General features: G+C 51.6%; 9 protein-coding genes and 1 long non-coding RNA gene across 16 annotated transcripts in view; 4 read left to right on the top strand and 6 right to left on the bottom strand.

Annotated features, from left to right (window-relative positions):
- Window positions 1-1,752, bottom strand: part of CIAO3 (cytosolic iron-sulfur assembly component 3) — a 10,767-nt gene extending 9,015 nt beyond the window's left edge. The window contains exon 1 of one of the 3 annotated variants that reach the window (XM_048320957.1): window positions 1,647-1,752. In XM_048320957.1, coding sequence (XP_048176914.1) covers window positions 1,647-1,712 — 66 coding nt within the window. In that variant the 5' untranslated portion in view covers window positions 1,713-1,752. Of the gene's footprint in view, window positions 1-42; window positions 508-720; window positions 919-1,646 lie in introns of those variants that run through there. The other 2 variants (XM_048320956.1, XM_048320958.1) reach the window with 2 other exon arrangements.
- A 5,342-nt stretch (window positions 1,753-7,094) lies between these two features.
- Window positions 7,095-24,852, top strand: LOC125334287 (mesothelin-like). Of its 2 annotated transcripts, none has more exons than XM_048320999.1 (29): window positions 7,095-7,187; window positions 7,480-7,558; window positions 9,282-9,322; window positions 9,686-9,707; window positions 9,817-9,844; window positions 10,961-11,045; window positions 11,981-12,142; window positions 12,332-12,534; window positions 12,771-12,862; window positions 13,397-13,527; window positions 14,022-14,143; window positions 14,541-14,703; window positions 14,995-15,210; window positions 15,441-15,611; window positions 16,036-16,182; window positions 16,314-16,363; window positions 16,823-16,943; window positions 17,401-17,486; window positions 18,074-18,203; window positions 18,287-18,477; window positions 19,211-19,301; window positions 19,729-19,840; window positions 20,129-20,313; window positions 20,682-20,828; window positions 21,062-21,195; window positions 21,871-21,998; window positions 22,558-22,652; window positions 23,721-23,910; window positions 24,351-24,852. In XM_048320999.1, the coding sequence occupies exons 2-29, from the start codon at window positions 7,516-7,518 to the stop codon at window positions 24,440-24,442; spliced, it is 3,378 nt and encodes a 1,125-aa protein (XP_048176956.1). In that variant the 5' UTR covers window positions 7,095-7,187; window positions 7,480-7,515; the 3' UTR covers window positions 24,443-24,852. The 2 variants fall into 2 exon arrangements, with proteins under 2 accessions (XP_048176956.1, XP_048176955.1); XM_048320998.1 differs by having other exon boundaries at window positions 24,348-24,852.
- Window positions 24,853-25,839: 987 nt separating this feature from the next.
- On the bottom strand, window positions 25,840-32,439 carry LOC125334415 (mesothelin-like protein). The gene is made up of 17 exons (XM_048321234.1): window positions 32,331-32,439; window positions 31,891-31,922; window positions 31,412-31,458; window positions 30,811-30,931; window positions 30,617-30,702; window positions 30,197-30,323; window positions 29,925-30,115; window positions 29,759-29,849; window positions 29,480-29,630; window positions 28,755-28,918; window positions 28,411-28,566; window positions 28,095-28,228; window positions 27,721-27,854; window positions 27,464-27,564; window positions 26,540-27,242; window positions 26,087-26,329; window positions 25,840-25,922 (listed from the first exon to the last, which is right to left on the bottom strand). The coding sequence occupies exons 1-17, from the start codon at window positions 32,374-32,376 to the stop codon at window positions 25,840-25,842; spliced, it is 2,610 nt and encodes an 869-aa protein (XP_048177191.1). The 5' UTR covers window positions 32,377-32,439.
- A 2,719-nt stretch (window positions 32,440-35,158) lies between these two features.
- Window positions 35,159-39,743, bottom strand: RPUSD1 (RNA pseudouridine synthase domain containing 1). 3 transcript variants are annotated; one of them, XM_048321005.1, is made up of 6 exons: window positions 39,685-39,743; window positions 38,803-38,994; window positions 38,589-38,712; window positions 38,001-38,103; window positions 37,817-37,918; window positions 35,159-37,650 (listed from the first exon to the last, which is right to left on the bottom strand). In XM_048321005.1, coding segments are annotated over exons 1-6 (924 nt in total). In that variant the 5' UTR covers window positions 39,687-39,743; the 3' UTR covers window positions 35,159-37,249. The 3 variants fall into 3 exon arrangements, with proteins under 3 accessions (XP_048176962.1, XP_048176964.1, XP_048176963.1); XM_048321007.1 differs by having other exon boundaries at window positions 39,659-39,705; XM_048321006.1 differs by lacking the exon at window positions 39,685-39,743 and adding an exon at window positions 39,212-39,650.
- Window positions 39,744-39,820: 77 nt separating this feature from the next.
- Window positions 39,821-49,782, top strand: CHTF18 (chromosome transmission fidelity factor 18). Its single transcript, XM_048321000.1, has 22 exons — window positions 39,821-39,951; window positions 40,081-40,245; window positions 40,383-40,509; window positions 40,589-40,763; window positions 40,848-40,937; window positions 41,071-41,123; window positions 41,316-41,457; window positions 41,986-42,198; window positions 42,323-42,420; window positions 42,645-42,768; window positions 42,891-43,018; window positions 43,663-43,756; window positions 43,834-43,932; window positions 44,212-44,342; window positions 44,921-45,083; window positions 45,194-45,418; window positions 45,511-45,660; window positions 46,056-46,186; window positions 47,298-47,430; window positions 48,203-48,313; window positions 48,957-49,014; window positions 49,471-49,782. The coding sequence occupies exons 1-22, from the start codon at window positions 39,858-39,860 to the stop codon at window positions 49,605-49,607; spliced, it is 2,841 nt and encodes a 946-aa protein (XP_048176957.1). The 5' UTR covers window positions 39,821-39,857; the 3' UTR covers window positions 49,608-49,782.
- On the bottom strand, window positions 49,772-52,017 carry GNG13 (G protein subunit gamma 13). The gene is made up of 3 exons (XM_048321008.1): window positions 51,754-52,017; window positions 50,797-50,919; window positions 49,772-50,257 (listed from the first exon to the last, which is right to left on the bottom strand). The coding sequence occupies exons 2-3, from the start codon at window positions 50,892-50,894 to the stop codon at window positions 50,152-50,154; spliced, it is 204 nt and encodes a 67-aa protein (XP_048176965.1). The 5' UTR covers window positions 50,895-50,919; window positions 51,754-52,017; the 3' UTR covers window positions 49,772-50,151.
- A 4,461-nt stretch (window positions 52,018-56,478) lies between these two features.
- LOC125334290 lies at window positions 56,479-70,215 on the bottom strand. Its single transcript, XM_048321001.1, has 19 exons — window positions 70,044-70,215; window positions 69,503-69,632; window positions 69,272-69,365; window positions 67,648-67,798; window positions 66,928-67,090; window positions 66,099-66,224; window positions 64,935-64,997; window positions 63,973-64,095; window positions 63,537-63,692; window positions 62,886-62,939; window positions 62,355-62,572; window positions 61,388-61,464; window positions 61,132-61,242; window positions 60,328-60,414; window positions 59,373-59,480; window positions 59,081-59,202; window positions 58,797-58,919; window positions 57,652-57,694; window positions 56,479-57,509 (listed from the first exon to the last, which is right to left on the bottom strand). Exons 1-19 carry the CDS (start codon window positions 70,213-70,215, stop codon window positions 57,432-57,434), a joined length of 2,199 nt encoding a protein of 732 aa, XP_048176958.1. The 3' UTR covers window positions 56,479-57,431.
- LOC125334294 lies at window positions 64,310-70,438 on the top strand. Its single transcript, XR_007207110.1, has 2 exons — window positions 64,310-64,411; window positions 69,622-70,438. It is a non-coding gene; the product is annotated as an uncharacterized LOC125334294 (long non-coding RNA).
- Window positions 70,439-113,225: 42,787 nt separating this feature from the next.
- On the bottom strand, window positions 113,226-264,013 carry LMF1 (lipase maturation factor 1). Of its 2 annotated transcripts, XM_048321004.1 has the most exons (12): window positions 263,873-264,013; window positions 263,368-263,446; window positions 248,214-248,523; window positions 236,540-236,550; window positions 211,404-211,552; window positions 199,138-199,203; window positions 159,564-159,731; window positions 133,604-133,772; window positions 130,645-130,798; window positions 128,014-128,197; window positions 119,887-119,999; window positions 113,226-113,497 (listed from the first exon to the last, which is right to left on the bottom strand). In XM_048321004.1, exons 1-12 carry the CDS (start codon window positions 263,879-263,881, stop codon window positions 113,323-113,325), a joined length of 1,587 nt encoding a protein of 528 aa, XP_048176961.1. In that variant the 5' UTR covers window positions 263,882-264,013; the 3' UTR covers window positions 113,226-113,322. The 2 variants fall into 2 exon arrangements, with proteins under 2 accessions (XP_048176961.1, XP_048176960.1); XM_048321003.1 differs by lacking the exons at window positions 263,368-263,446; window positions 263,873-264,013 and adding an exon at window positions 257,028-257,241.
- A 223-nt stretch (window positions 264,014-264,236) lies between these two features.
- On the top strand, window positions 264,237-269,489 carry SOX8 (SRY-box transcription factor 8). Its single transcript, XM_048321182.1, has 3 exons — window positions 264,237-264,903; window positions 266,056-266,294; window positions 267,071-269,489. The coding sequence occupies exons 1-3, from the start codon at window positions 264,461-264,463 to the stop codon at window positions 267,784-267,786; spliced, it is 1,398 nt and encodes a 465-aa protein (XP_048177139.1). The 5' UTR covers window positions 264,237-264,460; the 3' UTR covers window positions 267,787-269,489.
- The last annotated feature ends 10,658 nt before the right edge of the window (window positions 269,490-280,147 follow it).

The raw sequence follows: 280,147 nt of genomic DNA, 5'->3' as shown, positions 1-280,147 counted from the left end.
TCTTAGCACTGTAAGAAAAATGTCAAAGCAAAGGCTTCTCACCCCTTTTGTACAGGAAGAACACTTCTCCAGCATCATCCCAAACCCACAGGATAATTCTGCTGCTCTTTCTGAAGAACTCAGCTCTGGTTTTGGAGCCTTGGCAGGAACAGAGCCTGCCCAGCCCCGTCCTCCCCCTCCTCCTCCTCCCCAAAATCTGGGAGCAAATCCTGACTCCTGGCTGCAGATCCCAGCCCGTGGAGGTGTGGTCAGTGCCCAGCGTGCGCCTGCTGCCACCGAGGTTTTATTTTGTGACAGAAGGGTCTCTGAGGAGCTTGGCTGGGCTGCTGCCACTTCGCTCTGGTGTCCCAGCACGAGTCCCAAGGGGTTTTCTGCATTTTGTGCAGTTTTTGTTATTTAAGCACCCCGTGACTCCCTGTCCCACTTCTCCTTTGCCTTTCACCATCCTTCCTCTGCCAGCTTGAGGTTTCCCCCCTAAACTAATCCATTTTTGCTACGCTTTGCAGGATTCAGAGCCTCGCAGGAACAACTCATTCTGATTCTTCCCTTGAAACACAAAAGCAGAGCACATTATTTACGTGAAGAATTCCCTCGGAAACCCAAGTCCTACACGGAGAACTAACAGGGGTTGCTATTTCCCTTTCCACTGATCTCATCTCGGCTCGGTTTTTCTGCTGTGTTTCTCAGCAAACACATCCAGGATGAATAGTCCGCATTTACCCAGCGCCTGAAGCCTCCGACAGGAGCAGAGCCGATCCCTGCTCGCTGCCCGTTCCCTCCCGAACGCTGTGCACTCCCTCCGAACGCCTGCGAGGCAACCCGGCCAGGCTCCAACTTTAACCGGGGAGGCCCCACACTAACACAGCACACGGCTATTCCCCATGGGGCTGGGAATGGCTCGGGCTGGCTATTCCCCATCGGGCTGCGAATGGCTCGGGCTGGCTATTCCCCATCGGGCTGGGAATGGCTCGGGCTGGCTATTCCCCATCGGGCTGCGAATGGCTCGGGCTGGCTATTCCCGATCGGGCTGGGAATGACTCGGGCTGGCTATTCCCGATCGGGCTGCGAATGGCTCGGGCTGGCTATTCCCCATCGGGCTGCGAATGACTCGGGCTGGCTATTCCCCATCGGGCTGCGAATGGCTCGGGCTGGCTATTCCCGATCGGGCTGGGAATGGCTCGGGCTGGCTATTCCCCATCAGGCTGCGAATGGCTCGGGCTGGCTATTCCCCATCGGGCTGGGAATGGCTCGGGCTGGCTATTCCCGATCGGGCTGCGAATGGCTCGGGCTGGCTATTCCCCATCGGGCTGCGAATGGCTCGGCTGCTGCTCCAAGATCTCGGGCTGCTCCGGAGCCTTGCCCTGCGCGGTGGTGGAAGGGACAGCGCGGAATCTTCGGTTTTATCCCTTTTTCCATTCCCAACACCAGAGGGGAGAGGTCTGAGGGGGCTGGGCACGGTCCCCGTGCGGCGACAGCGCGAGGGGCAAAGAGAGCTGAGGGTGGCACCCCCCGCCTCCCCTCCGGGCTGGGTCCGCGTCCTCCCCAGGGTCCGCCCCGCGGGTCCCGCGGCGGGGGCAGGGCCTGGCAGCCTCGTGAACCCCCGGCCCCGGGAGTCCCCAGCCCTGTCAGCCCCGGCGCGGCCCCACCTGCGAGGGCGCAATGAAATCGTCGAGCTCCGTGAGCTGCAGCACCCCGCTGAACCGGGCCGCCATCGCCGCCGCAAAGCGAGCCGCCACACCGTCGTACAACGGGGCCGCCACACCGCCGCAAAGCGAGCCGCCACACCGTCGTACAACGGGGCCGCCACACCGCCGCAAAGCGAGCCGCCACACCGTCGTACAACGGGGCCGCCACACCGCCGCAAAGCGAGCCGCCACACCGTCGTACAACGGGGCCGCCACACCGCCGCAAAGCGAGCCGCCACACCGTCGTACAACGGGCCCGCCACACCGCCGCAAAGCGAGCCGCCACACCGTCGTAACAAGGCCAGCCACAGCGCCGCAACTGTAATATCAAATCGGGTATTTTTGCTCTGTTTGCTATTTTTTTGGAATAAACTAATAATGTATAAGGTCGTTTGGCGTCCTAAACAAATATAAAGGTGTCAGCGCTAGGAGAATTTGGTGGTAGCTGCTCTTCTTTCACGCACACCATGGTGGCTGTTGAGACTCTCCTGCCTCAAGGGGAACCCCAAAATTAAATCCCAGCGAATGTTTCAGGCTCTGAAAGGCTAATAGTAATAATAATAAGAATAATAATATAATTTGAGAGCATTAGGTACACAATTAGGTGACGTTCCCCCTGCGGCTCCTGTGTCCCGTTTGGAACGGGGGTGGTGGGGCAGCTCCTGCTGGGTACCTGCTCATTTATCGGACCCTGCGTGCAGCACGAAAGGGTTAAACCTTCCCGTTCTTCCCCTGAGGTAAATCCCCGCAGGTGTCGGCACAGCCGGGTGCTGAGGGGGTGCTTAAGGACAGGATTTAGGGCTGGGAACAGTTGGAGTTCAGGGAGAGTGAGAGATGGGGTTTAGTTGAGTTTTGTTCTGCTTTTCATGACTGGGCTGTGCAGGGCCTGGCATCCACTGCAGGTGACTCTGCACACACCCCTGTGTGTACATATTTATATTTACATTTACATTTACACCTGCACATGTTAAGCTGCTCTGTCACATCACCAGGTGTCAGCCTTGCTGTGAGAAGCACCTGGGGACGCCCAGAGCCTCTTCCCAGGTGCTGGACTCCTACAGGAGATCCTTTTCTTGGAGCTTCTTGGTACTGGGGAATAAGGAATGCTGAACAGGTCGGGCTGGGGCACTGCTGAACACATTTCTGCTCTCTAGAGAGGCTGCTGGGTCACCAAACCTCGGGAGAGAGGGAAAGCAGACGTCAGAGCAATTACCTTTCCTTTTTTAGCTTGTTTGGATTGCAGTTCGAGACAAGGTTGGAGTGGTAGCTGTAGGTGGTTTTCGACTTGTGCGATGCAAATATTACAGAAGAGAGAGGAAGGGAGGGAGAAACCAAGGAAAATCTCATGTAAACCTCCAGGAAGGTACAGGGGAACGGTTGGGGTTTCATTCCAGCCATAAATGGATATTTGATGCTGTTTGGCCTTTTAATTGTGTCTTCATTGTCTCTGTGACGCTTCCTTCAGGGTGCAGGAGGCAGCCGTGGGAGGGCTGTGTGGCCAGGGCAGGGTTTGCTCTGCAGTTCCCGCAGCAGGGGATAAATCAGGATTGGGTTTTAGAGGGGTCGGAGTGTTTGGCGGTAGGAAAAGGCCTCTTAGACCCCTGGCTTTCCTCTCTCTTTGCAAATTAAAAGCCCCCTCGAGTGAGGGGGCACAGGCAGCTGAGGGTGGGGTCACAGGATCACTGAGGTTTAAAAAGACCTTTCAAAATCCAACCATTCCCCCAGTACTGCCAAGGCCACCACCAAAACCTGTGCCCAAATCCAGCTTTTAAATCCCTCCAGTACTGTAACTCCAGGGCTAGACAAACCTTTGGGTGATGAAATTTTTATTAATCTCCAATTTAAACTTCCCCTGGTGCAACTTGAGGCCATTTCCTCTTGTCCTGTCCCTCGTTCTCTGGGACAGACGGTCTTGCATGAGCTGTGAAACACAAACCCTCAGTGTCAGGCTCTGCTGACGCCTCTGGCATTTTTGGGTGTGGGCTCAGCAGCACCTTGGAGCCAAAACTGTTTCTTTTCCCATATTCCCAGCTTGTAACTGGAGGCTTGAGCAAACAGTGACACAAGCTCCTTAGTGAAGCAAATATTGCTCTGTTTATAAAAACCTCTCTGCTGGTGACATTTAACGAGCACCTGCGTCACCCATGGGGTCACAGGGCTGGTCTGACCTTGCCCATCCTTCCACAGGTCTGTGCCAGGCTCAGAATCCGTGCATTTGCAGGGAAAGGTGGCAGCTGGAACGGCCCCAAATGCTGTGAACATCCCAGTCCCCCATTGCTGGTAAACCCCTGTCCCTCCCAGCCCTGCCACAGCAGGTTCAGGAGGAAAATCCAGGATGAGTCTTCCGAAAAATGCATCTCGTGCCTTGTCCCCACACCTGTGAGGCTGCCAGCACAGAACGCTGCTCCAGGTGAGGTGGTTGTGAGCCTGATCCACCCTTAATCCAGGGATGAGCACCTGGAGAGCTCTCCTGGGTGACTCCAGGGCTGGGGACAGGGGTTTGGGGGAGCAGCAGATCTGCTCTGGGCTCTGCTGGCCGGGTCACTGCGGTCACAGCTCTCCCTGTGGGCAGGTTTGGGCAGAGCCTCCTCCTCTGTGCTTCTGGAGAGGAAAGGGAGAAGTTTCACCCAGACTTTGAGATACTGGGGAATTTCCTCCGTGTGCTGAGTCCCTCTAAAGCTGAGCTCTATCAGGCAGGATTAGAGGAAGAGCCAAGTGCCAGGGATGACCTGTGCTAACAAGGTGATTTTTGTGGGCTGGGAGTTGTTTATTCCTCAAACCACAGGTTTGGCATCACCTGTGTCCCTTTGTCCCCCTCTGGCACCTCCGGGCACCGCCCAGGCTCCAGCAGGAAACCTCTGCTCCTGGCCCTGCAGGGAGAGGAGCTTTGCTCTGGGCTGGGACTGACCTTCATGTCTCCCTTCTTCCTTCTGGTTTTCCCTCCAGAGAACCTTTTGAAAGCTGCTGTTGTGTCAGTCACTGATCCAAAGGTTTGGACAGTGCAGCTGTGCCCTGATGTGCTGCTCCCAGATTTCCCAGGATTTTTTACCTTGTCTGGACATTTTGCTGCATCTCCATGGGAGATTAACTCCTGGACTCACGTAATGAAGGGATCTGTGATGGACACGAGACACGGGATGAGTTCACTTTCCCTTTTAGACCTGTCTCCAAATCCTCTTCTCATACCTGGGCTGTGCTGCCCCAGCAAGGCCCTGACAGATTTCTCTTCAAGAGACAATGAACAAACATAAAACTAAATTCGAGTTTTTGAAAGTGCTTCCAGGAGCCTCCTTTGCCTTTCTGCCCCCTTAGCACAGCTGGATTTTTCTTTGAGCCTTTATAGCAATTTCCACAGCACCTGCAAGGCTTTAATCTTTCAATGCCCCTTTTGGCTTTTATTCCTGAAGCTTTCTCCCTTTCTGCTCTGTTATTCCCGTTCTTAGACCTCTCCAGGTTCTGGGCCGTGTTTAGGGTTAATGCCAGGAGGGCACCGGGATGTCCTGGTGAGTGGTGCCGGCCTGAGGAATTTTGCTGTCGTTTAACTGGTTTTGGGCAAAGCCTGAGCCTTACAGGGCTGCTGTGCCGAGCCAGGGTTAGACCCGGCTTTCCTGAGCCAGCACAAAGCCCCTTTGTCCCGGCTGCCCGGCACGGGGCGTGCCCGTGCTGCTGGAGGTGGGATCGGGGAGGATTTCTTGTCCCTTGTCACACCTGGCTGAGCACAGGAACAGTCACTGCCCGCCTCAGGGGCACTGCAGGACACTTGAGCCGTGCCTGGTGCTACCCAAGCCCAGCCAGCCTGGCTGGGAAGGCTCTGACTCATTTTGGGGCTATCCCACCCTCCGCAGCTTTTCCATAGCCTCTCCTCCCACCCAGCGCTGTGTGTTGGTGATCCTGGTGCAGAATTGGGATCGGTTTTTTGGGAGAATGAATCTTGCAGAGGGAAAGGAGGCAGAGATAGGGCTCGTGTGTAATTGTGTTGAGCTAAAGGGGATCATTTATTGCAGGTGAGCTCCAAAATCCCCCTCACAGACCTGTGCAGGCCTGGTGGCACCTCTGGGGTGGGCTGGGCAGTCCTGGACACCTCTCCCAGGGATGCCCCATCCCTGGAAGTGGCCAAGGCCAGGTTGGATGGGGTTTGGAGCCACCTGGGATAGTGGAAGGTGTTGGGGTAGGGACTGGATGATCTCTGCTAACCCCTGAACATTCCATGACTCTGGTCCGGCTGCAGTGGCAGAGCCTTTGTTTCTCTCATATGGAGCCACAGATTTTCCAGCAGTTCCCCATCCAGCACTTTTCCATCTGATCCTGTCACAGACAGCCTGTTTGGAGAGCTGAATTTCCAAAAGGTGCAAAACACCAGAGCTTTGATAGTTGAAACCTGAGGGAAGGATCCCCATCCTGCTCCAGGACACCTCCTCTGGGTATCCTGGAGAAGAGGCCTCTCACTCTGAACTCTGTGAATTGGCCAAATTACAGAATGATGATGATTTTTGTGGATTTGGGTGGCTTAGGATGGGTGTTGGTGAGAGCCACGCTAATTCTGGGGATCCTCTGAGTCAGATGAGCTGCCTTTGTGACTGGCTGCTGTGCTAATTCCAGAGGAGCTGATAAGGACGTGAAGTGTGCTGAGAAAAGTAGGGGTGTGGTGGTGCTGGGAGGTGACAGTGACACCAACAGGAGTTATTTGTGGTCAGGAATGGGCAAGCCCTTTCTTTACAAAGAACTGGGCTTTGTAAAAACTTGTCTGGACTAGTGCCAATAAAGCGACCAAACAGTGATTTCTCCAAATCTGAGGATGTAAAATTACCCTGAAGTGTCCAAAGAAACAGCTCGCAGTCTGACATCCATGTGATGTGGAATAGTGGAGTGTCCTGAGCTGGAAGGGACCACAGGGATCATCCATCCCAACAACCCCACCCTGGGTGTCCCTGGCAGCATTTTCCCAATGCTCCTGGAGCTCTGGCAGCCTCGGGGCTGTGCCCATTCCCTGGGGAGCCTGGGCAGTGCCCAGCACCCTCTGGAGGAAGAACCTTTTCCCAATACCCATCCTACCCCTCCCCTGGCACAGCTTCATCCCATTCCACGGCCTGACTGGCTGACAGAACTCCCACGTATTTCTCTTCGGGATTTCCCAGGTGGAGATGATTGGGGTACGCAGAGATTTTCAAGAAATTCCAACCGTTTCAAGCTCCTGAACTGAAATTCCCTGGTGCCAAACATTCCCTGAGCTCCTGGAGGATTGAGCACAGATTGATTTTTGTCCGGTGCAGGGCAGGGAGGGAATCCAGCTTCTGCTGTATCCTAGAAATGCCAGGCATTACCAAACAGCCCGGTTATTTGTCCTACAGCCCGTGTGTACTCTCAAGGGCTCAGGGTGTGACCAGGGCTCCGAATCCATCCCGCAGAGATGCAGGTGGAGGAGGCAGGGCCACACCCTGGTTTGCTCAGTGAAAAGGAGCCTGCTATGCCCAGAGCCTGCCTAGCTGGGACCAGCAGCCACAGGTGAGTGTCACAGGGTCCCCTCCGAGCAGGCTGTGCCACCTTCTGTCCCTCTGCCACCACGGACCTGGCTCAGGGCGTGGACACTAATGAGCTGCCTTAATGAACTCCAAAGTCTCCCCGCGCTTTCCCGACCCTGCAGGAGTTTTTCACCTCTTTTGGGTCTAATTTTGGGGTTTGTGAAGGGTGTTGGCACATCCAGATTTCCACGTGACACAGCCACCTTTGACTTTCCTCCTCTGAGTTGGCTTTGCCATTAATTTATTGCTATTTGGAATTTCCTGGCTGAACGAAGGTGACCTCTGTGGGTGTTCTGAAGACCTCTCCAGAAATGCCTCCTCTGCTCCCAGGGCTGGGTTTCCTCCTCCTGCTGGGTGAGTCTGGCTGTGGAGGGAGGGGTGTCCCAGGAGGGTTTTTCATGCCAGAGATTATCCTCAAGAGGGGAAATGGTGCTGGCAGACCACTGAATGTGACTTTGGTGGTTGCTCTGCATCCCCAGCCTTTCATTGTCCTGTTTGCTATTGGATCTGTCAGCGAAATATTTTCGTTTTGGTGATAAACAGGGTGGGAAGATGCAATGGGGTTGATTCTCCTCTGTCTATTCAGAGCTGTCTGCTCCCTGTTGCTTTTGCTGGAGTATCCAGGTGTCTCTGGGAAAGCCCTTGAAGAATAATCACAACTGATTGAATATTGAATAATAAATCCCAGAGTAGTCTGGGTTGGGAGGGACATTAAATCTCATCCAGTTCCATGGGCAGGGACACCTTCCACTATCCCAGCTTGCTCCCAGCCCCGTCCAACCTGGCCTTGGACACTTCCAGGGATGGGGCAACCTCTGGGAAATCCATTCCAGGGCCTCCCCACCCTCACAGGGAGGAATTCCTTCCCAATATCCCACCTAGCCCTGCCCTCTGGCAGTTTGAAGCCATTTGTCCTTTTCCTGTCCCTCCATCCCTTGTCCAAAGTCCCTCTCCAGCTCTCCTGGACCCCATTAGGGGAAGGTTCCTTTGTCCGTTAATTAGTGACAGTCCTCCATTAATTAAATAATTACAAAGGTGTAGCAGCTGGTAATCAAGAAAGGTGTTGTGCTAATTAAGGACTCATCCAAGCTGCTTTAGATCCCTCCCTAATGCAGTTTGTTGGGATTGTGAACACATCCACACCCAGGAAAGGCACTGCCCTCCTCCTCCATCACCCTGTGCCATCCAACCGTGGCTGTGGAGCTGCAGCCGCCCCTCCTTGTGTCCCCTGCCTCTCCCTGCTCTCATTCCACTCGTTCTGTCCCACCAGGAACACTGGGAAGCTCCACCTTTCCCTTTTTTCTGTGCATGAGGGATGCTGAGCGTGGCAGGCTCAGGGAATCACCCTCCTGCCGGGTTCATCCCGTGTGTGCTGTTCCTGGGTTCCTACCCTGGCATTTCCCACCTTCCCAGCTCTGGGGCACTGGCAGGGAGATGGAAGGTGCCATCAGGATCACTCTGGAAGTTGGGAAATGAGGGACAGCCGGGTGGAGGGTTGTGCAGAGCTGCCAAGAAGGAGCAGTTTGACTTTTCCTGGTAAATCCCTGCCGGGCTCTGGGGCAGGACTGGGGGAGAGCTGTCCTGCACTGGGGTTCCCACACCAGCACAGGGGTTTTGATCCATCTGAGGCATTAGCGGGAGAAAGAATGAAATCCAGCACAGGCCAGGCTCCAATTCCCATGTGGGGGCACTGTAAGGAGCAAGAAGCTGCAAAGCTAAAAGCACATGGAATGATAACTGCGGTGATTCCTGAGCTGATCCCTGCCTCTGGAGCAAAGAAATCCTGGAGAGGAGTGTCCCCTGAGTGTTGTTTCTGTCGTTCCCCTGCTGTCCCTCTCTGGGGACAGACGCAGGACATCCCTCGTGTCACCTGGACACAGCCAGGCTGAGCTGCGGGGGCAGAGGGGGACCTCGTGTCTGTCACCCCTCAGGGACCACAGCAGGGAGGAGAGTGTGAAATTCTGGGTGAAAGATGAGCACTAAAACCCTGCAGGGAGCTGAGGGATGGCTGGGGCTGAGCGGTGGGAATGAGCTTTGTCCTGGGTTTGCTCTAAAACCATGGCTCATTGTCTTCCAGGGTGGCAGGGAGCTGCTGCAGCTGCTGCTGGGACACAGCTGGTAAGGCAAATCCGTGTGTTCAAAACATTCCAGGATGGTTTGGGTTGGAGGGCCCTTGAAGGTCATCCTGTTCCAACCCTCCCTTCCTCTGGAACCACACTCAAACGGTGCTCAGATCATCGGGAGAACATTCCCTCCTCGTGCCTGAGGGATGGGATAACCTGGCACTTTCCAGCTGCTTGAGATACAGAGCAGTAACCTGTATGAATTTAGCAGACTGGGAGGTCTGGATTTGGGATTTGAGTGTGTTCAGGCCACATTCCAATCCAAATGGCTGCAGCTCCCACCTGTCTGTCTGCAGTGATCACAGATAATGTTAGAACCCCTTTTTAACACATCTCTTTTCTCTTTCTCCTGGTGCAGTGCTCCAGCTCCCCCATCAATGGTGAGTTTCTTCCCAAATATCCTCCACCAGGAAAATTCAGACAGGGTTCTGTGTGCCAATTCCTCTCACAATTCCTTATCTTTGTCTCTCTTTTTGTTTTGGGAATCAGAATCTGCCGTGTGTGCCTCGGTGCAAAGGTATGTGAGCCATCCACAAATGATTGTGGCAGCATTTCCTTGGGAGTCATTCTGGTTTCTCGGGTTAAAAAAAAAAATCCCTCTGAACCCTTTTTTGAGGGCAGGGAGGGCTCTGGTTGCACTTGTTCAAACAGCGAAGGGAAAGTGCCTGCCTGGGGTTTTGTGTCTGTGCAGGACAAAGAAAGGCAGGGCCGGGCCCTGGAGAGGAAGCCAAGAACCTTGGATTGGTGCTGAGCTTATCTTGGCTCCAAGTGGGGCTCAAACAGCTCCACTCCAGACCTCCACTGATCTTGTTTTATACCTGAGGGTCAACAATCCACCTCTCCCCTGTCGCTGCTGCCAGCAATCCTCATCCTGTGCTGTCACTTTGTCCCTCTGTGTTTGCTGTATGGGTTGAGCCACCTGGCTCTGCTCCTGCTCTGCTTTGGGAGGGCTGGATCCTTCCCGGGAGAGCTGTCCCTGCCTGGGGGAACAATCAGCCAGCAAAACGCTGCTCAGGGACACTCAGGCACTCAATATATCCTTGCCAGATGTGCTCTGGGCTGGGTTTGCAGCTGGGCTGCTGAGGGGTGCCAGTTCACATCTGGATCTGTCCCCCTCCAGTTCTGTCCCAGCTCCCTTCCAGTTCTATCCCCATCCAGGTCTGTCCCCAGCCAGTCCTGCTTTCATCTCCCCACCCAGTTCTGCCCCAGTGCCCCACCAGTCCTACCCCCATCCAGTTTGGTGCCCAGCTCTCTACTGGTTGTACCTCCATCCAGTTGCGCCCTCATCCAGATGTGCCCCAGCTCCCCTCCAGTTTTACCCCCTCCAGTTCTACCCCAGCTCCCCACCAGTTCTGTCCCCATCCAGTTCTTCCACAGCTCCCACCCAGTCCTGTCCCAGCTCCCCATCACTTCTGCTTCCACCCAGCCCTGTCCCAGCTCCCACCAGTTCTATCCCCACCCAGCCCTGTCCCAGCTCCCCATCACTTCTGCTTCCACCCAGTCCTGCCCCAGCTCCCCACCAGTTCTATGCCCACCCAGTCCTGCCCCAGCTCCCCATCCAGTTTCCCCCATTCCCAGCCCATCCTGCCCCAGCTGCTGCAGCTTTCCCAGTGCTGTCCTTGCTTTCTCCCAGTGCCAGCCAGGAGCAGTTCCTGGAGGTGGCCCGAGGCCAAACTTCCCCGTGCAGCCTCACTTTTGGCCAATTCGCCTGTGCACAGGTAAGGAAAATCCCCTGCTTCCCGTGGCACTGGGATTTGTTTTCCTTGGGAATTCTGTCACTTCTGGCTTAAAAACAGCCCCAGTGGGGGCTATGGGTGGAACAGTCTGGGTTTTCATCCACCCCCAACCCCGAGGTGTGGCAGTGCCACCCCTCACGGGACACCTGCTCTGTGCCATGGGGCTCAGGAGTGGCCAAAACACCACGGAGAGCTTTTGGAAGTGGGGATTCCCTTCTCCAAACCACCCAAGCGAGAAGGAAGGTGGGAAAAAGGAACTTTCCAAATCAAATTGGCTCTTAAAAATTGACATCACAGCTTTGGAACAAGTCTCTGCAGGAGAGTCACCCTGGGCCACTGGGATAAAGCACAATTAAAAGGAGTAAAAGCACAATTAAAAGGGGTAAAAACACAATTAGAAGTGGTTGCAGTCTGGAAAACGCCACCTGGAATATTCCTGGTTTACTTCCTTTCCTGCTTTTGTCATTGTCTCTTAAGTTGCTGCCAGTAATCGCAATTAAATTGACAGCAATTTGTGTTTTTCAGTAAATATTTCTAACAAAAAGATGGCATTTCTGTAAATATTTGTCAGTGGGGGTTTTTTGGGGGGGGAGCGGGATTTTGTGGGGTTTGGGATTTTTTGGTGTTTGTTTTCTTCTTGGTTTTGTTTTTGTCTTCTACTGTTTGTAAACTGTTTCCCTGAAAAATGTTTGGGGATTAGAGAGTTCCCATGGAAGTTTCTACTTAGATCAAATGGCAATTTTGGGGGGGAGGTTTTTGGATAAAGCTTTTAAAACCTGTGCCAGTGTTTTACCCCCCTCAAGGGAGGAATCCCTTCCCAAATGCCCAGGCATGGGTGAGCCCCCTGAAGGTGATTTCACCTCTAAACATGACCTGTCCTTTATCACCTTCATTTGCATTTCCCTTTTCTTTCCCAGGGAGCTTGGCTCCAGGACCTTCAGGATGATTTCCTCATATCCTTATATTCCTGCCTGGCCTCTAAACCTGCCACAGCCGTCGATCCAGAATATTCCATTCTGTTCTTTTCCAAATATGATGCCAAGAAGCTTTTGGCCTCCCTGACCATGTTCAGCCAGCGGGTGAGTATTCCCAAATCCAACTGTTTGTTCTCCAGGACAAGGCTTTATTTCAAATCCCCTGATTTTTTTACCTTATTTTGGAAAGAGCCAACGATTTCTGTTCCTAGCATTCAGATTTGCTTGGATTTATGTTGATGTCTGGTTAGAATTCCCTGGAATTCAGGGGTTTCTTCACCTCTCCTGCTCCAGTTTTCCCACGTGCCCCTTTCCCTCGAGTGGAGCCTGATCCTCATGAATGGCCTGTGGGAAAGGATGCTGCGAGTGCCTGGCATTGAGAGCCCCCCAGTGCTGGCCCAGTGGGTCCATGAGGGACTTGAGCCATTCCTGGTGGAGCCCAAGGTCTTTGGCTGCCTCCGTGCCAAGGATGTGTCCTGTGAGGAATTCCAGCTGGTGTAAGTGAGGAATGTCCCCTCCTTGGATGTCTTAAATCCCTGGATTTCTGGCTCAGTTTTCCTGCTGAAGGCTGTGGATGGACCATTTCCAGCAGCATCCTGGGATATCCTGGGGGCTCCTGTGAGGGAAAATCACATTGGAAAAGGATGGGATTGAGAATATCAGTGGGTTTTGTGAGAGCCCAACCCTGACCTCAGCAACATTTGAGGTGTTTGCCTTCCTTATCCGTGTGCAGAGTCGCTGCCCTGGATGGAATCTATTCCCAGCTTCCTGTGGAGGAGCAGAGGAATCTTTACACTGGGATCAAGCACTTCCTCATCCAGGATGGTAAATGATCTGATTTCCTTGGGATCTGTCACAGGGCTGAGGTTTCACAGGGTTTTTGTGAATCTCCAATAGAAACAGGCTGGGAATATTGGTAATTAGTGGATTCAGGAATCATGTCCCTGCCTGAAGGCCTTATTAGCATAAGATTTTTACAAATCAACACAGTCAGGGCTATGCTGATTTAAATTCACTGCATTTCCTGCTTTTGCTGGGAAAAGGAGGTGCAGGATTTGGTTCTGAGGGTTGAATCTGGCTCAGAAAGGGACCCAGGCAGGAGCTTCCATGCACTGATTGAACGTCCTGCAAAAACCTTCTGGTGGATTTGGAGGGAGGAAGAAAGAGGCTGGGGATGAAATATTTGGGGGGGCTGGGATTCTTTCCCGAGGTGTTTGTCCTGTCCCATGGTGTGAACACGTGGATTTGAGCGGAAGGTGTGACCAGGGAGCTCTCCAAGTTCCCTGATGGACTGAAGCCTCTTCCACCTCCAGAATGACCCAGGCTATAGTTTGATGGTGTCTCTTTTTCTGCCTGCAGAATCCAGCCAGAAATGCTACAGTGAGGCCATTCCTGGTCTGAATTCCACTGCCTGGTTTCGGAATTATCTTGGATCCTTTCTGGAGCACGCCACCATGGAGGACCTGCAGCTTTTTGGGGATGAGCCAACGGTAAGTGCAGCCTTCTGGGATGGAGACTCTGGGAGGTCACAATCCTGCCCTGAGCAAAATCAGAATCCCAGAATGGTTGGGTTGGAAGGATTTAAAACTCATCCATCCCATTCCACCCCCTGCCATGGGCAGGGACACCTCCCACTGTCCCAGGGCGCTCCAAACCCCATCCAACCTGGCCCTGAAATTCCTGGAATGCTGCCAGCAGGAATATTTCTCCTGTTAATTTGAGGTGAACATTCACTGCAATTATTTTCCCCCATCACGTGATGAGGGACTTGCACAGGAGTTGGTTTCACAAAGGGAATCCTGCAGGGAGCAAACTGGAGTCAGTAAGAGGAACAACCCCAAACCTGATCAAGATCCCAGTGTTTACTTGAAAACAAAAAAAAAATCTCAGCACAACTTTAAACCCAGGTGAAAAACCCATGTCACTGTCAGGATTGAAGGATCCATCTGAATTATTTTCCCTTTTTGTTTTTCTTCACCCTCAGCTTCAAAAATTTGCCAGGGATCCAGTGGATGTGGAGATGGTCAGGAACCTCACCTTGCTCCGGGACACTGCTCAGTACTACACCTTCCTCCTGACCTCTGCTCCTGGTTTTCCACTGTCAAGGTATGGATCTGACGGGATCTGATTTCCTGGGATGGCTCAGCATGGGACTGTGACACAGCAAGAGTCTGAGTGGGGATTTCATTTAAACCTCTTGAAAGGTTCCATTAATTTTCTAATTAAGGGTTTCATTTTCAAAGAATCCCACGGCCCTTGGTCTTGAGGAGGGCTAGATCCCAAGTTCTGTTTCCTGGGAGATGATTTCCCTGCAGTGCCAGCTCCAGCTGATGGCCAGCAGCACACCCAGAGTTTTTCAGCTCTCTGAGCTGGAGCACTGGCATCATCTGAGCTAAAAGGAGTCAGGGGAAACGTGCCTGGAAAAGAGCACCCTCTGGAAAAGGGGGAAAGGTCTGATGGAGCCACTCTCTCACTGGCAGCCTCTCCTTTCCTCTCCCTGCAGCCTCCCAGACAGATTTATTTGCTCCCTGAGCCCCTCGGCAGTGAGGAACCTGAGCAGGGAGGAGGCTTTGGGTGTGGCCCAGAGGCTCGGGAAGAGCTGCCCATGGACCAAGGGAATGCCTGGAAAGAGAGCTCTCTCCTCCCTGGCAGCGCAGGAACTGCAGGTGAGCCCCTGGGAATTCACTCACCTGCGCAAAACCTGGCGGGGCTGAGGCCCAGCTCGTGTGTCCCCTCCTGTCACACTCCTCTAGGTCATCTCGTGTCTTTATTGTGGTGTCTGGCTGGGTTTTCATCACCTCACAATTCTCAGTGCTGGAAATGGTCCATCCACAGGCTTCAGCGTGAAAACCTGAGGCAGAAATCCAGGGATTTAAGAGACCTCCAGAGGCTGTGGGATCCAATATCTCCCGTCCTTGCTCCCCTGACTCTGTTCTGTCTCCGTGGGGCTTTTGCAGGTCGCATCTTTCTTGGTGAGGAACTTGGAGGATTTCTCTCCAGCAGTCCTGGGAGCCTTGGGCCAGGCTGCCCTGGGGCTCTCTGTGTCCAGCATCCAGAACAGCATCCCTGAGGAGTACCTGGAAGCAGCTCTTCCTGTCCTGGGAAGTGTCCGTGGCTGGAAGGCTGAGCAGTCCAGGGCTATTGTCAACAAACTGCTCCGCTCTGGCTACCAGGTACAGAGACCCACAAATCCAGGAGGAATTTCCTCATGGGAAGGGTGGTCAGGCACTGGAAAGAGCTGCCCAGGGAGGTTTGGGATCCCCATCCCTGGAGGTGTCCAAGGAATGTCTGGATGTGGCACTCAGTGCTCTGGGCTGGGGATAAGGTGGGGATCAGGCACCGCTTGGACTTGAGGATCTCAAAGGTCTTTTCCAGCCTAAATTATTCTGGGATTCCCTTGCAGATCCTGGATGGACAGAGCCTGGCACAGCTGGGGAGTTTGGTGGGTGGCCTCAACAGCAGCACGCTCTGGAGCCTGCCCCCAAAAGTCGTCCTGGAGGCCCTCCAGCTGCCTGGCTTTACCCAGCACATGGACCTGCTGCCCTCTGCTCTGAAAAGGACCCTGGTGGAAAAGGTGACCTCGTTTTTTCTCTTCAGACCTCACAAAGGAGCAGGACTGGGGGCACTGGTTGCCTGGGGCCAGGTGTGACACAGCTGCACATCCAGACAGCATTAGCTGTGGGAATTGTCATGGCCAGCCAGGGTGGCAGCAGGACAAGTGACTCAAGTCCTGTCACCGGGCCTGTGTCGATGTCCTTGGCCTGCTCAGCCTCTTGGGGACATGGGCAGGAGTGATTTGTTTTACGGGGTGGTCCCAGAAACTACTTCCCAGTAAATGTTCCCAGGGAAAGAATGTAAATGGAGCAGAATCAGTTCAAGGTTGGACTTGATCCTGGAGGCCTTTTCCTGCCTAAACAGTTCTCTGGTTCTGATATTGCCATGATTTGGACTAAAACTGTGTGAGATTTCCATGGTTTGTTCTGTTGGGTGTTTTAAAGGTTTCCTCCAGTGTTGGCCACCCCGCTGAGCTGGTGAAACTCATTCCCAGTGCTCTGGCCAGCTATATTCCAAAATCCCTGCTTGTTTTTGGGGAAGAGAAGCCAAATGTGCAGGACCTCAACAATAAACCGTGGACCAGAGAGCAGGTAATGGGGGTGGGATCCTCCTTCCCCTCCCTGCCAGCCCTGGCCTCTGTGGGGCCATGGATTCCACAAATCCACCTGGGAATGGAGCTGTTTCTCCTGGAAAACCACTGACCTCTGCCTTTGCTTCCCAGGCTGCCATGTTTTTCAGTGATGTGGTAAAGGGAGAGCCTGACTTCAGCAGGTAGAGATGTTCCTCCTCTCCTTCCATTTTCTGTGTGTTTTCCTGGCAATTCCCATGTTTCCTGTGGTGCATATGGCACATCCACCCTGTTGAATCCATAGAAACAGATGGGAAATAAAATGTGAACCCAAACACAGACATGGAACACTGAGATTTACCAGGGCTCAGCTGTAAAATACACCCAGAGGCCACATTTTCTTTCTAAAATGATGCTTCTGGCTCAGGCTGCACCTGGAATCTTGCTCCAGATTGCCTCGGGAAGGCATTTCCAATCAGGGAATATGCCAGCCTTCCACAGGACAGTTCCAGGGATTCTTTTAGAGGGGCTAATGTATCTTTTGATATATTTGAGATGAAAATGATTAAAACCATGATTTATATCTGGAAAAATAGTGTCCTGCTCTGAATACACCTTCCTGAAGGCCTTTCCCTTCTGATTTTCCTTCTGGAAATCTCCAGGCTTTCCCAGTCTGTCCTCCAAGGCTTCACCTGTGCAGCTGCCAGTGCTGTGGGAGCAGAAAGGTTTCAGGAGCTGGCCAAAGTCATGAGGAAGAAGAACGTCAGGCTGGGACAGGACCAGGTAGTTCCAACATTCCCAAGTGTTTGATGTTGTCCTGAAGGTTCCAAAGGGGATTGTTCAGCCAGAACAACACTTGGAGTTAAGGGGCTGGAACAGGGATGTGTCAGGGGGGTTAGGATGGGTTTTAGGGAAAGGCTCTTCCCCCAGAGGGTGGCACAGGCACAGCGGGGGTTGTTGGGGTGTCTGGGCAGGGCAGAAACTGCACTGGAGGATCCCTGTGGATTCATTCCTGTGAACAAATGTCCTGGGTGTCCCTCCCACAGTTCTGAATTTCCCCAAAGAGAGGAGAAGTCCAAACTCACTTTGGTTCTCAGGGAACCAAACCCTCCGATTTTCGTCTCTTTTCACCTTTTTTCTTTCCTTTCTTTCTTTGGAGCAGAGTAAGATCTTTATTTTATCTTTTTCTTCTGTTTCATGGTGGTTTCTCACCTTGATGCAACCTCTGGTGTCCTTCCAGCTGAGCTGCTTACTGAAGATGGTGACACTGCATGGGATTCCCAAGGATTTGGACAGTTACCCTAAAGACCTGTTGCTGTTTTTAAGGTAACTGTGCTGTGCTTTTCATGGTGTTGCCTTAATACTTTGTGGGAAAAGCAGGATTAATTTATAACCAGGCTGGTAATGTGAAGTTTGATTTGTATTTCAGAGTTGTTTAGGCCTCTTTCTGGGCAATAAAAAATGGGATTGCAGAAAGCTGAAGGAGGGTAGATTTATATGAGATGTTGGGAAGAAATCCTTCCCTGTGAGAGTGAGGAGGCCCTGGCCCAGATTTCCCTGAGAAGCTGTGGCTGCCGCATCCCTGGAAGTGTCCAAGGCCAAGTTTTAGCATTCCCAGGCCTCTGAATGTGCTCTTCCCTTACGACATCAAAGAAAACAGGGAATAAAGTGGATTTCCTTGTTCCACCACTTTCCCACTGTGGTTCTGTATCAAAACCCTGAAGAGTTTTAGGCTGCATCTCACAACAGTTTCCTTAAGGTGAGAATTGATTTTTAAAGAATGTGGACTAGAAGAGAACTAGGGAAGAACAACCCCTGGAGTTCAGTGTGCAGGTGTGGAAGATGTTTTATCGGACACTCTGTGTTGAGCTTGCTCTCATTCCCTAGAATTCATGGAGCATTTATCTTTCCAGCCCCTCGGACTATGCAGCCACAGGGAGCTGCAGCCAGTTCTTTATCAATGTTGGGAAGGCAAACGTGGATGTTCTGCCCAGAGAGGCCCCTCGGAGGCAGCAGCTGCTCCTGGAGGCTCTGGCGTGTCTGGTACGTGGGGAGGGACAGGGACCCTGCAGGGGCTGGGATCCAGGGATGCTCCATCCCGGTTAATGCCTCTGCCTTCATTTCAGAAAATCCCTGGCACACAAATAAATGAGGAAAATGCCGAGATTCTGGGACGGCTGGTCTGTGACCTGGGTGGGGAATACATCAGGAGTTCTGGTGGGAGTTTGCTGAAGGATTTGAGCCAGTGTGGATCTTTCCTGCCTGACCAAGAAGAGGCAATCAGGGATGTCATCAGCAGTGGCAACACCACCTTTGGGTATGGGTTTTTCTCCTGAGCATCACCAAACTATTTTCTTAATCAAACCCATTGTCCTACTAAGACCTGAGTGAACTCCAGCTAACCACCTTGATCAAAACCCCAAAAATTTATTGCTTTTGAGCTTTCCATTGGGTCTTTTATGTTATTTTAGTTGAAATTATTTCAGCTGAAAGGCCTGGGTGAAATTCTCCTGAAAAATAAGTTGTCTCTCTTGCTCTAGTTATAAAAGCTTTTCTTCTGTTTATTTTTCCATTAATCAAACTTCTCTGGCTGACCTGGTGATCACAGGTGAGTTCAAGCTGTTTGTCAGGCACAGACTTTGAGGAAACATTCTGCCTCTACCTGTCCAGTGACAGATGTTTGATAAATTCCTGATTCTAACACAGACGGAAGCAAAATATTTTCCTTCCTGTAACAGTTGCCCCGTGATCTTGGCACTGAATTGAGCCATAGTGAGCAACAGAAATTCTTTGGGTTCCATGCTTAAGAAAAGAATGTATTTGTTCAAGGCCATTTTCCCACCCAGCTGCCCTGATTCACGTCCCTGAGAACTTCTGCTCTGCTGCAATGAAGTTTTGGGCAGCAGGAAGTGATGCAGGTGTTTTAGGATTTAATCCCTGTGTTTTCTTAATGTCAAATGTTACGAGGACATAATCCTGGGGTGTTTTAAGGTGTTTATTTTGGTTTTGCTCTTCCTTGAGAGCTGATCCCTGCTCATTTTTGTCTGCAGGCCTCCTGCAGCGTGGTCAGCCTTCACCCTGAGTGAGCTCAGCGGGCTGATCCCTGTGCTGGGTCACAGCATCCTGCAGCAGATTCCCAAGGTGAGTTCTTCAGACAGGGCTGGGGAGTTTGGGAAGCACTCCTGGGGCCTGGAGTTTGGGTGAAATATGCTGGGGGTTGCTGAGCCAGTCTGCTTTCAGCAGTTTCTCCTTTTAAAAGATGCCTGTTGCCAAAGGGATGATGGTTTGTGAGAAGTGAGGGTTCCTCGGGCTGACAACCTGGAACTGCAAATCCAGGTCACTGTCATCCCCTTCCTGTCACTGTGAGAAGAGCAGGAATAACTCTCAGCGCTTTGTGAAGAGCTACAGTCACTGACGGGTTGGGGGATAGGGAGAGTTGGAACATTTCAGCAATTGCTTTTGGCTCAGCAAGGCCAGATCTCCGGGCTCAGAGCCTGGAGTAGCAGGGGTTGTGCTGGAGGCACATCCAGGATTCCCAAATCCCCCTGATGATCCCTTTTCCTTGCAGAATGCTTTGACCACTTGGCTGAGAAACTTTGCCTGGGATTCCCCTCTGTCCAGGGCAGAGCTGGGCACCGTTGTTGGGGAGCTGCTGCCTCGCCGGCACAAGCGAGCGGATGGTAGGGGAGCTCCCTCTGATCCAGAGGCATTCCCACTGGGATCAGAGGTCACCTGGAGCCCGTGGCTTGTCAAGCCTTGGCAGGGGCTGCCCAGGGAGGTTTGGAGTCCCCATCCCTGGAGGTGTCCAAGGAACTCCTGGACGTGGCACTCAGTGCTCTGTGCTGGTGACAAAGTGTGGATCTGGCACAGATCAATCTTGGAGGTTTTTCCAACCAAAATGATTCTGAGGTTCAAAGCTTGGAGTGAAAGGATTTAATTTAACTCTGAGTTTGCCATGGCTTCACCAGGTTGCCCACCTGACAAAGAGATAACAGAGGCAGTTCTGAACAATGACCTGATGCCCGCCTTCTACAGCCCCGAGGAGCTGCACGCCTGCCTCCAGAATGTCTCCCTGGAAAATCACCTGTCCCAGCTCCCCACCTACCCCTTCAGTGTCCCACAGCTGGCTGTGCTGAAGGAATACCTGGATGAGGTAATACCAGCCCTAAAATGTCAAATTACCACTGATGGGATTGCTCAGGACCTGGTGAATTTGGGATCTCCAAGGATGTGACTCCACTGTCTCTTGGCTCCTCTCCCAGGGTTTGGCCAGCTTTACTGGGAAAATATTTATTTCTTATTTCTTATTTCTAGATCTAATCTGAGTTTTCCTGGCCTGTTTCCCCGCAGCCTTTCACTGGGCACTTCTGAGAGGAACGTGGCTCCATCCTCCCTCCAATCTCCCATTAGAGAGTTTGAAAACAGCACTAAAATCATCATTTCCCCTTTCCCTCAGAGTAAACCCCAGCTCCCTCAGCCCCACTGCCCCACTCTGTACCCATAACAGCAGTGTCTCCACAGACGTATCCCAATGGTTATCCTGAAAGCCTGCTCTCCAACCTGAGCCCTTTCCTTCCCCTCATCACCCCGGAGGAAATCTCCACCTGGAAGATCAGCTCAGCTGACACATTGGCTGCCTTCCTGAAAAATGAGCCCTCGGATTCCCTGGTAGGGGCTTGGCTTTGCTTTCCTGGTTTGGGGGCTGGTTTAGGATTAACTGAGTGGGCTCTGAGGTGGTTGAAGCATCTTTGGTGCCACAATGTCATCGCCCATCCTCGAGGCCCAAACGAATGATTTGAAGTTACTCCATTTTATTTTTGTAATTATTGCACGTGTTTCTTTTGGGGATGAAGCCACATGTTCTGATTCAATTAAATTCATCACATTAATTGTGTTTCCAGGCCTCAGCAGCAATTAAACGCTACGTGGGGCTGGGCAATGCCTTGAATGCCACGGCCCTGAATGCCATCGGCAAGAGATACGTGTGCCTGTTGAATGCCACTGAGCTGAAGGCCATTGACCCCCCCAGCCTCAAGTGAGTCAAAAACTGGGGTGTCCTTGGCTTCTTCCAAAAGCCCTTTCCCATCTGCAAGTGCTTTTTCCTTTTTTCTGCTCTCAGGGAAAGGAAATTTAAGAAGCATCTCATAACCTGCTCTGTGTCGGGGTTTAACACCTGCTGGTGCCCATCCTGCTGATCTCCGTCCTGCCAGGCAGGGCTCAGATTTCCAATCAAACTCTATTTTAGCTCAGCTGGCAGCAGATCTGACTCTGTGCATGATTTCATCTGCAAAAGAGTTAATTACATTTAATTCCATAGAATTACTGAATGGTTAAGGTTGGAAAAGGCCTCTCAGATCATCACCCAGGACCATGGTTGCCACTGAACCATGTCCTCAAGTGCCACATCCTCGTGGTTTTTAAGCATTTCCAGTTTAGATTCCTCTGAAAGACTGGTAAATGAAATTAATTAATTACAGCTTGGCAAGCACACAGATTTATTGGGCACCATCAGAGCCATCATCACTTGAAGGACAAATTCTCAGCAGGAAACTGAGCCATTCTTTTTCTTTTCAGCTTCTCCCTACATCTGGGAAGAAGGGATCACCTGTGCTGTGCAGAGAACCCCAGAGAAACACTCAGAATGTGTGAAAATTGACCAGGCTGAAGATAATAAAAGCTTTTTTTACTCAAAATCTTTATTTTTCTGCAGGTTGGCATCTCTGGATCCTTCAGCCTGCTCACAGGAGACAAAGGACATCTTATATGAGAAAGCCAAAAAGGCTTTCTCTGACCAGCACCATTTACCTGCTTACTATCAGCTGATCTTACCTTACCTGGGTATGTAAAAAACCAGAATGTTATGGGGAAAGAGAACTCTTGGCCACAAGCCAAATATAACAAAACAATAATCATAATAATAAAACAAAATGATAATCATTCATAATCCATCTAAAATTTGGGAATTTTCAAAGCCAAGTTGTTAAAAGTTTGTCTTTCCAACCTGTAGATGGCATAAAATATTATTGAAGGATTCTGTGCCTGCTTTAAGTTGCCCAAGTCAGTTTCCAGACCATCACAGGGAAAATCAAACTCAGGATTTATCTCACAGCCCTTTTCCATGTCACAAAACTGATTTTTTTTTTTTCCATGTTAGACCAAGAATTTTTCCAAATTCTTCTCACCCCTCTTTCCACTGACATTGTCACAGATTTTTAATGCTCAACAAAATAACTCCCAATAAAAAAAAGAGGAGCATCCCTGTATTTTGCAGTTGAACCTGACTGTGTTACCAGCCCCAGCCTAATGAATTGTGGAGAAATCCTCATTTTGTGCAGACACCCAGCACGGCTCCTTTGGGACCTTGATTTTCTTGACATTCTCCTTGCTTTGGTGCCAGGGAGTGCTCCTGCTGCGGATCTCAAGGCTCTCAGCAAGGGCAACGTGAACATGAACGTGAGCACGTTTGTGACTTTGAGAAGAGAGTCTCTGATGGTGAGCTGGACCTTGGAATTCTTTAATTCCCTGCATTTTGTTATGTTGAGCGGTTGGGTTTGGTTGTGTTGTCCATTGATGGAAATCAGGAGCGATTCCATCAAATCTAGAGCGATGTTAGACCAATGGAAAGTAGAGAAACGGCCTGAAATTCCTTAAAAAATATAATTTGGAGTCCTAGCTGGATGCAAAGCCGGTGGAATTTCTTCAGGGCAGTGTGGTAGCTGGTGTAGGGTCTGTAGCTCAGACCCAGGAAACCGTAACTGGTCCAGAGAGATGGTCCCGTGAGGAACCGTCTTCCCGGGGTCCATGTAGTTCCCTCAGCCACCGGAGTGCCTTTGCAGAGAGGTTAACAGCTCTTTGGTGGTTCTCAGCTCGTGATTTCAGCTCTTGCTGTGCTCCAGGCCAGACCAGGAGGAGAGAGATGGGAGGCTCGTTTAGCAGCTCTGCATGAGGCAGCTTTATTAGCCCGCACCCCACGAAGGGAGGCCAGGGACGAGCTCTCCAGTCCCACGGGGCAGAGGGCTTGATCTTATAGGGGTACAGGGGTGGGTGTGAGAGGGTAAAAGCCAATGGGTTACAAAGGATCCAAGAGGATCACAAGTCTGTGTCCTCTCTCGCTGTAACTGAAGGGTGGCTGCCTTTTCCAAGGGGTGCTGTTGGGAGGTTGTGCAATCTCCTGATCTCAGCAGGCCTCCCTCCAGGACAGAGGCTGGGCATACCCCACAGGGCACGTCCTCATAGTGGCAGGAGCAGGGGACAGGCCCACGAGACTGCAGATCTCCAGACAAGGCAACAAATAATGTCACCAATCTGGGCAGAAATCCCAGTGATTTCTGGATGGGACTGCCAGTTGAGTGTAGGACATTTGGCATCAGAGGCCAACAGAAAGAGCCCTTGTGGAACCACCACATCCTGAGGGAAGCTTGTCCCAGTGAAACCGCTCATGGGAATTTGTCCTTGTTCTTCCCCCTTCTCCCAATGGAAACCCCATCATTTCCCTGGCCAGCGGGGTCATTTCCATCCCTGCCTTCCCAGCCCTAATCCCTGCTCTGTGATTCCTCCTAGAGCCTCACACCCTCGGAGGTTCAGGGCCTGCTGGGGATGAACCTCCCTGAGCTGGCCCAGTGGCAGTACAGGACTCCTGTCCGGGAATGGATCCAGGTGCAGAAGCAGTCAGAGCTGGACAAACTCCACATCGGGCTCACAGGGGGCATGCAGGAGGGCTACATCAACATCATCACCCCCAAATTCCCAGGTATTTTTTTGGACCCCTCATGGTTGGGCTTTAAAGGTTTATTTTGGGGTTGCAGCAAGGAGTAAAACTGGGGCGGCAAGTTCAGCTCTGCTGAGGAGCCTGAAGCCCTGAAGGGCAAATTCTGGGTTCAACATGAGGAGCAACCCTGGAATCCCACTGGGAGCAGCCTCACTGGCTGAATATCCCAAATGAGCGAGCACTTCCAGGCCTTCCTCCTCAGGCCTGTTGGATTTGGGCTTCAGAGTCAGAATCACAGAGTGGTTTGGGTTGAAGGAAACTTGAAGATCCTCCAGTTCCAACCCCCAAACTCGGCTTGGTGTTTGCCATGGTTAGAAAGGCAGAGAGAATCCCTGGATGGGGCACAGAGGGATGTTTTCCCTCTGGAGAAGTGGTTCAGTCACTGATTTCTTTGCTCTAACCCCCTCTTTGTCCTCCAGCAGTGTCCTCAGCCCCTCTGGGGACCGTGGCCATGGCATTTCACCTCCTACATGCCCTGCTCCTCAGTTTCCTCATGGTGTCCATCTTGTCTTGACCATCTCCTCCCATGAGGAACCAAGATGAGGGGGAACAGCCTGTGCCCTGCTCTGAGACCTGGGGTGAGACCTGGAGCTCCAGGCAGCTGGGATTAGCACAGGACTCACTTTTAAGTACTTATGGCTTTCAAATCCCTTGATAAAAAAACCCCAGTTCTGTCTGAAGGGAAGATTCCAGACTCTTTGGAGCAGGATCTTTGCCTTTGGTACAGCCCAAGCCCAGTTCAACCCCAAACCACTGCTAAACCACATCTTACTGCTGGGTTTAAGGGTGAGTCCTGCAGGTTAAAAGTGACATTTCTCAGAGCCTGACCTCGTGACACTGCCAAGACCTCAGGGTGGGAGTGAAGTTTTCCAGCTTCTTGTAAATAAATCCTGGAACGAAGTAAAAATGCCAGAAGCAAATGGATGAATGTCTGCTCTTCCTTGAGGCTGCCCTCACCTTCCTTCTGCTGCAATCCCCCCAGATTAAGTGCTCAGAATCCCAGGATCTGCCTGTTACTTTTCTTTGGGGTTGGCTGCTCAACACTTGAGAGCTGAGGCCATTCTCAGATTCCTCATGTGGAGGGGAAAGGACTTTTGTACAAGGTTTTCCATATTTTTTTCCCACTCATTGGAAATATCTGTCCAAAAAAACTCCTCAGTGCAACCTGCATCCAGCTCCTTCCTTCCCCCTTTCCTCCAGGAGGAGAGTCTGGGAGGGAAAAAGGGATTTATTTATTTTATATCTCATCATTCTTCATTATCTGAGCTTTATAGAGAGGGAACAGATTTGTCCTTCACTGCAGACTTTGGATTTATGCTGGAAAAACTTCCCCATAAAGCACTAAACACTTCAAAAACCACGTTGGATTAGGAAAAAATAGTTGATTGATATTTTATTGTATAGCACTGAACAGTAATCAAGATAAATTATCTCCAGCTAATCATCCCGTGAGAGTCTGTGTGTGGTTTGAACAAACCTTGATACAAAAGCAGTTAATGAAAAAAGTTAAATAGGATTTTGGGGGTCTCTCAGCTGCGGTGCTGGGCCACCAGTGACTCAGATCCCTGAGTTGTCCCACTACTTAGCAGATCCCAGCGGGATGGGATAGACAGGAAATCCCTGGTGGAGCTGGGCTCAGTGTTCTTGCCTTGGCAGAGCAGTCAGTGTTGCTGGTGGTTGTACTACAGGGAGTAAATCGCTAGTAAGGACAAGTGTGGCTTCTTTGGGCTGGAAAAATCAGTCCTCCTTCACTGCCCAACCTCAAAAATAACAACCAAATGCTATGCTGGCATCAAATGGATGAATTCTCTTCCTCTCCTGGGTTTCTGCTTTCCAGCAGGGAATTTCCCAGTGCTGTTTCATTGGGATGGAGGGAGGGATGTGGTGGGTGGGTGGTGCGGAGGTGTGGGGTCAGAGCAGTCCCTGCAGCAGAATGTTCCCAATGGTGGCTGCCAGCACAGGCACAAGGCAGGAGGAGAGCCTGGATCCTGATCCTGGAGAGAGAACACAGGGAGTGGGATTCTCCAGGTGCACAGCACACATGAGCTGGCAGAGCCACGTCCCCAGCACTGAATCCAGCCAGGAACAAGGGGGTCAGCCAACTTTGTCCTCACCATCATTCCCAAGCCTTTCCCAGCTCCAAACATTCCCACCTTACCAGGCTCAGGCTGCAGGTTGATGTGTCCATTGGATGTTGGTTGTGGTGACTCCGGAACACCTCCAGGTGTTGGTTTGGTGGTGGAAGAAGGGCTGGGAAATTCCGGAGGGGAGCTGGTCTGGCATGGCGGGGTGGTGGGCTTGGCCGTGGAGGAGCTGAGGCTTGTTTGGGTGGAGGTGGTGGAACTGGGAATGGGGGTGGGCTTGTGGGGAGAGGGGCTCGTGTGTGGGGCTGTGGTGGCAGCTGGGACAGAGGTGGAGTGAGGGACAGGGGTGGCAGTGGGAGCAGAGGAAGGGTTGGGGACAGGGGTGACAGTGCTGTGGGTGGCAGTGGGAGCAGAGGAGGGGTTGGGGACAGGGGTGGCAGTGGGAGCAGAGGAGGGGTTGGGGACAGGGGTGACAGTGCTGTGGGTGGCAGTGGGAGCAGAGGAGGGGTTGGGGACAGGGGTGGCAGTGGGAGCAGAGGAGGGGTTGGGGACAGGGGTGACAGTGCTGTGGGTGGCAGTGGGAGCAGAGGAGGGGTTGGGGACAGGGGTGATGGTGCTGTGGGTGGTGCCAGCCGGGTTAATGCCAACACCAGCGCTGGTGGTGGCCCTGGAGGTGACAGCAGGGACTGGGGCGGCGCTGGGGCTGCTGGGGGCCAGGAGAGTGGTGAGGAGGGTGACAGCAGGGGCAGTGGCTCTGTCTGGGGTGGGACCCTGGTGGGTGGAGCAGGGGGCCCTGGTGGTCAGAGCGGGACGGGCAGTGGGGGTGGCAGTGGGGACAGTGGGACCCCCAGTGTATGTGGGGGTGTCTGGGGGGGGTGGGCTCAGAGTGCTCGGGGTGGGGGTCCTGGGGGGGACTGTGCTTGGCTGAGGGGCCGAGTGGCTGGTGATGGCAGTGGGGGTGGGGACAGTGACACTGGCTGAGGTGCTGGGGTGAGGAGAGGTGGCGACAGTGGCCGTGGAGGTGATGCTGGCCGGGGTGGTGGGGCAAGCAGGGCTGGCAGTTCCCGTGGGCTCCTGCAGCCCTCCCTGCAGGCCGATGCCCAGCACGCAGTCCAGCTCCCGCTGGGATTGTGTCTTCACCCAGCTCACCACCAAGGGTTTGTTCTCAGCTTCCTTCAGCTCAGGGAGATTTTTCCCGAGCAAATTTTTCACGTCGGTGACGCTGAGTTTCTGCAACACACACACAACAGCCCCTTCCCTCACCCTCACAGCCCCAAGTGCTTTGCTAACGGGGCTGCAGAGCAGCTAAAACTTCCTAAAGAAAATTTATAAAGGGGAGAAAGTGGAGAATCGGTGATTTGATGGGGCTCTGGTCTCGGATCTCCCCCCTCAGCCCTCAGCCAGCCCTGCCCTTCAGTGGGGAGAGGGACAGCACCATCCCGGGGCTCTACCTGCAGTTCCTTGGGATTTAGGGTGAGGAAGGTGGCCAGTTCCATGTTTATGGCCACACCAGCATTAGCCAAGTTCTTCAGATCTTCTGCTGGAGCTCCACCTTAAAGAGAGCATAAGGGACACCTGGAGATGTGCAAACTCTTCCAGCACTGCTGGGGAGGATTTGGAGAGGTGCTGGAGACTGTCAGACGTGTCTGTGGCTGAGAAGAAACCCCAAACCTGGTGGTGGGAGGGAGGGTGGAGGGGAAGCACCTACCCAGGTATGGCTGAATCTTGCAGTAGTAGGGCGTGGGGGTGCTGGCCAGGCCAGCAAAGGCCTCCCGGGCCTTTCTGTAGAACTGCTCCTTCTTGGTTTGAGAGCACAGAGAAATGTTTAACGACCCAGCGGTCCTGGAAGGGAGGGGCACAGGTCAGCAGCACCCCAAATTGCAGATAAAAGTGTTCTGGTGGCTGGGAGGGATGAGTGGGTTGTCCCTCCTCATCGTCCTGGTGCTCAGGTGGGGTCTGGGATTGGAACACAGCGATCCCACTGTGCTGCCTGGGAGTGGGGAGATCCACACAGAGCTGCGGGTCTTCCATCCCAGCACCCACCTCCCCAGGGCTGGCCAGCATCCCTGAAAAGCGGCTCACCGGATGGCTTCAGCGGGGATCTGCTGGATCTGTTCCTCCTGCAGCTTGCACAGGTGTTCACCTCCGATTTGCTGGAGCAGGGGCCCGGTCAGGGAGCCCCCCAGGGCCAGGAACCTGCTGAGCAGCTGCTGCAGCTGAGGGGCACAGGGCACGTGGGGGATACGGGCAGGGAAGGGAGATGCTCCTGGTAAGCATGGGAGTGCCACCAACCCCCCAAAACCCCACAACGCCTTCACCCTGAGCCAGGCTGGGGCACAGGTGAGCCCAGTCTGTGTTCCCCAGCACCCATTCCCTGCTGCTGCTGCCATGGATTTACCTGGGAATCCGTCCACCATCCTTCCGAGGGGTTGAGCAGGGCTGCGAGGGTGTCACTGCATCTCAGTGTCCACTGGCTGATCTCCTGCTCCGTGTACAGGCGGGACAGAAGCCCCAGGCGCTTCAGCTGCTCCTCCGGGATCCCCGACGGGAAAAACTGTGGGGCCCGGCCCGTGGGGCAGGAAAGAGGGTGAGGGAAGGGAAAAGAGGGCAGGAATGGGTGTAAAGGACCCTCTCGGGCACCTTCATCCCTGTGTTCACTGATCCTTGTTCCCACAGTGCATCCTGCCCCTCCCGGATTGTGCCCGTGCTGCTGGGGGGCTCCTGCCCTGTGTCACCCCTTACCTGGTCCACCTTTTTTTTCAGGATCTTGAAAGACTCTGTGATGAGTGGCAGTTCCAGCACAGCCTCCAGGTTTTTTATTAAGAAATCACCACTCAGGTGCAGGTTGAGCTCCTCAGGGGTGAGGAAGGGGATGCAGTCAACAGTGATGGGCTCAGACAGGCAGGCTGAGGGCAAGGAACTGTATCAGACAGAGGGTGTGTGTCCTGTGTGTCCCCTTCCCACCTGGCCCTGGGCTCAGAGCCCCTTGGAAGAGCTCTGGTGAAGCACAGGGAATCACAAAAACGTGGCTCAACCCACCGTGGATCCTCCTCCCATCCCCTGGTCCCCAGCCCACGGAGGTGCCTCATTTGCTCTCATTCCTTAAAGTTATTCCTGAAGAACCTGGTGATGTTTTGCAGCCCACTTGTGCTTATTAAAAGCAACTAAAACCGCTCCATGTCCCCTACACGAGCATTCTCTGATCCTGCAGCATCCTGCCCTGGTGCTGGCCCTGCCTGGGGAGTGTCCCACTGTCCCAGCTCCTTCCCGAGTGCTGCCACCACATCCCTGCTCCCAGGTAAGAGCAACCCCCCCACCGTGCTATAAGGACACTTCCCCACTTCCCCAGTTTATGGGAACCCCAGATTTCTGCCTGGTCCCTCTGGGAGCCCCGAGATGCCAACAAGCCCCGGGGCATTTTCCCTTCCCAGAGCTCTGGACTGGTGAGAGTGAAGGGAAACACTCACAGTCCACGTCCACACTCCGCTTCAGCCTGGGGTGCGAGGCAGCTGATGCTGCTGCAAAGGCCCTGAGGAGGATCAGGGATTTCTCCCGCTGGGAATGTCCCTGGCTGCTGTAGGCGGCCACGATGCTCCTCCTGAAATCCTCCCGCGCTGCCTGCGGGGGCACAGGGTGCTGGGACCGGGGGGCAAAGGGCCCAGGGACAGAGGGTGCTGGGTCCCCCAGCCTCGGAGCTGACCTGGCTGATGGACATCTCCCCCCGAGGCCCCGAGGAGGGACCTTACCTCGGCCACCAAACTCAGCGTGGTCTGGTTCAACGCCAGCACGAGCGGCCCCAAATCTTGCAGAGTCCGTAAATTCCAGCTTGAAGGATCCCTGCGGCAGCAGGAGAAGGACCAGCTCAGCACCCGCGTGGATGCCCACCCCTCCAGGAGCAGGAAGGTTCCTCACCCGTACGCTGTGTCCCCCGTGAGGAGCAGGGCATTGAGGGCGTCCTGCTTTGCCCCTGTCAGCGCCGGGCAGAGCTTCAGGTTGTCCAGGATGGCGGGACCCGAGGCCGGGATGGTGGCCGGCTCCAGGTCACACACCAGCGCCCCGAGGCTGCCGAGCTGCTGCGGCTCCAGGCGGCTGCCCCGCACTCCCTGCGAGAGACCAACCAGCCTCGTACCGCGCCAGGTGAGGGCTGGGGGTCCCTGGTCGCCCCCCGTGCCATCCCCACTCACCAGGCAGGTCAGTGCCCCGCGGAGCAGCCGCCTCCTCCGGGATGAGCCCCGGGGCAGCAGATCCAGGTTCCCGCGGGATGCTCGCGCGTAAAATTCCCTGCAGGTGCCAGCGCGCACCTCGGACGGGCTGTGGGGACCAGGAGTGGTGGGGGGAGCGGGGTGAGGGATTTTGGTGGGTACGGGGGTTTTAAACTCTTTCACTGAGCTGGGGGGTCTCAGGCACAGGATGGTGTTGCCCAGCCCCGTGGCTCCTGAGAGATGAGAGACAGCCGGGGGATCCACGGGGCTGGGAATGCTCTGTGCAGGTTGGAAGGTGCCCACAGCCACAGGTGGGTTCTCTGGGGCGTGCAGGGACCACGCCAGCGGGCGCTGGGTGCTGGGATTCCACCCCAAACCCACAGGATACCCCTGGATACTCACTGGAAGAAGAGCAGCAGGTCCGGTGGGAAGCTGCCGAAATCGGCCGTCAGTTTCTTGGCAGCGAGGAGCCGGGCCAGGCAGGAGAGCTGGGCACAGAGACCGGGCTGGTCAATGCCAAGGCGGGGAGAGTCCCCCCGGTACCCCTGGCACCCCCCGGCTCTGTGGGGTTTGCAGCCCCCTCCTGCCCTGCCCACCTGGGCGCTGCTCAGCTCCCCTGGTTCGCTTTGCAATCCCCGGGCGAACGCGAGGATGTCGGCAGCGGGCGCGTCTCTGGTCGGGGTGCACGGGAATTCCACCGGGAGCGAGGATGGGAAGCTGCGGGAATGGGAGGCTGCGGTTCAGCACCCGCCTGAGCTCCCCAAAATCCCCTGGAGGGCAAATCCACTAGTTCCCTTGGGAAAGCCCTTTGCCCTGAGCAAGGCTGCGCGCGGTAAGTGGGAATAACGGGGGGCGTCATTAAAATGTCCCCTAACATCAGTGCCAGGGTGTTGCTGTCCCCACAGCCGGGTGGGTGCCCACCATATCCCGGGATCTGCGTGCGGGAGAAACAGCAGCGCCTGGATTTCAGCCGGGGGGAGGCTCCCGCTGCATCCCCGTCAGGGAAGGAGAATTCTCGGTGTGTTTGTGTCTCAGCTGGAGCAAAACCCGCCGGAATCCCAGCGCGGAACCGGCTGCATAGGGCTGTAAATCCTCCCCGCCCCGGTGACCCGGCACAGCAGCAGATGTGGGGACAAACGCAAATTCACCCCGCCGGACCCACCAATCCTCAGAGCCCCCGCCGGGGCTAGCACTTACTGGGGATGCTCAGCGTTGGCCAGGACGGCTCCAATGATCAGGGCAGCCTGGGGAGAGGATGGGGAATGCTCAGCCCCAGCAAGGAATGGGAAGAAGGGATTTGAGATGCAGGGAATGGGATCTGACCCGGCTGGAGCACTCAGTCTGCTGCCCGTGAGCCACAGACAGGAACTGCTGCAGCCTCTGGATTATATGTGGGGACAAAAGCCACCACAGCCACTCTCAGGAGTGGGGACGCTTTGGTGGGTCTGTCCCTGCTTCCCTGAAGCAGGTTTGGGAGCAGGGAAAGGAAGCTGCTGGGCAGTGGGTGAGGAATGGGACAAGGACAGAGCCATGCTCTGCACAGGGGGACAGTGGGAGGTGGTGGCTGTGCGTCCCTGGAGCTGAGCACTGGGGGAATGGTGGCAGCTCCAGCACCAGCTGTGGAGTTTTGGGAAGCCCTGGCACGGCGGGAGCCAGCGGAGCCGGCAGGGACTCACCGCTGCGGCTTTCACCAGGTCTGAGGAGACACCTGCAAGGAAGCAGGAGCAGGTTAGGAAACATCCATGAATTATGTACAGCTGGTCGGGGTTGTTCTAAGCAGAGCCAGGTTTAAAGCCTGGGAAGAGCCTTTTCTTTGCTGATTTCATGTTTAGGAAATGCTGGGGATCACTGTGCAGAGAGCAGCCCCCAGCCCGAGCACACCGGCTCTCTCCAGGTGGGTATGGAAGACAAAAAGGGATAAATCTATCCCTGGAAATCTGTGCAGGTCTGTCCCCGGGAAAAGCCTGTGGACGCTGAGGGGAGCAGGAGGCAGAGCGCTGGGAGTGCCGAACCGAGCGGGACTGGGATGAAGAGCAGAACAGCTGGAGCATCCCTGGTGCCAGGGACCAGGGGATGTGACTCACGGAGGCCGAGAGTGGGGGACAGGATGACTTACGGAGGCCGAGAGTGGCAGGTGCCAGGGCTGGGGCTGCCCACACCATGGTGCTGGTGCCGGGGCTTTGTCCTTGGAGCGGGTCTGGAGAGCCGTATCCCACACTTGGAATCGTTGGAAGGTGCTGGAGGTCCTGGGGCTGATTCTGTCATCCGACCCTGGGGCCGGAGCTGTGGGGTCAGGGGGTCTCAGTGTGCCCACCCCAACTCCGTGAGGCTGCACAGACCCCCAGCGACCAAGGGAGCGATTTTTAAATCCTATATAACAGAAAACAGGACTTTCCCCGCCCATTATTAAAAGAAATTCCACAATTGTCCCCTCTGACACCCAGTGCTCCGCTCCTGCAGGGACAGGGTCTCACTCCATCCCCCAGCTCCTCACCAGCACAGACTGGGAGAAACCCAGGGTAACCCAGTGAGGGAGCCCAGCAGGTGTTCCCCACCACTCCACAGCCCTCAGGGGGATCCCCTGATAGAAAATCAATCCCTGCTCCCGCAATTCCTTCGGGGCTGCCCACAGCAATCTGTTATCGCTGTTTGAACTCAACACAAGCAATTTCCCCCCCATAATCTCATTCCCCCCCGTCGCCCCCCAAATCCTACCGTGGCGGTGCTGAGCCGTCCTCCTCCTTGTCCAAGGGGTTTGGCTCCGTGACGGGAGGATTCGGCCGGGAAGGTGCTCCCGGGGCTGGGGCAGGGGCTGGGCAGCGCCAGGAGCACTCGGCACTTTATCTGTGCAGGGTGGGGATGTTGCTGTTGCTCCGCACATGGGGTGTGACGGGGCAGTTTCTCAACTTTGTTTCGTCAGGCTCATTTCCTTCTCTCTGGTTTGGGTCTGGGGTTGTTTCCTATTCCTCGGTAAAGGAAGAACTCTGGGCTCAGGTGAACCCAAAGTGAACCCAGAAGGAGTTAAGCTCCTCTGGTTTGGGAGTTTCTGTGCTCCTGAGGGGGATAAAGGTGCTCCCGGTGAGGGGTGAACAGCTCTTTAGAGCTGTTTAGGGGTTTATTTTATAGGGCAGCTGGGGTGCAGAACAGATGAGTGCTCAGTGATGGGCTCAGCACCCTCTGGGAGGTGCTTCCCTTGTGCCTCTCCTTTTCTCCTAGATCACAGCCAATCCCATTCCCTTTTTTACAGCTTTTTCCCTGATCGTGCTCCAAAAAATGCTGTCCAGCACATGCCACGAAGAAGGAGACCAACACCAAAGGAATCAAATCCCTCCCGAGGCTCGGGGATGACAGCCTGGGGGAGCCGTGAGCACAAACGTGATCTGAGCGTTTATCCTAGGAAAAGGGAAGGGTGAGAGCAGGTGGCTGGGCTGGAGCAGGGCTGCACCTCCCTCTCGGCCAAGTTTGGGGGTCCCAGCCCTCACTGAGCTGCTGGCACAGTGCCAAGAGGGGTTTGTCACCCCTGGAGCTCCAGGCTGTGTCCTGTCCCCAGCCCTGTCCCCCCAGCCGGTCCTGCAGGTCCAGGGCTGGGCCGACGCCCACGGGTGTTGCTGGTTTCTATTTTGGAAGGATTTGCTGTGAAAGTAGGTCCTCTTGGGGCGGTAAAATTACAGAAACTTGTTTGCTATGAGGCTGCTGGAGGGACACGGCCCCTGCCCCAGGCTGGCTGGACAGAGGTGGCTGGAGCAGGAGGGCAGGGACACATCGGGGTCACCGTGTCCACTGTGTTCCTGTGGAGATCAAAACTGGCCCCGAAACCCCCTCAGGAGCTGCTACAGGAGGATCCTCCTTAAACTTGAACACGTGGAGGAGCATTTGCCCAAGGTCCCAGGTCACACTGGGCTCCAACTGCATCTCCTTGTGCCAGGTGGGCTGGGAAAGCTCCCTCCCCTCAACCAGCTGCTCCCTGCCCATGTCAGGTTCATAATCTAAAAAAAAATCCCCCAATCTTAAAAAAATCTCCCTGTCCTAAAGAGTGCAAATAATTCCTTTGGGTCTTCAATCTGTTTTCCCACTGCTCCAACCTGTTTGTGTTATATAGAAATAACAGAGACATGGAATGGTTTGGGTTGGCACGAACCTTAAAGCTCATCCAGTGCCACTCCCTGCCATGGGCAGGGACACTTTGCACTATCCCAGGTTGCTCCAAGCCCGATCCAACCCGGCCTTGGGCAATTCCAAGGATCCAGGGGGGTCACAGCTTCTCTGGGCACCCTGTGCCAGGGCCTCCCCACCCTCACAGGAAAGAATTCCTTCCCGGTATCCCATCTGTCAGTTTGAAGTCATTCCCCTTTGTTCTGTCCCTCTACCCCTTTTCCCAAGTCCCTCTCCAGCTCTCCTGGAGCCCCTTTAGGCCCTGGAAGGGGCTCTGAGCTCTCCCTGGAGCATTCCCTTCTCCCGGCTGGACAATCCCAGCTCTCCCAGGCTGGTTCCAGCACAGAGGGGCTCTGGCCCTTAGAGCATCCCATCAATGGATCGTTCCTGGTGGCAGCTTTCCCTGTGCACCCCCTAAACCCCCTCAGCCCTGGGGCTGCTCCCCACCTCCTTGCCAGGCAGTATTCCCAAATCAAGAGCTTTTCTCCTGCTCTGCTCTTTGGTTTGGGACAATCCCAGTGGCTGGGGACAGGCAGGGACAGGACGGGGCAGTGACACCTGCCCCAGTTCCTCCATCAGCCCCAGCCACCTCTGTTACCAAACCCGGGAGGGCTCTGGAGCCGCTCATCTCGGCGGTTTCGGCCGGGGCAGTTCCAGCAGGGCGGGCAGGAATTCTGCCGCTCACACAACAGGTTGGCCGGGTCCGAGCCCCGGGGCCGCTCCCGCGGGGCCGGTCCGGGCTCATTCCTGGAAGCCCCCGGGAGCGCGGGACGGATCCAGAGACCGGAGAGCGAAGGGCAGAGACACGTTTAATACAGCAAATACACCAACACGGGAACTGCAGAGTGCACAGGACATCACAGCCATGCCACAACCCCGGGGCACGAGACGGGTCACAGCCCCGGAACGCCCGGGAAGGGCGCCTGGAAAACCTCCTCTGCCGGGTAAGGAAAGTCCCTATTTACCTGTGGTGCTGGGGAAAAGCAGCACACGAAGGGTAGAGTGGGGTGTGGGGGCTCCTCGGTGCAATCACAGGGTGGGCTCGGGGTGCCAGCCCCATCTACATCCCCATGTCCCCACCCCTCATCCCGGCTGTGTTCCCAGCAGGGACCGCTCCCACAGCGGGGCCTCCGGGAACGCCGAGTCCCTCCTGTGACGGGCAAATGTCCCCTGTCACTCTTCAGCACGTCCCGGGCGCATCACCCCGCGGTTCTTTGGCAAACACGTTCATTCTGCTCATTCCCAGCTGCGGGACCTGCCCGCCCCGCCTGGACCCTCCCGGCCCCTCCCGGCACAGGGGACGGGCAGGGACGGGGCCTGGCAGCAAGGAGAAGGGGCTCCTGCTCCTTCAGCCCACCCCGAGCCCTCTGGCACCAGCTCAGAGCCCTCGGTGCCACCCAGTGCCCAGGCTGGCACCTCAGGCCATCCCCACCCTCCAGTGGTGGCACCAAGCCACGAAAGGAAGGGACACGTGGGACAGGTGATCCAATTCCCCCCGGGATTCTGGTGACTTGCAGGGTGTGTTCATCCACAAGGAGAGGCCTGTGACTTTTTATTCCCCCTCAGGGTGGGAATATCAGTTGTGTGAACCCCATCAGGTGCATTTTGTACGGGATGGGACTGGTGAGGTGACAATAACTCTGGGCATGTGCTGATGTGGTCCTTGAAACCTCTGGGCTGGGGCTGTGTGGCTCCAGCCCCTCTGTCCCTCCCCAGCTGTCCTGTTCTCCTCATTTCCAAACATCCCGCAAGGGCTGCAGAGGATGAGCAGGATGCAAAGGGGAAAGCAAAGCAGGATGACCAGCAAAGCAAGGGCACTTCCAAGGAAATTTCTTGGCATCTGTCAAAGCTGAGCTCCTGCCTGCTCTTCCCATCAGTTCTCAGCCTTTCTTTCAGCTTTATCCTTTTCCTACTGCTCCAGAGCTTTCCCAACTGCCCACCTGAAGGACCTGCCTCCAGGACCCTCTGGAAACCTGCCAGGCAGGAGCCACCCCACAGGACCAACACAGGACACTTATCCCTCCTCTTGTGGGTGAGCAGAAAGGGACTCGTGTCCCCTGACCTGTCTCAGCAGGGATAAAAGCAGGAAAGGCAGTGCTAGTAGAAGGAATAATAAAATCCATTAAAAAAGCTTTGGGCTGCTGGCTCTCCAACCACAGAAGTACTAAAAATACCTCATTCCTGAGACCACCCGTATTTTACAAACCCTAAAAGACTAGATTCTTTTCCTAGAAAATTGAAAAAAGTTTAAAATCCATTGGTATCAACACCTTCACCTTCACCAAACCTTTAAAAAACCCCCAGGTGGGCTGAGGGAGGGAGGGGGCGAGGGGTAGGGACCTCTCCATGCCCATCCCAGTCCAGTTCCACAGGACACCCCGGGACTGCAGGGCTGCCAGTGTCCCCAAGCTGTGCTTCAGCCCCCAATCTCCCTCCTCCCACACAACACAGCAGCTTGGAGGGAAGGGAGTGGGAATGGGGGACACAGACACCAGAGCTGCACCCAACACGTTCTCCCCTCCCTGTGCTGGGCTGCAATTCCACATCCAAGCACAGAGGGGTTCTGGGAATGTCCATGGCAAAGGCAGTGTCTGGCTGTGCCTGAGCCCCAGGACAGGCATGGAAAGCTTTGGGGTCACTCTAAGCTGGAATGTGACACTGACTGTGCTGCTGAGGCCCAGGACTGGGAAAGGCACATCCCGTGGCCAGATGGATGACGGATGTTACAAAATAACCCCACCTCAACCGCTCCTAAAATCTGCCTGATCCCAGCCCAGGAGCGAGGGAAGCCATACAGGGAGTGCAGGTGTGGAGTCAGCGCTGGGCTCCGTGGGGATCCACTGGGACAAGGATGGAGCTGGAGTGCAGGGATGTGCTTTGTGCTCACTCCAGAGCCCACTCAGCCAACCACTGCTCGCACCGCGCCCGCTGCTCCTCCGTCTCCTCCCTCCTGCCTTCACTCCCCGCTTCCTTCTCTCCGGCAGCACGCTCGGCTTCCCGGCCCTCCTCCTCCTCCTCCTTCTGCGTCCCCTTGTCCTTGAGCTCCTGGATGATGTCCTCCAGCCGCTGGGTGACGTGCTGGGGCACCCAGTTGCTGTCCATGGCGTTGACGAAGGGGTCAGGCGCGCACACCTCGATCAGCTCCTTGCCGGTGGGAATGCGCAGGTAGTAGGCGTGGAGCATCATCCTATAGGGATTGCTGTCCTGCCTCTGGCTGTAGGTGAAGTCCCCCACGATGGGGTGGCCAATGGCGCTGCAGTGAACCCGGAGCTGGTGAGTCCTCCCTGGGGGGAGAGTGGGAATCAAGGACAGGGAATATCTGAATCCCTCCTTCAGGGTGCACCTAATGGCATTTGTCCCCTGAGGCAGAGAACCCTGAGCATGGCAGTTCTCAGCTTGCCTCATCCCTTTCCAGGCTCTGCTCTGTGCCAGAGCCGCCCCTGTCCCCACCTGTCAGTGGCTGCAGCAGCACTTTGGTGACGGGGTCTCCGCTATAGAATCCGTGTTCCAGCACGATCAGCTCTGACTGGCACGGCTTGGGATTCTCACAGCCTGCAACGAGATCCACAGGGTGTTTGTGATCCCCCAGCACATCCCAGGGGGTGTGGGCAGAGCAGGGAATGGGGCTGCTCACCCTCTGTCCCCTCGATGCACATCATGTGCGTCATGCCCTCCGTGGTGTTCTTCCCGATGGCGTAGCGGATCGTCATCCGGCTCTGGCTCACGTGGCCCCTCACCTGGGGGCAGGAACACGGTTTGAAACTGGGCCCTCACCCACCCCTCAATGACAGGAATCATGGAATCACAGAAGGGGTGGGGTTAGAAGGACCTTAAAGTCCACCCATTTCCCAAAACCCAAGTCCTTGTCAGGGACAGGAACACCTTCCACTATCCCACTGTGCTCCAAACCCCAAATCCAACTTGGCCTTGGACACTTCCAGGGATGGGGCAGCCACAGCTTCTCTGGACACCCTGTGCCAGAATTCCTTCCTAGTATCCAACCTAACCCCACCCTCTGGCAGTGGGAAGCCATTCCCTGTGTCCCGTCCCTCCATGACCTTGTCCAAATTCCTCTCCAGGTCTCTTGGAGCCCCTTTAGAGCTCTGAAAAAGGGACTCTAAGATCTCCCTGGATCCTTCTCTTCTCCAGCTGAACACCCTCACCTCCCCCACATTTCCCTCACAGCAGAAGGCCAAGGCAGGCCGTGGCACGGAGGGCTCACCAAGGCCAGGTAGGCTTTGGTCACCAGGCGCTCCTTGAAGCACTTGTAGGCGCTCCCCGCTGCCGCTTTGTTGAGCGCCACACACAGGGCCCCGCTGGTGGAGAAATCCAGCTGGTGGCAGAACCTGGGAAGCACGAGGGTTGAGGAGCATCCTGGGGATCTCAGAAGTGTCCCCAGCTGAGAGCAGAGCCGGGCTCAGTGCCCAGCTGCTCACCTGAAGCCGTAGTAGGTGTCGGGGTCGGCCAGCTCAGGGAAGCGGTGCTTGAGCTGGCTCTGCAGGGTCAGCGTCTCGTACCACATCTTGCTGTCGATGCGCAGGTCCCAGTGCTTGTTGACCACGATGAAGTCGGAGCTCTGGTACAGGATGGACAGGTTGTCGATGGTGCCCGGCTCCATGGCCAGTGCCCTGCAGGGGAGAGAGAGAGGACGGGGGGGATTGGGGTGAGTGGAGCGAGAGCTGCAGCTGTGGGATGGGCACAGCAGTCCGGGAGAGACGGGACGGGCAGGGAGCAGGGCCTGGAGGAGGGATATCGCAGTAGGGAATGGAGATGTACCGGTGCTGCTGAGGTACCAGGGTCACCCTGCAACCCCGCTGTCACCCTGCCCGTGTCCCCCAGCCTCACCGGTGTCACACCATGTGGATGCAGGTCCCACAGCGGTACGGATGCTACAGCAGCGCTACAGCCGCGGCCATCCCGCTGTCACACCGCACGGCTGCGCCACTGTTCCGCTGTCCCGGGACGCCCCGGCATCACGCGTGGATGGCCCATCCCTGTCCCGCTGTCACGCGTGGAGGCCCCGCAGCCGCGCGGTGCCGCCTCTGCCCATCCCCACGGCGGCGATCGGCCTCGCCCCCCTCCCCGCTGCAGCCCAGCCGCGATCGCGGCGGCTCCGCTGGAGGGCACGGCACGGAGGGGACGCGGGGCGGGGACACGCACGGCGGAGAGGACGCGGGACAGGGCTGAAGTGACCCGGGACAGGGCGGAGGGGACCCGAGACAGGGCGGAGCTGACCCCGGACACCGCTGAGGGACCCGCGCGGCGCCCCCGCTGCCCCGGCCCCGCCCGCACCCGCAGCGCCTCCCGGCAGCGCTCACATCGCGTCCAATCAGCGCCGCCCCCGCTGCGTCCGGCCGCGCGCCGCGCCCAATCAGCGCCGGCCCCGCCTCCGCCGCGCGCGCCGTGGCCAATCAGCGGCGACTCCGCGGCGCGCGCGGGCGGAAGCGCGGCGGGCGCGGGGCCGGTGGCGGCGGCAGGGCGGGTGCGGCCCATGGCGGACGCCGAGGCCGGGGCCGAGGATGGAGCCGAGGATGGCTTCTACAAGCACTTCGCCGCCGAGCTGGAGGTGCTGGCCGAGCTGGGAGGTGGGCGCTGCTGCGGCGCTGAGACCGGAGGCGGTTGCGGCGGAGGGAGGGAGCGGGCGGGATCGTGCTTTGCGCGCCCACTGCGGGTTCTCTCCGGTGACCGGCCCCGTCGTCTGGCCCCTCTTGCAGATGAGCCATCCCCACCCGCCGGACCCAAAACCTCCCAGTTCCGGGGCAAAAAGCAGCCGCCGGAGGAGCCCGCCTCCCCCGGGAACTCTCCCGGGGACACCAATGCCAAGAAGAGGCACCGGGACTGTGTCCCGGCCGTGTCCCCGCCAGCACCCGAACCACGCAGTAGGTTTGACCCGGTTCCCCCGGTGCTGCTCACCCCTGTCCCCCCGCCCCGAGCGGTGCAGGGTGCTGGAGCATCCCCTGGGTGCCACCGTCCATCGGTGATGCTTCTCTCCTTCCTCCCTCCTGGTCTCTCCCAGCCCCGAAGCCGAAGCGGCAGCGCCTGGAGGCTGTTAAGAAGCTCGATTTTGGCGCAGACGATGAGTTGGCTCCGGATGTCTCCTGGGATGGTGGCCCAGAGGCGCCTCTTGCTCCTCACAATAGCAGGTTGGCCACCCTGAACCCCATTTTTAACAGGAGCGAGGGAAAGGGCCCTTGCCCTACTGAAGGAATTGATGTTTTCCAGCTCGAACCACCTGGAGATGAGTGGAATGAGCCCCCTGCAGACCACACCACCCTTGGAAAAGAAGAGGGTCCTCAGGAGACCCCCCATCCTGGAGGATTACATCAACGTGACGTCCACCGAGGGCACCAGGGTCTTCCTGGTGCTGCGAGATGATCCCTGCAGGACAGGGGTGGAGGTGAGGAGGGATCAGAAGGTTGGGTTTGCTTCTCTGTGGCCTCCAGGTGGTTGAGGAGGGGCTGTTTGTGCTGTGTCCTTGCAGCTCCCGGATTCCCTGGGCTGGAATGCTCGCAGGCCGCTCCACTTGCTGGGCGTGCCCTTCTCCTACCTGAAGGAGCAGGTGGATGAGGAGGTACCGCATCTCCCACTGACCTTCCCCTGTTCCTGCCACCCCTGCTGGCCATGGGGCTGGCTCCCAAATTCCTGCTCCCCCAGCTGTGGATTGGAGGCTGTCTCTGACCCCCTTCTCTGTGTTTGTGCTCAAGCGTCGCAGGCAGGTTCTGGAGGCCTCCCAGCAGCTGACAGAGATCATAAACAGGTGAGGTGTTGGGATGAAATCCCACTCCAATCCAGATTTGACTCCCAGGTGCTCTTTCGGGATCAATTTTGGGGACCTGCAAGCAAAGGAGCCTTTTTGCTCTCATCACCCCCAGCTTGGGGAGTCTGGGTGGAATTCCCAGCCCTGCCCTGACTCCCTGGGTGGCTGGGGTAAATTAATTCCTTCCTGCAGCTGCCTTGGGAGCGAGCCCAGCACTGAGAGCCCGGATCCCAGCATGGACACGGATCCAGCAGCCGAGGAAGAATCTGCATCCCACTGCCTCTGGGTGGACAAGTTCATGCCCCGGCGCTACATGGAGCTGCTCAGTGACGATGTGAGGTGCTGGGATAAGTGGGGCTTGGGATGGGTGGGGTTGGCACCTCTGTAACTCTCCTTTAATGCCATGGGATCAGGAATTGGCTTTAGAAATGCTGGCTGGAGGGCTGTGTCCGTGCTGGCCCTGCCTGGGATCAGTCCTGAGTCCCTGGCAGGTTGAGATGGCAAATTGTCACTGGAGGCTGTGGATGTTCTGACTAAAGAAACTATGGAATGTGACCAAAATGAGACAAAAAGGATTGGGAGGGTTTTAGCCAGGAATTGTTGGCTATTTTGATTTTTTTTGGGAATAGTAAAACTTTTGTAGGGAATCAGGGACAGCAGGGATGGGGCTGATGTGACTTATCCCGGATTTCCCTGAGGGATGGGGGCTGAGCTGGGAAGGGAAGCATTCCCACATTGTCCCAGGGAGATGCCAGGTGGAACCCTGAGCAGCCTCCTCCATGAAGGAGAGCCTTCCTCTGTCCTCAGCCGGATTTTTTCCAGTGTCCATGGATTTTCCTTGCTTTCCTCCCCCCCCCTGCAGTACACCAACCGCTGCCTGCTGAAGTGGCTCAAGCTGTGGGACACAGTGGTGTTCGGCAAGGACAAGGCTCTGAAGAAGGCCAAGCCTAGCCCTGCAGCTCATCCCCAACTCAGCCATCCCAAGGAGCATCCCAGCAAGTGGAAAACCAAGGTCCAGCTCACAGAGGAGATTCTGGAGGCCGAGCTGGACCAGCACAAGAGACCCAAATACAAGGTGAGCAGGAGGGGACGTCGCTGTGGGTCCCTCTCCTGCCACCAGCTGAGGAGCAGGCTCGTCCCCTCCATGGAGGATGCCCTGCCTCACTGCCTGCAGGGGTGACCTCCCCTCTGTGCCACAGGTGGCCCTGCTCTGTGGCCCCCCTGGCCTGGGTAAGACCACGCTGGCCCACGTCATTGCCAGGCACGCGGGGTACAACGCTGTGGAGATGAACGCCAGGTGAGCCCTCGGTGCCAGGTGAGCCCTCGGTGCCAGGGGAGCCCCGAGTGCCAGGGGAGCCCCGAGTGCCAGGGGAGCCAACGCCTGCTGCCGTGTTGGAGGTGATGCTGTTCTGGAGGTGATGCTGTCCCAGGGGTGATGGTGTCCCTGGGGTGATGCTGGCGGTGTCCCCATGCCTGAGGTGTTCCTGTGCCACACTCGCCCATCCCCGTGTCCCCTCACAGTGATGACCGCAGCCCCGAGGTGTTCCGGACCCGCATCGAAGCCGCCACCCAGATGAGGTCGGTGCTGGGCTCCCACGAGAGGCCCAACTGCCTCATCATCGACGAGATCGACGGCGCGCCCGCGGTGAGCCCGGCACACCTGGACTGACCCCTTCGGCATCAACCCCTTAAATACCACCCCATTAACAGCTTCTGCTCTGTTCCACGGGCAACAATCCATCCCTTCCATCTTTGTTTTCCCCCCAGGCCTCCATCAATGTGCTGCTGGGCATCATCCAGCGGAAGGATGCGGAGGGCGAGGCGGGCACGGGGCGGCGGCGGCGGCGTGAGGGGGGAATCCTGCTGCGGCCCATCATCTGCATCTGCAACGACCAGTGAGTGTCACCTGCCTGGGGGGGACAGGGACACCGGACCCTGCCCCCAGACAGGAGGTGGCTGCTGGTGGTGTCTCTGTTTGAGTGGAGCTCCTCACATCCTGGGGTCAGTTTGGGTCCCTCAGGACAGGAAGGACGTTGTGGGGCTGGAGTGTATCCAGGGAAGGGAATGGGGCTGGGGAAGGGGCTGGAGCACCAGGAGCAGCTGAGGGAGCTGGGAAAGGGGCTCAGCCTGGAGAAAAGGAGGCTCAGGGGGGACCTTGTGGCTCTGCACAGCTCCCTGACAGGAGGGGGCAGCCGGGGGGGGGGTCGGGCTCTGCTCCCAGGGAACAGGGACAGGAGGAGAGGGAACGGCCTCAGGCTGTGCCAGGGGAGGTTCAGACTGGATATTGGGGAAATTCCTTCATGGACAGGATGGTCAAGTATTGAGTGGACCAGGCTGCTCATGGCAGCATTGGAGTCCCCATCCCCGGGGGGATTGCAAAGCTGTGTGGATGTGGCACTTGGGGACATCATTTCATGGTGGCAGTGCTGGGAGAACAGTTGGACTCAGTGCTCTAGGCTTTTCCAACCTAAGTAATTCCATGATTAAGAATGGAATTCCCTGCTGGGCTCTCTCAGACCCCCGTGTTTCCCTCCCCCAGGTACGTGCCCGCCCTGCGCCCGCTCCGGCAGCAATCCTTCCTGCTCAGCTTCCCTCGCACCGCTCCCTCCCGGCTCGCCCAGCGCCTCAGCGAGGTCTGAGGTGTCCCAGGGCCCCCCTGTCCCCCTGGCTGAGTGTCCCCTCCCCGCTGAGGCCTGTCCCGCTCCCGCAGATCACGCTCCGGCAGGGAATGCGGGCGGACATGGGCGCGCTCCTGGCGCTCTGCGAGAAGACGGACAATGACATCCGCTCCTGCATCAACACCCTGCAGGTACTGGGGACACCGGGGTGGCCCTGGGAACACGGGGATGGCCCTGGAAACATGGCCATGGCTCTGGGGATACAGGGATGGCCCTGGGGACATGCTCCTGCTGCAGCTCCGGCCTCACACTGGGACAGAGGGGATGAAACTCCCTTCCAGGCAGATCCTTGAAACATCTGCCCTGTCCCCTGGGGTGTTTTTAACCCTACACGTAGAGGAGGAGGGGGGTCGCTGTGTCCAGCTTTTCCCAGGGGCTTTGGGATCTCCATGCCTTTGCTCCTGTTGCAGTTCCTGCACGGCCGAGGGCAGAAGGAGCTGAGTGTGCAGGTGGTGCAGACCATGAGGATCGGCCTGAAGGACCAGAACAAGGGGCTCTTCTCCATCTGGCAAGAGATCTTCCAGCTCCCCAGGGCCCAGAGGTAAAAGGAGGGGTTTGTTAGAGCTGCTGAGTGCTTGGGGCGGTGGTATTCCCATTTCCCAGAGAAGCTGTGGCTGCCCCTGGATCCCTGGAAGTGTCTGAGGGAGGCTGGATGGGGCTTGGACCAATGTTCTGTAATTCCATGACCTGCAAGGTCCTGGAGAGCAGTTTTTGAAGAGATTTGTGTCCATCATAGAATCCTGGAATGGTTTGGGTTGGAAGGGAGCTTAAAGCCCACCCAGTGCCACCCCTGCCGTGGGCAGGGACACCTTCCACTATTCCAGGTTGCTCCAAGCCCTGTCCAGCTTGGCCTTGGACATTCCCAGGGATCCAGGGGCAGCCACAGCTTCTCTGGGCACTCTGTGCCAGGGCCTGCCTATTGTCACAGGGAAAGATTCCTTCCCAATATCCCACCTAAACCTTTCCTCTCTCAGTCTAAAGCTTTTTTGCCACTCCACTTAGCTCCCAATAATTCGGCATTGGCATTGCCTCCAGTGCAGTGTCCCAGGATCCAAATATTCCTTGCTGGCCCCTTCAGTACTGGGAAACCCTCAGCTCTTCCCTTTGGGCTCTCCCCAGGCACAGGATAGGAATGGACCCCTCTTTGCCAGCCCAGCTCCTGCTGGGGGATGAGGACCTGTCACACCCTGGGGGCTCAGCTGGCTTCAATTCCTCTTCCCACCGCTTCCACCACATCCTGCACCTCTCCATCTCCTCGGGAGAGCAGGAGAAGCTGGCCCAGGTGAGGGGGGGAGCCGGGTGCTGGAGCTGAGCTCAGCGGGAAGCTCAGAATCCCAGCGAGGTGCTCTGCTGGAGCACCCTCCACTCTTCTGATCCCAGATCCCCTTCCAGGGCCTGTTTGAGAACTTCCTGAAGATGAAGGTGCGGGATTCCAGCCTGGGCTCCGTGTGCCTGGCCCTGGAGTGGCTGGGCTTCTCCGACCTGCTGGGCCGGGCAGTGCTGCAGGGGCAGAACTTCCAGCTGCTGCGGTACCTGCCCTTCCTGCCCGTGCTGTTCCACCTGCTCTTCGCGGCCACCTCCATCCCCCGGCTGGCCTATCCCAGCAGCCAGCACGAGGCAAGTCCAGCAGGGCAGGGTGACAGCCTGGCCACAGCTCTGCCCCTGCAGGGACACCTGGCTCAGCTGGCCCTGCCCTGTCCTGTCCCTAGGCCCTGGCCAAGCTGACCCAGATGCAGAACCTGGTGCTGTCCATGGTGTCGGGGATCGCGCCCAGCGCCCGGAGCCGTGCAGGGCAGCAGGCGCTGGTGCTGGAGGTGCTGTGCCTGCTGCTGGACATCATTGCCCCCAAACTGCGGCCTGTGAGTGTCCCCAGCCCCTGTCCCTGCTGGGGGCCCTGCCTGGCTGCTGTGACCCCTCTGCAAACCCCACCCTGATGAACGATCCCGGATCTCTGTCCCAGGTTTGGGGTGGGTTTGATGTCACGGTGCAGAAGCTGGAGGGAAGCTGAGGACGGGGTGCTGAGGTGCCCAACTGTGGGGAGGGGTCCTGGGCCCCACCTGGGGTGGGCTTGGCTGAGCAGGGCTTTGGGGAGGTGTCAGAGTCACCCCCACCCAGGAGAGGGTCTGTCCCTGTTCGGGAAGGATGTGTGTCCCTGAGAGGGAGCTCAATTTGATCTGGGTCCTTCCTCACCCAGAGACAAACACTGTGCTTGGGCTGTTCGGGGTTTATAAGTTGTCTGCTGTCCCCTGGCCAGGTGAACACGCAGCTCTACAGCCTGAAGGAGAAGCAGCAGCTGGCTGAGCTCATCAGCACCATGCTCACCTATAACCTCACGTACCTGCAGGAGCGCCTGCCTGAGGGCCAGTACACCTTCAAGCTGGATCCGTGAGTCCCAGGGCTGGGGAGAGGGTGTGGGAGTCCAAATCCTTCCCTGGGAGGGTGGGGAGGCCCTGGAATGGAATTCCCAGAGAAGCTGTGGCTGCCCCTGGATCCCTGGAAGGGTCCAGGGCCAAGTTGGACAGGGATTGGAACAAGTGGAAGGTGTCAGGGTTGGAGCTGGATGATTTTAAGATGCCTCTCAATCCAAACCATTCCAGGATTCTGTGATGATTCTCAGGAAGGAGTTGGGACTCTGGGCTTTGCTGCATGCCCAGTGTGATCCAGCTGCCCCATCACTCCCTCAGGCTGAGGCCGAGCAGGTTGAGCTTTAATGGATTCAAGGGAAGGGAGCAGTTTCCTTTGTCTCTGACCAGAGGAGGGGCTGGTGGCAGGACAGGGCTGACCCACCTGGGCACATCCCAGTGGCACCTGGGAGTTGTGTCCCAGCATCTCTCTGGCAAACACCTCTGATGTCACCAGCAAAACCTGTGGGGTTTTCTTTAAAACTTTTCAAATCATTGGTGTGACAGCTGATTTCTGATTGGGTGCAGAGCCCCCTGACACGGGGCTTTGCTCCCTGCATTTTAGGGGCAATAATGGTGAATGAATAGTGAATAAATAGGGAATAATCAGGGAATAAATAGTGAATAAACATGAAATATTGGGAGCTGGTAGAGGGACTGGTTGGTGGCTCCTCAGTGCTGGGGATACTGAAACAGGCCTAACTCCAGACCTGGTCCCCCAGCCTTGTTAAGGATCCCGCTGCTCTGACGATCCCAAATTACTGTTCCTGGCTGGATTCCCATTAAACCTGTCCCCAGGGGCACCTCGGGGTGGCTGTGAAGGTCGTGTTGCTGCTGTGCCCATGGGCTTTTCAGGGCAATCTGTCCAGCACAGACCCTCTGCAGTTCCCTCTTTCTGCTTTCACCCAGATTCCACCCCTGGAATCCCTCCCGCATTCCCATTCCCGCAGTTCCCTGGCTCTGCACGGGGGAAACTGAGGCAGCATGGCTGGAATTGCGCTGGGATGCTGGGAGGGACAGGGCTGGGAGGTGCTGGGGCTCCCAGGCTGCACAGTGCTGGGTTATTTTCAGTGTCAAGTCCCTGTTCCCTGCAGGAATGTGGAGGCCGTGTGCCGCTTCCCAGCGCTGCCGGCCCGCAGGCAGCTCAGCTACCAGGCCAAGCAGCTCATTGCCAGGGAGATCGAGCTGGAGAAGATGAGGAGGACGGAGGCACGGAGCCTGGGCCAGGTGGGGATTTCCAAAGGGGTGGCAGGGCTGGGGATGTGGAGAAAATCCTTAGGGATGTGGTTTTTTCCAAAGCAGTCGGTGGCTTTGGCTCCGTGAGTGGAAATCCGGGATTAACCCCCCCGGCTGCAGCTGGTTCCCTGCACAGCTGTGCTGGGCTGCAGGGCTCAGCTTTTTGCAGGAATTCTGGAGGCAGTTAAAGCTTTGAACCTTTCCACTCTCCAGTGAGGGCTGTGAGGAGGTGGGAATTTTAGGTGGGAATTTTAGGTGGGAATTTTTGGCTGCGGTTTGTATTTATCCGTGTGGGAGGTGAACTCTTCCCTGCCTGCTGCACTTCCAAAGGTCCTAAAGCCCCCAGGAGGACCAGAGTGGCTCTGCACACTGCCCTGGAGGCAGGAAAAGATGGGAACAGGTGGAAAAGGTGGAGAAACATCCCAGGTGTAGCCACTGCCTGCCCTGCCCTGGTGCCAGCGGGATAATTAATCCCTGGGAGCCCCTTGGAACAGGAGAAGGGCTCCTGGGGGATGTGTGGGATGAAGAGAAGCTGCAAAAACATCTCTGAAGGCTCCTTGTTTACATGTGGAGTCCCAGGGAATGGGCCTTCAGCTGGGGGTGATCCCACGAGGCACAAAATGATGGAAAAATCCATGGGATATTGCAATCCAACCTGGCAGCAAGCAGGGCGGGCTGGGATGGGGGTGGCAGATGCTCAGTGCCCAACCCTGGAGCTCAGACACACCAAGGGGAGCCTCATTCAGGTGTCTCCTCCCTGCAGGATCCTGGGAATGGCCTCGGGGAGGAGCGAGGGGACCCGGAGCCAGCGGGGTCCCCCAACCACCAGCAGCGCCTGGAGCACATCGTGAGGAGAGCGGCACTGCACGACAAGGTCAGGGGCTCCACTGCTGCCCCAGTTCCTGCCCCAGTTCCCACCAGCCCTTTCCCGGGCTGCCAGACACTCCCTGGCTCCACTGGAATTTGGTTTTTTTAGTCCAGTTTCCTTTAATAGCCCAGCTCAGCTCCGTGTGTCCCATCAAGGCAGCTCTGGGATTGGGGTGAATTGGATCTGGGTGACATTTTGGATGCGTCCTGGGAAGTTTTCGTGGTGGGGGGAGGGAAGAGCTATGGAGATTTGGGCTAAAATAGCTGAATTTGGGCTCTGTGGGAAAGCAGCTTGGAAAAGCTGCTCTGGAATGATCCCACTCTGGGGATCCTTGGGTTCCAGGAGAAGCAGGGATCATTCCCTGGCACTGCCCCTCTCCAGGGCTCAGCTGCCAGCCCTTTCCTGAGTGTAAAACCCCACACGAGCCTTCAATTTTGTCTTTCCCACAAATTTGAATGCCGTTTGCATTCCCAGCCCGCTGGCCCTTCCTGCAGGATTTACATTTAGCTCCTGCTCGCCTCAGAAGTGCCTTGGGGTGGCTGAGCCTTGCCCAGGAACGATCCTTTCATGGTTTTGTCCCTCTCTGAGCGGGAGCTGCAAGTGCAGGTGCTCCAGAGCCAACTCCATTCCTGCTTTTTGCTTCCCACAGCCTGAGACGGATTTTTTCGGGAGGCCACTCCAGCGGAAAGAGGCGGCCACAGCCCCGGGTGGGTAACACAGGTGGCCTCAGAACTGGGTGGGTGGCACAGGGGACAAAGGGGGTGGCAGGTGGGTGGCACAGGGATGGGGGTCCCAGCCCCAGGTGGGTGGCACAGGGACAGGGGGGCCCCGGGTGCCACTGGGGGCTCTCCCCATTCCCAGTGCCAGGAGCAAAGAGGGGCTCCTGTCCCTCAGCCCCAGCCCCAGGGGACAGCAGCGGTGTGGTTGGACACACAGACACCAGCACAGCTGGCAGGGAGTTCCTGTGGGCAAATCCATGGATTCTGGCCCCAGCCAAAGGGAATTTTGGGTGCTGGAGGCATTGCAGGATTCGGGATAGGGAATCATCAGCTCTACCCTTCCAAGCCCTCTCCCTGCTCCCCAAATCCCCCCTCTCCAGCCAGGGCACAGCTTGTAATTTTAAGGTTTCCTGCACATTTTTGAGGTGGATTTTCCTCGTGCAGCCCCTCAGGTGTCCAAGGAGGAGTCCCTGGAGAGCCAGATGGGAAAGGCCGTGGGGAAGAGCGACGTCTGGTTCCGCTTCAACGAGGGCTTCTCCAACGCTGTCAGGAGGAATCTTTACATCAGGGACCTGCTCTAGCAGGGCTGGGGGGGAGCCAGGAATTCTGGAGCTGAAAGTGAAGGCATCCGCTGGTTTTTGGCTTTCTAACCCCTGGCTGGGGTGTGTGGCCATGATCTTGGTGTAGAGTTTTGTATTACCCACTTATTTTGTTTAAAAAAAGAAATAAAATATCTCTAAAAAAATTCATAATGAATTATTGCTCTGTTTATTTCATTAATAAAGCTTGAGGTGCCCGATGTGCCTGTTTTACTGCAAACTGAGATCCTACAAAAGTATCTAAAAATCACTGAAAAAGGGGTTTTTTTATAAAAAGCTTCTTTACAAGTTGCAAAATCTGCCTTTTTTGGCGGCAGAAGTGCAAGATGAAACCCCAGCAAACCTTGGAGCAGCCTTTGCTGTGCTCCTGCCCCATCCCAGGGGCCTTTCCCCACGTCCCCCCCATTTCTAAAACCCCTTCTAGGACTAAACAAGAAGAAACGAGGTGAGGGCAGGGTTTTTGTTCAGGTTCTCATGTTGGAATTGGAACTAACTAATGGAAAATCCCCTCAGCAGAGGGGAGCCCTCAGAGGATGGTGCATTTGCCTTTCTCCACCCAGGGGTTGTTCTTCATCAGCTCCGGGTTCAGGAAGGGATCTTCAGGAATGCCGTCCTCGATCCACTTCACAAACCTGCAGAGAGGGGAGGGAGGGTGGGCACAGCCCCAGGGGGGTTCAGGGCAGCCAAGAGGGGGATTTGGGGCCGGGGTAAATCCTGCTCTGGTGGGGGGAAACCTGGGATGGGCCCTGATCCACTGGGAATGATGCTGGGGGGCGGGGGGGGGGGAAATGGGGGTGTTCCCAGCTCTGGGACCCAGCAGGGAGGGAAAAGAGCTATCCGTGACTTTGGTTTTGAGTCTTGAGCTCTGGAAAACTCTGGAAAGGGGGGATCTGCACCCTGGGGGGCTGCTGGGGTCACCCACGGGTCAGGAGGTGCCACAGTGCTGCCACATCCTAGCCACCACTGGAAAGGGGTTGGCACAGGGGGGCTCTGGGGCCAGCAGGGGGGTTCTGCCCCTGGGGCTTGGAGGGTTTAGAGATCCATAAAGGGAAAATCTCATCTGGGAGCACCCAGGGCTTTGAGGGGGGATATTGGGGGTGGATTCGGCTCTTGGGGACACAGGGATGGGAGGGAGGGTGGGGAGGAGAAGGGAAGGGGAGCAGCCACTCACTCAGGTATGGTCTTGGAGGACATCTCCCTCTTGTAGGCCAGCTGGTACTTGAGGCTTTCCACCTCTTTTTTCCACTGTGGGAGATCCCACTCGTCCATGGCGCTCTCCGAGGGCTCCGTTGGGCTGGGAACAGGGATTTTGGTGCCTTGTCCTGCTCTGATCCCTCAAGTCTGCACCCCAAAGGATCCCCCAGGATGGGGACAGCGTGGCCCAGGCTCTGGGGGAGGTTTCCAACCCCGCAATGGAGCGGCCAAAGGCTCCAGGAGCTTTTGGGGTTGTTTTGGTTGAGTCAGAGTTTGCCCGGTGCCCCTCTCATGCAAAACCCAGGGACTGAGCCAGATTTGACTGAAATTTGGGTGGTGGCATGGCTCGGGGTGGGGAGCAGCAAACAGCAGCCAGAGGCTGTTTGGGAACGGGGGAGTTTGTCCTTTTCCTGCCTGGCCACGGCTCTGAAGGGACCAGGAGGGATTTGGGGCATCCACACGCTGGGTGATGAGCCCTGGACACGGCTCACGGGGTGGCCAGCGCTGATTTGGGGAGCAGAGCAAACCCGTCTGTATCCCCCACCCCATTGCCCCCAGCAGTGCCCCAGGGGGAGGACGGGTGTGGGGAAACTGATGGGGAAACTGAGGCACAGAAGCTGGGGGGACAAGCACCTGGCACCCTGTGCCACCCCAAAAACTGGTAGCACAAGGGGACCTTCCCCAGCCCGGGGTGATGAAGCCCAGGGGTGCCCCAGCTCCGGCAGAAGGTCAGGCAAGGGCTCGAGGTGCTGGGAAGGTGAAATCCTGTCCCGGGCACGGCTCCATCCCAGCCCCGCTCCATCCCACCTTTGGCATCCCCCAGAACTCCAGCCGGGAGCGGGATCAGCCCCATGGCCGCTCCGGCCTCCCCGGGAGCAGCACCCCGATCCCGCTCCAGCCATCCTGGCAGATTCCCAGCGCGTCCCGCTCCCACCTGTGTTGGGAATGCCGGCAGCAGAGGCAAACGGGGCCGTGTCCGCCGGCCTGGCCCTGCCCGTGCTCCTCCCGCGAGCGCTTCCCTGGCTCCTGGCGATCCCAAATGCTCGGGATAATCTATTAATGCACAGCTGGTGCGGCTGGAGCCGGATAACGGGAGCGTCCTCCCCCCGCCGCTCCCGGGGGATTTGGCTCCGCTGGAGCGCCCCGGATGAAGGCACGTCCTGGTACGCGGCGGCCGGGCTCCGGAATTGGGTTATCCCGGCTTCCCCACGATCCGGAGGGACCGGAGGGAAGGAGGGGATGGGTGTGGGACACCCCCAGGGAGGCCCCGCATCCCTGCTGCCAGTATCCCTGCTACCCGCATCCCTGCCCGCATCCCTGCTGCCCGCATCCCTGCCGTGGCTTTCCCTCTCTGCTGCCCCCTGGATCTTGTGGTTCTTCCCACTTTCCTGGTGCTGGAGGAGCTGGACAGGTTGGACAGGGGCTGGGAATAAAAAAAGGGAACAAATAAAAGAAGGAGAAATGGCAAAAGGGAGCAGTTGGGGCTGAACATCTGGCGGGTGAAAGGGCAGGGGCAGTGCGAGGGGAGAAGGGCAGCGTTACAGAATTATTGACGGGGGAGTTGTAGGGAAGGACAAAAACCCCAGAAGAGTTGGGAATTGATTAAAGCCAAATAGCTGATGGGAAAACAGAGGAGTGACATTCCCCCCCCCCCCCCCCCCCCCATTAATGTACTGAAAATAAACTTTGGGTAAAAGTTGTTGCTTAAAAAAATCCCAAACAAGGTTTGCACAAAGCAAACCCCACCCAAATCGCCCCCAGGGGAATCAATACGTGATATTTATATACCTATAAATCCTATAAATACGCATTTAATATAGGATTTTGTGTCCCCGCATCACACCTGGGCTGGGTTGGGCTAATTCCACCCAAACCAGCTGGGGCTGGATTCCTGAGGGACCAAATTCCCTGGGAGAAGAGATGAAACAAGGGTGAAATATATATAAAAAATAATAAAAATCATATACTCTATATTATATGTAAGATTATATGTATATATAACTACATATCTATAAATGTGATAGAATAAGTAATATCATAATATATATATTTTACTATAACATATTTTATATATATAAGAGAATCATAGAATCAAGGAATGGTTTGGGTTGGTATTTTTATTATATATAATTCTATTTTTAATTATATATAATTCTATTTTAAATAATACATATTTTATATAATAAGTAATATATATATTTATATAAATTATATTTTATTTTAGTATATATAATAATATAAAATATATGTGCATATATACACACATACAAAGACCAGAGAGTGTATATATATATATTTATATTTACACATACACATTTTATATATATATATATATATATATATATATATATATATATATAAATATGTATTGCAGTGGAAAATAAATTCCTATTGCATATAGGTGTTTATGTAGGTATGATCCAATTTCTAGATCAGATTTATAATGCTTCTTATGTAGTCTGGATAATATATAATGTATAGAAATACATATATATGTACAATGTATACAGGTATGTTTCCATTCATGTGTATATATGAAAAGATAAATATATACATATAAAATAGATATAAATATAAATAGTAAATAAAAATAAATATAAAAATAAATATAAAAATAAATATAAAAATAAATATAAAAATAAATATAATAAGAATCATAATAAACAAATATAAGCATAAATATAAACAATTATAAACATAAACATAAATAAAGGTTTACTGAAAGAGGCATCCTATAGGACATATATAGGATACATATATATATAAAATATTAAAATATATTAATAAATAATGTCGCCTGTCTGCCCCCGTGAAGTGCCAGGAGCAGGATGGTGCCCTGGGCTCCCCTCCAGCCCTGGATTCCCACTGGATCCATGGAAGAGCTCCCGGGCAGCCTCCTGGAGCCAGCGGGCTCCTCCTGGCCGGGAGGCTGCCAGAGGCTGGGAATCAGCCGGGATCTACGGAGCTGTGTGGGGGCAAACCCTGGGATCTGCTTTGTTGGGAACATCCCAAATCCCGCGGCTGCTGCGGGGGGTCCGCGATCCCAGGGATTATCCCGATGTTGGCATCCATCCCAATCCCTGCGCTGCCTCCCCGGGCACGGGAAAGGCTCGGCTTTAACGGCAAAGTCACCGCGGGGATGGGCGATGGATTCCCGGGATTTGGATTCCCGGGATTTTCCATGAGCTGACGGCAGCCGGGGCTGAGCGGGACAGGGAATTTAGGAATCCAGGTCCATCCCATGCTCCAGGAGCAGCTCCCAGGCAGGAGCAGGGCGTGTGATTCCAGGGATTCTGGGGTCCATCCCATGCTCCAGGAGCAGCTCCAGGCAGGAGCAGGGTGTGTGATTCCAGGGATTCTGGGGTCCATCCCATGCTCCAGGAGCAGCTCCAGGCAGGAGCAGGGTGTGTGATTCCAGGGATTCTGGGGTCCATCCCATGCTCCAGGAGCAGCTCCCAGGCAGGAGCAGGGTGTGTGATTCCAGGGATTCTGGGGTCCATCCCATGCTCCAGGAGCAGCTCCAGGCAGGAGCAGGGTGTGTGATTCCAGGGATTCAGGGTGCAGCCCCAGCCGCAGATGGGGCCAGCATTCCCCTCGCCACCCCCCGGGCTTTGGAGATTACAGAATGATGAACTCCCCCAGTTCTGCAATATTAATGAGCACAGCCATCTGTTAATCTGGCATTTTCCATAGTCCTGGTATTAAAGCCGAGTAGTTCTGGCTGGGAGGGCAGCTGGAAAAGTCCTTGTGATCCCAGGGAGCTGGGCAGGGACTCAATCCCGCTGCTCAGCGCTGTCCCCACCTTATTTAGGGCCAAGGACAGGGAAGGGGGTGCTGGGGGTGCCACCGTCGGGGCAGGGCCCAGGGAGGGGGCTCAGCCTGGGGAGAAGGAGCTCAGGGGGACCCTGTGGCTCTGCACAACTCCCTGACAGGAGGGGGCAGCCGGGGGGGGCAAGGGACATGAGGAGAGGGACCGGCCTCAAACTGTGCCAGGGGAGGCCCAGGTTAGAAAAGACCTCGAAGTCCAACCTTTCGTTAATCCCCACCTGGTCACTGCTCCAGAGCCCACATTCCCTCCTGTGCTGAACATTCCAGGGATAGCTCTGCCTTCCTTCCAGCTCTTCCTGTGGAGGAATTTCCCCAATATCCAACCTGAGCCTTTCCTGGCACAGCCTGAGGCCGTTCCCTCTCCTGCTGTCCCTTGTCACCTCCCCCCCAGCTGCCCCCTCCTGTCAGGGAGTTGTGCAGAGCCACAAGGTCCCCCCTGAGCCTCCTTTGCTCCAGGCTGAGCCCCTTTCCCAGCTCCCTCCTGTTTGTGCCATGCCAGGAATGTTCCATCCCCAATTCCAGAGTTTTCACGGAGAGCCAGGCACCAACCACAGCCTCTACCAGCAGATGAAGGTGTTGGGCTGAGGGTGTCAGAGCCCTGCCAGGGCAGGACTCCGTGGAAATGTTTCTTAAATGTGCCAAGAGTGGATGGATTTCTGTTCACTACACTGGCGTAAGTGCAGCAATTTGAAGTAATTAATTAGAAACGTGAGCAATTAGTGTTTAAGGACCCTCTCCGTGCTGCAGGGTGTGCACAGACCCAGCACAGGGGACACTGCTGCCCCCAGCCAGGGCAGGCACAGCCCTCCCCTGCAGCTGCTGAGGACATTCCCACTCCTGACTTGAGGAAAATCCCCTAAATTCACCATTTTCTGGTGAAATTCCACTTTTGGTGCAGACACTTCCTCACAGCTCTGCTCTTTCCTGCTTGGCAGCCCCTTGCTGAAGCAGCAGAGCTGTGGTTGCTCCAATATTGGGATGAGGCAGCTCCAGGGGCCCATTTCCTGCTCCAAAGGCCACTTTTCCATTTTTAATGAGCTCTGTTCCTCTCTGCTTTACCTGGAGCAAAGCTCAGCCTCCCTTCAGGATGACTCCAGGCTCAGGGAGATGCTCCCCAGCAGCCCAAAGTGAAGTGCAGAGCTCCAGAAAAGGCTTTTCTCATCCATAAAAGATTAAATCATTATCTATAGGATCCATAGGGCTGCTCTAAGACATTAAAATTCAGCAGGGGATAAATAATGGAGATGTGTTTACTTACAGGAAAGAAGCACTTCCCAGACTTTTCTGTGCCAGGGGAAAGGAATCCAGGCTGGAAGGGGTGACAAAGCACCTCTAGAATGGGGGGATCTGGAGGAGACTCACCCGGGCCCAGTCCAACCGAAAGCCAAAAATCCCAAAAAAAAAACCAAAAAAAAAACCCCCAAACCAAAACCACAACACTCAAAGAGAAATCTCAACCCCACAAAAAATCCTTAAACCAAAAAAAACCCTCCCCCCTAAAACCCCTCAACTTCCTAAAAAACCATCAACACCCCCCAAAACCCCTAAACAAACCCAAAAAACCCCAACCCCTCAAAAAAAAAACAAAACAAAACAAACCACCCAAACAAAAACCCAACCAAAACCCAATCCCCTAAACAAAATCAACCCAAAGCAAAAAAAAAAAATCCAATTACAAAAAACCCAACCCCCCCAAAAAACAGGACTTAAAAATCCTCCCAAAAACCAAATAATAAACTCCAAAAAGCAAACAAACAAAAAAACCCCAAACAAAATCCAACCCCAGAAATCCCACCCCAAATCAAGCAAACAAGCAAGAAACCACCCAAAGTCCCGATGCAACAATAGAACTTGCACAGTTTTAATTAACAAGGTGTCAAATTTTGATCCAGCTGCATTTTTTTTTTTTTTGTACAAAACTTGGGGCTCACAAGAGCTGCCAAAGCCCCCAACCCCCTGGAAATGTGCAAAGTGCAGTTGGTCACATATTAAGGTTTGTTTTCCTGCCTGCCCAGGCAGTGCAGAGAGGGATCCCAGTGGGGCAGACAGCCCAAACCAGGCTCCAAACAGTTCTTTCACCAGCCCAGCTCAGAGTGAACTCAAAATTCCCACCAGAATTAGGATTTGGGAAATGCACAGAGCCACCAGCACCAATCTAAACCTTAAGTTCAGCAGAAAATATAAGCCCAGCCTGAAATCTGGATTATTTACACATAAACTCAGCTCTTCACTGCCCCACGGCCTCCTTCACTGGGGTTGTTTGAAGAAAGTAAAGCTCAGTTTAACCTTTCATGTTTGAAGAAAGTAAAGCTCAGTTTTATCTTTCAGCCTCAAGAGTGGCTCTTGGTTTAGAATTAAACCCAAAATCAAAGGTGTGCCAACAGCACTTGACCCCAAACTGCTGCAGAGGGAGTTTTAAACTCCCTGTTTTCCTGGTTTAAGCTTTTCCCTCTCAGCAGTTGCCTCCTGCAAGGTTTGTGCCCCAACACGACGAAAAAACTCTTTGGTGCTTCCTGCTCCATCCGTGTTTCCCTGCTTTCCTCAGGATCCCCATGGATCAACTTCTGAAAACAACTCCAACCTGCTGCCTCTTCCAACAACTCCTTAATATGTGGAACTGCAAGAAACTCCCCAAAATGGCTCTGTTCCCACTCCAAAGCCAGGAAAGTGAGCTTTTAGTTGATTGTTCCTGGAGGTGACAACCAAAGCAAACCCGAGGAACTCCAGGAACAGACTGCTCGGACAGAAAACAACTGGAAAATATTCCCGAGGGTTTTGTCCGAACTACAGTTTCTCAAAAGCACTGACGAACTTCGAAACTTCGTGGTGAACTGTGGTGCCAAAGGGGAGCTGCCTCAACCCCTGGGAAGAGACAAAACACAATCAGTTCCCTTCAGGAATGGTTTTTTATACAAAATGATGCATTTCCATATCTCATTGATAAGGGATATCCCTGTCATTGATCTGCTTTGCTGTTAACTCCTACAAATACTGGGATACTCACCGAGTCATGGAAAAAGGTGCAGAGCTGCTTAATCCAGGAACATCTGAAACAGAGAGAAATTCCCACTTATTCCCTCTCAGGGACACAGCTGGCCACAGGTGCAGCCACTCCTGGCTTTGCATTACTCAAAAATCTACAAAACCCCAACAATTCTCATGCAGTTCCAAACCAAGGTGGTTTCAGATATAATTAAGATAAAATAATTAAGACAAAAACCAGAAGAAAGAGAATTTCATCACATTCTCTTGGCTCACTGCTGAAAGATAAGAAAGAAATCCAAAAGGGAAAATTCATGGAACTGTAAATTAGTTAAATGCAGCTTAGCTCATGCACAATGAGTGAGTGAGGATGGCACATCCATGATTTCACGTAGGACAGTAACCAAGAGGGGAATTCTCTGCTGCCATCAGCTCCTAAGTGCCAGAGAAGCAAATTCTCTGCCCCCCAACCACAGAGTCAATTGATTTTACCAACTGTTCTATCAATATATTGAAATCTATCACTCTAAAACTTCCCTGCAGGATGCAGGAGAGCAAGGATCCCACACAGACAGTGCTTTCACTGGTTTATTATCATTTATAATATATATCATTTATAAAAGCACTCAGAGTTCTGAAAAAGTGTAGTTTCCTCACCCACTGAGGCTCTGAGCTGCTGCAGAGCCAAGAGGGCTCTTCTCCCTTTAGGAGCATCAATATATTCCCACATCTTCCCTCTTTGCTGAGGGTTTGCTCTCACCACCACCTGATTTTTGTTCCAAGTTTAAGACACCTGCACACCCAGAGTGATTGTGCAGAGACACACTAATAAACATTTTGGGCTGCTTTTCTCTAAAGCAAGTTTTATCCAGTGTCACACCCAGGAACTGCTTTGCTCTAAGCCTTAACTCAAGGAATTTTGGCTGTTGGTGGCAACAGAGATATTTAAAATCTCCTCATTTGACGGCTGCCAGGATTGCCAAGAGCTCCCAATGCGTTTTCCGTAACATTAAGCACTGCGAAACTGCAACAGGAATAATTCCGTATCTCCCCAAAACCCCATCATATTCCATGTCTTTCCCACTAAGAACAGGGAGGGATAAAAACTCCCCCCCCAGTGGTGCAAGTGCAGGATTTGCGGGTGGCTCTGGGGCAGCCGCCACTCACACGCGCAGGTTCTCGATGATCACGTTGAGGGTGAAGAGCCCCACGGATTGCATCCTCTTGTGTCTGCACGTCAGGAACAGGCACAGGAACTCCCCCACGTACTGGGGGCCCAGGTTCTGCCACCTGAAGGACAAAACCAGCAGCTGTTGGGACACCTCCACCTGTGCATTCCTGGGATTTGCATCCCTGACTCAGCCCAAGTGCCTGGCTTCCCAGGAGCTCGGGATTAGCCCTCTGCTGGATTTCCATGGTCAGACAGGCAATGGGAGCAGGGGCTGACTCACACTCGCAGCATCGTGGCTTTCTCCTGACTCAAATCCCTCAAAAGCAGGTTGGCAGTGCCACAGAGGATGTGCTCCTCACAGGAAAGTTGGTCCAGCAACAGCCTCAGAGCCCAGAAGTTTTTCTGGGAAGAGACAAAATATGGTCAGTGATTTAACCTCAGTGTCAAGAATGACATAAAAATCGAAGCAAAGCCAAGTTAAACGTGGCTAAAACCTCCAGGATGGTGTAATGGAGATTTTTAACATCATTTCCTTTGATGTCTTAGAACAGGAGTCAGTTTCCAGGACTCACCCCAAAAGCCAGAACAATCTCTAAGAAGGAAGTCAGGTGGGGAAGCTCACAATAAAGCATCTGTTGCATTGCTTGCACTGCCAGGATGAGAGAAGCCTCGTGTTCCAGCTACACAAGACACAGCAACAAGGAAAGAAATTCTTTAAAAGCCTATTTCCCTTTATTTATCCACTGCATCCATTAAAACCAGCACTGAGTGATTCCAGTTCAGCCAGAGAGCTTGGAGGCCACACAACAAATCCACAAGAACCGTACCAAGAGTTAAAAATGGGAATGGAACAGGGACTTTGTTTCTGCAGCATTTATTTCTGGTGCTCTCAAAGTGCTCACAGAAACATGAAATCTCACGCAGCAGCAGCAACAGGGAATTAAAGGGGAAAAAAAAATCAGCCCAAGAGCAGACATAGGGAATTAAAGGGGAAAAAATTCAGCTCAGGAGTTACATATTTGGAGAATAAACTAAAATTTCCTCCGAAGAAGTGAAAAAGAATAAGGCAGCTCCTTAGATGACTGCATTGAATATGGAGTATTTTTCTTGCCACCTTCAAACAGGTTCCACATACTTGAAACTCTTAATTGAAAAGAAATTTAGAACTTTTGGGCAGTTCTGAGTTTTGAGACAAGCCCCAAAGGACAGCGTCCTGTTTGAACCAAACCCTGGGAGACATTAAGACACAATCAATTATTTCCAGCCCTGCTCCTTTATAAATCTATAAATTTGGACAGGGATAAAGACTCCTCCTGGATTGAAGATGTCTAGAGCAGAACAGACTCTCAGTTCTCACCTTCAAATCTGCTCCAGAGTTTAGACTGTGCTAATCTTAAAATGATCCTCCTCCCAAAAAATACCTTCCAGGCCCCTCTTAAAAGCTTTTTTTAATGCCCCAGCATTTTTCACTGCAGCTGTGTCTTAAATATAGCACAAGGGATAAATTGCCTTGCTGCCATCACTCACCTGAGCAGAGAAAACAGCAGATGGTAAAGAGACATTAACTCCAGCCCTGAGATCCTCCAAAATGCTGGCACTGGCAGCCAGCACACGCTGCAAGGAGACAGGAGGGAGGAGGATGTCAGATCCTCCCCAGACAAACCCCAAACAGTGCCAGAGATGGGGGTTTAAGGTGCTTTTCAGTGATTTTTTTCAGTATTTTTGCAGATGATGGTCCCTGTTCCACATCACACTCAGGGGAAGTTGAGGCTCTCCAGCACCAACCAAACCCTATCGAATAAACTCTTCATTTTTATAGGGCCAAGATGGTTTGGGTTGGAAAAATCACCCCATGCCACCCCCTGCCATGGGCAGGGACACCTTCCACTATCCCAGGCTGCTCCAAACCCCGTCCAACCTGGCCTTGGACACTTCCAGGGATCCAGGGGCAGCCACAGCTTCTCTGGGCACCCTGTGCCAGGCCCTCCCCACCCTCACAGGGAGGAATTCCCCCCCGATATCCCATCTCTCCCTGCCCTCTGGCAGTGGAATCCACTCCCCCTTCTCCAGGCCCTTTATGATCTGATCCATCTCAATAGATCCAGAATCAGTCCCAGGCACTGAGCTGGGAGCAGAACGAACCCATTTCCAGCTGCCTTTAACCTTCCTGAATCCCACCAGCCTGCAGAGTTACCCTTGGCACAGCAGCACTGCATGAGGCACTGGAAATTAACTTTGGCATTTGGGAGAAGCAGCCAATTCCCACATCCTGTGGAATCTTGTCTAAACCCAAGCCAAGAGATTCTCCCACCTCCCAGCACTGTTTGGTACCTCTTGGAAGCCAAGTGGGGGCTCTTCCAAGGCTAAGGGAAGGAGGTGCCCCCTCTTTTCCAGCATATCGCTACTGCCCAAAATCATGATGAAGGAACTCCAACATTTGACCTGGAAAACAACACAACTTTTGTCTTACAAAGTGAAATCTGTTCAGAGGGGTAAACAATTCAGAGAGAAAAGGGGTCTCAGAGTAAATCCTTGCACTCTCAAGGAGTGGGAACAGGACAGAAGAGGGAATTTTGGCCTCACTCACATTCCTGTAGAGTGCCTTGCTGCTGTACAGCAGTTTGAGTGCCTGCTTCATTAGCACGCTGTTCTTCAGGGGAGAGCCTGCAGGAGTGGAAATGAAAAGAATCAAACCCAGATCTTCCCTACCCCTCATAACACCACAGCAGGATCACAGATAGGGTATTAATTTAGTCACAGATCTGTTTCTACAGGAACCTCACAGAGACACCAAGTGTTTATAGCTATTTTACACAGGTTTGTTGGGAGAATAGATAAATCCCAACTACAAAATACAGTTCTGGAAAGCTGCAAAGAACTGGACACAGTCCAGACTGAGCCATCCCAGCAGGTGATCCCAAAGGAAGTGTTTGTTGTGGACATCACACCACACTCAGGGATCTCACACTTCCAAAAATTCTGCCAGTAGGGAACAACTCCCAAATAAATCTTTCATGGCAGAAGACACCCTGAGAGGCAGCAATCCCCAGGACAGATGATGACAATTATCAGAGGCTGAGTTAATGACTCTGATGATGAAACATTTCCCAGCAGGGAGTTTTCTTCTCAAGGTCATGGCTGAGACATAAAGCCAAGTCCCCCACTGACAGCAGCAACGCTGGGAGGGAATGAAGGGCTTTAGATTTTCTTTTAATGCTTTCTCTTACTTTGCTTTCAGCAGACTCTCACAGCTGACAAAATGAGTACTTTGAGTGAATAAATTCATCCTCCAGTACAAAGTCATCCTTCCTGCCTGGTGTTTTCAAGGTTTGGGCTGGAAAGGACCTCAAAGCTCATCCAGTTCCAACCCAACACCTTCCACCATCCCAGGCTGCTCTAAGCCCCACCCAGCCTGGCCTAGGACACCTCCAGGGATCCAGGGGCCTCCCCACCCTCACCCAGTTCCTAGCTGGGCTCAGAATGTCACTCATTTGAGTGCCAATTAAAAGCTGTAATGAAGTTCTCAGTGCAAGGAAGGAAGAAATGACACTTGCCAGCTGTAACCCAGGGCCCTGTCTCCAGCATGTCATTCCCAGAGGGAACACAGCCTGTCCTGAATATCTTGAGGTAAACCTTGAACTGGCAGGGAGTGATCCTGCAGGCAGAGCAGGAGGCCAGGCTGTTCACAGGGAACAGCAGGGAATGGGCAGCATCCAGGAAATTCCCAGTTTTGCACAGGTAGAAGGGGATCATATCCTGAAGGTCTCGTAGCCTGGGAAGAGGAAACGAAGGTTTGGGATTCATTAGGATGAGGTTTTTATAGGATGTATGGATAGATCTGATTGTGCTTGACCACTAAAGAGGGGAGGAAAGAGGGGGGAAAAGGGAGAAAAGAGAGGGGGGGAAAAGGGGGAAAAGAGAGGGGGGGAAAAGGGGGAAAAGAGAGGGGGGGAAAAGGGGGAAAAGAGAGGGGGGGAAAAGGGGGAAAAGAGAGGGGGGGAAAAGGGGGAAAAGAGAGGGGGGGAAAAGGGGGAAAAGAGAGGGGGGGAAAAGGGGGAAAAGAGAGGGGGGGAAAAGCCATTTACCTTTGGTTTTCATTGCATTTCACAGCTCTCAGGTACCGAACAACTTCTCTGTATCTGGGGAGAAAAACAGAAGGTGAGAAGGAAGGGGAAGGAAGTGCAAAACTCTGCACAGGTCAAATATTTCCTACAATGAATGAAGCAAAGCAGGAGAGCTTCCCACACAAGAGACATTGCACAGCAGGATACAAACCCAGCTGGCAGCAAGAGACAGCTGGAAATAAATTCTTAGGAGTTATTCCCAGATTATCTCAACTCTGGCAAAATCAAACCAGAGGTTGCCTTTCACTTGAATTCTTTAAGTGGACTGGGTTCTTTTGAATATTGGATTTTCTGGAGCACAGCCCTCTGAAGACCCAGAACACATTTTTCTGGCTGTCTTCTACTTGTCATGAAGAGAAATTGTTTGAAAAGTCAACATGCAAAACCTGCAGGGTTTATGGAAACACAGAAATGGGCCAACTCCAGCCGTATTTTTTTGGTCCTGAGGCATTCAAATGGCTTTGAGAAACTTCCAAAGGCTCCTGGCCTTGTTTGGGAGATGAAAAAAATATAAAACAATCTTTGTTTTGTGTTTCCCCAAAGTGCAGAGGTTTAGAGCAGCCAAAATACAGGAACTGAATTCCCAAAATGAAAAAGTCAAACCAATCTCACTTCTTTTTGTCCAGCAGCTTCTCCACTCGAGCCTCCACGACAGGGAGTGCTTCCCACAGGTACATTTTCCTTCCTTTCTGTCTCCTCTGCCCAGTTGGGTTCTGGCCTTTTAAAACTGTGGTCAGTAACACGTGGTCCCAGGGCACAACATTCAAGCTGGAAAGACAAAAAGAAAGTCAGTTTTAACTGTTTTGATTGTACATCACTTTATCTCCTTTAAGGATCGTGAAGTTTGATTAATAAAACATTTTGGGGTTTACAGCTCAATTCTGGGGGAAAAAAAACTTTAGGGAGAACAGCTCAGTCACAGCATCAAACAACAGGGAAAGCAGCAAATACTGAAATATTCCTCTAAAATGCTCCCACTTTTATTATCAGGGGAAGAACATTCCACAGGCAACTGGATCCAAATATATTTAGAGGCCCAAGAACTCACCTGTTTGAGAAGGCGTAACAGTGGCAGGGAAGGGAGATGGACTGAAAAAATGCAACAAACTTTTCATAGAGGATTTTTGGAAAGTCACACAACACCAGCATCCTCTGAAGTCGGGTTGTGATTCTGTGATTTGAGAAGAAAAACAATTTAAAAAGAGTCTTTTAAACTGAGGTGAGTTACTAACAAATTTTCTTGTTTAATCATATGGGAAACTACATGAGTTTGGGTTTCTTTTTGTTTGGATCTGTGAATTTCTGCTTTAAGTTTTGTAGTGAATAATGAAATGATTCTTGTGCTGTTATTTTTAAAACCTAGGTTCTGTGGGCTTTAAGCTTTAAAACAAAGATCTCCAAGGAATTTGTACAGGAAACACTTCAAACTGTGCTGGACCTGAGCTCCTGCACCTTCCCTGCTACTGGAACTGTTTCTGTATTAACTGGTAAGTGGAGATAAGGAAGAAGAGTTTACTCTTTAAAATTTTGGGAGGGAAGTAAAGAAACCCTCCCCCTGTTCTTTCCAAGTAAGAAATTATAAAAATCAAGAACAGCACTTTAAAATGAAAGCTGCTGAAGGATTTAGGTTGTATTTGTCATTAGTTCCAGAGAAGGTGAGAATACAGAACTGGGTTTGAAAGAAGTTAATTCTTCACTCATCAACCTTCTGTGGCAAGTCAATTTGGGGGGAAAGGTGAAGGATAGAGCTAAAATGGGAAGTGAATTAAGCCAAGGGAGCTGGGTGTCCTCATTCTCCAGCCTCTGGAAGAACTTTTCCACGCTCCATCCCAGTGCTGCCAGGCTGCTGCTGTGACCTCTCCCAGCCACTATTTACTCCTTGGTGCAACAACCACAACCTGCTCTGGCCTCTCACAACACCCCATGTGCCCCTGAACACAAGATTTGTCATCTGGAAAAAATTTTAAAGCCAAGCAGAAAGTTTGCAGCCAGCAAAGAAACCGATCTTACCTTTGGAACAGAAATGGGACAGCAATCCTTAGGGAAGCAGTGTGGCCAAGGTTCTGACAGCTCCTAAGACAGGAAAAAACCAGCACTAATTAATGCCTGGCTTCTTTTCCTGCCTTTTCCCCTTCTCTGTACTCAACTGTTGAAGAAAATGTCTTGGAAGCTGGCATGCTGATGAAAATTACTGCAAAGAGTGAAACAAGTGCTAAAGTGCAAAACACAGTGCAAAATTCCCAGTGCTTCCAGCAGGGCTCAACCACTGTCAGTGCAGAAGGAAAGACCTTCCCAGATTACAAATCCAGCCTGCTCCTTGCAATCCTGGGTAATTCCTCAGCAGGAATTGCAGGGGAGCTGCTGTTTCTGGCCTGTCAAACCAATCTAGACATCATTTCTTTCTCTTTTACCAAACCCCCTGAATATAAGCCCCAAAATGTTCAGGTTTTTGCAAAGCAAAGCTCTTTGTGTTGTTGAAAAGCGTTCTTTTGCTGAGCTGCTAAGTGTAACTTAGAAGTTTTAAGTTAGGTTAAATGCTGTTAAGTGTTATTCCTCTTAAATTGTTAAGGTTAACTTTTAAGTTAAGCTTAAGTTAGGTTTGAGTGCTGTTTCTTTGTTGAATTGTTAAGCTTAAGGTTTAAGTTAAGTTACAGTACTGGTAAGTGTGAGTGCTGTTAAGCTTTTAAGGCCCTGTTCCTTTTTATCTCTGCCCTCACTATTCCTTCTCTCACACAGTCCCCACGGTAGTTCTCAGTTCATTTCCCTTTTTGAATGCCTGGATTATGTTTGGTTTTGTTGCTGTTTTCCCTTGTTGTGTGTAAACTGTCCTGAAAGCAGTACAGCGAATATCGCCAACCAATTGTGCTGTTTACTATTAAATCTGGCTTTTGCTGATCCCCTTGGCAGGGATTTTTAAAGTGATCTCAAACATTCATTGCTGCTTAACTTCTCCCTCTCACATCCAACCTTCAACCTCTTTTCTCCCAAATCCCTCCTGTACCCAATCCCACTTCTCCCTCAGTGTGTTCATCTTCCTCTCACTGTGCTGCAGCCCACGCTGGGGGTTTTACACTGCTCACCCCTAATAAACAAAACCCCAGGACTGTCTCACTAATTCCCCTCCCCTGGAGGAAAAAAGGCAGATCCCCACTCTCTGTGGGCCCGGGTACTTACAGAGCAGGGTCTTTGTGCAGGGCAATCTGTTTAGCTGCTCCCAGGAGCATGACAGCAGCAGCTTTGGGGCTTTCTTGTTCTGCCTGATTTAAAAATCTTGTTACCAGCTCGAAAACATCAGAATACCTGAGAAAGTCAAGTGGCCTGTAAGATCAGGGGTTTGCAGTGATGGACTACCTAAACAAGTAGTAACTGTGGCCATCCTACAGCTTGACAGCAACCAAGAGCCCAGCCCTGTCTTCAAAGGATCTCCAACCCTCTGAGAAGGTGCTTGCACAACCAATACTTTGGGGATTTTAAAGGCTTTTAACACTGAGGTGAAACTCATTCTAAGAAACAAATCAGTAAAAACACAGAATCCCAGAATGGTTTGGGTTGGAAGGAACCTTAAAATCATCCAGTTCCAATCCCAACACCTCCCACTATCCCAGGCTGCTCCAAACCCCATCCAGCCTGGCCTTGGATGCTTCCAGGGATCCAGGGGCAGCCCCAGCTTCTCTGGGACCCTGTGCCAGGGCCTCCCCACCCCCTCAAGGAAGGATTCTTTCCCAATATTCCATCCAAACCCACCCCAAAGCCCAGGCTTTAGGTTCACACTTTCCCAGGTTATAACAGTGAGAGATCATCAGGTGTCCTGTACAGCACAGGAGATTTATTTAAAGACACATTTAAGAGGGATTTTAAACTCCAGCCAAGTGCAATTTAACATCTTGCTGGCCAAGTAAGTTCTCTCAACTCTATTTCTTCTGTCTCAAGTGCCACAGTTCTGACTGTCATTCATTAAATAAATCAGAGCTGCCATGACAAACCCAATTCTGTTGTCACTTACGTGTACATGACCTCCATGTTCTGTAAGCTGCAGACATTGCACTGCCCAGGGGGCAGCTTTGACTTGCAGAAGCATTCCTGTCCTGGGAGACACATCCTTTCTCCTGTTAGGTATTTGTTATATGCTACAGAAAGTTCCTTGATAAATTTTTCTAGAAGATCTCCTAAGAGAAAAGACAAAAAAAAAAAAAATTGCATTAAGAGTTTTGCATCTGTTTCTTCAAAGCTAAAAGAAAAAGTTCCCCATGTGAAATTATTTAGCAAATTGTTTGCACTCGATTTTATTTCTCAGGAAAGCTTTGTTGCTGAAAAAGGGAAAATTTAGGTTAGCTATTAGGAAGGAATTGTTCTCTATGAGGGTGGGGAGGCCCTGGCACAGGGTCCCCAGAGAAGCTGTGGCTGCCCCTGGATCCCTGGAAGCATCCAAGGCCAGGCTGGACAGGGCTTGGAGCACCCTGGGATAGTGGAAGGTGTCCCTGCCCATGGACAGGGATTGGAATGAGATGATCTTCAAGCTCCATTCCATCCCAAACCATTCTGTGATCCTTTCAGAGGGGAAAAAGCAGGAATCTGGACCTGCAAACCCATACCTGGTCCAAGCATGGAAAAAGAAAGAAGGCACAGCAATTTGCTCCTTAAAAATTCCCCAAGGATTGGTGTGGAGCAGCCAAGGTCTTCCCTAGCCTCAGGTCCCCAGGCCAGCCTGGGGCAGAGCACCCACCCCCATGCCGCAGCTCCGCGTCGAGGTCCAGCAGCTCCAGGTTGAACGTGGCCAGGACCCCGGCCAGGGCAAAGTTCCTCTGGGCCTTCCAGAAGTTGCTTTTGTTGTGGGCATTGCAGTGACACAGGGAAGGGGTTGTCCAGTGTGGGCACTGTGCCATAAAACACAAAAAACAGGCAGAGGTTGTTGTATTTTCATACCCTAACCCCTCAGCTTCACTGACTGATGGGTTACAATTCCTTTCATCCTTCTCCCACCTGAGGAAATATTTTGACAGGCAACAATTTCCTATCATGGCAACCATTAAAAAAACCCCTTATTGATTACCTGTCATTGCTGAGTATTCAGAGAGACCCTCAGGGCTGGCACCCTCCCCACTGGAAATTGGGAACAGAGCCTTGTCTTTGCATGTTCACCCCAACTTTGCTCACAGCTCAAAGTCTTCTGAAATTCACAGAAGATCCAAGCAAATAAACCACCCACACGTAATTCCCTCTACTCCTAACTCTAGTTAGGACAGTCTAAAAAGCTGACATTTCTCTAATCCATTATAAAAAAAAATACCTGATTTAATAATTTGATTTTATGAAATGCACTGTGTGCCCAAAGCAAACAGGAGATACATTTATTTATATTTTATGGGTACTGCAACAACTGCCCAGACTAGAAATAAACCCCAACAGAGCCACACTATTAGTAGAGTTATGAGGAACTCTTAATCTTAAGTTTCCTGTATCACTTATTCTCTCAGTGCCCTTAACTCCACCTGTGAGAGTGGGGAGGCCCTGGCACAGATTCCCAGAGAAGCTGTGGCTGCCCCTGGATCCCTGGCAGTGTCCAAGGCCAGGCTGGATGGGGCTTGGAGCATCCTGGGATAGTGGGAGGTGTAGCAGGACAACCCCCTGCCACAGGAGAGTTTACCTGGTGCTTGTCAGCTGCTGCAATAACCCAGGGCATCTCCCCTCCTCCACACTGAGTTTGCTAATTAAGGAATAACTCAATCAGGACAGCTTGCCTTGTAGGGAGTTATTTCAGCATCATGGGATTGATGCTTTCAGCTGACAATAAACATCTTGCTGTGGAAGCAGGTATAGAGAAGCTGGAATTTCTGACTGACACACACTCCACTCTACAAACTGCAACAGCTACACCCAACTTTCACAAAGCAGACATCTTCTGCACACTCCCTGAGCGTCTGGGGCCTTCTCCCCGAAGTTGGGACGCTGCTCTGTGGTTCCTCCTTGCAGGGCTGAGGGAAGGACTCTGTGTACACATCTGCTGCTGAGTTACACTGACTCCTGACCTATCCTGTTTCTTTGGTAGCTTTAATACAGCTGCCTTGATACTGTGCACTGCTTTACATAACCTGCTGTAGTTCTTTGCTTCATCTTGTGTAATAAGTAACTGTTTAAAGCCTTTTGTCTGTTTTTTCCTGTTTATTCAATAAATAACTCATTTTATCATAGACCCGACCTGCCATCCCTAAGAACGTGGGAGTGATTTAGGTGCAGTCACCTGAGTGGAGCTGCTGCCAAAATCTGAGCCTAAGGCAGAGCTTGTCTAAAGCTCTCACTTGATCCACATCAGAATTGTTTGTTCTCTGCAAGCTGTGCCCTCCCCTTACCTCAGCAGCCAGTTTGTCACAGATGTAGCAGTAGCACTGGTCACAGATATCCGCATTTTTCCCAAGGGGGGAGCAAGTATCACACTCTGTTCTCCTGCAAGGTTGAAAACCAGAAGGTTATTTAGGAAAATCACAGCCTTACCCAGCTCTACTGCTGCTTCCAGCTAATGACAAAAGGGACTAAATGTGGAAAATGAGACCCCAAATGGAACTGCCCAACCCTGGACATACTCAAAGGGGTGCGTGGTGCAGTCGTGTCTTGCATGAGGCATCACATTTGCTTGTTTACAGTAGGTAACCACTAAATCCTCTTCCTCATCCACCATTTCTTCTGATTTCTTCTCTTCCAGGCGAGATTCCTCTGCAGTAAAGAGAGCAGGAGGTGTAAACCAGTGTGAAGGTAGCTGAAATTTCCTTAGAAATGACTGATATTTACTTTTTGAACACTTTAAAGCACATGTTTCCTTGGGATTTGACAGAAGAATACGCAGAACTTCCATGAACTATCAAACCAGAGGATATGAGATCAGAAAGGACCCAGCTGACACTGAAAGGCTCAGTCTCAGCTCAATTTGAAGCATTTTAAAACTTCACAGCAGCATCCTTTAAAGTAGTGCCACCAAAGATATGCCTAATAATTGGGAAGTTCCACCTGGTTTTATTCACTTGTGCAGCATATAGGCAGATTTTAAGCACAACTCATAATTAATTCAGTTTACTCCCAAAGTCTTTCAGAGAACTCCAGCAGCAGCAGCAAGGGAACAGCTCTTACCCTGTGGCTCTACAAACAGGACAGAATTCCCTTGGGTGCCCTCCACTTCATCTTCATCATCACTGATCAGGATTATGTTCTGCTCTTCCTCCTCCTTTTCCGATGGCCACATGGCCACTAAATTCCAAACTGGAACTACTTGGCAGCAAGCAGGGTAACAGAGACTGTCCATTCACACTTTTAATGTGCTTTCCTCAACAAGGGAAGAAAAAGACTCATCCAAGACCCAAATTCTTTGTCTCTGTTGGGTAAACTGAACTACAGACAGAGATGTTCCATCCTCAGTGCACTCAGCAGCTCAAAACCCACTGGAGCTTCCATCCAGAGCTGAGAGAATCCTAAAAACAAGGAGAGGGGGAGAAAAAAAAAAAAAAAAGAAGAAAAAATCCTTAAAATATGAGATGTGCTGTTCTTCTGGTGGGTTTGGTGAAACTGGCAGTGGAATAAGGACAAAGGGAATGAGCTCCCACTGACACGGGAGGGTTAATGGGATATTGGGACAAATCCTTCCCTGTGAGGGCAGAGAGGCCCTGGCACAGGTTCCCAGAACTGCTGTGGCTGCTCCTGGATCCCTGGAAATGTCCAAGGCCAGGATGGATAGGGCTTGGAGCAACCTGGGATGGTGAAAGGTGTCCCTGTCCACGACACTGCATTGTTGGAAATGATACAACTTTCAGTTTGGGACCAATGAACGGGAATCGCTTTGGGTTTTGTGTGTATGTATCTGCAGAAAGTCTAATAAAAAGCCATCCATCTACGGAATATTATTCCATGGCATATCCTGGCCAGAATAAAGCAATGCCTGATTTTCTATCACTACAAACAGTGCTAGAGGCTTTTTTTTCCCCTTCCCGAATTTCGTTGACAGGAAAGGAGCTTAAAGCTCCTCCCATCCCAAACCATTCCAGAATTCCACGGTAACAACTCCTGCTAACAAGAACTCCGGTCACACCCAGCACAACCCCCCTACTCCCTCTCTCCCCCTCCCCAAACTCAAACACCCCCCACCTCACCCCGCCCCCATTCCCTTCCCCTCCCTCCGACAACCCCAAACCCCGATCCCCCCCTCACAGACCCTTCGCCCCCCCCCCCCAGCCCCAACCGCCTCCTCCCAACCGCCACAACGCACCCCCCCGACCAACCGCCCCCCAAGAGCCCCCCCGGCCGTGCCGTTTGCCCCGGAATTCCCGGTGTTCTCCCGCAGCTCCCGGCGTTCTCCCGCAGCTCCCGGCGCTTTCCCCGCTCCCGCCACTCTTTGAAAGCCCGAGCGCTTCCGGGACGGTGACCCCGGGGGGGGGGGGGGGGGGGGGGCCGCGCGCGCCCCTTCCGCCCTCACAGCGCTGCCTCAGGGCTGCGGGGCGCCCGCCATGTTTGGTGAGGGCACGGTGAGGGGGGCTGTCACAGCTTAAATAAACGCTTTAAATAAAGCGCTTCAATAAACCGTGCATTCTCCACAAAATCGGCATGCGCTCAGCGCCCTGCGGCTCCTGTGCCCCTAGAGCTGTCATGTCCCATCAGGTGCCCCCTGCACACCGCGCTGAGCGGCACCAGCCTGTGCGGGAAATCCCCCTGGGACAGGCCAGTGTCCACCAAGAGGCACAGGAGTCCTGCAAAAATCAGCTTTATTCGGATAAAGGAGAGAGTCCAGTGCGCCATATCTGTGTGGGGTCTGTGGAGTTCTAGCCTCCTTTCACCCTCATTTCCCGACCTAGTTTCCCTCTCCTTTCCCCCTTGCCCGGGGTAGTAGAAAGGTACAGTCCTAAATATTATATATTCCCTCTTTAATACGTATCCTCCCCCCCCCCCCCCCCCCCCCCGTCACGCGTTGTATGACGATTAAAGTTAGATTTAAGTCCACCCTGGATGAAATTAAAACTCACAAGTCTATTAAGCCTGCACGTTTCCCCCTGAAGTTCAGACCATGCTCAAGTCGACTACAAACCTGCCCGCTTTGAGCCTCTTAAACCCCCACACCCATTCCTCCAGAACCTCATTGATTTGTCACATTTAGTCGTTAATGAAAACATTAAAATCCATTTCTCTTGTAACTACTGAAGACCCCCACACCCTTTCTACCAGTAGCTGATTGGTCTTTTCACATTTAGTTGCCACGGTAGACATGAAGAGCAATTGCTCAAATAATTAGTGGGACCCCCACACCCATTCTTCCAGGTCCTGATTGGTTCTTACGGGTAATTAGTCACAGACTGCGTTAGTAAGCACCCCCTACACCACACTCTGCACTGGGCTGGCCTCACCTCGAATATTTTGAGCAGTTTTGGTCACCAGAATACACAATATTAAGCTGTGAGAGAGCGTCCAAAAGAGTGAGACAAAGATGATACCTCGATGTGAAGCCATAGGAGGAGGAGGAGCTGAGGGAACTAAGTCTGTTCAGGGGTTTGGAATGAGACCATCTTGAAGGTCCCTCCCAACCCAGACCACTCCAGAATTCCACTGTAACCACAATAATTCAGCTGTCCCTTACTCCAGTTACACCAGGAACACCCAGTACAGGAGAGGGGAGACTCATTGCAGCTTCCTCACGAGGGGAAGAGCAGGGAAACGTGGTTCTGTGCAGGGCCAGGAGCTGGAGTGGATGATCCCCGGGGTCCCTTCCAACTCAGGATATTCCCTGATTCTGTGATTCTGAGTTGTTCCCCTTCCAGTCCTGCTGGAGGAGGAAATGCTGTCACTGCGTCTCCTCACCCCAATCGCCACCTTCTGTCGAGACATCCGCGAGGAAAAGCCACATCCAGCAGCTGAGGCTTCCCCTAGTAACACTAGATGGTACCAGAGCTCCACACAGGCTCAGCCAGGACTCGACCTCAAAAAATGGGAATTCTGAACCAGGGAAAGTTGGAGATGCGAAGCTGCGATGTCTTAATGTGCTGCTGGGACAGGGAACTGAGTTTTCTAAGGGAAGAAGCCGACGGGACCTGTGAATAAAATAAAGATATTTTCTGGTGTTCAGGGCAACAGGTGCAATGCATTTGTGGTTAAAATGGATCAGCAAAGTGATGGTGCTACAGCAGCTGGGAGGGAAAGTTTGAGGACTGATTCTGAGGGAGTTTTTCACTAATAATAAGCAGTTAAAGAAAATTTAGGAAGGATTTTAACTTAAGCAGAAGTTACCCATGGCAGGGGGTTGAAACTGGATGATTTTTAATGTCCCTTCCAACCCAAACCATCCTGGGATTCTATTCCATGGTTAAATCTTAAAAATAAAGTGTCCTGATACCTTTAATTCCTGATAGCCTTAATATTAGGAACTATTTAAACAGCACTCAGAATATGATCACCTTTTCCTTCAAGCAACTGCACACCCTGCCTGAAATATTCATGCATTAAAAAAAAACCCCCTTCCTGCAAATGAATATTTATGCCATGAATAATGTTTAATGTCTTCATGGCTTTCAACACATTTGGGCAAAATGTTTCAAGTTTCTGTGCTTACAATGACAAAACCTAAACCTGACACCTAAATAGGTGGCCTGATTTCAGCTGTGTGGGGCATTTTGTAGAGACATAATTTCCTCCCTGTTGCTGCCTCCTTAGCATGACAGCATTTTAGCAACCTTGAGTAACTCAACACAGCAAATTGGGGGATGCAATGAGGTATGGAGATAGCAGAGAGAAATAACAACAGCAGAACTGGCGCTTGGCCAGAAGATTTTTCTCTAAAACTCTGCTCTCATGCAGAAATTCCTGCTTCCCTGCCCTTTGCAGGGGCTTGGAACTGGATGAGATTTAAGGTCCCTTCCAACCCAAACCATCCTGTGATTCCATGATTCTGTGAAGTCCTGGGAGATGATCTTATGGCTAAATATGGTCAGGACTTGAGTGCTGTGCCTCATCCAAGACACAGCGACATCAGTGGTTCCTCTTTCCAGATGAAGAGTTGGCGGCGGCGGCGTATTTTTAGTGGTGTGGGTGTAAAATATGTTGGTTGAATTTCACATTGCCTGAGCTCGGTCTGCTCTGCCCTGGTGGGTTTCGTGCCCAGATCCAGCCAAGCTTGAGGTCTGGGACTGACACTGTGGAATTAGAGAATCCTGGATTGGTTTGGGGTGGAAGGGAGCTTAAAGCCCATCCAGTGCCACCCCCTGCCATGGGCAGGGACACCTTCCACTACCCCAGGCTGCTCCAAGCCCTGTCCAATCTGGCCTTGGACACTTCCAGGGATCCAGGGGCAGCCACAGCTTCTCTGGGCACCCTGTGCCAGGGCCTGCCCACCCTCACAGGGAAGTGCCAGATACATCTAAAACACCCTGGAAATGCAGACAGATTTGTTTGTTTTACAGGTGATTCCCACGTCCCTGCTCCCAGGAGACTCTGCACCAGTTGGGACATTACCTGGAGACTTCTGCTCCCTGGGAATGACCAGCTGAGGGCCAGAGGAGTGGGATTCTACCCACCAGCTCCTGAAATCGAAGGGAATTTCTCTCCGACCACAACAGAAAACAGACCATTAAAACATCTGTTCAAAAACCTTTCCACATCCCATTTATATTCACTGCTGCTTCATTCTGCTGCAAGTCAAAAGTTTGTACCTGGTGAAAGGTTTGGGATGGATCAATGGACTGGAAAAGGCTCTGAGCATTCCCACCTGAGTGGGAATCCAGAAAGTGCTAATCCAGCAGCTTAGCCCACCTGAGCTGACTCATGTCACAGCTCTGGGGTGTGTTTGTCCCCAAAGATGATGTTCAGAGCTGGAAATGGAAATGGAAGTGGAAAAAAGTTTCTTAGAATTGAGCTTTTGGGAAAGAGTTGTGGGGTTTTCAAGCTTTCTCCATGGGCAAACTTCCCATAGGGATGTGAGGGCAGGTCCTCCCTCTTCCACCTTTGGACAGCCCCCCAGTGCTTTGCTGTGTGGGACCAGCTCAGGTTTCAGGAGGAAGCAGGGCTTAGGTGATTCTAACGTGTCTGTGAAGGAATGACGGGCCCTGTTTGTACCCCGGTGTTGCTGAGATGGGAGGAAACCAGCCCTGGTGTCCAAAAAAAACTCGGATTCAGGAGGAGGGGTTGGGATAAGAACATGCCTCACTGTGCAGGAGGGCGATGGGAGCACAGCAAGGAAAATGGGTGAAGCTCAGGGCCTGCAGTAGGGGTCTGTTCCATCTAAATTAGAAACAAGTTTTTACTTGAACCCTGATTTTGTGAGGGAATGAAATTTCTGTGGTGATGGCCCAGGGATGTTCCTCTCATAACCTCATCCCAATGTAATTCCTGAATTCTGGTGCCAAGTTCAACCAACTGGACAACAGCTCCAAATCCCAAAGGTAACACATTTAAGAGATGTGTGTGAGAAAGAAACCCTCCATTTATGCCTTCTCTGAGTTCAACCACAGGCAAAAAACTTCAAATCCAGGAAGAAATGGGACAAAAATTCCCAAACCATGGAAAAGCTTTCACACCTATGAGATACCAGAGAGTCCACACAGGATAAAACCCCCAAAAAGAGGACTCTCCGTGGCTGACCAGGCAAGAACTGCTCTGGGTGAGGTATAAATCATATCTTTTTTCCCCTTCGAGGTTTTCCTGGTGTGTAGGAAGGGGTGAAAGCCTGACAGAGCCACAGTTTAGTTTTGTTTAAAAGTCCATCAGCCCTGAGGCACGAATCCATTGGAAACCAGGCTCCATCCCTTCCAGCACTAACAGGACTAACACGGATTTTAGTGCTTGAAAGAAAATGTTTAATTCAGCTCTTTCCCCCTGTAATTTCTTTCCTCTCCCAAGACCACATAAAGCAGAAATGAGATGCTGTGAGAAGGATGGTTCTCTGGGTAGTTCAGAACATATGAAATGCTCCTTTTTTGGCTTCTCTGGAGGACACCAGCCAGGCCAGGGCAGGAGAATCACGCGGAGCCACTGGTGCTCATTCCTGAGCCAGGCTGTGTCCCGGGAATGAGGAGTGGAGATGCTCCTGCCTCGGCACAGCGGCGGCCAAGAGCTCTCAATTTAAGAACCAGATGAGTCTGAACCACGTTGGAATTCCTTCAAAAATCTGCCAGCACTCTCCTCCCCGCCGAACACCGGATAAATCCCCTTCGTATTCCCGGCTCCGAGCGAAGCCCTGAAATATTATCAGTGCTCTTTGACAGCCTACCTGCCCCTCATCCCACCTGGCTTTCCACAAAACGCATTTCCTCTGCTTTCAGGGAAAAAAAGTCGGATTCATTCAAGCCCTGACACTCCTCCAGCACTTGGGTGATCAAGTCTCCTCCGGTTTATATTTGATATTTTAATAGGGTTTCCTTTTGGCCCTTTAATGAGTTTTTATTCCCCTCTGTGCATCAGACACTTCAGTCTGACCGACAGTTTTACTCACCCCATGTGGAGGAATATGAACAGCCAGGACAACCTTTTCTTCCTGTGGCAAGCTTTGCTCTGCCAACATTTTTCTTCAGCTCGCAGTCGGGGGGATGTGTCCTGACCCTTTCCTCGCCCATCCTCCAGCCTTGGAGCAGGGATGTTCCCGCCGGTGCCGAGGCAGGAACAAACCCAGCCGTGCTGTCCACGCTCTCAGCTCTGCAGCAAGGAAGGAGGAAGAAAAATATTCAAAATAACAGCAAATGGGGGGTTTGGCTCTTCTGAGCAGCTGAGTTTTGTTACTTCAGCCTCAGCCCAGGCGTGGGGGACAATTTATTACAGGGTGCCGTGAGTGGGACGGGCTGGGACTGTCCTTGTGCCTGTGGAGAGCTCCATTCCTAGAAATATGGAATCACTGAAGAGTTTGGGTTGGAAGGGGCCTTAAAAACCATCCCATTCCACCTCCAAAACCTTCCACTATCCCAGGGTGCTCCAAGCCCCATCCAGCCTGGCCTGGGACACTTCGAGGGATCCAGGGGCAGCCACAGCTTCTCTGGGCACCCTGTGCCAGGGCCTTCCCACCCTCCCAGAGAAGGATTGCTTCCCAATATCCCACCTAAACTGCCTCTCTTTCAGTTTCCCCCTTGTGCTGTCACTACAGAAGTTATTTCTAACATATCCCAAGCTGAGCATGGAGAGAGAGCAGATCTCATCCTGCAGGGCAGGAGGTGCTCCGTGTCCTGGTCACGCTTTCCCTGGTGGGAAGAGATCCGTGACTGATCTGCCCGGGAATGAGGCACTCCCCACCGTCCTGGCCCGAGCAGGAGGTGCCAGTTCCCATTTTTTCCCCCATGGATGGCAGCAGTCACTGATGCCACACAGAAGGGCTGGTGCAGGACACCTGGCTGGAGTTGGAAAGGATCACACACCCCAGGTGCTGCACAAATAAATCAGTGCCAGTCCAGGCCCCCAAATCCTGCTGGACAAAGTGGCACAATGGGTGATGTGGGATGGGATGGAGATGGGAAGGAGAGGGGGAAAGGCAGAGCCACCCAAGGAATTGAGAACCCACATGGGCAGACAGTACCTGCTCCAAGTGATCCCGGGGTATTGGAGTTCTCCAGCACAGAGATTCATGGAAAAATTTAAATAAAGCAAATCTTGGGGTAGAAAAAATTGATATGAACATTTGTGAACCCTTTTTTGGGTGTTTTGTTGTGCATTTTAGCAATTCTTGAGGCGCCTTCTGCTGTCTGCAGGCACAGGGGTCCCAGCCCTGCCTTGTGCTTAATTCCACAGATCCACCAGAATTATAGAATTTAAAACCATCTGCCATTGAAGGTTACACATTAAACTTGGGCCTTGGTTTTGATGCTGCAGGGGGCTGCTGCTCATCTGCTGAGAATCAGGAGGTTATTATTCTGCAGAAGCTAATCCAAATTGCCTCTTATCCATAGGCAGAAAATTACAGGAGTATTTAAGCCCATTCCCCAGGTTACAAACTTGGTGGCAGAGCTCTGCACCCAGCAGAATCCTGCATTTGATAGTTGCAAATAATTTCAGCCAACTGTTTAACATCTGGCATTACTATTTAATGTCTGGCTTAAGCTGTAACCTTTTTTTCCCCCCTGCTTTTAGAAAAGATTTTTCTGCTTTGAGAGAATTTTGATTGCTAAAGCCTTGCCCGGGACAGATTTATCCTGTGATTTAACATTTTCTGATGGAGTCTCATTTTGCATCAGTTGAATAATTGGCAGTGACTTTGGTATTAAACTGATTCATGATGTACATGCAGGCCATTCAATAATTGAACATTATTGCCTTTATAATCGAAGCCCCTATTTGACCATTAAAAACTATTGGAAACAGCCTGGTGATCTGCTTTAATTAAAAATAAAGTGCAGAGGATTGGAAATGATTAGGGATGAGAGGCACTTTGTGGCTCTGTGCAGCTCCAAGATGGGCTGAGGAGTCCAAAGCCAGGTTGGATGTGCCTTGGAGCAACCTTGGGTAGGTTTAGGTGGAATACTGGGGAGAAATTCCTCCCTTGGAGGGTGGGAAGGGCCTGGCACAGGCTGCCCAGAGAAGCTGTGGCTGTCCCTGGATCCCTGGAAGCATCCAAGGCCAGGTTGGACAGGGCTTGGAGCAACCTGGGATAATGGAAGGTGTTGGGATTGGAACTGGATGAGCTTTAAAATTCCCATGTAACCCAAAGCACTCCAGGATTCTGTGATTAAATACGTTTTTTCTTTGCTTCTTTTGAGAGCTCTTAACTGGGATCAGTTAAAAAACCCGGGGAGCACATGAGAGGAATCAACAGCTCTCAGCACCATGAGGTGCTTTGGGTCAAAACCAAACATAAATGGCCCAAATCCCTCTCTTTTGGAATCAACACAGCTGCCATGGCTGGATCTTGGTGCTCCTGGTGAGCTGATCCTGGTGGGATTCCTGGGATGAACGTCCATCTGAGGAATCCCACTAGGAGAGACCGGCGGGGCCTCGGCTCCCCGAATTCTGAGGTGTCCTTTTCACACTGCAGCCCTGGCTGGCCTCTGGCAGGGCTCTGATCTAACAGGTTTTGCATAGCTGCTAGACATCTTCCTAATAGTATCCCCTGGGAATTCTAAATTTCACTCACAGCCTCTAAATTTTCATTAAGAGCAGTCACACACGGAGAATGATGGATTAGATTTTATTGTTGGAAAATCTCCAGATAAAATTAAAGTGCTTCTTTCTTTTCTGAAACCTTTACCTTTCCCCTGTGGTGCCCTATAAATAAGGTATCAAATAATGTTTATCCTTTTGAATTCTGCCATCTTACATGTTTCATGCTTAGTCCTGACCACTTTCCTGCCTCTGAAGAGATGTCACTCTTCAGTTAAATCCCGGGAACAGACAGCTACCTCATGGATTTCATTGTGGAGCAGCCTGACTGTGTCCCAGAGCCTTCACTTAAGCCCACTATTTATAAATACAGCGTTGTCTCCTTCGCTTTCCTGGAAGTCTTTCTTTCATTTCCTTCCTCTTTCCATCAAATTCCCTCTGTCCTTTCTTTTATCCCGAGTTCTCCAGCCTCTCTGTGTCCATCTAATCTTGCAGACAGATGAGGCACCGCTTCGGAATACGCCGGGATCATGGGGCTGAGGCACTTTCAGCTTCCACCAGCCAAACCCTGATAAGTGGGATCCACTCCCGCTGCCCCTGGCCAGCAGATTTTTATAGCAGATGTTGTTTTTTCCTCTGTGAGATTTAAAAAACCCCCACTATTCTTTTAGGACTTTTAGGTCTTAAGTAGTTTGAGATGCTTTTAGTCTTCCCTTTAAAAAGCAAGAGCCCTGCAGGCAGTTGGTAGGAAGTGTCCAAGAGCTGGGAATGCTGGCGTGATTCATACTGGTGTCAGCTCGGTTAAATTAAATTCCACGGGGATTTATCCAGCCAGGCCTCCAAACAAGTTTTAGACAGCATCTCCCACCCCCACACCTCGCACTTCACAGCATCTTAAATTAATCCAGAGAAAGGCCAGGGCTAGCCCGAGACAAAGGGTTGGCCAAGAGAGGAGGTTCCCAACTGAGAGGAAAGGGTTCCTGCTTCCCACCACCAGCCCAGGGAATCAACAGCCATTCCCAGGGGAGGAAGAAAAGCAGGATTGCAGCTGGTTTAACACAAGTCATCATTGCCCATGGGGGTCCCCATGGCTCAAGTTGGAGTTCGGGTCCCACTGGGCACTTACCTCAAAGGACGTCCCTTGGCAGGGCTTCCCCAGCCCAGGAGGCTCTGGCAGCCCCTCTGCCAACTGCAGGTGGGTCCTGGGCTGGTGCAGGCCCCCAGGACAGTGAATTTTCCAGGCTGTGCCCTCGGAGCAGGGCCAGGGCTGCCTTTCCAGCCCCCCAGGACCTCTCCTGCTCATGTTTCCCCACGGCACAGGCTGCTCCCATAGCTCATTCCCACCATTTCAGGACATTTTCCTCCTAATTTACGCTACTTAAATAGGAAGATATTGCACACCACCACAGAGCCAAGCCAAATCCTTGTCTTGAAGTTCCTCCAACCTGCATGGATCAGCCAGGACTCGGCTTCCCTTCTGCACAGAGACGGTGGAAGAATTCCCAAGAGGAACAACTTCCCTTTCTCCTTATAATGCCTCTCCCCAGGAGCATGTGAGGGAGTTACACAGGTGATTGTGAGTGTCAAACTCATTAAAATCTTAAGAATTTGGCCAGTTTGCACCAGCTGGGCACCAGGCCCTTGGTTTCCCCCCCAGTTTTGATTATCCACCCCTGACGTAAGGGCTGCTTCCCAGAGGAAGAGCCCATGAGCACCCATGGCCGTTATCCCTCTATTTTCCTTTGTAGAAAGAATTCCCAAAGCTCCTCTTGCACCAGTGGAAAGATCACCCACCAGGGAACAAACAGAACAGGATCCTAGTCTCATCCTCTCTGCTGCATTTTTGTGTCATCCCAAAGGAAGCAGTGAAGGGAAGAAAACTCCCTGGATTTATTGACCACTTTTATGGGTTTGTCTGTGCCACATTCCGTGCCAAGAAAACCCTTTGTGCTTCCAGAGAGGAGGCCTCTGAGGGGCAGAGGTGAGCCCAGGAGAGGAGGGAAAAGCTGGAAAGAGAAACCTTGTAAATTTGGTACCAGCGAGGCTGGAGAGGTGCCAGAGGTGACCGAAATGTGTCACGAAACGAGCGAGATCTCAGCCTTCGTCTGCCCTGTGCAGGAGTCCTGACGCCCATGGCTGGGAGAGCCGCCAGGGTTATTTTTGGGCAGGGTTTATGCAAGTTCCAAGCAGAGTCTCAGCAAAAAGGAAACAGGGGGGAGAGATGGAGCTTTCTTTTGAACAGAGATGTTGGAAACACGTGGGAGTCATGAGTGAAGAGTTGGAGCACCCACTCTGAGGGTGAATGGCCCTGGACTGAGCAGACTGGGAATGGACTGGACTCAGCTGTCCCAGAGTAGCCCCTGAGCTGGAGTGACAAATCCGAGGAAGCTGTCCCCAGGGCCTCCCTCAGAGCTGCTCCCAGTCCCACTGCACACTCTGGGTGCAGGATCACAAGGCCACAGTTGCAAATCCAGTTTAGTGGGGCAGAGGGGGCTTCCCTAAAGGCCAATCCCCAGTGCAGGACAGAGGGAGAGCAAAGGGCACAGGGAAGCACAGAACCTTTAACTCCCTTTTCATTTGGGAGGGAGGTGTTGATGTTTTAAATGCCAGGACGGATGGATAATTGGCAGTGTCTTGGATTCACGAGGTCACTGAGAAGCAAAAAAAGCCCTTTTCCATGCCTGGGGAAGAAGCCAGTATTGGGTTAGAAGTGACGCGAGCGGGGACACCGCGATGGCTGGACACGCTCGGGGCTGGGAACAGTTCCCAGCACGCTCCAGAGGGTGTTTCGCAAGGATCAGCTGGACAGCAGCCTATCCTTGTCCTGCTGGTGAAGTCATCGTGCCTTTGCCCCCCCTCCTTGTCCCACTCCCCCCGAGGATGGAGCAGAGCAGCTGCAGCTCAGCTCACTGGACAGAAAATCCTCGTGTTCTTGCCCGGTGCCTCTCCAGAGCCCTGATTTCGGGGCTTGGAGGACAGGTTTGCTCTGCCTGGGCTGAGCTCTTCCCTGCCTGGTGCCAAGAGCACCCAGAGCTGAGCAGAGCCAAATCCAAGCATTTTTTCATAGATGAAAATGTTCAACAAGGTCCTTCTGGCTGCCATCGCCGCCACGTAGGAACACCTGAGGTACCACAGCTCCCAGGCTTGTGAGGAAAAGGAAGAACTTTCCTTCTCCTTCCTGGTTGTTCCTGGCATTTTGCACATCACCCCTGAAAAAGAGGAGTGGACTGACTGCTTCTCCCAGGAAATCCTTACTGGAGTCCTTGTGGGTGTGCACAGCTCTGCACCCGCAGCCCTGCACCTCCAGCTGCCTCCTGCAGAGCCTCTGTCCCTCTGAAATCATCCCAAGGCGGAAGGAGATCCAAAGGCAACAGTCTGGGGGCTCTGTCCACTGATCCTCATGCCTGGATGGCTGCTGAGCATTCAGTGCCATCAGTAAAGTGTCACCACTGTTGAGCCCGGTGTTGCAGTCCCCGTGTGTCCCATCCAGCACCAATTTGTGCCCACCCACCCCAGGACTAAAAGATCCCAGGAAAATGCCATGGGAGCCACAGGAGAGTGGTCCCTTCTGAGAGCAGGAGGAGCAGAGCCCCAGCAAAACTCCCAAGAAGTTCAGACTTTGGGGACTACGGAGGGATCTGTGCATTTTTAGCCAAAACATCCGAATTTTCTCTTTCTCTGGTTAACTCTGAGCACACTCAGATAAATCTGGAGACGCGACACAGAAAGGAACAGGACAAAGGGCACGTGGGGCCTTATCTTCCCCATGGATCCATTGAATAAATCTGTTTCAAAGGCACTTCTCAGAAAGGACAAACCCAGGCTCACCTCAAGGGACTTTCTCCTCGCTGAGTTTACAGAGGTTTTTAAGTGACTCAAGTTGGCCTTAGGAAAAGGCTCTGGAAGTCAGAACCCCAGGATGCTCTTCCACCAATCCATCCCTCCTCCTGTGCTAATGTTCCTATTCCTAAACCCAGAGTAATTAATAGTGAGTGACCTCTGAGGGATTTCACAAGTCTCACTGCAAGATCTGTTATTTTTCTCAGTATGGAATTCTGGAACAAAACTTTTGAGGAAAATTGTATCAAAAATGGACTTCTAATATTCTTTTTTTCTTCATCAAAAATAAGGTTCTGATTTTTACCAACAACAATAACGTGAAAAAAGAACGGGATTAACTCGAAAGCTCCTTCACTTTCACTCCATTTCTTTTGCCCCTCCACAGGGAAATCCTCAATGCACAGTCCCAAATGTTAATGAACACCAGCCCTTTCTCGGTACCTTTTAGGGCCTGATTCACCAGGATCATCCATAAATATTCCTTTAAAAACCTTCCTGAGGAACTCCCGAGGGTAGCCAATGTCAGGAAATGTCGGATATTTCTCCCTCTCCTCCTTGAGCCGTTGGTAGCCTGCTTGGAAAAGAACAGATGCGTTAAAAGTTGGGAGATTTACAGCCCCCCCCCACACGGGAGCCATAAACCCACAATTTGTTCCATTCCCAGAGCAGCCTCTGCCCGCTGCAGGACCTTTCATCACTGCTGGAAAGCTGCCTTGAAAAAACCCGCGGTCTTTTATGGCAACACGGACACAAAGTTCAGTTCTCTGTGCCTAAAAGATGGAGATGGGGGAAGGAAGAGACGAATTCACTGCCCAAATCCTGCCCTGGGCTTGCTCCTGTCCCTCTCTTGGGCAAGGAGATATCCCATGCTGGGATGGGAACAGGGCCAGGAGGGCTGGAATCCTCCTGACACAGAAGGTCTGCTCCCAGCTGTGACCCTCAGGTGATCACTGATGGACCTGGTACCTGTTCCCAACCTCCAGTGCCACTGGGAGCATACAAATCCCTTCACAACCCAGAAACTGGTGGCAACTGGACAGGGTCAGTCCAGTCTAACAAAACCCAGCCTCGACAAAGGTGTTGCTGCAAACACTGGAAGCCCAAAATCACTCTCAGAGTTCTGCATTTGTGGCTTAAGTAGCTTGAAGTGGTTGCAATGCAGCCAGATTTATTCCTTATATCCAGTGCTGGACTTACCCAACTTCCAGAGGAGCTCCTTAATCTGCCGCTGGGGTTTAATTGCTGAGCACAACACAAACCTGCTTCTCCTTCCACCCGTGGCCTCTTCTGCTCCCAAGAAGATCCCCCAAAGCACAAAGGGTTAAAGCTTTGTCCAGCCTGCCCTTCCAGCTTCCCCCAGTTTGCAAACAGTGGAAGGGGAAGGATTAGAGGTGAGAGATTTATGGAGAGCCCATCCCGGAGCCTCTGTTCGCACTTTGATGCTGGGGAGCAGCCCCGCTCTAACAAAGGGGCTGTAAAGCATTGCCCACCACTAAACTCTCTGTTGGGGGCAGCCAAATCCCTCCTGGGATTATTCCCGGCTTGGAGAGGCCTTGGAAAGAAAGGCTGTCCCTTTTTTATGGCCGCATTATTAGCAAAGAGCTGGTGAAACACTTAGGGCCGCCCCGTAAATCTGCTGAGGCTGCACAGACGTTTGGGCTGGAAGGAAACCGAGGGGTCGGGGGCTTGACCTGCATCCCCCATCCCAACCGGGGTGTCTCTGGAGCAGGGAGAGGAGATCCATGCCCTGGAATCCCTCAGGAAGTCCTCTGGCTGCTCCAGAGGAGCTGGGCAGGGAGAGGAGCCCAGCCTGGAGTCACAGCTGGGATGGTCTCAGGTTCCCACCAACGCAGGGGGCTCTGAATCTGTCCCAGGGCATGCAGGGATGGGGCCTGGAGATGGAAAAGTGCCTTGCCAAGGAACCAACGCTGGAATTAACGGCTCTGACTTTCATCTGACCCTGTGCAGCTCTCCTTCAATACCTTCAGATGTCACAACCCCTCAGGGTCACTGGAACTCACCCAATAAAGAAGGACCAAGTGACCTCTTAGAACGGGTTTTTTCTCCCTTCCATTGGATTTTTTTTTTTTAGCAGAGGAAGAGGAATTAATGGAAAAACAGGAGTGCTCCATTTCAAGTGAGAAATGGCAAAAAAAGTCTGCTGGCACTCCCCAGCCAACAAGCAGCTGGTGTTGGATGTGGGCTCAAAGCAAGCTGTGATCCACAGGCTCTGGATTTCCAGAGGAGAGGAGGGAATAACTCCCACTTTGTCCCAGTCACTTTGCTCACCCCGTGAGGCTGTTCCAGGCCGGACACCCAGGACCTGTGTCCCCTGCAATGGGACATTTGCTCTCCTACACATCTGTCCTGTTCTCAGAGAGCCACTGAACCCTTCCTGCTCCAAGGGGAGCAGCACAGGGAAGGCATCACCCACCCCTTGCTCAGCTTCCCAACATCAGCACCTTTTTGGAGCAGCATCCCTAAAAACCCTGGAGAGCTCAGACCTGGCTGTGCTGTAGAAAAGGCGAAAATAAACAAAGCCTCCTGACTGCCAACAAAATCCAAGCCACGACAACAACAACAACAAAAAGCTCATTCCTAATTTCAGCTTCTGGTCATAAAATTTTACTTCCATGGAACAGCATGAAATCTGCACAGCCCGAGCAGGGGTTTTTAATAAAAGGCAGTTGGTGGAATATCCCAGCCAAGGTGTTTTTATAAGCCAGAAGAAGAGAGACAGAAACACAGAAGGAAAATAATTTTCTTGACCTCCTTCCAGAAAGGAATTTTATTTAGATTTCCTTTAGCCAGGCTGAAACTCTCCTTCCTCTCCTTGCCTGGGTTTTCCCCCTTCAGAGCCATCCCTGTGCATGAACCCCAGAGAATCCAAACCACTCATTTCTCTTTGCATCTGAGCCCCAATGCCTTTAAAAGCTTGGAATTTCAAGGAACAGAGCAATTTGCAGTGGGAATTTGGCTCTCTCTTACCCCAAAACACAAAGCACAGTGTGGAAGTTCAATCCTGCACCCAGGGTAACGCTCCTCTCCCAACACCCGTGAGGATGGAGGGAAAACACTTCCCAACATCCAGATCTATGAGGTTTGAGAAGAGAATAATGTCTGCTAAAGGGCCAGAAACAGCTCTCAGCCCGGTGAAAAATGACTTCCAAATGCCCTCTGCTCTGGGGATTCCATAAGGGAAGATGGATCTTTCTATCCCTTTTCCTTTCTTCTTCATTCTTCAACTCTTGACCTCTGCTGGGAACAGGGAGCTCTCGGGTGAGAGCCCTCGGCAGAGGAAACGCTTCCTCCAGTTCATTTGTCTCCGATGCTCCGTGCAGCTGAAGACACTCCTGTGGCCAGCAGGATGCTGCTCCCAACCCTGCCCATCCCACCTCCTCCGCCCTGGATTTGCAGCTCCAACTTTGCCACAAAACAAAAAGTCAGAGGAGTTTTGGCCCCGCTTTGGGGCAGATTCGCAGCCCAAGACAGAGAGAGGCTGATCTGTTTTGGAAAATAAGAGGGGATGGGGTTTCCCTGGGCATGGAGGACTGGGAAGGATATTGTTGGGAACTGGTTCCCAGGTGCCTCCAATCCCAGGAAAGCTGCTCTGGATAACTCAGAGAGTGACACCAGCCACGAATTTCAGACACAGATTTCAAATCCCTTAAAACTCCCGTGACTCCTGACTCAAGGTCCAAAGGCAAAATATTGCCCAAGATGTTCCTGCTTCCAGCATAGAATCCTGGAATGGCTTGGGTTGGAAGGGACCTTAAAAATCATACTGTTCCAACCCCCTGCCATAGGCAGGACACTTCCCACTATCCCAGGTTACTCAGCATTCCCAAGGTCATTGGAAACCACCATGGCAATGGATCCAGCAGGGAAAGGAGGGTGTGGTATGAAGCTTCCTTGTAGGAGATAATCCAAGCTGGAGCATTTGGAAGCAGAGCCTAAAGGGTGAAAGATGAAGAAACTCCTTTCTGAAAGAAATTCCTGCTCAGCACCTTATTTCTAATTAGGGTGGAAATCACTAAGATGGGAGGATTGTTATCATTCTAGTCTCTGGAGGTTCTTCGTGGCACCTTAGAGAGCCCCAAGCACACATTTCCCTGGATGCTGTCCACAGAGCCAGGCTGGAACAGGAAAGAAGAGAAAAAGGAGTGCAAAGGGGGTGCTCAGGTGTCTCCCCAGCCTTTCCCCTCTCTTGGTCTGAACACAGGGCCCTGATTTTCCTTCTGTTTTCAGGGAGCTCTCTGGGTGTCCGGCAGAGCCGTTCCATGGGGGCTCTTCCCATGGGAACAGGGAGTGAGGGATCTCCTGGAAAGCCATTTCTCAGCAGAAGGGCACCTCGGCTGCACTTGTTCTGTGAGCTGCTGGAACGTGCAGGGGATGCACAGCTGGGAGCACAGGCCTGACAGGCAGCCAGACGATTCCTGGCACAGGGATCGGGCATCTCTGGCTCCTGGGGACACACAGAGCGCCATTTCTGTGCACAGGAGGGGGCTGGGGGCAGCGTCCTCACCCCAAATTACCTTTGTGGGAGGGTGGCGGTGAGGCTGGGCCACATCCTTCACATCTGGCACAAGGCTCCTGTCCCTCCTCAGCTGGAAGAGGAGCAGGAATGTCCTTGCAAGGTTCCTTCCTTTGCTGATGGGGCTTAGCTGATCCCACAAAACAAGCTCTCCACAGCCAGGGAAAGAGCCTTCAGATGCAGCTTTAGGCAGGGAGAGAGGCAGAATCTGAAGAACCCGTTGGATTTCAGCCCTTTTCTCTTGGATTTGCTGTCCAGTTAAAAAGTAGGAGATTGAAATCCCAAGTTTCCAAGCTGGGCCTGGTTCCTTAGAAAAATAAAATTCAAGAGAAGGATTTTTATAGGACAATTTGTTGCTCACCATGAAGGCTCGAGGAAGCCAAAGAGCCCGGCCTGCAGCTCTGCTGGGGAAAAGGATCCTCCTGCCCTCACCCTCTTCCAGACACAAGCTTCCCTGTGCTTTCCAGCAGCCCATGATCCAGGGAAAACACAACAAGGGCCGCTGTTATTCTTCATGGAGGCAGCAAGAGGAACAGAGGCAGCATCCAAAGCTCGATGTGAGATGGAAAAAGCGTCCAAGCTCCGTGGCGCTGGATGAAACAAAGCACACACAAAACCAGGGAAATGCTGAAAGATGGATTTCTTGGGAGCGGGAATAGAAGTGTCTGTGTTTGCCTTGGAGAAGGGGCAGGGAGGCCAGAGGGTTTCATCTCAGCAGGTGTTGCTTTTCAGCACAGAGATGTGGAGCAAGTCAAAGCCCTCCTGCCAGGCCTTTCCTCTCTCCCAGCTCCTCGGATCCCAATCCCCACTCCATGGACAGGTGATGCCCACACACCTCAAACAGATTTTTGCAGGAAGAAAAGGCCAAGAGAGTCAAGGCAGCAAATCAGCATTCCATGAGCTTTATCCAGACTTTGCTCCGCTCTCCCCCACCTGGCTCCCGTGCAGACCTTCCCTTGTGTCCTCACTTCTCTGGGCTGGGGGCTTTGGTCTGGAGAGGATTTGTCCTGGTGGGATGGAAAGCACTGGAGTTGGATGGTAAGGAGCCATTGGAGCACCCTGATATCTCCAGGAGTCCCATAATGGACCAGACCTTAAAGCCCATCCAGTGCCACCCCCTGCCATGGGCAGGGACACCTTCCACTATCCCAGGTTGCTCCAAGCCCCATCCAACCTGGCCTTGGACATTTTCAGGGATCCCTGGGCACCCTTGCCAGGGCCTGCCCACCCTCCCAGGGAGGATTCCTTCCCAATATCCCACCTATCCGTGCCCTCTGGCAGTTTAAATCCATTCCCCCTTGGCCTGTCGCTCCATGCTCTTGTAAACAGTCTCACCATTTTTCTTGCAGGCTCCCTTCATGTGGACATCTGAAGGGAAAAAATATTCCTGGATTGAAGGCTTTGCTCTTCCCTTTGTCTCTGGAGTGACTGGAAAAGCAGCTGCCGGGCGCGGGGGCTTCGCTGTGGGATTTCCCCTGATATGGAGGCAACAAGAGGAGTTTTCACCTGATGCTGAAACAATGCCATGCACAGAGGGCCACATTGTTCCCTTGCCATTTGGAAGCAATTACCTGCATGTTACGTAAAACTTTTATTAAACGCCGGGAGAAATTCGGGAACGTGTTAATCAGGGGCTGAGTGACATCTGCTTCATGCCCAAGGTTTGGGAGCTGCAGGAGGAGGGGTCAGCAGTTCACCGTGATTACCAAAACATATTGCTCCTTTTTGCGGCCTCCTACGTGTTAATTTTTCAGATTTATTCTCCCAGGCTCCCGTGTCTCGGATTTTCACTGCATGTCAACATCTGCTCCATCCCTGCCTTCCACAGCTCCTCAGGCTTTGCCCCACCAAGATCCTGAGTCAGCTCCAGCCCCGGGCTCAGGCAGTTTGTTGGACTAATCCAAAGGAGAATTACCAGGGAAATTGGGCTCATTTCTGGCATCCAAAGGGATTTGCAGATGGATTCAAACCTAAAGAAACCTGGCAGGTTTAGGGAACGTGGTGTCAGGGCAAGGCTCGGTCGGGCTGGGGGGGTGTGAGGCTGCTGCTCCCTGAGAAACGGGGTGGAAAAATGTCATGGAGAGATGCTCGGCCCATTCCCATTCCTGTCTGCTCCTGCAGACCTGGAGTCATTCCCGTCACACAGCAGGCCATAAAATCCTCTGGGAACGCTCACCCTTTGAAATCAGGGAATGCTGGAATGGTTTGGCTTGGAAGGGACCTTTAAAGATCATCTCATTCCAGCCGCCGCCACTTCCACTCTCCCAGGCTGCTCCAAGCCCCGTCCAGCCTGGCTGCAGGATGGGTTTGGGAGCATTGGGAAGCCCCACAAAGCCAGGATAGAGCTTCACCCCAATGTGACTTCCTAGAAGATCTTCCTGCAGGTAATTCCTGTGCATTTCCCTGGATCATATTCCAGGAGAAACCCCCATTATCCATGAGCCAAACGCTTTGTGCTCCTGTCAAACCCCATTTCTAATTTATGCTTTTTTGATTATTCTGTTCCCTCACTCGAGCTCTGCTCCCCTTTCCCAATAAAAATTACAGCTTCCATTTATCATTTTTCCAAGGGTTGCCATAAATTCCACTTGTTCCATCCCTCCCTCACCTCAAGCCAGCTCTGTCCTCCTCCCTCTGTGTCATTGCTGTCACCTCACACATCTCCTTCCCTCTTTTTTGGAGAGGGAGATATAAAAAATAAAAAGTAAAAAATAAAAAATAAAATAATCCCCCAGTCCTGAAATCTTTCCAGGCCATCTCCAAACCTGCAGAACAGCTGGAATTCCACACAAAAAAAACTTGTGGGGTTTTACGGTGGAATTTCCTGATTTTTTTCCTTTTTTTCAATAAAACGCTTTCAGGAATTTGCACCAGCCTGGAGAGGCAGGAGTGACACTCGCTGCCCTCAGAGCCTGTGGGATCAGGGGTCACTTCAGGAGCCTCCTGCCTGTTTTCTCCCAGGTTTTTTCCAGATTAATTTGCCAAAGGTTTTTAATTTTCACCTTTTTTTTCCGGGAGCACATGGAGAACAGCTCGTCCCATGCTCTGCATCCCATCACTGCAGTGCCATGTGCCTGAAAACATTATTCCTTCTAAAGTCCTGCCTGGAATAATTAAAAGAAATCATAAAAACGTGGGAATGGCTGCGTTTCCCGGGGTTTACAGTCCCGCATCCATCCTCTGCCGGTGGCCGGTGCTCCAGAGGGAAGCGGAGCCGCTCCCCTGCCCAGGGCTGTTCTGGGATCGGCTTCTCCACAGGGAGCTTCTCCCTCCCTTCCAGCGGAGCCTGGCTCTGGGTTGTGCTCAGAGCTGGCCAGGAATCATTCCCGCTCTCCCAAAACTGCTGAGGGGAACAAAATTTTCCTGCTTGTTGAGGTTTGTTGCATTTTGTCAGAAAATCCTCCTTTTTCTCCATCTTGGAGCACCGCTTCCCAATGTTTTTCCATGGACAGAATAAAAAATCAAATATAGAGGGGTCAGTACCTGGCATGGGGGATGCAGGACTGGCTTCAGGAGGAAAACAAGGAATTCTTGCAGAATCCTGGAATGGTTTGGGTTGGAAGGGAGCTTAAGGATCATCTCATTCCACCCCCTCCCCCATGGGCAGGGCACCTTCCACTATCCCAGGTTGTACTGGGGAGCTTCTTCCAAGCCTGAACACAAGGAGAGAAGACAATTAATGCTAACAATTAATGCAATTAATGGACAGGAATTTTTTGGGAGACTCTACTTTAATCTTTCTTTTTAAACCCAGCCCTTGAGGAAGCTGCTCTGACTTCCATATGATTTGAAAGCACCGAGCTCTGGCTGCACTTCCAGCGCCCAAATGTGTGACCTTGGATGACACCAATCTGCCAGAAAAGCAGGAAAAAGAAAAGGTGTTGCTGATATTTATTTATTTTCTGCTCCGATTCCTCATCCATCATCAGGGAAATTCGCTCTTGGCAGCGCCGGCCACTTCCTCGAGCGCAGCCAAGGTGACCACGAAAATTAGCATCAAATCCCACAAGGCTTTCCGTCATGGACACGTTGTTTTTCACTGCACACAAATTGTGAGGTGTTTCCCTTTTGTTTTGCATCCACAGGGATCGGGTTGTTACTCCAGGCATTGCTCCATGCACTGACAGATGCAACTGACTCCAAATGGGAAAGTGAAATTTTGTATTTCACTGGAGAAATTTCCCCCGTCCTCCCCAACGGAATGACTCAGAACGGCTGCAGAACCAGCGCTGCCCCAGAGCTCAGACAGTAAAACTCCATTTTCATCCTCCCTCATAAATTTTTTGCTTAATGAGAAGCCCTTGAGGAGCAGATTTCCCTGGCAGAGCCAAGGAAAACAAACGCGTGCGTGGTTAAACAGCGCCGGGAGTGCCGACAGCCTCGTGGTGATAACAGCTGCACCCTCGGCCCTGCTGGAGCCCCACCTCGGGCATTCCCGAGTGGGGAGCACAGGGATGCTGTGGGAAAGGGAGTTTTTTCATCCCACAATCACTGAGGTTGGAAAAATCTCCAAGACCATCGACCTGTGCCTGATGTCCACCTTGTCCCCAGCCCAGAGCACTGAGTTCCATGTCCAGACATTCCTTGGACACCTCCAGGGATGGGGGCTCCAGACCTCCCTGGGCAGCCCCTGTCAAGGCCTGACCACCCTTTCCATGGAGAAATCCCTCCTGATGTCCATCCTGACCCTCCCCTGGCCCAGCCTGAGGCCATTTCCCCTTTTCCCATCCCTTGGGAACAGAGCCCAACTCCCCCCCCGGCTGCCCCCTCCTGTCAGGGAGTTGTGCAGAGCCACAAGGTCCCCCCTGAGCCTCCTTTTCTCCAGGCTGAGCCCCTTTCCCAGCTCCCTCCTGTTTGTGCCATGCCAGGAATGTTCTGTCCCCCATTCCAGAGGGTTTTCATGGAGAGCCAGGCACCAACCACAGCCTTTCCCTCAGCAGGAGATGAAGGTGTTCGGCTGAGAGTGTTGTGAGAGCCCCGCTGTGAGCAGGGACAGTGCAGGATGGGGTGGCTGTGGGTGCTTGGACAGGTGCCATATCCTTTCAGGAGGGATTTCTCCACGGAAAGGGTGCTCAGGCCTTGGCAGGGGCTGCCCAGGGAGGTTTGGAGTCCCCGTCCCTGGAGGTGTCCAAGGAAGGCCTGGACGTGGCACTCAGTGCTCTGGAGATCAGGCACAGGTGGGACTCAATGATCCTGGAGGGCTTTTCCAACCTAAAAGATTCCAGGATTGTCATCCCCAGGCAAGACCTTGAGAAGTGAGGGCAGGCAGGCAGTGCCAGTGGGAGCTGGAATTCATGAAGTGCTGTTAAAGTTGGAGCAGCATCCAGGGATGCTCCCAGCTCACCTGGGCAGTGTCCAAGGAATTCTGAGCTCAGAGGGACTGAGGGCAGGTGAGGAGCACCCAATGGTCCCTGAGCCTGGAGGAGGCACTCAGAATTTGCTCCGTGGCTCTGTAGGATCCTCATCCACTTCATTCTCCTCATCCTCCAAGGAAGCTGCCAGAATAAAAGTGGGAAAAATCCCCATCGGCAACAGGAAGATGGAAATTCCCTGCAGGGATAACCTGACTGTCCCAACATCCCCAGATATCGCCTGCCATGATGAATTAGGATGGAATCACAGCATCAATAAGGTTGGAAAACATCACCGAGTCCAACGAGAAACCTAAAAAATTTTGGGATGCAACAGGTTCCTGTGCCAGGGGCTGGGCAGGGGGCGGGGGGCACTAGAGGGCACTGTCGCCTGCAGATCGTGACAGGGAGGACACGGAGGGCTCTGGAAGATATCCTGATATCCCAGCTCTGCATCCCGACCTTTGGAGGGAGAGACTGGGCCTAAAAAAAACCACCAACCCCCCCCACCCCAAAACAACAAAAACATAATAATAATAATAATAATAATAATAATAACACATATTCAATATATATCTCCTGATACCACATATTTAATACCACAGTATCATCTGTTTAAAAATAAAACCTGCTCAGGCTGCTGGGAGATGCTGTGGGGGCAATATCCAAACCTTTGCTCCCCGAATTTTGCAAGAACCGGGATTTTTAACATCTTCCAACCCACTCAGCCTTGGGCCAGCTCCAAAAGTAGCCAAGGAATTTCCTGGGCTGGAGAGGGTCAGACCTTTGGCAGTGTGTCTGCCTCTGGATTCCTCCTTCCAGGAGGGATTTTCTTTGGGATTTTGCATTGGAGTAACAAGCAGTGGGAGGGGAGGAAGGCAGCACGGGGGCTGCCTATGGAAAAGTCAGGTAAGTCTCACAGGTAAAAAAACACTTGATAAAGAAAATAAATGAGGAAAAAAAGGAATTCTGCCCCTGGAGAAGATCCTTCCCAGGGCAGGGAGCTGGGCTGGGGTGGGAGCAGCTCCAGTTTCCAGGGATGAAGCTGTGGGGATGTGGAAACAGAACAGAAATTCCTCACCTGGAGTTCGGCCCGGAGCCTGGGACTGGGAAGGATTTGGGGATCCATCACCTCTGCTTGGAGAGGGAAGGGTTAAAGGCCTTGAGGACTCCCATGAAATCCCAGGTACAGCAGCTCTGGTGACTGGAGTTAATTCCAGACTAAAACCAACCATTAGTGGGGACATTCAGGGAAAAAAGGGGGAGAATATTTCCTTTGCCTCCCTGAAACGGCAATTCCCAAATTCCCAGTGTTGCTGGCGAGGCTGGAGAGGGATCTGTGGGCTCACATTCCTGAGCGACCTCACTCCTGCGTCCCACACCTGCCCCAGTACTGGCCATAGAGGCCAAAGAGACAGGAAAATTCCTGCTGTGGATCCCGAGACATCCCATCCCAGCTGAGCTGCCCCTCTGGAGCGTGGGGCCGTTGGGAAGAGCTCCAGCTCCGGATCCAGGTCCCTCGGAGCGCTCAGGGTGTGGGTGAGGCCCTGCTCCTGCTGGAGCATCCATCAGGAGACCACAGCTCCCCACAGCCTGCTGGAGCCCATCCCAAACTTCCCAGGGTTGGTCCTGGTGAAATCACCTGGCAGGAAGCGAACTCCTCCCACCTGGAGCTGCCTTCAGAACGGCTTTTCCCAGGTGTGGGGTGATGGGAGCAGGACGGGCTCAGGAGCACCTGCACAAGGAGTGGGGTTTCCATGGAAACCGCGGGCTCCCATTGCTGGTTTGAGACCCAGGAAAACTGGGAGAAGCAGCTTTTTGGGGACCCCCACCATGGCTGGGTCAGCCTGGTGCAGCTCCACCCCCCCAGGCAGATCTTATCTCCCAGAGATTTATTTCCAGTCTTCTTTTCAAGACATGATGTCAGGATTCTAATAACCTGACTCAGGCAAATCCTGGCTGGAATTCCGATTGTGTTTATCAATTTCCTCCTTTCTTTTCTTTCCTTGTCTCGATTAATCATGGAACAGCACCATGGAAAAGTGCTGTTAGCCCGACCTCCCAGCCAAGGCAGGCCTGGTCCCTGCTCCACCGTCTTCTGTTTCATCCAGGTTATTTTTAAAAATTCCCCAGGCACCAGACTTGTTGACTCACAGGAGCGAGGAGTGGAAAAGACCTCTGAGCTCATGCAGTCTGTGCTGGCCAGGGCAGCTCGGGCCCTGCAGCTTTCCCTGGTTCAGCTCCCACCTTTGGCTCCCTCGGGAGATTTTCCTGCCGGAGAGCAGATCTCACACTCAGGTTTTTGTTGATGTCATGTTGGAAAGGAAAACTGTCCGGTGCTGGCCTCAGCTGACTGAGGGGGTTTGAGGCTGATCTGTGGGATGGGGATGGGATAAATGATTGGCAACTGCCCTGCCTGGACCATGGGGCACACGGAACCTGGGATGCTGCTCCATGAGCCCGGGAATTGCCAGGAAGGGACTTGTCCTGCTCCAAACCTCTCGGCCTTCCCTGATGCTGTGCCGGCTCTGGGGCTTATGAACAAGGTGGACAAGATGGGCAGCCCAAATGTGGACTGGCTAATTAGGTGCAGCATGGCTGTTCATTGGTTTTGAGGCAGAAAAGGCACAGATCTCCTGCAAACATCCCTGCACCCTGCCTGGAGCACATCCACAGTGCCCAAACCTGCTGTGCTTCCCCCTGGCACCGTCAGGGAGCTGGGATGGGTGCTGGGCACTCCCACGGTTGCCAGGGATTGGGATGGGTGCTGGAGGCTCCCGTGGGTGCTGGACCTGCCCAAAGCACGAGGTGCCCTCGATCCCTGGCGGCGCTCGGCTCTGCCTCAGCCTTATCTGCCTGGAGTAATCACAAATAATTGGTGGCTCCCCAGTGGCCTGATCTAATAGCAGCACGAATAAAGTTATTTTGAACAGTTGTTCATGAGTTCATCTCCTGGAAAGCCTCAGCCCCAGCTGTTGCTGTGCTTTTGATTAAAAAAAAAAATAATATATTAAACTCAAACTGGGGATTATCGGGGCTAAGCACGTCTCAGCCCTCCCTCCTCCCCGTGTCAGGTGCCCGGCCGGGCTATAAACCCCTCTTTGTGTGCGGCTGCCTCGGCCCTTTCTCCCGGAGCTGGCACCGGCACCGCGGCGATTTGGCAGCGCTCCGGGATGCCGGGCGAGGGATGCTGGCAGCGCCGGCGGCTCGCGGTGCCCGGCCCGGCTGGCAGCAGCGGCCGCGGCAGCCTCAGCGTCCAAATGGTCGCCCAGGCCTCCGGCCAAGTCCATTTGTTAATGGTCAAGCTCTGGGGAGCTGTGCGGGGAGAGGAGAATTGAATTAGGCACGAGCAGGGAGGAGGGAGGGCGGCAGCGGGAATGGGGATGCGGATGGGGAGAGCCGTGCGGGTCTCCAGCCCGCAGAAGTGGGGGTGGCTCTGCGGGGGCTTGGGGACGGCGTGCCGGCGAGGGACCTGCAGCACAGACGTGTCCCCAAAGCCCCGAAGTGGCGGTGTCCCCTCAAGGACAGCCGAGCCTCCGGCGCTGTCGCCGCCACCCGCCCCGTGCAGGGTGTGGAGCGGCCGGGCAGGGGGAGATCCCTGGAATCCCGGCCCCCAGCCTATCCCGGCGATGTCACCGCGCAGGTCACCCCCACAGGTGCCCAGGGACTCGCACAGGACACATTCCCAGGATCCGCGGCGCTCACGGAGTCCAGCTCCTCCTCCCACCCAGCCCCTCCACCCGGACGCTGCTCCGGTGACCGCAGCCGTGGCTCAGCCCTGTGGCTCCAGCTCAGAACCTCTGCGGGCTCCAGGCTCTGCTTTCCCACCAGCCCAATCCCTGCTCTGATCACTCCAATCCCTCCGGGATCACTCCAAGGAGGGCGCAGGACGGGAATGTCCCCTCTGCCCCGCGCCGAGGTGGCCGCGGGACCCCGCTGAGGTGCGGAGAGCCGGGGCTCAGGCTCCGAAAATTCCGCGCCGGAGCAGCTCGGCTCAGTCCTCTGCCAGAGCAGGGATGAGTTCAGCTCCCACCTCCTGCTCCGGGATTTGGCCGGGACGAGCCGTGCTCTGGCAGCGGCGGGATTGGGATGGGTGCAGTCGGTGCCGTGACCCCCTCTCGCCATCCCTGTGCCCAGCACAGCTGTCGGGACGGGGGCACAGCGGTGCCTCCCCCTGCCGCCAACATCTGGCTGCTCTCAGCCCGGTCCCAGCACAAAATCCAGCTGGACGCACATCCCAGCAGCTGGATGGGAGAGGTGCGGGGTCAGCCCCTTCCCACATCCGCGGGGATTTGCTCGGCTCTGTCTGATTGCAAAACCCCGTGCCCAGAGCCCTCGGGACGTTTGGAGGAATTCTTGCTGAGGCAGAACAATTCGGGAGGGACTGGGGCCTGCACATTCGGGGATGTTCTTGCTGAGACAGGACAATTAGGGAGAGGATACGGACAATAAGGACGAGTTTCACACTTAACTTCCCTCGTCCAATCAATTAGGTAGGAACAGAGTCACTCCATACATCCCCCCAAGGACGTCCCCCCTCCTCCTGAATAAAGACAATTTTAAAAGCGGAGCGATGAACTCGCACCAATGATTATCCCAAGGCTGGGAAAACTCGGGAGCAGTGCAGTGAAAAAAGGGAAAATGAGATCAAAAAGCAATCAAAAACGCTTGATAGCACCAAATCCTCGATACATTCCAGGCTGGACATGCAGAATATTGTCGGAAAGCCCAAGCTGATAAGGAGACGGGCAGTTATCATCACTAGACTGACTTAATTAAGATATTAATTCCCAATCTCTGAATCTCCTTCTCCAACTCTTTCCCTGTTTCAAAAATAAAGGCACAGAGCAGTGCAGGTTTCCCCAAGCCAGTTCCACCCAGCATCCCCCTCTCCTGGATTTCTCGCCGTGCCTCTTATTTTCCTTCTCAGCATCAGCCTCGAAACATCTGGGTGGTGGTGGAGCTCGGAGCTGGAAGCGACACAATCTAGTGAGAAAGGATGTTTTTGTGCTATTTCCAACCTTCCCAGAACAGAGACCTTCAGAAAGCCCCTCACAAAGGCCGCTTTCTTCCTCCCCACCACTTTGAAAAGCTGGGTGAGATCCTCGCTTATCTGCCTCCACCAGGCTTGTACAAGACAGAGACGATCAAAAAGGAGGGGGGGAAGGGGCAGCAGAAACCCTGGCCAAGTGTTTTTTTTGGTGGTTTTGTTTGTTTCTTTTTTAGCTTCTTTTGGTTCAAACTGGAGTTCTGGAGCCTCTCCAGCCTCCTCTGTGCTGGGGGAGGAGGGGGGATCACAAGGATTTACTGAAGACCCCATTGATTAGAATTCTGCTTTTCCCCATATTAAAGTTTCATTTCTTGGGTGAAATGTTGAATCAGAGTGAATTTGGGGGGGGGTTTAAAGAAGCTCCACTGCTCAGCAGGTTGGAAAGTCCAGTCCCTCTGAGCATCCCTGCGCAGCAGCCAAAATCCATGGGCACCAAGGCTGGCTTGGGAATCGGGGCAAGGAATTTCCCTCCTGCATCCAGAAACTCTTGGCAAAGAGCTGAAGGACTGTGGCCAGGAGACCCAAAGCTGACGGTGATGCTCAGCTCCATCCCCTTGTCCCACCTTTTCGGATGCTCCCGCACCTGTGGGAGAAACCCAATACCAACACCAAAAATGGTGGGAGTCCTGCTCCCTCCTGCTGTCCCTTCCTGGGATGAGAGGTCCCTCTGGCTCCCCTGGCTGGGCTGAGGCTGCTGAGGGGCTCCCAGCTGCTGCTGGGGATGTTTGGATGTGGAGGTTGTGGAGCCCTCGGCTGGAGCTCAGCTCTGTTCCTGTCGTCCCCACTGATGCTTCCCCTCCTTCCCCAGATCCCCACGGATGATCCCTGGGGCCAGAGCTCCATTTCCCAGCTCACCTCCAGTTTAGGAACTGGATCCTCTTTGCCTCCCCCAGACTTTCCCAAAGGGAAAGTTCCTGTCCTGATCCCTTCCTCCAGTTTTTGTTCCTGCTTTGCCCAGCAGAGCCAGAGCAGAGCTGAGCAGCAAAGTCCTGCTCTTCCAGCCCTCATCCGCCCCCAACTGGATCCAGCCCGCTCCCTCAGCCCTTGGAGATTGAGCTCCACATGCCCCCACAGCCTTGGGAAGGCTCCCAGCTGTATCCCCTCTGCCCCCCTCCCACCTCACCATCTCTTTTGGGATATAATCCCCTGTCAGGAACACCTGGAAACACCAGGATTTGTTGTCCCACCGAGCTGCATCCCTCAGCTGCCTAAAGATCACCAGACTCCACAGGCAGTGTCCAGGAGAAAGGGATAAAGCCACTGGGTGAGCCTCCTGCTCTTCAGAGCATCCTCATGTAAAACCAGCCCAGAATTCCCATCCCATCCCATGGGAAAATCCCTGAGGGTTTGGGATCCCTGGGAGGGTGCAGGACCCCTGGCACATCCCTGGAGAAGAGCACAGGGACTCGGGGAACCCAAACAGGGCATTTTGGACCCCATTTGGCAGCACTGCCCACACCTCCCTGCCCACGGCAACACCGAGAGGGCAGGGACAGGGAATAACCCCAGCCCAGCCTCACACGGAGCTCCCGCTTCCCAAGTCCTGGAAAAGCAGGCGCCGTCCGTTCTGCAGCACATCCGTCCTCGCAGGCAGCCTGAGAACATATTTTATCTTCTACATAATCACAAGGAGAAAAAAACCAAATCCCTTCGCCTTCGAGATTCCCAGACAGTTCCCTCAGCATCCTCATGCTACTGATGTCATCCTGGAGGAAAATCCCCTGGGCCCGGGAGCTGGAGCTGCTCCGAGCCCGTTCCTGCACCGGGGGTGGGCAGCCCCCAGAGCCCCTCGGAGCTGCACCTCTGCAATACCCCGGGCACGGTTTTATGGCCCCGTTTATGCACTTGTTGAGTGCCTAAATTCCCCGTGCCCCCTCGGGGGACGTTAATAGCTCAGCAGAGCTCTTTGCTAATTCCATTTTCTGTCCTTTGTGTTCAGCTGCAAGAAAAATTAGCCAGGAATAAAAAATGACCTCATAATAAACAGCACTAAACCCAGCACCGCAGATTCCTGAGGGTAACTCTGCACAACCAGGTACCACCTCCAACCCCACAAACTTCACCCTGCACTAAAAACAACCGCAGGGCAACCCCTGGGCTGAGGTAGAACAAGTGAAACACGAGATAAGGCCGTGGCACGAGGCCAGGAGGCAGATTTGACCCAAATTGCTCCATCTCCAGCTGGTTGAGTGATTCACTCATCCAAGGGGCCTGGCCTGGCTCCCTGTTTGGGGCTGGTCTCCGCAGAGACGGAGGGGGCTTTGTTTTGTTTGTCCCAGCGCCTTGGTTATCCAGGGAAGCGTGACACACGTGGTGGGAACGCCGGCCGGCCGCTCCTGGAGCAGGCACACGCGGGATCCGTGCTGGAGCTGCCTGCTTGGCTCCCCCGGCATCTCTCCTGCTCTGCTTTGACCTCAGGGGCAGCACCCTGGTTGTGGTGGGACCCATAACCCTGCCCTGGTCCCCATAACCCTGTCCCGGTCCCCGTAACTCTGCCCTGGTCCCCATAACTCTGTCCTGGTCCCTGTAACCCTGCCCTGGTCCCCATAACTCTGTCCTGGTCCCCGTAACTCTGTCCTGGTCCCCATAACCCTGTCCTGGTCCCTGTAAACCTGCCCTGGTCCCCATAACTCTGTCCTGGTCCCCGTAACTCTGCCCTGGTCCCCATAACCCTGTCCTGGTCCCCGTAACTCTGCCCTGGTCCCCATAACCCTGTCCTGGTCCCTGTAACCATGCCCTGGTCCCCATAACCCTGTCCTGGTCCCCGTAACTCTGCCCTGGTCCCCATAACCCTGTCCTGGTCCCTGTAACCATGCCCTGGTCCCCATAACCCTGTCCCGGTCCCCGTAACTCTGCCCTGGTCCCCATAACCCTGTCCTGGTCCCTGTAACCCTGCCCTGGTCCCCATAACCCTGTCCTGGTCCCTGTAACTCTGCCCTGGTCCCCATAACTCTGTCCTGGTCCCCGTAACTCTGCCCTGGTCCCCAGGTGTGATGTGTGGGGTGCAGATGGAGAACACAAGGATTTGGCTGGATCCCAAGCATCCCTCCAGCCCAGTGCCTGGTTTTCATGGATGGTTGGATACCTCAGGAGCAGCAGGAGGGAAGAGTCCCACAGCTGGGGAACACCTTGGTGCTCCCTGTCCCTCGAACTCCTCGTGCCAGGAGAGCTCTGTGGGATACCTGGGCTGCAGGTGGGGAACATAAGGATCTGGCTGGATCCCAAGCATGCCTCTAGCCCAGTGCCTGGGATGGATGGATGGATGGATGGATGGATGGATGGATGGATGCCTCAGGGGCACCAGGAGGGAACCCTCCCACGGTTTTGGAGCTGCTTGGGCTTTGCCATGAGCACAGACATCGGGGTTAACTCCCACCACAGGTGGGGCTGGAGGAGGAACCCAGGCTGGAGTTGGGTTTTCAAGCTGAGCTGACAAGTTGGGCAAGGTTTTAGGAATGAGGAATTATAAAATCATGGAATCATTCAGGCTGGAAAAGACCTCTGGGATCACTGAGTCCAACAATTCCCCCAGGACTGCCAAGGCCACCACTGCCCCATATCCCCAAGTGCCACACCCACACGGATTTAAATCCCTCCAGGGATGGGGACTCCACCACTGCCCTGTCCCAGGATCTGTGCCTTTCCACGAAGCAATTTTCCCAAATATCCAACCTAAACTTCCCCTGGAGCACCTGGAGGCCAGTGGGGCTGTGGGTTGAGCAGAGCAGCTGATGGGGAGCTGGGCATGGTGGGGCCCTCAGCATCCAGCCCAGCCCAGCCCCAGCTCCATCCCACTGATTTTTTGGGATGCACACACAAACCCTGCAGGGCTCAGTGCTCGGCCAGGCAGCTGCTGGCACAGTGACCTGAAAAAATGCTGAAAATGAAAAGGCAACAAATTCTACCCAGTTGCCTGTCCCTTCCCATTCGGGTTTTGCTCAGCTAAATCGTTCCTGAATCAGCCAAGCTGTGTCAGAAATGTCCTTTAATGAAGTGCAGCAGGGGCTCTGGCATTATTTCCCAAGCTCCAGCAAGGTTTAATCCCCGGCCCCCCTGAGCCACATACGCTTTAAAGAGGATATTTTTTACTCCTGGTATTTCACGGGTGTTAGACTTTAAAGACAGCTGCCAGTTTAGTTTAGACCCCCAAAAAGTTGGTGACACTGGGGGGTGGAGGTGGGGAGGTGCTTGAAAATAATCCCAGAGCAACCTCTGAGGAGGCTGACCCACGGCCTAAATCTCCTGTGTTCTCCTAGAAAGGCTGGAGGTATCCCAAAAAATTTGGGAGGGATCTGAAAACATCCTGGGGGTGATGGGCACCCTGACCTTCCAGCCCCAGCACTGCTCCGGCCACCAGGGATCACCACAGGCACCAGGAATGGACTTTGCTAATTAGTCCGGGCTTAACTCGAGCAAACTTTGTGCTCTGTTTGGTTAAGACAGGCCTGGAGCGAGTCAATCTGCAGCAGGGAGGAACAGCCCTCCTGGCCTCTCTCCTCTTCCCTGGGAGAGCCCCACTCGGGGGGATATTAAAGGCTTTTGTTTCCAGGAGCTGTCAAAGCCCTCACCTTTCACAGGCACTAAAACGGCCCAGGGAAAAAAAAAAAATCCCAAAAAAACCTTAAAAAAAGATCTGCAAGTGGAATAATAATTCTGGCCTCATAAATCTGAGCCTGTAAATCAAGGATTGACGGGGCGGTTGCTGTAATGTCTCGGGAGTTCACGTTCGAGGGTTTCTTTTACCTGAGGAAAAGGGAAAAAAAAAATCCCCAAGTCTGTGCCCTTCCACTGCAGGGATGCTGTAAATCACCTTAATGTTACACTCCAGCTCTTAAACAGCCCGAAAAGAGCAGAGAGGGAAAGTGGCTGAGTGAAAAAGGGCAGGGGGAAAGCTTTGATTTCAGAAAAGTAACCCTGCAGACCCGAACCATTCTCTCTTTTAAAAGCAGAGGGCAAATCCTTCACTCCCCAAGGCCAAGCCTTGCTCCTGGTCCTGCTGAGGTCACGAGCTTGGGTACGGGATGGGGACAGTTTGGCTGCTGCTGGAAAACCACGGAATCAGCCTGTCTGTCTCCATGGGGTTGGATTTGGGATTGAGGGAACACGGGAAAACAGAGGTGAGAGCAGGGATGTGGAAGGAGGAATGGGGGTGGTGCTCGGAGGATGTGGAATCATTAAAAAAGATTGGAAAATGGTTGGGAAAGATCCCAAAGTCCAACCTTTGAGCAAATACCAGCAGCCCACAGAGCAGAGTGTGACCCTACAATGTCTCCATCCATCCTGGGAATGGGGAACATCATCCCAGTGTGTGCTGGGATGGCAATGGAGCCGCCCTGCGTGCCACAGCCACCCACCACGAGGCACCCTCTGTCACAGGGCAGCTCGTCCCCAAACTGGGGCTCCCTGCCCAAACTGGGGCACCCAGCACACCCCAACTGGGGATGCAGCAGCTCCAGAAGATGGGAGGTCCCACAAGAGGAGCCCCCCCTGGCCAGCCCACAGAGGGGACACCTGCCGAGCTGGGCCACCACCCACCTGCTCCTCTCCCGGGAGGGTTACAGTGGGAAGTAGGGAATAGGATGGGAAAAGATGGAGTGGGAAAAACCCCGCAGTTGGGCACCGGGCCGTGTCCACACGCAGAAATTGAAGAATATTGGGGTTTTTTTCCTTGTGATTCCCTATGCTTTTACCTTTTTATTTTCCTGTGGGTTCACCTATTTGTTTTCCTATGGTTTTACCCGTTCGGGATAAAAAGGATCCAGCTCAGCAGACCCGAACCCGGTGTCCCAAGTGCTGAGGGTGCTTTGGGCCATCGCCTGAGCATCCTTCCGCCTCCATCCCTGCCGTGCCAAGGGCAGCCGGGGCCGGAAGGCTGCGGGAGAGGGAAGAGGAGGAGGAGGAGAGGCGGGAAGGGAGGAGGAGGAAGGCGCTGGCAGGTGGGGCACAAGTGCGCGCAGGGAGCGCTCCTCTCCCTAATCCCGGCTTCAAAGCCGCCGGGCGGGGCCGGGCGCAGCTGCGGCGTCTGAGCTCCAACAGGTGACAGCTCAGCTGTCCCCTCCCCGCGGGGCTGGGAGCCCTGGGGGGGTCCTGGGGGGACACACGGTCCCCAAGGCCTGAGCCGGCTCCGTCCTGCCCTCGGGACACCTCCTGGGCGTGTGCCCGGACGGCTCCTGCCCTGCTCCCGGCGGGATGGGGCTCGGCTGCTGGGAGGAGTCCGGGCAAAGTCTTCCTGAAAGTGCTCCGAGCTGCTGGGAAAGGTGGGAATGGCCCGTTCTGCATGGACACAGCACCAAGACGCTGCCAGCAGCCTCTGGAGGCTGTGCCCTGTGCCCTGCGCTGGCAGCCAGTGCCCTGCCAGCCCGCGGAGCCCCCCAGCACCGCATCTCCGGCAGGGACGGCAGCAGGGACACAGGGGGAGCAGCGCTTCCCAGCTCTGGCCTTGGGCAAATTCCTGCGGGAATCCCCTCCGTGGCAGGAGGTGTTGAACAGCCCCTCACTGGGAAATGTTTTATCCCATCGCTTTGGAAAATCCGTTTGGGAACAGCATCCTTTAGTGCCTGCCCCTTCCAAAGCACCCAGCAGCAGCACCAGGAAAGGCTTTTTGGGCACACCCAGGCAAATCCAGCAAATCCAGCATCCAGGGAAACTGGAGGCAGTTTTATTTCTGCTCCCCACCAGCAGAAGGGAGCATCTCGCTGCCACCAGCCAGGCCAAGCGAGAGGCGGGCAGGGAATGTGGAGCATCCCGGCCAAAATCCACATCCTGCTGCCACCATCAGGCTCGAGCTGGGACACTGGCACAGCCTGAGAAGGTCCAAGTCCATCCCTGGCCCCATGAAAACCTCAGCGATCCCATTCCCACTGCAAAGGGATGCCCAAATTTCCCACATTTATCTATGAAAACAACGAAGCGGGACCTGAAACACTCCCCCCTCCCCAGCTGCAGCTCGGCACCACTGCCGGATAAACAACTCCCTCACCTCCACCCCCTCCCCAAACACCGCTTGAACCCTAAAAAGTGCAGGTGTGGGGGCAGCTCCGAGCCTTCCATCCCGCAGAGCCGCCGGCATCGCTCATTAAGAGCCCGGAGCCGCCGTCGTCTGAGCAGCACCATTCTCTGAGCAGCCCCCAGCCCCCTTCCCCACTGGTAATTTCTCCTTATCTGCATATTTTATTGAAAATTAAAATCCTTTTGCATTTTTCCCAGGGCTCGGGTGGGAAGGATCTTTTCTCGCAGCCCTACTTGACTCCAATTAGTTGGGATAACAAAGCTGCTGCTGTCGGGGGATTATTGACAAATGCTCGAGGGGGGAAAAAAAAGGGCAGGAGAACGGTCTGTTAAAATGACAGCTTTTAAGGCTGGAAACAAAACGTCCGAGCCACGAACAGCGCTGGAGAGGCAAGGAAAATACCAATTCCTGTTTTTTTGATGGCATTTCCATTGATCAGCCCCCTCGAGCCAGGATTTTGTGTCGTGTTCCCCCAGGTCACCACCAGCATCCCTTCCTGCATCCTCCTGGGAGCACCAGCCACAGCGCCGAGCCGGGAGCTGGGGAAGCTGCGGGTGTGGAAATCCATCCCATCCCGTCCTTTCCCTGTTTCCTCAGCCTCGTGCTCCCAAACTCAGTTCCCATGGGCGCCCGTCGGCTCCTGCCCCTCCAAACCTGCTCCCTGCAGCTGCGACCATGCACAAAAGGACTGAGGAGCATTGAGAACAGCACAACTCCTTCACTGATAACTCCTTCGTATTTTTTCCCTTAATTTCAACTAAAAGAATAGAGGGGGTAAAAAATGAAGCGCACTTGATAAAGGGCAGTGAGTGTTATCCCCCCCCCCCCAAAAAAAAAAAGAAAAAAAGAAAAAATATCAATAAAAACCGCACAGAGCGTTTTTTCTTCCCTAGGTGGCTCGGACAGCTGGCTCTTTAAATATTAATCAGGGCCTCATTGATATGCAAATACGGCGAGAGGGAATAATGCTGCCGCAGCTGCGCAGCCCCGGCCGAGTGTTGGCCTCCTCTCCAGGATGAATGGGAATATCTGAGGACACAGGTGCAGGGAGCCGCCGGCGAGCGGGATCCTGCTTAATACGGTAATTTGTGAGCGATGCTCTATAGAGCCCAACCGGGGCAATCTTCTCCCACTCGACGGTCTCTGACCACCGAACAAGGTGTTAATCTTCTGATTGTGCTGCTGGCTGTTCCCTCGCAGCCTTGCTGGCCTTTTGCCCTGACACTTGGCCAGTTAAAATCAGCCCCGCTGGCGGCTCGGCCCCGCGCCAGCCGATGGGCGAGGAATTATTTATTGTTCCCTTCCCAGAACCACCAGTAAACAGGAAAGACGGGGCATCCCACAGGGAGAAGCGCTCGGGATGCACAGCATCCCTGTCCCCTGTCCCCCCCCGGCTGCCACCTCGTTCTGCCGGGGAGGTGAGCACATCCCACCTTCCCCGAGCAAAGCTGTGACAGGGCCGGTGGTGGCATCCGTGCCCAGGGACCTGCAGGGGTTGGGGGGGCACCCCCTGGTCCTCTCGCCTGATTCCCGCCCTCCTGTGGGGGCCAGGAGAGAGAGCAGAGGCAAGGTCAGCTCCTGCTGGGCATCACCGCTGGGTGTCCCGGGCACGTGGGACAGGCTGGGGCGGCCAACCTGAGCTGCCCACCCCGGGAACTCAGCCAGCACCGTGGCCTTGCTCTGCGCGCCCACAGTGCCCGTGGTGGCACCGACAGCTGCTGCGGGAGGGACGGGGGAAGGTGGGGCAGAGCCCTGGGCAGCATCTCCCAAAACCAGAGCAGAGCTGGCCACCCCAAAGTACCCAAAGGGCTCCCCTCACAGAGTTTGGTGTCCCCTGTCATTTGTCACAGATCACAGAACTGCAGAATCATGGAATACCCCCAGCTGGATGCACAGGGATCATCCAGCTCCTGCGTGGGTCTGGGAGCTAGGAAAGGCGGGCAGGAAGGGCCTCTCACCAGAAGGACGCTAAGAAAAGTCCCTCCATCACCTCCCAACGAAACCCAGTGCTGATTTAAACGCTCAGTCCTTGGGAAGGGATGTCCCTGACTCCCCCTGCTCCCACCCCTTGGGGCCTGGATCATTCCCCTGCTTCCAGGCAGCACCTCGAGACCGCTCCATCCCCATGAGACCCCCACGGACACATCCTGCCCTTCCTCCTCCTCCAGCTGGAGCAAACACTGGGATGCTGCGGATACAACCCTGCTGTGGCAGGGGGTTGTTAAGATTTGCCTCCTGTGGCTCCCATCCTCCTTTTTCCCTGCCAAGCCTCCCTGCCCGGGCTGCCAGTGATGAATGAGCCCGCGGGTGCTGCGGTACCAGGCGCCCGCAGCTGCTCCCGGCGGGCAGATGGCAGCTCCGGGCCACAGCTGCAGCCCCGCGCCCACCGCAGCTGGATGGCCACAAAGGCACAGACATCCCACTGAGTCGCAGGAAAAGCGGGAGGGATGCTGGGATGGCTCGAGGATGGGCACCAGGCACACACAGGGAGAAGCTGGAAAAGCTCAGCTCTGAAAGTCCGGCCTTGCTGCGGCTACTCCGGCCTTGGCTTGGATCGGCAGGGTGGGATCAAGGCAAGGGTTGTCCGTGTGGTGGGTCATTCTCAAAAACATGGAGACCTTCCTGGAGACAGGGAGAAGCCCAGATTCTCATGCCTGGCCTGTGACTCAAATTCTGGCCTGTCTGGTGCTGGTTCTTGGCCTCCATGTTCTACTCCAGGGGCAAAGAGAGGAGAAAATTCCAGCAAACTTTATGGACTGGCCTTTTGTTTCCAAAGTCCATTTAGTATCTCAGTATTCCATTCCTATTAATTATTAATAACTAATTATCAATGACAAATCACTGCTAATGATTCCAGTTATCTTATACACAAGGGGTTTGCCTCTTTTCACACTTCACTGGGGGCAAAACTGGATGTACAGCCTGGGGTGTTGATCCCACCTTCCCACTCAGACCCCACTCCAGGGGAGCAGCTGCCTCTGGAATCTGGCCCAGGAGATGAGGATTAACGAGCCAATTAACTGCTCCAGCCCCGGGGCAGCACCTGGGGTCACACAGGATGGCAAAGCCACCCTGGTCCTGCCTTGCTCTGGGAGCTCATCCTGTGGATCCAACGCCAATCCCGCTGTGATGCCGCTTCCTTAAAAGTGTAAATCCTTCATCCACACTGAGGAGCAGCAGGGCTGCCCTGTGGCTGAAATGATCCCAAATAGGCCAAGCCTGGAGCTGCTGTGGGAGGAGGGAGTTGTGCTGGAGGAGGATGGGATGCGGCTGACACCGACATTCCCGGGATGCGCCGGGAGAGCACCGGCACTGCGGCCACGCTGCCGTGGGGAACCTTCTTTCCCTGGATCTCATTAATGAACAAAAGCTTCGGGAGCGTGGGCGGCTGGGCCAGACAGGGAATAAACAGGGATTAGTGGCACGGAGCTGCTGGGCCAGGATGGGGGTCTTTTCCCTTGAAATTCAACTCCTCATCGCTCCTGCACCATCCCGGGAGTGCTCCATCCCCTCCCTGCCATCGTCAGCTGGGAAAATCAGCTTTTCCAGGAGTTTCTACAGCTAAACCCAGCCTTTTATTCCTTGTTCTGTTTTCCTGTGCCTGTGGAAGAGCAGAGGCAGTGCCAGAGCTGTGGTACATCCCTGCCCATCCTGCTGCATCCCAATCATGGAATATCCCAGAATCCCAGAATGGTTTGGGTTGGGAGGGACCTTAAAACTCATCTCATTGCACTCCCTGCCACAGGGACACCTTCCACTATCCCAGGGTGCTCCAAGCCCTGTCCAACCTGGCCTTGAAAAGACTTCCAAGATCATTTTCTCCAACCAGGGAATGATGCTTCTCAGATTAAGGACCCCAAACTGCCCTTTCAGCTCCAAACCGTGGAGTGTCCCCACATTTGTCAGTGAACACCAGAATTTCCTTCTCTAAAGAGCTGGAGAAATACCCAGTCCGGGTTGTTCCATGCTCTGTAAGGAGCAATTATTCCTTTCCAAAGCCCAGTGAAATCAAACCCTCTCCCATAATCACCTACTGGATTTTATCAGCGTGTTTGGGTTACGCTTTGCCCCTGTGGCTAATTCCTAATTGATTCTTTAATCTCGACAAGTTTTTTATTGCCTGATACAAGAGGGATTTAGCCCAGGAGCGGCAGGAAAGCTGCTCCCAAACCCTCGGAGACGCAGGACATAGGGCAGGGATGACCTCATCCAAAGGCAAGGCTTTATTTGATAATCTATCACTTATTTATTATTGCAAGTAACCACTTGCAGGTGCTGGGATTTCAGTGCAATTGTCCCAGCACCCGGCACACGCCGGGAAAAGCCCAGCCCCGTGCAATCCTATCTGGAGCTGCTACTGCGGAGGGAGCGGGATCCAACCTGGGCCAGGGAAAGGGGGGGAAACACGGGGATGGGCATGGCAAAATCTATGGGAAAATGGGACAGGGCTTTGTCCTGAGCACCAGCTTACTGGGATGGTCTGGGTGGGAAGGGATCTTAAAGCTCTTCCAGTTCCAACCCCAACACCTTCCACTATCCGAGGTTGCTCCAACCTGCCCTTGGATTCTTCCAGGGATCCAGGGGCAGCCACAGCTTCTCTGGGAATTCCAGCCCAGCCCCTCCCCACCCTCCCAGCCAGGAACTCCTTCCCCATATCCCATCTAACCCCGATAAGGAGGCAGAGCAGGATGGACGCCCCGATGCCACCAGGAGGGACGCACACGGGGTCCGGTTGGGACACAGGGACGATTCCAGAGCTCACATGGGGATGACTCCAGAGCTCAGCTTCTCCCTCCTCACCTGTCTGGAAAATGTGAGCAAACTGAGGATTTGGAGCAGTGACAAGGAACCAGGACATGGATGTTCCCACAGACTGGGCTGGCATCGCCCATGTCCCTCCACAGGCCAGCGCTGGGATCACGGGTGGCACCTGGAAGGCTCAGGCAGGCACATCCCCTGTAAAACCTTGTGCAAATCCCGAGTATGGATTTGGGGGTCAGTTCTGGATGCCTCACTGTTGTTTCTTTCCTTCACAGCCCTGGGGAGAGGTGGGATGGACACCCCAGGGAGCTGCCATGGACACCCCAGGGAGGTGCCAGGAAGCCCAAAGCCACCCCACTGCCACAAAGCTGCCACTCCTGCACCAGGCAGACCTGGCAAGGGTGTCCCCCCCAGCACAAAACATGGGATTCACAGCCTTCCCAATCCCGGGGGATGCTGCTCCCACTGGAGCCCCCAGGCTGGAAGCTGAGAGGAGGTGACAGAAATTGAGCCCCTGAAGTGACAGCGCAGCAGGGGGCTTTTAACATCAACGAATCCTGCATTAGTCTCCCAGACTCTGGAGCTAGAAATCCCCCGGGATTTGAGCTACTGAAGTGTTTTCCCAGTGAGGAAGGGGCTGAAGATGAGGAGATGGGCCCCAGGCAGCATCGCTGGAGCAGAGAAGGTGCCTTCCCAAATTATCTGCCCCTTGTTGTCTGCCCAAGCTCCTTCAACCAAGCCAACAAAGCAGGAAAATAGATTTTGAGTGGCAAGACCCTGTTGTGGCTTCAATTTTAACCCCAGCTGGGGGGGGGGGGGGGGGGGAAGAAAAGCAGGGAGTTGGGAGAATCATTTTTTCATTAAAATCAAAATTGATCCATAATGAAAATAGACTTGGAATGGGAAAAGCTGAGTGCAAATGGAAGCTTTTAAAGATTCTTTTGACTGACAATAACCTGAAGACCCTCCAGGAACTCCAGCCTGGAATAATCAGATTAAATGGAAACTAATATACGATCCTGAAATTCATCCCATGCTGCTCTAAACTTGGAGCAGCTGGATAATTTCGCCTACAGGTTTGTGCCTCCTGCCCAGCAGTTCACACGGAATTGTTTGGCCAAACTTAATCTACCAGGAAGGAAAAAAAAGCTTTTTCCTTTCATATGTGTTAAAGCAAAGCCAGCTTTTCCAAGGAGCTGGGAGCAGGGAATGGATATGGCTACAGGTCTTTCCTATGGGAATTCCCAGCCTGGAGTTTGACTACTTTAAAATCAACGGCTCCAATTTATAAAAGATCCAGGAATAAGGAAAATGCTGGGTTGGTGGGGATAATTCCTGGTGATTCCAGCATGGATACAAACTCATCTCCAGCAGCTCCTCACCACTGACCCCTCCACAGGGGCCACATTCCCAAAACACCAACCAAATCCATGTTTTTAGCCAGAGCAATGTTTGAGAATGGAACCTGGGTGGATCCAGTGGGGCCCTGGCACAGATTCCCAGAGGAGCTGTGGCTGCCCCTGGATCCCTGGAAGTGCCCAAGGCCAGGCTGGACAGGGCTTGGAGCACCCTGGGACAGTGGAAGGTGTCTCTGCCCATGGCAGGCGTGGAATGGGATGAGCTTCAAGGTTCTTTCCAGCCCCTCTGAGAACATCTGGATGGCCCAATCCAGCCTCCCACACCACCATACCCTTACCATGGGATCATCCCTTCCAGCCTGCTCCAAAAGCTGCTGGTTCTTCCCAAATTACGCAAGCACGGATAATTTCTTCATTCCCTACGTAAAAGGGATGACCTAAAGCCCTTCTGCCCAGACACATCCACTTTCTGCTCCCCCCAGAACACACATTTGGATGTGGGATTAAAAAAACTCTGGAAGAATCCCTTTTATTGGGGGGGAAGAGTAGCTGGGATGGGCTGGATCCGACCTCGCCACAGCCAGCGGCTGATGGGCAGAAATGCAAACCCAGCTGGGCTTGTGAGGGGCCCTCGTGCTTCCAGAAGGCTGGAATCTTGGGAAAAAAGGGAAAGAAGTCACTTAGACCTCGGTTACACCAAGTATAAATACTTGGGGTGCCCTAAGGGTCAATAACTTCCATGTAGGAAAAGAAAACCAGAAATAAAATGGATTATTTTGGATCCAGGAATGTCCCTGAGACGCCTCCAGTCACAGTGGAGCCGGAGCTGCTCAGGATGGACAAGGGGTGACCACCCTGCCATGGGCTGCCTGTCTCAGCTCTGGGACCTCCTTGGACCTCACAGAGAAACAGGAGGAGGGAGCAGGATGAGATCGGGCTCTGGATTGGGATGAGCCGGAAAACACGGCCCAGGGAAGGGCGGCATTCCAGGGGCTCAGCCCATCATGGCTTTCACTGAGGGACCCAAACCCTCACTCCAGAACTGCTGGAGAAGGTGGTGGGACCTCCTGGATGGGTTGTAGTGGTGTCCCCACGTCCCCTCCCCTCCTCAGAGACATCGGAGCTGGCAGGAGCAGCTCCCAGACGGAGTTTCCTTCCCATGGATTCCTGGTGCTGACTCGGGAATGCTGCAGCTCTGGGATAAAAAGCTTCTCCACAAAACCCCTCCCAGTGAACAGATATCACAACGTGGTTCTGATTTCCTCCTTCCTTGGAATAATTGTTCCCTTTCTTTTTCAAACTCTTGTTCCAGGGAAAGGTTTCCAGTGGAATCCCCGGCCTGCCCCTCTGGATGGGTGTTATCTCCCAGGCACCGCTCTGGAGCAGGGAGGGGAGCTTGGATTGAAAAACAAGGGGAAAAAAAAGCTTAACAAGCAGCAAACAGGAATGGGAATGCTGGTCTGGGATCCATTATCCCTGAGCCAGAGGTTGGAAAGCAAGAGAAATTCATGAAATTGGGGAGGGGGAGGCCAGCACTGCTGGCTGCCGTGCCCAGTCCATGGAGGGTGCCCGAGGGGTGTCACCTGTCACTGTCACCCATCCAGGGGGGTGGATCCCATCCTGAGCTGGATCCACTGGAGAAGGAGCAACTTGGAAGGAAAATCCACTGAAACCATGAGGGAGCCCCATGCAAATGCACCCTTGAACCCACGGGAGAAGGGGAGGGAGAATTCTCCTCTCACGGCCCTGGATCACCGGGACGGGGATCAGACACTCGGACATGACACCAGATTCTCCCTAAAACACAAATAAATCCCACAACGCCCAGGACTCACCTCACTCCTCACCTGTCACCCCATTCCTGTGGGAGCTGCCGTGTCCCTGGTGAGCCACAGCAGGGCAGGCACTGAGGCTCCTTTTTTTCCCTTTTTAGCACTTCCAGGAAAAATAAAAACCCAGGGGAGTTCCCGCTGGTTATTCCAGAACTGTTCACTTTAATCCCTTTCCAGGAACGCGCTCCTGGTGCTGCCCATTGAGTACATGTGGTCAAAAAGGTGGGAAAAACATGGAAAAGGGCATTCCTGTGCCTGCATCCGCAGCCCACACAGCCACAGAGATCCCTCCTGGTTTGTTTTCCCCTGTTTTTGTTTCAAACCCACATTCAGCTGCTTTTGGCAACACCAGCACCTCCCCCCAAACCAGTCATGGCTCTTTGCTTGCCTTTTGCCCAGTTCCAGAGGTGACAATTCCTGATCGGAGCAGCCTGGCAAAAGAAATCAGTCACTGAGGTGAGAAAAAGCAGCTCCACAAAGCAAGTGGGCAAACTGGCTGGGAATCCTCTGGAAAACAGCTGTGAACAAGGATATGGATAAAAAATAGAGAGGCAGGAGGTGTTTGCAAGGGAACTGCCCATTCTCCCTCTTCCCAGCTGGTCCCTCTTGTCCTGGCTGGCTTTTTCCCTCAGTCCCGCACGGGATAGGGCCAATTCCTGTCCTTGAAGAACTTCCTCAGGCCCTGCAGGTTGACAGGGGGGAAGTAGGGGCCGATCCTCTTCCGGATCCACCACTTCCCATCGCTGGCGTGCTTCCCCCCGGGCTGGCTGAACTTGTACTTGAAGTGTTCCCCCCGGATCCACCTGTGGGAGACAAAAACAGGAGCTCAGGCCTTGGCGTGACTCCTGGGAAGAGGCTTGGACCATGTTTTTATTCCCTTGGCATTGGAGTTTTTGAGCCTTTCCGGATGGAGAAATGAGCTCAAGGGGCTCAGGCTGGCTCCACATCCCAGTACTTCATCCTTTCATCCATCCATCCTTGCGATGCCCACAGCCGGCAGCAGCGACATTGGGAAAGCTTTGGGAAGCTCCCAGGCTCCTCTTGATGCCATTCAGGAATGCTGGCATCCAGATGTGCCTCGGGAATGATGCAGGAGTAGAGGAGCTTTAACACCCCTGCCCTGAGCACTCCTCACACCTTTCCACAGCTAAGTATGAAAGAATAATAATAAAAGCAGGAATAATAAGATTTTTTCCTTTCTGAGAGCCATCCTGGAGTATTTCTGCCTGGATATTTTGGAGTAGGGAGTCTGACTCCTCCAGCACCCCCCGCCCCAGCCAGCGGCCGCCCTGCTAGCGCGACTCCAAGCGCATCTGTTTTCCGGCTGCTCCGGGAGCTGACAGCAAAGGAGGTTTGAAAGCAGTGCAGAAAGAAACATTCATCAGTGTCGGGAAACACTCTGGGAGCTGCCCATGCCGCTGGATCCGGGGGGTTTGTCCCCCTTGATGTAGGACATGCTGACAAGGGCCGGAGCGGCGCCCGCGCCGCCTTTGCCGGGAGCATCGCCGGCGTCGCTGGGCGAGTCCATAAAATACCCACAAAATAAAACTGTCAAAGTCGTGTCAGTGCTCATTTAAAGCTGCTCTGCTCCGCTAGGAAAATACAGACCCTGCTACTGAGCAGGGCACCGCAGCTGTGGGATCCCTGGAGCAGCCGGGAAGGCCCTTCCTGCTGCTGAAATAATTAGGGACGGCTCCGATGGATTTGCCATCAGCGCTCGGCTTTGGGGAGCAGGGCAGAGGGCAGGGCATGGGGAAAGCTGCACCCAGTTCAAGAGTTCTGCCAGCACAGCCCAACAGCTCTGTTTCAATCCTGCTGGTAGCCAGGAGAGCACGACAGGAATGATTCTCCTACAAAAACATGGGAAAACCCCAGGGAAGTTTGGAGTCTCCATCCTTGGAGGTGTCCAAGGAACACCTGGATGTGGCACTCGGTGCTCTGGGCTGGTGACCAGGTAGGGATCGGGCACAGATGGGACTTGATGGACTTGGAGGCCTTTTCCAGCCTCAATGATCCTGGATTCTGTGTTCATCACACTCATCACATATTCCAGGGCAGCTGTGGCTGCCCCATCCCTGGAAGTGTCCAAGGCCAGGTTGGATGGGGCTTGGAGCACCCTGGGACGGTGGAAGGTGTCCCTGCCCATGGCAGGGGGTGGAATGAGATGGGCTTTAAGGTCCCTTCCATCCCAAACCGTTCCATGATTCCATGATTTGATGACCTCCATGTTTCCCCTCTGAGGATGAAGGAAGATAAATGAGAAAAGGGGCTCTGAGTGGAATTTGGGGAGTGCAAACCTGCATCTCATGCCCACAAACACTGCCCTGCAGCTGCCACCTTCATTACAGCCAGGGCCATTCCTGCAGTCCCTCTTTCCCCTGTTTTCTGAGGCTGGGAAAAGCCAAACAAAGGCTGAAGTGTTTTTCCCACAGGGTTTCCTTTGCAGGAGCACAAAATTCCTGTTAATAACTGGAGTGTTACTGAACAGCCACGTCCCGGAGGTTCCAGGTAGCCACAGGTTCCTCTCCAGGATGGTTGGAGATTTCCAAACTGTGCTGCCTGGCTGCTTTCTGGAATTCCCAAAACATATCCACCTCCAAACCCGGATCCACCTCCCACAGATGCTTCAAAGGCTGATTTTATGGCAGTCCCTCTCCTGCTCCACACATCCCTCCACCTGCCACTTTGGTGCTTCAGGGTTTGTCCTTCACTAAGTGACTGCAGAGCATCTCCCAAGAGGGACCCATATCCATATATTCCCAAATAAATGTGAGAAAGAGGGAAAACCTGGAACCCAGGGGAATATTTTCTTGCCAGGCTCAGGATGTGAAAGCTGCAGCGTTTAATACCCACTGGAGCCCCTCATTTCAGGGCTCACAGAGTTTACAAGCTCTGCCAGTGTTTATAACCTGCCTGGGTGCCTCAATCCTGGAATTATGGGATTTCCCAGCTCTTCCAGTGCTGGTCCTGCTCCCTCTTCCTGGGATTCAGGGAGGGAAGGTGCTACAAACTGACACCCTCAAGTCCATCGTTCCAGGGCTCACAGGGTTTGGGCAGTTTTGGGGCTCCCCCAAAGATCTCCTGGCTGCTGGAAGGGATCCACAGGTCTTGGAGTCTCCCTGATGCTGGAAACTGAACCTGCAGGAGATTCCCCGATTCCTGCTCTGGAGAAATGGGAACAGCTTTGGGAAGGCCATGAAGGAGCTGCCTGACCTCACCAGGATGTCCCAGGTGGTGACAGCTACTCGGAGAAGGATCAGCAAGATTTGTGGGTCAGAGGAGACACGGAAAGGTCGGGAAGGATGATCCCAGCCACCAGCAGTTTCCCAGGATTTACTGAGCAAACACGAGCTGGCAGCTCCTCCTGGCTCCCTGGGAAGCAACTGGCACCAGCTCCCATTACAAAATGGTTTTAAACTGAAGGATTTAGATGGGATATTGGGAAGGAATTCCTCCCTGTGAGGGTGGGGAGGCCCTGGCACAGATTCCCAGAGAAGCTGTGGCTGCTCCATCCTGGAAGTGTCCACGGCCAGGTTGGACAGGTCCAGTGGAGGATATCCCTGCCCATGGCAAGGGTGGGACTGGATGGCATTCCAAGGACTCTTCCAGGAGGTGGAAAACCCTCTCTGCTGTGACAACAACAAGGAAAGGGGACAAAAGGGCCCTTTGGGCAACTTCTGATCCCACAGTGGTGCCAGGAGGGCAACAGCGCTGGTGGAGGAGGGAGAACTGAGCCACCCCAAGGACCCATCTGCCACCAACTTTTGGGCATCCCCACCGGACTGGGCAAGGCCCTGGCCTCGGGGGGAGGCCAGAAAGGCTAAAAATAATCAGCATTATTTTTTAAATCAATATTTTCCCCTCAGCAGATGCCCGGGAGCAGCTGCCCCGTGGCGCTTTCGGGAGTCGCTCGTATATCAGCCCCTCCTGACATCTCCCAACTGGATGTGTTAAAAATTAGCAGCAATATTGGAGTTGTTGGGATGGAGGCCTAAATCTCCCAGACAGCTGTAATTAGTTCCAGAGGGTGCAGCTGTCTCCCTGCAACAGCTGAGGGGTTCCAGGGAAAAAGCCAGTGGTGGTTTCTGTTAGAATTAATGGCCTGACAAGGCAAGGAGGGGTGGGAGAGGGAAGAAAGAAAGAAAGCAAAACATGGGTGTCTTTTTGGGTTGGTGAAGGGGTTTTTTGGGGGTGTTTAATCTCGAGGTTCCCTGCTCTGTTGTAAATCAGGTGGTGGGAAGTCCAAATTCATCAGAGTAACAGAGCCTCCACCATTGCTGTTCTTGTCCTGTTGGTGGGAGGGAGAATAAATTAATCCACCTTGGCCCAAATTTGGGGAATCAGAGCAGTTGTGGGGTTGGTTTTTAGTGCTGCTGATTCCGAGGCTCCTGCAAGGTCTGGCCCTGCAGAGCCAGAGCATCCCACGGGCAGCTGAGCCTCCAAACCCCCTTGGGAAGTGGCACAGTGGGGTTTTCCCTCTCTGGTTTTCCCTCTCTGGATGGGTGAGAAAGGGAGGGTCAAGAGGGTGGGACAAGGCCAAGGGAAGAGCAAACTGTGGGGGAAGAAAACCTGGCTCCAGATGGATCCAAGGCTGGAATTCACCCTGCCAAGGAAGAGAGATCCCATGGCCATGGGACATGTGGGGCTGTCCTGCTCCACAGCTACCAGAGGCGGCTGCAAACCAGAGTTCCCAGCCTGGGGGAAATCCTGACAGCTTGGGATGAGCTCTGCCTTCCCTAAAATGCTGAGGTTGTCTTCCCCCAAAGCAAATCCCTTAAACTTCCCTTCAGGACCATGGAATTTAATTAATTTTAATTTTAATTTTTAAATTTAATTCAATTAATTTAATTAATATTCTGGTAATATCTGAGAGATTCATTTCTACCTGCACCCCAGTGATGCCTGGATTTTCCAGGAATTCCCACTTCCTGCCTGCTCTCAGCTCTGCTCCCAACAGCTCCAGAGTCACCTTTATCCCTCTGGGGAGGGTCCAAATTGGCTTCTACGAAGTGCAAATATGACCAAGCTCTTCCCATGGCTTGGGCTGACCCCACAGATCCCATGGGATATGGGATCCCACGCCCACACCTTCTGCCAGGATCCACGGGACTCACACAGCCTGGAAATCCGGCCCAGGTATAAAGTCCAGTCACTTTAAAATGGGAAATAAAAGGGCAATCCAATAAAAAGGAATTCCAAATGCCACGTTCCCCTCGTGTTCCTGCAGCCAGGGAGCATCCAAAGGGAAGCACCAGCTCCCTCACCACCACCACCACCACTACAAATCCAGCTTTTCACATCCATGGTGGGGCTTTTCCAACAAAGTGCTACTTTAATTGGAATAAAAATCCTGAAGTGACCATGATTTAACATCAGAGACACCGAACAGACCCAAAAACCTGGGGTTTTTTTCCCCCTCCCATGGGCAAAACCTGATTTTTGCTTTCTTTGATTGTTGCAGCCTTTTCCATGGTGTGTTCAACACTTCTTAATTTCTCAGCCCAAGCCCTCCCGTTCAGATTTATGAGGGCTGGGCTTTTAGGAACTATCCATTGCCCCAGAATATTTGGGAAATCCACATTCCCCAAACATCCCCGGCCTCGAAGTCCAAGCTTCCCACTCAGCCAGGCTGGGCCCTCAACAATGCCCTCATTTTTAATCAGTCACCTGTTTCTCATTTGAAGTTTATCACACTTGAAAAAATACTGTAATTTTTTGAGTTGTAAAGAACCCTCCAAACTTTGGTCTCCAAAATTTCATTTCGAAGGCATTAACTCATTCTGAAAGTCCCTTGGCTATTTAAGGTGTAGAGTTTCCATTAACAGAACAAACTCCGTGGAGAACGGAGCGCAAGGTTCTTATGGAAAACAGTCCCTTCCCCTAATTATTTAGTCTAGCAGGGAATGAAAATAATTAAGTCTCAAAATTCCCTTTAGAGTGGAGGGAGGGGGGAATAATGGTAGGAAAATTAGGGTGGTTTTTTTTCCACCCGGCTACTGCAGGGAGCAGGGCTGTGGTGGGAGTGAAGGGATCCCTAAGGTTGGCAGCAAACTTTCCCCTCAGCCTAGATTGCAGTCCAGGATCACAGAATCACAGGATCAGGGATGGTTTGGGATGGAAGGGAGGTTAAAAATCATCCAGTTCGACTCCCTGTCAAGGGCAGGGACACTTCCACCACATCACAGAGGGCAGAGTTATGGGATATTGGGAAGAAACTCCTCCCTGTGAGGGTGGGGAGGCCCTGGCACAGGGTGCTCAGAGAAGCTGTGGCTGCTCCTGGATCCCTGGAAGTGTCCAAGGCCAGGCTGGACAGGGCTTGGAGCACCCTGGGGTAGTGGAAGGTGTTGGGGTTGGAACTGGATGGGCTTTAAGATCCTTCCCACCCCAAACCATTCCAGGATTCTGTGATTTTTACCAGAGGAAACATTTTGGTAATAGTGGGCAGTTTTCAGTGCCCCAGCTGGAGAAGGAGCCTCTCCTCAGGTTTGGGGGATGCACTGCCCTAAAGCTGGAAAACATCAGCAGGATCCAAGGGGAATTTCATTCCACACAGACCTGCATCTCTGTTTGCAGTGCATCCTCAGAGCCTCGAATGGAAAACATTAGCAAGAGCAGAACGTGACTTGAGTTGATCCAAAATGCCCCAAAAATGTTTTCTCAGCTAAAAATAACTCCATCAACAAAACAGACGCTTTTGGGACAAAATTCCTTTTGTATAAAACCTTGAAGTTTTCCTCTGTGCCTCTCCCTGGCTGATGTTGGCTTTGTCTCTTCCTTGAAAACACAAACAATTCCAAGACAAGTGTCCACAAACTCAGTAATTCCTGCAGGGCTGTTTTGTCTTTGAAATGCCCCAGGAGATCCACGGAAATGGTGGGGTTTGAGCTGAGCTCACAAGGAGACCGTGGCAAAAGCCCTAAAGCTGAGGGGCAGGAAGCCACTGCAGAAGGGACCATTCCTGGCCAGGAGCAGCGACAGCGAGCCCTGCATGGAGCTGCCTGGGAATGGGCTCATCCAGAGGGTCCCTGTGGCCCCTCCAGGGGGGAATCAAGGTGCTGGCAGCACTCTGGTGTCCATCAAACCCACCCTCAATTCCACCATCAAATCCCAACTCCAACAGGGACCTCCTGTGCACATCCAGGATGGGAACAACGTGGAGCTTGCAGCTCCCTCGGGATAACTCCAGGCTTACCTTGGAGGGTTTCTGCCTGCGAAGGGGTTCGTGGCCAGCAGGGACAAGGTCTCCTCTTCCTGGGCCAGCAGCTTCCCAGCCAGGTGGATGATCCATTCGTTCTGCTCGTAGGTCTTGGGGAAGGAAGAAGAAAGGGAAATGTTAGGGACTGCTGGGCTTTTCCTGGGGTGTTACTGGGATTAAAGACTTTTGAGGAGAGATTTCAGCAGATTTGGGTGGAAAATGATGAAATTCCCAGTGTTTCAGAACACATCCAATGGGATCCTAGAAGTCCAGACAGAGGGCAGGGAGAGCTTCCCTGGGTTTGTCTCATCTCACTGCCAATTCTGCCCCCAAATATTTGATTTAAACCGTTTATTTAGCAGCAAACCCCACAGGGGAACCACAGCAGCACATTTTCTGTGGATAATCCAACCATCCTTTTTAATCCAGATTGCTTTCCCCTGGGAAAAGGGTTTGGGTTGGTTCCCTAGTGTTATCCAAAGGAAAACAGAAGAAAGTGGCTTCTCTGTTCCCAGTTCCTGTCTCCTCTTTATTTCCTGCTGTGTGATCCATCCTCTTTAAATTCCTTCCTCAAGGAGCCACTTCTGGAGCAGCTCTGGGTCCCCCAGCCCAGGCTGCAGTGGCAGAGTTTGACTCTGAATTTAGGCAGCCCTGAGGGAAGCAGGGAGCTGGACTGGATGGTCCTTCTGGATCCCTTCCAGCTTGAGATACTCCCTGCTCCTATGATTTCCCTCCCTGCAGGAATCCTGCTCTTCGCTCTTGTTAAGGCTCCCTAAAAACATTTCCCCAGGGTGGCTTCCTGTGCCTTGGGCTTCCCTGAGATTTCTTCTTTTCCTGCTTTTTCCGCGAGTTCCTGAGTGGATTTTTGAGTGCAAGCAGCAGGGGACACTGTGGGAAAGGGAAACCCGGGAGCTGTACCTGCAGGGCTCTCACTAAAACCCAGCCCCGAGGCGAAGCTGCTCTGCAGAGCTCCCTCATGGCCCGGTTTGTTATTCCCGTCGCCAAGGGAAGCGGGAGAGAAACGCCATGGAAAACACCGAGCGCTGGTGGAAAGGCCCATGCAGGGCAGCTCCACCTCGCAGGGTTACTGACCCCAGCTCATCACGAGTTAGAGGAAAACCGCAGTTATTTCAGCCAACGAGTTCTGCAAAATGATGACTCTCCCCCCTTGCCTGCTTCCGTCCTGCTCCTTCCATCTGCTCTCATCCATCAGCGATGGGTGCTGGAGACAGGGATGCTCCCCACCAGCCCCGTGCTGAGCCTGCCACCCCCTCCACCAACCGCCGGTGCCACCTCCTGACACAGAGGAGGAGGGGGTGGCTCTCATGAGGGACAGGGGACTGAGGCCACCATGGTCCTGACACAACAATCTGGGAAAGGAGCACTGGAAGCAGGAGCTTGGCACCGTGTGGGATGTGCCACACGAACCTCACCCATCTCCCAGGGAGAGCTGGCACTGTCCCCATCCCTGGCTGTGTCCCCATGGGCGACTCATTCCAAGTTTCCGTGTCCCTCAACAGCTCCGGGATCTGGAGGTGCTCAGGCTGGGATTTGGGAAGGTGGGTGCCACCCTGGGAATCGCTGGCTGGGAGAGAGGATCCCCCAAAAGGTGCAACAGCAATTGCAGGGATCAAAGATCACAAGTGACACCTTCAGTGTCCCGAGTCTCTGCGGACATCCCAGTGCCCTGTACAACGTTAAACATCATCTCCAGGAGATCCCGGGAGATTTGAGGGCTCCTGTGTGAAAGCTGGGAAGCAACAGGAGAATGGAAACAGGAATCACCAGACTCCCCGAGCTGGAGCTTGACGGAAGCCCCCAAACCTTCAGAGCCTGACTGAGAACCGGGAGGCTCCGGGAAGGTGGGATCGGCTCCCCGGCTCCCGTGGTCTCCAAATTGTTAATTAGCAGCTCCGTGCGCACCAGAGTTGGACTTCTGGTTTGTAAAGTGTTTTTCTTGTAAAATTTACAACATGTCTGGCCCCAGCGAAGTCTGCGGTGAGAAATTTCCAGCCGGTGCAGCCCCCACCCCCCTTCCCGCACGGAGCTTTGGATCTCGCTGGAGCCGGGAGCGGGAGCCGAGCTGCGCTAACGACCCTGCTTAACTCATTACTCTGCAAAGTGATACCGCGGCAAAGGGGGGCAAAAAAGAGTCCAGGAGATGTGGGCTGCACCCAGGGAAGCGTCACTCCAAGGGGTTCCTCTGTCCCTGGACCCAGAGGGATCCAGCTCTGAACTGGATCAGGACAGAGGGATCCGGCTGATGGTGCCAGCTCTGAGTGAGCAAAACAGGACAGGCAGAGCCTGAACCATCCAGTGGGTTAATTGTAACAGAAAAAAGAATCCAGGCTAGATGCACGCCCTGCTGGCAGGTGGGCAGGCCTGTTTTGGGGTCATCTTTAGGGTTTGGATCTGCAACGAGCACGAGAAGCAGCCGGGACTGATCCTGCACAGCGATGGATCCCTGGGCTGCTCCATCTCCGTCAAGACACAGATCACGACTCCCGCGGCTGCCCCTGCCCTCCACTGGGGCCAGAGCTCCCCCCACGCCACACAGAGCCCGTGCTGCATCCATACTGGGGTTACTGGGGAACCAGTGAGCACACAGCCACTGCAGGGAGCACAGTCACTGTCTGACCCTGCCCAGAGCACTCCTGGGGAGGTGCAGCCCCCCCGGGGGAGGACAACACTTCCCTTTCTCACCTTTCTGAGTTTTCTTTCTGGTTTAGCACAGAAAGCAATTCAGGGACCTAAACACACAAAAACCCCATTGCCAACCCAAGTGCAAAACTCAAGAAAGGCTCAGGGGGAGCAGAGCTGAGGGGTCTCAAAGTTATACAGCCCTGAAGCTGAAGCCTTTCTGTGTTCACGGACATTCCATGCAGATCCATGGCAGTGCGAGGGGCAGCTCTCCAGCCAGACCATCCTCAGCTGTCCCTACAGCTGGTACAAGCACCCAGAAGCCCCGAAAATCCCGTTTCAGGTACAACAGAGGGGACTAACGAAGAACTTCGGGCACTTGGTGCTGAGACCCCAGGAGCTTTGATTTGCTGATGGTTTTCAGCCTCGTGCAGTGCTCGGGCAGACACTTCCCCCCATCTTCCCACACCAGTCTCACCCCAAATGCCACTTTGGGAAGGGGTTTTGCTCCTCGTCCCAGCCACACCGAGGAGCTGAGCGTCACCACCCACCTCCCGAGCAGCGCTGCCCCGGGGCTTCCCTGCAGCTGTTGGCACTGCCTGACCTCTCCACTCCGACACTTTTCCAGGGAATAAACACGGTGTTCTCACCTTGAACACATTCGCTTGTGTCCAGGAGAATTTAATAACTGCACAGAATTGAAACCCAAAGCTCTGCTAAGGCAGGCCCCAGCGAGGAGCCGGAGCAAAGCAGCCACAGTAGCAACCAAACTGCTGATAACAGAGCCAAGGGAACGTTATCATCCCAAAAAAACCCACAGAACCCCCCCAGCGCTACAGGGAACATGTTCCCAACTGAAATAATAGTAATAAGGAGGCTTTTCCTTTAGCTTTAATTGGTCATTTAATGAAAAAGGACTGGGGATTAGTGTGGTGTTTTATGGAATCTCGGGGCTGGCACGGGCACAGGAGGAGGTCAGGACGAGATGCACATGTGGGAACAGCTGGAAACTTGGCACGGGAGCCCGGGGTTATTATTTCACGTGGTTGGGAGCCCTGAGTGGTTTCACATCGGAGTCAGTGGCTGCCAGAGGGGCAGGGCAGGTTCCATTTCCCGTGTTATGGTGTGACGGGTGTTTTTTGTGTCACTGCCGACCCACTGTGGATGTAACACGGGAATTCCACCATGGAATTTCACCATCCTGGGCATCCTCACCCTGTATCCACGCTGCTGCTTGCACTGCTGGAGTTAAGCACCTTCAACTGTTGCTGTTTAGGGAACTTGAGCTATCAGGAGAAACAATCCCTGTCTCAGAGAAAGGAGGCCACAGTTAATGCCCCCCTTTGTTGTTTTATGTAATTGCAGCTCACCATCACTTGTTACCATCCTGCTCTCCAAGCAGCTTATCCAAGGAAGGTCCATTCTCATTATCTCCAATACCCACACGGAATCATGGAATGGTTTGGGTTGGAAGGGACCTTAAAGCTCATCCAGTTCCATGGGCAGGGACACCTTTCACCATCCCAGGTTGCTCCAAGCCCTGTCCAACCTGGTCTTGGGCACTTCCAGGGATCCAGGGGCAGCCACAGCTCCTCTGGGAGCCTGTGCCAGGGCCTCTCTGCCCTCAGAGGGAGGAATTTCTTCCTAATTTCATCCCCTTTTTCTATTAGTTTCCCAAAAAGCCGTGTCTCCAGCCCAACGTTACTCACTAAAAGCCATCCCTCAGAAAATCCTTGGGAAAGCAGCTGCTCCCTGAAGGAGGCAGGAATGAAAGGCTGCATGAGAGAGCAGAGCAAGACTTCAGGAGCCAGCTCCTCGATCCCACCTATCCAGGGAAAGGGCGCACCTGGCACAGCTCCCATATCACCTCTGGCTCGGGGAAGAAAAGTCCCTTTGTTCCAGAGGGGGGGACACACAGTGGCCACTGTGGGCAGGAATCATTCCCTGCATGGACAAGGTCTCACTCTGTATTTATCCAGCCCATGGCATGATAGGATATCGGGCTGGTTTGGGATTCTGGGCACTTCCCTGGCACTGTTCCTGCTGGAGGTGAGGCTGCCTGTGAGCCAGCCTGTGGAATTCTTCACAATCACAGGGAGACAATAATCCCGGTGAAAAGGAGGAAAGCAAAGCCTTCCCAGCTGCACACGGACCAGAATGCTGCAATGGAAAATGGAAGTGAGCTGAGGCCTGTGTTTGGAGAAGGGGGAAGAAAGGAAATGGAAAAGGCTGAGCTGGGTACAGGGAGCACGAGGCTGAGGTTTGATTATGACACTCACACCTCCTCCTCCTCCGGGGAGCTTTTCCCTCCAAGCACCTTCTGGCTGCAAGGCTGAGATAACAGGAGGCTTGAATCAAATTTTACAAAAATACAAACCTGCCTTCTCTGTAAACGGGGTTACTTCTCCTCAGCTCTTCCAGTTCATGCATAACCTGAAGTTTCCCTCACTCTCTGTTACCACCCAGGGCAGGACCTCACAGCACCAACCCTGGAGGCTCTCTCTGCTCTTAGGAAAGCAGCTGAAGGTTATTTATAAATAACCTCATCTCTGGAAAACGCACATTGCATCTCAGAGCATCCCAACGCTGCTCCACAGTGGTTTTACATCCAGAGACTTTTGGAGCAGCTTCAAGGAACAATCCAACACACACTGGGCTTTAAAACCAATCTGAGTGCAGCAATATTTTGTTATTTTGGAGCAGGTATTATTTGATAAGCACCAAGAGAGTGCCTTTGTGTTTCCATGACGTCCTCAAACAGAATAAATACCCTTCATGCCACAATAAGGAAGGGAAAAGCCTTTCCCTTTGATTTTTCCTTTTCCACTGGTGGACAACAAACCTTTGGGGCAATAAACATCCAACTTCAGTAGAATCCAAGACATCCCAGCACCAGCAGAACTGACCAACTCGAAGCCCCAGAAGTATGAGCAGTATTTTGTTTGCTGGTTGTTATTGACCAGCGGTGCTGAATGCAGAAATTGTAATGGATTTTGTGCCAGCCCAGCTCAGTGTTGGGCTTTTCCTGAAATTCCAGCATTAACCAGAAGTCAAATAATTACAGGAGGGTTGGCATCAGTAGCTGGAGCACAGATAAACCTTTAACAGTTTGTCACCAGCTCCTGTAAAACCAGGATGTTTCAGCACTAACACATGGAAGTGTCAAGGGGGGGAAAGTTATTCCTAATGCTTAACCTCGCTTTTGTGGGATTAAATCATATTCTGCCATTTCAGCCATTATTTCCTCCCTTCTCAAAGGGTGGGGAGGCCCTGGCACAGGGTGCCCAGAGAAGCTGGGGCTGCCCCTGGATCCCTGGAAGTATCCAAGGCCAGGCTGGAGGCAACTTCCCAGTGAATCCTGCAGCCAATCCAAGGTGGAAAATTCGGCGGCAATCCCGGAGCGCAGGAAGGCGTCATTTGTCAGGTGCTGATGAGGTGCAAAGAGGAGCCTGTCAGGAGCAGCACAAAGGGATGGGAAATATCCTTCCCACAAGCCCGGGGCTTTTCCACAGCCTGTCAGAGCTGGGAATGTCAACTCTGTACCTGGCCACTGCCAGGGAAGTGCAAACGCAGCCCTGGGAGAGCGGGGCCAGAGAAACAACCCAGAGCTTCTGAAAACAACTGAAATCTAACCCAGAGGCTGAACTCACTCGGTTTTATGGACTCTGCAAACTCCCACACGGGTTTTGCACAACGCCTCTGGCTTCACAAGCTCCTCCTGGGCTTTCAGCTCTTGCTTCTCATCCTTTCTGCAGCTCTGGGGGACACAAAGTCTAAACAACACCCAGGGACTTCTCCGGCTGTGCAGGAGCTGCCCAGGGAGGGCAGCTGGCAGCACATCTGCAGCTCTCAGGGCTCCAACCAACCAGAGGCCATTCCAAACGGGATTTACTTCCACGCTTAAGCAGGTATTTACATGCCTGAGCATCCAGGGCTCGCTGCCGTGCCCAGGCAACTCGCCTTCCCACTGTTTTCCACGAGTCATCCCCACTTCCCACTTTCCAGAGGGTTTTTTTCCTCCTTTTGTTAACAGCTCTTCTAAGCAGGATCTGAAATTGCTCCATGGAGATTTCTGTGTGTGCTGGGGGAGCCATGGAAAGTCCCAGTGGCAGGAGGGATGTGGGAATGCTGCAGTGGGATGGCTGGGAAGGAGCACCAGACCCATTCCAGAGGGTGCTGCTGCAGTAGTGGGAGGTGACAGATGGGATCCAGGGTGACAGATCCACTCCGTGGGAGGGATGCACCTCCCCCTGCCTGTGCACAGAGACCCCCAACAATAATTACTGCTAATTAGCTGCTGTGGACACACCTCAAGAGACCAACACTCCAACAGGTGAACAGGAACACTTGGGGGAAGCTTTCAGTGAATGAAACACTAAAAATAATGAATTAAACACTACAAATAATGAAATAAACACCAATAATAACGAATTTAACAAGATGCAAAGAGGCTGAGTTATTTCCTCTTCCTCCTCACGGGTACACCAGCACCTGGCTCCAGCATCCCTCGGCAGGGCCCACACTCTGCTCTGCACAGCAGGACCTGTGTCCCATCCTCTTCAGCTTTAAAACTCAAATCCCTTTTATTTTAAACCTTCAGGACATTTCTGCCCTGAGCAGAGCCTTCTTCTCACCTCAGAAACAACTTCTGCCTGGGAGAGCTGATTTCTCCACACCCAGAGCCCTCCCAAAACACAGCCTGACTTCAACCACCAGCTCCATCCACCCCCTGCACCATTCCCCAGTTCCGGGCACTGCTCCTGGCTGGAGTTTGGACCTTGGCTGTGGTTTTCCTGAGGGATAAGCAGACCTAATGCAGATTAAATGAAATTCCAGCACACACAAACTAGTGGGGTAAATATCCAACCGTGGCCTGATGTCATGGCCCAGGAATCCCAAAGGCGCTGAAATGAAAATGCCACAGGGAAAGCAAACACAGGAGTTTGGGGCAGAGGGAAGAAGATATTCCAGGAGAGGATGCAGGGACAAAGAGAAAAGCCTGGGATACTCTGACATGGGTTTGCCTCACACCACTGCTGTCAGTCAGTTTTGTAAAACCCAGCCCACATCATGTGGGTAAGATTTGCAGAATAAGCTAAGCAAGAATTAACATTTCATGGTTCCCCCCCCCTTATTTAATTTCTGGCTGTCACCTGTTTGCTGGTACCACGTGAGGAATACATGTGGAGGGACCAATGTCCATGTGTGGGCAGGTAGGGAACGAGAGCTGCTGTCCCCAGGGGTGTCCCTGACAGCGATTCTTGGTATTGCTAAGAAACCCTTAAAAAACCTCACATCAAATTGCCAAAAGTTTCATTACAGTAGCACAATCCTTTAGGAACACAACCTTTGTCCTTGCTTTTTTTTTTAACATAATGAACTTAGCCACGGCTTCCAACATTCCCCCCTGATCCCAACACGTAGTAAATCCATATAATTTGTTTTTCCTGGTCAAGGAAGGCCCGAGCTTTCAAAGGCACCTACCTGGAAGGCAGCAAACCACATGAGCCAGTCGAGGCGATAGTGGTAGGGGGAGATGAGGCACGGCCTCCTCCTCAAGTCCCCGGGCTTGCACTTGAACTCAAACTCCTCCCAGACTGCAGTGGAATCATTGGGATCCAGGCTGGCTGTTCCCTGAAGGATGACTTCTGTCCTCTCCTTGGTGATGCTGTGGGATACAACGGGATGTTATTATTTGTCTCAAGTCATGGAAAATCATAAAATCCCAGACTGGTTTGGGTGGGAAGGGACCTTAAAGCTCATCCAGTTCCAACGCCAACACCTTCTACTATCCCAGGTTGCTCCAAGCCCCATCCAGCCTGGCCTTGGACACTTCCAGGGATCCAGGGGCAGCCACAGCTTCTCTGGGAATCTGTGCCAGAGCATCACCTCCCTCACGGAGAAGGATGTCTCACCAATATCTCAACTAAAAGCTCGGGTTCATGAGAGTCCACGTGGAACACGAGTCACTGGCCCAGCTGGAGGTACAGTTGGATCCTGAGATCCAGAGAACCTCTGGATCCTGGGACTTTCCTCTCTCCAGCAGCACAGCCAAATTCCATGCCCTTCCTTCTACCACCTGCAGCTACTCCAGCCCGAGGGAGGGCTGATCCATAAAGATGATTCCTACGGAATGGTGGGTCTGTGGTTCTGGAACAGAGGCAGGTCATGACTAATCCCATGTGCCTCAGCTGCGCTCCCAGCACAGAGCAGTGGGAACAGCAAACTCCAGACCATGGAAACACCACCCTGGAGTCCTGGGTGACCTGCCAGAGACACCCACCGGCTCCAAGGAGCTGCCTTCCATGAGGAACACGGAGCTACAGAAACCTGCCTGGCAAATTTCTCCAGCTGCCAACACCCTTTTGATTTTTTTTCTACTTTGATTTTGCCTCCTCCAACCCAAGAAACTGAAAGTTTGGGAACACACCACCTCTACCTTCTGCCCCGATGGCTTCCAGGGAGAGATGCTCCCAACCCAAGGAATGCTGACTATCTCCTCTTATAATTGTTCCCTCCATTTAGGAGATCTCTGGATTCTCCAGCCAAGTTCCATATTATCCCCTGGGCTGAGTTATGAGCCATGGCTGGCTGCCCAAGGCTTAGGAGCACTCTGTAAATCAGGGACACCAAATTACCAATAAAAGCACGGTCCTACTGTGTGATTCAAAACCTGTCAGGTTTCACATCATTGGAGATTCATTATAAGCTGCAATCCTCTTTTTATTGGTTTACATAGGCTGGAATTACAAACATCTTACAGCAGCATTGCAGCACATGCTCCGTAGGGTCTGGTAACTGTTGAAACAGAAACCAAAGACCGAAGAAGAAAAAGAACAACAACCCAAAGAAAACAATCTCCTGGAGCTTCACCACTCCAGCCTTCAAAGAGCTTCTGGGGTTATTTCTCTCTCTCAAAAAAAAAGAGGAAATGTTGGCATTTTCCACAAGTAGTGTTGATAGTTTTAATGGTTTTTTTCTCATTTTTTTCTGTCCACAGAAATGTCTGTGATTCGAAAAACTGAGGAAAAGATGATATTCATTTGATGAGTCCTCAGCATCTCCAGTGCTTGTGGTGGGACTCGTTCCTCCTCTTCACCACCCGCCCCGCTGGACCTTTGACAGCCAAACTGCTTCACCTTCTGCAAAATGTATTTATTTACTGCCGGCTTCTCCTCTGGGGCCTCATCCAGAGCCCATCCCAGAGCTCTGGAGAACATCCCATGGTCACCCTGAGCAGGTGGTGGCAAAGCCTCCAGAGAAGCCTGGCCTTGTTGTTGTCCCTGGAACAACCTGAGGATGCAGCTCTGCTTTTCATCATTTTCCCAGCTGGAAGAGGCTGGGATGGACAGCACATGAGAGGGGTTATGCTGAGCCCAGCCATGGCTCACCTAAGCTTTAGTCCCACAAAAACCAGATTTGGATCCTTAAAACCCAGCCCAAACCAGTGTGTTTCCAAACACAGCTGGAGATGCTTCCCTTGTCCATCCCACCTTGCAGCCTTGAGCCGCTGATGGCCCTGTCCTCTCAAATCTTCTCTTTTGAGGCCATTCCTACTTTGGTCTCCATGCCTGGAGCAATGAATTCCCCAAGACGGAAAAAGCACTTCCTTTTGTTGGCCTAAAATCTGTTACCAAGAGCTGCTGTGGATGTTTCCAGGAGGGAGAGCAAAGGAGTGCAGGGGAAGAGAAGCTCAGCAGAAATAAAGAGGGCTGGGGAGGGTGAAGTCTATCCACTGGATGAACTCTCCTATGGATATTTTCATCCTGCTCTTACATTTGCTATGTTGATGGAATGAGGTGACTCATAAACAGCTCAGAGAAAATAAATTCAGTGGGAAAGAAACCTGCTCCTTTTCTCCATCTCTCTCATGAACAGATACTCCAAGCCTAGAACAGACAGAATGACAGAATGAGCTAACTGAGAAAGAAAAGAGGTCAAAGAAAAATGTCAAAGAAAATAAATTCAGTGGGAAAGAAACCTGCTCCTTTTCTCCATCTCCTTCGTATTCCAGGTCTACTGGAAGGATTTCTGGTTAGGTTTAAGGCACACAGAATGTCTGGCTCTGGAATACCCTGGGCAGAGGTCTGGGATGTGCCATTAAAGCCCCTGTACCTCCCAAAGGCTCCGTAGGTGTTGACGATTCTGAGGGGGTTGAACGAGGTGTTCATGACCTGTCTGGAGTTGAGCAGGTTCAGCACCACCGGGATGCTGAGGTAGATGATCAGGAGGCCCAAGGAGATGTTCAGCACTCTGCGGACACAGGAGCCTGCGGGGGACACAAAACCAGACCAGAGGGAGGTGATTTCACTGCTCTGCTCCCATTCCCATTCCCATTCCCATTCCCAGGGCCCCCCGTGCCGGCCCCACCACTGACAAAACCCCGCTGTAATCACCCCGACCTTGCCACGGGCCGCTATCGCTGCTGGGATCTGCCTTTCTCTAAATAGTCTGAGCAAGGGCTAAAAGGAAAAAATGTCTAAAATGTGACATTAATCATGGCTTTAATACAGGGGAAAAACCACAGCTGGCACTTGCACCTTGCTCAGGATCAGCCTCCTGCTCTGGGAGCTGGGCCTGGAGTCCTGGGGCCGCTCCTGCCTCCTCCTGCTGCCCCATGCTCTCCCCATCCTGAGGGCTTTTCCTTCTGCAAAATGCCTGTTCCCCACCATTCCTGGAGGAGATGTGTGTTGCTCTGCCAGTGCTCTGGGATGAGGTTTGCAGGAGCAGCACGGGGCTGGGCTGGATCCCAGGCCGGGCAGACACCGCCACGATCAGACAAATAAGCAGAGGTGACCCCCGAGGGGCTGCTTCCCTCATGGCCCTTTTCAATTTATTTAACATTAACAGCCAAAGGATCAGATTCAAAGCAATTGCGTGGAGCTTTCCCCTTATCTCTGCAGGAGAGGGATGTTTATTTGAACCTCTCTCAGAAGCTATTAATAATTGTTTAGTCTGAGAACATTTCTGGAGAATCATTTGAATCGGGCCTTCCCTCGCCCCCTGTGCTGCTGTGTATGAGGTTTTGGGGCATTTTCGGGGGTTTTTTTAGATGGGCTGAACTTCTTCCCCTGTAATTCAAGGGCAGGCACAGGCACAGAGCCCCCACTTGGCTCCTCAGCAGTCCATGGCCATGCAGGGACTGCTCATCCTTCAGCAGGGGTGATTCTCATCCTGTCTCCAGGCCCTTGGGGGTCACAGCTGCTCAATCTGAGAGAAAAAGGAGTTAATTCAGGGAAAAAAATAACCTAGATGGCAAAGATGGAGCAAAACTTGGGGACAGGAGCCAGTGGGATCTGGATGGGAAGTGGAGGCCTCAGTAGGAGTCAAACACACACTTCAAGGATGTGGCCTCACAAAATCAGGTCATGAGCAGGACATGGCTGGCGACCCTCCTGGTCTTCTGCTCTGGTGGCCCAGGGCTGAGGGTTCCTCTGAGCCTCCTGGCACCCATCAGCACCAGCTCAATAGCCCCTGCTTCCTTAGCAGAGAAAATACGCAGGAATTCAAATTCCTGGGATATTACAGATACCCCACCCCTTCTGAGGGTGGGGCATGGCTACACCCAGAGTGGGATGGATGGATGGATGGATGGATGGATGGATGGATGGATGGATGATGTCCTTGCTTGGACACCCTGGCTCAGATTCTCTGGACAGCATCACAGAAAAGGTGCAAGTTCCTCAAAACAGGATCTGCCTCCCCCTCACAGGGACTCCCTTTGGCTTTTCCTCCCAAAAAAAAGGTGCAGCCTCAGTGTTGTTTGGGATTGGAGGCATAAATGGAGTTGGTAGGAAAAGTCTGAGACTTTCACAGGCTCTAAAGCAAAGCTCCATGAGGGGAAAAGCCAATAAAGATTTATTCCAGCAAAATATGTGAAATAAAAGACACCAGATTTACTGAAGCTGCATGGCTGGAACTCCCATTTTTGGTTAATAAACTGCTTCTTGGTAGAAAAGACTGGAGACAGATGCTGCCTCTTGTTGACATTTTTCCTTCCTCTGACAGATGTTTGGGATATTTAACCCCAGCAGCTGTGATTGTTGTTGATATTACAGGCAATTTGTTGCTTATATGCGGTTTATAAAAATGCTGCAAACACCACTCTCCATCTGCTACGCAGCCTCATGAGAAACATCCCAGTGCTGCTTCTCCTGGATCAGGGCTGCTTGGAAACTGCCTCTGGAAGGGGAAATCAGCCACCTCGAGCCCTTTTTTCCAGTCTTAACCCCCCTTGTATTTGCTTTTTCATATTCATGGTACAAACAGGAGTTCTCCTCCTCCCTGTCCTGGGCAATTCCCTCCCCACCTCGATGGTGGCCACAGCACCAGTGGTGGCCACCAGCAGCTGCTCCTCCCACTGTCCCAGGCTGCTCCAAGCCCCATCCAACCTGGCCTTGGACACTCCCAGGGATCCAGGGGCAGCCCCAGCTTCTCTGGGCACCCTGTGCCAGGACCCTCACAGGGAACAGTTCCTTCCCAATATCCCATCTATTGCTGATCTCTGTTAATGTGAAGCCATTCCGTGTGTCCTGTCCCTCCATCCCTTGTCCCCAGTCCCTCTCCAGCTCTCCTGGTGCCCCTTTAGGAACTGAAAGGGGCTCTGAGGTCTCCTTGGAGCCTTCTCTTCATCATACCATGAAAGAGAGCCAATGTGAGAACCCAGCTTCCAAGCCCACCTCAAGCTGCACTGGGTGTTTCATCCTTGTCTTTAAACAGCCAAAATTAACAAACAAGTTCAAAACAAAACCCTAAGGTGAACTGTACAACTCCACATTCTTATTTTGCGTTTGAGTCGCTGGGGGCAGAGCAAGCACTGACTTTCCAGAGCTGCAACTGCCTGGATTTGCTGTGACATTGGTCCTGCAGAGGACATGTCCCAGAAGCCACGTCCCCATGGCAACGTCCCCCCCTCCAGCAATGTCCCACAGACCCTCATGGACAACCCCCAGCTTCACACTGCGAGGTGCAGGCACCCTCTGCCCACAGAGGAGCAGAGCTTTGGTTTGAAGATGAAAGCTTTGGAGCCAAGCACACCAAAATCCCAACTTCTCCCTCTCTGGGAATAACTCACCCAGGGAAAGCCTCTCCCCCTCCGGCCCCGGGAGCTGCATCCGTGCCACCCGTTCCCTCAGCCGGGAGCCGAAGAGCAGCCCCAGGCTGGCATCGTCAAAGCAGGCGATGCTGGGCACCATGGTCAGCCAGTTCAGGAAACTCAGGTTCCCACTTATGATCAGGAGCACCTAAACAGGAAACAAGGAAGCAGAGAGCGTTGGATCTCCCTAAATGCCAATAAAAACGCGCGGTGATGGATTTTAGCATCCCAACGCAGACCTCGCTGGATTTCCAGGATGGCAAAACCTTCCTGGAGCCCAGGCTCCAGCCCAAATGTGTCCCCCTGGTTCACAGTGTGAGCTCTGCCCACGAGGGATCAGCCAGGGGATAGAGAGACTCGATTTCCACAGCGCCTCGATTTCCACAGCGACCCGATTTCCACAGTGCTCCCACAGGAATCACCCACTTCCTGCTTATTCCGAGGGATCCGTGACAGCAACGCTCCTGAAACCCTTCAGGAGGAAATCTTGGAACTTCTAATGAAAGAGCAGCATTAAATATAGAAGTGTGCATTTTAAGAGGCGTTATTTTGGTTCAATTTTAGCTTTTGTTGGCCGTTTAGGAGAGTATCTTGCATGTGGTCTCCCAAAATACCACTCCACGGTATGAACATCAACAGCACAGGGACAATTTCAGTCTGAGGACTTTCAGCCAGTGTTCTGTTAAAAAACCCCATGTTTTCTCATTAAAAATGACAACAAATAAATGTTAAGAACGTGTGATTTCATATTTTATATGACTGGCACCATGGTTCTTGACATGGTGATTTGCAAGTTACAAGTTTTAAAACCCCAGCAGGACTCTCCAGAAAGTCACAGATCGTTAAAAAAAGGAGAGCTCTGACCAATCACAGCAAGGAACAAAAATCCAAACTATTATTTAGTTAAAAAAATAATAATTTATGCTGAGTTGGATAATTATGAAGGGGGGAAAAAAAAAAGCTATTTCTATCTGAATTCCAGACAGATGTTGGGTCCTGGAAGGGAACGTGTTACACTCAAGGTTTGGGGCTCACCCTTTGACCTGAATGTGATTCAGCTCGATGCATATTAATCAGCCTGGATTCATTATCACACCTCTCACTTGGGGAACTCTGCTCCTGTTCCGAGGTGATTTTGCCTCGTGCAGTTGCAGTTGTGTCAAGAAAATCCTTCTGCTCTTTGCCACTTCTGGTTCCCAGCTCTGCAGGAGCCCCTGGGTGGTCCACGGGAGGGTTTTTCAGGAGTGATTCACCTCTCTTTAGTGCTTGGAAGTCAGAACAGGAGATCTTATTTCCAGCAGCCCTGAAAAATCAGGGGATTCAAAAATAACATGAGTTTGGCGTTTTCTGGGCTGTGGAGGAATCACGGCGCCGACACGTTTTTAATTTCAGCGCTTCTGGCTGAGGCTCGGAGCCCGCGCCAGCTCCTGCTCACAGAGGGTTGATGAGACCATGCACCCCTCGGATCTGCAAGGACAAACCTCAAAGGAATTCCTGCTTCAAAGCCAAAAAACGGCATTTTTCAAACATGCTGAGGGGTGGTGTCCCAGCAAGTGGCTTTTAGAGCGAGTTTTATGTTATTTCATCCTCATGGAATGGTTTGGGTGAGAAGGGACCTTAAACTCAGCCAGTTCCAACCCCAACACTTTCCACTATCCCAGGCTGCTCCAAGCCCCATCCAGCCTGGCCTTGGACACTTCCAGGGATCCAGGGGCAGCCACAGCTTCTCTGGGCACCTGTGCCAGGGTCTCCCCACCCTCACAGGGAACAATTCCTTCCCAATATCCCATCTATCCCTGTCCTCCGGCAGTGGGAAGCCATTCCCTGTGTCCTGTCCCTCCATCCCTTGTCCCCAGTTCCTCTCCAGCTCTCCTGGAGCCCCTTTAGGCACTGGAAGGGGCTCTGAGCTCTCTCTGGAGCCTTTTCTTCTCCAGGTGAGCACCCCCAGCTCTCCCAGCCTGGCTCCAGAGTAGAGGGGCTCCATCCCTGGGAGCATCTCCATGGTCTCCTCTGGATTCACTCCAGCAGCTCCATGTCCTCATGCTGGTGGCAGTGCTCCGGGTGAGAGTCACCAGAGCAGAGCAGAGGGACTGATGTGTCCATGGCACCCAGGGTGAAGCTGAACCCCCGTGTCTCCCACAGCGCTGATCCTGTGAGCGCAGCCTCTCCCAGGATTTAGGGATCCACTGCCATCCAAACCTTGGCACGCAGCACGTATTTCCCCAAATCCTGCCTTTCCCGTGGGAAACCTCTGGAGCTTCCATGTGCTGCTCCCCCTGGCAGCGTGGAGCTGTGCTAGTTCTGGGTGGGATGTTTAATTTTGGATGATTTCCCAGGGCAGATCCCTGTTGGCAGAGCGCGGGGAGCTTCCCTGCTCCTTCCCATCGGCTGCACGAGGAAGGAGAATTCATCCATGCTTCCCACAGCAATTCCAGCCTTTGGCCCACATCACCTTGGCTCTTCCATGCTCCAACCACCATCAAAACCCAGCTGGATCTCCAGACCTCCATCCTCATCCATCCTCTGCTGCTCCCATCCTCAGCCTTGATTTGTGTTCCCCAAGTGTCTTTCCCTTGCTGGACAATATTGGAATTCCCAATTACACCAACCAGATGGGATCAACCCCTGTGGTGATGGGGAGAAATTTTTTATTAAAGCCCAGTATTAATCATGGTAATTGGGGAGGAACTTTGAGGTTATAAAACTACAGCATGTCTAATGAGCGAGCTCCTTCTAGGAGGAACTGAGGGTTTTAATCTAATAATGTCACTTTTATGGATTATGACTGGAGTTTTATGAAGTGTGATATGAAATACAGTGGATTCATGGCTCTCGCTGGATTAATTTGGAAAAGTAGTTTTCCTGGTTCTAGGCCCAAAACCAATTATTCCTCACATTTCTGTCCCCTTCCCCGTTACCAAACCCCTCTGTCAGAAAACGGGCACCTCCAGCCGTAACTTTTTTACGGGTTGGGCTTCTTTGTTTGGCTGGGGTTCGGTTTTTTTTTTGAAATCCCAGATTGTTACAAACATCCAGTAGGCAGAGGAAGCTCATATTCCATGGCACAGGCTGGATATTTGTCCAGGAGGGACAAAAACAAGCTGGAAACTCTTAAACACAGGCGAGGGCTACCTGGAGCTTGTCTTTAGCACGGGGACAGGATCACCTCGCTGGGGCTTCCTGATACCAAGCCATTGGCACAGAAAAGCCAAAATTGGGATGTGTGGAAGGACTATAAATCATTTAATGGAAAAAGGAGACCTCAAGAACCATCCAGTCCTTCCTGCTGCCCCAAAGTAGAGTCTGAAAGTCAAAGTAGAGTCTATTTGTTAAGCTATTCCTAGGCAAATACTCATTTGTGCAGTTTTCCCCAAAAATTTATCATAGGCACAGATAAAAAAATTCTCGTTAAATAGCAGCAACAAGAATATTTCATTTCCCCCCATTATGAATTTAATTTCTTGTTAACTCCTTAATTGGATACTTGAATGAGGATTTAATCTCTGCTGTTCAGTGCAGAAAAATACACAGGAAAATAATCACCTCTGTGCACTTGCTCTGATTTAGACAGGAGATCGTTTTGTGAATCCCAGAGAAATTCAGAGAGCTTTTGGAAGCACCAGGAGAAAAGGGAGCGGGTCAGTTCCTACTGAGGAATCAACCAACACAGAAATGCACAATCTTCACTAAAACCTGTCCTTGGTCTGGGTCAGGCTTTGACCCATTACAAATTGCACTGTCAGGTTTTTGCAATTTCAGGCCTAAATCCCAGGTCTAAAAGCAAGAGGGACCCAAATCCTCTCCATTGCTGTCCCACACCCCACATTTGGGTTTGATCCAAACGTGTCTCCTTCCCAACTGGTTTTTAATTTGTTGCTATATGAGCCACCTACCAGAGTTCCCACAGATTATGGGATTTGACTGCCGAGCATTTCTAGGGATAAGTACTGCTTCCAGCTTTTCAATGGAAAATATGTTAAAGAGAAGCAACGGAGTGAAAGCGGAGTGATTATGGTTTTATATATGTATGTATGTATTTATACACACATCTATCCCCAAATCTCACACTTCAGCACTCCCCCTGCCCTCCAGGTCAGGACCTCCTGGCCTCCTCCTTTCTTCTCAGGGAGAATTCCTTCATGGAAAGGGCTGACAGGCATTTGGAATGCCCAGGGAGCTGCTGGAATCCCATTGCTGGAGGTGTCCAAGGAATACCTGGACGTGGCACTCGGCGCTCTGGGCTGGGGACAAGGTGGGGATTGGGCACAGCTTGGATTTGATGATCCTGGAGAGCTTTTCCAACCTCAGAGCTTCTCTGATTCCACGGACAGGAAGTCAGGAGAAGAACGGACAGACAGGCTCAGTGCACGCTCCCCTTCTAAAACCCCCAGGATTGGGGTTGGGATGAGAGACAAATCCAGTGCCAGAGAAGTTAAACTTATTTCATCACTGATCCCAAGACATTGCAGCAAATATTCCTGTTTTGGGAAATTTTATCCCTTTAACTTCATTACCCACGTTCTGTGTGTGAACTGAGGATCAGTCGCTCGCTTTGGGTCTGAAACACAACCAAGCTCCTCCTGTCCTGCTCCTGCCGAGCCCGGATGTGGCTCGGAATTCCTGACTTTGACACTTTTATCCTGCACTGCATCTTTGTTATGGAAAATCCCTCTTGGTGCTGGTTGATCCGTTGACTCCTTGCTGGAGGCAACAATTCCACATTAACGCAGGACAGGCCAAGAACTGCCCCAGGACTGGTTAGGGAAGTGTTGGACCACTCGGAAATGAAAGAATCATTTTACAGAAGGCAAGAATTCCCTGCTACTCTGCTCTGAATTACCAACATCTTTCCAACCCTTCCTTCCTTAAAGGGGGAAGTTGCCATGAAGACAATCCATGGCAAAAATCTTCCAGCATCTTAAGGATTTTTTACTGAAGGCCAAAAAGCATTTCCACAGAGCAGTGAATCCCAACGAGCTTTTCAGCATCAGAGGAGCAATTTCAGATCATTTCTTCCTGATTTTATTCCAGTTTCCTCCAAAAATTTTAGTGGCAGGCCTCTTAGTTGGTTTAGATTGGATATTAGGGAAGAATTCCTTCCTGGAAAGGGCTGTCCAGCCCTGGAGGGATTTCAAAGCTGTGTGGATGTGGCACCTGGGGACATGGGTCAGTGCTGGCCTTGGCTGTGCCAGGAATGGTTGGAACTGATGGTTTGAGAGGCCTTTCCCAACCTAAACCATTCCATGAGGATGCTGACAAAGGGCAGGAAGGCAAGCCTGAGAGTCCTCCAAGTTTTGGATAGTTTCTCCATGGAGAACATGTCACCACATGGAAAGAAGGTGACAAATGAGACAGGGAGACCCTCCCTACAGACCCTCAGCTTTTGAGCTCGTGCAGGGATAACCCAGAACGAATTCCAGCTGCAAACCCAGCCTGGCCCTGCACGCAGGTCCCACCCACAAGGTGCCAACCCAAACCCTGACCTTTGGAAGAAGTCTTGGCAGGTCACCACCACACCTTTCATGGCCATCAGGAGGAAGAGGTAAACCTGATAAAAGGCACCATAGAATTTTGTACAAACATGGGAAAAGCAGAATGGAGAGGACCTCAACCCAAAATTACAGAATCATGGAATGGTTTGGGTTGGAGGGACTTTAAAGCTCACCCAGTTTCACCCCTCTGCCAGGGACACCTTCCATTATCCCAGGCTGCTTCAAGCCCCATCCAGCCTGGCCCTGGACGCTCCCAGGGATCCAGGGGCAGCCACAGCTTCTCAGGGCACCCTGTGCCAGGGCCTCCCCACCCTCCCAGAGAGGAATTTTTTCCAAGTGCAAGTCAGGTTGTTACAACCAGGGCACTGCAGCCCTTCCCGGCATCCCAGCAGGACCCTGCTCCCTCTGGCACACAGCAAGGAATGCTGATGTCCTACAACCAGCACAGAGCTCCACAGGAGCTGTTGGAAAAACGCCTCAGGATCCATCCCCAGGATGGGAGCACTGGAAAAGCTGCTGTGCGTTGTTCCCTCGTGTACTGGTTTGAAAACAAACCAGTGGGAGGCACCAAGTCAGAATAACAATTTAATGGAAATTAAAGAAAAGGAAAAAAATGTAAAAGAAAACACTGGTTCAAACTGACAGAGTCAAAATACAACCTGAGTCCCTGTTAGGCAGGGTGGTGGTAGCAGTCTGGTAGAATGGTGGCTGCAGTCCTCTGAAGCGGTGATCCTGTAGTAAAGGGGTCTGCTCTTCCTCAGAAAGTCCAATGGTGGCTGTGTAGCTCCTGTCCTCTGGAAATCCAGTGGAAAAGGTTGTCTCTGGTGTTCAGAGTCCCAGATTATATCCCTGATGGGATGCTTGGTTCCTCCCTCTGGGTGGAGCATCTCACAATGGGGTAATGAGTCATGAGGCCAAGTGTTGATTAGGCTCATTAACAGAAGATAGTCCGGAGGGAGTTATCTCTGAGTCAGGCGGCAGGACAATGATGGGCAATTAACAGCAAGATAGTCTGGGGGGAGGAGGCAAGGAAACACTGCCCCACCTGATTTCAACAGCTCATGAGGATGGTGATAGAATACACTGCAACCCAGGACACCTCGGAGCAGGCCTGGGTTCCTTCAGTCGGCGCAAGGGCAGCACTTGTTCTGATGAGCTCATTCCAGCCGTGAAGTCCAACAGCTCCTTAAAAAGTCTCTGCATCCATTAATGCTCCAAGTGTTCCGCTAACCAGCTCCATGCTGCCCGTTAAAAGCACTTTTATGGCACGTGCAGAGCTGAAGTCCAGCAGAAGGGCTCTGCTCCGGTGGTGTCTCCATGTGGGGATGTTGGAAAGAGCCCCACGAGCTCCAGAGGGACCTCATGCTCTGCCCTCCATCTGCCTCCTCCACAGGGGAGGGTTTGGGAAGGGTTTTTTCCAATCAGAAGTCGTGGATTCATCAAAATATACAACGGGCCAGGCTCAGCTCTGAGCACTTTGCCCAGGATGCCTGGAGACCATTCTGCTTCATGGGACACCTTCCATTAGACCAGGTTATTCCAAGCTCCATCCAGCACTTGCAGGGATAGGGCAAAATGATGGCAAAGAAACTGAAAGCACTGATCTGACTCTAAAAAGTGATTGAATTATGGGTGGTTTTTTTGTCAGCACAGCTTTAGGTCTTTCCAAAGTATGAAGTTTTGATTAATTTTTGCCTGTTTTGGTTAAAACCAGCAGATGGTTTGTGATACCAAAATCAACTTCCTTCTTGAAAAGTGAGGGATGCACCCACGGACATTTTTTTCACAGCTTCCTTTCAAACCAGTTTCCAACTGGAGCTGGACACCCAGGAAACAGCTTTAAAAAATAATCATAAATATTTTGGATGGCACTGGCAGGACTGGGCAATTCCTGCCTATTCAAGTTGTTCTGGGAGCTTTTTGCTCCAGGTTTTTATTTTCCCTCTCTGCTGAGCTCTGCTCCATGCTCGGCTATTAAGACATCATAAGAAAAATTCCACCACGGCAATGAATCATTAACTGTCACCGTTTTCCAGAAGGTGCAAATTTAAGGTTATAAAACTGTCAAACCCCCAAACAGTTACACGGGGGAGGTTGTGCTGTTGGCTGGATGTGCCTCTGGAAGGGGATGCAGACAAATCCCAGTGGAGCTGGGATGCAGCGCCTTGGGAACAGCCAGGGCACATCCATGGCAGAGACCATCCCTGTGGGAAACCACGTGGCTGCCAAGAGGGGCTGGGGGCTTGTCCCTGTGACCTACCCTGAGGTGGGTGTTAGTTGGAATCATGGAATTGTTTAGGTTGGAGAAGCCCTTTGAGATCAAGACTGTTCCCCCACCATAGCTGAGGCCACCACTAACCCATGTCCCCAAGTGCCACATCCACATGGCTTTGAAATCCCTCCAGGAATGGGGATTCCACCCTGGACAGCCTTTTCCATAGAGAAATTCCTCCCTAATTTCCAACCACGTGCAAACCAAAGCAAAAAGCAGACGGTCACTTACTCAAGTGGTGAAATGAGGGCCCTCTAGTTCTACACAGTGGCCAGGATGAGGAATTCCACCCCAGGCATTCCCAGCACCTCGGTCCTTCCCAAAAGGTTCCAGGCACGCAGATTTTGGAGGCTGGAACCAGCCCTCAACTCCATGGGGCCTTTCCCACCGGCTTCAGCAGGACCCAGACACCGCAAGGACCAACTCTGGCCTTAGTCAAACCACAAACACCATTTTCATTTGCCATTTGTGCTGCAGAGCCGGGATTATCCCCTAATACCAATACACAGGAAAAGAAGGATTCAGGAAAAGCACTTTTCAGCTGTGTAGAAATAATCCTGGTTTGAGGTTTAATTACAGCCTGGAATGGGCTGTCAATAGGCACCAATCAATAACTCAGTTACACAGAACTCCCCTGTAATTAACGCTGGATGATTACTGAGTGATCAATAATGAAGTGGAACATCATCAAGACTAGAAAGTGAATATTCATCCAGAATATCCTTCTCCCTACTAATTAGGACATTCTTCACCAGGAGATGTGTGGGTTCAAAATTCCCTCTGTGAGAAATGATGTGAATTAAACCCTGCTCTCAAATCCTGGATCAGCCCAAAGTCACATGGAACTGTTTATATTCCTTGATTGAAAGAATGCTAAAACACTTCTGGCAAAAATGCTTCCATTCCCTTTCCCCATCCAGGCACTGCAGGCTCCTTTGAAAATCACTTTTTCTGCAATATTTAGATGTATTTAACAATTGCCAAAATCAGAGCAAACCAAATTTTTTTGCGGAAGGAGAGAAGGAGAACACATCGGAACAAAAATCTATTCTGATAGCAAACATTTTCACTAATCCAGGTCTTGGTAAAATTTGGATGAAATTGGTATTAAAGACAGAATATGGGGAAAACAATGTTCTCGGGAATAAATATTGATGGGAATGCTGAGTATGGCCAATCTCAGACAGCCCTGGCACAGAGAAACGGGATCTGTGTCACAACCCCCTTCCAAAACAATTCAGATCCAAGGTTTTGGTTTCACCAGTTGTGGAGACTTCTGCAACAGCTGCACTGGGACTCTGCTCCCCAAATTCAAGCCCAACACGGATTCAAACCCATCTCTGCCTTTTCAAGCTAAAAGGAAAGGACACGACCACATCCGCAGGCACAGGGAAAAGGCAAGGAAAAAGTCAAGGATGTCACATCTGATCAGCCTGACACCAGGCTGGAAAACACTGATGGCTTCCCTGATTTGGATCTTTCTGCAGCTCCTGTCCTTGCCTCGTTAAATCCATAATTTTGGGTAACTTTAAGCTCTCAGAAACATCTGCAGTGAAATATTTAACTTGGGTTGGCTACTCGGTGTCACTGGAAGCCAAGGCTGGGTGCATTTCCAGCTCTGGGATGACCTGGATTTTTCCAGCAAACCAAGAGCACGTTCATGGGGAACACACGGAGCTGATCCCTGATCCCTGAGCCCGTGGGCTCCTGAGAGCCTGGGAGAAATGGGAAACAGTTGTGGTGTGAAAACACACCAGGAAAACCCAGCCCGGTGCTGTGTCTGGGGCTGGGCAGCATTTGATTTCAATAAAGCCAGGCTGCAAAAGCCTGGAGGATAAAAAACAGTGAAGGACTGGATGTAAAAATTTTATGGAAATGCTAAAAAAAAAAAGAGGAGAAATGTGAAGCAAGGGCAGAACAGCCACCATGCCTCGGTGAAGGGCCTTTGCAGCAAGACATCGGCTCTGTCCCAAATCCTTCCCTCAACCCTGATGGAAAATGGCTTAAAACTTAAAATAAATATGTCAGAGAATCATGAGCTGGGAGAGACCCACGAGGATCATTGAAGTCTTTGGTAACACCCTGGCAGAGATTCCCAGTGAAGCTGTGGTTGCTCCTGGATCCCTGGAAGTGTCCAAGGCCAGGTCGGACAGGGCTTGGAGCAGCCTGGGATGGTGGAAGGTGTCCCTGCCCAGGGCAGGGGTGGCACTGGATGGGCTTTAAGGTCCCTTCCAGCCCAAACCATTCCAGGATTCCAAGTCCCACTCCAGGCTGTAACCACCCAGCCCACTGGCACATTTAAATTACAAAATGCCCACCCACTGGACATCGAGCCCTTGTTAAATTTTCCAAGTTAAAAGAAGAAAAAGAGGGATAAAAAGGGCATTTTCCCATTTTCCTTCCATCCCAGATGGCAGCTTAGCAATCCCTGAGCTGTCAGAGGTGGGGACTAAATAAACAGCAAATGAAATGTACCCTGGGCAAAACCAGAGATGCTTAAGAAAACAGAAAATGTGTTAAAAATCACATTTTTATGCTGCCATCTGCAGCAGTTTCTTTTCAGCCTTACTCATAATTCCAGTTACAATGGGAGCGAGGTGTAAATTATGAAATGATTACAAAAAAAAAAAAAAAAGAGTTTTTTCAGCTTTTGCCTTCTCTAAGCAGCTGGTTCTACGTGGGACAAAATGATGCTGGGATGGAGGCAGGGAAGATCATGTGGAACCCCGGAGATGGGGATGCTCATTGCTCCAGCCCTGCTGGGGGGAACTTTTATTTATATGGATTTATTTACTTCTAGGAATCTGAAATAAACCTCCAATACAGGGATTGATGGAGTCTGTTCAGCACTAGACAGGTACAGAAGCCAAAAGAAACCCAAATCCTCCTTTTAGCTCTGCAGAGGAAGACCAGGTGCTCCAAAGGGATGGGATGTAATAAACTTGGAGCTGTTTATCTCCCAGGTTGCCACCTGCACAAACGGCAAATTAGGATTTCAGGGCTGCCTAAGGAGCCTGGCTCTGTCAGGTTGAGCGTGCTGGCTCAAGGAGAGCCTGGAGGTGCAGCCACAACCCGACTGCACTACGGTGACACACACAGACGCGCAGACAGACAGACGGACGAACAGACGGGGTGCGCTCCTCACCCGAGGGAGCCCTCCCCGAATAGGGTGGGAAGGCACACAGGCAGAGGTGGAGAAGGGAGAGAGAGAGAGAGGGAACTCTCCTCCGTGTGAGTTCCACACAGAAGGATCACTGACGTGAAACCCTGGAGGCAGAGACAGAGAGCCGAGGAGCCGAGCGTGTCCAGGGATTTTATAGCGGGGAGAGGAAAGGCGGGGAAAAGGGATACAGCAAATGGGATACGTGACAGGAGGTGGGGTTGAGGGCAAGGGAACCAATGGGAACAACACACAGGAGGGATTTAGGGAGGGAATCAATGGGGTGTCAAGTACTACAGAACTTTCTAGAATTAATACATATTAACTTCGGGGGAATTAATATTAACAAACTTATACATAAAACAGGGAGGGGAAAACACGAACCTATCGTACCAACTATGTAAACTGCGGCACTGGGGGATTATGGGCTCTCACCCTGACTACAGAGTGAGGCATTAAACTTCGGGGTCTGATCACCACAGCTTGGTGTCTGTTGGATCTTCAGGGGCCAGGGTGGCTGCAGCCCCCTGCACCACCCCATGGCTCCTCCTGGGAGCTTTGAAGATCCCAGCCATAACAGTGCAGCGGGTATTTCCTGGTAGCCTCATCCTCCTTTGCCCAGCCCGGATTTGGCCCGTGGCAGATGGGATCACATGAGCTGTCGATCCCGGAGGATGCTGGAGAGGAAGCAGAAAATGCCACCCACTTGCAAGGTCACAGCTGCAAGATCCCTGCTCATGCTGCTGCACTGATGGCTTACATATGAGAGGAACCTTGGAAGAGGAATGAAAACACAGGGATATTCCAGGCTGGATATTCCAGGCAGAGCTGTCACCAGAGGGGGAACGCTGCCCTGACAAACACCCAGTGGCAGCTGTGCTGTTATCAGGGAAAGATGCTCCCCTGGAAAAATGCTGCACAGGGCTTGAGGTTTTCCAGCTCCAAGGAATCTGTAGCAGAGGATGAAGTGCAGCTGCCTGTCCGTGAGGAAGTTCCTGCTCTCCACAGTGACTCATCCCACAAAACCCAAGGGCATCCACATCAGCCACGGGGCTCACTTTCAAAGGTTACTCATTATTCACCCACAAATTAGGTTTGTCAACAGAGGGGAAGAGCAAAAATCCACCATTGCCTCATCCTGTGATTCCAGCAGCCTCATCCAGCAACGTGGATAATGAGCTCCTCTGAGCCAGGTGCCAGAGTGACACTGGGACGGAGACTGGGAACGAGACTCCGGCGCAACAGAACGTGCCAGGCACTGCCTGGTGCTGCTGGAGGAGCACTGGAAAGGGACTGATGAGAAGGGGCAGGGATCTGAATGCTCCCAGGCTGCTGAGCTGGGAAAAGATGCAGGGAGGTGGGAAAAGATGCAGAAATCTTGGCTGTTCCAGTTCTTCTGCATCATCTCCACAGTGCTCACAGCTTTGGCAATGTGTGCACAGCCAGTGCCAGGTCAGGACATGGGATCAGGAGCAGGACAGAGGCACCTGGAGAGGTGAGAGTGTATCTGCCCAGGTGTCCTGGATGGATTCTGCAAGGGGAATCTGCGCTGCAGCCCTGGAAGGTCCTGCTGGGTGGGCATCTCCATCCTGGACCTTCAGGCTACGGACTTGTTGTTACAGAAAGTTTCTGTCTGGCTTTGTAACTTAATTTCTCCTGACATCGAGAAGGAACCCTGAAGGTTTCTGCAAACTGAACTGTTTACAGGCCAGTGCCAAAGCCAGAGCCAGGGCCAATGTGGGCTGGGAGCAGCAATCCCAGAGTTCCAGAATTCCCTGCCGGAGCACAGGCCGTGCCACAAGGCATTAATCTCCCAACGCACCATTTGGGCCTGGAAATGTCGGCGTGACAGAGCCGTGAGTGGCCCAGACAGCACGGAGGGAAGTGAAACCAAGCGGCAAATTACAGCTCTGCCCAGGATTTTCCAGCCGGGATCCCACAGAGGTATTTCCCAGCGCTCCCAGCTGTGGTCAGAGCTGCTCCTTTCTGGCGTCTTGCGGTGGCAGCGCCGCTGTCACGGTGCTGGGGCTCGCTGGGCCTGGGCAACATTGGGCACTGTCACCAGGGAACACCAGTGGTGCCAGCCCAAGAGACAAGGGGGACTGGCATGGACCCAGAGAGCTCCTCTGGAGCCAGCCCAGAGGTGTCTCCTGGTCCTGAAGACCCCCAGGGCTCCCAGTTTCGGCCTTGCCCTGGACAAGGAATGATCTGGGAGCGTTCATGAAGGAACTGTGATACCTGGCACTTCTCTAGTGCCAGATCCTAACAGGCTTTCCCAGCTCAGGATGGCAAGAGAGGGACAAGAAGAGCAGCAGGTGTGACACAGCACCCATGGAGACGGGAGCAGAGCCACCTGAGCCTCACCCAGCCACTCATCTGCAGCCACCTCAGCTCTGGGAGATCCTTAACCCCTGGCTGAAGACACCTCACACCCACTCCTGACCCGACCCTGGCACAGAAATCCCTCCACGTCCCCAAACACAATCACTTTTCCCAACTTGCCCGTATTGTCAATAAAAGCACAGGTTATTTTGGCTGCCACACGCTGGGGGTTTGCACTCAGTTAGAAACTACTGCAAGGGAGGAAAAGCACCAGGAGAAGCAGCAGAACCACCGAGTCCATCCCTGGAACACCTTCCAAGCAGGACATGTCCCCCAGAGCATGGCCAAGGGCAGAGAGAGCCCAGGAGAACCATCACAAGGACTCTTATCACAGCAGTGGCTGCATGTGGAGTATTTCATTTGGCACCCTTTGGAGCTCTCATAATCTTTTCCTTTATGATTAATATTAAACAAGTCATATTCCTTATGGAATTTCCTAACCCTGTCTGTTTATATTTTTCTCTACATCAGAGTTAATATTTTAAGATCGCCTCTCTCTTTTTTCTCTTTTATTTCACGTTCATCTGTTTTTCCTCATTTTATAAATCAGGTTTCTTGTTTAGTAGTCATGACAACATCTGCCTGCGGTGGTTACACCACAGCCTGGGGCTTTTTATTTTCTTTTCTCCCCCCAAGCTGCCTTAGGAAAAGAAAAAAAAAAATCCTTTAAATAAATAAAAGCATAAAATGAAAGGGGCAAGTTCGGAACCGCCTCCTCCTCTTTTCCCTCCAATGACCCACTTCAACAAGACTTCCCAGCATGGTGGGTGAGGATTCATTTGGCTTTAATCCTGCAAAGTCTTATCCACTTAGTTCACTTCGATGGGAATACTCGGAGCACATCAAGTCAAACACATATGAAAGTCTTTAAAACCTTGAGGTCTGGGCCTGAGAGGCACAAAAGCAAAAAGCTGGAGTTGCATTTTCCTTCTGGGCGTTGAGCTCTGCACAACAGCGAGAGGGTTGGGGTGGGATGGGGTGGGATGGAGATGTGCTGCTCCCAGGGGAAGGATGGGGTCACTTCCAGGAGATGCTGGAGTTCAACATCACCCTCTCAACAGGGACCACCGCATGGACCACCATGGATCCAGCCACCACAGCCACCCCATGGCTTTGGCATCTCCCTTGCTCTGGATTCCCAAAAACCCCAGTGGCTGGAGGAAGCAGGATCCACCTCCACGCTCTTATTTCAATCAAACCCTGCCAGGACAACCTGGAGATCAGGCAAAGGAATTCCAAGGCAAAGGAGCATCAAACCACCAAGGACATCCCTAAGATCTAGGGATTATTAAGGAATAGCTTTTTTTTTCCTAAATTGAGTCTTTCAGGATGCTGGGAACCAGTAGCTTAGAGGGAATTTAGGCTTTTGGAAAAATAGGAGTGCGTTTTATTTTAGAGTTCTCCCACGAGCACAGCAAGTGGCCATGGAGTTATGGATCTGTGCTTGCCTGTGGAAAGACACCACTAAAATTCCGTGGGGTGTTTTACACAGGGAACCAGGAGATGGCCGGGAACACTGAGAGCAACCCTGAATCCAGGGGAGGCAACGAGGAAGGGAAAAGGCCGGGAATTTAACAAAGGCAGATGAACCTTTAATGCAGCAGAACCTCTGGGAGCCTTGAGACACTGTGTCCAGATGTTCCGAGGTCGCTGTAACCTGACTCCAAGAAGGAAGAGGATGTATTCCTTAAAATTCCCCGTGGTGCTTTAATTTACTGCAGTCTCGCAGAGGCTGCATGTGGTGATCACAGGTGGGGTTTCACACTGACCGTAAACGTGGAGTTGGGGGCAAAAGACTCCAATCCTTTCAGGTTTGCCTGCCAAGACGGTTGAGGAACAGATTTCCATGAAAACATCTCCCTTTCCCTAGGCTTCAGGGGCCAGAGGAAAACACTCCAACAGAGATTTTGCAGCACCAAGGACCCTCTCACTGAGAGCAACCAGGACCTGAGACTGCCCAACAAGGACTTGATCCCTTCCTGCCTGGGTGGAGAAGGGGAACTGGGAAGGAACACAACATTTCAAAGCTCCAGTTCTTATCTGTGGGCACGTTTTTTTCCAAATAACCCCAGGAAAACGATCCCTCTCCATCTTTAGGACCCCACTGTCCCTGCAATATCGACCCTGCAGCGTCTCCAGCATGATCCCACTGCCCCTGGAATCCCAGAGATGGAGCTGATTTGGATGCACTGGGTTTCAGGGTGCCCCCCTCAGCAGCCCCTGACCCTTTTACCTTGGCTCTGCTCCCTCTGAGGTTTCTGGCTGCAGGACTGATCTGTGTTGGATAGTGAGAACGGGCAGATTTGCCCTTGTTGCTCCAGAGGGATTTGTGTGGGGATTACAACTGCTTTTCAAGGGCTGGCTATGGAATAAATGACATTATTGATGCCATAAAAGTAATCCCTGTCTCTTTCCCACCCTCCACTCCTGCCATTCCCAAACCCATCCAGTCAATGCAATCTGATTCGTTTTTCCAGAGGAAATTTTGCAATTCCTGTTGACTGCAATATCCTGAGTTTGGTACTGCTCCTGGATTTTGGCAGCTTCTCTCAGGGTGACCGTGATGTAGAACCTGGTCTAGTGGGCGTGTCCCTGCCCAAGATGAGTTTTAAGCTCCCTTCCAATCCAAACCACTCCAGAATTTTATGGAATTCCTGTCTCTTTCTGCTTGTTCACTCACAAAGTGTGGGGAATCCATCCACGAGCCATCCCAACCATCACTGCCACGCCACACTGGCCAAAATTTGGGACAAAACGTTCCCAAATTGCTCTTTTGGTGCACTTTTCTCCCAGACTTCCTCCATGCACCCCCTTGTAGCCATGATTTCTGCAAAGAGGGCACTTGTTTTCTCAGCCTTTCCGAAACTGGCACCCATCTGGGATTTCTCCCTGCTTCCAGGCTTTTCGAATCGGAGCAGGGTGGAAATGTAAAGTGCTGCTTCTCTCCCTGAACAGCTCCACGTGTGGACACCAAGCCCAGACCAAACCCACGTGGTTCCTGTTGAGCTTAACCCAAACTCCAGAGGGGGTTTCACGTGTGGGAGAAGTTACTCAGGAACGTGGACAAACCATCACCGTGCTCCTGGCAGTGATGGAATTAAAACCCAAGAGTCCCTCAGAAGAAAGCAGGAGAGGTGAGACCTCGTGCTGCAGACACCTGCCTGCATCGAGGTATTCTGGGGCTCAGCTCAGGGTTTAGAGCAGCAAGAAAAATCCAGGACCCTCTGCACAATGCCAGCAGAAATCATGGGATCATGGAATGGTTTGGGTTTGAAGGGACCTCAAAGCTCATCTCCAACCCTCTGCCCTGGGCAGCGACTCCTTCCACTAGCCCAGGTTGCTCCAAGCCCTGTCCAGCCTGGCCTTGGAAACCTTCAGGGATGGGGATGCCACAATCTGCTGGGAAAAGGGAAAGCAAGATTGGGGTTTGCAAACAATTCTCCACTGACCACTGACCACCACTGACCACGGCCCAGCATCTCCATCCCACGTTCAGGGGAAGGAGCCTGTCCCAGCACAGCACCAAACAAACCCCAGCTGCTCCAAGAGTATCCTGCACTGATCTCTGAGTCACAGCTCCAAAAATCCCAGTTTTTATAGGAAGATGAAAGTAATGAGTGACACAGGTTTCCTGCAATTTCTGGCTGTTGCATCACCAAAGAGATAACGGCCCTGCTGGAGCCTGGGGAACGGGATGATGCAGCTGTGTAAACTGCGTGTGGGCTAAAGCATCCCAGGGCTGCATCCTCATCCCAACGCTTCCAAAGCAAAATAAAACCTCTCTGGAGGCAGCAGCGTTTCACAGGAACATTAAAACCCAGAACAAGCAGAAGAGTTATTCTCATCAAAGCAAGAAAATAGAAAATCCATCTTCACCTCCATCCCTGAGCGGCCCGGACACCAAGATCCATCCTCTGAAATTATGTGGGGTTTGTTTAAAAGGCTTTAATTAAAGCTGTCCAATCTTTGTGTGAGGAGGACTGGGAAAACTTCCACCTCTGTCTGTGGATGCTTTTACACATCCAGCTGACACGAGGTGGGCTCAAATCCCCACTACCCACAGGCAAAAAGCACACACTCATTTAACTTGACAAGACAGAACTGATTGGAATATGCAAATTAATTTTAAAGTAACTGCAAATTGACCCCCTGGGAGGACAGAAGGCACAGGGTGCCCAGAGAAGCTGTGGCTGCCCCCTCCCTGGGAGTGTCCCAGACCAGGTTGGACAGGGCTTGGAGCAACCTGGGATGGTGGAACGTGTTGGGGTTGGAACTGGATGAGCTTGAAGGTCCCTTCCAACCCAAATCATTCCAAGAAAACCATGCCAGGAACCCACAATAAGAGCACAATTGAAACTGCTCTGACAGCCAGTGCTACCAGAGGGAAAATCAAGGAGCAGGGATGGGAAGAAGCTTCCTTTCAGCCAGGAAAGCCACTACACCAGCAGCAAAATCCTCCCCTCGCTCCACACACACCACACCAAAGGCATCATCCCACTCCAGCCCCTTCCACTCCTCACATGGGCTCATTCTGTCTTCACACGTCCATCTCTGACACCAATAACTGATTTTCTTCATAATAAATGTATTAAAAATTCCCTTTCAAAGAAGTTCCTCATCTGCCATCTGTTTCCAGTTAGGCTGTTCTGATTTCATCTTCTTTTTTTTTTTTGAAATGGAATAGAAAACATTATTTAAAGGTCCTGTCATCTTGCTGGTGGGAGGAGAGATCCCAGATCCCAAATCCCGCCACTGTCACCCTGCCGAACAGCAAAGGCTCGGTGCGAGCCAAGAGCTGGGAAGGTGCCAAGGGACCAGTCCAGATCAGGACTAAGGGACAGAAAATGGGATTAAACTCGGAAGAACTTCACCATGTCTTCAAACCATTGCACTGAAACCAGAGAAATTCAAAGATATTTAAAGATATTTGACACGTTTTAGTGGGCGAGTGCTCTGGCTTGGGCACAGGAATGGATTGTGATGGTTTCTCTCAGTGTTAGCAGCTACACCTAAATGTAAATAAATAATTATCCCAGGAAATATGGTACCAGAGCATGGTGAAGATCCTGTCATGGACATCAGGAACATCTCTGCTTTCCAGCTGCTCTGGCTCTCATCGGACAGAAATGTTTTATGCCCTCACTCACACGTGCAACACATCCTTTATCTCCCAGCCTGGGCCCGAATGCTGAATCCCATCTGGGAAGTGCAGCTGTTGGAAGCTCCTGCAGCCCGGCCAGCTCGGATCGCTGCACTGACAGCATCCTCGGCATCGATTTTCCCCATCCAGCCCAAGCACCTGGAAATTCTGCTGGAGGACGCAAAGGTTCTGGAGCACGGAGGAAGCTTGAGAATCAGGTGAAAAATTCCAACAGGGAGAAAAACCAACCACCTCGAGCTGCCCCGGAGCCCAGGGAGGTGGAATCCTCCTCAGGCTCTTCCCTTGGGAAGGCTCCCTGTCAGCCACGTCATTCCATCAGCTCTGGAAGGTGCTCCTGGAGCGGGAAGAGCAGACAGGGAGCAGCACAGAAAGAGCGAGCTGAGAGCCCCTGGAAAGCTGTAATGTGGCCAACACACCAGGATTGGGGGAGTTTCCACACATTTAAGCAAATCTCGCAATTTAAGGAGTCAGTGCTCAGCAATATTCCCAGGGACACCGTGGCCCACCCTGTCCCCGCGGCTCTCTGGCACAGAGGTGGCACCAAACTGGGCCACCAGCACTGGGCCAGCCCGGCACACGTGGCAGCTTCCAGCAGGAACCTGAAACTCTGCTGGAGCTCATCCCTGCCTCCCCTCCCTGCTGCCCCACGAGCGAACGCACGCGGCCCTAGAACCACCCCGTGCTTGTGCACGGCCAAACCCACTGCAGCTCCTGTTGGCCCCAAAGCCAAGAGCCCCGGTCAGGAGTGAAAACAAATCCCAACCTTCCTGCTGCATTTTTACAGCCATGGCAGCGCTTCCCACCCTGGGGGCCTCCCATGCAAATCTGATTTCATGGCTGGGCGTCAAATCTCCCTCTCAGGTTTAACAGCAAAGCCAGGAGCAGTAGCAAAGGTGAGCTGACAGCCATGCCAGGCTGGATGGGGTTACCAGAGACACTCCAAACCCTGCTCCATGGAAAACCAGCCCCTTCCGAGCCAACCAAAAGCAGAGGCACGGGAATCCGAGGCTCACAGTGTCCTGAAGAGCCACGTTTGATTCCCAACTTTAAAAAGCCCCAAGCCCGAGGCTGTGGGATGCCTCCAAAGGCCCTGGCGTGCCAGCAGGATGAGTGATGGTAAATGAGCCCAGCTCCAGGCTCAGCTGCTGCCAGGCGGCTCCGCCCGTTGGAGTCACTGCCGGTCCCCTCTCCAATTAATCAAATTCCCATACTGATTAACAGCATGATTCATGGCTCTCGTTAGGAGCATTCTGGAACAAACAAGGCTGTATTTCAAGGCCACTGGCTTAATGGTTAAAATAAATACCTTCCAAATTTCTATTTTCAAGTAGCTGAACCTTTTCCACCTTTACAACTAATTCAGACTTCCTTCAAATTATTTTTCTAAGTAATATAACAATTTGTTTTTCATTAGAGCTTGTCAAAGCCGGACTTGGGTTTATTTTGAGAGAAACCAGCGCTCTCCAGAAACTGTTTAGTACAATCTGAATGACGCCCAAAGGGGTTATTGCAGCCACAATCAAAATAGAGTTTACAGCACTGGCTTGGGGTGACACTTTATTTAATGATTTCAAAAAAAAGAGAGGAGAAAAAACCCCCAGCGCCCTGAATCAGGAGCTAATTAAATGCACTCCTATGGCTCCCAGTAAGTGTTTCTCAGTCCCTCTGACTACTGCAGAATGCAAGGACTTAACTTGTTGTTAACTAATCCCAGACCCCATTATGGGAGCCGTGTTATTTACTGGTTTGGGGTGGTATGTGCTGCTATTCCCGTGTCTGGCACAGCAGAGCCTATCAAGCTGGATGTGAAATCAAATATCAGAGTGATTAAATAGTTTGGGTTCTGCCTGCTTAACTCAGAATGTTTCTTGTTGGGGGGTGTAGAGCTTGGTATTTAATTTAAGGGGGCTTAAATGTAACAGATGCCCTGTGACTGCTTTGATTCCACGTTCCTTTTGTTTTGCTGCGCAGAAAAGCTGAGCTGGAGCAGCGCCAGGGCTGAGGGAGGGGATCTGGGGGATCCAGGAGGGAGTGAGGGGCACGGACACCCCGGCCACCCTCGCCCTGGGACCAGGATGGGTGCACAGCGCTGGGGATCAACTTCCATAATCCCAGTCCAAAGCTCCAACATTCCCAAAGAACCTCTGAATCTCTCTCCCTGCATCTTCCATCTCTCACCCGAGTCCAAAGCAGATTTTTAAACAACTGAACTGCAAAACTCTTTTCCATGGGCCCATTCCTCCAGTCGTGTCCTGCTGTTCACTTTCCTGGGATTCTGTTTGTTCTTTCTTTCTAAACCACAACAAAATCAACAAGGTTTGGACTTCAGTGAAGGCTGAGTTTCCTCTGTTCTCGCAGGGGAGGCCCTGCCCAGCCCAGGCAGTGACACCCACCCAGTCCTATCCTGCCAGCGCTGCCGGGCCGGGGGCCACGCTCCCCAGCATCCTTAGGGATTTATAGAAAAGCAGGAAAGGGACTTTTTACAGGGGTATGGAGTGATAGAACAAGAGGGAATGGATTTAAACTGAAAGAAAACAGATTTATATTGGTTATCAGGAAGTAATTGTTCCCTGTGAGGGTGGGGAGGCCCTGGCACAGGGTGCCCAGAGAAGCTGGGGCTGCCCCTGGATCCCTGGAAGTGTCCAAGGCCAGGCTGGACAGGGCTTGGGGCAGCCTGGGATAGTGGAAGGTGTCCTTGCCCATGGCAAGGGTGGCACTGGATGGGCTTTAAGGCCCTTCCACCCCAAACCAGTCTGGGATTCTGTGAACCGCAGAATAATTCCTGAATTTTCTGGCTGCTCCATCCTCCAGTTAATTGGGCACCAATACAGAAAAACCCCTCCCTGAGCAGTGCCCGTGTCCTGTGGGTGCACAATTAAAGCCCTAACGAAGGGCCTGATCCTCCTGCCACGAGCCTGGCACTTGCCTAACCCTGCTAATCCTGCTGGAGACACCCCTGATTTACACCAGCCCTGCAATGAGAACAAACCCCAGCTCGGGTCTGACAAGTGAAAACAAACACTGGATTCAGACACTTTCTGCAGGGAAGGGGGGGCTGCTTAATTTTTGTTCCCTCTCTCCAGGCTGCTGCTGTGACCTCTGCTACCTCCAAAGTCAGCAACACAATCTCTTGCAGCTGTGGCACCGCAGCAGCCTGATCCAATTTGTGTGTGTGCGACTGCAGGGGCAGCTCATCCCTCCAGCATCTCGTGGCATGGCAGAGGCAGCGCTGGGACAACAGGGGGCTCGGTCCTCCCCTCCCAAAAAAGAGGGGGGAACCCCCACTTGGCCTCCCCTGCCTTCCTGGAGAGATGGGAATAAAATCAACCAGAGGGAAACGTCCGTTTCTATCAAAATTTTTAAAAGGCTGGGGTTTGGCCAAGCCAAGGAGGAAAAAAAAAAGCCAGAAAATATCTGTTCAACAACTGTTTTCTGCCTGAGAAGGAAAAAAAATGAGGAGGAAAATGACTTTGCTCCCACTCTCCTGCACATTCCCAGCTCCCAGGGGCTGCGTGTCCCTGGTGCAGTGCCCAGCTGGGCAAGGGTAGTGCTGGGAGCTTGTTTTCCAAGGGAACAGAGCCGGAGCTTTCTGCCACATTCCCCCTCAGGGTCCCTCTCCCAGCGGGTCCCCCCATCCCTCTCCAGCTCCTGAAGTCCCCGTGTTCCTTGGCTGGATGCCGGGAGCTGCCTCGGGTGGTTCCTTCTCAGGGCTCTGAACCTTGGAGGGGTTTTGGCTGTGGAGGTTTTATCTCTGCCTGCTGGAATTGTGCCTCGCTCCTGGCATTGTCATCCCTCTGCTCTGGAGATGGATCCTGCTGAAAACCATCCCGGGATTGCTGGGGTGCAGGGAAGAACTGGCAACGCCAACATTCAGGATCTGGAGGGGGGAAATATTCCACAACCACTCCTGCTCCTTCAGGGAATTCTGTCCTGGTGTGTGACGTGGGGCTGAGCTCATCCAGGGGCTTCTCCAGCCACAAGGATGCTCCGGGCTGTAGGACACGCCAGGAGCTTCCAGGGGCCACGGGAAGGAGTCAGGCTCCACAAATCCATCCAGGGATCCAAAGGGATTTAAAAGCTTCAAACTCTCCCCACATTCCAAACTCCCCAGATTGTGCCTTTCTGGCTGTGACTGGGAAGCAAAGCAATGGCCCTGCCCTTCCAACAGCACCAGCCGGGGACTTTCCATTCTATTTATTCATTTATGGATTTCACCTTTCTCATCCTGAAGCTCCTTCCCACCTGGCACTGCCAAATCCACCCCAGCCCCCTCCCTCCCTCGCTCCAACCCAGCACTACCTGCCAGCTCCGAGGGGCAAGGTGGCTTTTTCCTGCCTTTTTCTTGGCTTTCCTCTTGCTTCCCCTCATCAACTCGTTTGCCAAGCAGTGCAATTTTACTGCCTGGCTTCCAAGGAGCCAAGAAATACGTTTGCTGGTGTGAGCTGTGAGTTAGACAGCGTGAAAAACATGCAGATCCAGGGCTTTTAGAGGCAGCTCCAGGGGTTTTAGGAGGCAGCTCCAGGGGTTTTAGGAGGCAGCTCCAGGGTTTTGAGGAGGCAGCTCCAGGGAGCAGCGAAACCCCTGCCGAGCTGCAGGATTTGCCTTCCCCAGCAGCACTTCCAACCTCCCACCTCCTAAAACCCCACAAACTCCTCGATGTATGGGCAGGCTCTGCCCTGGTACTTCTACAGAACCAAGAATAAGAGTCCAGACCTCACGTGGGGACTCCAAGATCTCTTCTTCCCCCTTCCAGGTACTGACAGCCACATTTTGGATTTGATTTCTCCTGCACATTGGGGTGTTTCAGATCCAGGTGTGCATTTCTGAGGCCCAGACCCCACCTCCACTGCAACAACCAGCCAATCTCAGAATTGTTAAGGTTGGAAAAGCTCTTTAAGATCATCAAATCCAACCATCAACCACCACATTCACCACTACCCCGTGTCCTGAAGTGTCACATCCACACGTTTTCTGAACACTTCCAGGGATAATTTATTCCTGGCAGAGACAATTGGCAGCAATGCCCAGAAGATCCACGGAAATGGTGGGGTTTGAGCTGAGCTCACAAGGAGACCGTGGCAAAAGCCCTAAAGCTGAGGGGCAGGAAGCCACTGCAGAAGGGACCATTCCTGGCCAGGAGCAGCGACAGCGAGCCCTGCATGGAGCTGCCTGGGAATGGGCTCATCCAGAGGGTCCCTGTGGCCCCTCCAGGGGGGAATCAAGGTGCTGGCAGCACTCTGGTGTCCATCAAACCCACCCTCAATTCCACCATCAAATCCCAACTCCAACAGGGACCTCCTGGGCACATCCAGGATGGGAACAACGTGGAGCTTGCAGCTCCCTCGGGATAACTCCAGGCGGGGATCACAACCCCACAGGAATCCCATGGTGGACACACATCCACCCTTGGGCTGCTGAGCCCCTACTCTCTGACGTTTCCAGCCTCACTAAGCCTTTTTTTCCTTACAAACGTGAAGCAGGCAAGAAGAATAAGTTCACACTTGGAAAAAAACCCCACTCTTCTCCTTTAAAGCCCAACTTTTTTTGGGTTCCTGACAAAGCAATATTCTCCAGGCCAGTTGGAATCTGGAAAAATACACTCACTCAACCTAGCCACCATGACTCCAATAACAATTATAAAATGTCCAATAAAACTTGTCTGTAATGTCAATTCAAATCTTGAAAAGCAGAATTAAGTGGTATATCAACATTAAACTTTATTGCTTCCTTTGCAGAGCACAAGGATTGTCAATAAAAGTCATTCTGAATGAAGAAAAGGGCAGTAAATATTAAATAAACAGGTTTTTGTTGAAATGCTATAAATGCACCAGAGCTGCCTCTTACACTGGGACCCTTTCTGCCTTTGCAGACTCCCCTCGTGATCGAAATAAGTCAGTAATTGCCAACTATCAATAAAGGGCCAATTAAAGGGCGCTTGATGCCTGCATTTACTCGCTGTCATTAGGAGCCTTTATGGGGTGGACTCGGCTGCTCCAGGTCCCCATGGCTCTGTCTGACGTCCCCCAGCCCCCCCAGGGCCCTGCTGCTCGTTAGGGCCCCTGGAGGAGCCAGGAAGGAGCCGGAGACTCCGGGCCAGGAGCTCGGCAGGGACGGAGCAACCCCGAGGTGAGAAGGGGATGGGAGGGAAGCATTGAACACGAAATGAGTTGGGGTGGGAGGGACCTTAAAGATCTTGTTCCAACCCTCAGGGACACCTTCCACTATCCCAGGGTGCTCCAGCCTGGCCTGGGACACTCCCAGGGATGGAGCAGCCCCAGCTTCTCTGGGCACCCTGTGCCAGGGCCTCCCCACCCTCCCAGGGAAGGACTTCTTCCCAATATCCCACCTAACCCTGCCCTCCTTCATCTTAACCAGCAGAGAGGGGAGGTTTTGCTGTGTCCATGAGACAAAACAGGAGTATTTTTAGGGTCGGGCTGAATAAAATCCTCCCAGTGCCTCTGAAAACCTCAGGTGTGACATCTGTCACAAACACAGCTGGCACTTCTGGAGTGACACCCTGGGACCTCCCTGGGTCAGACCTCTCCCTCCAGCTGCTCAAGATCCATCCCAACCCAACCAAAGCTGCCCCCAAAAGCTGTGCAGAGGTAAAAGCTGACGTTCAGTGGCACCCAGACACAACAGGAAGCGTTTGGGAAGCAGAAGGAACCGGGGACTCCGCGAGGGCACAAACCCGGCGGGGTTTCTGTCAGACCTTTAAAACCTGATCAGCATTTTTGTGGTTTACCAAGGGGGTTTATGAGCTGTTCTCCAGTTTAATCATCACATGAACTCACAGGAAGCAGTAACAGCTCCTGAGTATGAATTTCATGATGCTGAAATGATGCTGAACAAAGACAGGGCAGCAAGGGCTGGAAACGGAGTGTCTGGGAGGTTTAATGAGCCCTTTGAGCTCTGCCAGGGCAGAGAGGACAAAAATCAGATGGGGTCAAGGAAAGTATTTCTGCAGCAGCTTCTGTCCTCTGAGTTCTGCAGAGGTACAAAGAAAACCCACCCAAAAATCAACTGGAACGTGAATCCATTACATTTTCAAGGAATTACTTCCATTCTGAGCCTCGGCTCAGTCAGTCTGGTGTTTGTGAAGAGCAGCTCAACCACTGTCAGAGACAAAGAACAATCCTTGAATGATCAATACAGAAAGAAGAATCCCTTCAGAGCGGGAAAGATGTCTACAAAGATTAACTTTCGGGGGAATGACAAGGATTCTCCAGAGCTGTTGGAGCTGCAGGATCAGACCCTTTGCACTGATCCTGGGCTGCCACACAGAAACCAAACCTCCAGCAAAGCACTGAGAGCAGTGGGAAGCACCCAGGAATTCCTGCCTGGGAATCATCCTCATCCCCTGGAGCCTGAGCTCCTGTCCTGCCCCCTGAGCCCGACGCTGCTCGGAGGAGTCGGGAAGCCCAGCGCTGGAGAGGATGGGAGCCTCAGGAAGCAGAGCAGGAGCAGCTCACCTGGAACAGCATCTGCAGGAGCCCGTGCAGGATGCACATCCTTCGGCCCAGGAGCAGGAAGAAGGGCACCAGCAGCTCGATGAAGTGGTTGACCAAGGTCTCGAAGCGGTGGAACCACCACGGCGAGCGGTGCATGAAGTACGAGATGGGGTTGGGCACCGGCTGCGTCTGGAATATAACAGGAAAAAAGGAATTAATCCCCTCCAAAACTTGTTACGAAGGGCAACTACAAAGGTCTGGGCTTATTCCTTATTTCTCTCCCCAAGTGTGCCCTCAGGAGAACCATCCTTCACCTCTGGGAAATCGTTTCTTGGCAGAGAAAATGACTTCATTCAAGTTTTTTCACGCATCTTTAAACAAATTCATCTTTTAAAAACCAAGACTTTCAGTTTTCCCTTTTGTCATCACAAACAAACCCCATCTTAAATGAACCCCACTATTATTTAACACTGAAATCTTACACTTAGCTCAGCATTGAGGGATGTTATACTGAGTGAAGATCCTCAGAGCAACGGAGCAGATCCAGAAACTGAGCCCAAGATTTGCTCAGGGTCAGGCCTTGGGTCAAACAGAGCCAGGAATGGAAACCAGATTTCAAAACCTCGGAGATCTGCTTTCAAAATGTTTAAAATTCAAATAAATGTGGTGGTAGAGCTGCTTTCCAAGATGGTAATTTGGGAGAGGAAAGTGTAATTCCTCTAAGCATGTTATACTGGTTAAGGTATTTACATACTGGCCTTGGGACAATATTATTCTTTTATCAGCCTGAAATTTTTTGACACGGGGAGATTTTTCCATCGAGGACAAGAAAGCAGCAAGTTTTTCAAAGGGAGCAACCCCAAATTCTGATATGTTAATAAGTGCCACCCTAAGAAATCCCACAACTGGAGCAAAAAGAAATGTTAATTTATCTGAGCGTATCTGACAGCCTCAAATTCCCCGGTATTGTTTTAAAACTGTGACAACAACAAAAAAAGAGAGAGGTGGAAAACAACAATGTTAATTGAAGGAGACACAACACATCTTTAAATTATTTGTAGTTAAATCCAAAATACAAACAAACCAGGGAAAATCCTGTAGGATGCATGGCAGCCGAGCACGCTCCCACTGCCAAATCCCACAACTATTGTAATTCCTTATTAGCAAAGCTGGGATTAATAAAGCTCTTGCTTCGCCTGGGTTGGAGGCTGCTGTGGCCCCTTAGGACAGGAGACCGCATCCTTCCTTCCCGGATGGAGCCGGGCCGGGGTCAGGGAGCTGTGCCAAGGCCACTCCGGCCAGGCTGGGGGGTCAGGGCAGCCCCAGGTGCCCCCCAGGGTCCTTCCCCTCCGCCAGGACCTGCTTCCAGTTAATCCCGTGTTGGGCTCCTCGCAGCATTCCCAGGGAGGCTCGCAAAGGGGTGTTTTTACCTTGATCCCAAATTGCTGAGAAATGCTTTTATCCTTCCAAACATGCAGGTTGTTCCTTGGCTCTTTTTAGTGTTTTTATTATTATTATTATTAGTTTTAAAGTGCTTTAACCAAGCCTGACTCAGCTGAGGTATTGATCCAACAGGTTGGAATGTTTGGCACTTATGGATGAGGACCACGGAGAGCAGGCAGAATTACTAATTCCACACCTACTCATAATTGTAATTAATACATTAATGTTTTATTCCCACTTGTTGTTTGGGCTGGCACCGGAGATATTGTCATCCCAAATTGTTTAAGGGCAGAAAGAGAAAATTCCAGCCTCAAATCCCACTGCAGTGGGAAGTTCAAGGCCAGCTTGGAGGCTGTGAGAGTGGTGAAGCCCTGGCACAGGGTGCCCAGAGAAGCTGGGGCTGCCCCTGGATCCCTGGCAGCATCCAAGGCCAGGCTGGATGGGGCTTGGAGCAGCCTGGGATAGTGGAAGGTGTCCCTGGCCATGGCAGGGGTGGGAATGGGATGAGCTTTAAGGTCTCTTCCAGCCCAAACCAGTCTGGGATTTCAGGATAAACCAAACCCCAGTGATCGAGAAGTGATTCACACATCCCAGATATCCTTTAAAAGCTGCTGGGGGAGGAGATCTCTGTGTGTGTGTTCCTCCCGATGCCTTCCAGATGCTGCACAGCACAGGTTTCCCGGGAAGAGAGCCGTGTTTACTCGGGATGGGGCGTTGAGGCCGCAGCTAAGACCCAGAGCAGCCTGTGAATCACCAGGAGCCTGGGATGCTGAAAACTTCCCAGATTCTTTTTGTGCCCGAGTGCACTGGTGCCCAGAGGCACTCACTGCTGGGGAAAGCACCCAGGGCACCTTGCTGGGTGCAGAGAGGGAATTTGCCCCACACCTGCAATTCCAGAGTAATCTTATCCCATGGAAACATCCCGGCAGTCTTGGAAGTGGCCGTGTCAGAGCCCAGGAGGAGGGAAAAGCTTTCCAGGCTCTCCTCACCCAGCTTGTTCCTGGGATTTGGAACTTTACACTTCACTTTGTGGCTGCGCTGTGAGGAGAATTATGGAAGCCCAGAATGGTTTGGGTTGGAAGGGACCTGGAAGATTATTTAATTCCCACCCCATGGCACCTTCCACTATCCCAGGGTGCTCCAAGCCCTGTCCAACCTGGCCTGGAACACTTGCAGGGATCCAGGGGCAGCCATAGCTTCTCTGGGCAGCCTGTGCCAGGGCCCCTCTGCCCTGAGAGGGAAGGATTTTATCCCAATATCCCATCTAACCCTGCTCTTTTTCAGTTTGAAGCCATTCCCCCTTGTCCCATCACTCCAGTTCCTAATGAAAATTCCCTCTCCATCTCTTCATCCTAGGAAGCATCCTAGAAGCAGCTGGGAGTTCTCTACATCCAGAACTGTGACCTCCTGACACACAGACATGGGAAATGCAGCTCCAAGTCAGACGGATCTAAACAACCAAGCCCAAGGTGGATGCACACGGAGAGGGAGCGAGCAGAGCCGTGGGCTCGGAGCAGTCCCGTTTCTGGGCACCTCCGTGAGACATGCAGTGTTTTTAAATAAAAAAACCATTAGCAAACCCTGGCTTTGTGTGCCAGCACAACATCATAACCCTCGTGCCTCCCTCACACCTCCAGCAGCCGGACAGAAACCGCCGCTGCAAACGCCTTTGGAAATCGTAGCAGGAAAATGAATTCCATAATTCACGGGGCAGATTTGTAAGGTGTGAGTGCTGCTGGAGGAATTCTGGGTCGCCAGCTCGGGCCTGTTCCCCGGCTTGGATCGACCAGGTTTTATGAGGGCTGGTAACAGAGTCTAAAAATACGCACAATAAACTGGTTTTTCTCCCTACGGGGTCTATGGTTTAATTATGTTCTTAGTGAGAACCATTAAAGTGCTAAGTACCTGAAGACTCCTAATTTACTAAACTGCACCCCACTAAAAGCCAACAGAAGGCCATTATATGGCAGAGTGAAGGCTCTTCTTGGGGGCTGTAAATGCCCACGGTCCCTCCTCCCAGCCCCGTTACTGCCACGGCTTTCCAGAAACTCCGAGAGAGGATTTAATCCCGGGGTTGGATAGCCCAGCCCAGCCTAGGGAAAGCTCCAGGCTCTCCTAGAGGGAAACAAATCCCACATTGTCCTCAAACAACCCACTGCTCAGACAGCGAGGCAGACTGGGATAGGGGAAGGTGTCCCTGCCCGTGGAATGGGATGGGCTTTAAGGTCCTTCCAACCCAAACCATCCAGGGATTCTTTATTGAGCTCACAGCATAGCTCCCATGCAAGGAACTGAGCAGCATGGGAGTGTGGAGGGTAAGGAATCATAGGATCATGGAATGGTTTAGGTTGGAAAAGCCCTCTAAGATCAACGAGTCCAACCAAGTGCATTTCACGGCGGAGAAATCCTGAAAAACAGAAGGAAATGGAACAGCAAATAGGAATAAGTAATGAGAAAAGGCAACTATTTGGTCAAAAGAAACAGAATTCCAGAAAGGCCTGGGTTGGAAGGGATCTGAAAGATCATCTTATCCCACCCCTGCAATGGGCAGGGACACCTTGGACCCCCGTCCACTATCCCAGGGTGCTCCAAGCCCCATCCAGCCTGGCCTCGGACACTTCCAAGGATGGGGCAGCCCCAGCTTCTCTGGGCACCCTGTGCCAGGGCCTCGCCACCCTCCCAGGGAAGGATTTCTTCCCAATATCCCATCTAACTCTGTCCTGGGGCACTTTGAAGCCATTGCCCCTTGTCCTACGGAATCATGGAATATCCTGAGCCCACAGAGGTGCAGCGAACACGTCAGGAACAGCTCTGCAGGCTGCCACAGGCAGGAGAGAGGGAAAGCCTTTGGCACACACAGCGGAGTGTGAGGAGCAGCAGTCCCTGGAGCACCAGGCTGAGAGTTATTAAATGTCTTCTGGAGTGCTGTGGAAGATCCAGATGAACTGCAAAGCTCAGCTCTCCAGCTTCGCAAGCACCGAGGCATGAACTCATCTCCTCGGCTTCAAAGCAAAGCCCTCGCTTCTCTTGTGCTTTGGACCAGAAAGTAAAAAGGATTCTCCATCACGGAGCATAATTGGATCAGTGTAGTCCAACAGGCTTTCCCTGCCAGTCCATTCTGCTTCAGAGCCTGACCTGGCTCCTCAGGCATCTGCAGATCAAAGCCCCACGTTCCCAAGCCCGAGCAGGAATGTCTCCCCAGCCCCGTGCGAGGAGGCAGCGAGCGGAGAGGAGATAAAGGGGGTCACTCCCAGCTGCTGGGAAGTGTGGGCAGATGTGTGTCCTGCCTGAAGTCAGACTGCCTCAGGCTGTATGGCAACCAAGGATTCCTAAAATCATCCAGCTTGGAACAGGGGGAGATTCCGGAGCTTCCTCGCCATGGTAGGGGTTCCACACAGGCAGCGACCTCGACTGAGGAGCAGCAGAGGGATTTTGCACAAGGATTCTCATGTAGGGAAGGGTTTGGGAAGGAAATGGAGCAGGGAACTGCTCAGGATGGGTTTAAACCCAGCAGCGCCTCGTGCTGGAGGTGTTTTATCTGTACACTCAAAGCTCCACGTCCATGCTACTGAAATACTCACACAATGGCTAAACAGTTAAAAATAGCCCCTTCAAAACTTTCCAGTTATTAATAAGATTCCAATCCAAATAAAATCAGAAGGAAAAAAAGAAAAAAAAGAAAAAGCTGTATCTGGCTTGAAATGCACACTGCTCTGACATCCCGTGGGTCACAAGGGGTCGGCTCTTCAGCAGCGCAGTATCAAAATAATCAAGCCTCGATAAAGTAATAAAAAGAGAAGTTGCCTGGATGTTCTTGCTGGGCAGAGCTCTCCTCGCCCAGTCAATAGGAATATTCAGTCCATAGAAAAACAGACTGGAATCTGCCTGTTTAAGACAGCAGAGCAAGCCAAGGAGATGTGTGTTTGACTCGGTGCCAGCACGGCCATAAAATGTTGGCAATTTAGTAGAGACGTGGTGCCGCGCCACTCTCCCAAAGGACCTAAATAAACTTCAGATGGAGAACATATATTTTTACTTTTTATATATATAAAAATCTGCTGGTTCATTTTTAACTCCTTTCCCCAGCCAGCCCTTGCTCGGAGGTTTTTCAGAGCTCCAGCAGGTCCCCGTTCCTCCTGGCTCAGAGCGAGGGCTCAGCGAGAAGTTAAAAGCATGAAAAATCCGAGCAGTGATTCACGTCTGGAGGTTGGGTTTCTTTGGGAATGGTGGCTGCAGCCGCCAGAGGGGAAAGGGGGCTCAGGGAGAAGATTCTGCTCTGCAATTTCATGCCTCAGCAGTGTAAAATATCCCGGGGAATTTGTTGTTTTCCTGTTGACAGTGCTGCAAAGTCACGGGTGGAGGTGAAACCTCCCTGCCACGTTCAGCTGTGCTCAGGGTGAGCCGCCCCAGGAGGACTGGGGGGACACTGAATGATGGGCGGTGGAATCCCAACCACCTGGGTGGGGGCAGAAGGCTCCTTTTTGTTTGCTTTTCCAGACTGCACCCACCTCTTGGTCCGAACCTTTCCTCTCCAGGAACAGAGCCCACATTTCCAGGGCCCACAGCATCCCTGTTTATTGACACTGCTCCTCCGTAACGTGCTCCAAGCTGCTCCCGGAATATCCAGTTAATTGGGGATGGATTACAGATTCACCTATTTATTCTGGACATTCCTGGAGAGGTCCTGAGCTAAAATTACACAAGGAACCACTGAACTGTTGAGGCTATTTATTTGTTCAAAACCCCATTCAAATAACTGGCGCGGCCTGGGGCAGACATCTTGGCTCTGGTGGGGCCAAGAGGAGCTGGTGGAACCAACTGTGGGTCCCCCCTGCCTTTGGGGAGAAGTTTGGATTATCAAGAGCAGCAGAGATGGGGCATGTTGGGTTTAGGGAGTGGGACAGGCTGGAAGGTCCATCCATAAGAATCAGAGAGTGGGAAAACCCTCCAGGATCATCGAGTCCAACCTTTGACCCAACACCACCATATTGTGAAAAAAACCCGAGATTTAAGGGCAACAGAACAAGGTCCCATCTCAAAGGCCAGGGAGGAGCTGAAATCCTTGCCCAGGTTTGCTGCTTCCATCAGATGGTGCTGTTATGTCTCACACTCCGGGATTTTCCGACTCAGGAACGCGCTCCCTGGCCTGGAGCTCTCCTTCCCTGCGGATCACTCACCAATATTTTAAATTGCCATTTAAGAGCATATTGCAAACGTGATCCTTTAATTGGTCACTGTTATGACTCTCTATTAGAGAAGACAAGTTTTTCCACACAAGGTAAGCCCTGAAAATGTTTAAAAACAACCCAGAGCTGATGTATTTATTATGCATTTCTCCATATATAAATAATTCCATGAAAAGGGACGTAGTGAGTGGAAACTCCATTTAAAATGTGATCCCAGATGGTGGCAAAGCTCTAAAATTGCAAGGCAACATGTAAAGAAAGATTAACGACCTCAAACAGGCCCAAATTTATGAGGTGAAAGCCCCTGTAATCCTGGAGAAAAATGATACCAAACCTTCGACCAGACAGCCAGAAAATACCTCTGCTTACTCCATGTGCCCTCTGCCATTTTGCTTTTTCCTTTAATATCCATTATGTGGGGTTCAGTTGGTGTTTTCTCCCGCAGGCCAGAGGTTTTGCTTTGGTTCATGAGCACGCTGAGGGATTTGCCAGCTCCCACCACGTACCAGGAGCCACCGATAAATGAGGAAACAGAACAGCGATAGGAATAAGCAGTGGAAAGGAGGGAAAACGGAGCCAGGACACCGGGACAAGCCTTGAGCATCACTGCAAGAGCCAAAGCTCCACCATTGAGAGCTGAGGAGACAGAGCTTAACAATTCCAACATTAACCTCTTGTTTTGCCCAAGTGAGAAAGGTTCCAGAAGGAAGGATGGCAGCATTTCTTCCCAAGGAATGTGGGCCATCCCAGGCCAGCAGCATCTTCCATGCTCTTAACTCCAGGCAGGACCAGACTGGGTGGCACAGCCCATTCCCCCGGGATCTCTGGCACATCCAACATCCCCTGACAATGCTCCTGCTCATCCCTCTGGCCCTTCCCCCGTCAGCAAGGTCACCTGGACTATTTTACTACAATATTTTTCAATGCACTGGGATTTTCCAACCTTTCCAGCAGAGCTCCTTGCACACTCTGGTGCCTTGAAGGGCAACCCAATGGCTTTGGAGAGTGGAAGAACATCTTTCTGAACATCTCTCCAATGGCTACAGCCGCTCAGAGGACCCAGAGCTTTACCCTTCCACTCACAACCCCAAACACACCCCACAGCTGCTCTCCCACAGCTCCTCGTGCCTTCATTTTTTTCCCTTTAAAAAGTCCAGTGCTAAACCCAGGACCAGTCTCCTTTGGAGGGCTTTTTTTTTGGTGTGTGCTCATAAACACGAGCTCAGCACCAGGCCAAGGAACACAGGGAGCCCGCGAGCGCCGGCGCAGCCCCGGCTCGTGCCTGTGTTTGGATTAGGCAGTTCCGTGGCCTGGACGTTTACAGTCGGGTTGGGTTTTTTTCCCCCCTCCTCCACAACTCGAGACAAACAGTGAGAGCTTTCATAAAATGTGTTCACAAAGGGTAAATTGTGCCATTAGGAGCCTACTACCTGGTTGGTCACTGGAATTCTCCGAACTGGAACGCCACCGCGCTCCGAGCCAAAGCCAGCGCCGGTGGCAGGAGGGGGAACTTGTTTAACTCTGCAACTGCCCAGGAGACAGAGCACACCCAACACAGAACTGCACAATCATTTGGGCTGGAAAAGAGCTCCAAGATCATGGAGTCCAAGGCCACCACCAACCCATGGCCCCACGTGCCACATCCACACCGTTTTAAATCCATCGCCAGCTCCACAGGAACCACCGTGACTGATCCAGCTCTGAACCTCCTGCTCATCCAAGAGCATTTCTAGAGCAGGATGGGATAAAAATAAGACACCAGGAAAAACCAGGTTGCTGTCCCAAAGATGGAGCCAAAAACTTAGGAGAGAGTGTTTCTGTTTTAGGCTTTCTCCCGAGTAACAAAGGATGCAGGCGGAAAGAATTTAGGACAAGCAAAACAAGTCACAAGAGAACTCTTGGCCGTGAGGAGCTGATGTCCAAACTCTGTTGGGTGAACCCAGCAGCCAATTCTGCTCCCCCTTGCCAATGAACGAGGGCCTGGAGTGGCAGGACAAGGGGGAATGGATTTAAACTGAAAGAGGGGAGAATTAGATTAGAGATTAGGAGGGAATTCTTCCCTGTGAGGGGGGCAGGGCTTGAAGCAACATGAGATAGTGGAAGGTGTTGGGGTTGGAACTGGATGGGTTTTGAGCTGCTTCCCAACCCAACCCAGTCTGATTCTGTGATTCCATGAGCTGCATCTCTCCACCAGTGACACAGGCATTGCATCTCCTCGTGTGGCCATCATTCCAATAACCCTTTTTTGAAGAATTAAAGGGTTTCTTACAAAAACATGACAATTTTCTAGGATGTAACACACACACATTAAATCCTGCTAATGCCAGGAAAACAGGCTCGGGCATCTTTGGACTCCTGGATACAAAACCGCACTTCTTAGAAATGTCCTTGTCCTGCCCAAGGCCTTTCTTGGGTGAAAACAGTAATTACCTACATTTTAAAGGACACAATTTCAGGAAATTTCTCCAGCACACCCTTAATAACTCCAGTGGTTTCCCTTCTGACACAAAAACGTGATGGGTTTCAAGCAGCACGTGCCGGAGCAGGGAGTTGTGCTCTTATCCAGGAGGGAAGAAGCCTCACCCAGCAGCACCAATCAACGCCCATCCCAATGTCCAAATCCTTTTGCCTCAAGCTCTGGCAAGTTTTGCCCTTGTGTAATCGCTTGTTTTGCAAGTGTTGCTTGTTTCTATGCTTTTCTTATAAAAGAAATAAATAAATTCTCCAGGCAGATAAATTCCACCCAATAAAAGTGTCGCTCCTCTATCCCCGTGGACATAATAATGCCCTCACTCTTGTCCCGACTTGGAGCGCTCACAAATCACCATTATAAATAAATCTGCCAACCGAAGGCAAACAGCTCATTTTTAATAGAGCCTTTTACCTCCTTTCCTAATGCCAAACAAGATCCTGGAGCAGCTCAGTGCCCAAGGGATGGCAGCTCCTGTCCTCTGTGCCGGCCAATCCTGGTGCCACCCTGGGGCTTGTGCCCCCTGTTTTCCTGGGATATATTTGGGGCTGGACTTCTCCATCCTGGTGCCACTGTGGGGCTCATGCCTTGTGTTTTTCTGGGATATATTTGGGGCTGGATTTCTCCATCCTGGTGCCACTGTGGGGCTCATGCCTTGTGTTTTTCTGAGATATATTTGGGGCTGGATTTCTCCATCCCAGTGCTTCCACGGGACTTGTGCCTTGTCTTTAGCCGGGATAGGTTTCGGGCTGGGTTTCTTCATCCCGGTGCTGCCACGGGGCTCGTTTACTTGGGATGTGTTTGGGGCTGGATTTCTCCATGCCGGTGCCACCCTGGGGCTCGTGCCCTGTGTTTACCCAGGCTGTGTTTTGGGCTGGACTTCTCCCATCTCCCACACTGCTGGCACCATCCCGTCACCCCCGGGAGCGGCACGCGCCGGTCCCGAACACTGCGCCCATTGATGCCGCGGGGCCGGGGCGATGCCGGGCGGGGATGGGGGGGGTTTGCCTGCCGAAATTCGGTTCTGGCTGGGTGTTTAATATTCCCCGTCATGCCGGGCTGTTTCTGCTCGCTGCTGCCTGTCAGTTAAGCCCGGGGATGTTTATTTTAATGGCCACTTGTGGTCAAGGCTGGTGCCAGTTGTACGGCATCGGTTACGCAGATTTAGCGCTGGGGACTCGGCCCCCGGCTCCCTGAGCACGGAAGGCAGCCAGGGCTGCCCGGCCTAATGTGAAACAACTGAACTCTTCCAGCAGTCCCTGCTCCAGCTTTAACCCTTGCTGGGCAGGAGCCGGCTGCTTCCACAGCTCAGCCTTCCCACATCATCCCATATCCTGGCCCTTGTCCCATCTCCTGCTCCCCAAACTCCCCCAGCAGCAAAATATCTTGGGGTGATGAGCTGAAACTGCCGGAAGGAGCAGAGAATGTCCTCACTTGTTTAAGGAAGCAGTTTTTAGGGGAAGAAGAGGATTTTTATTGCTCTCATGGAGTTATCATTACTCCAAGGGCACACTACACTGCTGGGAGTGACCACAAATTAACTGAGGCTGGAAAGGCCCTCCAAGATCATTGAGTCCAAGCTGAGACCGATCAGCACCTGTCAACCAGATGAAAGCACTGAGTGCCACAGGATGCTCCACAGTGAGCATGAGATACTCTACATCCCTGCCTGGTGGACTGACACATGCTTGGGCCACAAAGCCAGGCCATCCTAGCTCCCTGACAGGAGCCTGGCCTCGGCACACCCCTCTCCCCAACCCCAGACTTCGTGGAGAGCCAACAGGCACCTCAAGGCAAGCCCCTGCTGCTCCGCCAGAGCCGGGATGATGCTCAAATGTTAAATAAACTGGGGCCCGTAGCAGAATTCTGCATCATTTCTGATCGTCTGGACAGGCTCCAAGATGCTAATCAGCCCCAGATTAAGTCATCAAGCAAACTGATGAGCAATCACATTCTGTCAGTCCAGCTGCACAGCATTACTCGGGAGCCGGGCTCCCACCAGAGAGGGAAGGCGGCTTTGTGCCGCGGATCCAACGGGAAGGAAGCAGGAGGGCTTGGAGGAGCTGTGCTGAGCTGCCACGGGCTCTGCACAGCAGCAGCTCCAGCTCCTGGCCCTACCTGTGCTCCCAAAATTTGCCTCTTACCACTACCAGGTGGCAAATGTGGCCATGCCCATCCCGATCTGGCGGCACACGGCTGCTCCTGCTCCCAGAGCATCCTGGTGTTTTCCTGAATTACCACAAGTGGCAAGAGGCAGCTTTGTCTTCCATGGAGAACCATCAGCCTGTGGAAGTGCTTTAACTGGACCAGCACAGCTACTGTTAATAACTATGAGGGACAATAATTAACAGAAACCCGTTAATGGTGAAGCACAGGGAAAACTGCTGCTCAAATCCCAACTCCATTTGGTGAGAATTTGTAAAGGGGAAGAGATTTCAGGCTGGTTCTCAACATAACCCCACGAGGTTTGCAGGGTTCTCACCCAGAGAGAGCTTTTTCCTAAAACCTGTGCAGGAAATAAATCAAAAGAGGATGAGAAGCAGCCTAAATGTCCAATAAGGAGATGCAAAGAACCTCTGGAAGTATCAGCATAAAATACCAATCCTGAAATTTTTGCTCTAAAAACAAATACGATAAAAACAGACAAATTAAACTTAAAAACAGATAAGTATTTATTAAGAGAAGGATTTTTACTTGTATTTTAATACTGCTTGAGAGGAAATGCATTAACTGGAGTTGCTATCAGGGAATTGACTTTTCACAGATCTTAGACATACACAGCACCACATCTCCAGCCATCCCTTCCTTGTGGTTTTCTCATCACTTTTTCCATAGCCAGTGGAGTATTTTCCATACCCTGTGCTTTATTAGGCCTCAGTGAAGACATATATGAATATATAAATATATAAATATACAAATATATGAATATATAAATATATAAACCCAAGTGAGATGGGAGAGGGCTGGACTCTTCCAGCCCCCAGTGCACATCTGGCTGCCAGTGGGGCCCTGGCTGTCCTGGTCCTCCCTCTGGAATAGAGCAATAGATTTGAGGTGATGATCCTGCTGGGAAGACTGAGGGGTGAGAACACCGTTCACCACAATCCAGCTGAAATTTTCCCATGTTTTTGAATGCCTGAGTGGGAGCTCCTCTGGGAACTCCACATCCATGGGGAGATGCTGCTCCCAGCCCTTTGCTGCTTTAGCTGAACGTTCAGCACCTTCCTGAGAGCTCGTTCCCTGGGATGGACAGGCCATTCCTAACCCCAACACCTTCACCCTACTGTCTTCATCAGCTCCTGGAAGCTGATCCCAAATTATTCAGAAATATGAGCACATCAATCAAAATAAAGCCCCCCAAAAGCCCAGCTCCACCATCCCACCCTAGAGAGCCTCGTCCTGCCTCTCACTTGTGCTTGGACTTAAACAAGAGAGAAAGTTCTGTTATAGGCCAGCAAATAATGGGATAAAACCCATTCCCAGCCCAGCCTGCCTCCTCCTCTTCCTGCCAAGAAGGCAGACTGTGGCATCTCCATGGGGAGAAACAGGCAAACCCCTCTGAGGAGCAGTTTGGCTCCATTGGGAACTCCCCTCCAAAGACGATGGTTTGCCTGGATGTGAACACCTGGAAAGTCACAGAATCCCTGGATGGGCAGGACCACAGTGGGAATCTTCTCCCACCTCCCTGCTCAAGCAGGGTCATCCCAGAGCACAGGATTGTGCCCAGGCAGCTCTGGAATATCTCCAGTGAGGGAGATTCCACAACCTCTCTGCAGACACACACACAGGGGAGGGGGACGATGACATTTCAGTCAGGACAACAGCCCACAGGCTCTTTTAAATTCCTTCCTCTAGAAACAAAAACTAAAAAAGTAAGAAAGATAAAGAAAAGAGAAGAAACTCGGCATTTCAGGGCAGGTGATGGAGATGAAACCGGGACACAGCGTCAGACGCTTCATAATAAAACCCTGGGAATAGCAAGGCCAAGCTGCACCGTGTTAAAATTCAAGGCTAATTTAAAATCTTGTTCCTTAGTGCAAAAGCTGGAAAGACGCCCAAGCAGAGGGAGGAGGGAAAAAATAATAACCAAGCCAATTGTATATTTCTCCTAGAAATTCCATGTCAGGAGGTACCTCAGGACTGCACCCGCGGGCTCCAGTTTCAATAAATCAACACAGCGTGCGGGGCAACGGTAGCACAAAGTCCTGCTCTCTCTGCAGAGTCCAGCCAGGTAAAATCACCGGGAACAAAATGCCCATTCTTCCTGCTCCTTGGCAAGGGGACAAATTACTTTCTGCACCTCGCTGTGTTGAAGGAGTGGTTATTAAATGCAGTTGGAGCTGCCTTTCCAGCTGTACTCCAATCACGGGCGAAATCGAGCGAGAGCCGCCGGCCGCGCGGAACCCAGGGAGCAGCGCTGGGATGAGGCCACCCCCACGCGCCTCCCTGCCCATCCAAGTATTTAAATGATCCGGATTTGGGATCAGGATGAAGCTGGATGGACACAGAGCCCTGCCCAGGCCCTGTGCAACGGGCCGTGGTTTTTGCCAATAATTTATGGATTATTCCAATGGTCGCAGCCCGGTCCTGAGCGCTGCCAAGAGACAGCAAACAAGAAGGTGAGAGGTGCTCAGGGCTGTCTTGTTTGCTCATCCCAAATGTGTCTGCACACAAAAAATCCTGGTGTTTTTGGTTGGAGAGCGGCTTGTCCACGTCTGGGACGCAGTTATGTGAGCACGGTGAAAATAGCAAGGAAGTGAGGGATCAGAAAGATTTATGGGAGGAAAGGAGCACGAAAAAGGGATGGCCCTAAAACACAACATGAAATCAATGATTTGAAGAGGGGTCTCTCCATCTCTTGATTCCCCACTTCCACTGTCCCCCCATAAGGACATTTCACACCATTTCTACTACAAATAATTTTCTATTTCCTTTACAATCAACCCCTCTCCTCTGGTGGCACTTTGGTACTGGATGGGACCAGAAGCTCCAACTCCACACATTACCCTGAAGGATAATGGGGAGAGCCAGGGTTTGGAGCCATTTTTGTCCCTTCTAACTCAGTGCTGAGAAGGAGACAGTTGGTGGGAACAAAAAATGTTTATAGAGACTTCTACAACAGATTTACTTTTTTTACCCCTGAAATTTGAATTTTCACAGGCCCCCAGCATGCGGGATTTTGGAAAGCTGTGAGCAAGAGAAATGGGGTTTATTCCAATCACAGCCAGAACGTCCAAGTGGTCACTGGGTCCAACCCCTCCTGGAAGCCACGTGCCAGTGGAAGATATCCCACAGCCGGTGACCCTGAGTGCTCCAGAAACCCAGCAGGGAAAAGTAAAGACTTCAGGATCCAACTATTCCATAAAAAAAGCAGGCAACCCAAATATAGCCACCGGCTCGTCCTTCAGGAAAGGACTGGACGTGGCAAGCAGTGCCCTGGTGTGTGACTCAAGGTTCCAAAGCTGGGAACTGATGATCTTGGATTCTGGGATTCAGTGATTTTGGGGGGCAACAGAACACAACTCGTAGGAAATTTGGACTTTCTCTGACATTCTGCAGCATTCCTGCACAGACACAAACTTTCCCTGGATAACCCCTCAGCTATTTGTTGATATTAAATTCCATCTTTAGCTTGCCACATAAAACACCTCGGAGACTTCGTGCCTTCCATAAAATATTTCAAAAGGCAGCTTCTCGCCCACACAGGCAGCTCAGCGCCTTCAAAGTGTGCCCCGACCCAAAAGAGAGCTGCTAGAACCTCTGGATTAGTGATTAACATTTTTCCAAGTCCAGGCATTAATTAAAATAAAATTAACACGCCGGGAAATAAAACTCCTGAACAGAACTAGCCATTAAAACATCTTCAGTTCAGCACAGCCAGCAATTTCCTCCTATATTTAGGGAAAAGCCAGCTATGGATCTGACCAATGCTTCGTGTTAATAACAACATTCCCAAGGATTGGGAACAAACTGGCAAATATGGGAAGCCCCTGGGGGTTGGATGGACTGGAGAGTCCGTGGCTTCTCTCTGGATGGAGCGGCCAGTGCAGGAAAGTGTGGAGAGGGATAATTTTCATCGGATTTGTGAACTGGGAGCAGTTCAGCCGCCTCCATGGCAGTGCAGCTCCTCTGGTGCACATCTCCCTCCTCATGGATGCCATCCAGGCCCTGAAGAGCTAATGGAGCAGGAACTTTCTCCAAAAACAAGGAACGTTGGGAATGCTGGCGTGGAGAGCAAGGCCAAAAGCAGAGAACTCCTCTTTGCTGTGTCCAACAGCAAGATCTGAACTTCATCCCTCACAGATTCCCCCTAAAAATGCAGCTCACGTGGAAAACAGCAACTGCTAAAGAGAAGGAACTGCTGCAAGGAATTCAGGATAAGTTGCCACGGTCAGTGGAGAGGAAAGTGCCCAGGGCATGGAATCTGCTGGTTTGTAATCAATAAAAAATACACCACAACGATTCTGTGTCACATTACACCTAAACAGCTTTTTTTAATATCATCGGTGCAAAATTTTTAGCCATAAATTTTAGGCTGAAATCCTCAAAATCATCACAGTCAACGCTGAATTCTAAAAAGTGACAACTTGGATGATTTTTAAGATTTTTTAAACAAAATCTCCCCGCTATGTTTTACCCAGGAACTTGCAAAAAGAGAGAATTCCTCACGGATCACTCCCACGAATAAAACAGAGACGCCTGTGTACCAGTATTGATCATTCCCTTCCAGCCAGCCCCCAGCTGGCAGGGAAAGGGTTAATCCTGGGAACACTGGAGCTTTATGGTGTGCACAGCCAGAATTAGCTCCCACCCCAAAATGAAACACCGGCAAAGCTGTGCTGCATTAAGGGGACTGGAACTCCATAATAATTTATGAACTGGACTCTGGTTTTTTACACCCCAGCCAAACAATGGCGAGGCAGGAGGTCCGAGGAAGCCGAGGGTTAAAGGTGATTTTGTAGTACCTGAATTCCCTTCAATAACTCAACACATGACCATTAGGCTGCTTTATCTGCCTCTATTAAGAAGAGCTGATGAAAACTTTTAATCTGCTTCCCAATGGCTCCAGGCACTGGGGGGATAGGAGCTTGTTTTGTTGGGAGCATGGAAATACCCCAAAAAATGAAAATAAGAAGCGGGGAGTGGGGTTGCCCAGCCCTCAGCAGGGATTTAGGAGCTGTGTCCTTGCTGCGGATATGGGGGACATTGCCCTGCCCACACCTCTGCCCAGGTTAGGGATAGATGGGATATCAGGGAGAAATTCCTCCCTGGGAAGGTAAAGAGGGACTTGGATGGAATTCCCAGAGAAGCTGTGGCTGCCCCTGGATCCCTGCAAGTGTCCAAGGCCAGGCTGGAGAGGGCTTGGAGCACCCTGGGATAGTGGAAGGTGTCATGGGGTGGGAATTAAATAATCTTCCAGGTCCCTTCCAACTCAAACCATTCCATGATTTCTGGGAGAAAACATCAATCATAAATCACCACTGACTTACTACAGGCTACAAATCACATTTTTCCCTACATCAGGATGACTTTCTGCACGTTCCCTCACGTCCTTCCCACTGCCCCAACACCAGCTCTGCCCCAAGGGGTTCTTGGTCTTACAAATCCCATCCTGCAGCCTCTCCTGCTCCCAGAGCATCCCATCCACAGATCGCAGGGCTCCCCCTTCTCCCTCTGTCTCAAGACACAAGAATCCAGCACCAAAAACTGAGCACATTTATCACACTTTGCCCCAAAATACCACGACTTTGGCTGACAACAAAGTTGCCAAAAAGAATCCTTTCATGGGCTGGATGTGGCGGCAGCTGTGGGGATTTCGCAGCAGGGAGGTTTGCCCTGCTCCTCCTCAGCTTGGCACTACTCTCACTGTACACGAGCTTTAATTCCAGGAGTAGAAGTTGTGTGTCGAGAATCCGAGTGGAGAGCATCACCTGGGGAGAAGGGAATGGGATCTCCCTTAATCCTATGGCCTTGCCTTACCCAAAATCTGTCTACACTTCTTCAGCAGCCGCTGCAGTGCTCTGGCAGCACATTTTAAACACCACCTCTCCACCTCCAGGCCCTCGTGGTGCATCCCTTTCAAACAAAGCAGGATGGAATTAACCCAGTGGATCACCCAGGCCTGCCCTGCAGCCCCAGCTACACTCTGTGTATGTGAGGATTCAAGGAAAATAAATAGAACTAAACTGCAAACCCTGCAAGGGGATTATTTATTTATTTATTTATTTGGAAGTGGATTATTTATTTATTTGCAAAGCCAAGCCAGAAGCATCCACTGCCTTAAAGCCTCTACAAACTGAGCCACCACTTCAAGAGAGCGAATTTGGGATGTTTCAGGAACTTCCAACAGAAATAAACAGCGTGGGCCCAAAGCAGAGGGCAAATATTGAGCAGTCCCCAAAATCTGTCAAATCCAAGGTAACAACTGAAAGACCTTTGAGATACCCACTGCACATTCCCAGGGTTGCCGGGGCCACGCCTCGCCCTGGCGGATTATTTACCTTTCCAGGCAAATCCATCATCCCGCTGACATTCCCAGCAAACACAAACAAGGAAACTCCTCTTTGTTGCTGCGTTTTGGGGAGAGCAGAACCAAGGCTGGCTCAGTTCGGGGGGGGGATGGATCACCCTGGGATTTACCCTCGGCACAGGACAGCTCCAGGAAATCCAGGAGCTCCGGAAATCCAGCCACAGGGACAGCATCCTGTGCCAGCTTCGGTCACACCTGCCGCAACACAGCCTCTCCTTGTCCCCAGGGCAGTAAACACCCTTTGATCCGGACAGGACCCCTGGGACAGACACCTGCCAGAGCCCGGGGCCTCGGAGCCCCAGTGAGCAGGGGGGATGTGGGATGGGACCACTGACAATTGCTTTGGGCTCTCCAAATCCCATTCCAGGACAGGATGGCACAGACAGGGAAAAACAACAGGAGAAGGAGTTACTTCCTTCATCCCCTTTGCTCCGTGTGGCCCATCCCAGATGGCACCTTCCTGTTCCAACGAAACCAACTAAATTTGGATTAATCCGTGCTCCTGGTCAGCACAAGTCTGGAATGAACTTCATTTGCTCGGATTCCAGGCCAGGAAGTTGAGGACAAGGGGATCAGCTGCCTGCAGTCCCCTGGGATGGCCAGGACAGTGCCAGGGATGTGCAGTTCCCATGGGCTCCTCACCAAACCCTGGGGTGACCGCAGAGGAACAGGGAAGGCACCAAGGGACAGGGGCAGAGCACCTCAATTTCTACAGGCACAGACCACAGAAGCTCTAAAATATAAACCTAGGTGCCTAAAGCAGCCTGAAGCCCAAAGGACAGGAGTATTTTTAATTTAATAACCGGTCCTGCAGGGACAAACAAGGTGGGAAAGGAAAGGGAGCTGCTTTTCCTTCCCAACAGCTCTGCAAGGGTCAAAACATCCCCGCCCCGTGCTGGTGACAAAATGGTTCTCACATTCATCTGTGTGTGCTGCAGCTCAGGGGAAGAGCTGAGGGCTTGGGGGAGCAGCAGGCAGAGCACTTCACTGATGATGCAAACTCCCATTTTTAGAGCAAGATCACAAAATCCCAGAATCACTGAGGCTGGAAAAGCCCTCCAAGATCCAACCTGTGCCTGATCCCCCTTGTCCCCAGCCCAGAGCACCAAGTGCCACATGCAATCTTTCCTTGGCTACTTCCAGGGATGGGGACTCCAGACCTCCCTGGGCACCTCCAGTACTCAGAATCCCATTCTCTTGTCCCTCAGCTCTGTGTTTGATGAGAAACAAATTCGTGATTGGAATAATGAATTTCTCTTCCAAAGCATGGGATAACCGAGGTGCTGGGATGTGGGTATCCGGAGCCAGGCAGGCACACGCTTCCCTGCCTGCCTCCCAAAAGCAGCACCAACTGGAATCTCAAGGAATAACATCCCCCTGGCACAGATCTGAAACCCCAAAAGCTGTGGGGCCACTGAGGGTCTGTCCCTGTCCCCAGGCTGGGCACAGTGGGGGTTGCTGTGGCTTTTGGTGGCAGCCAAGAGAGAAACACCACAGAGCCTGAGGAGAGGATGGAAAGACAGGGAGAAAGGAGGAAAGGCAAATTAGGGATTTTGCACCTGGAATACGTTTAGGAAATGTAACTAAAACAACTCCTGAGCCCCATTACTGAACTGCTACAGTGGTTTGAAACTCCTGCTCCTCTGGGCATCCCCACCCTCCCAGCCAGGAATTCCTTCCCAATATCCCATTTGTCCCTGCCCTCTGGCAGTAGGAAGCCATTCCCTGTGTTCTGTCCCTCCATCCCTTGTCCCAAATCCCTCTCCAGCTCTCCTGGAGCTCCTTTAGGCACTGGAAGGGGCTCTGAGCTCTCCCTGGAACCTTCAGTTCTTGAGGGTGAACAATTCCAGCTCTCCCAGAGCAGAGTGGCTCCCTGGGAGGAGCAGCTCCCACTCCCAGAATGGAAATGCTGGGCTGGGAGAAGCAGAATCCACTAAAAAAAAAAAAAAAATCAGGAATAAACCAAACCCCTCTCCTCTCCCTGTAACCTTCACAGACAGAAACAGGAACTGAAGGCTGACCAGTTTACGGGTTTGAAATCCCCCAGGACACGAACCCAGCCCCTCCTCTCCCTCTCTCCTTAAAGCCCTGTGTAATCTTCGAGCAGGTAAGGAAATAAAAGCTCAATTAGAGCTACTGTAACTCCCCAGTTGTTTAGACATAATTGTCTAAATAAAATAAAGGGCTTAATTAGCAAGATCATCAACATAAAGGCAGATTTGAATAAACATTCGCTGCGTCAGTCACAAGCAATTAAGGTTTCTCTTGATAAGAGCAATCTCAGCTGGATGCAGATGTTTTTCATCATGCAAATATTTGTCTTCCTTGGAATAATTAAGCCCACTATTTTTTAAAAGAAACTCTGCAAAGACTGGTGCTGGGAATAATCAATATTTCCCGTTCTCCCCCAGGAACCACATCATCCCTGACAAGGGAATTTTCAACAGCGAGGGAAGTGTCCTCCCACTGAGGACACTTACAAGAAATACTTTTGTGTCCCACTCAAGTCAAACAAAAGAAAAAATCTGGCCTTTAAAAGTCTCTCCCAGCCCAAACCATTGCAGGATTCTCTGATTTCACCTGAAATAAGAACAGAAATGGAAGCAACCTGTACCCAGCGACACTCGGTTTCTACCCATTAATACAAATGGAACGTGCACAACGGGATATTTTTAGGGCCAGATGAAGGAAGGACTCACAGAAATGACCTTCTGTGATAGATGTGATGAAGTTCCAAACCAACTGACTGCTCCTGGCATGTGCTGCCCTGCAGAGATCCCAAGTAGGAGTGTTCCCACTCCGTGAGCCCTGTCCCAAGGCTGGACTCGATGATCCTGGAGGTCTTTTCCAAGCTAAATGATTCCATCCCTGCCTCTGTCCCCACAGGGCTCAGCCAGGACAGAGGTTTGGAAGATTTCATCCACACAGGAATATGAAAAGCCACTTATTTAACACCCTCTGGATGGGCTTTGCTCCTTGCTGGAAATCAAGGGATGGTGAAAATAAATAAATCACCCTGCAACTTAATGCTGGTGGTGCCCAGGGCAGCTCCTGTCAGTGCTGAATTCCTCCTCCTGTTGCTGATCCATCTGCACACGCTGCTAATCAGGTCAGTCCTCCCTCCCCTCTGCCCCAAATTGCATTTAAAACACAAATAATAATAATAAAACATCATAAAAACGTCACCAGACAAAGCAAACACACCAGAACCCTGAACCTGCTCTCGCTGATATTTTGTCCCAGCTCCTATAAAATTAACTTTTACAACTTTTACTGGCAACTCCAACCTGGGTCGAAATTATTCTCTGATTACTGTGCCCATATATCTCAGGGCAGCCAGTGACCCTCAGCCAATTACCTTCAGGAACACTTTGCACACATCCAGGCTCCACAATTAAATCTGGGATAACGCACACCCCGCTCCCGGGGTGGAAAAGTCTCCCTGGATGATTTGAAATGTGGCAAAAAAAAAAAAAAAAAAATTAAAAAAAGTTTGCTCTTTTAATCCTAAAATCAATCATGCACAAACTTTAACAGCCTGGGAGGGTCGCGAGGACTTTTTTTTTGTTTTTTCAAACACAAAAAAACCAAATAAAAGCAAATAAAAGCCCCTGAGCATGCACGGTGCTGGCTTTCATTTCCTTGAGTAAACAGCATGTTGTGCAGGGAAGAGGAATACCTGGAATTTCGGCTCATTACTGCCCTGTGAAATATGTCTCCAATGCCAGGCCTGGCTGCGGGATTTAAGCCTGGCTTAGTGCAGTTGCTCTGGCCCAAGTGTCAGGACGTGGAGTTTAATTAGCCCGGGCTGTGCTGAGTGCTGCAATCAGATTCTGCTCACGCTGAGCAGCTTCGGCTTCAACGGCCCCAAAAGCATTAAAAGGGAAGGAGGGTGAGGAATGGGAAATTTCAGCTGCAGATTTGAGGCAGCTCCCAGACTGCTCCAGGTTTGGGGGGAACGGCTTCCCGTTGGATTTATCCCACTTTAAGGTTTCCTCCAGAGCTCCTCCCGAGCACGGGGCTGTGGCACAGATCCTTAGGAAAGAGGGTGCTGCTCCCAAAGGATGCCCAGCCCTCGGGAATGCGCCCCATGGAGCCTGGCTCAAGCCTCCCCTCGCAGGGAACGGAGACATCCCGGAACGAGTCCGTGATCCCACTTTAATTCCTGAGTGCTCAGGGACAGCTTGGGGCAGCAGCTGGGGATTACTGCCCCCGACACACTTCCCATCCCGATTTATCCCGGGGCTGATGGACACATTCCTCATCCGCCTGCAGCTCCGCTCCCCAGCTGCGGATCCCCATGGAAAAGGGGGAGTTTTTAGGGAAAACCCCGTGTGTGCACTGCGAGGCCAGAAGCCAGGCCTGGAAGCACAAATTAGAGGTGGAAAGCTAAAAAGGCCTGGAATCTGCTGATTGCTTACTCTAAATTTCAACTGAAGAATGAATTGCAATATAAATGATATGATTCTATCCAACACAACTTTGTTTACCAGCCACTGTCTGAAAGATGGAAAGATATGGAAGAGACTGAACAATAAAAAGGCAGAAAATCCCAACTCTAGAGATATCCAGGCTTGCTCTGGCAGCACTCCCAAAAACCAGAGCTCAGTCAGCAGAAGAAGAGCAGAAGAGTGCAAATCCTCACAGAAGAAGGATGGAATTGACTACAAAAAGCAAATCTAAAAAATAACCAATAACCCCCAAACTAAGCAGCACAGGAGAAGAGCACAAACAGCATCAGAAAGAATCCTAAAATCTCCTGAGCTGGAAGGGAGCCAGGAGGATCATCAAGTCCAACTGCAGAGGACAATCCCAACAATCTCACCCTGTGCTGAGAGCAATCAGCTCCACCTGAGCCTGCCAAACTCTGGGCATCCACGGCTTCATCCCCGATGTCAAAATTCAAACAAAAGGGGTGACTCCACCACTCCTAAGGGGTGTGGGAGGGAGCTGGAGAGGAAGCCACACTGAAAAGAGCTGTCAGGAAATCCTCCCATCCAAAGAATCTGAAAGGACAGGCAGGGAATGGGGAAGAGAAGTGTGAAAAGAGCAGAGGGAGGAGAAGGCCCCGTGATGCCCTCAGGTATTCCATGTGCAGATCCTGCCTTTGGCTGGGATGCACAAAGGGCTCCTTCTTCCGAGGGGAGAGAGAGCCATGCAGAACATTCACCATGGCTAATTAATTTCGGCCCCTCAATTACCAGGGGGATCTCGTGACACAGCTTTATTTGTAACCTCCTTTTTTTTCTTTTTTTTTTTTTTTTTTAATAAACAAAAAGCAGATAAGAAGCGTGACACCTTTAATGGCTTTACAATGGCTTTACAATGGCTTTACAATGGCTTTCCTGCCAGCTCATCCCACGTGGAAAGCCTTGTCCTGCCTTGGGGAGTCCCAGCACTCATCCCTAATCCGATGATCCACAAGGACATCACAGAACCATGGAATGGTTTGGGTTGGAAGGGACCTTAAAGCTCATCCCATTCCAACCCCTTTCCACAGGCAGGGACACCTTTCACTGGAATATCCATCCGAATCCTCTAGGCAATGGAAATGCAAGTGGAAAATGGAAAAGCACTAGAAATTGAATTGCTTCAGATATCAAAGCAGAAAAAATCCTATTTTATTACAAAAGATTTGCTGCCTCCATCGCTGTGTTCAGGCAGGAGAAGCCCGAAGTTCCTGGACAAAACCCACAGGAATAAACAACGCTGTGGGTTGGTTTCTTTTTTTAACTGGAAAGGGAAAAGCTGTTGTTTCTACACCCCAACACAGATTTCCACACCAACAGCCACATGAAAATAATTCAACTGAGCACACCGTGCTCAGAGCTGCTGCCAGCGCACCCATGGGAGGCTGGGGACCTTTGCACCAGAGCCAAACTCACCAAAATGGGACGACACCTTGATAACTTTGGGGTGAAGCCCCTGCGGAGAACCCAACCTGCTGCCTTCCTCCTCCTGTCCCTGCAAAGGACACGGAGCAGCCACGTGTGCCTGGGAATAATGGGGACATTCTTCCACCCACCCCAAGCCTCCCACGGGAGGGCCCAGGGCCTGCTGCAGAAATGGCCCCGTTTTATTTAAAGGAACAAAGCACATTCCCTGCGCACCCGGGCTGGAAGCAAACCCTAAAGCCAAGAGTTTGTCTCCACAGCTTTAACATCCAGGGGAGAATTCCATGAAATGGTGCCTAAAAGACCAGGATCAACCATGTTGGAGAACATGAAATATATTCATGGTTTGGCAGGCCTCAGAGCAGGGCCTGTCTCTCACAACTGAACTTCTGCAACCCAGGAGCTCTTTCCAAGGAGAAGCCCAACGTGAAGCCTCCAAGGAAACTCAGAAGCGCCTGTTTTTCCTCAAATCATTGGTTTAGCTCGACAAAACAAGCCAGCAGAGGCCTTCCCTTGCTCCAGAGGGAGGGTTTGGGATGCTCCAGCACTGTGGGAAGCTCTGGATGGCTCTCCTAGAGACAGCCGAAGCCAGGGGCCCTACAAAAGCAGTCGGATCTCTAAGATCAAGCCATGATCCCATCCAGGAGGGAGCTCATGGGGCTGCTGCTGCAGGCTCCAACAGCATCAACGCCTTCCCAGCTTCCTCTCCCTCATGGACACACGGTGCCAAAGCCATGAAAGCGGTGCCAGCAGGAGCTGAAATTCCTGGTTCCTCCAGCTCCTCATCCTCATCCCACATCAACATCCTCGCCCCACCACGCTTCCTGTGACATCAGCTCCGTGGCACCCCAGCATTCCCTGGGTTTCAGCCATCCCACACCCCTTCTAACCCCATTCCCCTCCCACCTGTGTGCCAGGTTTTCCTTCTCCAGCAGCACCGATCTGGTTTCAACCCCACAGTCCCAAGCCTTTGTGCACCAACATCCATAAAAATCCTATCCTGGACTATTGCAACTCTCCCATATGGAAGTGTTTATTACAGATGGAATTCCTGTCACTGGGAAGGTGGGAATATCCCATCTCCACTGCGGAGCTGAGAACCACAAGCTGCCTTGGAATTCCTTTCTTTCCATAGAGATAAGCCTTGGATCCCTATGGAATGAGCAGATCCTGCTGCAGGCCTGACCCAGAATTTGGGGAGAGGAGTAACTCCTGATGGTTTTGGGCTCTCCAAAGGCTGATTTAAATGAAAAATGAAAAAGGAGAGACCTCTCCTGCCACACAACTCAGCATAAAGCACATTTCTGGGCAAACTTCAAAAGTTTAAGCCATCCCCAAAACTTGGGCATGGAACTACTTCAATTTGGCAAAACATCAGCTGTGCTTGGAACCCCAAATCCAGCCAAAGGAATGCTGAGCCTGAGAGGGATGGCCCAGAAGGAGATAAAGTATTAAATTTCTGCTACATCTCAGGCAATAAAATCAAATTCGAGCTTGGAGGGAAGGGAATGGAAAGGCCGATGTGTAATTGCTGGGTGAAATTTGTGTTTCATTTACTCGAGAGGGACATTTTGGAGTTTATCAAAACCAGCTGCTGTCACAGACACACATCCATGGTCCTGGAACATGGATGTGATTTATCCCATGAAATCTGGAAACGAAACAAGACAAAGCTCTTAATATCTTTTATAATAAATTATTTCAACAGGTAAAGCAAATACCAGAGCAAGTTTTCCTAATGGGTTACAACAACAGAAATCAGGAATCCAGGAGCTCTGGATGGTTTTTAGTTTTTAATGGTTTTGGGCTCTCCAAAGCCATGAAACCATTAAAAATGTGGAATATTAAATGGTGAGTTAATTACTGCCCACTGACACCTGTAACCCTGACACACCCATGGCACACTCAGCAACAAAATTCCTGGCAAGGAATTCTTCCCAAGATGCTTTCAGGAGAGCAAATTTTTGCTGAAAGTCAAATATTTGGCTAAAAATCCCATATTCCCACGGGCTGGCACCTTCCCAGCACGAACTCATGACCGCATCAAGCATTGTGGAAGCTCCTGGTTCCACAGCCAAACCCCACTCCTGGGATTTGATGGTCCTTACTCCCCATTCCCAAGCCATGGGACAAACCGCAGGACAGAAGCCCAAGGTCTGGCATCACCTCGGGCACGCTGGGCTCAGATCTGCCAGCTGGGAAAGTGGGGATCATCTTCAGGGAACCAGGACTTGGAAAGTGGCAACGAGATCCATGGGTGAAGGAAGGATCAGAGTAAGAGGAGAAGGAGGAGATCTAAAGAAATCAATTCTCTGTTCTTTGGGATCAAAGGTAGCTCTTCTGTAACAGCAGGAGAAACAAACTTCATCATTTCATCCACTATTCCAGGATAAAAATTCCTGCCTGCAATCTCCAGAAGGCCCTAAAGGAGGAGGTGGACTAAAAATCTCCAGGGAAATACATCAGTGTATGGATTTATAGGGGTTTACTCCGGGAATGTCACAGCACACCCTACAAAGGGCTCTCCTGCCACAAAAACCACAGGGATTGGCTCCATCATTGGAGGGGATGGGGCCAAAAATGCAATAAAAGGCTCCTGAATGTGCCAAGGAGCACCTGGGACAACGCAGGGAAAGGCAAACTTAATGTTCCCCATGAGGATCTGGCTAAATGATTAAATTTTAATTAAAAACCCAAAGGAATTTCACCCCGTTTTGGCTATCACCTTTAACCAGCAGCACCAAAAAATCCCAGATTGGTACAAAGATGTGAATCAAGCTCAGCAGTGAGAGATTCCATGGAGGTGGAGGAATCCAGGCACCCTCTGGAGCAGGGCAGAGCTGCTCATGCGCCCTGACACAGCCCGAGGGCAGCAGTGACCCCCTGACCCCACTGCCCCCTCAGCCAGCAGGATCCAGTCTTCCTGAAGCTACAAACAGCACTGCAGCCAGATCCCTGGGCTTTATCATCCCATTTATTCCTGTATTTCCACCGTTTAAGGATTGTTTGTGTCCTGTTCCACTGCAAGGTTCTCACTGCTTTTCATGCCCCTAAAATGTGAAATACATCCCAAAATACATCCCAAAATCCCCATCTGCAGCATCACCTCCCAGTGCTTATCCATGTAACAGGCAGCTCTTTGTTCTTCCATGGAGGAGAGTGGGTAACCTAACCTATCCTATCCTAAAGGGAACTCTTCCTTCAGTCCATGGTGTAAATTGAACCAAAGTGCCGGAGGAACAGCCAGGAATTCCAGAGGGCTCTCCCAGAAACCCCCAGCCCCAACAGCTCCTGTAAGGGTGACAGATAAAATCCTGGAGGGGAGGAAACATCAGACATCCAGGAGACGTTAGGAACATCCAAACTGGCATTTAAACCCATTCCATGTGTGATGTCAAGGCAATGCTGCTAAAATCCTGTATTCCTGCCCAAAAAAGTGCTCTGGGAGGGAGAGGCTGCAGCCTGGCATGAACACAGGACAGGAAACCTGGATTCATCCCCGGCAGATAAAACAGGAGATGGTGCTGAGCCAGGAATGAAGGAAAACCCTGCTCCCCTGGGACCACGGAGGGTCCCACTCCTCGTGCTGGGTCACTCGTCAGTTATTCCAGCTTGGAAGGAGAGTGAGACCCAAAAATTCCTACAGGATACAAATACAGACACTGAACAGGGCAGAGCCATGGATAAATGGGTTTAAACTGCCAGAGGGCAGGGATAGATGGGATGTTGGGAAGGAATCCGGGGTGGTGAGGCCTTTGCAGAGATTCCCAGAGAAGCTCTGGCTGCCCCTGGATCCCTGGAAGTGTCCAAGGCCAGGCTGGACGGGGCTTGGAGCACCCTGGGATAGTGGAAGGTGTCCCTGCCCATGGGGTGCACCAGCACATGAACTTTAATCTCAGCAGGTTCCAAATCCAGTTCCTTTCTGCATCATAAATCCAAAGTTTAATTAGGAAAGTCAGGTTTGACCGGCTTTGGGACCCCCCCTTTGATAAATGTGCCCAAATTATCCTTCCACTTCTCCCGGCACAGCAAAGAGTTCCCGGAGCTCTCCTTGGCTCCCGCTCCCTCCTGTCAATCCCTGTGCACTGGGATAGTTCAGGTTCAATGTTCAAAGGGAGGGAAATGTCCATCAGCTCTGTTTACCAACACAACTGCTGAGGGAGAGGGAAGGGAGGAGGCACTTGGAGCTGCCTGGAGGCCTCAGGATCCAACCTGCTCCCTGCCCATGGGGAACTCCTGCTGGAGCTGCTGGAAAAACCCTTTATGATGATTTTCAGCAACTTAAAAGTGTGGCAGCTGCACTAAAAATCATTAATGAGGGACAGAAAGAGCCCAGAAACATTCCCAGCCCGTTCCTGCTGCTGGTTGATTCCCACATCTACGCCGGTGTTCCCAGTCCTTCAGCTGAGATCAGAGCAGGACAGGGTCTCACATCACCTGCCAAGCTCTCACAGGCTGCTAAAATTGCAGTTAACTCCTCGAATTAAAATATTCCCCTCTTCTCCTCGGGGCCAAGGATAACACATTCCAGCAGATTTCCATTGTGGGCCGCTTGCAAACTGTTCATTGCAGCTCCTGCCTTAAGGATTTACCAACCCTGACAGATCCCACCTCCAAGGGCACACTCCTGCTCCTCCGGCAGGTGACAGGGATGAGGGAAGGAATTCTGCCCCTCTGCCCCACTCAGGTGAGACCCCGCCTGCACAGGAAGGACATGGAGCTGCTGGAGAGAGTCCAGAGGAGGCCCCAGAATGATCGGAAGGATGGAGCAGCTCTGCTGGGAGAGCTGGGATTGTTCAGCCTGGGGAAGAGAAGCTTTGGGGTGACCTCATGGTGGCCTTCCAGGACCTGAAGGGGCTCCAGCAGTTGCTGGTTGAGGACTCCTCACATGCTCCTCTGCATGAGCAGGGATGGCCTGACACCCTCAAGTTATAAAAGTAGAAATATTCCTGAGGGAAAAAGAGGGGTGGAAAAGGGATTTTGGTCCCAACTCACCAGCGGTGTGGAATACTGCACTGGGAGAAGAGCGGAACCAGCAGCAGGACTCCAGGAGCTCTCCTTTCTTAGGGAAGGGGAGTTCATGGAACTCATTGGCTCCAGGATAAGAAATCCTTCTCCTTGCTTGTCCCACCAAGCTTTGATTTTATGCCCTCAGCAGCTGATGGGAAACCCCAGCACAGCCCAGGCCCAGCTCCGGGAAAGGGTGGGCACTCCCTCACCTCATCCCAGAATCCCTAAATCCATGGGTTGATTGCAGACACTGCCCAGCCTGTGTTACAGTCAAACAGATCCAACATGACAGTGGGAAATTCAATCTTGTCCCGGGCTAATTGGACACGATCCAGCTCAGTCCTGTCACATGTCCTGATTAATGCTGAGGCAAGAAAAGCCCTTTCAGCCACCGAGACTGAGAGGGAACAGGAAGAATGTGATCCTTGGAAAACTCAGATCAGTGAATTTGTGGATAGGAGGAAGAGAAATGCCGGTTTTAATACAGATATTTCCACGATCTTGGCAAGGGCAGCGAGTCACAATCCCTGTTTTCCGTGTATATTGGTCAAGAGGGAAAAGCCTCTGGAGAGAGAGCCTGGAGGAGTCAAAGCTTTTCCCCTGGAACGGGGAATGACAGCAGGGTTAGGAAGAAGTTTTATTTCTTTGTGTTAAGCTATTTGGAGGCAGACTAGAAAACTTGGTTACAAAATTCCTTAATTAGAAATCCCAGGAAGTGGAAGAAATGGGTCTGAAAATGGGAACGCTCCTAAGGCTGGGAAGAGAAACCAATGTCTCATATCTGACTCCGCATGGGAATTTTGTAGCTTCAAAGTAAATAAAAATTAAAAATTTCAAATGAAAAAAAAATAGGAAAGAGTGTCCTGTTTTAAACTGGTGGGAAAAGGCTTCCTCCTGCTTTTATGGGAATTTTATCCCAGAAGTGGCTGGGTTTTGTCGCAACACAAATGACATCACACAGGAGATGATGGGACAGTTCCACACATGATTTTACTGATCTGGGGAGTTTTTCAGGTTGAAAGAGCTAATCCATACTGAGTTCCCCTCCCAGTTTTTCTGGAGAATGCATTCCGAAAATGATAAGCAAATTATCTTACATTACATTTAATTACAGAAGCTCCTAATTACACATCCCCGTTTCGAGGCAGTGGAGCAAATGCTGCGCTTCCCAGAACAGCAATTCCTGCAGTGCACAGTAAATCAGCTTGTGCTTGCCACTGATTTGAAACTTTAACCTATAAATTAAATTAATAAGAGACAAAGGCTTCTTTTGTGCATTTGCAAGCCTGTAGGATTTTAGAAATAATAGGACTGGAAAGTGATTTATATTCCAAGATTAAAGGTCAGTTTGGCGCACACGACTTTGGAGCAAAACACCACGGCAGAGACTTCAAATTAACTCATTCATGCACCCCCCTAACCCTGGATTCTTCTTTTTCCAGAGCTACAAGGGCTTGCTGTGAGCACTGGAGTACTCAGAAGACACAAAAAACTTGGAAAAACATGTGGAATTTTTCCCGAACTCTGGGAAGGAGGGAAATGTGCCTGGGAATTGGCTCAGGCCATCGGCCCCTGATCACTGAGGTGACACAACCTGAGGGCTGCACTTCAAATCAATGTATGTCCAACATGGGAAGCTTAAAACCACAGGGAATTCCATGGAAATGGCATAAATTAACTGGAAATTGGAGCTATGCAAATAAAGGGAAGGCTCCACTATTTCTATGAGGTTCTGCCCGTCGTGGGCTCTTCTCCTGGCCAGACCCTGTTTTATTCTGGGGGAATAAAAATTCAAGCTGAGCTTAAAACCTTTGGTGCATGACAAAAAATATTATCGTGGAATCCTGGAATGGTTTGGGTTGGAAGGGCCTTAAAGCCCATCCACTTCCACCCCTGCCATGGGCAGAGACACCTTCCACTGTCCCAGGCTGCTCCCAGCCCCATCCAACCTGGCCTGGGACACTTCCAGGCATCCAGGGGCAGCCACAGCTTCTCCGGGCACGCTGTGCCAGGAATGTTAACCAGAGAACTGGGATGGGTTATTACATTTATTCCCAGAAGAAAATCCCAGTAAGAGACCGGAGGAGGAGAGCTGTGAACCCCCATCCACCACTGGGCATGCAGCTTCTCCAGCAGAACTGAGGCGAGGGACCCGGAATGAGGGTAAATTCCCTACAAATGCTGAGAAAGGTGGGAATGGATGGGAAAAATGACTCTCCCTAAACTGCACCTGCTAAGGAGGACACCAGGAAAGAGACTATTTAATGTCCCTAAGTGCCAGGAAGGATGAGAAGAAATGAATCTATTTATGGCCATGGGGATTAGTTCTGACCATTGGGAGATTCCGGGTGTGGATACATCGGGATGAGGGCTCTGGGCAAGGTCTGGAGGCCTCGAGGCCCCAAACTGGAGGTTGTGGACCGAGACACCTTTGTAGGAACACCCCGGGAGGCCCCTGGGCCTTCCTCTTTCTTAAAGCAAGAAAAACAGACCTGGTAAAAAACTCCTCCCTGTGAGGGTGGGGAGGCCCTGGAAGAGATTCCCAGAGAAGCTGTGGCTGTCCCTGGATCCCTGGAAGTGCCCAAGCCCAGGTTGGATGGGGCTTGGAGCAACCTGGGATAGTGGAAGGTGTTGGGGTTGGAACTGGATGGGCTTTAAGGCCCCTTCCAACCCAAACCATTCCATGTTACTTCTAAAGACTGGAAAATCATCTTCTGCCATTTCCCCCTCTCATTTCTGTCTTCCAGAAAGCATCAAAATTTGTCATCTTCCTTCTCTTTGCACATTTCTTAAAACACCCCATTAACTGGCTCATAAATCCATAATTTAAATAACTACCAGAGCCTTGCCTCTGTTATCTTGCAAGCTGCCAAACCTCCTGGGCCCTGCATGTTCCAGGAGCGGTGCATTATTCCCCACAGCCCTGCGAGGCAGAGGGATGTGATGGGATCCAACATTCCTGCCCCTGGAGGAGCCCAGGGAGGACCAGAGCCACGTGCCGGGGCAGAGCACAGAGAGCTGGTGGAGTGGCTGTTGTAAGGATTCATCTGATTAGGATTGAAAAAGACCAAAAGGCTGGAGGGGGGAGGAAAAGCGAATATTTAAGGGAAGTGAGGAGGGTCCTGGGTGGTCTGTAAACGAGCTGGGAACAGTGGGAGAGTGTAACGAAGAGATGAAATCCAATAGGTGTACAGGAAGCTTTCACCAGGCTTAAAACAAATCCGTAAGAAAAACAGCAAAGAATCCAGGAAGAGGAATTGTGTTACTGCTGGAAAGGGGATTGGCATATTCCCAATGCAGGCCCGGCGTGTGACTGACAGCTCTGCTGCTGATCCCCCTCCCACACCCCAAACCCTCACCACACAAAGTTCCCCGGGGGGGAATCTCCACAAAACCTTCGCTGGTTTCTCCTGGTTTGGTTTGGTATTGATGGAATCATGGAAAGCTGAGGGAACCAGTGGGGCACAACAAGTGGCAGGTGCCACCCACCTGCTCGGCCAAGGGGGAATCCCAGAAGGTGTTTTTGGGTAAATAGAGATAGCATTTATGGTGAAGAATCACAGAGAGAAAAGCAGGTTGGAACTGCAGCAAAGAGACAAATAAAATCCTGCTCCAAACCCGGTGCTCCACTGCCTGTGGAAGCCGTGTCTGGGAGGGATTGTCATTGGAACTTAGATAGAATTTACATGGAATTCTGGAAAGGATTGGGTTGGAAGGGACCTTAAAGCTCATCCAGTGCCACCCCTGCCATGGGCAGGGACACCTTCCACCATCCCAGGGTGCTCCAAGCCCTGTCCAGCCTGGCCTTGGACACTTGCAGGGATCCAGGGGCAGCCACAGCTTCTCCGGGCACCCTGTGCCAGGGCCTCCCTACCCTCGCAGGGAGGAATTCCTCCCCAATATCCCATCTATCCCTGCCCTCTGGCAGTGGGAAGCCATTCCCCTTTGTCCTGGCACTCCAAGCCCTTGTAAAAGTTCCTGCATGATTCTCCTTTGGGAAGTTTCTCCCTCAGCACCTGCCTCCATCCACTTTCCTCCAGCAGGCCGTGGCTTCCTGAATCCAAAGATGCTGGGGCTGTTTTCTCATGCTGATTTGCAGCTCCACCTTTTATTTTGATAATTCTCTGACCAGACACTCCTGCCCCCTTCTCCTGAATTCCCTGCCAGGATCCTGGTCCCCCTGGACACAAAACTGATGCTGATTTTGAGGTGTTGGGCCTCCACTTCCCACATGTCTGCCGCGTTAGGTGCTCTGGGAACACGAGCCAGACTCCTGCTCCAGCCCTGACTGACAGCAAAGCCCTGCTCCCACCAGTGCTTGCCTCTGGAAAGCTGCTTCCCTGCCTGCTCTGCTTGGAATAAAATATCCCCCACCACATCCCTGCATAAATCTGCTTTTGTTCTGCCTCAGGCCCGGCGTTATTAATCACCCTCGTTCTTCCGGCACATCCTTTGAGGGCACAAGCCCCGGAATTCCTTTCTACTTTTTAAACCTGGCCTAACTGGGCATCACTGTCAATATTTATCATGCTGTCTCCTAAAACTGTAACTCCACCAGGACAGTTACACTTCTGGGAATTCACTGCTCCGAGAGCTCAGCCCTCATTTTCCGAAGCGCTGCTCGTCTGCAGCACTTCCAAATCCTGGGAAACCAGCACTCCTTCCCAGAAGTGCTCAGCTGGAAGTGATACCCCTGAATCTCTGCCAGCAAACCTGACCTGTGCAAACCCAGCAATGCAGATCCTCCAAGCCAAGCCCGAATCCCAGCTTTAAAGCGTTTGCTCCCTCTTTTTTTAAGTGATGGGCACATTCAGACCTGCAGAGCCAACCCAGCCTTGGGAATAACAAACCATTCCAGCAAATTGCATTCAAAGATCCCTTGAATGCATGTCAGAGACCTGGGATTCATCTGGAAAGCTGTCTGAGACCAAGCCCTTCTTGCAGAGCCCCATACAAAGTCCAGATACTGCATAATGAGCTTTTGATGTCCTGCTGACATTTATCTGCCAATGTTATTGCTCCAAGCACTTGCCCTATGATGGATCTCGTTATTTCATTGATCCCAGGCCAGCTCAGCCCTCGGCCCTTCCTCCAGCCTCATGCAACTCCCCAAAACCCAGCAGGGAGCCCCTAATCCTCAGTTTCCAACCCTCAAGCAGCCCTTTGAGACGTGGGAATAAAGACAAGTGGTTTTGCAATTCCACCTCTGAAAAGGTCAATTCTCAAAACTTAGGACCAAATGGGAAGGAAAAAACTAAAGCAGCTGAGCCCAAGTGTGTTCCTCCTTTGGTATCAGTCACCTTGCCTCAAAGATCCGTTTGCTTTTGCACCAGGAGATGAAAATAAACTGCATTTACAGCCCTCCATGGGCAGAATTTTGTTCCCTCTTTGCTCTCCTTACCCAGAACTCATCAACAGCAGCTTGGGCCTCTCCAGAGAGCTGTCCCATGAGGGCAGAGATGGAGCACAGCTCATTTCAGTCCCATTTTCATGGAAACACAACTTCCAGAGGGTGAATTTTTCTGTTTCAAGTTGCCAATCCCACGGTCACTTCTTGGAAGTGGCCCTGAGCTCACTGCCACGTGTCCAGCTCACCCAGGGCTGCTGGACTTCCATAAACTTTTCAAATGAGTTTTGGGGAAATCTGGAAAATTTCCCCATCTCAAGGCTGCATCTTGTCCCTCCTTCAAGCCTCGCATGTGCCCGACTCAGACACAGCCCTGAGCTGGAACCAGCAACATCCATCAGCAAAACCCTCCAAGTTCCCACCCTGCACGAAGGAAGGAGCAGAGACACAAATTATTCTGCATTTAATTAAATTCAGGAAGGAATCCTTCCCTGTGAGGGTGGTGAGGTCCTGGCACAGGTCCAAGGATTGTAAACTTAGGACGCTCCGTAAATATTTTATAGCGTAATTATTAATGTTACCAACTAAAAGATCCCCCAAATTATTTGCATGGTAACTTCCTTTAATAATTACTGTTTTCTCTTTAATTCAGCACCACTTCCCTCGTCTGAATTTGCAACTTTAGAATTTTCAGCACGAAATCTGAGCACCTGCTTCCCTGCTAGGAACATTTTCCCTTCCAGCGATGCAAACTGTTGGAACAAAGCCCACCCTGAGCCATCCGGGCTCATAAAAGCAGCTCATTTTCTGATTCATCCGAACAGATTGCTAAATATTATTTACTTTTTGTTTCATAATGGCCTGGAAAAAGCTGGATGAAAAGCTTAACGAGGTCTAATCCAGCGGAGAGAAGGGAGAAAAGGAATGAAGAGGCAGTTAAGGAGCAGTTTGAGCTTCCTTATCGCCCTTATCAGCACAGCTATCAGTCAGCAAGCCCTAATTAGGCACAAAATCTATTGTGCTTCCTTCCAGAGGTTCTCCAGGAACTGGGGAGCTGCTGTGGCCGGGGCTGGAGCACTGACTGACAGCCTCTGCTTGGGAAAAGCAGTTCCACAATAATTAGGGACAATTTGTCCCCGTCAGGAGTGGCATTGTGGCTGTGCAGGGGCTGGGGACAGAGCAAAGCTCTTCTCAGCAGCAGCGACACTTTGGGAGCTAAAATGGGGCTCAGATGAAGCAGAGGTTGGCTCAGTAAAATCCTGCAAACTTTGCTGCTTTGTGGTGACCAACCCATCCCGAGCTCCTCCAGGTAACTCCGGAGCAGGGCAGCAAATCCCAGATCTCACTTCCAACGCTGACAGAGATTTGTTGCTCCAGGAGTGTGATTTAGTTTTGATTTCCCTTTATCCCTTTGCTTCAGAAAATCAATTAAGGTTGGAAAAGACCTTTAAGGGCATCAAGTCCAACCACTCCCAGCACCACTACCACGGCGACCACTGCCCCATGTCCTCAAGTGTCACATCCACACGTTTTTTCAACACTTCCAGGGATGGGGACTCCACCACGGGGCAGCCCCTTCCAATGCCTGAACACCCTTTTAGGGAAGGGATTTTCCCAGTATCCAACCTGAGCCTCCCCTGGTACAGCCTGAGGCCGTTCCCTCTGCTCCTGTCCCTGTTCCCTGGGAGCAGAGCCCAACCTCCCCGGCTGCCACCTCCTGTCAGGGAGTTGTGCAGAGCCACAAGGTCCCCTCTGAGTCTCCTTTTTCCAGGCTGAGCCCCTTTCCCAGCTCCCTCAGCCGCTCCTGGTGCTCCAGCCCCTTCCCCAGCCCCATTCCCTTCCCTGGACCTGCTCCAGCCCCTCAGTGTCCCTCCTTTCCTCGGACAGGTCAGTGAGGTCCCTCAGGAGGGACCCGTGGCCGTGTCCAGCAGCTCCAGTATGGATTCGGTGCCCAGCGGGGCTCCTGCCCCAGCAGCTGCTCCCACAGCTGTTCCCACCAGTTGGTGGCTGAATTTTCCAAGATATCTGTCTGGAATTAAAAAGCAGCAGCACTTTGGCAGCCATTAGGAAAATGCATCACTGGATTGGATCCCATCCGGAGCACTTCCCTGGTGGAACACGGCGGGATGGGAGAGATAAGACCATGGAGGACTTTCCCATTCCCAAACTCCTTTGATTATCAGCTGGACTACTCTGCCAAAACCTCCACCAGCATCCAAAGGCTCCTTCCGGAGTGGCTGGGATCTGAAATGTCCATGTCGTGCCTGCGCCACCACAGCTGCCCTGTGCCAGGACATCTGGGCAGAGGGAGCTCCGCAGGGTTGGGAGCTGCAAGGCTGGTGAGATTTTCCAGCCCGGCTCTTGCCCGAGGGGATTTGCTCTGTTTGGAGCACGTTAGGATGTTGTGCCTGTGCCAGCCAGGCTGCACTCCCAGGCTCAGCCAAGCTGGGGCCAGATAAAGCTTGGAACAGGAGGTGCTCCCCCATCCGGATCCCAATCCTGGCTCAGAGCCGGTACCTGCTAAGAGGGGTTGGAAAGCTGCTCCAGCCCACCTGGGCGATGTCCTGCAAGCTCCAGAAATGGTCTGGAGTGGCTCTAAACCTTCCAAGACAGACCTTCCCACACTGGCTGTGGGATGGAGCTGTTGGGCTCTGGGAATGATCCCTCTGGAGCTGCCAGGGACAGGGTGACATGCTCAGCCACGTTCCCCTTTGCACAGGCAGAGATCCAAGGCTGCCTCTGCCTTCCCTGGCAGGCAGGATGCCCTGAACACCATGGGATGCATGCCAGAGGCTCCAGTGGAAGCAGAATTCCAGCTCCAGCCTGCAATCCCTGCACATGGATTGGTCAAGCCTGGTGTCCACAGCAGGTAAATCCCAATAATCCTGACGCCAAACAGACACGAGACCCAGAGCAGCTTCCCTCTGCATCAGCTGCATCAGGAACAGCTTCCACTGAGGAAAACTCCCTTTTCCTGGGATTTCTTGCACAGCAAAGAGCCCTCTAACCACAGTGAAACAACAGCAACCCCCAAAAAGGGATAAATAAACCCATGCATGGCAGATTCCAGGGCTTCTCCTGCCAGGTGCCACCCAGGTGTGTCCATGCGGACGTGGTGACGTGGAGCACACGAAGCTCCAGGACCCCAACCCAGAGACACTCCAGGCGCAAACCACGCGCCCACCTTGGAGCCCCTGGCCTGGATAGCACAGAAATCCATGGAGAAGGAGGTTAAAATCCTTGTTTGTGGTGCTTTGCCAAGCTGGGATTGGAGTCTGGAACTCCTGGCACCCACAGCCACGATTAATCCAGCAACCCTCACCCCAGGCAGCTTCCTGTGCCAAAGCTGTGCCTGGTGCTGCAGCAAAGTCTTCTCCACCTCCAGCAGAGCCTGAATTCTCTCCCACATTTCCATCCCATCTGCTCCTCAGGGATGCAGGAGGGTCAGGCTGGTGGGAAAATCCCTCTCCCATGCCAACCATGCCACTCCCCTCTCCAATCACCCAGAGAGCCCTCAGTGAGGAGCAGAGCCCCAGAAAGGCTGGGATTAAGGCCCTACACCCCAGAAAGGAAAGAGGGAGGGAAAAGGACCCATTTAACCATAACACCACCGCACTATTCCATCCACCACTCCCGACAAAAGTGGAAATGTTCTCTTCCACGAGCAGAGCCGCAGGTTCTACTACAAATAAATAGTCCAGGCAGGGATGGAGGCCATGTGTTTCCATTAATTCTCTTGGCACAGGAGCCCATGTAGATCTTGGATGAAGCTTGTGCTGGAGCAGGAGAGCTGGGGTGGCCAACATACATCCCAGCACACTCCATCTGGCCCAAATCCATCCCTGACCTGCTCCAGTCCCCACTTTTATCATCCTAATTACGAGCAGATTCCCAGCTCCCTCCCTCCCTCACAGAGGTACCTTCATCTTCCCCCTTTTCTCCCTCCCTCTGGCTGAAATCAGCAGGTGAATCCCAGCCCTTTGGGATTTTTGTGCTGTTATTGCTGGTGGACAAAATTTGGTCTCTTTCATTTTCCTTTTCTCACAGCCTCTTTTGTGCAGATTAAAATAATTGATATTGATAACGAGATCTGCCCCCTGCCCCGGTCCCAACTGCCTGTGCAGGCTAGGGATCCTTATGGATATGACAGGAATGGTCTTCATTAGCCCTCTGGGCTCCAGACCTGATGCTGGGATTGATTTGGGAGAGCTGGGATTATTGGGACTGATTGTTGTGGGCTGGGGTCAGCGGCAGAGCCGGCTGGGGGCTGGCTCAGAGCTGGATTTTCCCCAAGTGCTGCCAGGTGCCTGGATAGCAAAACTGGATAATTTACTGGGATAATTTACTGCAGCCACCTCCATGTTCAGGATTAGGAATGACAGCACTGCAGGGTCCTTTCATCCCAAGTTTTACTCGGGATGAAGTTGGATCCTCGGTGTTGTGTGAGAGCCAAGGGAGCCGCAGCTTTTGGACAGGCACAGCCCCACACTAAAGGGGGGAAGCCCAGTAAAAGTAAATGACAGTGACACAGAAAAGGAGATTTAAAGCTGAAAAGGCAAACAGAGCTTTTAGGACCTGCAAAATTCTATTTCATAAAGTAATGGAATTGTTAAAGTTGGAAAAGCCCTTTAAGATCATCAACAGCAACACCAACCACATTCACCACTAACCATGTCCTCAAGTGCCACATCCACATGGATTTTGATCACCTCCAGGGATGGGGGCTGCACCTCTGCCCTGGGCAGCCCTTCCAAAGCCTGAACACCCTTTTAGGGAAGGAATTTTCCCTGATGTCCAACCTGAACCTCCCCTGGCACAGCCTGTCCCTGTTTCCTGGGAGCAGAGCCCGGAACCCCCGGCTGCCCCCTCCTGTCAGGGAGTTGTGCAGAGCCACAAGGTCCCCCCTGAGCCTCCTTTGCTCCAGGCTGAGCCCCTTTCCCAGCTCCCTCGGCTGCTCCCCATCAGATTTGTCTTCCCAAATACTTGATGGACATGGATTCCAGAGCAGAGGCATTATAACAGCCTGGGCCACTGGCAGTGGCTGTGATGTCAATCCAGGGAAGGAAATATTCCTTCAGGACCATTCCCTTCACCAACCCAGAGCTCCTCACCCTGAGAGCATCGCTGGACGCAGCATTCTCCTTTGTACCATTGATAGAAAACTCAAACGCAAAAATAGAGGTGAGGAGAGGGGGGGAGCCGAGTTTGCCTCTGTAACCAGAGAGGAGAGGAGCCCCAGAGCCAGCACACAACCCCCAGTTCGTAATCAGAATGCAACATAATCACTGCAACAGATGCCAAAAAGATAAACCCACGGAGTTCTGAACCGCCAGCGATCTCTCTGCATGCTGGAGAGCACAGGGATGCTCTGTTTCTGTCACATTTTGGGAGTGTAAGCTGGGACAACACCACAGAAAGCTCCTTTCTGTCCCTGCCCTGCAGCAGTTTTGCAGTGGAAGTTCTCACTGAGGCTCAGGTTTGCTCCTGGATCCATGATGGGGATGGGAGGGAAGGAGAGAAATGGGACTTCTGGGATTGTGGTTGGGCAAACCAGCATCACCCAGCTGACACATGGACATGGCCTGACTGCCAGAGGCTGGGAACAAGAGGGAGAACACGGAGAGCTCGCCTGGCAGGAGAGGAGAGGTAAGGGAAAACTATTTTACAGAAGAAAAGCAGACAAGAGAAATGAGTTTTTGTGTGCACATCACTCACCTCGTAGTGATAATCCATGCAAGTTAACTCTCTCCAGCAGCGATCTCCTCGGATTTTAATCAGCCCCTGGGGGGAAAAAGGGCAAAAATATGGTCACAAATATTTTATTTTACTTTATTTTGTGTCTCAAGATGCCACACTCTGTGGTTAAACTGCAGAGGCTGAACAAGACCCACGGCACATCCACAGCCTCGGTCCAGTCATTGTTCCCAAGGGAACATAATGGATGTGACTCATTCCACTGCGTGGTTACTGAAAATCTGGCATAAATCCTTGTGGAATATGCCAAATTCCCCTTCAAGGAAGAAGCCTCAGCCACACCTGAGCCTTTGCTCAGGTCTGAGCAGCCCTGGGCTCCTGGCATCGCTCCCAGCATCCCTGGGAAGCAGCAACAGGAAAAACCAGGGATAACAGACAAAACCCAGCAAGATTCACAATTTTAACATCCAAACCCACCTGCTTCCCTCGGGCAAAGCCACCTCTGCTGCCTGTGGAGAAGGAAGCAGTGCCACGGAGCTGGGAGGGGGACACAGAGCAGGGACAGGGACACAGAGCTGGACACAGAGATGCAATCAAAGTAATCAGAGAAACAAAAGAGGAGCAGGGGAAGGAAGCTGCCAGCTCCAAGCACAGATGGCTGCACTGCTGACAGCTCTGCCCCACCTCAGGTTAGAGGTTGGCAGGGAGACCAGCAGGTATCCCCTGCACCGGGACTTCAGGGCAACAACACGGGGACATTTCCAAATCACTGGGTCCATTCCAGGGCTGGCAGCAATATCGGGATTAAATTTCTTTGTCTCAGTGATGAAGAGCAGAAAGGAATCAGTCGGCCAGAGCAGGAAAGACACCTGGGCAGGGATGGGCTGGAGCAGGAAGCCGTGCAATCAAGGCCTGCTTTGATGTCCAGGAGAGGTCCCTGATTAGGATCACAATATCCCAAATTGAGGAAAGCTTCACTAGTCAAAAGGTTGAAGCAGCTCTGTCATCTGCATACAATTAGGGGGTATTTGCCTACCTCTGACAGTGCCCTAATTATAATGGTCCTGCTTTCTCCAGGACAAAAACACCGGGAGTTTCTGGGAGTTTTGGGAACCGTTGTTGCTCCACCGGGAGCATCCTGAGGCTTCCTTACATTTGCAGCAGGAAAGGGATCAGCGACCTCCCAGTGCTAAAATCTGAGCTCAGAGGAGGAGATTCCAGCATTAGGGCATTATGAATTCCATCCAAATTCCAAGAGAATTGGAACAGGTTGGAAGAGACCACAGTGGCTCCTCTGCTCCAGCCTCCCTGCTCACGCTAAAACAAATCTTCACTTGCAGCATTAAACAAAGTTTAACATGCTTGGGGCTCAAAAGGAATTCAAAATTCCAATTAAAGACCCTCCAAAACTGTCCAGACTTCAGAAATATCCAGTATCCAGAGCTGTATATGTCTGTCTGTCTGACATCTGAGAGCACAGGGCAGAGCAGAGTTTATGAACTCCCGACTGGTAGAAAAGGGATGCAAAGTGATATCAGCCAGCATTTCTGGGATGGCAAAGCAGATTTATCTCCAGAGATTCACTCAGCACCATCCCAGCACTCTCCCCTCCATCCCTCTGGAGCAGGAGGGGCAGGGACAAGACACCCTTACTGCCAACAGCCATGGCTCCATCCTCCCCTCCCCAGCCACTCCAGCCTGTCCTGCCCTCCCAGCTTTTCCAAAATTACAGGACCCAGCGATAGCATCTCCCAGGATGTGCTGCAGCTCCAGCGCCGGCAGGGCCAGGCCACAGGAGGAAGCTCTGGGCAGGAATGCTGCAATATTAAAACAGGACAGTTATCTTGATGACCTTCCCTCCTCTCCCTTCCCTGGGCTGTTATCAAGCACTATTATTCAGCAGGGATAATGAAAACTCCAATTAAAACAAGGATCAGGGAAAAGCAGTGCTCTGAAAATCCCAATTTTCCACTCACTCAGGCAATTCATCCCTTTTTGTTTACTAGAAAGCTTTCAGACAGGAAAGTCACTGAAAGCTCTTCGTATCAAAGATGTTTTGCAGCATAAAAACCTCCCACTCCCATCATTAAAGGGTTTCAAAGTCAGCTTTACCCTGAGCTGTCTTCGAGGCCACTCCACTCCCACACTGGCACCTGAGTTTTCCAGTTTTCCCAAGGATTTGCACCAAGGAACAAGAGCCAAAGGAGCACAGAAAATCCCCTTGTCCTGGGGCTTCAGCTCTGCTGAGGAGAGGCAGGAAAGGAGAAGGAGGAATCACAGAATCCTGGAATTGCTGAGGGTGGAAAAGATCCCTGAGCACCAGGCACCCCACACCAGCTCTGCACATCGAGGGGACTCCCGGAAACCGGGAAGTTTTCAGGAATACAAATCCAATCTGAGCTCAAGGCAAGCAAACAGGTGGCCAAGTGAACCAGCAGAGGCCCTTTCACCTCTGTGGCCTCTCTCTGAATCCAGCTCCAGCCTGGATTATTAAATTCCCACTGCTGGGCTGGTGGCTGCAGGGACACCGGGGTCGGGCACTCGTGGCACTCCGATTCCTTGGGATAATGAGTGCTCCTGGCCTGGGAAGGAGGAACTCGAGGTCCTTGTCACAGGAATTTAGAGCAGGAGGAGCAGAAAATGTTGCCCCTGGATTGAATTAAGCTCCAGGATGAAATATGGGCTCAGTTCCTCCTCCCCTGCCAGGTTTGCTTCCTCCAGGTCATAGCCCAGGAGCTCGGGGCAGGATGGAGATGCAGCACCTGCTTGGACGTGGAAAACTCCAGGCTCCCCAAATTAAGGGGCATTAAATCCAGCAGCATTTCTCACAGGGCAAGGAAAATTACATTTCGGATTTGTTTCTTAATTTAGTTTAATGGTGGATAATAGAATTCCTGCGTTTCATTGTCCCCACACACTCCATCCACCAGCCCTGCTCTGCGTCCAAGGGATCACACCCGAAGGGCACTTCCCAAACTCTGGATACACCACGGGAGACTTTCACCACCGTATTTTTCTGCTAGATAAGATAGAGCCAGGTGAGAGAAAGAAGATAAGAGATAAATAAGCCCCTATTTTACTCCAGCACCATCACAAGCTCTGATATTTCCCTACAGTGCTCAAGCAAACGTGGCCACAAATTCACTTGAGCTGATCCACGAGGAATCAGACCAAAAAAAAAAAAAAAAAAAAAAATCTATTTCCCAGCAAATTCCCAGCAAAAATGGATCCTGCTGCCTTCATGCTGTCTGGCTTATAAAACTCCAACCAAAACTGGCTGTTTATGATTAATAAATTCTCTCTCATGTGAGGAGATTCCTGAATCCAGCCGGTATCCAAGGGATTTTGGGGATGGAAATCAAATCATCTCTTCAATCAATTCTAGTCTTGCCTGACAGAGTCACCTCACATGCCCCCTCTCTTTCCTTGGCATCCAGAGTGTCCAACAAAAGGGATTTCAGGGGGAATGAAGCCACAGGGAGGAAGTTTAGGAACAGCTTTTCTTTCCTAAATCCGTAAGTTTCCTTAAATCATGGCAGAAATCCCAGTGGTGGCACAGGGAGCACAACATGGAACTGGGATGAGAGGTGAGCAAACTCCTCCAAAGGCTCAGCATTCCTCAGTTTAAGGGCACCGAAATCGGAATCTGCCCGGAATCCTGGGATTAGCCTTCCCAAATCACAGCCAGGAGGAGAAAAGGACGGGTCCTTGTTTTCCCACTGGGTTTTTGCAGGGAGAGGAGCACGTCTGGACACTGCTCCTTGGATTGGATCATTCCCAGCTCCTGATGTTGGGATTGAGCTGGACACGGAGCGGGGAAGAGTTCCTGGTCCTGCCACCCCTGGCAGAGGGTCCGAACCCCCTGGAATGGGAGGCTCTCTCCAGACCTTTCTCTCCTCCCTGTGTTCACCCCAACTAGTTCCTAATTAGCTGCTCCCTTCTAATTAAACCTGCCCACATCCCAACAAACCCCACAGCACTGCCCTTGCTCCCTCTCCTCCCTCACCACCATCCCTGATCACCATTCCCAAAAAAATCCCACCCAGGCACAAGCCCCAGCTCCAGATGCACCATCAGACAATTCCACGAGGATTTTACACTTGGAACATGGAATAAAAGATTCCCAAAGCAGAGGAAGAGTTCCCTTATTTACAGGATGCCAGCAAACAGGATCCAGGGGGGATCCAGGGGGGATCCAGCCCCTCACCTGAAGGGAGGGAAGAGCTCGGCTCCAGCACCAAATCCTGCCCTCTCATCTTCCCGGGATGGCTGTGCCCCTTCCAGGCTGCTGTACTCGGGTGATTCAAACCGAAAAAAAGCCGGAATAATTAAAATGTCATTCAAGCCCTAAGCCCATATGAGTCACTGTTCCAAAAAATATCTGAAAAATTCCTTCAGGAGTGGGGGATAATTATATTCCTCCCTATCTATTGATTTTTCTCTACAATGCAGATGTCAGATTTTCCACGGTTTTTTTTTTTTTTTCCCTTTTTCTCCTTTTTTATTTTCCTCTTTTTTTTTTTTTTTTTCCCCTGGAGTGAGTGTCAAGGAGGAACAAAGCACTTCTTTGAGACTTTTTCAGCCCAAAATTAATTCTGAAAAAAAAAATGGTACAGACAGGCCAATAGCACGGGAAGCTGAGCAAAAGCCTGGTGACTCAAGCTATGTCTGCAAAATTCCCTATTGATCCCGGCTCCAGAGGCAAGGGTGGGGAACGGGGCACCCACGTTATAAATTTAGAGGCAATTTAAAGACCTCTCTCTGTCTTTGCTGTACAAAAGATGGGCAAAAACCCACCCAAAAATCCTCATCTAAATCCTACATTTTCATTTTGCTCGTGCTATAAATAAGAAACGCTTCCAGAGAAAATCCCAGATCCAAGCACTCCCCACCTCTGCTACCCACAGAAAAAGCGGTTTCAGCATCTCCGTGAGAGCCAAACCTTCACCAGGGTGTTCTGAAACAAATTCAGACCCCAGTTCATGGGAGAGGAAGGGGCTTCCTAAGGTGAAATCTAAAAATGAAATCATTTATGGCCAACAGGGCAGGGCTGGAAGAGGCTCCCAAAGAACCTAAATCCGAGGAATCCAACGAGACCAACTTCTGCTGGGGGTCTGAAACCTCTCAGAGCTCCAGGACTCCAGCCCTTCCACATCTCCCACCCTGCCGACGGATCGAGGTCCGTGGTGCAGGAAGGATGAGCTGGATCCCGGGTTTTCTTTTCTTTAGGGAATGTCACACATTTAGGGAACAGGTGACACAGGCACAGCTTCTGCTACAGCTGTGACAGCAGCAAAGCAAAGCTCTGAACCAGAGTGGCACCTGATGTTCACACCAACCTCACTGAATTCAGATTCCTGATGCTTCTTCCATGAAAAGAGGAAGAACAGGATGCTCCATCCCTGGAAGGGTTCAAAGTCAGGCTGGACAGGGCTTGGAGCAACCTGGGATAGCAGGAGGTGTTGCTGCCCATGGATGGGGTGGGACTGTAGGACTGGATGCTCTTTAAGGTCTGTTCCATCCCAAACCATTCCATGTTTCACGATTCCTCAGCCAGGGAAAGAGATTTATGCTCCTCAGCTGACTCTGCTTTGCTCCGGACCTTACCCATCCCTTCCAAGCCCACAGCCCGCCCTGTTCAGCTCCAAGCCTGGCACTTCCACACCATCCTGAGAACACTGGAAGTGTCCAAGGCCAGGTTGGATAGAGCTTGGAGCAGCCTGGGATAGTGGGAGGTGTCCCTGCCCATGAAGGTCCCTTCCAAGCCAAACCACCCCAGGATTCTGCGACGATCCAGGTGAACAAACCCCACCTGCCTGGTCCCCTCCTGCACACAGGGGCTCCGAGCTGGCCCCAGGACAGGTCCCACCTGCAGGAGCTCAGGTGAACCTGCACATCCTGCTGGAACAGGCCCAGGCTGGGCCAGCAGAGCCAAACCGGAGCCACCACAACCACAAAGCCCCACACGGGCGGAAACTGCAGCCCCGGAGGAGAATTCCCTGGTGTTGACTTCTGCTTCCTTTTATTTGCTGCTGTTTCCCCTGCTCAGCTCCCCCAAAAAGCCCCTTTGAGAAGCCACCAGGAGCGCAGCAGCATCTGGGGGGCTTTGAAGGCAGCGCTGCGAGCAGTGGGTGAAAGGGATTCTGCAAAATCCTTGGCATTGGCGGCTCCTGCCTTTTCCAGCCACCAAGGAACAACAAGTCCCGCTGCCAAGGGCTATTACCAGACAAATGGAGAGAGATCAGAGGCACAAAGGAGGTTGCTAAGGAGTCAAGTGTGGGATCCCTGCAGAGAGGAGGAGGCTGCAGCTGGGACGGCAAAGGTCAGAACATTGCAGACATCATTTTCCAAAAATTCCCATGAAGCCCCGGCGCGGGAGCCGGGAGCTGGCCCCGCCGAGCTCGCCGAGGAATAATGAGAAAGGCAGCGAAGAAAGCTCCCTTTCTTCCCTCCTACCCACGCTAATGTAATAAAACAAATTAGAATAATTATTCTCCATTTCAGGGCCATAATGCCCAGGATCAGGGCACGCTTGTCACCGAGCTGACATCTACATCCGCTGGATTCTGCCGTCGGGATCGCCTGAATTCCAACTTTTATTTGATTCCATCGAACACGATTTTACTGCAGGCATCCAGATTCTGTTTGCTTCAAAGTCTTCCTTATTTTTGCCAGAAAGTTCATCTCCCTTCTTAGCTAATCACAGCCCCACCCTTTCCAGTAACCTTTCAAATGCCACCCACGTCCTGACACTTTTAACAGGCTCCAAGCAAAAACAAAACAAGGAACACGAAGAGTTTCACACGAACCGCAAGGTTCTAAAAGGATTTGCTGCAGTGGGTTAAAAGAAATACTTTTTTTTTTAATAGCAAAGAAAATTCAAAACCATTTAAAAACATATTAAATATCAAGTGGTGTATAAATAATCTGGAAGGAATTGATCCCTTTTTCTGTGAAAACACATCTCTAAGAAAGATGGACAAAGCCACAGGAAAAAATGGTGATAATTTCAGGGGAAAAAATATTGGTTATTATAGATCTTTTTGCACCATTTTTTCCCCAAAACTGTCACTTTAAATGATCTTTTATCCTCCTGCAGAAGGGGAAAATATCTCTTGTGTAGCTTTGAAACAGCAAAGGACTGAAATTATTTTCTAAGTCTCTGCCTGCCAAGAAATGCTCCCAACTCCTCTGTTCTGCAGCCACTTCCGAGGAAGTTCTTGAACAGCTCAGAGAGGCTGAGCCTGGATTTGGGAAGAGAGGGGTCAGTCTGACAGTCAGAAAGGGAAAGCTAGGAAGTGGGAAAAAAAAATAAAGAGAAATTTTGTTTACAGGAAGCAAAGCAAGGGGAGGGACGGCCAAGCCACAGATCCCAAGTGGAAAAGACGCTTTTGGGTTTCCCTAAATTCCCCGTGTGCTCCTCAGGATCTCGTGCAGGACGTAAGGAGGAGCAGAGGGAGCGACTCCTGGGAAGGGCTCTCCAAAATGGGAGCCTAAGAGGGGGAAGAAAACCCCTCCTGAGGGACCAAATCCCAGATCCTGCAAGTTTTAAGGGAATCACACAGGGAAGATGTCAAGGGCAGATTATTAAATAAAAATACGTTTCTCTTATAAATAATAAAATTATTACAGGACGTAGCTATTAAAGGATCTCATTCCTGGGACAAACCTGAGGTCTGGGATTGGGCTCATGGCCCCAGGACCCATCTGGACACAGACCCCGGAGTTCTCCCAGCCCCAACACCTGCAGCAGCCAGGGAGAGATTGGCAGCTTTAAATCTGAATTTCCTTGCTTTGGGCACTTTTAAATTAAAGTGGTAATGTGCTTTAAATCCTGTTTCCCTGGTTTTTCACTCCACTCTCCAATCCTTTCCTGCAGAAACTAATCAAGACGTCTCAGACTCACTTACACTCTCTGCTCCAGCCACCTTCCCTGGTAACTTATTCCATATGTCTGGGATCCTTTGCAAGGCTCAGCTCCACCTTCATTCCCTGTTTATTTCCAGTTTTCCAACGTGCTGATGCACCCCCAGTGCTCAAAGCTCCCGCACCTCCTCCGTGCATCCCCAGCAGTGAGAATTATTCCCTGTTTCCCAAAGAAGCTGTGGCTGCCCCATCCCTGGAAGTGTCCAAGGCCAGGTTGGAGCACGTGGGACAGTGGAAGGTCTCGGGGTTGGAAGTGGATGAGTTTTAAGATCCCTCCCAAGCCAAACCATTCCAGGATAATATTCCCTGTACAGAACATCATCAAGGGGGCAAACGCGACCCAGGAGTCCTCTGGATAAGGGACACATCCCAGCAGTGCTGAGAGATCCAGGAAAATGCTGATGGACACCATCCAAGCACCCCAGGATGCAGCCAGAGCTCCCACCCCACAAGTCAGCCAGGGAATGGTGCTCCCGCAACCCAGGAAAACCCCAGGGCAGAGACATCAGGGGATGCCCCCCAGCACTGCCTCCTCACCCAGTGCAGGGCTGGAGGATGGACTGCTGCCCCAGGACTCCTCCCAAACCCCACTGAGATCCCATTCCCACGCTCCCGTCCCTTTCCCTGCGTTCCTGCAGCTCCCAGGTGTGCTCAGTGCTGCTGCAGTTGCAGGCAGGTGTTGATGCCAATGAAATTCTCACATTTCTGAGCTCGTGCTCACACAACGTCCCTCGGCCCCTCCACTGATGAAGAAACAGAAACTCAGTTTTATGGTTTGTATCAACAATCCCTGACGACTTTCAGGGCACAAGGAGCTACTCCAGGCTTTCCCCAGGATGCTGTTGGCAATTCATCAGCTCCAATCCATCTGTGGGCAGGAATTTGGGCTCCCCCCAGCACGTGGGTCTCACCTGTAGCAGGGAATTCCCCAGGATATATGGAGTCCATGAAGTTGTCATCTACTCTCAAGCCTTGCAGGAAAAAGCCCAGGACTAGCGTTTGCTGAATGGGGTTTTAGCCACGAGTGGTGTTTGATGGAGAGCTCCTGAGCAAGGCTGCTGCCCAAAAAAACTCCAAAACAACCCAAAAATGAAGCAGGAACTCTTCCATCTGGGAGGGAAAGCCTCACCTTGGCAGCACAGGATGGGGATTCAATCAGAAGCTCCCCCAAAAGCTCCAGGCAGAGCTGGCACCAATGGGACTGGGTTTTGGGAATCCACAAGATTCAGGGAGATGCTGGTCCATGGAAGCACAGCTCCAATCAGTCCCTTTCTTGGGAACCAGGGGTTATTAAACTCTGCAGTTTGGGAAAACGGCTGCCAGGAGCCCCCTCAGGACCCCCAGCCTGCAGCGAGGGGCTCAGAGAAGGGGCTGGCACCACCCCAAACCCATCCCACCACCGACCCCAACAGCAGCTCCACAGGGAATGGAGCAGCTGGAAAACCAACTCTGCCTGCTGGATAAAATATCTGTGTTTACTGGAGAGAGGGACAAGGCTTGGAGAGCACAGCAGGGTCCCCAGGCAGCTGCAGGTGACAAAAGACCTCAGTGCCACCAAGTCAAGGACCCTACTGGCAGCGGGGCTGCTCCTCTTGGCAAGTCCCTGTGGCTTGGTTAACACGGAATCACAGAACCATCCGGGCTGGAAGAGACCTTCAGGACCATCCAGTCCAACCAGCCCAGCACCGCTAAACCACATCCCCAAGTGCCACATCCAATGTCCTGAGCACTTCCATGGTGACTTCACCTCCCTGGGCAACTCATTCCAGTGCTGACCATTCCTTCAGAGAAAAAAAAAAAAATCTAATATTTAATCTGACCCTCTTGGTGCAGGTTGAGGCCGTTTCCTCTCATCCCTTCCCCTGAGGAGTGGCAGAAATCTCAGCACACACCTTTGCCTCCCACCTCGTGACTCTGGTGGGATCACAAATCCACACTTGGCATCTTCCAAGCCTCGATAAATCCGAGTGACAGAGAGTCACAAACAAAATGATGAAGCCATCAAACCACCGAGCTCTTCTGAGGGAAACCAGCCCTGCAAATGTGTGCTTGCAGCACTTATTGCCTAACAAGCTGCTGGCTCATACAAAGAGCCCCTATTCTGTTGCCTCGGCGTGTTCCTGGGAAGCATCCCCTCTTTACATCCTGCTCTAATGGATTATTAGGAACATCAAACATATAGATTGAATCACGTAATTATGCCTTTTAAAAAGGCAGCAATATTTGAGCTCAGCCCAGCACTCGCTGCCAATCAAACCCCGGCAGCAGCGCCTGCCTGAGCTCCTCACCTCCCACCACAGCCGGGATTATCCCACTTCTCCGGTGCTGTGTCACCCTTAAACAAGCCCAGCCAGCTCCAGTGGAAATGTGCAAAATAAAGCAAGGTCTGGACATGATTTCAGGGTGGAGGTTTAGCCTGGAAACAGCACAACTCCCTAATAATGAAATGGTTTGTGTCGGAAGGGACCGTAAAGATCATCCCGTTCCAAACCTTCCTCCAACATCCTCCACCAGACCAGGTTTGCTCAATGCGAAGTCCCAGGTGGTCAGAGCTCCACGTGGAAAACGATCCCAAATATGAGACACTGAGTGGAGGGAAAAGGGGCTGCCAAGTGAAATCAGCCCCACGGCTCAGGAACCACCCGTGGAGAACAGGAGAGCGATGGGATGAGAACCTGGAGCCATCACCTTGCAGAGGAGACACTGCCTTGCCCACCCCAAGGAGCATTTCCAACATGCTCCCCTCACACCTGGCACAAGGTGAGGAAAGGCCAGCTGCCCTCAGGGAATGCTTGGAGGATTTCCCAAGGAAAGCTTCACCCCAACTAGCCCGAAGAATCCCAGGAGAACCGTGCGAGAAAGCCGAACTTCCTGCCTAAAACACAACCACTGCCAATGTCACCCCAGGAAAAACTCCTCCAGACACACTGGAGCACATGCTCAGCTCCTGGCCAGGTCAGGAGGAAACCAAAGATGCCCTAGGTGCACCTGGATTCCAGGAGGATCCTTCTCCTTCCCGCTGCCTGCGAGCGCCGTTTCCCTGGAGAAATCCTACACGAGTTTGGGCCCCAAAACATTAAATATCCCATCAATCACTTGCTTGTGGGGCTCCCCATTTAATGAGCTTTCCATGTTTTCCTTTCCCATGCCTGTTGGGGATATATCAGCGTCCCAGGCACACAGGGACACTTCTCTTCCTGAAAATATCAGGAGAGTTATTGCTCTCCTGGTAAAGCCGAGAGCAGCGCAGAGGTAACAGCAACAGAGATGTTTGGGAAGCACAGTTTTCCTTTTGATCCAGCCTGTCCCAGAATTCAGAATATATGAGACACATCAGCAGGAGCAAAGCTCAGGCAGATCCCAGTTTAGAAGGAAAGCAGGATGCAAACTGGTGATCAGATCAATTTTTAAGGAAATTAGGGATGTTTCGCTAGACTTGGTGCCATGGGCTGTCCATTCATTCAATCAGCAGCATCACAACTGAGATCCACAGAATTCTGGGATCATTTAGGTTGAAAAAGACCTCCAAAATCATCATCCTGTGACCAATCCCCACATTGTCAACCAGAGCAGAGCCCTGAGTGCCTCATCTAGGCATTCCTTGAATCCCAAGTAGCATCGAGACCCCAGGATTCAGCCTCCATCCCTCAGGGATGAAGGGCCTGTGCTGACATTTGGTTCCGATCCCATCAGTGAAAAATGCCTCAAATAAAATCTTCACCCTGAGATCCCTGAAAAAAATTCCAAGCCAAAAAAGCCACTCCAAAAAAAAACCCAACCGCTCCTCCTACAGCGACGATCCTCAGCTTAAAGTTCTGGGATGTTCTGGAATGTCCAAGCAGACGGAGCTGACGGGATAACACCCCTGCCACACCTTTATTTTAACAGGGATGTGTCTGCTCCTGATGGATTCCCTTACAAGCTGCCTGGGAATTCCCACTGGCACCAGGACAGTTCTGCAGCAATTGTTCTGTTTGGAACCACAGAGCAGAGAGCGACATCTCAGAAAAGCACACACAAAGGAGAAGAAATCTGGGAAAAGCTGGGAATTACCCACTGCATTCCAACAGTCCTATGGAAAAGTCACAATGCCCAACCTCCCTTTTATTCCTTTGCAAGAGCCACACAAGTGCAGCACCAACACATCCACAGTGATCATTTCCTCCTGCTTTTCCTCCTCAAAACAAACACCAGGAGTGAGCTGAAGGATCCTGCAAACCAGAGCACGAAGCTTTTCCCTGTAACCGGAAAAACTCCTAAACCCCCGGATTCTGAGGTGCTGGACTGGGGCAATTCCCAGCTGCGATGGGACATTCCTGCTGCTGTCAGCTCCAAGAAGCAGAACATGAATTCCCACTCACCGCTCCGAGCATGATCCTGAAAATCAGCCAGCGGAAGGCCCAGATGACAATTCTGGAAGGAGGAGAGCGCTGGGGCAGGCGGGACAGCGTCCAGAGCGGGCAGAGGAATATTCCCAGGAATCCTGTCTCCAGGAGCTGTGATTCCCATCCTGCAGGGCCAACAAGAAGTAAAAAAGGAAATAATTATGGTGCAGGTGCTGGAAGTTATCCTGGAATTAAATTTAAATGGAAGCATTGAAAAAAACCCCACCTTGAATGCTTTTTAAGGTTAATTGGGGGGAAATTAAGACACCAGCTGCCCTAAACCAGACACCCCACGCAGGGGGGATTCAGGGGTTTGAAGCTTTTGGGTTGTGTTGTTCTTCTCCAAGCACATATGGTATAGAAAGGGGGTGTTCTATAAAAATTAGTAACTTCTGTGAAGCAGAGAAAAATGGGATTTAAGGGACTTGGGAAGTGACAGGGGACAACCAAGCAGTGCCACTGATTCCTCCAGTCATGGATGGATCCAGCAGTGCCACGGGCTGGGCTGGATTTGTGTCAAAACAGGGAAGTTTTAGCTTCAAAAGACACTAATTAAGATCCCATTAAGTCTTGTTGTCATCATCATTCAGTGCAATGAGAAGCCTGGAATTTTCAATCATAAAGAAAAATCAAAATAGTAACAAAATTGTCCATTGGGCCACTTTTACCCATTGCTAGATTTTACACATCCCTGGATTTAACCAAATTACCGTGGACTGAGCTCAAAGCAGAGCCTTGGGATCCCACCACAAACCTGCTCCCTGAATGCTCTGGAGCAGCCAGACTCCACCTAATCCATGCAAATCTGTATTTTGCATTTTCTCCTCCATCCCAGCCTATAAATATTGGAATGATTATTCCAAGAGAGGCAGAACACAGAGCTCTGTTTTGACAGGTGAAGTCCAACCCCCACCACGTTTGGAAGCACCAATTTATCCCTGCCAGAACTAAATTGCTGCAGCTTTGTCCCACCTCCAATTATTCTGATTCTCAAATATTTCTGTGTGATATAATTGTACTCTGAAACCACTAAAAAAAGGCACATTGGTGAGGAGAATTCCTGAAAATTCCTTGTTGGAGCATTAAGGCACCGATATTCCCAGCTACATAAATTAAACCACGCAGTGTCCACAGCTCCTGTTCCTTCTTAAGGGTTCTCCAGACACTTCACCAGTTTGATCCAGAACAATTCCCTTCAGCCAGCCCAAAAAGGCAGGGAAATACATTCCAAACCCATTCCAAACCCATCCATCCCTTCCACCTTCAGCCTGAGCCCCCTGATCCTCCACCCCAAGATTTTTCCAGCTCCGATTTGATGTTGTCACACAAGCAAAGCCACGTGGAATTTGCCTCAAAATATTTTCAATTACAGTCGTGGAACCTCATCTCTTTTTAATCTTAATGAGCACAAAGCCCCTTAAATCAAAATGAAATCCTTAAAACTCAGATTATGACACATCAAAGCTATTAAAAACTCCCCCTCCTCCCTCCACACATCCTGTGGTTCCCAGCACAGCCCCCCCAGCTGCCCAAATTAACGTTTCTGGGAGCAGAAGTGAGGAATATTGTCCCAAAAGCAGCTGCAGCAGGAAAGCACCGGCTCATCCCAAAAGTGAAAGGTTAATTGTGCCTGAACCCAGCTCCGGGGCTGACTGGCACCAAAAGGGTCGTAGATCTCCCTCATTCCTGCCCGCACAAGAATCCCACTGTTATCCCTGTTTTCATATGTTAATCACCGCCTTGCCCTGCGTGGCAATGGGTGTCGGGGTAGGATCCAAACCCTCCCGCATCCCAGCGCATCCCTTCCCTGGGAGAGCAGCACTGCCCTCAGCCAGCGGGGCACACCAGCAGCTCCTCCTGCTTTGTTTGGAGCCCCAATTCCCAGGAAGGTGCAGGGAAGGGGCACGGAAGGATGGCGCGATCCCGCTGGGCAATTCCCGCACATCCCGTGGCTCCAGGAGGATGCTCCCAGCACCCACGTGGCCCAAGCCAAGCGAAGCCTTCCTGGTGTGGCCTGACCTCCCTGGACCACGAGTTCAGCCTTGCACCTGTGCTTTTATCCCAAAGGGACGGGCCGGAATCCTGGCACCAGCCGGCACAACCCGACGGGAGCCGTGCCGGGAAGGGGACGGCGGAGCACGGAGTAAACAGCGCTGCCAGCTGCTGGGACAGACCTCCGGCATCCCCGCCTGCTCGGCAGCTAAGCCGGCCCCAAGCCGAGCTTAACTGCAAGTGCAGCCAAGGACAAACTGCGGTCACAGGCCAGGTCAGGAGTCTGGGCCAAAAATTCCTCCAGTTTGGGGTGGAATCCTGCCTGGCTCCGGCTGCTCCCTGCTGAGGGCACATGTGACATGTGGGGCTGTGCTCCTGACCTCAGGGCACGTCACAAGGTCCTGCTAAAACCAGGTTTAGAGTCAGATCAGCTTGGAGAGGCTCTGATTTATTCACAACCCCCTTCCTGAGGGACGGAGTCTCTCCACAGCTGCCCATGTGGGATCAGTTTTCTGGGATACATCACCCCCATGCTTCTTCCCAGCCTCCATCCATCGATCCATGTCCTTGCTCTGGACCTCCTCCTGGCCACAGCCTTCCCTCTCCCCTTCTCCATCCAGCACGGACTCATCCTGGCCCTAACCCATCATTCCTAGAAAAACACTGAGCTTGGAGAAGACCTCTAAGACCACTGAGCCCACTCCTCTTTCAGCCTTCACCTTGTGCAAACAAAGTGCTGCTGGATGCTGCTCCATGACCAGTGGAAGCACTTGGAATGGTGGCATTATCCCGGATGCTCCTGTGCTGTGGTTTCTATGAAAATTCCAGCTCAATCAGGAAGATCTGAGGATATGAACGTGCTGAACAGCTCAAGGGAATCCACAGCTCAGCGTACGAGGGGGGAGCTGGGCTCCAGCTCACCCTCACTTGGCTGTAAGCTGATACCAGGCCCAAGATTACCAAATCCATCGGCAGAACCTCCCGTTCCTCCCTGCTGACTCACACACAGTTGTTCACATCGGCCCTAAAAGCTTCAGACTCCAAATCCTTTGGATTCTTAGACAGGTCTGAGGTTGGAGTCAAAGCCCTGCTGAGGTTTGGGCGTTGCCACCTTTGAACACCATCCAGGGGTTCACAGAGCCCAAATACGCTGTGACACCTGAAGGGATCAGCCAGGCCATCCCACCGGGGCAGGGGAGCCTTGAGGAGCAGCTGGTTCCTCAGGGACCCTCATTCCCAGCTCATGAACTCCAGGATTTCTCTCCCTGGTTTTGCCCTCCTCTTGCTGCTATCAAATGGGAGCGGTGATGAAGGTGAGGAAGGCGATGATTTAAGGTCCCTCCCAACCCGAACCATTCCAGGATTCTACAAGGAGAGGCATTTGCTGACATAGCAGTGCCAGGAGCCCAGCACAGCCACATCCTCCACGTGCACCAAATGCCGTGGGAAGCACATCCCAAGCCCTCCTCCGACTGCAGCAATTCCCACCCCTGACATTTGGTAGGGTGGTTCTAACACAGCACCAAACATGGACACAAAGGAGTCATCTCCATGACCTGAGGGGACTCAGAAAAGAAACTGGGATAGAATCATGGAATGGTTTGGGTGGGATCTTAAAGATCACCCAGTGCCACCCCTGCCAGGGGCAGGGACACCTTCCACTATCCCAGGCTGCTCCAAGCCCCATCCAACCTGGCCTTGGACACTTCCAGCGATCCAGGGGCAGCCGTATCTGGGACAGCCCCACTGGGGCTATGGGATGGGAAGGCAGATACTGACCATTGGGAGCTTCAAGAGCATCCATGTAGAAGCCATGGAGCATCCCAAAAACCAATAAACAATCTGGGAATGAAGGGAGCGAAGATCTCCTGCCTGTAGCGATGCCAGTTTATCACCTCCAGCAACATTCCCCAATCCTGGAGTTTTGGGTGTGAAACCCATCCCACAAACAGCAGCAAACCCCATCAGGGCTCCCTCCAAGAGACAACTGCCATCCTCCAAGCCCCAACCAACACATCCTTATTCCCGGGCTCCATCCTGGGGCTCACTGATACTGCTGGGAACGAAAGGGTCACGTTGTTGACCCACCTGCTCCTGTTTTCCTCACTTGGATCTCGTCAAATTTCAGCAGCTGCAGGGCAGCACAAAGCCCCCCATTGTTATCTCTGGCGCAGCCGGAGAGGGAGCCACGGGCTGGGTTTTTTTGGGGGGGGAAAAAAAAAAAGGGAATAAAATCAACCGCCAATGGCGGCTGCACTCATCCCACACGCGCTCCGAGGGTTCGGGACACGCTCGGAACTTGATGTGGCAAAATGCACGGTTTGGCATTTTCCAGAGGTCTCTGCTGGGGCAGGGAAGGAGGAGGAGCAGCGGGGATGTGCCAGAGGGGAGGAGGGAAGGGAGGAAGCAAACCCGAAACCTAAATACGCTTTCCCATATTCCTTTTAGGGTTTCCAAGTGTTTTGCCTCTTTCAAACGCTTGAATCCCTCATGCAATGTAGGGTTTGTATTCATAGCTCAACGCCAAGTGATACCCAATTTTCATCTTTCTTATTTACCATCAATAAATTCACCATCCCAGGTTATCACAGCTTGGCCATGGCTGTAGAGGAGCCAGCACAGTCCCTTTCCCCCAGTCTCCACATCCCAAACCACTCTGTTGGACAACCAGGGAGAAAGCAGGGACAGAGGCAAGGGCTGAAAGCCTTCAGGAGAAGATAAAAATTAGCTCCAAAGGTAATGAACTTTCTTATTTTCTGTTTTTCTGACTCAAAAAAATCACCTGGCCAAAATCAACCCTCACACCTGGCTATGCCAAAAGCAGTTAATATCATTAATTTTTATTAATTCCCCTTCCTGAAATAGGGGATAAGGTGAAAACAGCCAATTGTTTCTCGCTGTACAGAAATCCCGCTGTACATCAGATTTACGGAGAGCACGTCTGCACGGCACAGACAAATGCTGCTCCAACATATCCAGATTTTCCAGCTCCCAGTGCAGCTGTCTCCCTGTGGATATTGTGTGTCAGACAGCCCAGCAGCCAAGGGGAGGGAGATATCCAATCCAGACCGACTTTCCCTGGAATCAGACCTGCTCCCGAGCCCACCTCCCTGAAACCCAGCGTGGTTTGGTTTCAGCTCGAGCGTTAAAGCACCTGTTGGAAATATCTGAGTGCTGCTGGGGACCTCGGGATATCCTGGCCAGGGGCTGGAGCTGGGGCAGGGAGGTTTAGGTGGGATATTGGGAAAAAGATCTTCCCCCAGAGGGTGCTGGGGCACTGCCCAGGCTCCCCAGGGAACTGTCCCATTCCTGAGACTGCCAGAGCTCCAGGAGCATTTGGACATCGCTCCCAGGGATGCACACAGAGGGATTTTGGGGTGTGCAGGGCCAGGAGCTGGGCTGGATGATCCCTGTGGATCATTACAACTTCCTCAGAGGAAAGCAAAGCTCCAAACCATCCCTACAATAGATGACAACACCTCCAGTCAAAACTCCAGAAACACCCCAAATCCTGCTCCTGCCAGCTCACCACAAACACCTCGTTTATCTCCAGTGGGAATATTGGTCCCACTCACATCCACTGCAGAATTACCCCCAGGTCCAGCTGGCTTTGGCTTCCACAGGTCCCAGTTAGCACCTGTTGGAATGTGCTGGTTTTCCCTCTCCACTGCAGCCTGGGACAGAGGGTTCTTCACCCAGTTCTGGGTTTTTTACCTTTTTCCCAGTCATTTTTCCTTTTCCAGAAGGACAACAACCATCCCAGAGCAACAAACTCTCTCCTTTCACCCCCCAGCTTTCCAATATCAGTAGAAACAGAGGCACAAAACCATGTAAGAAATGCTCCAGTTCATGTTGAGTTTTCCCAGTTTCCCTCTAATTGGACAGGATTTGTGGTGACTCCTCATGGAAAAACCAATAACCACAACCCATAAACATCAACCCCCTGTTAAGAACATCGAAGAGCAGCTCTGAATCTCCTCTATCAACAGGCAGAGCACACATGTGAGGATTAATATTCAAATAACTCCAGTTTTCCAGTCAGTGGGAAAGCAACTCCCAGGCACTTGCACAGTAAAGCTCCCTTTTTGATCAATATAAAGCACAAAGTTTCAACTTTATGACTTTAATACACTGCAGAGCAACAAGGATGATTCATTTCAAGGTCACCCCAAAAAAATCCCCCAGAATTCTGAGATGCTGCTCTGAGAAGCAGAGCTGAACCAGGACAGAGAAAAGAGAAATCATAAAGGATAAATGATTAAAACAGGAAGAAATTGCCCATCAGATCTCTGAGGAAGAGACAACGAGGAAAGCCTGCGATTTATTGCTTCTCATTCAGCAGTGCCTCTCACTCCCAGACCCCACAACAAAGGGACACCTCTCACAAGCCCTGCAGGGTCTTGAGGTTTTTCAGGGCTCTGAAAGCCAAAGCTCGGAAGCTGAAGCTCAGAATCCCCTCTGGCACCACATCCTGGGCAGAGCTGATAACCCCAGCCCTCCACCCTGGCCCCAGGACACCAACAAACCCAAAATCTGACCCAGCTTCCCCCAGCCAAACGCATCTCCAACCACCACCATGAAATATTTCCCATTTCTTGTTCACCAGAGTTCCTTCAGACAGGGGGTACCTCACATTTCTGCAGCCACCAGGAAAGTTCTGGCTGTTGTTGGTGGATTTGGGAGAACGTTAGCAGGAACTTTTGTTCTTCAAGTATAAACTCCCCAGAAAAAAAAATAAAATTTAGCATAAAAACTTTTAAAAGCTTCCAAGTGCTCTCCAGGGTAGTCATTAGGAACTACTTAGGTAACAGGAGGGTGATAACAGGGAGTTAATGCAGCATTAAATTAGCCCTCCTTCCATGCAGAACTTTAAGTGACAGAGGAATCAGTTGGGAGGATTTTTATTTTATTTTTTAAATAATGAAGTTAATGGATTTCCTGTTTTTAGCTCTGTGGGCGGCTGTCAATTTGAGGGATCCGTACATACTGTATTTAATTACTCTGTCTTCATGGAAGGCAAATAACTTCAGCCCTGTTCCTATGAACTCCAGCGGCACCAGGAGCTCTCCAGCTTGGCCTCAAGGTGAGGAGAAGGTGCCCACGCTGGTCAGGGAGGGTGAGATGTCCCTGGAGATGGGAAACAGCATTCCCTGCACTCCTGTTGTCCAGAGAAGCTGTGGCTGCTCCATCCCTGGAAGTGCCCAAGGCCAGGCTGGACAGAGCTTGGAGCAACCTGGGATAGCGGAAGGTGTTGGGGTTGGAACTGGGTGAACTTTAAGGTCCCTTCCAACCCAAACCCATTCCAAGATTCTGAACATCTCAACCACCCCTGAAAATCCTCACACGGCCAATGACCTGTGCCTCAAATCCCAGGGAGTGAGGGGAACAAGCACCAGGAAGGGCTCAGAGCCCAGAGAAGCCAGAGTATTCCCAGGGTTCCCCCCTAATTTAGCCAAAGACAGCAGGGCTGAGGCTGGCCACAGGGAAGGGGACACAATCCCAGGAGGATTCAGGCTGGAAAAGCCCTCCAAGGTCATCCAGTCCAAGCTGTGCCTTATGCCCACCTTGTCCCCAGCCCAGAGCACTCGGTGCCACCTCCTTGGACACCTCCAGGGATGGGGACTCCAAACCTCCCTGGGCACTTCCAATGCCTGAAACCCTTCCCATGGAGAAATTCCCCTGATGTCCCACCTGAAGAAAAGCAGAGCTTGTGGGACACACAGCCCACATGTCCCACGGGGAATAATAAATGAAACGGGAAGGGCTGGAAGGGCCTGGCTGAGAAATGGGAACAGGCAGCCAGGAGAGGCCTGGGACAGGCGATGCCAGCGCCACGAGCAGGCGAGCCCACGTGGTGGGAAGAAGCCCATCCCTTCAGCAGCACGGGAGGACGCGGCAGCGCGGCCCCGCTCGCCCCACGGCCATGCCCAGCCTTCTGCACCGCCCGCCGCACGCCAGGCCCCCCGCAGCCCCGTGCCTCCACGAGGAGCTGAACTGCTCCCAACAGGTGCCTGCTGGGCGTTAAATCTTTCTTCAGGCTGCTCTGGCAGCTTCAGAACCCTGTGAGCAGCTGTTCCCCCGATCCCAGCCCGCTTCCCTCCCCATCCCAAACTGCCGTTCCCCGCTCGCACACTTCAAGCAGGAACAAATTAAACCCAACACCATGAAGGCACCTGGCAAGGGCTTTTGCCAGCAGACAGCGAGCAAGCCTCGAAATAAAAAGCAGATTAAACAAATTTCTCCTGCTGTGTCACGTGAGACTCCCACTGCCCTGCAGAGATCCAGTTTTAGCCTCGTGTGAGCACAGGTTTTACCCTCGGCGTTTGCAGGAGATAAACCCAGGCCAGGGGATGATTCCTTCAGGCTTGCCCATGGATTTGAAGTGAAGCTCTCACGGAATATCATCTCTGCCTCCCTGATTTTTTTTCCTGAATGGTGCTTTTAAAGCACAGCTTGTAGATGGAGTAGGGAAAAAATTGCTAGATAACTGATTAACCTCAAGGCAGATATCCCTGTCCAGCACCCCCCAACAGACACAGGAGAGACACCAAAGGTGTGATCTGAAAGGTCTGTGTGGGAATTATGGAATTTTTAAGGTTGGAAAAGATCTCTTAATTCATCAAGTCCAGTGATCAACCCAGAGCCACCGTGTTCACCATGTCCAAGTGCCACATCCATGTGGGTTTTGAACAATTCCAGAGATGGTGATCCCACCACTGCCCTGGGCAGCTTCTTCCAGGCCTTGACAACTCTTTACATGAAGAAATATTTTCTACATTCCAGGAGAAGACCATGAGTGGTTTCTGATAGAATTTACCAGGGCAGAAGGAATTTTTTCATGGAAAGGGTTTCAGGCATTGGAAGGGCCCAGGGAGCTTTGGAGTCTCCATCCCTGGGGGTGTCCAAGGAAGGCCTGGACATGGCACTGAGTGCTCTGGGCTGGGGACAAGGTGGGGGCTTGATGGTCTTGGAGGTCTTTTCCAACGTCAATGATTCTGGGATTTCTGCACCATCTTTTACACCCAAAACCCTTAAAAAAAACCCCCAAACCCAACCAAACAAGAAAAAGAACCCAATTTAAACAAGAGACCATGACAAAAACCATTCCAGTACCTATAAATGTGATTTTTCTGATCCTAAAAGGGGGTTTGCTTTGCCCACGCTCAAGGCTATTTTTCGGGATTACAGTTAAATAAGAAAATGGGCATTGCCAGGTCCTTTTGGATATCCCTCCATCCCAACAAAAGTAAACGAGAGTCTCCATTCAGCCCCACCCCTCATGGAACCCAACCAACTCTAAGGAAGTTTTGGTGCTGGAAATCTGCTGCAATTCAGGGCTGCTTTAATGCAGATCTTTTGCAACACCATGAGCTCAGAAATGACCAAAGGGAAGTGACCAAAGGGACCCCAACGCCCACAGCTTGAACCTACAGGAACAAAGGAAGGGGGAGCAGGAGGAAGGAGACCAAACATGGATCTCAGGAGATCAAAAAGCTGCTTTCAAAACCTGATTTTAAAGAGATCTGATGAGATGGAGGAGGAAGCAGCAGCTTTTTGGTGACGATGGGACAAATGGCAAAACCGCAGCTGGGTTAGAGAGTCGTTCTCTCCCTGCACAGCACAAAGGGAGGAGCAAACGCACACAGAGGCAGAAATGCTGCTGGTCAGACACCTGAATTATGGGCCAAGGCTCAGAATCTCCCTGACATCTGCCTCTTGATACAAAGAAAGATGAACCAGTTCAGTAATCCTTTCATAAAGTAACACAGAGTGCAGTGAGAATTCTAACTCAGAGAATCCTGGGATGGTTTGGGTGGGAAGGGACTTCAGAGATCAGCTCATCCCACCCCTGCCATGGGCAGGGACACCTTCCACTATCCCAGGCTGCTCCAAGCCCCGTCCAACCTGGCCTTGGACACTTCCAGGGATCCAGAGGCAGCCACAGCTCCTCTGGGAATCTGTGCCAGGGCCTCTCCAGCCTCACTTTCACAGCTCCTGGAGAGAGTCACAAGGTCGGATAACCCAGCAAAAACCCACCTACGGCCGCTCCGAAGATCCCCTCCTCCAGCCCCGCTGCAAACACCGCAGAGCCTTCCTGGTGAAGAGAGGAGGGGAGCAGAAAAGCAGCGCGTTTTCCCACAAATATTCCCATTCCCTGAGTGCTGCTGCCAGTTGGAAGGATCCAGCAGTTCCATGATAACACAACCCAGCAAGATTTTCCTGCGCCGCCGGCAGCCTGGGTGGTGGCTCTCCCAGGCGAGTGACATCACAGGCACTTGTGAGCACATTCCCCGCCATATAATTACGGATTTTTGCTTCTAATTTGAAGAAGCAGCTTTTTACATTTCGCTGGAAACCACTGGAATCGACCACATTAAAACAACAATCAGCCAGGGCAGTGACAAGTGATATTAAACAGCTCCTCACAGATGTCCCGGCACCACAAGAGTCGTTTGCCCTGTAAGGAATCCAAATGACTTCAGTGCCTAAAATGAACCAGATGAATGATTTCAGTCCTCACTCGGCACTTATTAAATCAGGCTGAAAATCCTACAACGCTCTGGGGTGGGAGGGACCGTCAGGATCATCGTGTACACGCCCCAGAACAGAGGATCCAGAAAAAAACCCCAGTTTTTTAAGTGTTCAGCAACAGAAAGCCAACCTGGCATCGTAAAATAGCAGCTACAGCTCAGGGATTTTCCAGACAAATAATCATCCATACCCTAAAACCTGGGAAAATATCCTGCCATTGCTTTAATCCTGCAATTTCAAGTGGATGGCAGCACCTCTGAAGCCGTTTCTCCAAGAAAGAATTCAATTTATCGACAGGAATCACTGCCCAGGCTTTGATGCAAAGGTTCAGTCACTAATGGGGAACTTGTCAGGAAAGCTGGGGGCTGGAATTCCCTAACTGGAACCATGTGGGAAGGCAGCTGGAACACCAGCACTGCTTATCCTGGTGATTTATCAACCACCTGAGGCCACGTGTGGCACCCCAGTGACACCCTGGGTGGAGGAGGGAGAAATGCTCTGCTTAAAAATCATTTAAAACGTGAAAAGGGAACCAACCCCAAATCTCAAATAGCTGTTATTTGTCAAAATCATTATTAATCAGCCAGTTTTTAAATGCTGTTGGGTTTTACACACAAAAATATCCTTCTCTTATAGAATCACAGAATGATTCTGGTTGGAAGGGACCTTAAAAATAATCTCATTCCAAATTGTCAGTTGGTCTAGAAAAGGATTTAAGAGAGATCAACTCTCTGTAAAGTGACAGTGTCCCACTCTAAGAGAGTACATGGCAGGGGAAGCACAAATATTAAAGAGAAATTATTGTTTAAAGTATCTAAAAATGTGGAAATAAAGAAAAGAGAGCACAGCAAAGCTTCCCAAAGGAGAGAAAATCACATTTCCAAAGAAGAGCCCAGATCCTCTTCCTGATACATCTGCAGAGAGGGGAGATTTTAGCACCTGTGACATCCCAGGATTCAAAAATGAAATCAAACACTCCAAGACATCCCTGTACAGGACAGTTTTCCAAAGAGAAAGTGCTGACCCTTAGAGAGCAGCATGTGTTGGGAGCTTTTTAATTTCATTTTACTTTAAAAACTCACTGAGGAGAAGTTCCAAATGCTGTTTGTGACTAAGCCAGAGTTAAAGGGTCCTCAATAAAAACCTCCACCGATTTCTTCTGGCCATAAATCCGAAAGGTAGGATTGTGCAACACCAGTCCTTCATATTTAATAATAACAAACAGATGGGAAAATATTCTAATAAATTATTTTAACTGTCTAAGCTGTGTGCTAGAAAGTCCTGGCCAAATTCCCCTGCTTAACCACCTCTGGAGCATTTTCCCTGCAGATCTCCGAGCTCTCCCTGCTCCTGGATGGGGAAATACCAGCATCCAGTGACTTTCTTTTAAAATAAATTTAAGAAGGGCTGAAATCACCCCCTGAGCTACATCCTAGGGCTGACACAACACAGCCAAACACGAGGAAGGGTTTTCCACAACAGAGAAGGAGCTTCAGCATGGATCAAACACCCAGCAGCCCATGGAAAATCCCTAAGGATGGGGATTTATCCCTGCTCCAAGGTCGGGATCGCTCCTGATTTGGGGGGTGAGTTTAAATCCCAAATCCAACGCCCATCCCAAGGGTCTGACAGCCAACACAGCTGGAAATCCTGGAGCCTTTTGGGACAAAGCTCCCTGTGCTGTGCCCACGGATGTGCAGGAGAGGGAGAATGGCCCCGGAGCCAGTGCCAGCCTCGGGCACAGCCAGGTCACATCAATCCCAGAGCTGGATTTGCTACAGCTCACATTTAAAGGGTTGATTCTAAACCACCAAACCTTGACTTTAAAGTTCTTCTTCTTCTCTCCCTGGCCACCATCTGTTTGAAAAGCTGAATGAGCCAGAAGAATATTATTAGGAATATTATTAGGAATATTATTAGGAATATTAAGAAGCCATGTAAATGAGGATGTGAAATATTGATATTCCATGTTGTGATAAAGGGGACAAAGAGTGTGATTTTAAAGCTTAGCAAAGGACAGATGGGAAGAGCTGCAGCTCAGCATTATCCCCTCAGACACCTCCCTGGCATTCCCTTCGCCATCCCTCTGGGAATTTCTGTCTCTCCAGGCTGTGCTTTCCTCTGGCTGAGATATCCAGCACAGCTGGGCAAATCCGACTGCCCTGACACCACCCCAGATTTACACCCCTGCTGTTTCCAACCTGTATTTCATGGAATAAAAAGGTCCTGCAGCGTTTGTCCCAGTGACAATCGGTGACAAAGGGCTGGGCTGTCACTGTCAGGCACATCACATGCGTTCTCCCTTCCAAAATTCCAGCATTCCCTCAGGAACCCGAAACAAGGGGACAAGAACCGTTTCCCCAGCAGTTTCTGCTCCTCATCCTTCACCTTTTCCATGGCTCTTTTCCCCCTGAGGATGCTCCCAGATTTCATGGCTTGTTTATTCCCTCCCTCACTGTTTTTGGGGGGATCATCTTTGCTCTCTCCTTTCATTCCCTATTTTCCAGGAGCTGCAGAATGACTTTCCCTCGGTACCACCGCCCCATTCCCACGCAGGTCTCCATGTGCTGTCATCCTGCCCCAGTGCCTCTTTTCCAGAGGGAAAAATTCCCTCTCCACAGCAGGCAGGCAGCTGGGAGGTGCCATCCCAGCAGCTCCAGGGGCCATTCCTGCTCTGCTGTTTCCCAGGCAGCCCTGGAAGGCGGCTCTCCATGGGATGGGGCAGTCGGAGCCCACGCGATGCCGCCGGCCCCGAGCTGCTCCAGGGAGCTTCAGCAATCCCTGGGGACAGGGAGAACCACAGCTCGCTCAGGACTCCTCATCCTTCCCACTCCCTCCATCCCACAGCTCCTCCAGCCCAGCTCCAGGGAAGTTGCTGAATGGGACACAACCCACAACAGGCATGAAACAAATGGAAAATGACCCCTTGTCTCCTCCATAACAAATGGTGAATCCAGAGGCAACCCCAGAAACCTCCACAGCTCCCTACCTGCTCCCTAAACCCCTGAGCTGGTTAGTCTGGGTTTAATGGTTTAATCACCTCAGAGCTTGGAATAGTCTGGGTTTAATGGTTTAATCACCTCAGAGCTGAGGATAGAAACCGAAATCCCGCTACTAAAATGTTGTTATTTTAGGCACTGTGCCTTATCCAAGCTGCAACCTCCTGCTCCTATGGAGGAGCTGTAGGTAAAGCTCTGGAAGAACCTTGGGGAAAGCCTGATCCCCACCTGATATCCAGGGAGACAGGATGTGGAGGAGTTATGGCTCACCATGTCCACAGGCTCGCCTCCCCCCACATGGATAACGCAGCCCCTCCCCTGGACAGGTGCATCCCTTTGGGAACAGGAATTTCCTTCAGGCCTCAAACCTTCTCCTGAGCAAGCACAGGAGTGGCTTTTGCTCCTTCCAAAATGACAAAGCTCAGCACCTCTCACCGTCCCTGTCCCCTCCTGGCCGGAACACCCGCGGCTCCCCAGCTGGAATCCTCTCCTGCTTTGCTCCCTGCAATCTCCCCATCATTCAAGGGTTTTCCCAGAGGGATTGTCATGGAATTATGAAATTATTTGGGTTGGAAAGACCTTAAATAGCATCTCATCCCACCCCTGCCATGGGCAGGGACACCTTCCACTATCCCAGGGTGCTCCAAGCCCCGTCCAACCTGGCCTTGGACATTTCCAGTGATCCAGGGGCAGCCCCAGCTTCTCTGGGCACCCTGTGCCAGGACCTCCCCACCCTCCCAGGGAGGAATTCCTTCCCAATATCCAACCTAGCCCTTCCCTCTGGCAGTGGGAAACCATTCCCCCTTCTCCTGTCCCTCCATCCCTTGTAAATAATCTCCCTCCATGTTTCTCATGGCTCCTTCAGGCACCAAAATCCCCAATTAGGTCACCCCGAAGCCTTCTCTTCTCCAGGCTATAACAAGGACAGGTAATTTTGGGATGCATCCAGGCCCATTCCATCAAAAAGAACAGGAAAACACCAGAGAGTTGCCATAAACGCAGCAACTGCTCCGAGTCCAGGCCCGGGAGCCGAGGTACGGCGGAGATTTCAGCGCTGGAATTCGCTTTGAAACCCTGACACTTATCTGCTTGGAGTAACAGCAAATATGTACCTTGGCTCCCTCTCACTTCCCAGGGATGGCTGGGAAGAGGATGGCTTAACACTGCGGTTTCACCCGGCTTCGGGACGGAAAGGAAGCCCATGAGAAAATGCTTTTGCTGGGTTTAAAGTAAATAAATGAATCCCGTTTCTTGAGGAGCTTCAGGGAACATGGTGGATGCAGTGAGGGGGTGGGCCAGAAATATTTGGATAGGTAGCACTGCCCTTAAATCAGGAATGAGAACATGAGCCTGTGACACCCCAGTGCTGGTGGAGTATTTCAGGAAATCGAGGCAGCCCACACAGGGCTCAGCAGGAAGCAGAGGCAGCAGCTTTGACTCTGTGCACAAAGATGCCACAAACGACAGAAAAACACAAAAGATTTCAACTCCCAGGAAATTCCTGTCAACAAACAAACATTGGGGACAGCAGGAAAAGTGGCAGCTCCATTCCTGAGCTCCCTGATGTTTCTGAGACGTGGCTCAAGCACAGCACCCACTTTCCGCTCTTTTCCTTCAGGTTTTGCACATTTCCTCTGGGACTGGTTGAACCCCAAATCCAAAGTTCAGGTGATGCTGAGGAAGGCAGCAAAACCCCATAAAGTCCGTAACTATGCAGATTTTAACGATGCTCAGTCATGAATCAGTTCCTGCTCACATGTAAAGGCAGGAGAGGCAGGGAAATACAGAAAATCTGGTTGCTAGGATGTTTTTCACATGCACAAACTCACGAAACCACACAATTTTGTGCACCAAGGCCTGAATTTGTATTTATCTCTCAACTATGACACATTTTCTTCCTAATTTAAAGATGGCAAGACAAAAAGAATTACAACAATTCCAAAACTCCTGACTTCCTTTTGTTGATCCAGAAATCTGCTCGAGCCCACAAATAATCTCAAGGAAACAACATTTTTGGCCAAAGGAACTTCAAGAAGAAATCCACAGACAGCTCCATTCATGGAGCTCGTTCCCTGCTCCGGGCAGACCAAAGAGTCTGGATTTAGAGGAAGATCAAACTTGACCTCTGGCTCTCACTTCCACCAGTTTTTGTGCATGGAGGGAACACATAAAATGCAATAAACCTCAAAACAGAGGCTTGTGAAGGATCCCAGAGAATTCCAAACGGGGCTCTGCCAGCATAAATACAATTAAACAATATTTAACCTTCAGTAGCATCGAGCTGTCAAATAAATATTCCTAAGAAGACAACTTAAAAGAAGGGAAAAAACCAATCCCACACCATTCCTTCTCCTCCTTCCAGCAGGAAAAAAGGAATAATAAGAACAGATAAGAACACAGGACAAATGTCCTGGAAAAAAGCCTTAATTTTACTGCTCAATCCAATGGATTTTTAATCCATGGCCAAAAGAAAGCACCAGAGTAAGATTGAGTGGGAAAACTGTATTTTTTTTTCCATTTCGATTGCAGGGGTGTGACTGCTTCCAGCTGGGGTCCTGGAAGATCACAGAGATGGAGATGGTGCTCCAGACCAAGAGCTTTTCCAGTCCCCTCAATGATTAAAAAAAGGTAAAAAAATCAAGGCCTTTTAAGCTCACCCAAACTGCTTCTCTGCTCACCAAACATTCCTGGTGGAAAACAGCCAAAATCCAGGGATTTCCACCCAAACTTCCACATCCCAGATCAATGAAAAGGATGGAGAATATCCCAAGAGCTGGATTCCTTAAAAAGGGCCCAGCCTTCCTCAGAGCTCCCCACACAACTTCCAGCTGCCCCAAGATGCCCAATGCCAAGACCTCAACCCTTTAATTAACAATTCTTTCACAGACCTTGGGAACACCCACCAGGACTCAGCATTCCCAGGCAAAATGAGGCTCCAAAACTTCCTAGGAAGAGCTGGAATCATCCCCATAAATCAGTGCTGTGAAACTTTTATGGGGTGTAGATCAGGGCAGAAAAAGGGCATCGGATGGGACTGAGCCCCAGATAAATCAGAGGTTAGAAAAGACAGTGGATAATGGAAAAGAAAACCTCCAGCAGTTCCTTGGATGCCCTTTGGTTCATTGTGATTATCCAGGGGTTACTCTGCACATCAAGGTTTATTTAACTTCAGGAAAACACAAAAATAAAAATCAAACCTCTTCCCCCGTGCCAGACCTGAACTTGGGATGGAAGCGAGCCTTGGAGGCAGCTCTGCCCTGCTCTCATCCTCCTTCCATCAAAAGCCTGCAGAGAGCACAGGGAATTTAAACAGCTCCATGCTGAGCAGTGTCAGCCTGTGGGAGCCAACACCGACCCATTGTTTTCACTGGAGCCTCTCCAGCTCTTCTCTCTCACTAAAAACCAGGAGAAAACCTTCCCATCTCCCACTTTTGATGTGGATTCTGCTTTTAGGTGGGTTCTGGGCTCACAGAACATTCCCTAGAGCTGATTGTTTCCAGGTGAAGCCAAGCAGGTGGATTTTCCCTGGAGTTTGGGACAGCTGCCAAATACTGCAGGGACAAAAAGTGCCAAATTCCTGCTTGGCAGCTTGAGATCCTTCAACCATGAAGGTTTAAAGTCCAGCAGTATTCCATAAACCAGGTGAAGGCCAGGTTGGATGGGGTTTGGAGCAACCTGGGATAATGGGAAGTGTCCCTGCCCACGGAACAAGATGAGCTTTAAGGTCCCTTCCAACCCAAACCATTCCATGCCATAAAATAAAGCCAATGGCCTCTGCAGCTGCTTAAACACCTGCCAAAAATCCTCTTTCAAACACTTGTCTGGGTTTGTTTTCTTAAAAATAGAGCAAAAGGATGAAAATAATCATGCAATAAAATATTTACAGGAGCACTCTGAGCGGGTATTGCAGGTCAGCCTTGCTGGGGGACTTTGCTCTGGTTTTCCAGAGGGAAAATTTCTCCTTTTGTGTGACAAAATGGGAACAACCAAAAGGAGAAGCAGCAACTCCCAGGAGTCACAACACCCGCTGTGAGCACAACTGGAGCAGGGTCAGAGCGGTGCCACATCCCCGATTTTCTTTTCCAAAGCCATCTGTGCCCCACAGGACACAGGGGAGAACCCTGCAGGTGACACTGGCCACGCCACACCTCCCATCCCAAATCCCTGCACAGCCTGGGCAGGTGGGGCCCAGCTTTCCTGAAGGATGCACAGAATGAGGATTGCACTGCTGGAGTCATTAAAATTCCCACCCTCTCCCAGCCCCATTCCAGCTGGGGAATTCTATGGGATCTCCTTAAAGCCCCAAGGAAGTGGGTGCTGTGTCCAGGTGCCCCATCCCACCCTGGGCACACGATGTGAACTCAGCCCAGAGAGGTGGCAGCGCGTCAGCGCTGGGCAGCACCTCCCTTGTTTATGGTGAGTTTGGAACAAGCTTTTCTGGGGAAAAAAATACCTTTTCTAGCACAAACACGTAGCAACAGCCCAAGCTGGGATGTTTGGACATCAAATCCTCCTCCAAATGTGAGCCGTGGTTCGGGTGCACCTCGCTGGGAAAAGGCTGCTACGAAGATTTTGATGCTTTTTGAAGAACTGAGCTGGCACTTCTCTGAACGCCAGGCTCACTCCTGCTCTCGCACAGGAGGAGAACTGGGAACAGGCAGGAAGCCATGGGTTTAATGGGAAGGATTAACACAAATCCAGGGTAAGCTCAGGAGAGATAACAGAGAGGCTCGTGCAAGATAAGGAGAACAAGTGGTGGCTTGATAAAGAACCCAGGAGAGCTCAGGGCCAGCACCAAACTGTGCAGGTGAATCTGCGAACAGGTTCAGTCTCACCGACTAAGAGCAATTAGAGCTAATTAAACTAATTGCCTTTCTCCTAGTGCAGAATCCCAGAATAGTCTGGGTTGGAAGAGACTTTAAAGTTCATCTAGTTCCAATCCCAACCCCTTCCACAATTCCCAGGCTGCTCCAAGCCCTGTCCAACCTGGCCTTGGACACTTCCAGGGATCCAGGGGCAGCCACAGCTTCTCTGGGAAAGCCATTCCAGCCCCTCCCCATCCTCACAGGGAGGAATTCCTTCCCAACATCCCATCTATCCCTGCCCTCTGGCAGTTTAAAACCACTGCCCTTTATCCTGTCACGATCTGTCCATAGAAAAGGTCCCTTTCCCTCTTTTTTAACCCAATCCAAACTGGGAGATCATTCTCTCAGCCACATCCACACCGGAGACTTCCCACCTAACTGCAGGCCACATTTTTCCAAATTATGGGAGACAAGGATCCAACTCTTTGCTTTGAAACTAATACTGGAGACAATTTCAATTAACTTGGCAACACTTCAATCTGAGCCTTAATGAAAGAGATTCCCACCCTTGCCAGTCACCCAACCCAATTCACCTTTCCTGATGGAAATCATGGAATCCCAGAATCATAAAAGTTGGGAAAGACCTCGAGGATCACCAAGTCCAAGCTGTGCCCAATCCCCACCTTGTTCCCAGCCCAGAGTGCTGAGTGCCACCTCCAGGAATTCCTTGGACACCAAACCTCCCTGGGCAGCCCCTTCCAGTGCCTGACCACCCTTTCCATGGAGAATTCTTCCCAAATTTCTCCAAAGAATGAAACCCCTGCCTGCAAAAGACATTTTTGTTTGTTTCCTTTTTCTCAAGGCCAGGCCAAAAGTCGGTCACAAGAGCTGTGCAGAAACAATTTGCTTAGGGAAAAGGGTTTCCCAGTTTTGCAAGGCCAGCGTTCCCATTCCACCCACTTACATTCCTGGATTAAGGGAAAATAAAATCACATCCGCAGGCCGGTCAGCGGTGACACAGGTCGAGATCCAGGAACATGGCAAAGGGCTGGAAAAAAATTCCATGCATGGAAAGCTGTTTGGAGAAGTTCTGCACTCCCTCCAGCACCACCATTTCCATCAGGCCTCGTTAAGGAGCATTTCATCCCTTCAGATCATTTGCATAATTGCCGCAATCAAAGGCACTACTTTACAGTAATAACTTTAATGGCAGATTTTTCCTTAAACATTCTTTTTTAAATGCTCCAAGGTCGGTGCATCCATGTGCCAGGAGAAATACAGGCAGGAGGTGATGCTCTGGGGATGTGGGGTGAGGAGAGGGACCAGCTGCTTTTTGTTTTGGGGTTATTTCTGCTTTATCACGCTCAAGGTGCATCCCAGAATCAAAATGTTTGTCAATTAAACAGCAGCCTGGTTGGTACATTGGGGCTATTCCCTGCTTTTTTCCCCGTTAATTTTGCTACTCTTGTCTCATTAGGAGGGAATCTGGCTCGTTTCCAGGCTAAAACCAGGCTTTGGAAAGGAGAGTGCAAATCTCAGCCTTTGGTTTGCCTCCACAGAACCCTGGCATGGCTTGGGTGGGAAGGGACCTTAAAGCCCATCCCTGCCACGGGCAGGGCCACCTTCCACTGGAGGTTCTTCCTAAGAAGGTGGAGCTCTGGCCTGTTTCCCTCAACTCCATGGAGATAAGACCATGGAGATAACATCTCCAAAGCCTTGTAAGGTTTATTTTGAAGATAGGCAAGAACCACTGGCCTAATTTTTAATATGAAACACAGACTTGAGCAAACAAGCTCAGATCCAACGGGAAATTCACAGCAGAAGCCAGCTGGGATTTCCACCCTCCAGCTCCTGTCTGTGATTCCAAGCTCTGTGTCCTCCAGAAAACCCAATTTCGTGCCAAACCCCGCGTGTTCCACCAGTGCATCTCCAACTCCATCATGCTGGGATGCTCCTCATGGAAAGCTCCCCTAGGAGCACAGGAGCATCGTGGATTTGTCCAAGCAAGCTCCACACCTCATCCCTGAGGCAGCAAAAGATTTGGGGAACACTTTCCCTAATTGGGGTTCCCAAACGAGCCAGGCCCGAGCGAAGGCCCTGCTGCCCTTTAATGCCGGCCTAATGACATTAAACCCAAACATGGGGCAAGGCTGGGGAGGGAATCAGACAAGCCATAAATTAAGGCAGAGGATATGAATTCCATGCAGGCTGCAGTGTTGGGGTTAACGTGGGTCTGGAAGCAGTTTAGGGAAAACCTGGAGTGGCTAAGGGCCAGCTCTGAGCAGAGCTGCTCTGGGCTAATCGTTTCCTTCAGGCAGGCTACTCCAGCTCACTAATAGGTTTTAATAAAAACTTCCAATTGGGCCAGTAAACCCCTCATTAAGCTGTTTTTAAAGCATGAATTTAAGAGGGCCGGGGGTAAAAGGTCAGGGGGAGTTTTTAATTCAGAACGGCTGGCAAAAGGTGCTGTTGTGATTGAAAACACCAGAGTTCAAGTGTCCAGGGCCACATAAACATCCGACTCTGTCACTAGACCTGCTTAAGTGACAGCTTGAAAAATAGATTTAATAAGACAGAGAGAAAAGTTTCCCACTCTTACACAAGCAATAGGAACAGCAGATCCCAATATTAGGCAGGAACAGGATGGTCAGGAAGCAGCCCCAGCCCTCCCATCCCGGCCTGAGGGGATGAATAAAGAGCAGCCCATGGCCAGCTGGGTGTGCAACCATTCCCAGGGGCCCTGGGACACTCAGATCCAGGGCCTCCTGCTGGAAAGGGAGCAAAGTTCTCTGGGAATAACACGGAGCAGCCCAACCCCACATCCTGCTGCCAGGGTCTCCCACACAACCGCTGCCATGGGATGCCAGCACGGGAATTCCCTGCTGCCATCTGAAACTGCACAGAACCCCACAGTGGGTTGGCTTGGAAGGGACCTCTAAGTCAGTCCAGCTCCACCCCTGCCATGGGCATTTTCCACTATCCCAGGTTGCTCCTGGCCCACTCCAACCTGGCCTTGAAAGCTTCCAGGGATGGGGCAGCCACAGCTTCTCTGCCAGGGAATTCTCTTGGGCAATCTCCCACACTGCAGAGGGGTCTGCAGGAAGCTCCATGTCAGCTCAGCCCAGACCCATCCCCACCTCAGCACTCTTAAGCCAAGCTTTGGGCCTGCACCAGTGAAGTTTGACCTCAGTTGTTTCATTTTCCTCTCATTTTTCTCCATGACTACAGAGCTGCTCTCTAGGACAGTGCAGCTAAGGAAAAACTTCCCCCTTCCCTGGGAACACGCACTCACAGAGCAGAAACATCTCCTCCATCTCGCCCAGAACCCCAGCTGTGCACTCTAACATTTAATTTTATGTCAATGCACATCTAAAATTTGAGATTCCCTGAAGACCTCTTAAGAGAAAATCCTCCCTGGAACAATTTGCATTGAAGCAAAGAGTGAGGATTTAACAAGTGATGGAGAATTACAAATACTCGGCTTTCAACTTCTTATTCTACTTCTAATCAAAACACACTTCAAGCTCAAATTCTGAGCTAATAGATGCAACAAAATTGGGGGGCATTTTAGGTAGGAACTCAGTTATTTGCTCATTCCATATTTACAGATAGTGGAAAAAACCTCTGGAGTTTGTTCAGGGATTGTCTTCTCTCCACACCAGAATTAACAAGGAAGCTTACTGGGAGAGGGGGGAAAAAAAAAGCTTTTGCTTTTAAAATGTGCTTCTAATTCTGGCCTGTGAGGAGAGCAGAAGCCAGGCTCTCTGGAATGATCCCTACGGAAACATTTGCTTTGGCTCCAGACAGGACACTTTGGAGCATCGGGAGTCAAATCAGATCAGCTGCTCCTCCGTCCTTTCTGCTTAATGATCCCATTGATAGCCACGAGGTCAGCAGATGCATTCCTGCCTTTCCTGCCTGCTCCTTGCTGGGAATAGGGATTGCTGCTCCGACAGGGATCCTATAGGCACGGAGGAGTCGGGATCTCTCTGGACAGTGACCTCATTTTCCCTGGATTTTCACTCTACACAGATTCACTACAGCTCGCTCCATCCTTGCAGTTTTCCTGCTTTGAACTCCCCAGTGCCAGCTTTTTTTTGACCAAGGCAGGCTCAGGACCATCAAAGTCTCTTCAGAGTATCTGGGACTCCTTAAAACCAGAAGGCAGAGCAGAAGAAAAGAGGACAAGAAAGCCTGGAAAACAGCAGCACCTTTTCCAGGCCTCTGCTAGAACAGGGATAATAAATCCCTACATGGAATCGGATTTCTATCGGGGGAAAAAAAGAAGTCCTGGGGGGCATCCCAGGCAGAAATTCCTGCTCTAGGAGAGAGCCCAGGGTCAGAAACAGCAAAGCTGGCACCACCACAGACCTGGGGAAGCAGTTTAGGTCTCATCCTAAGCCAGGAGAACACAGGTCCTTGATTTTCAGCAAGGATAAAGCAGGAAGTTGGCCTTGGGGGTTCTTTCTAACCCCAGCACCACAGTGGGAACCTGGAGAGAGGGGCAGAGCTGCCATGACTGGAGCTGAGCCAGACCAGGACACCTGGAAAGGGGCTCCAACAGGGAGAACGTGAGGGAAAGGCCTTGGAACTGCAAAGCTCAAGGAGGAGATTGAGGCTAAGGATGGAAAAGCCAGGAAAGCTCTGCAGGAGCAGCGTGGTCCTGCAGCTGTGCTCCAGGGAGGATGGGCAGCACCTCCATCCGTCCACCCATCCATCCCAAAACCACCCCAAAGCCTGCCAGTGCACTCCATCCATCCACAGTCCCACCAGAGCAGTGCCCTGCCAAAACCAGGGAGAAAAGGGGCCCTGGATCTGGATCAGTGCCCATGCACAGGGAAGGGCCCAGGTGCCACCAGCACCCCTCACCGAGGGCACCCCGCTGGGTGCAAAGCCAGGTTTACATCACAATCACAATAAGCAAAGCCTGAAGTTATCCCAGCTCAGCTGATCCCAGAGCAGCACAAGCCCCTGGCTGATGCCCACTCCAGGATCTGCATCCCAGAGCAACTCCTCACCTTCCAGGGACACACAGCCCAGCGTGGGGCTTGGCATTCCTGTTTCCCAGCTCACTCCCTCCAGCAAGGAGTGCTTTTCATCACACTTCCCTGCCAGGAGTAAGAGCAAAGACCAAAACCTGTGGCAATACCAGCTGATCCCACAGCTTGTTGTTATTTCCAGGCTCTGGAGTTCTTTAAAATTCATAGGGACAGCATGGAGTTTGAATAGAGGCTACCAAAATGCATCCTGAGATGCAGCAAAAAAACCCCCACACTTCCTGGAGGGGAATAGGAAACAGTCAGCACTTACAAAGAACTCTCCAGGAATTTTTATTTTTTTTTTTTTAAAGGATCTTGCTTTGAAGTAGATGCTCCCAAAGAATGAGGCTTCCAGAGCTCAGCAATATTTAATGTACTGCCCCAGCAATGGATGACAATGTTGTTGTTTCAGCTATATTATAACAAAAATATTGTGGTTTTCCTGTATTCTAACAAAAGGAACTGGAGATTTACATCTCCTTCATCTCATTCCGAAGGAGCCCTCACGCCAAAAGCAGGGAAGGGAGAGACCCCACTGCGTACAAAGGGCTGCTTGGAGGGGGAGTCTCCAGTTGGGACACAAGGAAAGGCCAAAAAAAGATGAAACACCACTTGGAAAACAAAGCAAAAAAAAAGCCATTTTTCTACACCCATCAGCAACACATCCAGAGGATGAGTAACTCCAGTCCAACCCTCTGGGTTTGTGCTGTCCTGGATAAAATATCCACATTCAACAGGGAAGCATTATCTGGAATGTTTTATGGATTATAATGGAAAATTCTCCATATTCCTCTGCTTCTCCACTTGAAGAAGCTCCACCTCAACATTCCCAGAAACCCTCAGACAGCTCAAGTGCCCACGATTAAAACAATCCATTGGAAACGAGGAGACAGCTGCAATTCCCAGGAGGAGAAGGGATCAGACCTCCCTAATATTCACACCCAAATGGAATTCAACCATTCTCATTCCTCCTTTCTGAACAACCAGATTCCATCTATGAATGGAGCCAAGCTGGGAATACAAATCCCATCTCCAACCATGATGCAGCGTCCTTCACCCACCCATCCCATGGCACGAGCACATTCCTGAAGGGAGAAAACATGGCCAGATAAGCTCGTTTAAGACATTATTCCATGGCAGTCATTCCCAGAAAATCTGCAGTTTCCCTAATATTTCCACAGAGAGAAATGCTTCCAGAAGGATTTCTAATTTTCCATTTAGGAATGGCTTGGAAAACTAAAAAAAAAAAAAAAAAACCCCACCAAGCTGGGCAAAGCATGTCCTGACTTCCAAGGAATGAGCTGCACCTCATTCCAGGGAAAAGCCCAGGATAGGAGTAAGAAATTCCTGATATCCAAATCACCCGTGGAAAGGGAATTTGGGAGGAACAGGTTCCCTCCCAGGGATGTCCTTTGTTCCCTGCATCATAAACATAACCCTTCCACCAACTCTCTTCAGCCTCAATTTACAGAATCTCCTTTCTTTGAGGGCTATAGGAGCAGAAAGAAAGGCAGTGAAAGATAATCAAAAGCTTAAAAAAATTATATATAAACTTAACAAAAATAGCCTTAATTAAAAAAAAAAAAATCAAAACTTGAACACGCCAGAGAAAGAGTAAAAAAAGGAATCAAAACTTTAACATGCCAGAGAAAGAGCAAACAAGCTGGAGTAAAGTAAAAGCTACGTACCCACAAATGCATCAAAAAATGATAAATGCAGCTTTTGGCTCATTTTTAGTCACTTACCAAAGGAATACCTGCAAAACAAAAGGAAGAAAAGGCAAAAGAATTAAAATTGGGCTTGATAAATTCAAGGAATCGACGTCCTGTGTTAGTTTTATTCCTCACTTTAAACCTTTGGAGTTTCAAAACGCCATCAAGGAGGACAGAAAAGTCCTGAATCGCATAAAATGTAACACAAACGGGGAAATGCTGCTGCCTGGAAATGGAAAAAAGAGCAAATTCCCAACTTTTTGGGCTATTCAGCACTCCAAGGGATTGTCCCCCTTCTTTGCATAAAGCAGCAGACACAGAAGGGACCCCCCTGCCCCAAATCCCACCAGGTCTGGGCTTCCCAAGAGCTGCTCCTGGTTTTCCCACTGGAATTCCCTTCAGCCTCAGCTGCAGCAGGGTGACTTCCTGTAAGATCACCAATTCTGATTAAAACTGACTTTTAATCCTAGCATTGAGCAAGTTTTAAGATGTTCTCCTTCAACTTGTGTTTATTCCCAGCATGGCTTCAATCCCACATCAGGCCTTTACTATTTGTATCTGCAGCATATTAAACTAACCCAAAAATCCAAAAAAAACCCCCCCAAAACTAAAAACCACCCCAGGTTTGAAAGATTTTCAGAAGGATTCGCTGTTACTGAAGATGCCCTGAGTAAGCGCGTTCGTTTTGTACTCACGCACGGTTTGATTCACTCTAAAACCCAACAATCTCAGTATTTTGCACCATATTTAGCAACAATTTCCTACAGATTTGCTGATGTACAAAGACACCTTGATATTGCAGGCTAATTTGTAGTTTTGTTAATAATAAAAGCAGCTTTTTGTAAAGCTCTCTGCCGTTAAGGGAGCCTCGCTTTGCTGATCTCCACCACGCTCGTGGTGCCGCTCAACACCAACTCGGAGGAATTATTCTCATTTCTTGGCAGAAGTTAAGAACCCCCTGAGGCTCATTTAAAACACACACACCCCACACCCCCCCCCCCCCCCCCCCAAATGAGGAATTAATAAAATATTGTATTTTGCTGAACCACATGAAGTTTTCTGACGTGTGTCTGGTGCTGATTACATCAATCCAGGCTCCCGGCCTTGTCATGTGATGACAGGCAAACACTTGTGGATTTATTCCTCTCAAGAAGCCTGCGAGACAAACGCCAAGGAAACCAAACCAAAGGGCCCACTCCGAATCCATAAAAGCAGCAGGAATTCTTGCAGGGATTTCTTAGTTTTTTAATAGGTACAAGCAGGGCAGGTACCCAATTCCCCCACATTTCAGGTTGGGGTTCTGACCTTAATCACCAGTTTTCCTTTTCAAGGTGCTCTGTCAGGAGCTAGTAGAAATATTTCTTGTAACAATGTGGTTTTTTCACTTGTGCCTCGGCATTTGAAACATTCCCAACAGATAATGACAAGGAAAAACATGGATTTGATTTTGCAGGCTTGGGGGTAAACTTCACCAGTGGAACTTTTGATCTGCACGTCGTCAGAGCCAGAAATTCTGCTGATTCCAAGTCTGCTCCACTTGGATTGCCTAAATCAAATTAAAAAGTGATGCCATGGCTGTTTTCTGCTGGGAGAGACAACATTTCTAGGCCTGACTTGCCAGGGGAGGCAAATCCACATCCCACTTAGCCCAGATCAGCTGGGAATCATAAACATCATCTAATATTTGAGTTAAATGGTTTTCACCACCTTGTCCTGCTGATTAATTCTAGCTCCAGTATATTCCTGGAAAGCAAAATCTGAGAGCCAAACATGGTTTGAACCCCATTATTCCCAAGGAAAACACATCCTGCTGGCAAGAATTTGAGGACACGGCTCCACAAGAGCTTCCAGGGATCAGGAATTCCCAAACTCAGCCCGCACAAAATGCCACCTTTTCCAGAGAATGCCTTTTTTCCTGCATGCAAAGCATGTGGGATGATGGCTTTTATTTGCTGAAGGAGGAGGAGGAGCTCATCAGCCAGACTTGCCCCATAAATTTACATTTCCTTCTCCACTCAGCCACCCCAGAGCTGCCCAGGTTATTTAATGCAGGGGTTGTTTGTGACAGGGCTTCCTCTAAGGCTGGAAAACATTCCTGAAACAATATTCCAAATGGAGTCGATTAAAAATAGGATAGAACAGGCAGGCTTTACATCTATGGAAGTTCTGAGGAAAATCCAGCTGTATTTGTAATAAAAACGGAGTAAAACCGGTCCCACCCACCCCAGCAGTGCCCAACACCACGAGCTGCTTCCAACTAAATTTCCACAGGCAGGAGAATTCCCTGCTGCATCCCTAAATCTGCAGCTGGTGTTAACAGCTCCCATTGCTGTTCTCCACAGAGAACATCCTCCATGGAACGTGAACCCAGATGTCAACTTCCATCTCCATCAGGAATCCCTCTCCTTTCTCTGGGCTCTGGAACCCGGGATGAGGGAAAAGTTATTTGGGTACAGGAATATTTCCTATTTTCCATCAGGATTTGGTTCCCAAAAGGAGGTTTCCAGGAAGTCTCCACAAGCTGGGAGCACCACTGTGAGGTATCCCATCCCTGGGAAGGTGGGAATGTGGCATTTTTAACTATCCAGATCTTCCCTGTGGCAGGGAGGGAAGGAAGCAGGGGATCATCTCCCCTGGAGCAGCCTCAGGCCACAGCAGGCAACCAAATGGACACACACAGCTGCAGCTTCCTTCCAAAATTCCAGCAACAGGGAAAGCTGGATGAGCCACCTGCCACAAAGCCAGCATGGTGTTCAAAAGGGTGAAGCCATGGAAGTACAGAAAATGTGGGAAATGCACCTGTCCTGGGACAGGACTGTGTGAGGAGCACCTCAGCCAGAGGCCTGGCCAAGCAGAAACTGAGATTCCCCTCCCTCTCCAGGGATCCAGCCTGGGGCTGTTCCACAGGGACATTTAGGAGGCTTTTCCTTATGCCTAACCTGGATCTTCCTTCCCATCACACAAACCAGCAGCTTCTTGTCCTGTCCACAGGGAGACAGGACAGAGAGCAGAATCCTGGGATGGTTTGGGGTGGAAAAACCTCACAGCTCATCCAGTGCCACCCCTGCCATGGGCAGGGACACCTTCCACTGTTCCAGGCTGCTCCAAGCCCCATCCAACCTGGCCTGGAACAATTCCAGGGGTGACTCCACAACCCCTCTGGGCACTCTGTGCCAGTGTTCCAACCTCTCTGCTTCTTTCACACAACTGATCTCTGTCTCCTTTCCCACTCTTCCTTTCCCTCAGCTACTCCAACTCAGCTCCTTCAGCTTCTCCCCCCTGTGCCACAGCTTGAGCCTCTCCTGCGCCCGGCCTGGGGCCACAGCCCCTTCCAGAGCAAAGGGACACCCAGACACTGCCACTTCCCTGGCTCTGAGGAGTGGAAAAGCTCATCCACAGCTTCCAAAAGTTACTGAAAGCTTGCTGGAAAACCACAATATACCAACCAAATTAAAGCTGTAAACACTTAGGATGGAAAACCACCCGTTTTTCTTCCCTGGGACCTGGGGATGCACTTCCCCAGCCCAGTTGGGAAACATGGCTGGCAAGAGACAGCAAATCCATCAAAATGAGATCCAGGATTAGCCTGGTGCACCATTAATTTCAGAACATCATTAACTTAAAAGTGTGGGGGTAAGAAACCTTTCTGACAGCTGGTTCTGGTCCCTGCCAAGCCTTCAGCACTGCACAGCCGTGGTGGGGGGAGGAAATCAGCTGGAATGGGAGCAAATGAAACCAGTCTGGTTTCTGGATTCACTTTCTTGTGGTCACAGAGCTCTAAAAGCTGGGATTCTGTGCTCTGTAATTACAACATCCACATTTAAATGGGAGGAACGGGGCTAACATTAAAAATAAAGGAGGAGGAGAAGGAGGAGGAGAAGGTTTGCTCCTCGGTGCTGGGAAAGGTGCCTGGGCAGGGCTGGAGCCAAGCAGGGGATGCGGAATGGGATGTCCCATCCTGTGCATCCACTTGGCTCTTCCCAAAGCACCACATTGTGCTCCCCTGGCAAAGGCCTGGTCAGGAGACCAAATGGGAATTATCCAGCTGAGCCCCAGCACTCACCAACTCTGCCCACACTCGTTTCCAAAGTCAAAAAATGATTCCAAACCCTGGCTTAGGTGACTGCACAATTTGTCAGACTCCAGCGGGGTTTGCTTTGGTAAAATCCTGCCAGTGCCAAAAGCAGATGCTGAAGTGGCAGCCTTGGGAATCCTGCTCTGAGCTGCTCCTTAAGCTGGACACTGAGCCCAGGGGAAGGGGAGAATGGGAACAGGCAGCAGGAAGAGGACCCCAGGCTGCCAAACCAGTGCGTGCCCAGAAGCAGGAGCACAACTGGACACAGACCCTGATGGAAAACCACGGGATCAGCATCAGCCTGGACACATTCAGGACCTGGAACAAGTGGGAATCACCTCTTGAGCACTGCTATGATCCTACTGTACCAGCAGAAAGGCTCTGCAGGTAAAACCCCAGGAAAACAGGATGTGAGTAATTCCTTGATTAAAAAAAGAATCCTTTAATTGCACTAATGAATCTCTCTGGGGTTGGCCCCTGCTGCCAAGCACTCTGCAGACTGAGATTCCCCAGTGCCACCTACACTTACCTCACACATTTCTAGGTCTCCAGGACTAATCCAGCCATGGATCACCTCCTCCTGCCCATCCACTTGGAATTCCAGCTGAGCAGATCCCACCTGGCCCCTCTCAAGGACTGCTCCTACCCCAACCCCAGGGGCAGGGAGGGGAAAACCTTCCCCATGCTGGGAGGGGGGGAAAACACTCCATGATTCATTTCTGCCATCAGCCACAATTAAATTTTCATCTCTCACCCCAAATATGGTTCTCATTAGCTTCATTAGCTCCCGGTTGTACTGCAAGGCAACGGTGTCACATGGAATTAATCTTTGTTTTCATTAATGTGTCATCTCCAGCGCTCAGGGCTGCTCGCAGCATTCTTTGAAACCGATCCCTTCCCTCTCTTCTGGGCAAGGAGGAAGCGCCAAAAAGCAGCTTCCTGGGCAGGAAGGATGACCCCCTGAGATCCTGCAAGGCTGGCTTTACGCTTCCAGAGATAATCTTTGCTTGCTGGGGACGGAGGGAGGGCAGCTCAGAGCAGAAGGGATGCGAGGCTGCAAGCCACAATAACAAAGAAATTCCTGAGCTTCCCTGCCAAGGCCTGATAAAGGAGCAAGATATTCTAACTTTTCTTCTTGTTGTTGTCATTGGGGTATTTTGGAGAGCTGGGAAAATAAAGCCAGGCTGCAAAAAGGGTTCTGGGTAAAGACTTATTTGCAAGGCCCTAAAAACCTCCAAATTACTCCAGTTTAGCCCAGGCACCAAGGTGATATTGGTTAATGAGATTTATCTAAAGATATTTCTTTTTAATACCCAAAACTGGACACTGGACTCAGGCATGACGTGAATTTCTGCTTCCACTTCCAACCTGAATGGAAAGCTGGTCTCAGTTAAGAATTCCAGTCCCTCAGTACAAGCTTGTATCACTTCCAGACAGGCTGATAAAGCAGGATAGAGACTGATGGGAAGCCTTGCCAAGGTCACTCAGTCAAGCACAGCTGAGAGATCCACTCCCACCTGTGCTGTGATCCCAGAGAATCCCAGGTGTCCTGACAAAACCCAGGACACCCAGGTTCCTACTCCTTCCTTGCCCAGCTCCTGATTCTTCAGTGTCTGACAAAAGGTCTTCCTGAATTATCCACGCTGCTTAAAAAGCCAGCACAGCTCCAGAGGGGATCCACTGATCCCTGCTGCAGCTGGATTGGGCTGCTGGGAGCTCCAAGGGGGATTCTCTCATCTGCTGGTCAGGACAGGGCTCCTCCAGGCCAGAGGAGGCCATCAGGATGGTCAGAGGGATGGAGCTGCTCTGCTGGGAGCAACAGCTGGGACAGTTGGGATTATTCTGCCTGGAGAACTTCAGGGTGACCTAACTGTGACCTTGCAGGACCTGAAGGGAGCCTGCAAGAAAGATGGAGAAAGGATTTGCAAGGAATGGAGGGACAGGACAAGCAGGAATGGCTTCAAACTGTCAGAGGGCAAGGTTAGGTGGGATATTGGGAAGGAATTCCTGGCTGGGAGGGTGGGCAGGCCCTGGCACAGGCTGCCCAGAGAAGCTGGGGCTGCCCCTGGATCCCTGGAAGTGTCCAAGGTCAGGCTGGACAGGGCTTGGAGCACCCTGGGACAGTGGAAGGTGTCCCTGCCCATGGCAGGGGTGGAATGGGATGAGCTTTAAGGTCCCTCCAACCCAATCCATTCCAGGATGATTCTGTTCACACTCTTGCGCCCTCACCATCAAAGAGTCACAAACCAACACGCTAAAAAGTGGGAATGCTTTGCCTAATCCAGCCCCAATTCACACCCTGGCTGCTTTCCAGCTTGGAATGAGAAACTCAAAGATCTGTCTCCAACCTTTACTGGGCTGGATCACTCTGGACAAACACCCTTTAGTCTCAGAACCCAAAAGTGTAGAAAATAAGAAGAAAGAACATGGGAAGAGGCTCACTGAATGGCCACTAGCAGCTTCCTGGAGAGGGAAAACACTCCCTGAGCATCTCCTGAGCTCCAGCAGCCACTGGAGCTCAGCCTGACCCAGCCCCCAGCACACCCTGATTAAACCCTGAATGGGTCAAGTGCTTTTTAATGAGACAAACCCCACTAGCCCTCCACCACACACCAGCCTTTCCTCTTTCTCTGCTGCAGATGAACTTCTAATCACAGTCATTTAATTGCAATTAAATCACCTGCCTCAGAGACAAGCCTCATCCTTCCATATGAAACTCCCAAGCTGTTCTGTTCCAGCAGCTAAAGATGAAAAACCACCAGGAAGTTGTGGAGCATCTCCTCCCCTCTGTGCAATTTTCAGGCTTCAAAGGCCACAGAAGCTCTGTTTCATATTCCTTGCAGGAAAAAAAAAGGTGCTGCTTGGTCTCACTTGACCCTAAATACCTGCTGGCAGTAGCTGCACCACCCTTTTCCACAAGGGAAGAACACACTGAAAAGAACCTCTTTTTGTAGCCACCTCATGCTATAACATTTTATTTATTGCCTTGTTTAACTTATTCCCTTGAGCTCCTGTAACTCCACCAGAATCATGAATGAAAATAAAGGCAACACCATTTAAAATCCCACAATTCCAGCTTTTTTTGTTGTTGTTTTTTTTTTTTAAATCTGTGCTGTCCGACAACGGGCAATGAGCTTTGGGAAATGACCCAACACAACAACCCAGGGAAAGGAAGGGGTTTCAGATGCCAGTTGGAAGTGCTGGAAGGGAGGAAACAACAGCAGAAGAAACAGGAGATCAGTGGCAGAGTAGCTAAAAAGTTTGTTTCTATAAGAAAATGTAATAGCTCTCTGGAGACACCTTACTGGGGGATAAAAGTGAATTTATTCCAGAATTACTAAGTCACTTTAGAAGTGCATTAGTGCTTCTGGAACAAAGCTGATTTAACTCCTGCTGGAAGCCTCTCCCACAGAGCTTGTCCTGCCACAGGACAATGCCCATCCCCACAAACACAGATCCCACAGAAACCACAGGGAAAGAAGCCTCAAATGGAGGCTTCACAGGGCCACCTGCAACAGGGATTTTGATTAAACCAAGGGGCAGCTTTTCCCACATCCTTGTTCAAATGGATGAAAATCCATTATAGGAATATTCAGAAGGGAGGAAGTGGGAGAAAGGCAAAGCCTTTTGTATGGGACCAGTGGAGCTGTGCTCTGGACAAGCTGGATTCGCAGGCTGCAAAGTGGATGTTGGAACTATGAGGAATTCCAACAAAAATCTTTTAAAACATCTTTAAACAGCTTCTACTCTACTCAACCTGGGACCACTATCACTTTACTCCTATTTTACTAGTGCAGAAATGACAGGAATAATCGAGGTTAAAATGAATATCACGATTCAGCACTTCACCCAACGGGTCAGATAGGAAATATTCTTTGCCCTGGCAGATTTTGAGACTCTTGACGGTCTCCTACTTCAAAAGGAAAAAGTTTAAAAGTGGCAGATGGGGATAAAAGAAAAAAACACCCCAGTATTTTAAGCTGGACACACTGAGTGTGACCCCATCACACAGGTGGCCTTGACCCCAAACACACCCGGGTTTAGTCCAAGCAGACCCACAGCTGTTTTGGGAAACACTGTGCCCAGAAGGACAAAACCTGCCCAGTATGAAGGTGGAGAGCACTGGGAATCTTGACCCCACACTTCCCAGGCACCAAAATAAATTCATTTCTCCACAAGGTCACTTAATTTTGAGACCCACCGAGGTGCATCTTATTGCAGACTGTTCAGAGTGGAAGACAACAAACTGGCAAAGTCAAGGGCAACAAACTGGGCCCGGTTCTTGGGATTTTAGGTTGCCAAAATAATCCTTACCCTTCAAACCCCACTACAAACAGCTCACAGGAGCAGTTTTCCTGGGGGGTTTAACACCCTCCAAGCCCTCAGCTGCTCCTGGCTGTGCTGTCCTCAGGCTCATGGATATTCCCCAGCTGCCAGGTGGGGCCAGGGCAGGCAGGGAGCGTGTCCTGCCCTTCAAAGGAGACACTTTGCTCTTCCAAAGCTTCCCCTGGCTGAGCCCAAGCCAGCTGGGCAGCAGTTGAAAGAGCTGCTCCTTCAGCAGCGCCCAGGGTCTGGGGACTGCAGCCCAAAACAAATAGGGACATTTACAATTAAAATAGACAAAAAGGCGATAAAAGGAATAAATTGTCCCTCACTGGCCTGAAGAGGAGAGCTCTATTCCTGCTTAGCACGCTGGATCTTCCCTGGACTGGCTTCCCAGGCAAGCTCAGCTGAAGGTTTTGGTGGATGGGAGAGCCCACGGGGCTGGCTCAGAGCAGCCCACACTGGCCAGTGAACAGGGACAGCAAGATTTTGTACAAAAACTCAAAATAATGTGGCCACAGGAGGAAGTTCTTCCTCATTTCAGGCACCTCTCTGCTGAGCTGCCTCATCACTCCTGTCAGGAATGCCTGACATTGTCCTTCCCAGGAGAGCTGTGGTCTCCTGCAGGTGCTTCAGAGAAGCAACAGAACTCATCAAAACCTCTCAATCTGCCCCAAACTGGGAGCAGGACAACTAAAGGACCATCTAACCCCACCTACGAACCAGTGTGAGACAGGAATTTTAAAGCCAGCCTTGGTTTTAAGGCCAGCCTAAGCTCTAAGGCCAATGCTGCCCACCCACCAGCAGATTTTGGGTACTCTGAGCTCACCCCTTTCCACCACCACAATTCCTGAGGGACAGGGAGAATTCAGGGAATCCTGCTTTGCTCATTCCCTGCACTGGAAGCACCCAGCATCCCCCTCTCCAGAGAATTCCATGTCACACCACATGCACAACAGGAATAATCTGGGTCTGGCCACCCAGCGACCCATTCCAGAGGATCTGATGAAAAATGAGGCTGCAGCTGAAGGAGCTGGGCTGCTTTGATTCTTCTCCCTCCCAACAGCCACCTCATTTCCTGTTTAATATAGGATATTAAGAGGAAATGAAGCTGAGGGAACATCCCCACTCCCCCCTTTTCTCTCTTACCCCTTTCCCAGAAGATCCCAACCCAATCCCTGGAGCACCAGGCTAGATTTCACCCCCCAAATTTCAAGGAGAAAGGGGGCAGGGGGGAGGGAATCCAGCCTTATCTCAACTACCAAGAGTCAATTCCTTTCAACCACAACAGGCAAACTCCAGGCTCCATGTGCATTCCTGCCAGGCAGATCATTGTCTTGGAGCTGGGAAGAGACCCAAAATTCATCCCTGAGCTTCCACCCTGCTCAGGAAGAGGAGTTTGGACATGGTCTGGTGGAAGAGAGGAGAAGGCTCCCCTCTGTATCCACCACCTTTCTCCTCTTCCTTGAAAAAGGTGCCAAAAAAAACACTCCAAGTTCACCAGGCACACCTGGAATTCTTCTGGTAAAACCTCGGGAGCTCTGCAGGACTGCCAGAGGAGACACCACCCCCTGTGCCAGGAGAAGTGGGAGCAGAGGACCAGCACTGCACACACTGCTCAAACACATGGAAAACACATCCCAGGTGGAGCTTTTTATTAAAAATAAAACTCTCAGAACTCTACAGCACCAGCACAAAGAGCTCTCCAGAGAGCTGTGGGCACTAATGAAGAGAGCCTGTCTTAATTATCCCACTGCTCCAAGAATTAACCCACCAAACCTCCAGCCTTGGAGTCACTGCAGCTCCAGCTCTCAGCTACAAAACCTTGGCAGCTTCAGGGGGAGGTTGTTGGGATTTTTATTTTCCCCCCTTCCAAACAGAAACATAAAGAGGAAGAAGTCAAGGATCACATCCAGATTGCTCTGCTACAGCAGAGGCTCCTGTATCCCTGGAAACCAGAGCCAGGATGATGCTTGAATTCCTGCCCTTCAGCATTAAAACATCCAGAAAACAGACAAGCAGCTCTGGAACAATCTGGAAACAGGCAATGAAAAACCATCCACCAAGTTATTTTTCCAGCTCTCTGGCTTGGTTTCACAGCTTTAAGTTCATGCTGAGTTAAGAGCTCAGAGAATGGAGCTTTTCAGAGGCTGTTCTCCTTCACCCACTTACATTCCAGCCAGAGTAGGATGGGAATGAAGGGGACAGCACACCCAAATCCTTAAAACCAAATCCACTGAGCCCATCTGTGGAAAAGGTGTCCCGCTGTAGAGCCAGAAAATTTGGGAAGAATATCCCTGGGCACCTCTTCACAGCAGAACCTTTTCCCTCTGCAAAGGCCCCACATCACCTCAGCTGCAGGCAAAGAGGTCACCTAAAGGACCTCTTCGGAAGGGTTTTATTAAGGGCACATCCTCTTTCAACGAATGTATTTGGGGTCTTCACAAGAGCAAGGACATCCTACACCCTTTATTTTTGCACCACAGCCCTGCCCTGCAGCAAGGTGATTTACAGGGTGTCAGGGTTTCTCCTTCCCCCCCCCCAACAAGCTTTCTGTACTTATTCTGAAATACAGAATTCCAGCTCTTTTCTGGACAGAGCTGAAAACTGAGAAACCATCCTAAAAGTAATTATTGAGGGAATTCTCTTGCAGCAGCCACGAGGGGAAGCACTGCACAGCTGGGATGACACAGCACGGAATGTTATGGAATAACCTCAGTGGGAAGGGAGCCACGAGGATCATCAAATCCAATCCTGCAGGCAACTGACAGAGGAGAAATCAGGGTGGATAGCCCAGGTAAGACAGAGCTGGGAGACGCCCATAAATAATTTGTGCCAGGTGCTGTCCTTATCTCACATTCCTACATGGATAAGCTGGTGAGGAGCAATGTTAAGATCTTGGATTTCCAACCTTCCAGGGTATGGGAGGATGCAGAGGGTCAGGCCATGGCAGAGCTGCTGTTTGGGGCAGTTGTGGAGAGCCACGAACCATTGTCTGCCCAAAGAACTGAGCGTGCCTGGAACAGCTCCAGGGTCCTCAGCACAGGAAGGAATCGTTGGAGCAACTCCAGAGCTGCTCCCAGGGCTGGAGCCACGCTGGGAGAGCTGGGGGTGTTCACCTGGAGGAAACTCCAGGGAGACCTCAGAGCCTCTTCCAGGGCCTAAAGGGGCTCCAGGAGAGCTGGAGAGGGACTGGGGAGGAGGGATGGAGGGAATGGAACCTTCCAATGCTCCAAACAGAACAGGAAAATCAATGTGCACCACAAACAGCACGAGGGAAAAGCAAAATAAGAGGGATTGAGAACCCACCAGATCTGTCCAACGTTGACCAAGGAGAGGTAGAGCAGCCACAGCAGGGACATGAGGACCATGTTGGCACAGCCAGTCAGCAGCACAAAGGCTGCCACTGCCAGGCCAGCCAGGGCCAGGCAATCCAGGGTGCTGTCCATGTCAGACCAGTCCAGGAACCAGATGAGCGTGGGTGCGTAGCTCAAGGCATCCAGGCCCACCTTCCCTTTGAAGTACTTCTTGACATCCTGCAGGTAGAGCTTGCAGGGGAGCAGCCCCTTCTCTCCTATCAGCTGCTTGTTCTGGTGGAACGCCACCAGGAAGGCCACGACTGCAGGAAAACAAGGAGAGGGGAAAATGCGTTAGGAATCACCCAGGATGAGGGATGTGTTTTGAATCCAGAGTTACAGAAGCAATTCGTGGAAGGAATTCATTCACAAACCCTCATCTCCAACAGTGCTCAAGCAGAAGGTTCCCTGCTCATGGCAGGGGGTGCACCTGGATGATCTTTAAGGTCCCTTCCAACCCAAAGCACTCCAGGATCCCATGGTTTCTATAAACCACAATGCAGAAGGCAAAGGAACTCTGTACATCCTCTCTTGGCTTTGGAGGAGAGCAGATCTCCATCTTTATGTAACATTTCCTGGGCATCTATCACGGACCGGAATCTTTTCCTTATATTAAAAACACTTCATATTTCAAATTATTGCTAATGAGACATTTTAAACTCATACACCCCATTGAAGAGGTGTTCACAGAATCCCACAATAGTTTGGGTGGGAAGGGATCTTAGAGATCCTCTCATCCCACCCCTGCCACGGGCAGGGACACCTCCCACTGTCCCAGGGTGCTCCAAGCCCCAATGTCCAGCCTGGCCTTGGACACTCCCAGGGATCCAGGGGCAGCCCCAGCTTCTCTGGGCACCCTGTGCCAGGGCCTCGCCACCCTCACAGGGAACAATTCCTTCCCAATATCCCATCTATCCCTGCCCTCTGGCAGTGGGAAGCCATTCCCTGTGTCCTGTCCCTCCATGCCTTGTCCCAAGTCCCTCTCCAGCTCTCCTGGAGCCCCTTTAGGCCCTGGAAGAGGCTCTGAGGTCTCCCTGGAGTTTCCTCCAGGTGAACACCCCCAGCTCTCCCAGCGTGGCTCCAGCCCTGGGAGCAGCTCTGGAGTTGCTCCAACGATTCCTTCCTGTGCTGAGGACCCTGGAGCTGTTCCAGGCACGCTCAGTTCTTTGGGCAGACAATGGTTCGTGGCTCTCCACAACTGCCCCAAACAGCAGCTCTGCCATGGCCTGACCCTCTGCATCCTCCCATACCCTGGAAGGTTGGAAATCCAAGATCTTAACATCTTCCCATCCCCTGAATTCCCACTTTCCCACGTCACTACAGATGTCCCGTTTATAGTGTCTCTGCTCCTGCCCTGGACTATCTTAGACCAGCCAAATGCTTTTTTTAACAGCACATCAGCAATTTAATTACAGATCTTTTGATGGCCTACAGAGAAAGTTGGGCAGTTTTTAGGGATTATCTCATATTTTAGGCATCTCCTGCAGTTACCAATTTGCAGTTTGTAACTCCAGTAATCTCCACATCTCAGGGGGGAAAAAAAAAACCAGTAATGAGCAAGGCCAACATTTCCTGATTAGGCTGCATCCACTAATTTACCCATCCTTCAAACATTATCCAAACACCAGCCATGTCACGGGCAGCAGCACCAGAGCTCTTGCAAAAGGCTGATTTGTTCCCCTCCCCAATGCTCCCTGGTTAATGATCAAATCTGTTTCCTTGCTTATCTCAATGCTGGCATTCTGCAAACAACAATCCTGGTGTTCATCTGGTGTCTCGAACTGGAAGCGCTGGGGGAGAGCCTGTGTGAAATCAGAGCCCAAATTCCCATTTCTTTGAAGTCTGGAGCAGCAACCCAAAGTCTGCAGCCCCAGGGAATCCAACTGAAAGTCCCATTCCCCAGACAAAGGTCTCCAGTGGGTTCCACTTAATCCACTTAACACTCCCCCAGCTCTCAGCACACAGCCATGGATTTTATTCTCATTTTAAAACCACTAAAAGTCATCATCCAACACACAGCAGAGGTCACTGCAAGGGTTCCCTTTGATTCCAGCAGATCCTGAACCCCAGGGATGACACAATAAAGTTGGGAGTTAATTGGTTGTGTCTCTTCCCATCCATCTTTTATACACAGTGAATAATTTTACAAATAAAAGACATTTTTATTCAATTATTTTATTCAATTATGGACAGGGAGAGACATGAGAAAAACTGATGCCAACACTACAGGATCAGTTCTGGAGCACAGGTTAAGTGTTTTCTATTTTATTCATATTTTCTACCAACACTCAGCTCAGTACAACCGTGTAATCAGAAAGCCTGACATGAAACCAGCAGAAATATAATTGAAATATAATTCTTCTGAGCTTTAGACAGCTTAATAGCTTCATTTCTGGCTAAAAAAAAAGCCAAGCAAAGGCCAGTTCTGCCTTAAAACTCCATGGCTTGATTTCCCATGATTAGCACTGCAATTTGCTGCACAGTTTTCCAAAAGTGCTAATCAAATTCACCTCTAAAAGCTCCAGAATTGCTGCCCCAACCCATAAGAAGTGCTGAGCAGGTTTTTGCCTAAAAAAGTCTAAATTAGACCCCTGCACTGTATGCCAGACAAACAAGGAAAAGGTAAATTAGGAAAAACAAACGCCAGCAATTCCAGCAAAGTCCACATGGTACAGACAAAACCGTGCTCAGCCTCCCTGAGCCTGCAGGCAGCAAACACAGCACTGGAGCTGCCATGAAATGCACATTTTAGGATGGCCCAGCTCAGGCTCCAAAGGGGTTTCCTCCCAGGACATCCATTTCCCACTGCTGGGATTTCCCACATCACCCTTTGCAGCCAAACCCCAGCAGCAGCCACCCTAATTTCGGGAGAATTCACCTCCCCCAAAGCAAATCCCACTGTTCCACCTGTGTTTGATCCATCACCTCCCAGGTGATGCTCACACACGTGCAGCATTCCCAGAGCTCCATCCCGGATCCAGCTCCCTCTCCTGGACACTCCCCACGCTCAGTCTGCGTCTGGATGACTCCGGGCTCCCTCTTCACCCATCTCCAGCATCTTCTGGAGCACCTCTGAAGGGCTCATCCCCCAGGCAGCTCCCTCTTCCACCCACCCATCCATCCATGCCCTCCCAGCTCCCTCTCCAAGAGGTTTCCCCCTCAGGCAGCAGCTCCTGTGCTGCTGGACACAGGGAAGAGCCGAAACTGAAGACAGAGACCACAAAGGATTTCAGCAACACAGGAGATGCCTAGATCCAGGAGGGAAAAAGGGAAGTTATTTATCAGCTTGTCATTGCTTCCTCTCCCTGAACCCCAGAGAAACTGGATCCTCAAGTTCAGTGTAGCAGGCCCTGCTCCCTTCTCCAGGAACCTTCCCTTTGACCTTGGCTTAGTCAGGGGGGTAAAAAAAGTCCCTTTTCCCCCAAAGCCTGTGCTTCTTCCTCAACCCCTATTCCAGAACCTCTCTCCCTGTGGCCTCGTGATCGGGGATTTTCCACTCTGCATCTTCCACTCCTTCCAAGGCAAACAAGCTGCTTCCACCTTGGGCACTGACTGGCACAATCACCCCTCTGCTGGGCTTGGGGCACGCTGACCCACTTCCCCTCAGTCCTGGAGCTTTTCCCGGGGACCCCGCGCCCCTCCAAGCCTCCAGACCTGGCACAAGCCCCCACCAGGCTTCCATCAGCCCTGGGGCCGCTCACTGCCTGTGCTTTTCATGGACACTTCCAGGATTTGGGAGCGTTCAGCCCAGGCCAGTGCCCTCTGTTCCAGCTGATCTGCCATTCCTCAGGCTGTGCAGGTGGCAGGAGTGGAGCAGCTCCGGGTCTGCCTCCCACTGCGGAGCTTTGACAGCTCACATGGGAGCTCTCCCTGCTGCCAGCTGAGCTTTACATAATACATGCAAATTATCAGGGCTGCTAATAGACCTTCCCTACTTATCCTCACCTCACAAGGTGCTTCACTGTACTTTTCCATTAACTCCCCCCTCTCCACCTTCTCCTTCCCCTCCCAGCCTCCTCTCTCCCCCCAAACCCAGCGTGTTCCTTGCTCAATCCCACATGGTACCAATAACCACCACCCAAGCGTCCCCATCCAAAAGGATTCACTCCATCCAGATTTCCCTGGCACCTCAGCTCCTTTCCCCCAGTCCAGGCTCAGCCTCTCATGGTAGGAGAATGAGCGAATCCCATTCTTCATGCTCAGGAAAGGTTTAAAGATGTGAAATCCAAAACTTTTCAGTCATATGGCTTCTTCTCTCTTCCCCCACGCCCTGTTAAAAGAAGCCTTAACTTTTCCTTAATGCCTAAACCACAAGAAGAACTGAACCAAGAGCACAGAGCTCTGCCTGAAAACCAAACAACATTTTGCACACACACACACACACACACAAAGTCTGCCTGGAGCAGTTTATCAAGTGTCCCTTGGACCCAAGGAGGCATTTGGGCAGGCCCTGAGCTGGCTGCTGCAAGCTGAGGTTGGACTGCTGGAAAGAAGGAAGAGCAGAATATTCCTGGTATTTTCTTTATTACCAGAGAAATGAATCGAGTAAGTTCCCAATTGATGAATTCCCCTGCAAAGTCTTGCAACACAGAAGCAACAACACCAGAGCACCGAGTGAAGGGTGAAGCCAAGCACCCACAAAAAACACACAACAAAGTCCTCTGTTCTTAACACCTTTTTTGTTTTCTTGCCTTTCACAGCCAAGCTGAAGACTTTGGGGTGGTTGCTGGGGGGGGTTTTGAAGTGCTCATCTCCCTGTTGCCTCCTTGTTTGAAAAGGTGTGTAAATAGAAAAAGCTTCCCTTTGGGTCCCAGGCTGTTCAAAACCACCCCAGCCTGCAGCTGGAGGATGCCCTGGGAAGATCCCTCTGCTCCAGAGCAGCTCTGGGCAAGGAGCTGACTGGGAGCTTGATAACAAGAGTGGAGAAGGGAACCTTTTTCCCTTTCCAGGGGGATGCAGCTGCTCAGAAGACCCAGTGCTGACACGCTGCTGGTGCTGCACAGCCTTGCTAACGAGCACTGAGCTGAAATAAAACCTTCCAGGGCAGCAAAAGTGCCTGAAGATGTTCTCTAATCCTGACCAGGCAGGCTGAAAGCTACTGGGAGCCTTTTAATAAAACTGAGGGAAGGGAAAGCAGGGGAGATGGCAGAGAAAGAGAAGAGGAAGGACACCGGGGAGAGCCAGGAACCTACAGGAAGCCAAACCCCCTGAGAGGGCTTTAGATTTCAGATTTAGGAAGAAGGAGCATGAACCTCCCATAGCTTGGGGAAAGAAAATACTTGGGGAAAGAACCTCTCTAGCTCTGGGGAAAGAAAATACTATTAAACAATACATAAGGAGAAGGAAGATAAACTGGATTTAAATAATAGGTTTTATTTCAAAGCTCTTCACAGAGCCTGGCTGAGACTGGGGAGGGTGGTATCTAATTACTTCAATTTCTACAGCTGGAATCTGCTAATAGTAATCACCCAAAAAGGGCATTTAAAAATGATTTAGAAGGAGGGTGAAGGGAGCAAATACTGCACGTTTGTTGTCGAGAGCTTTGGGACCAGCTATTTACCTGCAAGAGCACTTCCAACAAGACCTCAAAGTATTTCTGTATTGCCAAAACACCGACCCCTGTCACAGGGAACAAACACACAGGGCAAGAGCAGGATGGAAAGGCTGCAAATCCCAAACTGGCATTGGTCTGAACCTGTGCCCTGCCCAGGTGAGACCCCACTGCAGAGCTGCCTTCAGCACAGGGTTCCAGCATGGGAAGGATGTGAAACTGCTGGAACCAGTCCAGAGGAGGCACCAGGATGAGCAGAAGGATGGAGCAGCTCTGCTGGGAGAGCTGGGATTGTTCAGCCTGGAGAAGATGTCATTGTGGCCTTCCAGGACCTGAAGGAGCCATCAGGAAACATGGAGAGAGACAACTTCCAAAGGATGGAGTGCCAGGACAGTGCAGCAAGGACCCAGCCTCACAGAGCCCTTTCAGCTGGATCCACTTTCCCTGCCTTCCCACTCCTGCCAGCAGCAGGTGGGGCTGGTCTCTGACCTCCCCAAATCCTCAGATCCTCTCCCACCTCCCATCTCCAACCTGCCTCTCACACAGCAGCTGCTTTGCCAGGGACTTCCCAGGCTCCGGCTGCTCCTGGAAAATCCCTTCCAAAGACAAAAAAAAAAAAAAAAAAAAAAGGAGAGCTGTTACAAGCAAAGGGGGTAGGGGAGAAGAGAGGGCACACCGAAGGACACTTCACACCTGCCTTGCTCTGCCTGTCCTCCTTCCACACGGGAAGATCCTCAGGGAAAACATCTCCCTTGCCTGCACCAGGCAATGACCACCTCCTTTGGGAACGGGGTGGGGGGCAGGAAGGAGGTGACAGGCCCCCAGACCACGCTTTGGGGTCACTGTACACCCCAAATCCCATTTCTCTCCATCCCATCCTCAGGATCCTGCACTCTCCCATCCCTCCATTCCACCCAGGAGGGGGAACAACCCTCAGCTCCCAGAGGAGCTCCAATCACCAGGCAGTGCCCACTTCCCCAACACCTTAACACAAATTCCCCTCAGAGGGTTCACTGCTCAGCCCAGCAGGAAGGAAAGGGTTACACATAAAAGGGTGAAATGAAAGAAGGGGGGAAAACATCCCACGACTGAGGAATGTCAAACTGTCACAACGGCATCAGCCGTCTCCTCAGCGAGTCTGAGCCTCGGCGCGCGCGGAATCGCCGCGTCTGGGAGAAAAATCAGCTGTCACAGTAAATGCTTCCATCTCCAGAAAAAAGCCTGCAAGAGCAGCTTGGCACAGAGGCACAAAATTGTTTTCTGCTGTTTCTAAAAAACCCAGGCTCTCCACAGAGATCAAAGGGCAATCCACCTTCCCTCTGGAGCATCCCACCCCAGGGCTGCCCCAGAGGGAATCTGCCTGCCCACAACCTCTCCAGCTAACACACAATAAGCAGCTTCCACCCCACAAGTTCTTGTGGGACACCTCTGCTGTATTGCCAGCCCCAGCACTGCTGCCAGCAGGAATTTGACCTGTGTTAAACCAGGCCCAGGTCCCTGACCTTGGATCACCCCAAACCAGCAGCAGAACTCCCTAGGACCCGAGTGCAGCCAAGCACAAGTTGCACAACAAGCAGGTGAACTTTTCTCTCCTATACCTCTTCCCTTCACAAGGGACACAAACATCCTCCTGCCCCGCTCCTTCCAGCTCCAGTACTCAAAATCCTCCCTCTGACACTCCACTCTCCAAAAGGTTTCCTCGTTCTACACTACAGAAGCATTTTGGGGTCTCCTCCCTCCCTCAGCTACCTTCTGGTGTTCCCACACCTTTCTCTTGCTTGAAAAAGTACCATGAAGAAGTCTCCCTCTTTTTTAGCATCCCACACCTACTCACCAACCTGCAAACTCAGCTTCATCCTCTGGCTCAGGCACTCCCAGCCTCCTTTTCTCCTGCAGCCCACCAGTTTCAATCACTTCCACCAGTAACTCACCTGACCCCCAATCAGATCCTTGTTCCCCACCTCGTTGTCCCAGCTGTCCCACTCACCACAAAGTCCCACACCTTTGATTTTCACCAATTCCCACCCCTCCGGGCAGCCCCTGCTCCCTTCCCACCCCCAACACCCCGTAAACTCCCAGGTGTGGCACATTTATCACCCCAAATCCACCACCAGGAAGCAGCGGCCTCCACCGAAGGCACAGCAGAGAACAGCAATCAGTTTTTCATAAGAAAACTGCAAACTGAGCCACGGGAAACTCAGCAGCCTGGATTTACACACGGGGGAATATTGGAATCGCTTTCATTTTGACTGAAAGAGTCATAACCTCGCATTTCACTGAGAGCTGAAACCAAACTAGAACCAGAGCACGTGTCAAAACCATACGAAACTACAACTTCTGCATGGTTTTGATGCAAAATAATCTAAGCAGGCTGGCAGGCTACAAATTCTAACGATTCCGTGGACAAATCTGGGGCAAGTTTAGAATTTGTACCGTAGTGTGTTACTTGTCAGTTTTGGTTTCACTGTAAATATTTTTAAATGGAGCACCAGCGGGCTTTGAGCGCAGCTCTCAGTGCCAAAGCAAGAGGCAAACAAGCACGGCAGAGGCTGGAAACTGCTTTTACTGTGGAATAATTTAAGGTCATGTCGACTGTAGGTCCTAGTTGGTGGTGTTGGCACCCAGGGATGTCAACTCTCTCTCTAGTCCTGCTGCTGCATAAGACAAAAAGTTCTTGCACTGGGAGCTCACAAGTTGAAGGGAAAGGATGAGCAGCTCCAAACAGCTCTGCTGAAAGGTACCAGCCTTGTGGTGTGAGCAAACTTCTCCTTCCAGCTCCACCAGCTTCCAACATCACCAACCCCATCCCAGCATCAGCCACAGGGTTCCCAACCCACCAGGAAAGTGAAAAAGAAGAGAATCATGGAATATCCTGAGCTGGAGGAGACCCACAAGGTTCATATAATCATAGAATAAACTGAATTGCGAAGGACCCACAGGGATCACCGAGTCCTGTTCCTGTACAGGACATGCCCAAGGATCTCACCACGTGCCTGCGAGCGGTGTCCAAACGCTCCTGGAGCTCTGGCAGCCTTGGGAATGTGCCCATTCCCTGGGGAGCCTGCTCGGTGCCCCACCACCCTCCGGGGGAAGAACCTTTCCCTGCTTTCCCCCCTAACCCTCCCTGGCACAGCTCCAGCCGTTCCCTGGCTGCCGTCCCCGCTCACCACTCGGGGACAGCGCGGGGCGCAGGGGCAGCGCCCGCCCGGCACTCACAGTACAGGAGGGCAATGGAGCGCAGCAGCACGATGCGGGTCAGCCAGAAGGTGCCCGGGGAGAGCGGCGAGGCCGCGGCACCGACGCCGGGCTCGGGGGAATCGGGGGATGCAGCGGGGGCCGCTCCGGGGGCTCCATCGGGGGCTCGGTCGCGGCCCGGGCGGCGCTGGCGCAGCCCCGCGCTGGGCGCCGCCATGTCGGGCACAGCGAGCATGTGCGGCCGGGCGGGGCGGGCCCGTGAGGGGACACGGCGGGGACGGGGGGAAACGGGGAAGATCGGGGAGAAATGGGGGGAAGTAGGGAGAATTCTCTGCAAAGCGGCGCCGCCATGCCGGGCACAGCGAGCATGGGCGGCCCGGCCGGGCGCGCGCGTGAGGGGTCACGGCAGGGACGGGGGAAAATAGAGGGGGAACGGGGAAAAACGGGAAGAAACGGGGAAAGTTCTCAGCGAACCGGCGAGAAAATGCAAAGTTTTATTTAAAAAAAAATAACGTAAGCGGCCAGCGCAGCCGCGGAGCTGGTGAGGGGTCTGGAGCATCTCTGTGATGAGGCTGCCGGAGCTGGGACTGGCTGGAGAAGGGAAGCTGAGAAGGGATCCCATGGATCCAAATATTTCCAAGGGGTGTTGGAGGATGGTGCCAGGCTCTGTTCGGTGGTGCTTACCAACAGGATGAGGAGTGATACCCTGAGCTAAACCAGAATCCACATCGCAGAATACTGTGATTTGGAAGGGACCCGCAAGGACGATCGAGTCCTTCAGCGAATGGCTCATACAGGGATTGAATCCACAACCTTGGTGTTACCAGCACCATGCTTGGACCAGCGGAGCTCAGGACAGATTAACACAACAAATTCCACCTCAACTTAAAGAAAAACTTATTTCCGTGGAGGTGGCAGGGCCCTGGAACAGCTGCCAAGGGAGGGTGTGGAGTCTCCCTCTCTGGAGACATCCCAAACCCACCTGGACACGTTCCTGTGTCACCTGCTCCAGGTGACCCTGCCTGGGCAGGGGTTGGACCGGGGGATCATTTTAAGTTAAATTCCTCAGGTTTTCCTCATAGAATCAGAATGGTTTGGGTTGGGAGGGACCTTAAAGCTCATCCACTTCCACCCCTGATACCTTCCACTATCCCAGGCTGCTCCAAACCCCGTCCAACCCGGCCTTGGACACTTCCAGGGATCCAGGGGCAGCCCCAGCTTCTCTGGGCACCCTGTGCCAGGGCCTCGCCACCCTCCCAGGGAACAATTCCTTCCCAATATCCCATCTAAATTCACTACTTGTGATGCTGCCGTGGTTTTCACTTCATATAATTTATAGGCGTCAAGCATTTGGCTGTGTGGAGTTCATAAATAGTATTTTTGAGCATAAACATACATTGAGTATCCCCTTAGTAAACACCTCCGTGCTGGTCGCTGAGAAAGCATCTGCTATCAGGTGTAACATTATTCAACATTTCTCATCCTCTAAACCAGTCCCTTCTAAATGCCCCTTTTGTTTTTCCAGTTTCCCATCACTGCTGCTTGCATTGTTCTTAGGGGGAAAAAAAAAATCCCACATAATGGTGCATTGTATAGGGAAGGAAAAATCAGCTATTTGTTAAAGGCCACTGGAATACTGCAGTTTTGCTCTCCCATTGGATCAGTCGTGAGATTTGGCAAGGAAAATTTAAATAGATGGGAGCTAATGGTTTCCTTTGTGGGGTCTTTTACAGCAAATCCCACGTTAAATGGGGATGTCTGTAAAACAAACTGGATAATTGAGGAAATTACTGAGGGAAAGTGGAGGGTTTAGGCTAAAGATTTAGCAAAAAAGGGAGGAATAATTGGAGCTGGGAAGGGAATGCTGAGCTGGGTCGATTCTCATTGCTGAGGGTCGCTCTGAGATGTGCCAGATGCACAGGTTGGGGTGGTGGCACCAAGCGGGGGACATCGTGTGTCAGGAGCACCTTTAAACAGGACAAGCTGCAAATTTTAAGCTTAAAACAGCAGAAGTATGTTGTCACTAAGAAGGACTCAATTCACGTAACAGGCAGTGGAAGCCTTTCCTGGCTTTCCTGGAAGATGATTCAGGCTAGAAAGAAAAACATGTGATAAACCAGTTGATTAGGACACCAAACGACGCCTTTTCTGTCCCAAATGTGACTCGAGGATCTTTGTGTGTCCCTCCCAACTCAGAACATTCCGTGATTCACCGAATCTCTTTGTGGGGACCATCACCTGTGCTGGCTTTTCTGCTCACGTATCCATTTCTTCATTTATTTTCACGTGGCAACTTCACAAGCGACACAGCAGGAAAGCAAACAGCGCAACCCCCAAGCAAATAACGCAGACAAGGTATTTAAGAGCGAGGTTTTGAGCCTTTCAAGCCTCCAGGGGAAGGCAATTCATGAATGCCAGGCGAGCAGGGGCATCATTGATGCTCCTCTTCATTCACCAAACCGCCCCCAACGCCACGTCCCCTATTTTGCTGTGTTCCAGCCAGCTGCAGGAGTGCCAGGGGAACAAGCCTTTACTGTCACAGCAGCCAGCAGCTGTCCCCAGCAGCACCCCAACCCCGCTGGCCCTGGCACCCGAAGTCGCTCTGTGTTCATTCAGGTCTGGCCTTTCGCCCCTCTGGCTGCCAGGAATGGGGTTGAAAGGGAGCAGAGAAAGGGAATGTGCGCCGAAGTCGGGAGCTTGGGAGGCAGCATTAGCATGGGGGGCTCCTCTGAAGAGAGCATACATTCAGTTATGGATAATGCAGGCACACACCGAGCACTCAGCTGCGTTTGCTGAAGGGGACATGGGCATCTCACAAAGAATTCGGGAGCTTCCTTCTGCTAATCCATTTTTTTCCAGCAGTAATAATTTTTCCCTTTAAAATCCCCAATTTTCCCCGTGGAACTTTGCTCTTTAACTCCAGGATTAACAGGATTAGGGCTGGAAAAGATTTCCACCTTTTTTCTCTCGTGTATTTGTGCAGGATAATGAGGAGGTGCTGATTCAGAAGAGGGATTCTTAAGTGGTACCATAGGAGAAGCAATTAATAATCACAATAATCATAATTAATCCTAATAATCTCCATTATTTTGAAAAGATGCCATCCAGGCTGTGCTGTGCAGGAGGAAAGAAGAGATCCTCTGCTGACACCTCACCTGACACTTAATGTACAATTCATACATGAGTGGGTTTTGATCCTGCAAAAACATTTTCATTTTCTTGCTGGGGTCTTTGAATATTCGAATAAATACCAAATAAATCAATTTTATTCAATACATTTTGAATAAAAATAACATACTGACATCAGACGTCCTTTTTCTCTGGTGTCCACCGCCATGCTCAAACCTAGAAAATATTTAGGAATCCCATGGATTCCTCTCCACTTGTATTTCAAGCAGGAGAAAGAGGAAGCACTGGAGTCCTGCCCAGTGCAGGTGTGCAGAGCTTTTTTTATCCACACCAGGTAAATATTCATGTGGAAAAGAGCTGCTGCAGGACACAGAACTGCGGGATTAGGTTGGAAAAGCCCCCCCAGATCATCCAGTCCAACCATCCCCCAGCACTGCCAAGGCCACCCCTAACCCATGTCCCCAAGTGCCGCAGCCACACCAGCTTTGGATGAGGCAAGGCCCATTTTCTGTGAATGAAAGGCAAATTTTGGACCTTTTGGCAAGGAATGGATCCACACCAATTTAGCCTTAAAATTGTGTGAGCGGGCAGCGGAGCTTTCCCAAGCACCCAGTGCAGGATGGGACCCATCACTCCTGTCCAGCTTGAGGGCAAAGCTCGTCAGCCCTTCTGCTGCTGTTTTAGTTGAAATTCATTGAAGTTACCACCTGCCTTTTTATTCCTTCTTTTCAGATATCAGGAACTTTCCTGGAAAGGCTTGGACATTGTTTCACAGCAGCCTCGGAGCTGCCACGTTCTCTGGGCTGAGCATGAATCCTGCAGGTGTCAGAGGCTGATTTTAACACCACAGGTTCCTCTTATCTGATCAGGGCTCGGTTTTAATTCCAAATCGCGCTCTTTCTCTTTGCTCCTTGGACTTCCCATGTACAATCTGCTGGCAGGTCAGAGGAGGCCAGCTTGGGAGAAATGAGAACTTTCCCCCTTGATCAGATTAAGGGTGGAGCCCACCTTTGGGAGGGATATGGTCTGTGTGTGCATCCCAGAGCACATCCATGGGATCCAGAGATTCCACGCGCTCTCATCCTCTAAAAATGCCTTCCCTGGCTGCCACTGGAAAGGAAATTTTTCCTTCCTGGCACGAGCAGGGCTCTGCCTGCTCTGGAGCCAATGCACACGCGCTCTTATTCCTGCAGGAGGAAGGGGTATGGAACAGAGGAACCAGGATGGGAGGTCAAGCTGCCTCCATCCCACAGGGATGCTGAGGATTCCCAAGTGAGAATGTGATGGAGCCAGGCACACAGATCTTGTATTTACTGCCCAATTCCCAGAAACACTGGCTGAGCTGGCCAGGAACTTTACTGGAGACCACGTCAGAAAATGAAGCAATATTCCAAATATCAGCCTCTGCCGTGCCCACTCCGTCAGGAACAGCTGGATCTGTTCCCCCAAATCCTCTCTAAACATGTCTCACCTGGGTGAACTCCTAAAGGCTCCACTGGGCAACAGGAACCTCGGTTCTCCCCTCCCGAATCTGCACCCTTTTCCTGGGAATGCTGATGTCAGGGCCTGCCCTGCAGCAGCCTGGGTCGGGCCAGAGCCGTGTCAGGCCAGGATGACGCATCCTGTGGGATCCGGCCCTGCAGCTCCAGCCTTTGCCCATCCCTGGGCAAACATCCCTGCTCCTTTGTCATACAAAATCCAACCACGAGACCCCGCAGGACAAACGGCCCCACTTGAACCCACTTGTTCCCTGAGCATTATCTCATTCCATTTCATGGATGAGTGAACTTCTCAGGAAACCGGAGCTACTGAGCTTCTCCAGGTGCTCCAGCTCTCTCCTGTCCCTGAGTGCTGGCTGTGTGAGGCCAGGGAATGCTGCTCCATCCCCTGAGGACTGACACAGGAACATGGAATGGTTCGTGCGGGATCACAGAGCCAGACGTGCAGCAGGACACGTTCCCTGCCCCGCTCCAAGGCACGGCCTCTTCCCTGTGCCCATCTCTGGAAGAAGAGGAAACAACTGCCCAAAGTCGTCTTCCTCCTTCTACCTGTGCTGGACAAAGAGGGATTCAAGCTTGAGGGCTGGAAAATGCAATTCCCTGCCTCAAGGCAGGGCTGGGGAGCCCTGGAAGGCAGCAGCAAGCAGGGAATAAAACCAACGTCTCTAATTCCTGCCGTCCTTGGGGGCTTCTTTTACACGAATCTTTGGAGTTGAAGACAGGGAGCAGAAAAAAGGGGTTCTTGTTTCCATTCCTACCTCCAAAGCTCCGAGCATCCCACAAATCCCTTCCCAGCCTCAGTCACGCACTGAGGTTGGGTTCCTCTGAGGAAGGTGCTCCACAGGAGAGGCTGGATTGGGAAAGATGGACTAAAAATAGTGATTATTGCTTGGTCTCAGCCATGGCTAAAAACCCAGATGAAACACTGGAATTCTGTGAGTCGAGGTAAATTGCCCAATGAGACAGGATTTATAGGAATATACATTAATTATGTGTCACACGAGAGGGAAAAGAAGATTTTTCCTAGTGTCCAACAGCACTGCAAAGTCACCAATGCATAGCCCAGGGAAACATAAACTCATCCCCAATCTCATTAAGTTTAGCAGGAAATTTCAATTATTCCTCATTAGAAAGTCCAAAGTATTTAGTTTGCCTTGAGCCTTAAAATAATTTTTTTAAGGACATTTTGAAAATTGTATTTCAAATAACTTTGTCAGGAGGTAACGCTGCAAACAGAAAGCTGAAAACTGGAAAAATTAGGGTTTGGAGTTTTTTAAAATAAAATTAAATCCTGCTTTGCAATTTGAGAGAATAAATTAATTTTCACGTAGAAGGCAGGCAGCTGTTCAGGCACATTTTAAAACATTTTAAATTCAAAGCATACGGTTTATTTATTACACATCACAGTAATTAAACAAAAAACCACTACGTTCCTGCTACTTTTTAAACGATGGAATGCTCGAAGCCCAATTGCTATTTTTTCCACTGTCAATCTTATACGTGACCCTCTATTTTTCCGGGAGGAAGCAGCAGATAAAACTGGAATTTGAGGAGTTGCTTTTATTTCCCCCCCACCCCCAGTCGCAATTAGAAGGCTGAATTCCGCGGATAATTAGAATCAAATGCTCCAAATAAATGCTGCAAAAGCAGGGCTGGCTTGGAGAGGGGCAACTTAAACTAACGGGAGAGATTTCGGGGGCCACCCTCCCTTTTTCCCCGATCCAAAGGCTCACCCCGAGGTGCCGCATCCTCCTCCGGCCGGGACCTCCCGGGTGCTTCCCGGTGCTCGGGACCGAGCCCCCTGCGGGAAGGCTGCGGGAAAAGAGGACAGGAGAGTCGGGGAGGGGACACGGAGGGTCTCGTGTCGCTTTTTCCCAGCGATTCCCCGCTTTCCTCCGTTACGCGCCCGTTGGAGAGTGCGGGGGCGAAGCGACGCGCTCGGGGCTGCGGGAGCGCACGGCCCCGGGGCACGGGGGATCGGCTGCAGGGGACACACGGGGACCGTCGCCCCCCCCCTGCCACGCGCCGACCGCCCCAAAAACCCCTCGAAAAGGGGCTTTAAAATAACCGGCGGTCTCACCGCACCGCTCCGCCGCCCCGCAGCCGCTGCCGCTCCGCGCCTCTTCCCCGCGGCATCCCCGTTCCGCGGCGCTTGGAAAAGGACCCGGCGGCTCCATCCCGCACCCGCTGCCCGGTACCCCGCTAGAAAACCGGGATCACGTCTGTACACTGGCATACAAAACACATCCCCACCGTCGGGGGGTCCCCGCCAGTACCGCGCGGCGGTGAAGCCCCCGGACGATTTGCAGCGGAAAAAGCACAGAGGAGCCGAAAGAGGCAGCCGGAACAGGGAGCCGGAACAGCGGCGGGTGGCAAAAAGCGGGCCCGGGCGGCAGCGGGAGCCGCAGCGGGACCCCTCGCCGGCGGAGCGGGGGCTCTGCGGCGGCGGGCGGGCGGCGCGGCCCCGCCGGGCCGGAGCCCCGCCCCTTATGGAAATCACCGCGGCCTCTCCGCCAATGGCGAGCGGCGGCGGAGGCGGGGCCGCTCGCCCTGCCCTTAAAGTAACTTGTTGCCAGGGGCCCCGTTTCGCACTGGACGTGGAGCGCGGCGCGGGGCAGCGCGGGGCCCCGGCGGCAGCGGCGGCAGGACCGGCTGCGGAGCGGGGGGGGAGGAGTGCCGATTTTGGGTTGAATTTTGAGCGTTTCGTGTCTTTTTCCTTCTAGAATTTATTATTTTTGCTCGTTTTCCCGCCGCTCGGGCGCCCGCGGAGGGTGCGCGGCCCCCGGCGGGCACAGCGCGCGGCCGGCCCGGCTCTGCCGCCCGCCGATGCTCAACATGACCGAGGAGCACGACAAAGCGCTGGAGGCTCCGTGCAGCCCCGCAGGCACCACCAGCTCCATGTCCCACGTGGACTCGGACTCGGACTCGCCGCTCTCCCCCGCCGGCTCCGAGGGGCTGGGCTGCGCCCCCGCGCCCGCCCCGCGCCCGCCCGGCGCCGCCGCGCTGGGGGCCAAGGTGGACGCGGCCGAGGTGGACGAGCGCTTCCCCGCCTGCATCCGCGACGCCGTCTCGCAGGTGCTCAAGGGCTACGACTGGAGCCTGGTACCGATGCCCGTCCGCGGCAACGGATCGCTCAAGGCCAAGCCGCACGTCAAGCGGCCCATGAACGCCTTCATGGTGTGGGCGCAGGCCGCCCGCAGGAAGCTGGCGGACCAGTACCCGCATCTGCACAACGCCGAGCTCAGCAAGACCCTGGGCAAGCTCTGGCGGTGAGTCCCGACCCGCGCGGACCCCCCGCGCCGCGTCCTCCGCGGGGCTGCGCGGCTGCAGTCTCCCTCCCAGCGCTTCTTTAAAGCTTCTGCCTGCTTTGTTTTTATTAATCTCTGTTTCTCGGGGTTCTCGGAGCGCTTCGAACTGAAGTACAATCCTCCCCTCCGAGCATCCCGGCGCGCTGCAAAGGACACAGCGGTCCCTGCTCCGAAAATCCCCCGAGCGGCTTGGGCACCCTCGCTCCTGCCACGGGTGGATTTTCCCTGCTGCATCACGGAGATGCACAAGCAGCCTTTCCCTTGCCTGCGGCTTCCCCATCCCCACGCGATGAGACTTTTTTAATGACTTGTTTTATGGCTTTTTCTATTTTTTTTTTCCTTTGGGCTTTGCTTGTTGCTTAACAAGCTATAAACTCAACCAATTTTTAACAGTTCTTTTAACGAGCTTCCTAATTTCCCTGCTTATCTGCCTAGCGCTGCCCGGGGATGCAAACTTTTATTTGCTGGGCAGCATCCGAGCCTGCTTTGCTTTCCGAGGCTCTTCCCTGAGCCACGTTTTTCCGTGTGGTTTATCCCATGGTGTCTGCCTGTACCTAATTCCCATCTTTCCTGCCTGCTCGGGCCAGCGATGCTCCCGCTGCGGTTTGAGCCTCTCCAAGAGTTTGCGAAGAGAGGTGTGGGCGGGGGGGGGGGGGGGGGGGGGGGGGAGAGAGTTTGGAAAGCAATAATCCCATCCCTGGTGCCTTCGTGGCTTCTTTGTAAGCACCAAACAAAGCTGCAAATGTTTGTGGTGGTGAGGGGGTGGCATTCGCAGGGCAAACATAGGAATTATATTTTGTAATTGTGTTGGAAATGGGGAAGGGGGATTTTGTTTTGCCCACTTATCCCTGTCCATAGTGGTTGGGTTTTTCATGGCATTGTAGTTGGTATTTTATTCCATTTTTTGCTGTGGATTTTAACTCTTTTTTTACCACAGCAAATTAATCTCGTAGTTAACTTGCTGAGTACTCAAATCAGTGCATGGGAAGTGGGGATGTACGAGTCTGAAAACAAGACGAAAACTTCGAAGGAAAAGATCCTAATTTTGGATATTTTTTTTTCCTCTCTTCCTTATTAAAACCACCAAACTCCCCAAATCCATCCCCAAACCAGTTTATTGAGCGAAAACGAGAAACGTCCCTTTGTGGAGGAAGCCGAGCGGCTCAGGGTGCAGCACAAAAAGGATCACCCGGATTACAAATACCAGCCCCGGAGGAGGAAAAGCGTCAAAGCCGGCCAGAGCGACTCGGACTCGGGAGCTGAGCTCAGCCACCACGCCGGCACTCAGCTCTACAAGGCCGACACGGGGCTGGGGGGCATGGCCGACTCCCACCACCACGGGGATCACACAGGTAAAGGGCGGCATTCCCGCTGATCCCTGCATCTCGGGTGGGATGGGATCCCGCTGCCTCCCGCCGTGGGGAGCCAAAGCAGGAGCTGTTGTTCCAAGAGCTGCGCTTGGGAGCATGACTGTGGTTTTCCTCAGTGAGTGCTCCTAGAGCTGCCTGTGCCATAGGGAATCCCCAAAGCACCGGGATCCCAGTGTCCCTGGAGTGGGGAGAGTGAACTGTGAGCTAATCAGGGTCAATAACCGGGGTTCCTGGGAAGCAGGGTCCTGGAGCAGAGTTTCCCAGCGCCGGGAATTGGCTCAGGGAGCATGCTGACAGATTCCAGGAGCATTGCGAACGTCCTGCAGCCTCAGACACTGCTGTGCTCCAGCCCAGCCTGGCTGGGGATCCCGGCCCTGGATCCCTCTGCCTCAGGAGAGTCGGGCTGGCCTCAGGCTGCCCACGGGGAGAGGATGAGCTCCATCATGGGGCTCGTCACGGGGCTCACGCTCTGATTCCACCCCAATCACTCGGGCACAGCTGAGTTTGTGCCACCAGGGTGTCCTGGTGTGTCCCAGAGTGATCCTGATGGGCACAGAGTACTCCCAGCTTCATCCCATCACCCATGTGGGAGGCTCATCCCAGGGGGGACGTGGTCACAGGGGGACGTCACCCATACCTGACACGGTGCCATAGATTTAAATCCCCAATAAGAGATGGGCGAAACACATTTCTTGGATGGTGAAGGAGTTGGCTGTTCTGTGGTCACTGTTAAAGCCTTGCTGTCCCTTTGTCCCCAGGCCAGCCCCACGGGCCCCCCACGCCGCCCACCACCCCCAAAACCGACCTGCACCACAGCAGCAAGCAGGAGCTGAAGCACGAGGGCCGGCGCCTGGTGGAGAGCGGCCGCCAGAACATCGACTTCAGCAACGTGGACATCTCGGAGCTGAGCAGCGAGGTCATCAACAACATGGAGACCTTCGACGTGCACGAGTTCGACCAGTACCTGCCCCTGAACGGCCACGCGGCGCTGCCGGCCGAGCACGGCGCCGCCGCCGCCTCCTACGGCAGCTCCTACTCGCACTCGGGCTCGCAGGTGTGGACTCACAAGAGCCCGGCCGCGGCGTCGCCGGCGGCGGCTGAGCCGGGCCAGCAGCGGCCGCACATCAAGACGGAGCAGCTGAGCCCCAGCCACTACAGCGAGCAGCCCCACGGCTCCCCCGCACACTCCGACTCGTACGGCTCCTACGGCGGCCAGGCCTGCGCCACCTCGGCCGCCCCGGCCGCCGCCGCCGCCTCCTTCTCCAGCTCGCAGTGCGACTACACGGACCTGCAGAGCTCCAACTACTACAACCCCTACCCCGGCTACGCCTCCAGCCTCTACCAGTACCCCTACTTCCACTCCTCGCGCCGCCCCTACGCCACCCCCATCCTCAACGGGCTGTCCATCCCGCCGGCGCACAGCCCCACCGCCAACTGGGAGCAGCCCGTCTACACCACCCTGACCAGGCCTTAAAGGATTCCCGGAGCCTCCGAAGGCTTCCCTGGAATTATGCACTAATGAAGGAATGAGGAGGAAGAGCGTGGAGTGCCGCCGTCGTTTCCAAAGTGCCTCCTGAGCCGCTGGGAACTCTTCTCGTCCTGACCTTGCTTCGAAACTCTCCGAAAGGACAGAGCTCTATTTTTCTTTGATTCGTAGGATTTAAGAAATTCAAAAAAACAAAAAAACAAACAAACAAAAAAACAAACAAAAAACCAAACAAACAAAGAACAAAAAGAATTTTTTTTAAAAAAAAACAACCTAGAGGGGGAAAAAAAGAAAGGAAAAGGACCGGCGATGCCTTTTGCGTAAATGAAGGACAAAACGTTCGACTCCTCTGGGAGGACTGAGCCGAACTTGCTCGGCCTGGAAGTTTGGCCAAGTGCAAAAAGTGGAGCAGGGGGTGGGGAGAGGGGGAGACAAAACAACAACAACAACAAAAAAAAGCTGTTTGAGACTTTCAGGGTCTATTGCAATGTGAGGAACGGACCAACCTTGAGGGCAAGAACTCACTGGGACCAACAGGGATGAGCCCCGAAATCCCGGAACAATCCCGTGGGAAGAGTCTGATGGGACCAACCAATTCAGTGTCTGAAGTGTTTGTTTTGTTTGTTTTTTTTTTAGTCAGGAGTTCTTCTAAGCAAGGTTTGGCTGTAATTAACATTTTGTTTTTTTGGAAGCTTCAAATGTTTTTGGTTGTTTTGTTTTGGGTTTGTTTGTTTGGTTTTTTTTTTTAAATCTGTTAAATATGTATTTATGTTCTGTATTATTTTGTCTTTTAATTAATGAAGTAATTTTGTGCAAAACGGTAAAAAAAGTAGAATTTTAAAAGATTTTAAAGATGGGGGAGGGAGCCTAAAAAATAGTGGAGATGATACAATAAACTGGTGTTATGAGTCTATAGATTTTCCTTGGTTTTTGGGTTTTTTTCATTTTGGAACCGCTGCAGGAGCCATGCTGGAGAGAGGGACTGAAGGAATCTGCCTGGAAACTCCAATGGGAATGTCAAATAACGAGGGGGGGGGAATTACTAATTCATTTGGGAGGCTCAAAGGCTTACTATAAAGGGCAGGTGATTTTCTGGCCACCTGTTTTGGGCTGTTAAAATTGGATTTAAGGAGTCTTCGAAGGCTTTCAGAACCAGGACTACTTTAAAGAAGCTGTAATTTAATGAGAAACGATCGACTGCCGCTTTAATTTTGGCTTCTAGGGACCAGATATCATCCATCAAGCTGTGAAACTAAAATCTCCTCCACTAAAAAAATGGGTTTAGGTACTTAGTTTTTAGACTAATATTTCATTGATATATTTCTACTTCTTCCATTGTATGCTGAGCATATAAATAACCATCTATTTTATGGGAACTCGTGCCTTTAAAACCTTTGTAAATCTAAACCCACCTTTCAGAGGTTATTCATCTTTTTACCTTTTCTACGTTTCCTACTCTTTTTTCTAAAAAATATTTTTTTGCATATTTCCTTTCGGGGGTGGGGGAGGAAGGGACACGCTGGGCTGGGGGAAAAGACAAGAAAAGCTCATTTTTATGCAATCTATTTTTCTGTATAAAGTTTGAAAGACTTTTGGCTGTTACTGATCTGTTCTCTTCACTCGCTTCTGACTAAGCAATGCTAACTATTGTACAGATCCATTTGATAAAATTAAAAAGTGCTTTTTATCAAGGATGTGTTCTGTTTTCTTTCTGCTTGAGCCTGTTTTCTGCGCTGGGAACAACCTGGGAGAACAGCTTGGAAGGAGATGCAATCTTCAGAATAAAATCTTTTCATCAAGGATTTCTTTTCCTTTTAGTCTGGATTTTTTTTTTCCCCCCTCGCTCCTTTTCCCTTTGCTTCATGTCTTACTCTGAGATTTTTTGGAAATACAGATAAATTAATTTGTTTTTTTCCTTTGAGAAGGGCATGTCCATGCCTGTAATCCCAAGGATTTCATAGGATTTCAGTGCTCACATGAGGCTGGGTTTGCAAGGTCAGCCTGCGTGGGTTTAGCCCTGGTTGATTTTCCTCCTGTAGGAAATTTACAGGAAGAAATTCACTTTTCTGCTTGTAAATAAATACCTCTGCATTACGAGAGCAACCAAATTATATGTTACATGTGGGGCTTGGTTGATTTCTTTTTTCAACACGGTCATTACAATTGTTACATTTGTAACTCTTACTTTGGTTTCTTGCAGAAATATTCGGTCGCTGCTCGGGGCTGTCAGTTCAGGGAGCGGCAGGGTCTCAGCCTGGGAGGAAAATGTTGGGATTTGGGCATTTTCAGTGCTCCCTGCTTGAGAGAAAAGGCTTGAACATGAGGGGAAATCAATGTGATGACAATTAATGAAGCTGCAGCCCATTAAGAAGGGCTGGGGAGCAGAATCCCACACAAAATGTGCTGTTTGCAGCCGCTGCCAAGAGGGGCTGGAAGGGGACACCATTTTCTCCGTGCTCCTTTCCAGCATTGCTGGCAAAAGGATTTGATTCCAGCCGGAGCCAAAGTGCAGCGTAATTCCCTTCCCTCCCTTCTCCTCCCTCCTGTGACACTGCACATTTCACTCTAATCCTGATTTATGCCTGGGAAATGGATGTGCTTTGGCTTTGCCCTCTCTGCGCGTTGAGGTAGGGGTTTGTCTCCAGCCCTGCATGCTTTGCGGGGGAAAAAGGAAATAAAAGGTGAGACGGGAGTATCTTTGGGAATGATCTTTGCTCTCTTCTGGATGTTTGATGGCACAGCTTGGAGTGGCTTCACTGGGATGTGATAAAACAAAATATCTGCGGGTGATAGAATGGCGAATCTCCCAAAATGACGATGTTAAAAATGGCACATTATCCCAAGTATTAAAGGTTGCACTGAAGCATCCCTGGCTCCTGGGAGAGCATGGCATGGGGGAGTCTGTGCATCCAGCAGGATGGATCCCAGTCTCTTCCCTGCTTCCTCTCCCTTCTCCCAGTGTCACCCAGCACGGGGTGACACCCAGCCACTGCCACCTCCTTGTCCCATCCAGGAGCTGTGGGATGAGCGTGGAGCTGTGCTCTCATCCCAAGGATTGCGCGTCCAACACAGGCAGGTTTTAAATCCATTTGCTTTGGGCACACTTGGTTTTATTTCCCATCAGCTTTGCAAAAATAAATTCCCTTTTTCCTGGTATTTGCAGAAACAAAGGAATTAAATGATATATTATAAAATAGATGTGTACTGTGTTTTATCAGGGAATTGGAGTTGGGAGGGATCCACAGGGATCATAGAAGTCCAATCCTGATTTGAGATATCGTGGATCTGTATTCTGCATTTCAGATCTGTTCCATTCCATAGGTGCAAGTGGTGATGGGAGCCTTGGAATCATCAAATCCTGGAATGGTTTGGGTTGGAAAGGACCAAAAAGCTCATCCTGGTCCATGGATGCCCTGGGCAGGGACAACTTCCACTATCCCAGGCTGCTCCATCCAACCTGGCCTTGAACACTTCCAGGGCTGAGGTGTTGGAGAGCCCTGAGCAGCTCCTGGAAGCAATTCCAGGGAGCAGCTCCTGGGGATTTTGTGGAGCTGTGGACACTCACTGCACGTTTGCTGTGGCTAAAACTCAAAGGTGTTGCAGAATGGATGTTCAGGCAGGTAAAATGCAGCATCCTGGACAATCCAGGGCTGAAACTCATGGTTTAGGGTGAGCTGGACATTCCCAAGATCTCCAGAATTTCATTCCCTGCTCCTCAATTTACACTTAAGGCATCTCCCATTTCATTTCACTGAGAGGAAAACCCAGATCCATTTTTCTCCAAAGATCATTTTGATCAGAAATTCCTGCTGCTTGCACAACCGCATTTCCACGCCTTGTCCTCCCCTTCCCTTTGCTGCTCCCGGCTGCAGGAGGAGAAGGATTTTCCATGAGTTTTCCAGCAGTGAATGGCAGCATTGTGTGTCCCGTGCTCAGGGCTGGTGGCTCTGAGCTGGAATGTCTCTGCAAAGTCAATGAGATCAGGTGAAACCAGGGCCGCCTTTTGACCCCTGGCTGTCAACAAAAAGGGGTTCTCTAGATAATTGCAGGAATCCACGGGCGAGAAAAGTCCCTTGATTTTATTTTGGGAGCAGGGAATTATGAGTGCTGCTGTTTAGCTCAGACAGTGCTGCTTAGGAAGAAAGAGGAAATTAATTTTATGGACCATATCCACATTCTTTCTGCAGGCTGGGAAAGAAAAGTCCTGTCCCATCCTCCTCGTTTGAATTTTTCCTGGAGTGACATCGACTTGTGTTACACATTTTTTTTTTGTAGGATTGTGGCAAAGAAATGATTAAAGGGCATTTTTATGACGGCCTTGAGCTTTAATAAACTTCCACATAGGGATATCCCTGCTCCCTGCCTATGGATTGACCTCTTTGCCACCTTTATATTCCCCTTGCCAGGGCTGGATGCTCTCCGTGGCCTGGGATTTGGGGGGAAAAAATGAAATCTAAAATAAAAATGACTGGAGATGCGATGTCAGTTGGAATACAGGGTGTATTCCAGGGGGGCAGGAAAAGCCATTTCCAGGTGATCCTGGGAGGGCAGAGCTTTGCTGCTGGAGGGATCTTGGGAGCAGGAGTGGCACATCGGAGCCCATGGATGGCTTGGTGGCCATGGGAGGGTTTTGGTGGCCACCTGAGGAGGTGGCACCGCAGTGACCCTGGCGTGGCACAGCCCTGTCCCCATGGAGCCGGGATGAACTTCCCTTTGGGAAGGCTTTAAGGGAGCTCCAACCTTGCCTTATTTCTAGCCTTCACGGGCATGAGGTTGGATTTAGGGCTCCGAAGGCAAATTTCTAAGCATGAACTGACCGAGGGCTCCAAGCTCCCTTTTTGGGGCTGAGAAGAGGGAATTTCACATCAATTCCTGACTGCTCCATGAGGGATACATGGAAACACCCCAGAGACAACAATGCCGTGACCTCGCCACTGCCCTGCTCCTCCTCAGAGACCCTGCAGAGGCTCCACGAGGTTTTTTGGGAGTTCACCACATGAGCACAGTGAGGGAACCTGCACAGGGCTTTGGGATCCAGGAGACCTGAGCCAGTCCCGGATCCATCCCCTCTCCAGCAGCACCAGCTGAGCCAGGGCAGTGTCATTTCCAGTCCATTTTCTGTGTGTTCCAGGCAGGAATTCAGGATGGCAGCAGGCTGAGGCTTGGGGAGGGGAAGCCGTTTCCCAAATGAGTCAGCAGAGCTAAAAATAATCCCCCTGGAGATAAACCCAAACCACAGCCAATGGTGCTCATTCTCCTTCGTTCTCCTGCCATCCTGCACCCCCAGCCCACCGAGCCAGGGAAGCTGCAGGGCAATCCCTGGGATGAGATGGGATGGGATGGGATGCAGGGGATGCTGCCTGATGGGATTTCGGGAATGGCAGCCCTCCAGGCAGCACGGGTGGCTCAGGATGGATGTGAGGCCGCGGGGTTCCTGTCGCAGAGTATTTGCAGAGGTTCCAGCAGGATGAGGCCGGAGCGATTGAGGTGGGAAGGGAGGTTCTTATATTCCAGGCATCATTTTTCCATAAAACCACGCTGTTTGCGTGGGAAAACTCAGTTTGACCAGAGCTCAGACACCAAACCTACCCCGGCTTCCGCTGCAGCTGAGCACCGCAGCGGGTTGGGACACTGTGGGGTGGCTGCTGCCACCAGCCTGGGGGCTTTTTCCCAGAAATACTTTGGATAAAGGGGGTGGGTGCTGCTGAAATCATGGCTCTGCCCTTCCCAGGCTTGAAAGAGCTGCCAGCATTGCCACTGACCCCTATTAAGCCTCTCCCATATGGCCCCGGAGCATCAGGCAGGCACAGTGTGGCACTGGCTTAACTGCAGGCTCGGGGCTGACCTGATTTAGGGAAGCCCCGGTTAAAAAAAGCTGGTTGGACACACTGGGTCAGGTTTAAAAGCCCCTTCTTTTGGTTTATCTTAAACCAATTAGGGATGAATACCAAGCTGCTCCTAATCCAGAGAAAGAGCGGGTCCCTCCATGCCTTGAACCCACTCTGGGGCTGGGCTGGTTTGGGAAAAGTGAGGGAAAGGCACCACTGGCGTGGGAAGGGAGGTCCAGGAGGGACGTGGAGTCACACACCTGTCCCAGCACGGCACCTCACACCCATCCCAGAACCTCACACCCATCCCATCCCAGCACCTCACACCTGTCCCATCCCAGCACCTCACACCCATCCCAGAACCTCACACCCATCCCATCCCAGCACCTCACACCTGTCCCATCCCGGCACCTCACACCCATCCCAGAACCTCACACCCTTCCCAGCACCTCACACCCATCCCATCCCAGCACCTCACACCCATCCCAGCACCTCACACCTGTCCCATCATGGGATCTCACACCCATCTCAGAACCTCACACCCATCCCATCCCATCCCATCCCATCCCATCCCATCCCATCCCATCCCGCTCCTCTCCGTATCCCATCCCTCTCTCCGCCACGCTGCCCTCGGCTGCCTGTCCCCGTATTTGCTTGTGGCTGTGTGCTCGGGCAATACTGGGGCTGGCAGAGCGACATTAAAACATTTGCCCAAAACACCTCTGCCTGCCTCTCTCCTCCCCTCTCTCATCCCCCTCCTCCTCTTCTCCTTGCTTTTTTTTTCCCCCGGTGCGTGTTGAAATTCCCAGGGCAGGGCTGCAGGCCCTCGCCCAGGAAAGGGTTAAACATTTGGAAAGGTCTTGTTTGAGGTAGAGTGAATTTTAACCACCACACACATAACGAATGCACGGCAGCCTGAATTGCTGGTGAGGAGCCAAGAGCACAAGAGAGGAGCTGCTGAATTTTAATGATTCATTATTGCATGGAAGGCCTTTGTCTTCCTTTATCCGGTGCACAATAAAAGAATTAATTGGACAGAAAATGGCAGGGCAAAGAACTGACAAGTCATTAAGGGGCTCTGAATGGCTGATTAGGTGCACATTGGGGGTGGAATTTCAACTGCACTGTTGCAGCAAGGGCTCCGGAATAATAATGGCATGGCACAGTTTATATTTTGTATGCAGTACCAGAAAGGCCTTTCTGTCGGCATTGTGGGGCTATTTATTCTGCTGTCTATTTAGCCATTGTTGGCATTGTGCTGCCAATAAGAATGCGCAAACAAAGTTGGGATTTTTTTCTTTTCTATTTTATTTTTTTTTTTCTTGGGGGGAGTTGGTGGGGAGTGGGGGGGATTTGGATTTCAACTTCCCGCCGGCAAAATAATTGGGGAAGCAGAAATTCGCTCCATGCGTGGTTTTATTAATTTCACTCTGTGTGTGTGTGTGTGTGTGTGTGTGTGTGTTGAGGGCCGGCTGTAAATATTTAGACTTGCCAGAAGGAGCTTCATTTAGCACGAGGAAAAAAGAAGGAATAAACTTCTCCTGCTTTTTTTTTTTTTTCCTCCCTTTCCCCAATTCCCGAGGAGCCGCCGGCGGCCGGGGAAGCCTCGCGCAGCTGCCGGAGCCCCCGTGGTGGTGAAAGCCCCGGGCTGGGGCAGCGAGCACTTCCCCAGCCCCACGCCGGGAGGATGCAGCCCAAGGAAAAGCAGCCAAGTGGAATTATTGGTCGCTAGGAAGTTCCTGGGACACCTCGCACACGCATCCTTGGGGCGGCTCCTGCCGCAGCCGCGCTGTTGTTGTTGATGTCGGGCAGTTGCCGGCGAGTTTTAATAAAACCCCCACACACGGGAGGGGGAAAAGGGAGGAATAAAAAACCCAGCCCGCTGGGTAGGTGTGATTTTGATGGATTTCCATGAGGAATGTGCTTGGTTTTTAAAAGGATAACAAATAGGAATCGCAGTTTGCTCTCAGGACCGGGCGCAGCTGCTCCCAAGTTTCAGGGGGAAAAAAGGGGGGACTTTATTGGAGATCCAGGTTTTTTCCTTGCAGATGATTCACCCCAGCCTGCTGGCAGTGGGAAGCTGTCACCTTCTCGTAGCCGAAAGATTCTCACTCCGTGAGGATTGGATTTTTAATTTTGCTCCGAGCTGGTGGAAGGTGACGTCATTCCTGCCGAGCTCCCTCCTTCCTCAGGCTGCTCCCGACCTCGCTGGGTTTGATATCCAAAGGTGCCTCCTCTTATTCCCAAATCCCCGGCAGCAAATATCCCTGTGCCTGGGAGCAGGAGCTGTGCTCCCACCTGCCAGCCCTGGCGGAATTCCTGATTTCCAAGGAGCAAAGGAACAAAAGCCGCTGGGAGCTGGCTGATCTCATCCAGCTCCTCTGGAGCCTCCCTGGATGCTCCTGCTGATGAGCTGGGATGGACTGGGGGGGACTGGGATGGGCTGGGAAGGACTGGGATGGATTCCAGCTCTGCCACATCCCAATCCACTCCCCATTCCCATCCTTCGCCTCCCTCCCCCAGAACCCAACTCAGGGGGGCTTAGCCCCCTCACACCCCTCACAAAACGATCCCGGCTGGAGGGCACAGGGAGAGCTCCGTTTGCTCCTCCTCCTTCTCTGATCCCAAATTTTCCTGTCTGGGACATCTGGGACCAGATGGAATCTCATCCTCACGTGATGTCATTGGGGTGATGGCTTTAAATGAATAAAAATCGATTTAGATTGGATATAAGGAATATTTCTTTATAATGAGGGAGGCAGAAGTTCCCAGAGAAGCTGTGGATGCCCCATCCCTGGAATTGTCCAAGGATGGGGCTTGGAGCAACCTGGGACAGTGGGAGCTGTTCCTGGCTCTTTCCCACACTTCTCCCGTGTTCAATTTCTCCTTGGAAGCTGCAGGATAACAACGGGTTAACAATATCTGTATAAATTGGAAAACGGGAGCGGGGATTTGGGTGTCAGGGAGATGGATGAGCTGCAATCCGAAACTTTTTTGGGAAGAAGAAAAGGGAAAAGCAAACTGGGGCTGGTACCAAAAATGCCCCTCCCGGCAGGATACAGCAATAATAGTGAAATAAAATGCTTCGTCAATAAAATATTCAATGGAATGAAAACATTTCAATAAAAGGCTGCAATAATATTTGCAGACTCTTCATTCAGAGAGGGAAGGGATGTGGGGCAAACACGAATAGAATGGAATGGAATGGAATAGAATAGAATAGAAATAAATTACATTACATTAAATTAAATAATAAAATAAAAAGGGGTGGGAGGTAACTGGTTCCACTGGAGATTGTTCTTCCTTCAGTGGGAAGGAAGAAAACAGTGGGAAAGGAGAAAAATATTATATATATTTATATCTATCTAGTGCTATTTGTGCTCCTCTACTACACATATATTTATATATTGATTTATAGATATTATATATATTTTATATATTTGAATATACTTATATTTTATATATTTGTATGTATTTATTCTATCTAGTGCCATTTGTGCTCCTCTATGATATATATTTATATATTAATTTAGATGTATTTAATATATTTATATACACTTATATTTATTGAATATGTTTATATATATTAGTTCTATCTATCTAGTGCCATTTGTGCTCCTCTACGATATATATTTATATATCAATTGATATATATTTAATATATTTAATATATTTATATACACTTACATTTCATATGTATTTAATATATTTATATTTATTTATTTGATCCATCTAGTGCCATTTGTGCACTCCTATTTTAGATATCTATTTATATATTTGTTTATATTTATTTAGTTAGTTATTTGTTTATAGTTTCTGTATTTAATATATTTATATATAATTTCTATATTTATATATACTTATATTTGATATATTTAATATATTTATGTATTTTTATAAATGTAGGTATATTTGTATATGTTTTAATATATATTTTATAAATTTATGCATGTCATATATATGTATTTATATTTATATATATTGATATGGTTTTGCATTCATTTTGTCTATTTTATACATTTATATCTATTTGTATGTATTTATATATATATATATATATATAGTGCATTTGTGCTCCTCCGCTCCAGGAATGAGCAGATGGAAAAGCTTTTCCTACAAATCCCTCGTTTTCCCAACCAGGAGACTCCAAGGAGCACCTGCCAGGACCTCTCCAGGTGGGCAGCGAGGTCCCAGGCACTCCAGGTCCCTGGGAATCCCTCCAAGGCCACCTGAATCCCGGAGGATCTGTTGGCTTTGGGAGCCTCTCCTGGTCCCCACATGGAGACGGGAATTAAAAAACTGGACAAAATTCTGGCAGAAATCCAGATCTTCCCAACATTTGTGAGAAATCAGCTCGGCAGAGGAGGAGCTTGGAGAGAAATCCCTCGGAACAATGTCAGGTGAGGCTCTGGAGCCCGATCCCGAGCATCCCTGGGGAGCTGAGCGTCCGACCCTGGAGCAGGTGGCTGGGATCCAGCCTGGGGATGGGATACAGCAACAGTGAAACCTCTGCAAAGCGCTTCCCGAAATTCCCAGCTGGAAGCGAGTTTGTTTGTTTGAATGGAAATAACTTCACAAAACATCCGAGTGGGAGATGTTTGTGTTCTATTTCTGGGAAGGGAGGAAAGATCCGCTGAAACCCCCCAGGAACAAAGGGGATTGAAACAATTGGCCCCGAACCGGGAAGATTTTCAGTTCTGCCTGAGAGAGAGAGGGAAGTTGGAAATATCTGCACTGGTTTGTGAGCGGTAAATCCTGATTTTTGGGTCTTCCAGGGATAAATTTCTAAATCTTTGGGAAAGTGCACTCAAGGAAAGGCTGTGGCACGGCCTGAAATGACTTTGGTACTTTGGATGCTGAAGGAACCTGGCCAGGACTGTCCTGCAGGAAGGAAGGACGGGTCTGGGGGAGCAGCTGGAGCTTCCTTAGGGAACAACAGGCAGAGGCCGGGAACGGGACAGCCGGATCCCAAACTGGTGATGTGTCCTCATCCTGCCCTCAGGACACCCCAGCTTTCCCAGCTGGGAATTGCCAAGCACCATGGGGTGCTCCCCCATCCCCACCTCCTGCGGGCTCCAGGGGTGTTCTGAGCTCCCAGCCCAACCAGGACACGGATTTCCAGCCCTAAATGGCTCCAATGGCATCTTTTGGATTTTCCCTTTTCCCTAATTACAGGGATTTGTTTTTATTACCACCATGGGCTTGTTCCAAACCCAGCCGGCTCAGGGAAAGCTTCCACAGGCTCTTGGATCTGAGCTCTTGGATCAGGCCAAGGCACTCGGGGGAGCTTTTCCTATAACAAATTATCCATTATTTGCTGGTTCTTATTTAATTATCAACCAGAAGCTGCAGATATTTCCCTTCCATGTGCCTTGGGATCAAGGAGTAGACTCCCACTGCCTGCAGGACGATCCCACCCCACTCCCGAGCCCACAAATTGGGAACAGTTGGATCCGTGGTGTCGTATCCCAGGTTGTTTGGAGCCAAATATCGCTGACATCGGACTGTGTGGAGGTGGATTTCGGCCAAGGTTTCTCCAGCCCAGCCACCCCTGTGAGCTCAGAGCACCTCTGTGTCCAGCACCTGCTCCACCTTTTTGGGAAAAGGCCCTGGAATGGCCTCACACCTCAGCTGGACACGGGGATTCAGAGGGATTTGAGGCATCTCTGCTCTGTGGGCTGAGCTTCAGCTCTCTCAGGGAGTTTTGGAAAAGTGGGAAATTGATGCTTTTGACCCTCTTGAAGAAGGTAGAAAATGAAGGTATTATTCGTGTTCTTCTCCTCAGGGTTTTTCCTGGTCTGAGGCGTGTCCCACGCAGCAGAGGATCCCACGGAGCAGCAGGGATGGGGTGTGGGAAGCAGAAATGTTTGAATTCCTTTAACACCAGTGAGTTTTGCCATGGATTTCACTGGAGACCACGTGACCTTTGGAAAGGGGCTTTGTGTCTGCCTTAAGGCTGCTCTTGGCGTGTCTCATCCGACACGGGATCACCCGTGGGAATGCTCCTTTCCCCCCAGTCCTAAACCAATGCATGGAGGAATGGTTCCCCCATGGATTCCCTGTTGCGATGGAGTGTTTGGAGAGAATAATTCCCACAGCTCTGCCTCCACCACGGGATATCTGATGGTGCTGACTCCGATCTGAGTCGAGGTATGACAGGTGGGATGTGACCTGCTGCTTCCCAGACCGGTGGCAGTGGAATGCCCCTCATTTTCCCCCATTGAAAATCAGGAATTTCGGTGCTGGATCGCTGTCTGGATCCAGTGCTTGGCTATCCTCTGGAGGATTGCAGCAATAACCACATCCTGGAGGAAAGTCTTCCCCCTCGGGACACCTGTCCCTCCCTTGGAAATGGGATTCGGTGGCATTTCTGGAGGTGTAGAGCTCTCCAGCAGCAGTTAATATATGCATACTTTGGGTTCCCTCATTACCATTTCAGTTGGCTCGTTTACATAATAACACAGAACAGAAGATCATTTGCATAAAATTAAAAAAAGAAGAAAAAAAAAAATCGAATAACT

The sequence above is a fragment of the Corvus hawaiiensis genome, chromosome 16 (assembly GCF_020740725.1).
Source record: "Corvus hawaiiensis isolate bCorHaw1 chromosome 16, bCorHaw1.pri.cur, whole genome shotgun sequence".
NCBI lineage: Eukaryota > Metazoa > Chordata > Aves > Passeriformes > Corvidae > Corvus > Corvus hawaiiensis.
The sequence above is the reverse complement of the archived record's forward strand: the minus strand, read 5'-3'. Positions and strand labels throughout refer to the sequence as shown.

Excerpts from the sequence above, each read along its gene's own strand:
- RPUSD1 (XM_048321005.1), bottom strand. Across the intron at positions 38,104-38,588 it reads CCAAAGCCTACCTGGCCTTG|GTGAGGGGCCACGTGAGCCA; the intron begins GTGAGCCCTCCG and ends TCCTGCCCCCAG. Across the intron at positions 37,651-37,816 it reads GCTGCTGCAGCCACTGACAG|GGAGGACTCACCAGCTCCGG; the intron begins GTGGGGACAGGG and ends CTCTCCCCCCAG.
- LOC125334415 (XM_048321234.1), bottom strand. The coding sequence starts at position 32,376 with ATGGTGTGGGCAGCCCCAGCCCTGGCACCTGCCACTCTCGGCCTCC. Across the intron at positions 31,923-32,330 it reads ACCTGCCACTCTCGGCCTCC|GTGTCTCCTCAGACCTGGTG; the intron begins GTAAGTCATCCT and ends GCTTCCTTGCAG. Across the intron at positions 27,855-28,094 it reads ATCCCCGCTGAAGCCATCCG|GACCGCTGGGTCGTTAAACA; the intron begins GTGAGCCGCTTT and ends CCTCCCTTCCAG.
- GNG13 (XM_048321008.1), bottom strand. The coding sequence starts at position 50,894 with ATGGACGAGTGGGATCTCCCACAGTGGAAAAAAGAGGTGGAAAGCCTC. Across the intron at positions 50,258-50,796 it reads TCCTCCAAGACCATACCTGA|GTTTGTGAAGTGGATCGAGG; the intron begins GTGAGTGGCTGC and ends CCCTCTCTGCAG.
- LMF1 (XM_048321003.1), bottom strand. The coding sequence starts at position 257,241 with ATGCTCGCTGTGCCCGACATGGCGGCGCCCAGCGCGGGGCTGCGCCAG. Across the intron at positions 199,204-211,403 it reads TCAGGATCATGCTCGGAGCG|GGGCTGATTAAAATCCGAGG; the intron begins GTGAGTGGGAAT and ends TTTTCCCCCCAG. Across the intron at positions 120,000-128,013 it reads TGTGGTTTGCTGCCTTCCAG|ACCTACGAGCAGAACGAATG; the intron begins GTAGGTGCCTTT and ends TCCTTCCCCAAG.
- CHTF18 (XM_048321000.1), top strand. The coding sequence starts at position 39,858 with ATGGCGGACGCCGAGGCCGGGGCCGAGGATGGAGCCGAGGATGGCTTC. Across the intron at positions 44,343-44,920 it reads CAGCTCCCCAGGGCCCAGAG|GCACAGGATAGGAATGGACC; the intron begins GTAAAAGGAGGG and ends GGCTCTCCCCAG. Across the intron at positions 48,314-48,956 it reads GAGCGGCACTGCACGACAAG|CCTGAGACGGATTTTTTCGG; the intron begins GTCAGGGGCTCC and ends TGCTTCCCACAG.
- SOX8 (XM_048321182.1), top strand. The coding sequence starts at position 264,461 with ATGCTCAACATGACCGAGGAGCACGACAAAGCGCTGGAGGCTCCGTGC. Across the intron at positions 264,904-266,055 it reads ACCCTGGGCAAGCTCTGGCG|TTTATTGAGCGAAAACGAGA; the intron begins GTGAGTCCCGAC and ends TCCCCAAACCAG. Across the intron at positions 266,295-267,070 it reads CCACCACGGGGATCACACAG|GCCAGCCCCACGGGCCCCCC; the intron begins GTAAAGGGCGGC and ends CTTTGTCCCCAG.
- LOC125334287 (XM_048320998.1), top strand. The coding sequence starts at position 7,516 with ATGCCTCCTCTGCTCCCAGGGCTGGGTTTCCTCCTCCTGCTGG. Across the intron at positions 12,863-13,396 it reads GCACTTCCTCATCCAGGATG|AATCCAGCCAGAAATGCTAC; the intron begins GTAAATGATCTG and ends TTCTGCCTGCAG. Across the intron at positions 21,196-21,870 it reads ATTGACCCCCCCAGCCTCAA|GTTGGCATCTCTGGATCCTT; the intron begins GTGAGTCAAAAA and ends ATTTTTCTGCAG.
- LOC125334290 (XM_048321001.1), bottom strand. The coding sequence starts at position 70,215 with ATGGACAGTCTCTGTTACCCTGCTTGCTGCCAAGTAGTTCCAGTTTGG. Across the intron at positions 62,940-63,536 it reads AAGCTGCTGGACAAAAAGAA|ATACAGAGAAGTTGTTCGGT; the intron begins GTGAGATTGGTT and ends TTTTCTCCCCAG. Across the intron at positions 59,203-59,372 it reads AGATTGTTCTGGCTTTTGGG|AAAAACTTCTGGGCTCTGAG; the intron begins GTGAGTCCTGGA and ends GTCTCTTCCCAG.